The 248,896-nt window shown below is 60.3% G+C and overlaps 10 protein-coding genes across 26 annotated transcripts; 7 read left to right on the forward strand and 3 right to left on the reverse strand.

The window, feature by feature from the left end:
* The first annotated feature begins 55,125 nt into the window (after window positions 1-55,125).
* On the forward strand, window positions 55,126-101,670 carry NOTCH1 (notch receptor 1). Its single transcript, XM_033122943.1, has 34 exons — window positions 55,126-55,415; window positions 57,159-57,240; window positions 74,469-74,731; window positions 75,314-75,652; window positions 77,740-77,862; window positions 78,371-78,604; window positions 78,968-79,123; window positions 79,278-79,463; window positions 79,782-79,895; window positions 80,743-80,856; window positions 81,135-81,368; window positions 81,449-81,559; window positions 82,264-82,456; window positions 83,896-84,041; window positions 84,309-84,422; window positions 86,210-86,329; window positions 86,678-86,830; window positions 87,333-87,561; window positions 88,256-88,457; window positions 89,139-89,292; window positions 89,396-89,580; window positions 90,092-90,224; window positions 90,496-90,753; window positions 90,834-90,946; window positions 91,614-92,185; window positions 92,415-92,843; window positions 93,433-93,581; window positions 94,308-94,524; window positions 94,685-94,772; window positions 94,865-95,030; window positions 95,613-95,908; window positions 96,969-97,116; window positions 97,202-97,299; window positions 98,606-101,670. The coding sequence occupies exons 1-34, from the start codon at window positions 55,355-55,357 to the stop codon at window positions 100,022-100,024; spliced, it is 7,599 nt and encodes a 2,532-aa protein (XP_032978834.1). The 5' UTR covers window positions 55,126-55,354; the 3' UTR covers window positions 100,025-101,670.
* A 3,781-nt stretch (window positions 101,671-105,451) lies between these two features.
* On the reverse strand, window positions 105,452-108,024 carry LOC117031592 (uncharacterized protein C9orf163). The gene is given in 3 exon segments (XM_033122063.1): window positions 105,452-106,691; window positions 106,693-106,721; window positions 106,759-108,024. Coding segments are annotated over 3 exon segments (531 nt in total). The 5' UTR covers window positions 107,056-108,024; the 3' UTR covers window positions 105,452-106,486.
* A 5,051-nt stretch (window positions 108,025-113,075) lies between these two features.
* Window positions 113,076-139,064, forward strand: SEC16A (SEC16 homolog A, endoplasmic reticulum export factor). Its single transcript, XM_033122065.1, has 31 exons — window positions 113,076-116,201; window positions 116,319-116,687; window positions 118,357-118,493; window positions 120,653-120,750; window positions 122,068-122,194; window positions 122,616-122,793; window positions 122,880-123,039; window positions 123,949-124,091; window positions 124,721-124,782; window positions 124,883-125,021; window positions 125,389-125,631; window positions 125,817-125,914; window positions 126,280-126,361; window positions 126,563-126,680; window positions 126,847-126,958; window positions 127,123-127,228; window positions 127,842-127,982; window positions 128,911-129,024; window positions 129,270-129,462; window positions 130,385-130,609; window positions 131,240-131,322; window positions 132,186-132,383; window positions 133,023-133,103; window positions 133,270-133,326; window positions 133,438-133,549; window positions 133,890-134,027; window positions 134,237-134,334; window positions 134,903-134,962; window positions 135,471-135,530; window positions 136,397-136,473; window positions 137,401-139,064. Exons 1-31 carry the CDS (start codon window positions 113,127-113,129, stop codon window positions 137,462-137,464), a joined length of 6,948 nt encoding a protein of 2,315 aa, XP_032977956.1. The 5' UTR covers window positions 113,076-113,126; the 3' UTR covers window positions 137,465-139,064.
* Window positions 139,065-139,493: 429 nt separating this feature from the next.
* Window positions 139,494-150,347, forward strand: INPP5E (inositol polyphosphate-5-phosphatase E). 4 transcript variants are annotated; one of them, XR_004424611.1, is made up of 12 exons: window positions 139,494-139,588; window positions 140,324-141,331; window positions 142,448-142,571; window positions 144,044-144,141; window positions 145,016-145,164; window positions 145,369-145,488; window positions 145,848-145,955; window positions 146,556-146,717; window positions 146,806-146,921; window positions 147,447-147,583; window positions 147,983-148,275; window positions 148,388-150,347. XR_004424611.1 is itself a non-coding variant. In XM_033122437.1 (11 exons), exons 2-11 carry the CDS (start codon window positions 140,535-140,537, stop codon window positions 148,113-148,115), a joined length of 1,944 nt encoding a protein of 647 aa, XP_032978328.1. In that variant the 5' UTR covers window positions 139,494-139,588; window positions 140,324-140,534; the 3' UTR covers window positions 148,116-150,347. The 4 variants fall into 4 exon arrangements, 3 of the variants coding, with proteins under 3 accessions (XP_032978328.1, XP_032978330.1, XP_032978329.1); XM_033122437.1 differs by having other exon boundaries at window positions 147,983-150,347; XM_033122439.1 differs by having other exon boundaries at window positions 145,040-145,164; window positions 147,983-150,347.
* Window positions 150,348-150,493: 146 nt separating this feature from the next.
* Window positions 150,494-160,084, reverse strand: PMPCA (peptidase, mitochondrial processing subunit alpha). Of its 3 annotated transcripts, none has more exons than XM_033122440.1 (13): window positions 159,978-160,084; window positions 158,519-158,721; window positions 158,023-158,102; window positions 157,707-157,789; window positions 156,166-156,260; window positions 155,329-155,429; window positions 154,708-154,971; window positions 154,348-154,440; window positions 154,153-154,271; window positions 153,958-154,048; window positions 153,768-153,830; window positions 152,344-152,488; window positions 150,494-151,594 (listed from the first exon to the last, which is right to left on the reverse strand). In XM_033122440.1, the coding sequence occupies exons 1-13, from the start codon at window positions 160,046-160,048 to the stop codon at window positions 151,425-151,427; spliced, it is 1,578 nt and encodes a 525-aa protein (XP_032978331.1). In that variant the 5' UTR covers window positions 160,049-160,084; the 3' UTR covers window positions 150,494-151,424. The 3 variants fall into 3 exon arrangements, with proteins under 3 accessions (XP_032978331.1, XP_032978333.1, XP_032978332.1); XM_033122441.1 differs by lacking the exon at window positions 150,494-151,594 and adding an exon at window positions 152,694-152,748 and having other exon boundaries at window positions 152,351-152,488; window positions 159,978-160,075; XM_033122442.1 differs by lacking the exons at window positions 158,519-158,721; window positions 159,978-160,084 and having other exon boundaries at window positions 156,166-156,258; window positions 158,023-158,078.
* Window positions 160,085-160,212: 128 nt separating this feature from the next.
* ENTR1 (endosome associated trafficking regulator 1) lies at window positions 160,213-166,287 on the forward strand. 5 transcript variants are annotated; one of them, XM_033123917.1, is made up of 10 exons: window positions 160,213-160,369; window positions 160,588-160,737; window positions 161,424-161,492; window positions 162,237-162,352; window positions 162,635-163,042; window positions 163,596-163,669; window positions 164,045-164,129; window positions 164,449-164,511; window positions 164,930-165,069; window positions 165,518-166,287. In XM_033123917.1, the coding sequence occupies exons 1-10, from the start codon at window positions 160,300-160,302 to the stop codon at window positions 165,612-165,614; spliced, it is 1,272 nt and encodes a 423-aa protein (XP_032979808.1). In that variant the 5' UTR covers window positions 160,213-160,299; the 3' UTR covers window positions 165,615-166,287. The 5 variants fall into 5 exon arrangements, with proteins under 5 accessions (XP_032979808.1, XP_032979807.1, XP_032979809.1 ...); XM_033123916.1 differs by having other exon boundaries at window positions 160,214-160,369; window positions 164,045-164,156; XM_033123918.1 differs by lacking the exon at window positions 161,424-161,492 and having other exon boundaries at window positions 160,214-160,369; window positions 164,045-164,156.
* Window positions 166,288-173,218: 6,931 nt separating this feature from the next.
* On the forward strand, window positions 173,219-183,524 carry SNAPC4 (small nuclear RNA activating complex polypeptide 4). The gene is made up of 13 exons (XM_033122066.1): window positions 173,219-173,674; window positions 174,769-174,907; window positions 175,821-175,867; window positions 176,707-176,874; window positions 177,026-177,151; window positions 177,632-177,710; window positions 178,217-178,298; window positions 179,152-179,256; window positions 179,341-179,413; window positions 179,757-179,921; window positions 182,909-183,056; window positions 183,189-183,321; window positions 183,430-183,524. The coding sequence occupies exons 1-12, from the start codon at window positions 173,441-173,443 to the stop codon at window positions 183,287-183,289; spliced, it is 1,467 nt and encodes a 488-aa protein (XP_032977957.1). The 5' UTR covers window positions 173,219-173,440; the 3' UTR covers window positions 183,290-183,321; window positions 183,430-183,524.
* Window positions 183,525-194,486: 10,962 nt separating this feature from the next.
* Window positions 194,487-204,664, forward strand: CARD9 (caspase recruitment domain family member 9). 5 transcript variants are annotated; one of them, XM_033122420.1, is made up of 13 exons: window positions 194,487-195,931; window positions 197,368-197,604; window positions 197,793-197,930; window positions 198,625-198,929; window positions 199,008-199,187; window positions 199,272-199,415; window positions 199,654-199,779; window positions 201,273-201,566; window positions 201,754-201,795; window positions 202,178-202,226; window positions 203,570-203,646; window positions 204,178-204,254; window positions 204,358-204,664. In XM_033122420.1, the coding sequence occupies exons 2-13, from the start codon at window positions 197,421-197,423 to the stop codon at window positions 204,455-204,457; spliced, it is 1,716 nt and encodes a 571-aa protein (XP_032978311.1). In that variant the 5' UTR covers window positions 194,487-195,931; window positions 197,368-197,420; the 3' UTR covers window positions 204,458-204,664. The 5 variants fall into 5 exon arrangements, 4 of the variants coding, with proteins under 4 accessions (XP_032978311.1, XP_032978310.1, XP_032978313.1 ...); XR_004424609.1 differs by having other exon boundaries at window positions 194,489-195,931; window positions 197,388-197,604; window positions 201,273-201,541; window positions 204,358-204,422; XM_033122419.1 differs by having other exon boundaries at window positions 194,489-195,931; window positions 197,388-197,604.
* On the forward strand, window positions 204,584-206,672 carry DNLZ (DNL-type zinc finger). Of its 2 annotated transcripts, none has more exons than XM_033122423.1 (3): window positions 204,584-205,055; window positions 205,473-205,612; window positions 206,409-206,672. In XM_033122423.1, the coding sequence occupies exons 1-3, from the start codon at window positions 204,618-204,620 to the stop codon at window positions 206,587-206,589; spliced, it is 759 nt and encodes a 252-aa protein (XP_032978314.1). In that variant the 5' UTR covers window positions 204,584-204,617; the 3' UTR covers window positions 206,590-206,672. The 2 variants fall into 2 exon arrangements, with proteins under 2 accessions (XP_032978314.1, XP_032978315.1); XM_033122424.1 differs by having other exon boundaries at window positions 204,584-204,896.
* Window positions 206,673-210,061: 3,389 nt separating this feature from the next.
* On the reverse strand, window positions 210,062-238,229 carry GPSM1 (G protein signaling modulator 1). 3 transcript variants are annotated; one of them, XM_033123073.1, is made up of 14 exons: window positions 237,823-238,229; window positions 228,673-228,894; window positions 228,186-228,321; window positions 227,255-227,397; window positions 226,942-227,065; window positions 226,615-226,730; window positions 225,648-225,803; window positions 224,786-224,894; window positions 223,441-223,564; window positions 219,741-219,811; window positions 218,747-218,905; window positions 213,489-213,645; window positions 212,869-213,077; window positions 210,062-211,814 (listed from the first exon to the last, which is right to left on the reverse strand). In XM_033123073.1, the coding sequence occupies exons 2-14, from the start codon at window positions 228,891-228,893 to the stop codon at window positions 211,608-211,610; spliced, it is 1,932 nt and encodes a 643-aa protein (XP_032978964.1). In that variant the 5' UTR covers window position 228,894; window positions 237,823-238,229; the 3' UTR covers window positions 210,062-211,607. The 3 variants fall into 3 exon arrangements, with proteins under 3 accessions (XP_032978964.1, XP_032978963.1, XP_032978965.1); XM_033123072.1 differs by lacking the exon at window positions 237,823-238,229 and adding an exon at window positions 236,820-237,021; XM_033123074.1 differs by lacking the exons at window positions 223,441-223,564; window positions 224,786-224,894; window positions 225,648-225,803; ... (4 more) ...; window positions 228,673-228,894; window positions 237,823-238,229 and adding an exon at window positions 220,983-221,383.
* Window positions 238,230-248,896: the final 10,667 nt, after the last annotated feature.

A 248,896-nucleotide genomic window follows, 5' to 3' on the forward strand; every position in this document is an offset into this window, starting at 1 on the left:
CGCTCGGTCAGCTCTGGGTCATGCATGAATGGCCTCTCGCTCTGTGGTCCACACTGAGGCCCAGTGGTCAGCTGGCGGGGCTGGACAGGAGGCGCCACTTCCTGGGCTGGCTGGTGACTCACAGGCCCGTTTCTGGGAAAGCTTTCCCCCCAACCCCCACCAGATCCGGATGGCGCAGAGTTGGCGTGTGGGGACCAGCTGTGGGAAGTATGGTTGTGATTAGAGGCCGGGGTCTGGGGGAGGAGAAGTGGGGACAAGGGAGGTATGAGGTACCTCGCTGGGACCCCTCCCGCCTCTGGGCCACTGCGCTGGAGTCCCCGAGCTGCCATGCTGAGGCCAAGCTGACCTGGACCTCCCCAGCCCAGCGCACTGGTCCTTCCTGGGCCTGGGTCTGGGCCCCAAATGTGGTCCCCAGGTCCTGCCTGAGCCCCTCCCCAGGCCCTCTTAATGACAAAAACACTCACACTTAGGGTGGGAGTCAGGTCTTTCACATGAGCTTCGCCGGTGCGCAGGACTGACCATGAGGCTGGCGCCCCTGCGGTTCCGCTGCTCAGAGGGGCTCAGAAGAGGCCGAGCTGGGCTCTGGCCAGGTCTGGGTGTCCAGAGGAAACAGGACGCTCTTAAACAGGGGGTGGGATGTGGGGTCCGTCCCCATGAAGCTTCCAGGCCAGAGTCCAAATGCCATTTGCCCAGCAGGTCCCTGGAAAAACATCCTTCTACAGAGGCTGTGGGAGGGGCCGGAGGGGAGCAGGCCCCTGGCCAGGTCGGGAGCAGGCCCGGCCTCCTGAACAAACATAGAGAGACCCACAGTGACCTGGAGCCAGGCCCTGGGCCAGTCCCCCTCCCAAGCCCATTTGGCCCCCTGCGGCCACCCTGCCCTGGCCTGCTGCAGGGGACAGCCGGTGAGGGAAGGGACAGCCTTCTGCTCCCTGTGGGAGGAGCCTCAGCTGGCTCCCTGCTCAGCCCCTGCCTGGCTGGGGACCCTAGGCAAGTCTCTCTCTCTCTCTCTCTTTCTCTCTCTTTTTTTCTTTTTTTTGTCATAACAGCGTTATTGAGATAATTCTCATGCCATACGATTTTCCCATCTAAAGTGTACAACCCATCGCTTTTCAGTGTGTTTCCAGATATGGGCAACCACTGCCAGTCAGTCAGTTTTAGAACCTTTCCGTCCCCTCCAGGAGACATTCTCTGCCCTTTGGCTGTCTCCCCCCACCCTCAGGCCCCACCTTAAGGAGCCGCTAAGCTACTTTCTGTCTCTATAGATTTGTCTATTCTGGACATTTCCTTAGTGGAATCCCACATGATGTCTTTTGTGACTGGCTTCTGTCACTCAACACGACAACCTCGGTGTTCATCCTACTCCTTTGCCTGGCTGAATAATATTCCACTGTGTGGCTAGACCACGTTTTGCGTACCCATCGCCTGTTGACAGACTCTGGGGTCTTCCCCACCTTTTGGCGGTTACTGTGAGCATGTGCAGGTCTGTGTGTGAACGTGTGTTTGCATCTCCTGGGCACATATATACCCGGGCTGGCATTGCCAGGTGACGTGGTAGCTCTGTGTTTAATCCCTTGAGGCGCTGTCACCTGATCTCCCAGCAGCTGCCCCATTTCACATTCCCTCCAGCGGTGTCTGAGGGGCCCAATGCCTCCAGTTGCTCACCAGCAATCCAGTCCCTTCCCTCCATACAGGGGTGGTCACACGGGGCAGCAGGTATGAGTGTGAGCCCCGGGCATGTGCTCTACACCTCTGAGGGCTGGTGTTACCAGCCCTCCTATTTCACAAGAGCTTACAGGGCTTGGGGGGACGGCCCACCTGCGAGTGGAGTGCCAGCATTTGGCACAGGCTGCCGGCCCTGCCTCTTTAATGGTCAGTTTTCTCCATACTCTGGGTAAGACAGGAGTTCAGCCAGGGCTGGTCCTTTCTCTCCATAACCAAGCCCCATGGTGCGCCTGCCCAGGGTTTGAGTAGGCCACTGGGCCTGAGGCTGGAGCGCCTGGGACCAAATAATACTCAGGCGTGAAGTTCTGGAGGGTTCTGGAGGACCCCAGAGCTTCCTGGGCCACCTGGGCCAGATACGAGTGGCCACGTAGCTGTGGTCCACAGCCACCTGGGCTCACCCCACTGAGCTCCCATGGACGCTCATGGGGCACACAGCACCCCACTACCCACGCTGCTTTCTTTTGGCCTGAACCCCTCTGTCTCGCAGGGGCCTCCCTTCCCACCCATTCATGCCTGGCCTTGGTCCCTGGTAGCCGGGAATTTGGGTGCTGGACAGTGTAGGCCCGAAGTCCACATTCGGCTCCGTCTGCTCCGGGATGGTACTGGCAGGCACTGAGATGGGGGGCACAGGACTGCCTGTCCCTGTCCCTGGGCCCTGTGCTCACAGGGAGGGGCTCTGGCTGGCCTCCCTCCTGGAGCCTCCCTGGGCTGGGCTGAGCTGTGACCATTTGTGTGGCCCCACCCTGCCCATTTGGTGCCTAGAAGTCGCCATCCATACCCCTGATGGTCCCCAGGACGTGGCAAATGGTCAGACAAACATGCCAGGCACCCTGGCCTCTGGGTCCCCAGAAGCTCCTGCGGGCTGTGAAGTCCCCCAGGCCAGCTGGGCCATCTGGTAGGTTCGGGCTTGCCATGGCACTCTGCCCCTCAGCTGCCCAGCCGGGTCGGGTATCTGCAACCCCACTGGGGAGGCCTGGGGAGGAGGCTTCACAGCTGAACAACATCCCCGAGCAGGAGGGCGGGAGGGGACTGCACATGCCATCAATTCCTTCTGAGGCGGAGACCAGGGCCACCGGGGCCCCGGACATGGGGGCAGCACGAGCTGGCAGTACCGACAGCAGCTCTGTCACCCCCGCACACCGTGCATTTCGGGCCTGTTGACGTGGCTACCACCCCACACTCAGAGCTCTGTGGACACAGAATGCCCGGTCCCCTTGGCACCCCCAGCACCTCACAGAGCCTGATGGAGCAGCTGCTCAGAAGAGATTTGCTGAACGAAGATCCGAGACTCCCCAGCGCGCTGGGCCTGGCCACAGCGTCCTGCTCACCCCATTGTTCCTTGGCAGCTGCTGCCCTGCAGTGATGCTGGTTCCTACACCGTCAGCCCAAAGCCCAGGGCTGGCACATGGTTCAGGGACCCCGTGGTGGGAGGCGCATAGCCCCCAATGTGGTTGGTAGAAAGCAGCCCCACAAGGAAAGACCCTTGACAAGGAAGAAGGACCCAAGAAGGGGCAGGCAGTGGTCATTTGGGGCCATTGCCCAAAGAGTAAGGTGACCTGGGCAGCTGCTGGCTGGGCCAAGGCAAGCCCGCAGGGCGAGTCCCCCGGCATCCCGGGTATTTCCCAGGAATGCCACTGAGGGGCAGCTGCAGGGAGGGGCTGGGCCAGCCAGGCGGGCCACTGTGGGAGGGGAGAGGGTGGGGGCGGGGGGAGTCTCCGGCCTCCTGGCCCCTCCAGCCTAGCTCTGTGCAGAGGCCTCAGGGTTCCCACAATGGGGCTGGAAATGGGCTCTATCCAAGGCAAGGAGACCCCTACCTGTCCCTGGGACCCCCTACTCCAAGCATGGACACCACCAGGCTTGCCCGCTGCTGGGCCTGACTCTCAGTAACCAAGGACTGCCCACTGCAGCCCAAGAGGAACTGCGGCTATTAAATCGTTATCCCCCCCAGGAACCATGTGGGGGTTGTGGGTGGGGGAGGGGCAGGGAGGCCCCACAACACACACCATTTGCTGAGGCTGCTGCCCAGCTGTCGGCAGGCCCCGCCCCCTGAGCCAAGAGCCTTGGCCCATTTGGCATTTGTCCCTGGCCAATGAGACCCTGCAGCTTCTGTCTTCCCAGGGGAGTGTAGCCTGTGCCCAGAGAGAGAGGGACTGGGGGAGAGAGAGAGGGAAAGAAACTGGGGGAGAGAGAGGCACAGAAACACCCAGAGACAAAGACCGGGATAAGAGATCCAAAGACCCAGGCTAAGCGGCTGGTCAGCCCTCGAAAGGGCACAGCCATCCGAGGAGGACGCTGGAGGCAGCAGGGAGACGCTCTGAGCTCTGCGGGTGGGGGAGGGCCAGGCCGCCAGGCCCCACCCGCTGCTCTCCCTTCCCTGCCCAGCCCAGGCAGAGGGACAGGTGACTTAGGAGCTGGCCATGCCCACACGCCAGCGGGCACAGGCTGGGACAAAGACCCCTTTGAAATCGAGATCAAATGCTCAGCGTTTTATTTGAGCACAAGAAGAGGCAGCCGGTTGGGGCCTCACTGTATATTGGGGGCGGGGGGGGGCAGGTAAGGCAGGAGCTGCCTCAGTGGGCCCACTTCAAAGGCCCAAGTGATCCTGGGAGCCCTCCCACCCCTCCTCCCTTGCTCCCCTTCTTAAGGAGGAGACCTGGAGGGAAGGGGTTACTTGTCTTAACCCAGCGAACTCTGACCATGCACTTCCTCGGGCAGCCCTGTCCCTGGCCTCAGGGGCCACCAGTAGAGGCAGCTGATGCCACCACACACGAGGCAAGGCCAGCATGGGCTCCGAGATGGGCAGGAAGGTGCTGGTGCAGCAGCTCCGAAACGGCCAGTGGGGCAGCCTCCTGGGCCAGTGGAGCACAGGCAGGGTTTGACCTGGGAGACCCAATCAGTGTAACATGGAGAAGAATCACCTCCCTCATTCTGGACTCTAGACCTCTATTAATGCTACCTAGCAGGCCTCCCTGCCCTGACAGTCTCCCTGTGCGGCCTGCTGTACTTGGCGTCCCAGCCTTGAGTGCTCTGTCCCGACCTCTGCGTTCTAGTCTACACCCTCCCAGCCCCATGGGAACTATGAAGCTGCAGGGCCCAGAGTGAGGACGTCATGGTCCTAGCTCTGCCCACAAAGCCTCCCTGGGTGCTTGTTGGTTCCCAGTGTAATTAGCCACCAGTCCCACCTGCTTTAATCCCTGGCCTGGGAACCAGGCTCTCCTGCCTCCACCCAGTCCAGAGCAGCCGCCCACCTGGGCGTCCTCTGGGCACCCTGCCAGGCCTGACCTGTCTCCACCCCATCTCCAGTGCAGCTCTGGCCTTGGGCAGCATACCCCACTCCACCAGCTCCAGGTGGCCCTGTACTCTTGGAAGTGCCAGTTCTGTGTGTCTGTGGCCAGAGGACCCTGAAGGCCGGGCCTGGGCTGACGGGCAGCCCAGGGCAGCCCCAAGAGCAAGCTCAGGTTGGAACTATACCCAGAAAGGCCATAGCAGCTGGTGGCTGCCACGCCAGGGGCATCCTCATCAGAGCAGAGCTCCTAGGGGCTGTTCATTGGGGGACTGGTCGGTGGGATCAGAAAAACAGCAAGAGTAGGTGTGGGGAGCTAGCCAGGCTCCCACGCCCTCCTCTCTGGGCTGGAACATCCCTGCCCCCGCCCCCCCCCCCCCCCCCCGCGGCCAAAGGAGCTCAGGGAGAGGCTAGGTGAGTGTCCAGTCTGCCAGCATGGCTTGGCAGCCGGTGAGCCAGGCCCCAGGTCTCAGCCCCCACGGAAGGGGGAGGGCCCCAGACACGGGCTCTCTGGGCTGCACCCCACACCTGCAGGAGGAGGGGAGGCTCATGGACACCCAGAAACTTTTCCTCCCTGCCTAGGGCCAGCGGCCTTTGAAGTGAGCAGGTTGGGGATGGCGAGAGGTCCAGGGGTATAATTAGAGATGGAGGTTTCACTCTCTCACACGCAGAGTAAAACCTGCTTCTGGTTCCCAGGATGGAGCTGGCCTTGCTCCCCAGACAGGACCCTGGCAGAGTCTCGGGGCTCCTTGGTCACCCTGGCTTCCTGCCCTGAGAGGTAGATGGCGGAACCTGCTCCCCTAATGGCCAGAAGGGGACCAGGTAGAAGGGGAAGGGTGGCTCCCAGCAGCCCTTCCCTGCTGCTCAGGTCAGCTTGGGGGCCTTTGGAGGTCCTTGGGGACCAGGGGGTACTCCTTTCATCTCCCAGCATCCTGCCACCCACGTGTCCAGCTCCTGTTTCTAGAACAAAGGGTGGTGTGGGAACCCCTGGGGCTTTAGGCAGGAATTGGGGCCAAACCCTGGTGAGTGTCCTTCCTCAGGAAGCAGGACACTGGGAGGAAGCCAGGGCACCGGGGTTGTGCCAGTCGCCTTCATCCTGACCGGGCATAGCTGTCCCCAGTGAGCTGCACCTCTCGACTGGGTGTCTGGGCTCAGGTGAAGGTGGGAGATGGGACAGGGCCTGGACGCCACACTCCCATCTGAGGACTGGTGTAGAGTCAAAATGTTCTTCCAGCCCCAGCCCCCATCCCTGCCGTGGCCAGGGCCTGTGCCAGTGAAGGAGGACCCAGCCAGTGCCCTCGGGGGTTCCTGGGTCAACAGGAGAACTGGGTGGAAGGCCAGGCTGCAGGCCCCCAGCTCTGGCCACTCCCTCCTCACCCTCCGTGCCTAAACTCCGGGACTTTGCCCGTGCTGTGCCCCTGGCCGGAACACTCCTTCACTCTGCCTCTTACCCTCTTTCAGATCTCAGCCTGGGCTTCTGCCAGAGCCTCCTGAGCGCTGCCTGAGTGAGCATTCCTCATCTGCATCCGCACATTTATTGGGCACCAGTCCTGGCGACTGTGCCCCTCTCCCACTGGTCTGTGCATGCTCGAGGACACTACCGGGTCTGGGAGTCATTCATTCATCCATCCATCCATCATCCATCCATCCTTCCACCATCTATCTATCCATCAATCCACCCCTCCATCCATCCACCACCCCTCCACCACCCCTCCATCCATCCATCCATCCATCCATCCATCCATCCATCCATCCACTCCTCTATTCACTCAGCACACTCACTCTTGGCCAGGCTCCACTCCAGGGGATACAGAAGAGAGAACAGACAGCACTGTGGGAGAGATGTCTCAGGGGCCTCCTGCAGCCCTTCCTGGAGAGGCCATCTAAGCTGGATCTCTGCAGGGGATGCTGAAGCCAGGGTTGGGGAAAGGGCTGGGGTGAGGTTCTGCCTGTTCCAGCTGCAATACTCTGGAATGCTGGGCCTGGGCCATTGTTCCAGGGACATCGGTGCTGTTAGCAGAGCATGAGGTCACCATCAATACATCATTTCAGGTAATGACCTAGGTATGGGGAGGGAGGGGAAGTGGGTGCCCTCCCAACAGCCTGTGTGTGGACACACACACACACACACACACACACACACACACTTTCTTGTACCTCCTCCCTCCCAGACCAAAGCCCAGCACCAGAACTGGGAATCCAGATCCACAGGGAGGTGTCTAACCATGCAGTTGGTGACAGGGCCCTGCTGACCAGTGGGGGCAGGCAGGGTGAGGGCCAGGGCTGGGGCTCTTGTTCCTTTGAGACAGCCCCAACTTCCTCCCGCTTCTGTGAGGGGAAAGTCACTAGGCAGGCCCCCCTCTCTCCGAGAGCACCTTCCTGCCAGCCCCGCCCCCCAGGGCCTGTCCCAGCATCACTGGCAGGAGCAGCGGGCACTCCCCCTGGCCAGAGCAAGGACTCGTTGCAGGTGTAGAGCCAGGACTGTGCCAGGGATCTCTGGAGCCACCTCCCACAGCCCCTCCAGCTTCAGGCACCCAGGGACGGGATGGGGGCAGCATCAAGGACACGGCCAGTGTGGGACAGCAGCCAGCTTTTACCACCTGCGTGGGACGTCGTCCTGAGGGACAGACCTGCCCCCCACACCCCTCCGCACTTCTGAGGACAGCCTGGTGTTGATCAGCTCGTTCTTACCGGACTGGCACTAGGGAGCTCACAGGACAGCGGCCAGGGCCTCCAGGCTCAGGGTCCCGCGAGGTGGTCCCGGAGTACAGACGGGAGGGGCAGGACACAGGGTGTACAGCACGGGGCCCGCACTGCGTGGCCTCTCTGGGAAGGGGTGGAGGTGTGTCCAGAAGGCCTGGGGGTCACGTCTCAGCTGAGGTCTACAGAGGGACAGAGGTTTGTCAGGGGGACGAATGGGACAGCAGGGAGCACCCCCGGCAGAGGGAGAGGCCTGTTAAGGCCAGAGCACCGTGAGTTTGGGGACTGCCACAGCTCAGACAAGGACCTCACTGTGGGACAGCAGGGGCTCATCGCCCGCCATGCACAGAGGGAGACCGAAGCCACTGCGCGTGAGCTGTTGTGCCCTGGCGTGGGAGCAGGGCTCTGTCCCTATGCCTGGCCCCTGAGGGCCTCGTCAGCAGCCCAGGCAGCCGACGCGAAGGCTCCCCTAGGCGCCCACAGCTTTGTGCCTGGGCTCCGGCCCTGACTTCCAAGAGTAGTGCGCCGGGCTGGGGGAGGGCTTGGAGCATGAGCCCCTCTCTGACCTCGGCTCCCGCCGTACCCCGACGCCATGATGCCAGCCACACTGGTCTGTGGGCAGACACTCCAACCACGACATTCTCATATCCCCTCGATTGCCTCCTGCCTGGGGCGCCCACCCTCAGGGCTCCACACAGACGCGGACCCAGTCCCAGACCCGTCCAGAGAGGGCCCGCACGTGTCCTACCAGCCCTGACACCGACTGGAACAGGTCCATGTGGGGTCCGCTTGGCTCCTTTGGGGTCTGTCTCCCTACCCAGAGGGGTGCACCCGAGGGCAAGAGGCCCTGGCTCTCTGCAGCTTGAGTCCTCCTTACTCAGGAGGGCAGCACCTGCATACAGTGGAGCTAAATAAATATTTGTCAAATGCACGAATATGGAACTAACAGTGGAGACACACAAGGCGACCACCTGTGTGAGCAGTGGGGGCTCAGATGGCCTGGCGTCAATCCCAGCACGGTCACGTAGCAGGTAGTGTCCCCACAGACCCTGTCACTGCTCTGAGCCCAGTGCTTGCTGCGTGCCTGAGGTCACACCTGAAAGGGATGGGCATCCCACGTCCCCTGGGAACTGGCCGCTGAGGCCCTACTGAACCTTGGCCGACCAGCTTGCTGGAGCCTCCCCGCCCCAGCCTGGCGACCCGGGGACCCCAGAGCAGCAGGTCAGGCCGTGGCACTTGCAGCCAGGTCATCACCATAAACAGGTGGGTCTGGGCTCTTGCAGCAGCCTAGAGGTGGGAGCGCCCTGAGCTCTCTTCGCAATGGGGACCCAGAACCCCACCCAATGGGCGCCACAGCCCCTGGCCCCAGCCTTACAACCTCGGTCAGCAGGAGGAGCGAACGTGCTGGGTGACCCTGGGACTCGTGCCTGTCTGGCTCTGCCCTGCCCAGGAGCCACCCCCTTCATCTCCACTTGCCAGCCCTCCCGCCTGGGGTGTGCAGGGGCCTGAAGGGGCAGGGACCTGGGCCTGGCAAGTCCCCCACGTGGAGAGCGGGCACGGGAAGGACGTGGCGAGCTGTAAGTGTGGAAGCTCAGAGATGGATGCTAGGTGGGCCTAGCCTGGGGGGCTGGGAACGATAGGACATGCAGGGACCCACGCTTCTCGACAGTGTGGGACGTTCAGGTCCCTCCAGCTCCAGGGGACTGTCTGAGGCAGCAGATGTGCCAGGCTTAGTCCAGGAGCTCAGACGCGGGTTCGACTTGCTGGGAGACCCTGAGAGCACCCCCAGAAGGCTTCCTGCAGGAGGAGGCATTTCCCTGGCCTTTAAGGGATGAGTGTCCCAGCAGGGATGGTGGAACAGGTGGCTCTAGGTATGCAAGGGGTGTTCGCATGCAGTGGAGGGCACCTGTGGCCTGGTCAGGAAATGGGGCTTGAGTTGGGGGAGGCCAGATTTGGGGGGCTGACTGGATTTTGGAGCAAAGGGGAGCTGTTAAAGGTTCCCGGCCTGGGAAGGGGGGCCTGGAGTTTGGGGCTGATAAGGCTCTGTGGGCAGCGCTTGTTCTCCCTTCCTTCCTCCCTTCCCAGGACCCGCCCGGCAGCTGATCTGGGTGCTGGAGAGAGCCCTAAGTGGTGGGACCGGCCCTCAGGGACTCACACTTCCTGTCTAGGAGCCACCACGGCCCCTGACACACCATCCCTCAGGAAATCCTGGCCCCAGGGCGACACCCAGCTCAGGACGCCAGAGTCCTGACAGATGACTCTGTAGGGAACAGTCCAGTGGTCCTTCAGCATCCCAAGCTATGGCTCTCATGGCAGCCCCACTCATCTGCCCCCCCCAGGACCCCCGTGCTGGCCCTCAGGGCAGCCCCCACTCATCTGCTCGCGCCCCCCAGGACCCCCGTGCTGGCCCTCAGGGCAGCCCCCACTCATCTGCCCGCCCCCCCAGGGTCCCCGTGCTGGCCCTCAGGGCAGCCCCCACTCATCTGCTCGCGCCCCCCAGGACCCCCGTGCTGGCCCTCAGGGCAGCCCCCACTCATCTGCCCGCCCCCCCAGGACCCCCGTGCTGGCCCTCAGGGAAGCCCCCACTCATCTGCTCGCGCCCCCCAGGACCCCCGAGCTGGCCCTCAGGGCAGCCCCCACTCATCTGCTCGCGCCCCCCAGGACCCCCGAGCTGGCCCTCAGGGCAGCCCCCACTCATCTGCCCGCCCCCCCAGGAACCCCGAGCTGGCCCTCAGGGCAGCCCCCACTCATCTGCCCGCGCCCCCCAGGACCCCCGTGCTGGCCCTCAGGGCAGCCCCCACTCATCTGCTCGCGCCCCCCAGGACCCCCGAGCTGGCCCTCAGGGCAGCCCCCACTCATCTGCCCGCCCCCCCAGGATCCCCGAGCTGGCCCTCAGGGCAGCCCCCACTCATCTGCCCGCCCCCCCAGGAACCCCGAGCTGGCCCTCAGGGCAGGCCCCACTCAGAGCGATCCCTGCGCTGAGTCTCCCTCTTCACAGCAGCCCCTCCCCCCACGCCCCTCCCCACCGCACTCCCATCCACCCAGCCCTATCCCCATTTCAGAGTAGCCTCTGCTGCAACCCCAACCCTGACTTTCCCACAGTTTCTCCCTCTCTGCAGTGGCCGCTGGGTTTCTGGAGCACCGCAGACACCTCAGAACCTGATGCACACCATGGACCCCTCCCCGGGAAGACGCACACCATGGACCCCTCCCCGGGAAGACGCACAGTGGCACAGCCATCCACCCCACCTTGCAGAGTTCCATGGGGGTGCAGACCCAGGACATTCCTCCAGCCTGGCCATCCTGGGAAGAACCCGTGAGCCTCAGGATAAGCCTTCAGCAGGGAGCAGGGGGTCCAGTCTAACAGGTGGGGAAACTGAGGCCCAAAGGTGATGGAGACACGAAGGTGTCATAGGGTTGTTCAGAGCTGGTTGGCTGGGCCTCGGCCTATCAGCAGCTGGATTCTCAGGGAGGGGCTGGAGGCAGCAAAGCTGCCGGGCTGCTCAGAGGCTGGGACTCAGCACAGCCACACCTCTAGGCCTGGGGCCTGGCTGGGATGGCCTCACGCTGACTGGCCTTACTTTAGCTCCAATAAGCCCCGAGTGCCAGGCCCCCCAGCCCAGTGGCCCCAGCCCCCACCAGGCCCCCCAGCACGGGTAAGCCTGGCTTGGGACTCGAATCCTAGCTTCCCCAACTTGCAACAGCCCAACCCCAAGCACCTGACTCTGGTGCTTTTACCGGGGTCAGTAAAAGTCATGGCTCCAAGCACAAACACCAGAGTCACGCACACTTGGGAGCAACCCCACCTCTGCCTCTCCTCAGGTAGCTGCCTGTCAGGCAGCTGGCTGAGTCCCCCAAGCCTCAGTACCCTGGCTATAAAATGGGGATAAATTGTGGCTTTTCTGGGTTTTGTGAGGGTCGGAGGAGTCGACTTGCTGTGTACAAAGCTGGGCCTCTGCGGTCAGCGCTCAGGCCGGACAATTAAGTTCACGAACTTTCCACCATGTAAGTGCGCGGGGTGGAAAGTTCACGACTTTCATTGTCCTTCCTTTGTACACATGGAGGGGGCTGGTGGGCTCCGAAGCCCCTCTCCCCAGCTGCTCTCCTGGGCCTGTGGTTCTCAGCCTAAGGGCCACTGGGCTTGTTGGGTGAGGTCACCGATAGGGAAGAGGTCACAGGTGAGTGGTTCTGGGTACGCTGTGGGTGCCAGGCCTTTAGGCCCCTGGCAGGAGATAGAAGCAAAAGGGCATTTTCACAGATGGGTGAGGATTGCTCACTACACAGGTGCAGTAAACGTGCAGGAACCAGCTAAACCTCAAGCAACAAAACCTGGCAAAGGGGTGGTGGGAAACAGGGCCGGGCTGGCCCCTCCGCTTGGTCCTCCAGGGTCTGTGAAGGACGAGTCTATGGCTCCAGGACAGGTTCGGGGGTGGGGCCGGGGGTGGTCAGCTGGGAATGGCACAGGCCGGGGCCTGAATGCCAGCTGTGCTTTAGGGGAGGGTTCACCCCAGCTCAGGGGACAAGGAGCCCACTGGAAGGCCTGTGGGACCAGCAGCCCACAGATGCTGCATCTCTTCCCCACCAGGGCGCCCCGCCCCCACCTCCCCCTGAGGGAACAAGACTGTTTGCAGGGGCCCAGGCCAGCTTGGTTCCCATGTTCCTAGGCTCCTGGTGGCAGGTGTTTTTTCCCACCTGTACCACCCCTGCCTGCCCACCTCCCCCAGCGAGCCCAGGGCCCTGGGGACACTCTTCCTCCCCCGTCCCGCCCACACTCCAAAAATCACTGCCTGCAGATACATGAGACACTGCAGGCTTGGTGCAGTGGCCACCAGGCTTGGCCACCACTGCCACCACCACCTGCCAGCACTTACAGTAAGTAACAGAGGATAAGTTGGCCTCCAGCACGCCCAGCCACCGTGTCCCCTGAGTCCAAGGGGCCCTGGGAGCCTGCTTTGCTGGGGTTTCCTGTACACCCTTCCAGGCTGCCCGCTCTGGGAAGCCTTCGGGGGCCTCCCCCCCCCCCAGGTGATTTCTTGGCCCTGACTCCACTCGGCCCTGGCCTTAGGCCTCGCCTCTCTGGTTTGTCACCACACTAGCCTGCAAGCTCTCTGGAAGAGGCTCTGTCCCCATTTCCTCAGTGCCCGGTCCAGGGTAGTCCCTGAGGCAGACACAGTGCCCTGAAGCCCCAGCCAATGAATCCAGGAGAACTGGCAAGAGTTTGCCTTTCCCTGCCACCTGCCCTGGTCCTCAGTGAGGGCCACCTCCTGGTTCTCAGGGGTCCCTGGCAGGGGGCACTGGTGACTCCCCACACCAGGGGCCAGGCTGCAGCTGAGGTTGCATATGACTGAGAGCACCCCGCTGGGCTGCAGGCCCAGGCTAGGAGAGGAGGGAACCTGCCCGGGCAGCACACTAGCCACACTCAGCCGCCAGGACAGGCTGGGGGATGGGGTATCGGGAGAGGTATGCCCGGGCAGGTGTCTCCACACCGGAGCACAGGGCACGCTCATCCCAGTGTGCTCACATGCAAACTCCCTGTGCACACACAACACACAACTTCCCTGCCCGTGCGTGTGTGCACACACACACGTGCACACACGCACACACACGCACACACAGAGTCCCCAGCAGCCCTGCACTGTCCCAGCCCTCCCCCCTCAGCCAGAGGCCCCAGGCTCCCTGGTTCTGAAGCTCTGCCCCCAGGTTCTGGGGGCTGCCCTGAGAGGGCTTTGCTGGGCTGTCTCCCAGAGGAGAAACTGAGGCCCCCGGGGCTCTATTAGGCCCCATGTGCTGGCTGGGATGGGGGTGTGGAGGTAAAGGCCGGGATCCAAGCTGCCAGCGGGCGCTGCCCTGCCTCGATGGCTCAGAGAGGACACAGTGCAGGCCCTGGACACAGACAGCAAGGCCACAGGGCCCAGTGGCCGAGACAAAGGGCCATTTGTGCCACCCCTGCCTGCCTCTCTGCCAGGGTTAAGGTGGCTAAATGAGCCCTTCGGAGGTGGCCCCTAACACTGCATGCCAAGGTGCAGGAAGGGGACAGTGGCCATTACCATGGCTCCTCTACCACCTTCCCAATCTGCCGGGGGGCTGGCAATCAGGGGGTGGGCACTGGGCCCTGGAGCCTCTGCCCAACACCCCTCCCTCCCCACTGGGCCTTGCAGCCTGGATGCTAGGACCACCCTGGGCTCCCCGTTCCCTGGGGGGCCCCCTCCACACACACACCGGCACCAGGCCCCACGGTCAGCAGAAGCACTGCCAGAGCCTGAGGGCCCGGGGTGGGGGGTCAGGCCTTGGGGCTGGAGGCAGGAGCAGGGATGATGGGAAGGCAGCAGGCGTATGGGGCAGACGCTGTTCTGGGGCCAGCAGCCTGCTGAGGACAGGCTGGGAAAGGGAGGCAGGGTGCTGGGGCAGACCCCAGCAGAGGCCTGAAGAGGGAAAGGTGGGGTGGGGTGGGAGAGAAAACGAGGGAAGGCAGGGAGACTGTCCCCTGGGCTCGGGGCGTTTCAGGCAACTCACAGGGTGAGGCCTGGCCTCTGCAAGCCCACGCCAGCCCCACGGCAGGACCTTCTAGACTTCCGGAAGCAGCGTGTGGGGGCACACTGCTCTGGTCCTCCCCGTGGAGCTGCCACGTCCTCACTGGACACCAGTGGGGCGGACCCGTTCTCACGAGGTACTCCCTCACTGCCCACCTCGCTTTGGGACAGTACCACTCTGGGCCTCCATTTTTCCATCTGCAAATGGGACAGCCTCAGGGCTCCAGCACTTGGGGGCTCCTCCAGCTCAAATGGCCTGAGATTTTGCTCTGGAAGTTTCTGGGCCCGGAGGGGAGGCTTGTGGGGCAGGGAAGGGGAGGAGGTGACAGATGACCTAAGAAGGTCCAGGTAGGGGCCCATCCCCAGGGGCAGGTTCACACTCTCCCACCAGCCCCACCCCCATGTCTCCTACACAATCTGGTAGCATTTATTATCCCCAATCTCTTACCACTTGAGCCCCCACCACTTCCCCTCTGAAGGCTGGATAGTAATGTGTGCCCCCTGCCAGGGAAGGGCAGAGCGGGGAGCGGTGCTCTCTGAGTCCCACCTGCCCCAGCTCAGGGCCATCCTGAGTCCACAAAGACCCTTAGTTTCCCAGCCTGAACCGTGAGCTCCCCTCAACTCCCCACCCCTGGCATAGAGTGGTCAGGGGTTCCTCTTTGCACAAGTCTGTCTCTGCTACCACTGGTGCTACAGACACAGGCCTGGGGGGCCCCGACCCCTACTGGGCCCAGTGTGGGGGCGGGTGTGGGCTGAGGGTGGTCCAGGCTTGTCCAGACTCATCCCCACTCCTGGAATACAGGTTTCCCCAGAGGCCCAACAGACCCTGCCCCACACGGCAGAGCCCAGCCCCGCACCCCCTTTCCTGGGAGCTGGAGCCCGAGGGGAAGCTGATGAGAAGGGCCACCCAGCCCCCAGTCTTGGACACAGAGAAGACTGAAACTGGGAGTTTCGGGTGTGAGCCTGGGCGGGGGCCAGGCAGGTGGGTGAGAGTGCAGACGGGTTTCACCATGCATCCCCCTCGGGGTTTATCACCTGATGCCGCCAGGGTGGCCCTGGCCCCCTCCCTCTGACAACCCTTTCCCAAGGCAGAGAGGGCCCCACCTCCACCCTGGAAGGGCCTGCTGCCTGGCTGCCTCAGTTTCCTCATCTGTAACTTGGGGCAACAGTGGCTCAGTCAGCAGGGCTGCTGATGGCCTCCCCTCCTCTGCCCCCCGCTGCACTGTCAGCTCCTAGGAGCACTGCCTCTGCCTCCAAGACGCCTGCCCAGGCCTGGGGCAGGAGAGGGGTCCACCGCATCAGCCACATGAAAACGAGCCAGCCTGCTTAATCTTTCGCTGAAAAGATAATTTCTTTCTGTGCCATTGTGGGGCACTGGGGGGGAAACAAAGCGGCTTTTGTGCAGGCCCCTCCTGCGCGACCCAGCAAGGCCCAGCATTTTCCCTCCAAATGTAAAACCCTGTAACGGGCAGTTTTTCTCATACCCTCTGCTTTCTCAAGTACAGAATCACTTTGTTACAGAGGGCCAGCGCCTGGCTGACGAGAGAGAGGGCCTCACTTTCCCTTCTGTCCCTCGCAAGAGGTCCTGTGTGCCAGAGCAGAGGGGCAGGGGAGGAGGGCAGGAGGGGAGGGAGGGAGGGAGGGAGGAAGGGAGGGCCCTTCCTGGACCCTGCACTGCCTCCTCCATCCTCTCCGGGTGGGTGGGTGCGGAGGGGTTTAAATAAACACATTCCTCAGTGCCTGGGGCCTCCAGTGCCCAGCTCAGTCCTCTGTCTGTGGGGTTAGGAACATCCCTCTGATGACCCATCCTGCCTGGCAGAAGGGCCAGAGGGCACAGGGCCGGGACGCCCCCCTCCACCCCCACACCAGCAAACATCCATCTACTCTGACCTTTTCTCCAAAGGCAAGAGTCTCACACGTTCACTGCAGCACTTTGGGAATGCGAAAAATGGGGGGAATCATGCAAAAAAGAAGATAAATCCCCAGACAGATGTGGCTTATTAGTATCTGGGGCATCTCCTTCCGGTGTTTTCTCTACTGGCTTATAATATGCATCTTGCTTCACAAAATTGGAGCCACTCTCCATTCATTCACATCCACTCATTCATTTTTTCACGAGCAATTACCAAACAGCTCAGGGCCTGGAGCTGCGCCCAAAGAACAGGGGAGCTGCCGCAAGGCAGCAGAACTGGGCCCTGCCTCGCCTCCAGGAGGTGAGGAGGTGAGTGTCAGCCGGTAACACAGGCTCATCCTTTAATTGCTCGTTCTCATCTAACACTATCTCATGAGTGTGTGCCTGGACTATTAAACACACTTCTGCAACACGCTTTTTCATAGTCACGCTGGATCTCCTCGAAGCCATCGTTCCACGGCTTATTCAACAGGCTTTCATTTCAGCTCACTTTTAAAGCTGCTGTGTGTGTGCCAGGCACAGAGAGCCTGAGGCTCGGGTACTGTTATTAACCCCACTGTGCAGATGAAGAGACCGAGGGCCACACAGATGCCTGCTGTGCCCCCCTCCCCCCGCCCCGCTGAGAGCACACAGTCTGGTGTCTGACTTTGCAGCGGATATTCCCCCCCCTCTCGTGAGGGGCCCTCTCTGTTCCTTGGCAGAATCAGCCTTATCTGGGATACCTCTCGTGCCAAGTTCTTGGGTTCCTAATTAGGGGTCGCAGTGGTGACACAAGGCAGGTGCTTTCTCCAGCATCATTATTTCATGTCAGGATCTGCCCACACTTGCGGGCACTCACCACGACCCTCAGCCCCGTGGTACAGAGGGGAAACCCCAGCTCAGGCTGGGCTACCTCACCCAGTGATCCTGGCCCCCACTGGCCCCCTCCTGCTCCCCTGCAGGAGGCACATGGGCTGAGCCAGCTCCGCTTTGCTATCTTGTCCAGGACCTCCCAGAGATCCCATTGTGCCTCTGGATTGTCCTCTGAGCTTCTTTGCTTTTATTGTGGGGGAAAATACACGGGTAATTGACAATCTTACTCATTTTTAAGTGCCAGCTCAGTGGCCCTTAGCTTAGGTGCAGTCACCCTGTCGTGCGGCCACCCCCTCCCTCATCTCCAGGCTTTCTCATCTCCCCAAATTGGAACTCTGACCCTGTTGAACACTCACTCCCCTCCCCTCCCCAGCCTTGACCCCCATCTACTTCCTGTCTCTGAATCTGACTCCTCTGGGGACCTCCTGTGAGGGGGTCCTGCAGGGTTTGTCCTTCTGGGACGGGCTCGTTTCACTGAGCACAGTGTCCTCAGGGTCCGTCCACGTGGTAGCGGGTGTCAGGACCTCCTTCCTTTCAGGGCTGTGACATTCCACTGTGTGGAGGGACCCCGTTTGGTGTGTCCGGTCCTCTGTCAGGGGACACTGGGGGTGCTCCCACATTTTAGCTCTTGTGAATAGTGCAACTGTGAACGTGAAGGTATGAACACCTGTTCGAGTCCCTGCTTTCGTTTCTTCTAGATAAACACCCAGACGTGGGATTGCTGGGTGACATGTCTAATTTTTTGAGGAGCCGCCATACTGCTTTCCATCACGGCGGCTCCACTTCACGTTCCGCTTGGCACTGGACAAGCGTCCAGTTTCTCCACATCCTCGTAAACACTTGTCGTTTTCTGGTGTGATCTACAATCACACCGTGTGATAATGGGTGTGAGGTGGTATCCCACTGTGGTTTTGAGTTGCGTTTCCCAGCTCTGCCTACTGTTAGCCCCGGAGGGCAGTGTCCCGCAGGGTCTCGGCTCCCGCTCCCCGCACAAGAACGCAGGACATGGTGAAGCCAAAAAGGAACACCCACGGAGCCATAGATAGGGGAGTCACACCAGTATATTCTCGCTGGCGGCTGGGGGAGACACAGGGAACAAACATTCACCAGCACCCCAACAAGGGGTCTTTCTGCACCCCAGTCTCGCTGGTGGCCGGGCGAGACACACGAAGCAGGATCCACACGATCCGCAATCCGACGTCCACTTTTCTGCCAACCAGCCAAGCCCCTAGCGCAGCCGCGGCAGTTACATCCGTGGCTAATGGCTCACTGGTTACAGCTGATGGCCAACCAGTCACAGCTGATGGCCATCTACTACCCGAGACAGCACCTTTCCACGTGAGACCGAGAGCCTGGAAACGGCTCTCTGGGACTCTGCCCCCACAGTACCATGAATCTGAGCCATCTCCCCAGGCAGCTGCTCAGAGCTACTGCATCAGTGGGGGGAACGTGGCTTCAGTGACTTCACCTTGGTTTTCCTGCCATTCAGGCTGTCACTCCACAGGTAAAGGAGCTCACAGGAGGGTTTTGCCAGCTGCTAAGCAAGCCCTCAACCATGCACTCAGGGCTGGGCTGGGACTCCACTTGTCACTTCATCATGGGGCTGTGCCATGTGTCACTGTGGTCTCCTGGCCCTTTCTCCAGTGCCCAGGTGTGGGGACAGAGCCCCAGAGAGCAGTTTCCAGGCTCTCGGCCTCACGTGGAAAGGTGCTGGCTCGGGGAGTAGATGGCCGTCAGCTGTGGCTAGTTGGCCATCAGCTGTAACCAGTGAGCCAATTAGCCACTGATACAACTGCCGTGGCCGCGTTGGTTGAGGAGTCGGTCGGTTGGCAGAGAAGTGGGTGGCAGGTCGCACGTCGTGTGAATCCAGCCTCCAGTGAGGCTATAGTGGTGTGACTCCCCTACCTATGGCTCCGTGGGTGTTCCTTTCTGGCCTCACCATATCCTGCGTTCTTATGTGGGGAGCGGGAGCTGAGACCCCGCAGGCCACCCCACACGACACATGGCGCAGCAAGCAGGGTCTCCCGCACGACACCAGGTTCTCTGGGAAGGAGCCATCGGTCACTCTAGGACGCGCTGGGGGAATTGCCATTGTGTAACTTTGCTTGGCATTGCAGGGTCCCTCCTCAAGGGGACCTGGGTGGGCTCTGTGTCTGGAAACCAGCTCTGGTCCGGAAAACGGGCGGGGAATTATCCCAATGCAGCTGCTGGTGTGAGCTCCGGGCTCACCTGCCCTTGCTCTGTGGCCTCACAGGGGGGGTAACCCCAGATAGCTGCCGGCACATGCACCCCCATCGGCCTCGCCCCCATGCCTCACTGACTCGGGAACGCACAGCCGACAACCATGGCTGCAGGCTCCCGGGAGGCAGGACACACTAGCGACCATTCTGGCTGTGAGCAAGTGTACCCACCTGCCCTCTGCCCTCTGACACTCCCCATCGGAGGGATCTGGGCTGCTGGGAGCCGGTGCCAGGCAGTGTCCTGTCCTGTCCCCACTGTACCTCAGCCGTGTGGTACCTGCACGTCAGCACCTTGCTGGCCACGTTGGTGGGAGTGTCTTCTGGGGAAGCAGAGATGGGGGGTGTCCTCTGGCTGCTTCCAACACCCACCTTCTGGACTGTGAGCCTTGCTCTACCTCTCTGTTCCCTGGCCAGCGTTGGCTTTGTCCCAGAACCTGCTCCAGAGTTAAATTCTGGGTCACAAGACAGAACCCCATATCAACAGACTTTCCCCAGACAGCCTTATTATATCACAGCCCCTGCCCTGATTGACCAGGCATCCTCCGGACCCCAAGTGTAAGGGAGGTGTCAGGGGGTCCTGGGGCACTTCCCTGACTGGTCCTTCTCCTCCCACTGCCCAGCTGGTGACTGTGGCCTTGGAACAGGCCTGGAAGGGAGGGTACAGGTCCTGTGGGGCATCTGCCCAGATGTAGCCTCGGCATGGTGCTCAGGTAGGGGTCTGTGGACTTCTCTCAAGGGACAGCAGCCACTTCTGCGGGGTGTCCTCTCCTCAGACACCCCACCTGTGGCCCCACTCCAGGTGCAGGGTCCTCTCCTTCTGGATCAGAGCCCTGACCATGCCCTGCAATGCCATGACTCCCAGTCAGGTCCTGGGAAAGGGACAGGCCCAGAGTCGCCCAGCCTCAGCCCTGAGCACGTTGTACAGCCAAAGGCCTCCTGTGGGTGGAGGCGAGGTCAGGCTGCAAACCAGACCCCACCCGACTATGACATGATTGCCCTATGCTGGGAGACCCTGTGGCTGGCATCCCCTCCCCGATCGCCATGGCGGGGCTGGTCTGCACAGCAGTACAGCTGCAGCAGGCTGAGACTGTCGGCCTCCTCACCAGCAGTGGGGCTCTTCAGCGGTCACGTTCCAGAACCCCGTCCTGAGCACTCTGGTCCCAGCTGACCAGTGTGGTTTCCCCAGAAGGAAGCCCGAGGACCAGGACACAAGTACTGGGGTGCAGTTCAAGGGTGCAGGAAGCACAGGTGGAGGGGGAGTTAGGAAGACAGGAGGGGCAGCCATGAAGTGGGAGCACAGACGCCAGCTGCCAGGCCAGTTCAGCCTAGCGAGGAGCAGGGCGTACTCCCCAGGGGCGGGATCCCAGCCCGTGTGTTTTCATCTGCAGCCCCAAGAGGCTGTCCGCTGAGCGCTCTGGCCCATGTGAGAGGAAAGTGGGTAAGGATGCAGGCACCAGACACTGGAAGTTGGGGACATGGGCGGAGCATCCACAGATTCAGGTGGGAGAGGAAGAGAGGGTCAGGCAGCGTGCACAGCCAGTGTGGGGGACCGATACGTTAGCAGGTGAGGCCAGGCAGCCTAGGAGCGTGTCCAGGGGGTCAGTCTGGAGGCCCCTCTACTGAAGGGGCTGTGGGCCTTCTGGGCCTGCTTCCCCCTGAATAAGCCCGTTGTTACTTCCGTAGCGGAGGTACTGGCACTGACCCCACTTTCCGGGTGAGAAAACTGAGCCCCGGGCGGCCAGGGGCACCCAGAGGGGCCGCCCACAGCCTCCCCTTCCTTTCCTCGGCCTCCCAGGCAGCAATCTCCCATGTCTTCACGTGGCTTCAGACCACCCCCTCTTCCACCTACATGCCCCAGGAGGCCAGATCATTCCAGCTTTGAAGTCACCCTGCACTCCCACCTTGGCCACGTCCCTTGCCTTCCTGCTGGGAAGAAAGCCGGCCTCCAAACTGGACCCCTCCCCAACACGCCGGCACCATCTCAGCAGGCGCCCCGAAACCCAGGCTCTGCTGACTCCTCTCCTGCCCCGACCCCCACATCTAACCCATCAACCGAGGTGGGCTTCTAGAAGTCATCATAAACCACAGAATCCCTTGCTTAGAGGCCCCCCTCGCCCCAACTTCCCATTATAACGGGATCAGCGTTCAAGATGGAGGTGGCTCCTGGGCTGGGAGGTCCTGCGTGATGGGCCACCTGCCGCCTGTTGCCCTGATGACTTTCCTGCCGCTGGCCCAGCTCCCCGACAGGCTCCACTTCTTCTGTTTCTCGGAGGTACCGGCACCTTCTGCCACAGAGCCGTTGGCGTTGCCTCTGCCGAGAGACTCAGCCCCCACTCCCCGCCCTCAGGCCTCCAGAGGTCTTTCTCGACGGTCCCAGGATGGACATGCAGCTGCTCCCGAGTGCTAGTCTCCAGTCTGGGAGGAGATACTGTGCCTGCACGCAGAGGTCCTCTGTGAACAGTGAGTGAGTGAGCGAGGCCCAGGGCCCACCTTCACCCCTGCCTCCTGGTCCTCAGGGCTCCTGAGAGACCCTGCAGAGTGCAGGTTCTGAAGAGGACGAGATGGCTGAGAGCTGAATGAGGGGCTGAGCACCCTGCCCACCCCAGGGCCCCCTTCCTGCCCTGCCCCTCGGGGGTTCAAAGGGGCCTTGGGGGACAGACCAGACTAGCCAGAGGAAATCCTTGTATTTTTTTGAGGACAAATGGAAACAAACCACTTCTTGTTTATTTCCTGGTGAATTGTGCACAGGGTGGGAGTGGGGCTGGGGGCCGGTGCTCAGTTAACTCTTTCTCCCCTGGATTTAATTGTCCCCTCTTCCGTCCGGCCTGGGCTCCTCTGGGCTCCCAGCGCCTGGGGACCTACTTTCCAGAAGCCGACTGGTGGGGGGAGGGACTGAAACACACACACACACAATCAAAGCCTCAGCAATAAACAAGCCCTGGCCTGGGAGTCTAAGAACCCAGGATACCCCATGCCGGGCCCATAACAGGGACGTGGGGAGCACCTGACCGGGAGCCAGGGGCTGGGCTGGGCCCCAGGGTGGGGAACCTTGGCTCCTGCCCTCCCCGAAGCTGGGAGGAGCTGTGCTCAGCCTGAGGGCAGCTTTGGGGATCCTGGGCTGGGGTGCTTGCCGGCTGCAAGTTTTTCCCATGACCTCACCGGAAGGGCTGAGCCAGGGAGGTGCACCACTCCCCCCAAGCCCAGAGCGCTGTCAGGCCAGGCCCCCAGCCGGCGCCCCTCTTCAGCCTGGGTCACGTTGGGCCTAGGGCAAGAGATGTGCCAGGGGCCCGCCCCCACTGCCTTTGCACCCACGTCCAGGCAACAGCCAGCCGGCAGGCCCAGCTGGGGGGCGGGGGGCTGACCCTGCCCTGGGCTCGCAGCCGCCTCCTCCTGCGTTTCCCCTGTGGCCTCTTGGCTATAGAGGTATAAAGGCCGTCGGATAAACAGACAGCGGGATCCAAGGCTGAGGGGAGACAGGGGTCCCCACCATACAGAGGGTGGCTCTGGGCTGGACAGTGGTCAGCACCCACATGTCTGAGCTCCCCAGCCCTCCCCACACACCAAGAGGCGGGCCTTCCCCACTTTACAGAAGAGGAAACTGAGGCTAGGAGAGGTGGAATGACAGCTGCACGCCCCAAAGGGAGTGGGCGAGACCCTGGTAGTGGCATGGGAGGGGAAGCTGGACTCGGAGCCCTTCGTGACCTGGCCCCTCCAGGAGGGCGGCCTGGAGGTTGGGGGCTGGATTTGGCAACCTGGGCCCCCTCCCTTACAGAGAGTGGAGAGGTCTCTCCCGGCCCACCTGCCTCTGGCCCCTGCTAGGCTTTGGACTGGTCACCTCCCCCATTCCCCTCTGCTGGCTGGGCTGGACTCCGCCCCGGACGCGCTGGTTCTCACAGCCCCAGCAGAGACTCCCACACTGTTCCCGCAGACAGGCTCCTCCTGGCTCCAGGCCTCCCACCCCCCAGCTCGCTGGAAACACCAACCAGATGTTGGGACTGTGGCCCGTGGTGGGGGGTGGGAGGAAGTGGCTGTCAGGGGAGGCTTGGAGTGAAGGGGGGACCTGGCAGGGCTCAGACCTGCACTGGGGCTGGGGGACATGGGGTGGCGGGGGCCATCAGAGAGGAAACACCAGGCCAGGCCCCCTTGCCATTGCTCAGATGGGGAGACTGAGAGTTGGGAGGCCCTGGGGCTGACCTCACCCAGGCCTGGGGCTCACAGGACTCCTTCTGGGTCCCAGTCTTGCTGTGCCTCGGCAACCCGAGCCACTGGTGGGCACTCTGGCAGGCACTGGACAGTGTGAAGTCTGTGGAGGCTCCGTGCCCATGGGCCCCCGCTTGACCCATTGGTCGTCGTGGAGCACCCACTTCTGCCCGGGGCCACCAACAGCCTAGTGCCATCCCCTGCTGTCTACCTGCCTGGTACAATGCCGTGTGTCCCAGGAGGACTGCCTGGGCTGCAGAGCCAATGACAACCTCCCTGCTGTCCTGCATTCACGTATACACACGTGTGCACACATGTACACATACACATGCCCAAGCATGCATGTACAAATGCACACATGCACATTCATCGATAAACACATGCATGTGTGTGCACACACAATACACGTGCACACAGGCACACTCGGCACATGCTAGAGGACTTGCACACACGCCGGCATCCGTGTGTGGGGGTCACACCATGTAGTGTGTTATGCCTCCCCAGGCACTGTTGCAGTTCGCATGGCCTCGGGCCAGCAAGCACCTGCTCACGCTTACACACATATGCACCTGCTCACGCTTACACACACACAAGCGTGTGCTCGTGTTTACACATGTACATGCTCACACTTACACACATATTCACATGCTCATGTCTACACACATGCAAACAAGCACGTGTGCATGCTCATACACATACGCACATGTGTGTGCATACACACATGCACACGTACAGTACATGCTCATGAGGTCTTGTTCTTGTGTGCACAATTACACACAGACATAGGCGTGCCTGCGTGCAGACACGCACACACGAGGACAAGTTCTCAAGCACATGCGTGCCTGAAGGCTTTCTCCGACCCAGGAACACCACGGTCACGTGACACCCAGCACCCCCTCTTTGCACACTCACCCACCCCAGGCCTTTCCCGCGCCCTGCTCCCTGGGTGAGGACTCAGGGGGATGAGGGTTAGGGTGCGTGGGTGTGGCCCACAAAGCTGTGGGAGGCCCTGTGGGAGGTGGAGGGGTGCTTGCCCAGAAGACAGGCACCTGCTGGGAGCTCCAGGCTGCTCAGCCTCAGTGGAGGCTTGAGCCAGGACCGTTCCCCACCGTCCCGTCCCTGCACAGGGGGGCCAGGGACAGTCACCCTGGGGAAATCCAAACGCTTCAGACCTCCTGCCATCTGGCAGCCCCCTCCCAGCCGCAGGACCCTGGCCCAGGGGGGAGTCTTGAGAACAGGACCCCGGGTCCCATGGCACTCAGCCCACCACAGGCTCTTGACTCGGCCCATGTGTCACCGGATAAACATTTATTGGATATTTCCTGCCCGGCCCCAGCCCGTCTCCGCCATCAGTGTGAGAATGTGGGGGTGGATGAGTGTGCGCGAGCCTGTGTGAGAGCGTGCACCTGGTGTGTGAGCGACAGTGGATGCACCGCTCGTTTGTAGAGTGGGGTGGGGTGGAGGGCGGGCTCCCACTCCCAGTGCCTGTCGTGTGGGTGACTTCCCAGAGGCCCCTCAGGCCCGACTCACGTGTGTGATCAGCACATACACATGGAATAAATGAATGAACAAATCTGTGCTTGACTGGGGAGAGCCTGGGAAGTGGGGATGGCGGTTTGGGGCCCAGGAGAGGCACTGCCCAGCCCCTCTCCTTGCCCCTCCCAGAAATACCTTTCTCTGCAACCCCCCAGGGGCCGTCCAGCCCATCGTCAGCCTCTCTCCACCCTCTGGTACTGTCTCTCCAGACTGCAAATGTGAAGACCAAGGCTCAGAGAATTTGAGGTGTATTCCCAAAGTCACATGGGCCCAAAACTTTAACTGTTCAGGTGGGGCAATGGGGTGTTACCCCATCCAGCACCCCCATTCCCTGGTCCCAGTGGGGGGAATCTTGGTGGGAGAGACAGACTGAGTGACAGCCCGCCACTCTAGCTGTGTGACCTTAAGCAGGTTGTAGCCCTCTCTGGGCCTGTCTCAGGTTTCCTTCACTGGGTTTGGTGGGGGTGCTGTGGCTCCCAGCTGTTCCTGCTGCACTGGCGTAACCCCGTGACCCTAGGCGTGCAGCCTGGGCCTCTGCGGTGCACAGCTCGCCCTCCGTGGGAAGCAGCAGGAGAGGTGGAAGGAAGGCCGGCTCCAGCCAGCCTGGGGGGAGGGGGAATGCAGGGGGGCCCCAGGAGCTGCTCATTGTGACCAGAGCCAGAGGGGAAGGAGGGAGGAAGTGGGAGGGGCCTGTGGACCCCAATCAGGGAGGGGGTGGGAACAGGTGGGACCAAGGCCAGGCTCCCCAGCTGCCAGGCCACCCCCTGGAGACCAGCACCTCCCTGGCTGCAGCCGGTCAGTGCACAAGAGACCAGCAAGACAGTGGCCATGTCTGATCCCCTGTTGTGTGGCCGGCCCAGAGGCAGGCGCTGCAGTCAGATGGAGACGGGGACACAACCCGCAGCCTGGGATAGGGCCCAGGGAACGTGGGAGGCTGTCCCTGTGGGCACGGGGCATCGGATGACACTGTGAGTTTCCTGTGGCTGCCCTAACAAAGTACCACTAACTTGGTGGCTTAAAACAACAGAAATGTGTTCCCTCACGGTTCCCAGGCCAGAGCCTGCCATCGCCCTGTCCAGTGCCGTGTCTGCTGTGGTGTGGGCTGGGCCACGCTCCCGCCGTAGGCCCTCGGGCAGGACCGGTCCACGCCTCCTGGGCTTCTGGCGGTTGCTGGCAGCCCTTGGTGTTCCTGGGCTGTGGCTGCCTGGCTCCGATCCTTGTGGGGAATCGTAAGTTCCGTGGACCCTCAGTCCAGCACGAGACGTCTCTGCGAGTGTGGTCCCTCCCCAGGCGCTGCATTCAGTTCCCAGGGCCCACGAGTCAGAGTCACCTGGGGGAAGGTATGGGGACCTGCTCCTGGCAGAGGGAACAGTGGGCAAGGGCCAGGAGGCAGGACCAGCGTGCTGAAGGCCCAGGTCTCCTGAGCAGGGGCCCTCCAGCCCCTCTGGTGACTGTCAGCTGTGCCTGGCTATCCGGCGGTGTACCCACCCTCTACCCACAGGTGGCCAGACCTCCTTGTTGTGGAGGTGGGAGGCTCTGGGCCCTGCAGCCAGGGGCTGGGCAGTGGACATCAGTGCCTGTGGGCAGGGCCAGGCCAGAGCACAGAAAGGAGACACCTCCTGTGGGCCTGAGGGCCTGGGAAGCCTGTGGCAGGTGCGTCCCCAGCTCCCGTGGCTCAGCCAGGGCCGGGCTAAGGTTTCCCGAGCTGGTGCCGGGGGTGGGCCGGGGCCTCCCCAGTGCGGGCCGGCCCGTGGCCCAGCTCCCAGGGTGCTGCAGAAATGTCCTTTGTTGGCTGAACAAAGCAGCTTTGAGCCGGGCCCTTATCTAGGGCTGCAGTGAGATGGGACACCACAGATCCGGGCGGGAGCCAGCCGGCCAGCCTGGTCGGGCACCCCACCAAGCCGGGAGTGGCGGGGAAAGGCTGCAGGAAGGAGCTGGCGGGGGCAGGGGGAGTGAGCTGGTGCTGCCTCCCGCTATCAGGGGTCTACGCTGGCTCATGAGGGACAAAGCAGGCCCATCAGTTAAGGAAGGCCCAGGTAGGCACAGGCAGGCACAGTGGACACAGCGGGCACAGGCACACACAGGTGAGCACAGGTGGGCACAGGCAGGCACAGACACACACGAGTGCACACAGGCACAGCACGCAAAGGTGGGCATAGACACACACAGGTGAGCACAGGTAGGTGCAATCAGCACAGGCTGGGAACGGATGGCGTGGGGTGCTCTCCCTCAGTGACAGGTGCCCGGTGGGTTAGAGGCTGATCACCCTGGCCCATGTCCAGGTCCCTTTGCAGACAAAAACCCCAACCCCGGGCACCTCGAGGGCAGGACCAGGAAGAGTGGCCTTCATGGGTCTCCTAAGCCCAGCTCAGAGCTAGCCTACCAGTGTCCCAGGGGCCTCAGCAGCTGACTCAGGTGGCAGGGTGAGGTGCCAGCCAGGGTGTGATCTGGAGGGGCCAAGAGGTCAAGATACCTTGTTCTGCCCCACTTGATGCTTGGGGCCTGCGGCAGAGCTTCTGGGTGTCAGTTGCCAGTCTGTGCCGTGAACTGCAGGGCCCCCAGGAGCCTCAGACACTTGTCCTGCTGTCCCAGGACTCACCTCAGGCCACCAGGAGCGACAACCGCCCTGGAGAATGGATGTGGGGGAGAGGCGGGGTCAGTCAGCCACAGAGCAGGCCCCACACCCCACAGGAGGGGACATCTCAGGTGGCTCCTCACCCTTGAGGCCCCTCCCTGCCTGCCCCCCTCCACACTTATCTCTGTGTCTGGTGCACAGTGGGGCCCAGAAAACATCTATTGAATGAATGAGAGACAGAGAGAAGGAAGAGGAAACACAGGTGGGCACACCCGGCCAAGACCCCTGGGTGTTCCCAGCAGGAAATTCTCTCATCTCAAAGGGCCCAGATGCTGCCCAGCATTTAGGGAAGACTGGGGGAGGGGGGAGGTGCTGGGCCCCCTGGGGCCACCGGATGGGGAGGCTAGGGGCTCCCAGCAGGAGCACGTGGTCATCCGGCCTCCTGATGGTGGGTTGAGGCTGGAGCCCAGGGAAGGGGGTGGTTTCCTCGCCTGGTGAGGGCGACCCTGGGCGGACAACCTCTCTGCCCACCCCCCAACCCCCCCAGACTCTGGGGGCTTCCAGGCCACAGAGAGTTGTCCTAGTGGTTCAGTAGGGCTGGGAAAGGGCGAGACCAACTGCAGGCCCTGTCTGAACAGGCTTATTTCAGTACCCAGTGTGGGGGGCAGGGGCCCCGCGGCCAGCTCAGCGGCTATAATTAGCCCCTAGTTGGAGCCAAGCTCCAGAAGGAGCAGAGTTTGTGCCATACAGAGCACCCCCTTACCAAACCCCTCTGGCACTCGGCCAGGCCTGGGGGAAGGCCAGCCTGTCCCTCCTTTGCCCCCCCTTCCCATGTCCCTCCCCAGGCCAAGAGGAGGGGGTTGGGACCTCGTTGGAGCGAAGGGTCCCTTCTCACTTGGGATTAGGGTCTTTCTGTTTTCCTGCCTTCCCACCAGCCCGACTTTCCCACAAGCATTTTTGGGCATAAAAATAACTTCATTGGGAATGACAGTCGCTGGACGCCTCCTTCTGAGCCCCTAGCCCAAGGGGCCTCACGCAGACGGGCCTCTGAGCACCGGGCACGGGCAGCTGTATTTTGGAGGTTGTTTCTCCAACGAAAATACTCAGGCTGGGTTATTTATAAGTAGCCGCCTGGGGGTGTCTGGGGGTGTCAATGTGGAGTTGACAAGGAGTCTCTGGGGTGGGGCAGCCTGTTACTGTGGGGCCAGGAAACTCTCCTCTTACCCCTTTAGTTCTTGTGGCTGGTCAAATCAGTCAAGTGACACACAGCAGACGAACAGCAGAAAATGGCTTTTAACACTTGCAGTAAGGGCTTTCACATAAGCATGGAAATTCAAAGGCAGTGAGGCAATGGGAAGTGTCTGTGTCAGCTTGGACTGAGAAGGGGGAGGTGGGCCATTCACAGGGAGATGAGATAGGGCCAAGGTTTGGGAAACGGACTCTGCAGGACCCAGGAAATGGTGGGACACAGAGGGGACCAGAGCCCAGCAACAGCTGTTGGCTGGACGCTCCCTGTTTGCCACTCTTCACGCACTGAGGTGACTATGAGCCGCCTTCCCGAGGCAGATTTTCTATCTGAGTCTCTTTAGGCAGGAAGGGGGAGGTCACAAACATCCTGAGTGTGTTGGGCTTTAATTGTTTTTAGCAGGCACGCCCCGGGGAGACCCCCACATTACCTTATAAACTTCAGTGCTGTGATTTTTTTTACCAGGGGATGTGACTTCTGTAATTTAGAACATTTGTCAAGTCATTTAGAATCTTTATTTTACTTGTGAAAACAGTCTTTATACAAAACAAGGCCCCTGCCTCCCAGGAAGTAATGGTTCCCACGGCCCGGCCCGGCTGTGGGCCGTCCACCTTACGGCCAGCCATGGAGGGGGCTCGGTGTGTACTATGGCTTTTCAGAGAACTTTCTTGTGGGATAACGGAGAGAATCAGTGGCCCCAGAGGGTGGGGGTCGCAGAGAGCCTGGCTCGGTGCCCGCGGCCCCCCAGGCCCAGCAGGGACTGCAGTGGAGGGGAGCGGCCAGCTGTTTGGTTCCTGGGGGGCTGCTGTGCCCACAACAGCGTCAGGATTCCGAACCCCGTATGTGAGAAGGGGTTCCGCCATGCACACACACACCCTCCTTCACCTAAGCCCCTGGGCCCCCACTCTGTGTCAGAACACTCAAAGGTGGCTGGTGTCACCAGCTGTCCCAAACCCCCAGAGGTTTCCACTCGGTTTGGGGGATCATTTCTTTACGTCCATTCTGAACGGGTCCACTTGCCTTCTGGAAGACCGTGGACATTTTTATGGGTCTTGAAACCTAATGGACCAGCCAGTGATATCGCCAGCTTTCTCCGGCCTCATCGGCCTGGGTCACGGGCTCATCCAGTATCTTTGTTTTAATCTCAACCTTCGCGTGTTGGTCCAGTCTGCAAATATCAATGAAGAAAGCGCCTATCGATCACCAGGCACTTGAGTACAGCAGTAAGAGAGGAAAAAGACAGGGCACAGGTAAAGCCTGGCATCTCAGGTGGGGTCTGTGCTCAGCATAAAGCAAGGGGGTGATGGGAGCGGGCCGAGGAAATGGCACCGGGGGCATCACATGTACGGGGTGGGGAACGACCAGGCAGGCGTGTAGAGAAGGAAGTCCGAGTCAAAGGGAACAGCCAGTGCAAAGTGCTGAGGCAGGTGTGGACTGGAGTGAGGGTGGGGCCATGGGGATGAGGCCCAAGAAGGGGCAGACCTGTGGGGTCTGGTGACCACGGACACGACTCAGGCTGTTCCACGGAGTGCAATGGGGCCGCCCAGGGCCTCACACTTGGCATCAGTAGATGCTTAATAAATGCTGGTGCCAGCCATGGGTGTGCCTGACTCTTCTGTTCTCTTGTGTGCCGACACATTACTCTGCCACTCTGTGCCTCAGTTTCCCCATGTGCACCACCAGTGAGGCTGGCCCGAATGTCTCTCAGATCTCTGTGAGCAGTGAAGGTCTGTGTGTTGGTGTCCATAGCAACGGAACTTCGTATGAGATGCTCAGGTGTGACGGCCTGCCTCAACGTCGTCCAGCGGGCACGGCACCCTTGTTCGTTGGGTTTTTAGAAAAGGGGGAAGCTGCAAATGCCCCAAATCAGCAATGAGATGTGGGGACCAAGCACACGCAGGGGAATTCTTAGCACCACTTTGCTCAGTTATGTGCAAATGGTGTTGAGAAACCTGGATGAAGTGGACAATGTAAATTGCACACTAAAAGATATTGAAAATCGAAACATACCAGTGACCAGAGAAGGCAGTGATCAGTGATCAGAGCACTGGCGCAAGTGGGATTCTCCCAAACCGTCAGGGAAGGAAGAGGCCACCAAATGGCATCAAGTCATCAACCAAAGGTGCTTAAACTGCTTTGGCCCACAGGGGAGAAAAAGAAAAAAGAAAAGCTTCCCATTTTATTTTATGAAAACAGCACACAATTAATACCGAACCCAACGAAAATTACACTAAAATAGATAAAAACTCAGACAAATTTCACTTTTGAAAATCAATGCAAAAATCCTATGAAATGTTAGCTGGCAAAACCCAGCAGTCCATAAAAAGATGAGGACGCCCTTTTTTCACCTCTTACAGGTTTGGGAAGTGGGACTGTGTCCCCTCCCCCCATGGACTCTGCCACCTGCCGGGGGCAGGGCTGGGGTCTTGGCTCTGCCCTCTCCCTTCCTGGGTTCAGGTTCCCACATTCATCTCACCTGCCCTCCTGCCCAGGCTTGAGGGCATATGGCCCTGGGGTTTCACTACCCCTTGCTGTGTCCCTAATCTCTGCCCACACCTTTATAAATTGTCCCTTTCCTAAATCTCCTCAAATTACCTCATCTGAGTACACCATCTGCACTTTTTGCACCCGGATTTATAGGATTATACTTCACCTCAAGAAAAACAAACAAACACCAAAAACCAATATTGCTCTCCACTAATGCCCAAAAGCCAAAAGGCATTTGACAAAATCCAATAAAGTTATTGATTTTTAAAAATCTTAAAATATGATCGATAAAGACTTCCTGAACTTGATAAAATATCGATCTTAACCCCAAACCAACTTCATGTGGAAATCCTAGAAGCATCCCTCTTAGAGTTAGTGACAGGACAGTGTCCCCCATACCTGACATTGTTTCAATCACACAAGAGAAACAAAGTATAACCACTGCGGAAGGATACAATTAACCCGAAAAGCTGAAAGGTTTCACACAATAAAAGAATTCCTGGGGCAGATAGATGGCTCAGTTGTTTACAGCGGGGGGCCTTAGAGCGGGGCCCTTAACAACAAGGTTGCTGGTTCAAATCCCGCATGGGCTGGTGGGCTGTGCCCCCTGCAACTAAAGATTGAAAAGGTCAACTGGACTTGGAGCTGAGCTGTGCCCTCCACAACTAGATTGAAGGACAACGACTTGGAGCTGATGGGCTCTGGAAAAACACACTGTTCCCCAATTAAAAAAAAAAACGAATAAGGGCAAAAGACATGAATTAGTGGGGAAAAAAAGAAAGAAAGAAAAAAAAATTCCTTAAGATGGCTGGGAGCAAAATACAGAAATCTCAATGCCCTTCATATATACAAACATTAACCCATTAGGCAGCGTATGAAAGACAAGACCGCTGTATCATTGTTAGAACTGTAACACCTTTGGAAATCAATAAGGAACATGCCAGAGCCATATTAAGAGAGCTTTCAAATGCAGTTGAGGGACATAAAAGATTTAAACTCGTGCAAAGAACTAACTTGTTGACTGTAAAGACTTAATATAAAGACATCAATTCTCCTTATTAAATCCATAAACATAATGACATTTCACTTTTAAAAACTAACAACACTTATTATTATTATTTAAAGATTTTATTGGGGAAGGGGAACAAGACTTTATTGGGGAACAGTGTGTACTTCCAAGGCTTTTTCTAAGTCAAGTTGTTAGTTGCAGGGGACGTAGCCCACCACCCCTTGTGGGAATCGAACCGGCAACCTTGTGGTTGAGAGCCCACTGGCCTATGTGGGAATCGAACTGGCAGCCTTTGGCATTAGGAGCACGGAGCTCCAACTGCCTGAGCCACCGGGGCCACTGGGGGGTCCCAAGACTTATTTTTCAATTGAATAAACTAATTCTAAGGTGCATTTTGAAAAGTAAACAAGCAAAAAAAGCCAAGAAAATTCTGAAAAAGAGTAAGTGTGTTTCAATCAGGATTAGGTTTGATCGCCTGTAATAGACACCAACGTTCTGAGACTTTCACAGATGAGTGTTTGTTTCTCTGGCCTATAAAAGAAGGCCTGAATGAGGTGGGGCTGCATTGGCTCTAAGGTGTTCAGGGCTCAGGATCCTTCCAGCTGTCTCTCCACTGTCCTGTTGTGTGGTTGCTTTCCCAAGTTTGCCCAGTGGCCCAAGACAGCTGCTAGAGTTCCAGCCATCACCTCCACATTCCAGGCAGCCAGAAGGAGAAAGGAAGAAGAAGCATTCATGCCTCCCTAATAGGGAAAGTCCTTGGAAGTACCACACCTCACTTCTACTTCCCTCTCACTGGCCAGAATCCAGTCCCCTGGCCACACCTCTCGGCAATTAAACTGGGGAAAGCAGGTTCTTAGTACTTTACTGCCCCAAATAAAATCGGATTACAAAGGAGGAAGGGAGAAGGCTATGGACGTTGGGGTGGGTTCCTACAGTCTCTGCTGAAGTGAGAAGTGGGGACTAGCCCCACCAGATATTAAAACATGTTATAAAGCTACAAAAATAATTAAAACAGTATGATACTGGCTCAAGAAAAAGCAGGTCAATTCATGAAACAGATTAGAGACCAGAAGCAGATTCAAATATGTAGGGGAATTTAGCACGTGACGAAGATGGAATTTCACATTGGTTCGAAAAGATGGATCATTCAAGCACCCAGCCACACGCGGGAAGCCAGGTAGCCTGGAAAGAATAAAGTGGGATCTATATTGCATACCTCATCCCAGAATAAATTCCACATGGATCAGAGGTTTCAAGGTAAAAAAATAAAACCACAAAGGCTAGAAAAAAGACATAGAGGAAATTTCTTTGTAAACTTGAGGTGAGACTTTCCCGAAGCATGACACAGTATACAAAAACCAAACACACCTTGTTTTTGCAAATGTCTAATTACCATATTGTACACCTGAAACTAATATAATAGTGCATGTCAACTGTAATTAAAGAACAAAATCGTTTTTGATAAAGTCAAAAACATTTAAAAATTGTTTTGATAGTCAAAAACATTAACAAAATTTTTTTTGGATAAAGTTAAAAACATAACATGAAATTTCTGCAAAAACCACCTGAAACAAAATGATGGTCTGCTGTTTAGCAACGTGGGGAAAATATGTGCAAACGATATCACACAGACAAAGGGCTCCTTTCTCTCATATATAAAGAGCTCCAACAAATCAATAATAATAATTGTAATAATAATAATAATAATAATAATAAAATGTGAACAGTCCAGTAGGGGAACAAATGAAATAGCAAAGGATGTGAACAGCGTTCACATGAAAAGAATGGGGATGGCCCTGAACGTTTGAAAAGGTGCTCAGCCTCACTTTTGGTGAGAGAAATGCAGATGGAAGCTGCACTGACCCAGTCTGCCCATCAGATTGTCATCACCTGTGACTGCACAGTTGGCAGCACCTGAGGACACAGCGCCTCGCACATGTTGTTGTAAATGGTCACAACCTCAGCAGAGAGCAATTTGGCAAAATCTCTGACAATGACAAACACACATCCTTTGACTCAGCATCCCCCCTCTAGGAAGTCTTCCTGCCACAGGGACATCAGGTCCCAGGTCACTGCAGCATGGTTCCTGAGCTGGCCAGGAAAAAGTACCATGGGTGGACCATGTAAACCACACAGAGGATTGTTTGACGGCAGAGAAAAGAGAGAGGAAGAAGGCTTTTGGGGTTTGATGCGGGGCCATTTCTACGAGGTGTCAAGCGAAAAGAGCCAGGCGCTGAGTGCAGAGAGGCTCCTGATCCTGTGGGAGAACAGAGAGGTAGAGAAATCTCCTGGCGGGAAGGACGCAACCCACGCAGCCCCCAGACGGGTAGCAGGCTGCTTGCTTTCCTCAGCACTCTGGGTCCTGGTTGGTTGTGACAGTATTTCCACTCAGAACACAAGTACAGGTGAAGGGGAGAGTGAGTGTGTGTGGGGGGGTGGGGGCGCCAAAGCCCGGCCACCTGTTCCAGGTCTGGGGCAGGGCTCGGGATGTGGGGGTACAGTGGGGAAGGACGACGAGGTGAATACACGGCTGCACGGGCCCCAGAGCTCAGCCCTGACCAGCAAGCCCCGCCCTCTCAAGTCTGACCTTGGCAGAGTCACAGAGCCTCGGCCTGGGCAGGTTGACAATCATTTGTGACAAGGGCTATGAGGTGGAGGGTCCGACCCAGAGGAGGGACACCTATTAGGATGGGGTCCCAGACGGAGGAGAGGGGGGCCGCAGAGCTGCCCCCTCCACCCAAAGGCAATTCTCAGCCCAGAGATGGGGGGTGAGGGGCGGGTCAGCCTGTCTCTCTGGGCTGTGGGGGGGTGGCTAGACCCACTTTCTGGGGAGGCCCAGCCCAGGCTCATCAGCATCTCATTTGCATGCCATTCATGCTCCCCCAGCATTCCCAGCCCCCCCAGAAGTCCCTTCCTGCCCGGAAAAAAGGGAGCAGGCCTGGGTCCCCGCCCAGCCGCCCTCCGTACAGTCCCCCACAGAGGGAAGGACAATGGGGGTGGGGAGGGGGTGGAGGAGGGGTCTGGCTGGCCAGTCCCTGCTGTCGGGAACCATTGTGTGTGAGGCCCTGAGTGTTTGCATAGCAAGTGTCTTGGCTGCTGAATGGGAGCAAGAATCCCAAGAATGCTGCCTGCGCGGCCGAGGGGCCGAGTTCTCCAGCACTTGGCCAGCCCCCACATCCTTGCTAAGCTTCTGAGTCTTCCTGTCATTCACACCTGAGGTGGCAGAATGCGCAGCGGATGAAACTGGCCAGGCACTAGATGGGAGGGACCAAGGGCTGCCAAGCACAGCAGTACAGGTTGTGCACTGTACAATACCAGGGTGCGCCATCCACCTGGGCAGCCCAGCCACCAGCAGCCCTGCAGACTCCCTGTTGACCTCAATGGTCTCAGTGTAAAATGGGACAGGAGACCCCTGCCCTCGGGTGTTTGCTCTCAGCCCAAGACAGCAAGGGCCTGGGGGAGATGGGGCAGAAGGGGATGGAGGAAGCAGGAAGTCTGCTAAGGCTGCGAGGAGGGAGACACCTCTCATCCGACAGCCTGGGGGCCATGCAGGGGCCCGAGGGGCTGCTGTGGTGGGGGGGGTCCCCAAACACGGTGGTGGAGTCCAACCTGCAGCCCTAAGGGTGACTGCTGGCAGCTCAGAAGTTACCACATGTGCCCCTGCCCCTGCCTCCTGCTTGTGAGACGGGGTGCAGGAGGCCAGTGGGGTCAGCTGCCCAGCCTGTCAGGCTGTCACTGTTCCCAGAGGAGGTCCTGGCTGTGCTTTCAGGAGCACCGAGGGGATGGGAAGGGCGCACCTGGCAGAGGGACTGGCATGGGGGGGTGACAACAGGAGGGGAAGGCTGTGGGTGAGGTGGGCACACAGAGGGTAGGCCATGGGCGGCCTGACGACAAGGGAGACTTGAGGGCAAAGGAGGCCAGAGGGACGGCCAGGAGGCTCCGGGTGCAGAGGGTCTGCCCCCAGCGGTGAGATGTCAGTCATGCCATCCCCAACGCAGTGGAAGCCATAGTGAGGTCGGGCGGTTGCAGGGCCCCGACCGGTCCTGCCCTGGTGTCTACGGCCCCAGCAAAGGGACACTGACAGACAGCATAGCAGCTGTGTGCAGGGGATCTGTCAGGATCCCTGGGCAGGCGAGCTTGGGGGAGGCTTCTCCTTTGTCTCAGTGTGAGGTAGGGTTGAGCCCAGCTGGTTTCCCAGGGGACTGGACATAGAGGGACAGACGTTCTCGCTTCTTTCGAGATGACAGAGGTGACTTCAGCCAGCGGCTCCCTGCTCCCAGCCTCGGTTTCCCACCTGTAAAATGGGCATGCGCACTGTTCTTACTGCAGGGCTGACAGAGGCTCTGATACTCTGGCCCACTGGTTCTGGTCAGCATCGGAACAAGCCAGGAGGGCTCCTTGGTGGAGGCAGCACTGGGATGAGGTCCCTGGTGCTGGGAGGGCAAAGTTCGCATTGTGAAGATGGGGAAACTGAGGCACAGAGAGCAGCAGGGGTTGCCAAGGACACCCAGCACAGGAAGGAAGGTGGGCTCAGGACCCTCTGGGGGACAATGTTGGGCTCCAGCTGTCTGGGAGCAGGGCTCCCAGATCTTCCCAGGCGTCCAGCGAGTGGCCAGGACACCCCAGGGTGAGGAGAGAGGGGGGGTCTGTGCCACACCCTCCAATGTGCCCTGCTAAGGTGGGCTCCACCCTGGGTAGCAGTGCTGGGGGCCTATCCCCCTACCCCCGTTTCAGGGCCTGACAGGAACTGGGTCTTACCCCTGGCTGGGGGCCCTGGCTCAAGTCCCGGGCTCCAGCTGGGCTTGGGTGACAGCAGGGTAAAGGGGAGGCCTGGCCGGGGTGAGGGGCCAGAGGGACGGGAAGGGCAGAGGCAGGAGCTGTTTATATGCAGGGTCAGGCCTAGACTCAGGCCATCAGCCACCCCGGATGTGGGCGGGAGGGAGGGCTGACCATCCGGACAGAGCCTCCAGTGTGGCCTGTCCCCAGGCCTGGCCCAGCCTTTTCCTGCCTCCAAGGGTGCCCTCGGGGACACAGGCCCTTGGCCCCGAGAACTGGACCTCACCTTCCACACACCCCAGGCCTGTTTCAGAAGGGGAAACTGAGTCAGGGTGCCTCCTCTGCATATGCAGTTTGCAGTTGGAGACGGGGTTCAAGGCCCACACACCACGGGTGACCTTGGCCAGCTCACCTCCTTCCCTGAGCCAAGCTTGCTCACCTGGGAAGGGGGATAAGGCCAGCACACATCCAGGAAAGGGGCCTGCTGGAGGGGGGCGTGCTACCTGCAGGGACACCCCCACCCACTCACTCTTTTGTTTTTCCCGTTGAGGAGAAATTTACACATCAGCACTGCGGTGCATTTAGCACACTGTGCGGTTCAGCCCTGACCTCTGTAGTTCCAGGACACCCTCATCCCCCCAAAGGGACAGCACTCACTCCCCATCCCCCGCCATGCTGGCCACTTATTCACCAGCCGTCCCCGTGGACTTGTCTCTGGTGGACATTTCATGTCAATGGGATCCCGTGACACGTGCATTTCATGTCATTTCTTTCATGGAGCACGATGCGTTCGAGGCTCCCCGCATTGTAGCACGGGTCAGGACTCCATTCATTCATTCTCCATTCGTTCATTCGTGCTGAAGGAAGAGCCTCAGCCTGTCCCCACCGGGTCACATGTCCCCAGAGCAGCCCACATCTGGCCTGCTGATATTCTATCCCCTCACACAGCCTTGCGAGGGAGGGAGGGCTGCCCTGATTTTCTGAGGCCCAGGGAAGTTAGATGACTGTCTGAAGTTCCCCGGAAGGTCCCTGGTGCTTTTCCCCAGCTGGGGGGTGGAGGGTGCGCTGAAGAGGGGCCGGGCTGTGGCCCCCGCGTGCGGACCTGAGTTTATTTATCTCCAGGAGGGGATGGGGGGCCCTGCACCCCCACACGAGGCTTGCCTGGGCCCGAGGCAGCCGAGAGCTCTCCAGCAGGGAGAGAGAAGATAATGGCCCCACTTAGTCTGGTAATTACGTGCATCTTGTCCGAGTATCGAGATAATTAATGGTGAGGAAGCGGCTGTGCTGTCCTGGGGTGTGTCCGTCACTGCGGTGCACGGCCTTCCCCAGTCTCCTCCTCATCACCCTGAGATTAAGTCTTCAGCAGAAAGAAGGGAGACTCGTGACTCCCAGCACTTGCCAGGAGGCAGGGAGACACTGGGAGGCCGCTCCCAAGCCAAGTCGGGTCTGGGGGCCGATTTCCAGACAGACCAGGGGGCACTGGGCAGGACCTCCAGCTACTGGGGCTCTCCACGGGAAATGCTCTCACTTCCCCCTTTGGGAGACAAAAGGAGAAGCTCTCCTCGTGTCCCAGCTCCTCTAGGCAAGGGGAGGCCCAGCTCTGCGTGTGGGACCCCAAGTCCTGGCCCTTCACCTCTGCGTGGTCATGAGGGCTTTGGGGGACTGGGGAAGGCTGAGACCCTCTCCCCAGGAAAGCTCCTGAAAGCTCTAAGTTGTTCATAAGACTCCAGGGTGTCCACAAGCTCAGGCGGCGGCTAGGGTGGCCTGGAGCCAAACCTCTGCCCATTTCCTCACCATGTGACTCAGTTTCTCCATCTTTTAATAGACTCATCTCACAGATTGTGATAATGCATTAGAAAAAATAAAAGTCGTGCCCACTGGCATGAACGTGGGCTGCTGTCATCCATCGCCTCCTCCTGCAAGAGCCCCGACCTGCCCCAGGCCCCCACCGTAGGGCCAGGTGCCCACACCTGCGTCCAGCCCCTGCCACCTGGGGAAGGAAGGCCCTTCCTCGGTCACCCTGGAAACAAGAAGGTTAGGAGCAGAGTAGCGCTCACTTCACTGAGGCCAGAGGTGGCCATCCCACAGGTGTGGTGCGCCCTGGGCATTTGGCCCACCAGGAGCCCACGAGGCCTCTGGAGCTCAGGTCCCTGACCCCACCCTCTCCCCACGAGGAAGCCTGTGTCTCACCCCAGGGTCAGCACTTGGCTTTGGTTGGATGCCGGACTACCCACCCCACCTCCTCCATTTATGGGCACCCGCTGGACCCAATCCTACACCCAACCCTGTGCCCGGCTACGTGACTCAGGCTGGAAATCCTTGCCTGCCAGCAGCTGGAAGGTAGTGCCCAAGGGTGCTGACACCAGGGCCTGGAATTCACGCTTCTCCCCCATAGATCGGCTCAGCCCTGCCCGTGCCTCATGCTCAGCCCAGCCGTCCTCTCGAGAAACCCTCTGATTCTGCAGGTGTAGGGACACAGTTCCGCCTCACTGGCCACTTTGCCATGAGCTCCAGGCCTTCCACGGGGCAGCCATGCCAGCTAACCCCAGTCTATATCCCCATTAAGACCCCAGTAGGCTTGGGTGCAGGAAGGGGTGGCTGGTAAACCCCACAGTCGGCCCTGCTGGGAAGAACCCCTCACCCCACGCATCCCAAAGGCCTGGGGCTCAGAAATAACTCTGGGTGAGAACTAGCCCCTCCCATGCCACCCACTCAGCCCAGCCCACACAACAGCCTTCCTTCGGGACAGGGAGGTGGCCGGCACCCTCCCTCCCAGCTCCGCTCCCGAGGAGATCCCACTGCAGATGCTGACCCAAGGACAGACCCCAGTCACAGCCAGAGCAGAGGCTTTCTGGGCTTCACATTATTTCCTCAGAATAAACTCCCAGAAGTAAAATCACGGGCTCAAAAATACAAACGTCGGATGCCTGTCGCTGCACAGACGTCAGAATGAGTCTGGGATCCTGTCTGCAACGGGAGACGGGACCCTGTGCTGAGCCTGCTCCTGGAGCCGGGGTCTCCCCACGGAGCCATCACTCCTGCTCCGTATCCCAGAGGGTCTGTCCACGCAGGATCGCGGTGTGTGCAGCCTTTCGCTGCGTGGTTTACCCACCTTCAAATAGTTCTTGCACTTGGAGACTCACAGGGCCAGGCTTCCATCTGGGGGGATAACTCAGAAGGCCCAGGGACCCGCGAGGCCTAGCGTGTGCTGGGAAGGTCCTGGGGCGTCTTCATGGGGCTCCAGTGATGAAGATGCCGTTGTCTGAGACAAGCAGCCTGCGGTCAAGGTCAGGCCACCAGACGCAGAGGCAGAGACCTGCCACTGACCCCCGGGTGACCTCAGGCCCGTTCCTTCCCCACTGGGCCTCAGTTTCCCACGCACGGCTTCAGCTGAGGAGCCTGGGCAGATCAGCCAGGGTCAAAGCCGTGCCCAGGGGCCATGCCAGGGGGCAGTGGAGGGGTGGGGTGGGCAGGCCAGGTCACAGAGGGCCCATGAGCTAGCCGGGGAGCCTGGGCTTCATCTGGGGTGGTCAGTGGGTACCAATCTCAGCCCAGTCTGTGGGGTCCCCAAAATCCACACATGCCAAAGCCCAGGTGGCAGGACCCTTAGCCTGAGAGCTGGCTCAGCAATGCAGGGGGGACATGGACACTAAGAAGTCATCATTTCCTGCCCATTCTAAACATTCTGTGAGGCCCTTTGACCCAGCCCTTCCCTTTCTCTCTGGGGCTCCAGTCCTCCGTGGATTTTCCTGTTTACTGCACCCCAGAGGCTGGCCTTGACCTGGGGCTAGTTCCCAAAGGATTGTCAGATTCCATTTCGATGAGGCCCCCCAGGTCCTGGGCAGCTGGTGGAGCGGGGTTCAGACCCCACAGCGAGATCTAACTCTAGGCCCTGGTTGCTGTCCACACTGCCCTCTCCTCGGGAGCCCCTTCCTGCTTCTCCAGTTGGCCAACCCGGCTTAGCTATCCCTCCTGCGGGAAGCTGTCCCCGTACTCACTGCAGCGGACAAGGGCCCTGCTGTGGGCTCGGAGCCCCTGGCCCCCTTCTGTCAGGGCCTGTCCCTGGGCTGTGATGGGCTGTCTACAACTCCAGAATGTCACCGCCCAGTACCCAGGGCCTTTGCAGGGCTCAGCTCAGGGTGTGCTCATAAATGCTCTCCAAGTCTGAATCTAAACCAGGGGTCCTGGAGCTTGGAACCCTAGGAGGACCCACCCACATTTCCAAGTGGTTTGGGAGCAGGGTGGTAACCCCCAGCTTCCAAACTCCAGGAAGAGCCCAGACTGGGGACGGTGCTGGAGAGGGATCACTCGGCGACTCGGGGACAGGGTGCTACAGGGAGGGCTTCCGTGCAGGGAGGGCAAACTGTCAAGTGTCTGCCTGGCTTTGTGAATTACCATATGCCCAACGCACCTTCCAGCTGATGCTCTTCGAGGTGGCCTGGGGTCCTGGGCAGTGCTGATGGCCTGGTGGGAAGAGGCGGAACTCTTCGTAATTCACCCCATGTTGTATTTTTCAATCCCTGGCAAACCCGATGGGGTGAGTGGGGTTAGAAGAAGTTCCCCTATTTTCCAGAGAAGAAAAATATGGCTCAGAAAGGCAGGGTTGCTCAGCCATGGTCACAGAGCTGGTGAGGGACAGAACAAGGCCTCAAACCCAGGCCCTCTCCTGTCAGTGAGGGAGGGGACAATCTCCGAGGCTCATTTCCCACCCTGGGAGGTTCTGGCCTTCCTGGGGTGGAGCAGGAGGCAGAGGTCAGGGGCCCAAGGGACCCGCTGTGGACAGGGGACCGAAGACCTGAGTGGCAGATGAGGCTGTGGCCCAGGAGCAGGGCACCCCTCCCAGGGGAGGCCCCACCTCCTGGGGACCGTGAGGGCAGTGGCCTCTTCTGCTGTAACCTGACGATGTCCCTCCTCCACACCTCCTTATCTAAACCTCTGGCCAGGGGTCCTGCCTGCTGGGCTGGCACTGCAGGCAGGGGCTCAGCCACTCCTCTGCCAGTCTCAGTGCAGCTGTCTGTGGGGTGTCGTTGGCCCCACTTTGCAGGTAGAAAGGTCAGTGCAGGGGAGCTGCACGTGACTGAGAACAGCGAGGACGTGCGAAGCCAAAGGAGAACCCAGCTCCGCGGCTCCCAGCCGGGCACCAAAGCCCTGGTGATCTCAGAACGGAAACGAGACTGCCCAACCATGGCCAGGCTGTTCTGGCTGGTTCCTGGCTGGCTCGCGGGCTGGGCACAGGGCTGGGCAGTATTCAGTTGGTCTCGGGGGCACAGACCACAGCACAGCTCCTGCCAAAGTGGATAGAAACTTTCTTCTGAGAGTGAACAGAATCTGTGGCCTGGTGGTGGGGCCTCAGAGAGCCTCTGGTTCCTGCTGCAAGGCTCTGAGGTCCCTGAGCGCCTGGGCTCGGAAACACCTGCTCAGCCTTGGGATGAAGGTGATAGACGCAGCTCAGCTCACCGAGAACATTGGGTCAGGCCGCTTCCCGAATGGAGCCAACGCCCTCCCCTCGACCGGCTGCCTGGCCAGATGGCTGGCTCCACGGGGCTCAGGCTGAGGAAGTGGGCACGGGCGTAGGTGGAGGCCCACGGCAGGAGCGGGGGTGCCCATCGCTGTGGGAAGGGGGCTTTGGGGCCCAGGAGGCTAGCGGTGTAGCCCCCAGCCGGACCGCAGTGACCTAGGAAGGAAGTGGGTGGATCGCGTCTGCTGTGACAGGCTTTGGGCCAAGGGGTCTGCTTGGAGCTCTGAAGTCACCGGCCACAGGGGCTTTGTCAGGCTGGCTTGGCAGTGGCATAGAGAGCAGTGAGGGTGGTGGGCAGACCTCTTGGGGGGTTGCTGGCTTCTGGTTGGCCACCAGGCCTCCCCAGCTCTAGCCAATTATCAGGTCAGCTAGGGAAGCCCTAAGTGGTTATTCGCACACCAGCCAGACAGGCAGGCAGCAGCTTTCTCCAGCCAGGGGGCTGCTGGAGGGGCTGAAGAGGGAGGCAGGCCTGGGCGCTCATCCTGGCTGTGCCTCCAAATCCCTGTGCCACTCTGAATGCTGTCCTTTCTCTTTCAGGCCTTGGTGTCCCAATGGTTTTATAGGCAGGATAGTCCTGCCTGGCCTCTGGCAAGGCCGCTGTGTGTAAAAGGAGAGGATGAGTATTTAGTTGCCTTGTGAGCAGGAAAGCCCTGAGAGAATAAATGGGGTTATTGTTACAGCTTCAGGTGTGGCTAGATCCAGGAGCTCCAGCGATGCCATCAGGACTTTGTGTTGATCTGTCTCTGGGCTTTTGGGCTCCACTCCCTACAGTGTGGGAAAGATGGCCTGTGTCCCTCCCTGCCCCCCCGCCCAGCTCACAACTCTCATGGAAGAGGGACCTGCACAAAACCTGAATCCCTGTCCTGGTCAGCCTCTGCTACAGGCCCACCTCTGGACCTGGAAGTCCAAACACATGGACAGATGTAGGGGGAGCCATGGTCCCTGAATCACAGCTGTCCACCGAGAGTGCTGGCCTAGACATAGAAGCACCACGTGTCCCCTTAATCCATTTCATCCCTTCACTGTTCCCAGAAGCAAGTCCATTCTACAGGTGAGGAGCCTGAGGCTCAGAGCAGGAAAGTCACCTGCCTATGGCTACCCAGCTTGCTAGACCACAGCCAAGAGTCATGGATCAGGGAGTCCTGACCCCAAGGTCTGAGATGCAATCCCAAGCTCTCCCTCGGGCTTTAGGAGCGATTTTGGAAACTCTTTGCATGACATAAAGTCAGTCCAGTTGAAGGACCTGTCTGTCGGGGGCCCCTCCTCTCTGGGATGGACACTTGAAGTGAAGCTTCTCGACACAGGGCACGTGTGGGGTCCTGGGGAGGGCAGAAATCCATGGGACAAAACACAGCCTGTTTATGCTAGAGCTGGGCCCTACCTGGGGCAAACGGCACCGGTACTCTAAGCCAAACGCAAACTCAATTTCTAAAATGTGAACACACACACACTAGTCAGGAATCCGTGGGTGGATAGCCACGGGGGCACCCCACCCTGTCCACTGTCAAGCACCCGGGCGCCTTGGGCCAGCATCTCAGAGTCTTTGCTCTCGGCTGCTAGGATGCCAGGCTGCCTACGAGATGCCGGTCTAGAGGCTCTGGGTCCAGGGAAGGGCATGGGGAATGTGGGCCTCGGGGTTTCCTCCTGCTCACACCAGCCGGCCCTCCCCGCCTCCCTTGAGGAAGCCATTTGTCTCAGGCCAGCCCAGTACACGGCATCTCAGATGAGCTCCGAACATGTCTGAGGTAAATAACACTGGTCCCTAGCGTGTGCCCCACTCACCCCGGCCACGGAGACTCTGACTGCCATCAGGCCGCAGGGACCTCCCCTGCAGCTGGGTCACAGGATGTCCTCAAGAGACTCCAGGGCGTTGGGAGTCCAGCCCGTCCTGGTCTAGTTTCCTGTTCCATTTCATTCCATCTGGCCAATGTGAACATGGGGCTACTCCTCCCCGGAACCCAGAGCCTTCCCGACTTCAAGCCACACCGAGGGCCGGGGATTCAGGGGATGAGTTCCCCGTTACTGGCGGGGTATGACCACAGGTCGGGTGCCCGGGGGCAGAGGGAACGCTGTCATGTGCTGGCTCAGGAAGTCCTCAGTTTGTACTCTGTGGGGGCTCAAAACACATAACACGTTGCCTCCCATCTCCTAAATTCTTCTAGCTGGGCTAATAATCACACGAACAGACAGATTAGCAGGAAAAAAATCAGATTTTAACGCATGCGTATGGGGAATTCACGTAGCATGAAAATCCAAAGACAGCGAGGCAACACTGGGCTATATGACATCTTGGCTTCCTTCATGGGAAAAAGCCATTTTCATTTGTGTAACAAAATGTAACCAGTAAGCACAAACATGTTTGTTTTTCCTAAACTGGCCTTGATGTGAAATATGAATGTTGCTCCCACAGAGACATGGAAGAGGGACACACTCACAAGTGTGGCCCCTGCCCTGGGCTTGTCTGCCTCAGTTTCCCCTCTTGGGAGGCGCAGAGGTGGCCCCTGGCTTAGCTGTGACCAGGAGGAGGACCCCTGGTCAGAAGGCCGTGTTCCAGCAAGTTTCTCCTTGCCCCTCTCCCCTAAGCTGCCCCCACTCCGGCTCCCTGGCCTCCGCCTGTGTGGCTCTCAGGGTCACCGCCTTCCATCCACGGCAGTGTCTGAGAGAGGGTCCCCATGGAGTCGGGTCTGTCCCATTGGGAGGGGCCCATGTAAGGAGGCCATTTCCTGGGCTCTGGGCTCCAAGGAGATGGGGCCTCCTGCTGGGGGTTGGGGCGCCAGCCAAGATTGGGCTCCCCACATCTCACAGTCCCTTCCTTCTTCCGGAGCCTCTCAGGACACAAGCCACGTCTGTGTCACCCTAGGGCCAGCTCAGGGCTGGGCTGCACGTGCAGAAGGGGGTAAGTCGGTGTGGAGGGTTGACCAGTGCCCCTGGAAGGCCAGCCCTGGCTCCTCCCCGTCTGTCTAGTGGGAGGCTGGTCTGAACCTCCTGCCTGCCAGTGTCCCTGGAGCTGGTGCCTCTCTTGGTTGTGTGTGGCAGGCGTGAAGGGCCCAGAAGCCCAACACACAATCGCTGAGTCCTGTCGGCCCTTCTCCCAGAGCCCGCCCCTGGGGCCACCCCCACCCACAGGGTGCCCTCAGTGGCCCTGAGCGTGAGCACCATTCCGATAGAGAAGGGAACCTCAGAACGCTGTGTCTGCTCAGGCAAGGTCAGCAGCTGGGAGCCAGAGCTGGGCCCACCTGTGGGGCTGTGCCACTCTAGGGGATGTGACCTCCCTACTGTACAGAATCTCCCTTGGAAACAAAATGACACATTTTTGCATGAGAAGAGGAGCCGACTAAGGAAAAGAAAGGCCATATGTGGCTTCCCTGTGTTTGTCTCGCTCCTGCTTGCTGGCCTGGGACACAGCTCTCAGCCGCAGAGCAAGGACAAGGCCCGTACACCCGGACCCTCGAGGGCCCCGGAAGTTAAATTGAGCAGGGAAGGCACAGGTGCCAGCCCTGTGGGGACGTCAGGCACTTTCAAGGAACCGGTTCATGAAGATTCAAGAAAGCAAAAGAAGAAAGCCACCGTTCCCTCACTCAGTAGAAACAGGAAGCACAGTTCCTGTGAGGACCCTCATTGTCACAGGCCTCCAGGGCGGCCTGTCTCCCTAAGGAACAACCGCCCAGAAGCAACTGCAGTCTCAGACAAGTCAGGAAAAGTGCAGCGTCCTGTCCTCATGTTTTACCTGAATCACAGGGTACTGGAACCCACCCTTACCTAGTTTCCTCTTTCAAAGTGAACTCGGGGCCTTGTAACCCTCATGAATCTCGGGGTCATTCGGGCCTTTCCTTGGAAGCTGGACGTACTGAGTGGCCCTACGTGCTGGTGCCATCCCCTCTGTTTTCTGTTTTCTTCTTTTTCTATCATGGAGAATATAAAAGTTTATTTTCATCTTAAATTTGCCTTTTAATTTTTTTCTTAATTAAAATTTACTGGGGTGACAAGGGTTAGTAAAATTACATAGGCTTCAAGTGTACAATTCTGTAATATATCACATTGTGTGTTCGCCACCCAGAGTCAGTTCTCCTTCCATCATCATATATTTGACCCCCTTTACCCTCTGCTACTCTCTCCCCGCTCCCCGGTTCCACGTTTTCTAGAAAACCTCAATTACGGGGTCAGTGCGGTTGGAGCCTGTATTCGGGGGAAGAACACATTCATGTGTCAAGGTGGTGGCACTTTGCAGTATTCATCCTGATGGGACAGGTGTGTCGTCTGCTGGTCCTCTGTGTGGCCTGCAGCAGACTGGCCCGGTGGACACAGAACACAGAGCCTTTCAGCCACAGGAGAGCCTGGGGCCTAGAGGCACTCTCCCCACTCCCTGTGAGGGGGGACTCCCTGAGAGTCCCACTTCATGAGGTCACAGCCATAACGGCATTGCATGGTGCTGTTTCATCTGAAGAGGGGCCTGCTATGGCCACGGCCAGCAGGTGGGCACAACTTGGCTCTGTCTGCCCCCTCCAGTGGGTGGCTCAGCCTCACCCACTGCTTGCCACACCTGCCACCAGCCTTGTGCAAAGCTCATGAAAGGAAAACCTAGCTTTCTTTACATTAAAATACCTTTACCCCCCGTGCTACTCTCCTGGGGCCTGAATAACCAAGACCTTAAGCCCAAAGCTTCAGACAACAGAACTTCATTCTCCCTCAGTTCTGAGGCCAAAAGTCTGGCATCCAGGTGTCCGCCGCCCAGCTTCCTCCAGCGGCTCCTGGGGAGGGTCCCTCCTGCCTCCCCTACGTCTGCCAGCTTTTGACAATCCTTGGTGTTCCTGGGCTCGTGGCCACATCACCCCATCTCTGTGTGAGTATCTGTGTCCAAATGTCCTTCTCCGGACATCAGGCAGTGGATGAGAGCCGACCCTGCCACGGTCTGATCCGATCTTGATCAAATTTGCAAAAACCCGATTTCCACATATGGTCACATTTCACACTTTTCGGCGTAACCCCTCCAGCATATCTTTTTGGGAGACACAGTTCAAGTCATAACATGCCCAGGGCGGCAAGAGACCAGCCAGGGATTGCCTCCCGGCTGGCAGGCAGGCACAGTAAGGCACACAGGGCGCCGGCCAGCGTTGCATTTGCCCCGATTTTAACGGAAGGACCCGCCACGGCCGCAGGCTAAGACACCAGCAAGCGCTGAGCGATGGGGGCATCCGCGGTCAGTCAGGCAAGGCGGGGGCCACAGAGGAGGGTGTGCTGGAGCCTCAGGCGGGAAGCTCTGCCCCGACACCTGACACCTGCGCGGCCCAGCCCCTCACTTCCTTGGGTCTCTGCTCCTCTGTCTCTCCTCAGAGAAGCCTCCTGCACTGACCTGCACCTGAAAGGCCTGTATTACTCCTCCACCTGGCCCTATTGCCGCCCCCCCTCGACCCCCCACCACAAATACCTGTGTACTGCCTTCCTCCATCCTCGTCCTCGAGCACACAGTGTCATCGAGGAGGAGCTCGTCTTGGTCACGGTCCCACCCCAGTACCCAGCCCAGTGGGGAAGGCTCCGCAGATACAGTCCCCATCCCGGCCAGGACACCCATCCTGCTCCACACGGGACCCCCTGCTTGAATCCCTCCAGTGGCTGTGCAACGAGTGCCTTGTCTGCCCGCTGCCCGGTTCATTCCTGTCTGTGCCCAGGCTGGGGTTCAGGGGGGCGGGGCCGGGCCAATGGGAGAGGTCGGTCACAGTGGCCTCTCAGCACTGGCATGAGTCTGTAAGTGGTGACTGGGGACGCAGCCCTCGCCTGGTGAGGGCCTGGGCACAGGACAGAGGGGGAGACGACAGGACAGGCAGGCTGCTACAGCCTGTGACTGGACACACTGCGTCAGGCTCCCCGAGACAGCCGGCCCTCTGCAGCAACCAGGGTAGGGTCGGGCATGGAGGGCCAAGGCCTCTCCCTGATGCTCCCAGGCTGTGGGGGATGGAGCAAAGGGAGCCTCAGCACCCACGGCATCTGCTTTGCTTCTCGGTTCTTCCCTCGATTAACTCCAAGGCCTGCTATTCTAAGTGAGGAGCAGACGTTAAGTTAATACAACCACACCCAGGACTCCCAGCTTCGGGAAGGACAGACACCCCCCCATAAGTGAGCGCCCCAAGGAGGGGCGAAGGGGTGCCTGCCACAGAGGGACTTCCCAGCTCGCCCTAAGTCGCTGGGGGGCAGTGGCAGAGGGTAACTACCCCCACCTGCACCAGCAGAGCCCTGGGCCGCTGTTACCCCTTCCCGGCCCCACCCATGGGTGATAGGAACCAGCTTTCCTTTGATGCGGAAACCATGGTGAAACACCGGTGAGGCTCTTCACCCCGCCCCAATTTCACAGGGTGGCCTCGAGGTATCCCCGCCGTGACACCGACCGTGACACCGCCTGTGAATGCAGATCACATGGCTGAGCACCCGCCTCCGGGACAAGGAGAGGCGGTGGCTGTGGCTTCCCATGTCCACCAGCCCAGCTCAAGTCCTCTCAGCCCTGCCTGCCCTGCGAGTCCCTGGGAACGTGCAACCTAATCCCACAGACCCGCGGGCTCCAACATCAGTACAGAGATTTGCATCCTCCTTCTGCCGTCAGACTTATGTTCCCTCTGCCGTCAGACTTAGTTTGTGCAAAGCCCCTCAAGGGGCTGAAGCACCCTCAGAGACAGGCTCTGGGCAGCCCTGAGAAGCCGTCCCTTCCAGCCTGGGGCAGCAGTCAAGGCTACAGGAAAGACCTGACTTTCCTTGCTGATTTTTGAAAATTATTGCTCCAAATGTTTACCAGTGAAATGCTGATTGTGATGATAAGAAGGCTGGAGAGGCCAAGAAAAAAGAGACGAGGCAGATTCCCAAACTCCCTTTCCCGTCTGCAGAAGCTCCATGGCAGACATGTCTTGCTGGCATTTGCCACCAAACTGCCTGCTTTTATTTAAATGGCCCAGAGCAAGTCTCTGACTAAACTAACATTCCCACGCCAACCCTCAGCAGCGCCTCTGGTTTTTGGCAAATTTTTTCCTGAGCTGTCAAGGCAGAAATATAGGCAAATTCTGGTCTTACTTAAGGATTGTTAGGTTGTTGTTTTTTTTCCCTTTCCCCTGGAGACATAAAATAACTCACAGATGTGCTGTACCTGCTAATGTCCATGCTCCATCTGACTTCGGGAAGAGAATTCCCTGTGCTCCCTGAAACCCGAACCCCCATTTCCAGGCCCATTTTCTTTTTAACAGTGGGCTGTGGGGGAAGTGCGGGGGAAGACGGGAGTTCTAAACATGTTTAAATGTGTCTGGAGCAAACGGGAGAAACCCACGAAGAGCCAAGAGTTCCCACAGGCGCATGGCTGAGGCCAAAGATGGTGAGCCCCACCTGGGAGAGGGGGCACACAGGAGCTGGGGGGGACGGTCTGTAGGAGCTCCTGGCCCCCCTCTGCAGCAATTTCTGCTGGGGCAGAAGGATTCTGCTGTGGGAAGACTCAATCTTCCCCATAAAAATAGAAATGGATTTTTAAAGGGAAAATTTCAGTTATTTTTAACCCCAGAAAGAAAGAAAGGGAAGGAAGATAGGGAAGGAAGGAGGGAGGGAGGAGATAGATGGAAGAGGAGGGACTCAGCCTGGCTGGCTTTTCCATGAGTGACTCAGGCCTGTGAAGCCTCTGTCTGTACCAATGCCCAGGGGGTGGGGCACAGCAGTTTCGTCCCCCGGGGCTCTTTCTTTTTTGGAGAAAGTTCTGAGCACAGCGTGTAGGGCCAGGCAGAGTGGGAGCGCCCTAGCGTCTCGTCTTCCTTGGAGCACCCCAGCAGCCTCTATGGGGGCCCAGGGTCTGTGGGCATAGGGACTGGTATGGGCAGACCGGGTTACCAGGCTGGGCTCCAAGAGCCCACTGGGAGCGTCAGTGTCCAGTCCATCAAATGGGCATGGTGCCATCTTCCCTGTCAGAGCTGGTCCCCTTGGCCAGCCCCCGCCGGGAGGTGTCCACTCTGAGCTCTGAGAGCAGATAGCATCTCAGAGCCCAGACCCTACCATATCCCGCCCCTCACAGCCCCCCTGATTTGGGCCTGCCTGGCCCACTTCTCAGCAGGCCCCCAAACTGGCAAGGTGCCCTGGAGTCTGTGGCCAGGTGTTCCCTCCTCTGAGGCTGCCTGTCTTCCTGGGTGACCACTGAACCCCGAGTGACCTAACCACAGCCCCAACCAACTCAGCCCAAGCTCTGTGGGCAGCTGAGGGGATCTGGGGGCTGGACAGGGGCCCCTCCTTCTCAGGACTTGGGAGCCATGTCCAGGCCCACCTGCTGTTGGAGTCTGTGCACCGAGCGAGCCATCAGTCCAGGGGCTGCTGAGGAGAGGCAGGCGGTCTCTGAGGCCTAAGCCACCAAGAAAGGATGGGCAGATGGTCTCTGTCAGGACCTGCACTGCTCTGGCTACCTCGAAGCTCATTTCTCAAACGACAAGTGCCAGGTGGGCCCCATGGGCCCTCAGAACCCACACCAGCCAGGCCTCGTCAGCTCATCCACTGGGGAAGCTACCTGTCAGGGACTTGCCCGGGCAGCACACTCCCCAGGTTCCGTGCCTGCTTCTGGGGTGCTGACCCTCCTTCCCAGGCCTCGTGGGCAGCAGGGGGGCTCACAGCCAACTCTTACCCTGGCTCCGAGCCGCCCAGAGGGCTCAGGTCTCCCAAGTAGTGACCGCGGTGGGCCCAGGTGAACCGGCTCCTCAGCAGGGGCAGGCACCTGTGCAGAATCCCGCATTCGTTGAGCCCCCCATTAGACAGGTGAGCTGCATCTGTGGGTTCGGGTGGGGACCCACAGTGACAGGTCCGTGTATCCAGGACCACACAACCCCCTGGAACGCCGTAAGACCAGTGTTGGGAATGGGGAGGCTGAGGGGCTCTAGGACGGCTTCCTGGAGGAGGTGAAGGCTGAGGGACAGGTCACTTCAGCAGAGTACAAGACAGAGAAAGCAGAGCAGGGAACTGACCAACGCAGATGGCCTGGGGTACAGGGTACAGGGCGGCCTCCCCCACAGGCCCGCCGAAGCTGGCCCAGGGTGCACACTGGGCCTGGGTGACAGTGGATCTCTGCATGGGGGGGCAAGGAAGGGGCAAGTTCGAGCCCCCAGTCTCACTTCTGAGGATGAGGGCAGCCTGCGAGGTCGGTCTGAATTCACCCTCAGGAGAGGGCTGGAGCCCCTACGCCCATCCCACACGGGGGCACTCTGCTCATCTGCCTGTCCACCTGAAACAATACCACACCGCCACTCAAACCACGTCCCGGAAAGATGCTCAAACCTCTGGGAAGTGTTCCGGGTTGATTTTAAGTGGGAAAAAGGCAGACAGGACCTTAGAAATCACGTTGTAGAGGGGGAAACTGAGACCCAGGGTACACTGATGGTGCCTCAGTGGGCCAGCCGGTCAGAGTCCAGTGCTGGGCCTGGGTCTGGCTGTGGAAGACAAGGGTTGGGGTAAGAGGCTGGACACTCCTTAGGCTCCCCGGCTCTCTCTTTGCCAGCAGGTCAGATCTGTTTTACAATCAACTTCTAAAGGTGGAGGGGCCCTATCCCTTGTGTTCTGGGGTCTTCCTGCAGCTGCCCCAGCTGGCACCTCCTGCCAGGCCAGTGTGCCCTCACAGGCCACCCCCACCCTCAGCCCAGCCGCCAGCCCTTGCTCTTTCCCTGACACCCCTCCCCTCTATAACCCACATGCAGCAGACCTTGTCTGTACCCGAAGAACGGCCCGATCCTCAACATTATGAACAATTCGTGAGGGCAGCAGTTCACCCAGCCCCGTTTTGTACACACACAGCCCATCTAGCTTTCGGGGGGCCCACCTATCTGCTGAAGACCAAGGCCCAACTTGGCCTGACCCTGAGCCAGAAAGATCAGACACATCACATTATCCCCACCCGCCCCCAGGCTTTGGGGGTCGTGGGTCAGCAACTGAGGTGGCGGGGCCAGCACCCCAGGGCCAGGACTCCCACGCCTAGCTGTACCTGAGAATCCTGCGGAACTTTAAATACGCTGACCCTCTGCCCCAAGAAGACAAGTCATGCTGGACCACAACAGGAAGATGCTCGGATGGGTTTTCTTTGGGGGACAGGATTGGGTCCATGTCAGCATGGCCTCCCCAGCCCACTCTGAGGACGGCGAGAAAGGGGAACTGACCCATTGCAGTTGGACTGGGCGTACAGTGTGAGTTCCTTCTGCCCTTTAGGTGGCCCCTGGAGAAGAAAGTGGCAGCTGGACACTTGTCCCTCCCTTCTGCAAGCCAGGCCTGCAGCCTCACCCCGACTTGTTCCAGGTTTCCCCGTCAGCATGGGGGTATTCATTCAGCAGCCTGTGTAGGGGACAGCCCTTCGGACGATGTCTCAACCTCACATAAGCAGGACAGGAAGCCCGAGTCACACTGCTGCCCTCCTGTTCAGCTTCTTGCCATCCATGACCCAGGGCTGCCCACTTCATAAGAGAAGATCTCCAGGTCCTAGACCATCAGGACCCCCATGCCTCCCCTGCCTCAAAACCCCTGGCCTGGGAAGGTTCAGAAAGAGGGGCAAGAAAGGGAGGCCAGAAATCTCCGGCCTCATTTGTGGATGTAAAAACTTCACACCCATTTGCCAGGGCTGGCCCACCCCCTTCCCATGCTTGGAGAGGAGGGAGCCCGTCCCCAGTCCCAGCCACTTCTGGTTTTCCTGGGGTGTCCTCTGCCCCAGTTGCTCATAGGGTACCCCAGGTGGCAGGTGACATGGGGGTTGGAGGCCCGGTGGCCCTGGTGTTCTGTGGGCTAATGAGAGTAGAGTTGGCACAGTTGGGCAGACCCAGGTAAGACGCCCCTCCACCCCTCCTCCAGGGCTGCTCCCAAGCCAGGGCTGGATGGGTCTTCACTTTGGGTCTGGGGCCTATTGGCAGCGACACAGGGCTCCAAGGGACAGCACACAGGCAGTGGCTCCAGGAGGAGCGCCTGGCTGGACTGGCGTAAAGGCTTTAGTCCCTCTGGGGAGAGGGGGATGTGGTATGCAGAGCCCTGAGTCTGTGACCGGGGAGGGGCTTTGCAGCCCCTTTTTTCTTCTATGAAAATCTATTCCTCCAGGCTCCCACTGCTGGTGTATAAACATCTCTGGTGCCTCTAGGTGCCTCCTGGCCAGGCCCTGACCACGAGAGAGAGAAGTCACCCCTGGCTCTGGGAAGTGTCTCCAGCTTCTGCAAGGAGGCAGGGGAGGGGCGTGGCTGCCAGGGGTCTACTCACAACACCACCCCAGATACTACCAGTGCCCTGAAACAAGTGTGCCAAGAAGGCCGGGCTGGGGTCAGGGGTGCAATCTGCCACTACAGCCTCCCAGCTCTGCCCACCTTTCTGGCAAGAGCTGCTTCTCTGCCAGTCTCCAGGTTTTGTGCAGTCCTGTGGGTTCTCTTGCCCCAGTGCCCTTTCCCAGGCAAGGTGCCTCTCCACATTTCAGGCTCCCCTCTGGCATCCACCTAAGCCAGGAATTACGGGCTGGGTGGATGCGCCTCCAGCCTCCTGCCACCGCATTCACCACCCCGTGTTAGGGTGGGTAGGCTGTCTGTCCCCAGTGGGAGGCCATGAACTCTGGTTTCCTAGGACTATGGCAGGCATTTTGGATGCCCAGAGCTTAGTCCGCCTTGGCACAGGATGCCCAAATCTGGCATCATGGGGGGAGAAATAAATCATCCGGAAGGCGCACGTGGGAAGGGCCAGGGTTGCCGGCGCTAGCTGCGGATCTGCATGACCCAAGCTTTGCGGGGCACTTTAGGTGGGAGGCTCCAGGAGAAGGGGCAGGACAGTGACCAAGGAGCGTCCCGAGGCGGGTTCCTCCTGGGGGAGCGGGTGTGCAATCCATCGGGCCAGGCGTTGGCCCCAGGCTGTTCCCCTGGGGCTCTGAGAGCCCCCTTTTCAGAGGCTGCGGCCGTGGTGTCACCATCCCTCTGGGTCAAGTGACCCGGCAGTTTAAAGCCAGGGGTGTCTGGCTACGGTCTCCGGGGGGATTAAACCTGCGACCAAAGGGGCTTCTGGGGGTGGAGCCCCTGGATTAGGGGCCCACCCACCGACTTCTGCCAGGGTGCCGTCCCGAGCCTGGGGTCTTCCCGACTGGACTTCGGCAGCTCCTCCCCACCCCCTGGCTCTCAGCTCCCCGCAGGGACCTGCCGCTCGGAGGCTCCCTTTTCCCCACCCTGCCCTCGCCTCTGCTATTGAGATGCAAATACTTTCCAATTGTCGCCGAGCCGGCGGCAGCCAGAGGTAGATCCTTCCGCAGTCTCTGACCAAACTTTTAGCCTCTAAAAACTTTCGAACGAGAAGTAGTCCCTAGAGTCGGCCCCCGAACCCCCGCACCGCCGTAGGCCCCAACTCTGGAGGACCCGGACTCCGGACGCGCGCCCCAGCTTGAGGAAGCACAGGGCTGGTGGGGGCGCGCGGAGGGGCGCGGCCAGTGAGGGGGCGAGGGGTGCGGAGGGATCGGCGGGGGCGGGGCCAGAGGCGGGGCCGGGGAGTGGGGGCGGAGCGTAGGCCGCCCTGCGCCTCACTAGTGCCTCGGCCACGGGAGGGAGCGCAGGGGCGCGGGGTGCGGGCGCTGCTCAGCCCAGGTGCGAGCCGGGGCGTGGAGCCGGGCCGAGTGGCCAAAAGAGTACAGCGCCGCCCGCCATCCAGGAAGGAGAGGACAGTAGCGGGCTGCCGCTCGTGGGATTTCCCGGCGCGCGCGGGTTTGTGTGAGCCCCGCCGGCCCGGCGCAGGAGGCCGCCACCGGGCGCAGCGGGCAGCCGGCGGGCAGGCATGCCGCCTCTCCTGGCGCCCCTGCTCTGCCTGGCGCTGCTGCCCGCGCTCGGCGCACGAGGTAGGCGCCCGCCCACTGCGAGTCCGCAACTTTCCGCGCCCTTCGGAAACTTTGGCAGCGCGCTACTCGCGCGCCCGGAGGGGCTGGGAGCGGGCGGCCAGGGTGGGGAGGGAGGGGGACCGGGCGTCCCGGGGCGGGGTGGGTCGGGAGGGGAACAACCGGAGTCCAGGGCTGGGGGAGGACTGACCCTCTCCCGCACCGTCCACCCAATCGGGGTGAGCTCGTGCCGCCCGCTCCTGGAGCGGGGTTTGAAGCCGGCGTGGGACGCTGAGCACCCCCGGAGGCCCAGCCCGGGGCTCGCCCTTCATTAGCTGTGCGTGGGGCTCGCCGCCGGGGCAGGCGAACTGCCTACTACTTTTCGATTTGAATCGAATTGGTTTTGGTTTCCTGTTGCTTTGGGGGCTATTTATCTTTTTTCTTCATTTCTGGCCCACGCCAGGGGCGGATGTTGGGGCGCGGAGTGTGGGGTCCGGGGCGCCGCGTTCGCCTTCCCGGAGCGGCGCGGCCCCGCCGGCAGCGGGGCGTGGTGGGCAGCGGGGCGCGAGGCGGGCCCGGCCTACCTACCCCGCTGGAGAGTTCGGGCAGGGCCGGGGTAAGGGGCGCAGACCCAGGATCCAAGGGTCCCGGGCTCCTGGGCGTCCCGCCCGCCATGTCTCCTCCCCACACCGGTGGGCTGTCCCCTGTCCAGGCTCACAATTTGGGGGGTGGCGGGAGCGCAGAAGACTCAGCTGCGACTGTTGGGACTTTCCCTTCGCGGAGTTCAAGTTTGGAAATCTTGCCGGATGAAGAGTGGGACGTGGGGAGGGGGCTCTTAGTCCTCTTTTCACGTGGAGGGGGTCTCCGAGGAATCTAGTGGTGATTAATTCAATTCCTCCAGAAGTTGGAGGGGAGAATTAGCTCCCCACTTCCAGAAGATAGAGTTCCATGTCTTGCCCCCCTCCCTGCCTCCTTGAGGGGCTTAATTTACACAGTCCTGGTAAGATGGTGGGGGCTTGATTAATTGATCTCTGCTCGGGAATGGGGTCAAATTCCTTCTTAATGGGGCATCTTCATCCTCCTTCCCTGGTGTATGGGGGGGCCAGCCCCGAAGATGCCCGAGGGAGCAGGTATTGGGTGTCTGCGGAGGCGGGGCCACGTCCCCAGGGTGCAGTCCCTGTGCCCCATGAGGCCGCCCTGGCACCACAATGGGCTGCTCTGATTCCTCGGCCGGCCGGCGCTTTGTTGGCGGGTGGGGCGGCTGGCCTTGCAGCTGTCGCATTTTCCCACGAATGGGGAGCCAGAGTGGGGCCACCCCCCAGCGCCGCCCCCTCGCAGAACATGTTTGAACAGCAAGACAATCCTGGTGGCTGGATAGGGGCCCCAGCCCAGCTCGGCTCCCCAGAAGATGGGGTGGGGGTGCAATGTTTGGGAGAGGGCCCAGGGCCATCTCAGGTTTTCTCCACTGCTGTCCAGGTAGCATTTCAGGCCATCACTCCCCACTTTGAGCGGGACCTGTGCACCTGCCACCCAGCCAACCTGTTCTTCCCCCTCTTCCCCATTTCTGACTACAGATCTCTGGGTAGAATGTTGAAGCCCCTTGGGGTTCATTGAGGGAAGGTCTTCCTGAGAGCCCTTGCCCCCAGAAACCCCATTATTCACAGAGCCTCCGAGGGGAGGGGAGGGCCATGTCCCTGGGGGTGGGCCTCGCCCTCGGCCAGGGCTCTGGTGCCTCCGCGGCTGACCTCTCTTCTTGCCCCTCCCCAGGCCTGCGGTGTTCCCAGCCCAGCGAGACCTGCTTGAATGGCGGGAAGTGTGAAGTGTTCCCCAACGGCACCGAGGCCTGTGTGTGAGTACGCGCCCCTGCGGGACCTGTTGCTTTTGTCGGGAGCTGAGCCCCTGCCTTCTGCAGCGGGGCCAGCAGGGACAGAACACTAGACCATTGTCCTTTGGAGATGGCCCAGGAGGCTGGGCGCTGTCACGTGCTACTTTTATTGGACAAAGTCAGGCAATTACTTAATCACCAGCAATTATGCTTCGTGTGGAGCTGGTCTGGCCTCTGGAAGTTCGAGCACTCCTTTGTGGGCCGCCTTGGGCTCTTGAGGTGCTAAGTGGGAATCCCCGTACCCTGTTTCTTCCTAAAGTCCCTGAGTGACAATTGACACTTGCCAGGGAGGCTGTGGACCACTTATAGAGAGGCCCAGCTGCCACCATCCTGCCCGCTGTGGAGCACCTCCTCAAGGCGAGATACCTCAGAAAGAAATAGACCATTTCAAAGCCCAACCCGCCCTTCTCTGCCCTCTGCCTTGCCAGCTCGCTCCTCTCTGGCTTCAGGTGAAGTCGGCAAGAGAAGTTGGAACTCATCTTCTAGGCTGCACCAGTCTCCCCTGCTTGGCAGGTGGTGGGGGGAGGTGGGAGTACCTGCTGCCAGTTTGGTTTCTGTCCTGGCATCTGCGACTCTGACCCCCTAACCAGCTGGCCCTTTGGCCTCCTAAGCCTTAGGTCCCAAGCTCTGAAATGGGCAGGCATTGGGGTGGGGGGGTGCATGTCTGTGGTCTGCCTGCCTGGGAGTCCCCGTCAGCCTGTGGGAAGTTTTTCTCTGCCATGGCCGATGCCCTTCAACTTGAGTTCATCCCTGATGGGAATAATGAGGAGGTGCTTGCTGGCTGGAGAGAGGGCCCCTCCCCCTGGAGGCTGCAGAGGAAGAAGCGGCTCCCCAGCCTGGCGCGCCCTCATTCCAAGTGCCCAGGGCCTATTCCCTTGACAACCCCAGCCAGTGGGCAAGCAGCCCCCTCCTTCCCCTGCCCCCACCCGCCCCACACTGAAGCCAATTAAGCAGGTCTGTGAGCAGTTTAATGGACAAAGCGGATTGTGTCTTTGTCAGACGCTAATGAATGCACACTTTTTTTTTTTTTTTTTGCTTTTTTGGGGCCTTTTTCTCCTCCTGCAGAAGCCTCATCGACGCTTGATGCCCTAAATCTTGTTTCCTTTCATTCAGAGACCGACAGCTGGGATTCAGTAGAAGTGCAGCGGCTATTGTTGGGGGAGGCGGATTAATGCTGTGTGATTAATTATGCGTAGCTTCCCAGAATGCACAGCTCCCTCCCCACCCGCCTGCTTCTGCAAGGGGCGGTGAGAGTCTCTGTAGTACTTCTGCTGTGAGGGTTTTGGGAAGACAGGAGCGGGTGCTGTGCTGGGGAAAGTGGGAGCAGTGTCTTCTCAGTGCCACCAGGGAGTAGGGACAGCCTGGCCCAGAGGACGCTGAGATCTCTCTAGGCTGAAGCCTGAGCTGCATGCTGCCTGGGCCAGAAAGGGGTTGCCTTGGGATACAAGCTGCCACGCTGTATCCTTCCCTGATATCGGGGTGAGACACTTCAAGGGGACAGAGCGATAGTGAGACGTGCTCTCCCACCCCCAAGCCTGGACTCCTTGGGAGCCATGCCAGCCCAAGCCAGGCCGCTGATCAAGGTTTGGGATCAGAGTTTGGGCCGTGTCTCTCCTGGGGGCCTGGTGCTCCCTCCTCCTGGCGGGAAGCCTGCCTCAGTCTGGCCTGGCACTCGGCCGAGCTCAGCCCACAGAGACCCCATTGTGCACACCCCACAGATCCACTTGGAAGGCGAGCGGAAGCGGCGTCCTCAGAGGCCCCACCTCTGGGCGGCACCGTGTTGGAGGCGAGGGATCAGAGCCAGGCCCAGGTGTGGAGAGGCCCAGGTCCAGACTCACCGTGCAGTGTGACGGTGTTGTGGCCACTCTGCGCAGGGTTGTGGCCCCCTCCACTTCTGGAGCCTGTGCCTTCCGCTCTCGCCCCACCGTTCCCGGAGGCCCTGGGATCTCTGTTAGCATGGGAGGCCGGGCTGTCCTGGCTGAGGGGGAAGCCACCTTCTTTCTTGAAGGTGCAAGGGTGCAGGCGTCTGGAGCCCTAGCGACCTGGGTATGAAGCCCAGCTCTGCAGCCCCCAGTGGGCCCCTGAAAGTTCTTGGACTGGGTGCCGCTTTGCTGTCTTCCCTATGGACAGAGCGTGGGAAACGGCGGTGTCAGTGCCGGCCGGGTATGTTAATACCTGGTGAATCATGTTTCCACCCCAAAGAGAAGGAAAGGAACCTTCTCCAGAAGCTGTTAGTCAGGTGGCTGCAGGGCTCAGGGTTGGAAAAAGAGGTTTCTATCAGTGCAGACGCCTTCCCAGGAAGTCCCAGAGGCCGGGAGGAAAGGCTCCCCGCACGTCCCCATCCCCGTGTATGGAGTGCTGTCTGGACAGCTGCTATGTGGGAGGCTGGTGGCCTGTGGGCAGGCCCAGCGGGGGCGGGCGTCCGTTGAAGCCCTCTGCCTGCCTCCAGCCCCTTAGCAGACCCTCCTCTGTGTTGAGCCCCCTGCTGGCGCCTGTGCCTTCCCGCTCTCGCCCCACCGTTCCCGGAGGCCCTGGGAGGTCTGCTTGTGTGGGGGGCCGGGCTCTCCTGGCTGAGCGGAAACCACCTTCTTTCCTGAAGGCGCCAGGGTGCAGGCGTCCAGAGCCATTACTGAATGGGGCTCCCTCTCTTTCCTTTTGATTAGGGGAGGGAGAGGGTCTGTACGGACTGCTGTCCTCTGGGCGAGTGTGCATTATTGGTCTGAAAGGCTTAAGGGAGTTTCCGGTTCTGAGCTGAGAGCTGAGGTCCCCGGATGTCTGAGATACTCCCCAGGCCTGTGAGGGAGTCAGAATTTTACTGTGGCGTCATCCCGGTGATCACAGAGGTGGGGCGAGCCATCATATCCAGAGCACTGGCAGGAGAGTCCAGGTAGCTGGTAGGTGGTGGGAGGCTTGAGTGTCCTGTGTCTGAGGCCTGGCTCCGCACCCCCATTCTCTGTGACCTTGGGTCATCGGGCCACCTGACCTGGGACTCCCCGTGTGTAATACGGGTCTGATACACGATTGATGGCTCAGTGGTGCATAATGGTTGTGTAAAAACGGCGTAGGGTGGGCACCAGCAAGCCTGTTTCCTCCTGCCTTCTCCTTTTGAGCTGACAGTGCTGGTTTCAGGATCCCCATTCTAGAGTGTTTAGTTAGCTAATGAGTTAATTCAGAGAACCCAGAGGGTGCTGCCTGGTGGGCCCGGCCCCGCGCTGCCTGGGAAGGGGCCCCCCCAAGCCTGGGGAGCTTGTTACCCATGATGGCTCCAAGCAGCAGCCCTCTTGGCTTTTTCCCGCGGACACTTTTGGGTGCCCGCCGTCTGCTAGCAGGGTTCTGCTCTCGGCACTGGCACAGCAGGCTCAGGTTAGACACAGCCCCTGTCCTCGTGGAGGTGACATCCCAGTGTGAGAGCAGGAGAGGCAATGGCATGTGCATGTGACGTGTCTGGTGGAGGTGAGCTCCGTGGGCAGGGAGCTTCCAGCAACCCCGCAGAACTGTGTGTGGAGCGGGCACTAGGAAGCACACAGGAGCACGAGAATCCTGGGCTTGGCCCCAGGGTCACACGCCCAGAACTGGGCCTGGCCCCGCCTTTTTCTTTCTTGTGTTCCTAACCACTGCCCCTCCTGCCACAATGCCCAAGGCCCTCCCTGGCCACTCTTCGAGGAAGCAGTGCTGAGACTACGACTTCCCTTTAAAACAGGAGGTTCAGAGGTTCAGGCGGGAAGTGGCTTGGGCGGGAAGTGACTGGGCCAGCCGCCTGACTTTGGAGGGACGGAACGGAGGAATGGAACGTTATGCATCTTCTGTCACCTGGTCTGGCTGTTTCCATTGAGTCACCTGCAGAGTCTTGGGTGAAGCCGTCTTGGGTGAGGCCGGGGGAGGAACAGGTTAATTCTCACCCTCACCCTCAGGCTGAGAATGAAAAGCTCCCCTCTAGGACTTCCTCTGTTTACACAGCGCCTCAGCTTCAAGAACACAGGGTTAGAAAAACACATGTTGAACGCACCGCGTCAACTCGAAAGTCTCACCTCCCTACTTCCACTGTGGGGAGACATCAAGGAACATGCCTTCATTAAAGGAAGGTGCCTTCGTGGGCCCAGCCAGACCTCTGAACAGCAGCCAACATTTTTTCCATTGAAAAAAATAATGATAATATTTTTTAGAAAGAGAAAGAAAACTGCCCTTAACAGGAAGCGGGTGGGGGCAGGGCAAACAATTGACCAGGGAGCAGCTCCTAACAGGATATCTGGGCTGGGCTGGCGCTGGGGGCACAGGCTGGGTGCTGGGACCCCCCAGAGGCGGAGGTGGCAGGGGAGAGGGTCCCCAAGTGCCAGGTGGAAGCCTGAAGGCCCTGTGTGAGCCGAGACTGGCTCCCTTCCTCATTTGCTGCGCCTTTGATGGGTGGCAGTGGCTGTCATTGGCAGATAGGGCCCACTGGACAGTGCCAGGCTGGGCTGAAGTGTTGTGCCCTCCTGGGGTGGGGAGGACACCTTTCCTGTTTCATGTCTCGTCTATAAATAGTGAAAGGATGTGGCTTTCAGAGTTGATTGAGTGTCTAGATTGCTTTCCTCAATAATGGAATGGTAATAACTCCACACACAGACAGGTGCTTTTATCTGGCATAATAAAACCCCTGGCAGACCTGTTACTCTACTGGCTCCCACCCGCTCCAGGTGTTAGCCAGCTCTGCCCTTTCTTTTTAATGCCCAGTTTACAGGTGGGAAAAACTGAGGCTGAGTGGTTAAGAGGCTGGGCGCGGGGGTGGGAAAGCAGCTGACGTCAGCTTTCACCTTTGTGTGCAGACATAGCTAGAACTTTCCCAGGCCTTCCCAGAGGCTTTAATGAGAGGCTGGCTTCAGGGCATCATGACCGTGAGTGAGTTCGGATGTGTTGGATGTTCCTGAAGGTTCCCAGCAGGGCTGGGGCTTGGCTGTCTCTGGTTTGCGGTGCCCCTGTCAGACATGCGTCTCCTCCCTGGGCCTCAATTCCCCCTCTGTACAGGAGAGGGTTGGCTAGGTGGCCCCCGAGCTCCCTTCCTGCTGTGTCCCAGTAAGACCCTGGAATGGCCCTGCAAGTACCCGGGTGGTGCTGGTGGGCAGAGGAGCTGGGGAGTCGGGCCTGGCCGTGTGACAAGGCAGGTTCCGCCAGTCTGGGGCCAGCTCTGGGCTCTGCCGTTCTCCCACTGGGCCCTGACTGCTGGGGAGGGGGCCGTGATTGACAGGTGCTCTGAGGAGGGGTGGGGAAAGGAATGCCCTTTTCCCAAGCGGCCCTCTCCTGGCATCTCTTCAAGGCCTTGCCCACCCTGCCATGTTCTCTGAGAACACCAAGGAGTCAACGGCTAGATTTTAAGGGGAATGGACATATATACGGGTATCTTGGTGGCACGTGATGTATCACAAGTTGCGCCATTTTAACCGCTTAAAGTGTACAATCAGTGGCCGTTAGTACGTTCACAGGGTTGTGCAGCCATCACCATGACCTAGTTCCAGACCTTTTTCATCACCCCCGGCACAAACCGCAGACCCGTTCAGCAGGCACCCCATCTCCCATACCCCGGCCCCTGGCAAGCCCAACTCTGCTGTCTGTGTCTGGATTTGCCTAGCCTGGATGTTTCCTGTGGATAGACTCACACAGCACATGGCTGTTCGTGTTCGGCGTCTTTCACTGAGCATGTTCCCAAGCTTCTACGCCGTAGCATGTGTCAGTGCTTCACTCCCCGAAGACCGGCAGGGATTGGCCAGTGGTGGGCACCAGCATGCGAGGCCTTGAACCGTCTTGGACACAAGTCCGGCGGAGGTGGGATGGGGGTGGGGTGGATGTCTGGAAGGCTTCCTGGAAGAATTGGCACTTATTTCTGGGCCTGCGTGACTGCCCACCTGGCAGTCGTGGAGCCCTTGAGTAGGGCCTGGGTGAGTGAGTTAGGATGGCCTGGTCTGCCTGCCCCTGGCCTGCTCGGGGCTCCATGCCAGCTCGTGGGAGGGGGCTGGGGATCTGACCCCTTGCTCCTGGACACAGATAGGGTCCCCTCCAAGTTGCTCTCAGGCTCACCCTTGACAGAGCTGTCCCCTCTGGTCAGGTAGATGTGTACATGTTAGCATCTGGACACCTGCTTGTCCCCAGTGGGGGTGGGGGTTAGATGGCCCCTCCAGCATAGATTGCTCTCTGCATCTGCGAGACCTGTGGAATTCTGGGAACAGAAGTCCCCCTCCCCTGTGTTTCACCGTTGAGTGGTCCCTTCTTGCTGCGGGTCTCCTCCCCACCCTGCACTCACTGCCTTTGTGACGGAAGCATTCTGGGAAACGTGCCCTGTAAACCTCCACTCCCCCCGTGCTCAGGGCCTGGGGTCTGGACATTGTGTCATTAATACTTTGGAGTGAATTACTTAGGTTAAGCTTTGCCTTTTCCCTGTTCTCTCCCTGATGCAAAGCTGCATCTTTGAGTGGGTGGGTGACCCTCAGGTGGGTCGTGGGCACCTCCAAGGAGCCTGGCCTCCTACCAGGCAGCCCACCCTTCTCTGCAGCTCAGGCCTCCTAGAGCCCCCAGCCTGTGGGTCTTGCACTGTGGGTCTTAGGCTTTCCTGTGCTGGGGCTTCCCTTCACCTGAGCCGTGGAGGCAGCCCTGGGGGGCCAGAAGCTTCCTGGAAGGGAGCATCTGGGGTCCAGGTTTCAAGTGAGCCTGGGGGGTATACACTGGGCAGACCTGGTCTCTGATTTCCACACCCGAGGGTCACTCAGGCACGGCTGCTGTGGCCTGCCTGGCCTCCGTCTGGGAGTTCTCATGCCACAAGCTATTATAGCATCAGGCCAGGCCCAAGTGCTTCTCTGGGTCCTCCACCCCGAGAGCTTACCTCCAAGATGGGGTCCCTGACCATAGAACACTTGCTGACTCACCTGGCCCCACCTGCACAGGGCTGCTCGGGGACAGGTGGGCAGGAGGTGGGAGCTGCTCTCTCCAGTGGGAAGTCAGCCAAGTCCTAGGTTGGTCAGGATTTTCCCCAAAGGAGTGGCCGTGTTGTGACTCCCGCGCACCAGGTCTGAGGCTGTGACACATGCTGGCCTCGCCCTAGTGAGTGGCTGAGAGAGCTTGCCCCATCACTGGGCAGGGTGTCAGTTGTGTGCCTCTGAAGTGCTTGAAGTGGTTGTTCTTTTAAGCTGGGTACACGGTCCCCTTGTTGCTCTGTTGACACTGTTCATTTGCTGAGCAAACTCTTCCCCCACAGGTAGCGAGAAAGGCCAGCCTCATCCAGCCCAAGCCAAGGCCTTGGGCAGACAGGTCCCCAGTTGTCCTATTTGTCCCGGTGTGAGTGTAGCGGACCCAGGAGAAGGGCTGGGTGTTTCAAAGGTGGCCACAGAACATCTGACACACACCCACCCCACCTGTCACGCAGCTGGAGGCTGGGAAGAAGCCCAGCTATGGTCCTTGAGCCCTGAGTGCCGAGGTGACAGGCAGGCACTCGGCTGAGGACTGAGGCAGCCGTTTGGCTCCTGGCCTCCTGCCTTCTTCACCCCACACTCATGGCCCAGCATGAGTCACAGCGAAGCCACAGGCATCTGCCCTGGGGCCCACAGGGGGACCCAGCTAGACCTGCTGTAGACCCAGAGTCACTGAGCCTGCTTAGACGGCCAGGCCCTGGGGCGGTGCTGTCACCCCAGGTACACAGCAGACAGGCAGCTGTCTGCAGACGACGCTGGACATGCTGTCCCAGGCCCTCGTGGGCCCACAGCAGGATGAGGCCTGCTGCTCGTGGATGCGTGTGAGAGAAGGTGGGCGGCCTCTGGAAAGATATGTCCATGGCTGAGCAGTGGGGACTGGGGACCCAGTCGTGGGCCTTGGGGACCTGCCTCCCACCATTTCCTCTTGGTTTTGGTTGTTGATGAGCGGAAACTACAGTTACTGGAAATGAGAGGTTTGGGGGAGAAGCCAAAGTTTTGAGTGTGTGTATTTTTCCCTGACAGCTTTTTAGTAAGAGATTCTGAGCTAACGCTGGGTGGCAGGAAAGGTGCTCAGGCCTGGCCAAAACAGCAGCAGGGGACAGGTGGGGGCTCTGGCCACATTTCCACCTGTCTGTCTCTCCCTCCTTCCACAGAAGGCCTGAGTGAGGTGACTAACTACCTCTGGGCCTTCTGGGGGTGGCCCCATGGGCAGGCTCCACACCCCCTACTTCCCCTTCCAGTGGTCAGATGAGGGAGGCCCTGTCTGACTGAGAGCCAGATTGGGCGGGGGGCAGTATGTCCCAGCGTCCATATGTGGCAGGGGCTCAGACCATGGTGACGTCCTCTCACAATGGTCCAGGACCCAGGGGCCCACACAACGCAGGTACCTGTGGTGTGTACACTTGGGCCTGGGGCAGCGATGGGGGAGGCTGCAGCCAGGTGGGTGGCCCACAGGCGGACACAGTCCAAGCAGGTTGCCCCACACTGGCTGGCCGCCCCGCCTCCATTCCAGCATGCTGCTCCCGCCACCTGATGGTGCCAGAGTCCATGGCACAGGCCACTGAAGGAATCGCGTTTCTTGCACCACCTGGGCGGTGTGACCTCAGGCTGCCCACTCGCCTCTCTGAGCACCCTTTCCTCCTGGGAGGATGGGGAACCCAGGCTCCACGAGGGGTGAGGAAGCACTCCTGGGAGCTGCTGGCAGAGGCCGTCCACTGCCTGTATTGTTATTTTTAATCCAGCGTCTTTATTTTGAGCTGACTGTAGATTCCCACGGGCTATAAGAAGTAACCCACTGGTCCTGTGCGCCGCTCTCCCCATGGCCTCCGTGGAACCGGTCAGTTTAGTTTTACTCCGTGCTGGAGCGCATTCCTTCTGCTCCGCGGTCTGGCCTCGTCCAGAAAGCTCGCCCAGAGACCAGTCCAGCCCCAAGATTTGGGCAAGGTCACGCAAGGGCAGAGGGTCAAGTTCATCTCAAGAACCTCTCACTTTCCCCACGGGGAAAAGCCCCAGACAGCCCTTGACCCATGCCAGCTGGCCCAGGACCCCTGGGTGTCCCCAGGGTCTGACATGCAGGTCTCTGCCTCATCGGGCCCACCCGGCTTGGGTACAGCTGGCTGGATTCCGTCTTTGGGCACTTGCTGTGTCCCCAGTCGCCTCAGTGGCTGTGCTGGGCCTGGGGAGACAGTGAGGGCTGCGAGTGGGGGGCTAGGTGTTCGTGGTGGGCCTGTGTGTAAGCCTAGGGGCTGGGGTGCAGGGACCTGGTGGGCTGCCAGGGTGGAGTCTAGGCAGCATTCGGCTGGTGTGAACTGGGAAAGAAGGCCAGAGAGAAGGGATGGAGCCTGTTGCAGGACGGGGGTGACCTCGAGAACCACCACGGAAGCCTGTGTCCCATGCCGCAGCTTAGAGGCAACCCACAGCCGGCCAGCCAAGGTCCCTGCTGCCCAGTCAGGGGGCTGTCCTGGGAGTGGTGGAAGAATGCAACAGGGGCTGGCCCTCCTTTGTCCTGCCCAGTGGCCAGCCAGGGTAGACTCCATCCCCTCGTCCCCAGTGCCAACGGACGTCATGCCGCCTCCGGCACTGAGGGTGAGGATGGTGACAGGTGTCCAGTGCTGGTGTGACCCTCCTGCTGGACAGAAGGGGTGCGGAGGAGCTGGGGCCCAGAGAAGCCGGTTCCCCAATTCCCAGGCCTCTCACCCAAAACCCCGCTCCCACCCCGGGTTTTGTGTTCCAGCCAACCCTGTGAGGATATAAGAATGCATTGTCTGTTCTGGACTGGCCCTCCGGCCGGTCTGGGGAGATCAGGTGGTCAGGTGAGAAATCCAGGCTGCCTGGCCAGGCAGCCGGGGTGCGTACACCCCCTCCACCTGCCCTTGGAGCGCCTGCTGGCTCCTTAGCTGCCTCTAGGGGGCGGCCCTGTTCTGACAGTCTGTGAGTCGCCTCCACCCAGTCTGGCCACCATTGGTGGTGAGGCACCTTGAGAGCTGCATTCATATCCAGGTGGTACCATGCGCATAACCTGCCTGAGCCCCGATTTTCTCATCTATAAAATGGTCCTGGTGTGTACCTGCAGGGCAGGTGCCAGAATCCAACGAGATAAAGCTGGCAGCATCCACATGCAGGTGGCAGGGGGGTGGCCTCGTTTCTTCATTCTGGAGTCCACATGTGGGGTCCTTGGTGTCCTCCCACTGCAGTCTCATGACGCTGGACACGGAGCTGGGGCTGCCCCTGAATGCCTGCCCACTTGTCCAGGAAGGACAGCCCTCTCCTCTCCTATAACTTCCTCCCCCTTTCCCGCCCCTCCCCCCCCAGCATCTGCTCCTATGAGCAGAGGCAGGAAGTTGCCAGAATCATTTCTGGCTTTGGCGTGGAGCTCAGTCTGCAATTGCTGACTTAATTAATTGAGTTTTGGATTAAGTCCTCCCCGTGCGCCCAGCCTGGCGAAGCTACTGATTCCTTCACAGCCTCTGGGCTCCTCCCTGCTTGGGAGCAGAGGCCCCTGGCATTGGGGTCCCTGGCCTCCCTGGCGGTGGGGGCCGCAGACTCAACAGGCTCATCCACGTGGGTCTCGAGGGGCCATTTGGGGTTGCAGACATTCAGGGAGGACACATATTCCAACCTTGTCTCTAGCTTCGGGCTCTATTTTTTGGGGACCAGGTGGGAAATTCCCCCATGAATGGGGGTCAGCAGGCTTTACTCACACCCCACAGCCCATGCGGCTCCCTTGTGACAGCGGTTCCTGGGAGACCTTACTTGCTGGCGGTGCCTTTTGCAGTGCTGGGAGGGGCTGGCCCCCCAGCACCCCTCCCCACCCTGTGTGAACCTGGGCTGCTCTGTCCTGCAGCTGCTCTATCTCTGCATGCGCCTTTCCGTCCCTTCTGACAGGCACGGGCTCGCTCTGGGGGGCGTGTGGGACAATGAGCGTTGGGGGCATTGTCTTGCCTGCCGTGGGAAAGGTAGTTTCCCGGGAGGGTAGGTTCTATCCCTCACACAAAAGGCTTCCCCGGGGCCAGGGCCGGGGGGCGGCTGGGGCCAGGATGGGCCCTTGCTTTTCCTGTACTTCCTCCTTCCAGCATATTTTAAACCATTCAAAGATGCAGCTTGGGAAAGAGACTCCAGACAGAATTGCCTAGAATGCTATGAGCAGCTGTTTGGGCCGGAAGGACCAGCTGGAGGGCCCGTGGGCACGCTCCACACCCCCGCCCCAGACCGTGCCCCCGCTGCCATTCTGGTCTGAAGGGTGACTGATGTTTGGGGTTGGGGTCTGTCTGCATCAGACCTGGCTGGCCCCCCTCGGGAGCCAGGAGCAGCCTCCCCTGCAGCTTTGAGCAACCCCGTGGCTGCTAAGGCTGGAGGTAGCAGCTCCACACTGAAGCCCCCGCTCCCGCACCCACCTGACCCCCACCTCACCCCCGTGTCCCCTGGCTGCCTGTAATGAGGTGGCGAAGGGGACTGGAAGCAGAAAGGGGAGAAGCCTGGGAGACTCCAGGTGTCCCTTGGAGCACAGTCCAGTCACTGGCGGGGGTCCTAGCCCATCCCTCAGACAGGTCTCTGGACAAAGGTTCCTGCAAGTTTGAAAGGAAACTGGGACTCTCCCTGCTGTGGCTCTTTGTCCTGGGGGCTTTGGGAGGTGAGGGCAAGTGGCCTGAGCAGTAACCTGGCGGTCACTCTGTCTCCCTGAGGCTTTGTTCTTTGGAGATTTCCCAATGGGAAGGGAACCCGGGTGGGGTATAATGGGGGGAAGGCCAGCAGAGGTCCCCAAGCCTCTGCCCATTCTACCGGGAGCACATCACCCATTAGCAGCTGGTGCCTCCCAGAAGGCGGGGGACCCCTGCTGGGATGTGGGGGTACTGGACTGGCCTCTGACCGGGAGGGGCTGAGGTCCCAGGAACCCCCCCCAAAAAAAAAAACAAAACAAAAACCTTGGCCAGGGGCCTTTGGGCTTCCTGACCTACTACCTCTGGGGCAGGAGTCTGCGGGCCCAGGTCTGGTACCCCTCAGTCCTGTGTTGTCCTGGCCTCAGCCTTCCCCTTTATCAGGGGTCGGGGCGGTTCTGTTCTCCCTGGCCAGGGGTCGCAGAACTTCCTGGTTAACCGGCCCGGGGGCGAGTGGCCTGCCTGCCTGCCTGGTAGTGGCCCCTGGTTTTGTGCCCATATTGGTGGTTTGGGTGGAAGCCCTTGAGCCTTAGTGGGTCTTTGCTTAGTACTGCAGGACCAAGCTCTGGGGAGGAGGGGGCTGCACTGAGCTCTCCATGTTCCCCAGCCCCTCGTGAGTAGTGGACCCCGGTGACCCTGAGTTGGTTACAGTGTACAGAGCAGGAGCCCAAGGACCCCAGACTCTCCTTTCTGGGTAGAAGGCCTGTGAGGGGAGGCATTGCTGGTGTGGGGAGGGGCTTCTCAGCAGGCACTTTGCAGCCAGAGCCCTGCCAGGTGGGGCATAGGAGCGAATGGAGTGGGAGGGACCTCTTCTGTGTCTCCTGTGGCAGAGCCAGACCCCCACGCAGGCAGGCAGCCTGGGGATGGGTGTGTGGGGAAGAGATAACCCCCTTTATTGCCCAGGAGTACCCACTCTGCTGCCCGGGGAGATGGGGAGATGGGCTGGGAACGGGCACTGAGAGGGGCGCCCTGTGGAGCGCAGGTGGGACGGAATCCTGCCATCTCTGCTCCACCTGTGGCACTTCTGCTCAGGACAGGTGGAGCTGGTTAAGGACAGGAAGCTAAAGGCCAAGGCAGGATGGCTAATTACGTCCAGCGGCTCGTTCCACAACGTGCCCATGCAGGCTGCCTGGCACCATATGCGAGAGGCCACGGATGTGCAGAGATGTCCCTTACTGCCTTGGGCCACAGGTCCTGGGCCCCAGGCAGGGTGGGTGCCTTCGTACCAGGAAAGCTCTTGTGTCCCCTATACTTTCCTTGAGCAGATGTACGTCGCTTGGTGTGCTTGGTAAATCTCACGAGAATCAAATCCAGCATTGAGTCCCCTCGGCCCAGATGGTCAGGTGGCCGGGCGACAACTCAGATATGCACGAGGACCCTCTGTGAGCACAGTGCCCTGGAACCCCCGCTGTACCCCAGGCAGGCAATGCCTGTCTTGGTGGGATAGCAGGTGGCAGACTGGGATGGAGGAACCCTTCCCCACCCCCAAAGTTCCCCTAATTGAACTACATGTCACCAGTCCATTGGTGGAGCCCCCAGGAAGCACCTCCTCTGGGGTTTGTCTGGTTCCTCCTGTGGATGGAAGGGGGATGCCACCCCCCTACACACACTGGTCCAGGTGCAGGGCCCACCCCCACCCCTTGGCTCAGCCCCACTGGACCGGAAACTCCTTGAGGACAGAACCTAGTAAGTCCACCCCACACTACTTAGTTGCTCCCTCTTCTCTTTTCCCATTTGGGGTGGAGGGAGCTGTCATCTGTCCCCTGGGGGTGGCAGATGGCCGCTTAGCTTAGAAAGGAAAACAGCACAATTTAGAATTAGTCCCGGGTGAAAGGTCGAGGCAACATCTGCCTCCGGATGCTTTCTGGAGTCACATTTCTATGGAGTGCGCTGGGGGCAGGGGGAGCTGGGCACAGTGGAAATATTGAGGCTGGGAACAAAGCGCAGGCCAGGCTGTGGGACAACAGGCACAGCGGCCATTTGGCGCTCCTCCGGGCAGGCAGGCGTCTGCTGGAAGCCCAGCCCCTGGGCAGCCCTGCTCCTGCAGCCCCCAGCCCCACCCCTCGCTCACCTGCTGCCGCCTGGGGTGCAGGGTGTGTGTGGGAGGGGAGAGAGGGCGAGTGGGGGAGCAGGAGGCAGCTGAGGAAGCGCCCCTGGCGTGGGTCCCAGGGCACCCTGAGCGTGGCAGTGCAGCCGACTGGGCAGTTCTCCAGCCTGTGGGTTGTCTGCACCTCCTGGCCTGGGTTGTCCACGCTGCCCCAGCAGCCGGGGTGGGGGGCGGCAGGAGACATGGGTCAGGTCACTGAGACCCTGGCCAGTCTTGGTTGGGTGTGACTTCCCTTGCCAGGCCCGGGGAACCTGTCCCCACCGGGCACTTACACTGACCCACCAGGACAGATGTTGAGGACGGAATGGCCATGAGGGGCTTGATCACCCACACTTGTGGCCCCAGCTGTGTCCTAGCAGGGGCATTGCAGTCCCTCCCACCTTAGGGAAGTCTGGTCACTGTGGGCAGAGGAGGTGACAGGTGTGTCTCCCTGGGAAGACCCAGCGTTACGGCCAGTCTGGGAGAGAGGTGGCATGGGCTGGAGGTTGCCCAGAGCTGGAGCAGGAGCCTGGGGGTCCGGGGAGGAAGGGTCCTCAACACTGGCCTGAAGCTGCTTCACCCCCTGCCTCCCCACCCCCCCTCCGTCCTCCCAGGCCCAGACCCTGCACGCCTGGCTTGGGGAGCCCCCCCTCCGGGCAGGCCTTGGTTGCACCTTGCACCGGCACTCCCCCGCAGAGCACCTGCCTTTGCTGTGCCACCTCCCTGTGGCCCTGCCTGTCCTGTAGCTGGGGTGTTGGTGGTAGATGGCGGCCGGGCCCGGGCCCAGGCCCAGCCCACGAGCCGCCGGGATGGGCAGCATGCCTTCACGGCAGTGTCCACCAGGCCTGGGCAGGAGTTGGGAGACAATGGGCCCTCTCAGCTGCTGTTCCCCCAAGGAGGAGCTTCCCTGGCTGCTGCCCCACCCGCCAGGGTTGTCCCCTCCCCCCGCAACGCCTGGCTGGGAGCAGCTGCTGCCTGCGTCCCCTGCCACAGGCGCACCTGCTTCCCGGTCACCCTTTGTCCATGCTGCTGACGCCTGATTTATTGGGCGTATTTTCCCTCTGGCTAGCCCAGGATAACGCAGCCCGGCTGGCTGTGTGCGCCAGTCCAGGTGGAGTCTTCCACAGTCCTCCACGTTGGGGTCCCCATTCAGGACCGGGTGTCAGGAGAACAGGGGGGCTGTTCACGAGGACATTGCCCCATGGCTGGAGGGTTCGGGGTGCACATCTGGTCCATCTGGGGACACCCAGTGTCCCGGCACAGGGTGCTGAGCTGGGGTTTGCTGTGGTGGCAGGGGGCCCTGGGTATCCCCTGGGACCAGTGACGAGGCCTCACCCATGCAAAGTAGGGCGCTGGGCAGCCTTGTCGGGTGGGCCTTCCTCTCCTTGGAGCCGGTGGGTGGGGGCACAGAGGGCCAGAGGGAGGTGGGGACCGGGCAGGCTCCCACCCCACTTTGATGACCAAGCGCCCTCTGTGAGGCACCCACTGCCTGCAGCTCCGTCAGTGGCTGGGAAAGAAGAAAGCCTTTCTCCAAGTGGGAGCGGGAGCCAGCTCCTGCCGGACAATGGGGGGCATTGATAGGTTGGGGGAGGTGCTGCCTCTGCTCCCCCACCCCCGCCCAGTGCTCCAGTCCCAGTGAGCTCAGGCCAGGACCAGGCGGCCTGTAACTGGATCCACACGGGGGTGGGGGCTGCTGCCTTCCCCAGAGTGTGGCCTTGCAGGAGAGGAGCCCCGGCACTGGGGATGTGTTCCTGGGGTCTGCCCCTCGCCAGGAGCCAGCCATCCGTCCCCCGAGTGCTAGAAGCAGATGCCTTGGTTCAGGCCTGAGTTGCCTCCTTGGGCCCTCCTAGAGGGGGCTGCTTGTTTTCTTTAAGCCAGTTGGTTTTGGACTTTTGGTTTCTGGCCACAGATGGTGGGCCGCAGTGGCCATTTTGCGTCTGCCCTGCCCTGCCCAAGCTGCAGCCACAGAGAAAAGCCTTCAGGGACACAGATGTCTCCTGGGCCGCAGGGTAGGGGGAAGCCCAGTTGCTAAGAAACATGCGTACCCCGGTTCACCAAACCTCCCGTTGCCCTTCTGGGGCCACCCTGCCCACCCATGCTGTGTGCAGAAGGGGGGGCAGTGAGGAGCAGCGGGCTGGCATTAGGTGGCCGCAGCTTCACATGCTGGCACCAGGGGCAGCCCCTCCTGGGTGGGGTATGAAAGACGGATAGTACAGTGCCCAGGAGAACCTCTTCTTCATCCAGGGCACCTGAGGCTCCCCGCCACCCACCCCCCACCCAGGTGGGAGAAGGCCCTGCCCACCAGTGCCCAGGGCTGTGGGTACAGCATGGGGGCTGCCTTCCCAGGCCACTGTGGGAGGTGGAGGGTGTGGGGGCTAGGGCCAGGGCGGGGGCACGTTCTGCTTCAGAGCCTTTGCCCCTGGGAAGAGTGATGCCTGGCTGGTCCCAGAGCCTGTGCTGAGCTTTCCCGCAAGAGCAAGACCTCAGGTGACTTCGGTTGGAGGTTTATGGCCCAATCTCTAGAAGCTGGACCAACAGGTGGCCAAGGGGGGTCCTGGTGGGTGGGGAGTCAGGAGCCCCCTCCCGGCTCATAGGCTCCTGTGGGGGAAGCACAGACCTGCAAATGCAGTGGTCCTCTGCCTGCCCGGCCGTTCAGAGCTCGTGGAGGACACTCCTGGCACCTCATCCCCAGCTGTAATGCGCGTGGTTCTGATCCAGCTGATGTTGCCGGACCTCTCTTGTGAAGGGACAAGCCGTGACTTGGTGCCAAGTGCGGGTGGGATGCGTTGTTGGCCTGCGTCCCAGTCAGGGAAGGTCAGGGAAGATCCTTGAAGAAAGAATTCTATGTCCCAAAGCAAATGGTCAGCCCGTCGATCTGGTGTCTGTGGTCCTTCCACACGTGCCGTCATGTTGATACTGAAAGATGAAAAAAAGTTAACTTTTTTATTACCCAGGCGAGGCATGTTCACTGTAGATAAGCTAGAGAAGTAAAAGCCCCCCAAACAAAAGATTTTACAGTGCACCCCGTCCCTCCCCGGGAGAGTGGCTGTGACTGGTCTGCGTGGCCCCTTTCCGTGGCTTGCTTGCCGAGGTGCACGTGTGGTCACATGGGTGCGATTTGAAATCCAAGCTGGGTTCTGCCAAACATCCTGGTCTGTAGCCCGTTCCCCAAAGAACATAACTATTCTTTTTTAAAGGGAAGTGAAATGCACTTACCATAAAATTAAGCTCTTTACGGTGTACCGTGCAGTGGCACGTGGCATATTCACGATGTTCTGTAATTATCTCCCGTCTGGTCCCAGAACATGTCCACCACCCCTCGAGGAGTCCCCAGGACACGAAGCAGTCGGTCGTTGCCTGGTTTCAGGGCCTGCCCCCCTGTGCCCACTGCCTGGGTGGGGCCAGCAGCCTCTGGTGCTCCCCGAGGGGCAGCCGTGGCCCTGACAGACGCGGTGCTGAGGGGCAGGGGTAATTGGTCGGGGGAGCCCGTGGAACTGACCGCTCTGCTGTCTGCCACAGCTGCAGTGGGGCCTTCGTGGGCCAGCGATGCCAGGCGCACAGCCCCTGCCTCAGCGCACCCTGCAAGAACGGTGGGACGTGCCATGTGGTGGACCGTAGTGGTGGTGTGGACTACACCTGCAGCTGCCGCCTGGGCTTCTCCGGGCCCCTCTGCCTGACACCCCAAGACAACGCCTGCCTCGCCAATCCCTGCCGCAACGGTGGCACCTGCGACCTGCTGACACTCACGGAATACAAGTGCCGCTGTCCCCCGGGCTGGTCAGGTAAGGGACCCTCAGCCAGGCCGTCCCCCCCGCTGCCCACGGAACGTGATGTGTGGCAGATGCCCGGCCCCTGTCTGTGGCTGGGAGAGGGTCCTAGGCTATCCTTAGGCCGTAGGAGTCTGTGGTCCAGAAATAGCTCCGAGCGTCCACCCTAGAGCCCCCATGTCCCTTCCAGCTCTGGAGTTGTCTGGTTTTGGCTGCCCTACTCCAGGGCCCCCACCCCTCCCTGCCTCTGGGAAAAGGGACACCCCACCTTCCGTCTAGGAGTGCAGAGGCCCTCTTCAGGAGCTGGGGTGCTGCAGTGCAGTTTTTCGGAGTGTGGGTTCCGAGGGCAGACAGGCTGGGTCAGATCTGGGCCCACCTTCGCACTCCGGTGTGTATCCTGGGAGGGCTGGTTACTCAGCCTCTCAGAACTGCAGTCCCTTGCCTGCAGAAAGACGGCTGTGTCCTGTGGTGGGATCCTGAGGATTAAAGAGATGATGGGTCCATTCCAGGCTGTCACCTCCCTGGTGCTCGGCGGGAGGCCCCGGCTGCAGGGCCCAGGGTGGCCGGCATGACACTTTCATCCCCCTCACCCACCAGGAAAGACGTGCCAGCAGGCTGACCCATGCGCTTCTAATCCCTGTGCCAATGGTGGCCAGTGTCTGCCCTTCGAGTCCTCGTACATCTGTGGCTGTCCGTCCGGCTTCCACGGCCCCACCTGCAGGCAGGACGTGAATGAATGTAGCCAGAACCCTGGGCCCTGCCAGAACGGCGGCACCTGCCTCAACGAGGTTGGCTCCTACCGCTGTGCCTGTCGGGCCACCCACACTGGCCGCCTCTGCGAGCTGCCCTACGTGCCCTGCAGCCCCTCCCCCTGCCAGAATGGGGGGACCTGCCGCCCCACCGGGGACACCACCCACGAATGCGCCTGTCTGCCAGGTACTGCTGATGGCTGGCCCCGAGGAAGGGCCAGGCGTGTGGGGATGAGGTGTCCAGTGTGGAGGAGTGTGGGGTGCCTGGGGGGGCAGGATGGGCTGTGTGACCCTGGGTATCACATGGGGGGAGGCTGGGTCTGGACTAAGGAAGAGTTTTAGGCCTGTGTAGCACCAGGAGCCACCCCTAACCCCCACCCGCCCACTTCGAGGTGGGGTCTTTCGTGACTGGACAGCTGGGTCCATGACCCCCAGGGCTCCTCCACTGTGCCAGGGACCCAGGGCCTTGCAGCCCCCAGGAGTGGCTCCTCAGTGAGGAGTGGCCCTGGGCGAGTCTGGCTGAGGGGCCTCCTTGGGCATTCCCTCCTGAGGCAGCCTCTGGGACCGTGTCCCTGCCCTGAGCCTCCTGGGGTGGCAGGCACTAGCCTGCTTCCAGCCGCTCGGGAGTCCCCCTTGTCTTGAGTTTTCTAGAACCCACCTAAAAGTTGCAAAACTCCCTCCCACCACTGGCTGCAGGGAGTACCCGCACCTGTTCAAGCTGGGGCTTCCCCCGTTTCCTGGGTGGGGCCTGGCCGAGGCTGGCACCGTCACTTCCCGCAGCATTGGCCTTTCCCTTCCTCCTGTCCCCGCTTATCACCTGTGAGTGGGGTGGGGGTGACGGCAGGCGCAGCCCCCCTCTCCCGCCCACTGTCCCTCCAGCAGCTCCATTGTCTTGTCGTCCATACTGGTCTTCCCTCAATAGTTTTTGTTTGAGTAAATTTTGTTGCTGATGATCTAAAAATAATAATGACGAGGTTTGAAACCTCTTAAGTCTGTCAGCAGCACTCCATGGTGGGGAGGGGGCGAGAAAGGGGAATTGGTGGGGTGTGGGTACTGGTGGGGCACATGGCCTGCTGGCCTTGGGGTGACGAGGATTACCTTCGCCCCCATGCATCCCTGGCTAGCCCGGCCCGGCTCCTGCAAAGGGGAAGTGCTCTTCTTGCCTCTGGGATCCGGGGCCCTGTCACCACAGCCATGCCTCTGCGTGCAGACAGACGCCAGGCGCGTGCATTTCCTGCACGTCACTGGGTACTCCCCTCGCCACCCGTCTGCCGAGAGCTGCTGGCTGCTCAGCAGTCTCTGGAGAGCTGAGGGCTAAGCCCTCTGGCCAGGCCTGCCCCAGACTCTTAAGTTCAAATGCTTTCTTGGTGGCTATGTGACCTTGAGCCCGGGACTCCCCCATGTGTCGTGGAGCCTTGGTGAGGACTAGGGGAGGGGGGATGGGTGCGTAGGGCCCCCACCAGCGCACTCTCCATGCTTGGAGCTGGTGTGTGCTGGCCCTGCCTGGGGGTGGGGTGGGCTGAGCACCTCCTGGAGAGGCTGAGCCTCCTACAGCATAAGTAGGAACCGGAGGAGCATGGTCTCTGCGCTCTGATTTTGGGGTACTCCCCAGACCACTCTGATTTGCATTTTGGATTTTCCTGGCCTCCTGCTTTTGTTCCAGGGCAGCTGGGGTGGGGGGCTCGGTCTCCAAGGGCAGGGGGTTCAAAGGCCCCTGGGAGGGGTATTAATTAACAACTGGCTGCAGGTTTGCCCATTGTCGGACACGCCTTCCTGGGTTGATCATTGACCCACTGGTCGCTGAGTGGATTAATAGCTGGCACACAGCAGGTCTGCCCCAGGCTGGGGAGGGGGTGGCCCCCGCACATTCATCCCTGGGACTGCCCACCTGCTCCTGTCTCCACCAGTTCCCAGCTTGGCAGCCTCCCCAGCCCCCATGCAGCTCCCGTTCGATGGGGGCACCCATGGCCGAGCACCCCCAGCACAGTGCCTGGCCCACGGGCAGTGCCCAGTTATGAGAACTCTGTGCCACAGAGGGGTTTCCGCGACAGACCCTGGGGACCTGTGTGCATGAGTCCCCGTCTGTCTAGCGCCCTTTGCAAAATGATTCCTCTGAGAGGACCATGCCACCTGTGGGCTCTGGAGTGGGGTGCCTGGTCACAGGAGTGGGACTGAAAGGACCCCGAGGCAATGGGCACTGCAGGATGAGGGCCTTGGCTCGTGCCGCTTGACCCTGCAGGAGGGCTGACTGGGCCCTGGCTCCTCTTGCTGCAGGGTTTACTGGCCAGAACTGTGAAGAAAATATTGACGACTGTCCGGGAAACAGGTGCCAGAACGGGGGCACCTGTGTGGATGGGGTGAACACCTACAACTGCCGCTGCCCGCCGGAGTGGACAGGCATGTACACGGGGAAGCAGCGGGGGTGGTGGTCAGGGGCCCGGAGCCCGGTCCAGGCCAGGAGGGATAGTGTGACCCGGGCGATGGGGAGCCCCACCCCAGTGGTCAGCACACATGTGGCATCGGCTGGTCTGTGTGGGCCGTTTGCAGCCTGGCCCTAGGCAGCCCCGTGCCAGAATCGAGTCCCCAGGTTTGAGCCGAGCTTGCTGGGCATGACACAGTCTGACACAGACCCTGACCTTGGGGGGCTCGCTGTCTGACAGGGGTGATAGACAGGCATGGACCCCAACGCACCTATGTGCACACTTAGAGCAGGGAGATGAAAAAGCCCCTCTGGTACCATGGGTTCAGGGGAAGAAGCGATTCTGCCTGGCGATGGGTGGACGAGTGCTCCCAGGAAGGCTTCCTAGAGGTGGTGGACCCGGCATCTGGTGGGGTGAGGGTGTCAGCCTGCATTGGAGGGGTCTGGAGGCAGCTGCCCGGCCCAACGGTCCTGATGCCACCACAGGCCAGTATTGCACCAAGGACATGGACGAGTGCCAGCTGATGCCCAACGCCTGCCAGAATGGTGGGACGTGCCACAACTCCCACGGCGGCTACAACTGCGTGTGCGTCAACGGCTGGACGGGTGAGGATTGCAGCGAGAACATCGACGACTGTGCCAGTGCCGCCTGCTTCCACGGCGCCACCTGCCACGACCGCGTGGCCTCCTTCTACTGCGAGTGTCCCCACGGCCGCACAGGTGAGGGGGCAGGTTCTGGTGCTTTTCGCTGCCCTTGACGGAGGCCCCAGGGCCAGGCGGGAACGAGGGTGACGCCTGCCTCAGTGGGCTCTCTTGGGCCAGGCCTCGCCTGCATGACCTTGCTCGGATCACAGACTGGCTTTTCAGACCCCCAAGGATAACGCGGGAGGGGTTTTTCTGGAGTGCAGAAGGGCAGCGGTGTCCTCAGTCAGGCCTGCTGGCCCATCCACAGCTCTCTCGACAGCGTCGCAGTAGGAGGCCCCTCCCTGAGGAGTTTGGGTTGGGGTGGAGCCAGCTGTGGGCAGCTGGCCATTCGCAGGCCGGGAAGGGTCCATGCCCTACTGACCACGAAGCCCTGCCCAGGTCTGCTGTGCCACCTCAATGACGCATGCATCAGCAACCCCTGCAACGAGGGCTCCAACTGTGATACCAACCCTGTCAACGGCAAGGCCATTTGCACCTGTCCCTCCGGGTACACGGGGCCAGCCTGCATCCAGGACGTGGACGAGTGCGCGCTGGGTATGAAACAGGCGGGGGGCCAGACGGGCACAGGGATCTGGTGAAAGTAGACTCTGCCCTCAGAGGGTCCCCAGTCTGGTGGGAAGGCGGGCAGGCCCGTGTGTGCCAGACACCGGGGTGCCGGGAGCAGCCTCTCACCGTGCTGTACCCCCAGGTGCCAACCCCTGTGAGCACAAAGGCAAGTGCATCAACACACTGGGCTCCTTTGAGTGCCAGTGTCTGCAAGGCTACACCGGTCCTCGCTGTGAGATCGATGTCAACGAATGCGTCTCAAACCCATGTCAGAACGACGCCACCTGCCTAGACCAGATCGGAGAGTTCCAGTGCATCTGCATGCCCGGTGCGTGGGGCCTGCCTGACGGGAAACCGAGTCAGGCCAGACCGCCCCTGGGAGCACCCCCAGCCTCCACGCCCATCAGGCCACAGCCTCTGCCAGTATCTGGGGAAACCGAGGGGGGCCAGGCCTGGAGGGCATGGCAGAGAGTGGGGCCAGAGTGGGTGGGTGGGCCGCAGGAATAGGTGTAGAGGGTGCCGGGCAGTATGCTGTCAAGGGCTGGAGCTGGGCCTCGCTTTCTGTGCCCAGAGCCAGCCCAACAGGGCTGTGGTGAGGTCGCCAAGACCATGCGTGGTGCTGAGCTCTCTGCCTGCCCCCCCGCAGGTTATGAGGGTGTGCACTGCGAGGTGAACAGAGACGAGTGTGCCAGTAGCCCCTGCCTCCAGAATGGCCGCTGCCTGGACAAAATCAATGAGTTCCTGTGCGAGTGTCCCACAGGTGAGGCCTGGCCCCCCGGGCTGTCCCCCACACGCTCCCTCTGGCAGAGGTGGGCCAGGAGCCCTGATGCCGCGCCGTGGGTGGTCTCCGCCCAGGCCCAGGCCTCATCCTGCAGGAGCCCCTCCTGTCCTTCCTACTGGGGGCCCGGGCTGCAGGGTGAGCCCTGCACCTCCGGAGTGGAGGCGGTGTTTTCAGGCTTCTCCCAACGTGCAAGGCCAGGCTGGGCAGGGGTATTGGCCCTTCATCTCCTGGGTGTGCTCGCCCCAAGGTTGGGGGAATCCAGGGCCCAGAGATTGTCCTCCTGGCTGCTGGGGTTTCCCTGGAGGGAAGGGTACCCTGGGAGCAGCTGTGAGCTCCCCGAACTCCTGAGGGGCTTGGGCGGGGAAGACACCAGTCTGGCTCTCTGAGAGGTCATGGCTAGGGGGAGCCAGCCTGCAGTGGACACGATGGCTGGGAGGGCTTGAGGCCCCCACCCCCCACCACCACTGAGGGGGGGAGTCTGTCCCAGGGAAGCGTTGCGGGTCAGAGCCTTGGGTCTCCTGAGATGTAAATCAGCCATCCCAGACTCCGAGCAGGGAACCCCATTCTCTATGTGACTGGCCTGCAACCGCAGTCAGTCTGGGGACAGGCCCTTCTATGAAGGCACCGGGAGGGGTTTGACCTGAAGCTTGGTAGCCAAAAGGGTGAGGAGAAGAGAAATCTTGGAGGAGGGGGTCGTTGGATGAGCCCTGGCCAAAGCGCGCTCAGGAGCTCATGTCCGGCGTTCCCTGCTCCGGTTCTTCTGGGGCTTGGCTGCAGGGCCGTGGTGCCCGCCTCATCTGACAGCCGCCCCTCTCCTGGACTGCAGGCTTCACTGGGAGCCTGTGCCAGTATGATGTGGACGAGTGTGCGAGCACACCCTGCAAGAATGGCGCCAAGTGCCTGGACGGGCCCAACACCTACACCTGCATGTGCACAGAAGGTGAGCCGAACAGAGGGAGGAAAAGCAGGTGTACAGGGTCCAGCAGCGCGGGCAGTCAGCAGCCTGGGCCAGCGAGGTGACAGTGTGGGGCCCGTCGTCCAGGGGCCAAGAGCACAGCTCAGCTCTGACCCCAGCAGTGGAGGGTGTCTCAATAAAAGACAAACCCTCAGTCCTCCCAGGTGGGAGCAAGTGACCTGGGTCTGGTGGTGGAGTCCTGGGGCAGGGGATGGCCTCGTGGGCGGGAGCAGCTGCCCTGAGCCCCTGCCTTTGCCCGGCAGGCTACACGGGGCCCCACTGCGAGGTGGACATTGATGAGTGCGACCCCGACCCCTGCCACTACGGCTCCTGCAAGGATGGTGTCGCTACCTTCACCTGCCTGTGCCAGCCGGGCTACACGGGCCACCATTGTGAGACCAACATCAACGAGTGCCACAGCCAGCCCTGCCGCCATGGGGGCACCTGCCAGGACCGTGACAACGCCTACCTCTGTCTCTGCCTCAAGGGGACCACAGGTGCCTGGCCCGGCTGAACGGAGGGGGGTTCGGGGATTGGGGCGCTCAGGAGTTGACCACCACATGCCCGTACCCCCCAGGACCCAACTGTGAAATCAACCTGGACGACTGTGCCAGCAACCCCTGTGACTCGGGCACGTGTCTGGACAAGATTGACGGCTACGAGTGTGCATGTGAACCGGGCTACACAGGTGAGCAGAGGTCAGGGACTGGCAGGGCTCTGTGCCCCCCTCCCCTCCCCCACCTAACCACAGGGGCTAAGGCTGTGCTCAGAGGTCAAGGTCAGTGATGGCCCCAGGGTCCTGGATGGGCCAGGTCTGGGTGAGCCCCAGGGTGGGATGGTGCAGGCCACTGCCCAGGGCTACCTGGCAATGATATCTGCAGGGTGAGGCCCAAATTCAGCCAGCCTAGGAAAGCCACTGTGTACCCCATGGCCACCAGCTGGCCGCGGCTGACAGCAGCAGAGACCATGGGAGGACACGGGCGTCCTCGAGCCGCTGGTCCCCAGCTCCAAGCTGGCCCAGCAGGCCGAGAGCAGAGCCAGGCTCGGGGCACACGCTGAGCCCTTGAGCAAGTCCCGGCTTCTGAGCCTCCGGTGCCTGTGCTTCGGGACAGTGCAGGCTGTGCCCCCGAGGCTGCTGGGAGGGTGCCTTGCATGAGTGCCCAGGCTGGCTCGTGCTGCGCTCACACATGGGACACTGTTGTGTCAAGCGCCTTCTCACCTGGTTTACACCACAGAAGGACACGGGTTGAGGGGTTGGTTATCATCCCGGTTTAACGGGCAAACTGAGGCTCAGAGAGGCCAGAACCTGCTCCCAAGACCCCTCATCCTTTTCTGGGGGGTCACAGGTGTGGGAGCTGAGCCCTCTACCTCCCCCTCCCCACCTGCCCACAGGAAGCATGTGCAATATCAACATCGACGAGTGTGCGGGCCACCCCTGCCACAACGGGGGCACCTGCCAGGATGGCATCAACAGCTTTACCTGCCGCTGCCCCGAGGGCTACCACGGCCCCACGTGCCTGTCAGAGGTCAACGAGTGCGACAGCAACCCCTGCATCCACGGGGCCTGCCGGGACAGCCTCAATGGGTATGAGGCTCGGGCACACCCACCCCTCCCTCCATTCCCTGCTCACCTTAGCCCTGCCCCCGGCAGGCGGCCGGTGGGAGCAGGCTGGGTAGGTGCCTGCACACAGCTCCAGACAGGCCGGAAGTGGGCCCTGGGCCAGGTGAGTGGGTGGGCAGCCTCCCCCCAGGACAGGTGTGCTGTCTGCCCCGAGCCCTGGGCTGTGCCTTGGTCACGGGCAGTGCTGGCTTAGGAGGCTTGAGTGAGCCCAGAAACTGGATGGTGCAGCAGCAGCTGCCAGTGTTGCTGTGATTGCTTATTATGAGTTAATGAGAAATGAATGTGTTGTTGGCCGTTGTTCTGGATCCTAAAGCAGCTTCTCAAGTCCATAAAAGTGGGTGGATCATCTTCAGTTGTTCATAACAAGTTCCCTTCAACCACACCTAAGCTTATGCTAATGAGGTGGCTAAGGTAACCTAAGGATGGGGGCTGCTGGGTGCCAGGAACCTACCCTGTGATTAGAGGGTGGGAGGAGGGGGAGGGGCTGGAGGTTGGGTTCCCCAAAGCCAGTGGTTGAACCAGTCAGGCCTGTGCAGCCAGGCCTCTGTGACTGCTCCCTGAAAGGGTTCAGAAGGCTTCCTGATTGGGGACCACATCATGGTGCCAGAGGGTGGCCGCATGGAGAGGGTGTAAACGGTCCATCCCTTGTCCTGTGCACCTTTCATCTGGCTGTTCCTGAGTTTAAGCTTTTATGATAAACCACTAATCACGGAAGTAAACTCTTAACCTGAGTTCTGTGAGCCACTCGAGCAAATTATTGGATTTGAGGAGGGGATGGCGGGAACCTGGTATGGCTGGTGGGTTACAAGTGCAGGGGACACCCTGGGCCTGGTGATTGGCGTCTGACATGGGGCAGTCGTATGGGACCGAGCCCTTAACCTGTGGGTTCTGCGCTGGCTGCAGGTAGCGTCAGAAATGAGCTGTAGGACACCCAGCTGGTGTCCCGACAGCTGGAGAATTAGTTGCTGGGGGGAAACCCAACCCCCATTTGCTCTCAGAAGTATGGGGATACAGAGAAGAATCGAAAGCTTACCTTTCATGTTTGACACCCATTATGTGCCCGGCACTGCTGTCTAGATGGGGCATCGACGTGGGCGGGGCCCCCGTGGCCTCGCTTTGCACAGAGAGGGTAAGCACTCCCGTCAAGGCCACCTAGCCAGCGAATGGGGCACGCCTTCTGGTTACTGCCCTGCGCTGGACGCTGCCCCACATCTGGTGGAAGCAAAGCCTTGCCGCTGTCTTGGGCAGGCTGGGTGCCATTGCCCCACTTCCAAGGACTGTAAGGGTCAGGGCACCGGCGCCTCCCTGTCACCAGAGGAGGAGAGTGGCAGAGCTGGAAGTGCCCACAGCCCAGGCCCACACATCGTGGCCCCCCCTGAGTCGTGGTGTGGTTCCCCCTGCAGGTATAAGTGTGACTGTGACCCTGGGTGGAGTGGGGCCAACTGCGACGTTAACAACAACGAGTGTGAGTCGAACCCCTGCATCAACGGCGGCACCTGCAGGGACATGACCAGCGGCTACGTGTGCACCTGCCGGGAAGGCTTCAGTGGTGAGCGGTGGGCTCCTGGAGCACAGCGCCCCCTCGGGGGTGGGAGGGGGCAGTGCAGAGCACCAACCAGCCAGCACGACCTCCCGCGACACGGTCTGTCTCCCTCCCTGTGAGGAGCCTGCTGCCCGTGCTGCAGCCTGGCTGATGATGGTCCTTCCCTCACTCAGCACAGGCTCTTCCTCCCACCAGATGAGGACGGGCCTGCAGTGGGACCCAGCCTTGGCACCCAGGTGATGGATACCCTGACTGCTGTCCCTCTCTCTCTAGGCCCCAACTGCCAGACCAACATTAACGAGTGCGCATCCAACCCTTGTCTGAACCAGGGCACGTGTATCGATGATGTGGCGGGTTACAAGTGCAACTGCCTGCTGCCCTACACCGGTGAGGGTGGGCCTGTGAGGGTAGGGCGGGGCCTATCTGGTGGGTGGGGCCTACCGGGTGGGGGCGGGGCCTACACAGGAGAGGATAGGCTTATGAAGGTGGGGCGGGGCCTACAGGGTGGGGCGGGCCCCAACCCTATTCTGGACAGCCAGAGGGATGCGGTGGCTGAGTACACAGATGGCCATGGGGTACACAGTGGCCTTCCTAGGCTGGCTGAATTTGGGCCTCACCTTGCAGATATCATTGCCAGATGAACATAAAAATACAGGATGCCCAGGAGAAAATTTTAGTATAAGTGTGTCCCAAATATTTCACTTGGCAAGTCTTTTGAGGCGATGAGAAGATGGAACCCTCGACAGCAGAGCCAGGAGCTGGGCCTGGGCTGTCGGCCTCCATGGCCTAGGTCCGCGCTGCCCCTAGGGCCAGGCCCGAGAGATTCCTTTGATATCAGCCCGTCTTGGTGTAGGGGAACAAAGAGCCCTCTTCTTGCTGAGCAGAGACAGGAGACATTTCCTTGGGTGTCCCGGCCTCTGGTGTTGTCCCAGCCAAGGGGGTCACAGGAATATCCCTTCCCTAGAAGAGATACATATAGAGTTAAACATCAAAAGTCTACAACCATCAGGGCCACCGGGCTCTGCTTGGGGTGGGCTGAGGGTGCTGCCCCTGGGGACAGTAGTGGGCTCTAGAGGTCCTGAGAGGACCCTGCCTGGCTGGGCGGGCAGTGGTAGGGGCCATGCCAGTGGTTCCCATGACATCGGGTGGCCTGTGGCCAGAGCAGTGTTTTCTTTGACCAAAACTAGGGACCTGGATTTTCTCTCCTGCATCAGTGAGGAAACCCCCCTGTGGCCGGCCAGGGGCCTCCACGCCCACACGCACCCGAGTCCCTTTTGGACACGTTGCTATCGGAGGCTGGAGGGCCCGGCGGGGTGGAGCAGGCCTCTGCTGACCTGCTTCCTTTCTACTGCTTCCTGCTTCCCTTCACACAATTGTCGGAAACTCTGGCGAATTTCCTGCCACCCAGGTCACCGTGGAAACCGAAAGAAAGAAAGGCCCTGGAAAATCGCACCAGCAGGCCAGGGAGATAATGGGCGAGGAGGAAGATAACTCTTCCTTGCTTCCTCGGGAATCGGGCCCCACAGGCTGTAAACAGGAAAACTCCTCTGGGCTTTCACAGAGAAAACGTCGCCCTGGTGTGCACATGGCTCTAGCCAAGCTCCCTGCCTTGTCCCAGAGGTCCTCAGACTGCCCTGTGATCCCTGATAAGTAGGACGAGCTCGGGGCCGAGGTTGGCACCTCCCCGGGCAGAGTGGAGGGCTCGTCCCCTGCTGGCACAGCCTTTGTTCAGTGGCCTGTCGTGACGGGCACTTCCTGCCTGTGACATGGCCCCTGGGATTAGCTCCCAGGCCTGCACTTGGTGCAGGGCCCTTTGCTGCCACGAGGCGTGGAGGGTGTGAGGCTGGGAGCAGCTCCGAGGCCCCTGTGATGTGGAGAGCCCGCCAGTCTTTGCTGCGTGGAACTGCTGGTGGGGTGAAGCCAGGCTGTTGTGTGCTGCAGCCTGTGGGGGAGCCGGGCTTTTGTCTGCTTTGTCTTCAGCCCCCAGCTCATGTCCTGACACAGCCAGGAGCTGACACGGGGTCCCAGTGCCGTGCCATTTGCCCCTCCTCAGGGCCAGCCCAGTATGCTCTCATGGTGGAACGACCAACAGGCGGTGGCCACAGTGGCCTCTGTCAAAGCCGCCCTCTGGGCTGGGACTCCCTGCGTCTCACCTCCTGTCCTTCTTCCCTCAGGAGCCACTTGTGAGGTGGTGCTGGCCCCATGTGCCCCCGGCCCCTGCAGAAACGGTGGTGACTGCAAGGCATCTGAGGACTACGAGAGCTTTTCCTGCGTCTGCCCCACAGGCTGGCAGGGTGAGGCCGGCCCGCTCTCTACAGCCCTGGCTTCGGCTGAGTTCCAGGAGGGGCTGGGACAGGGAGGGCGCTCCGGGGGCTCAGGCTGCTCCAGGGCATGAGGTGGTGAGCTCCTGTCTTTGGAGGTGTGCTAGTGGGCTGCAGAGCCACCTGCAGGAGCGGTCCTAGAAGCAGGAACTGACCTTGTCCTTCCTGCCCTGAATTTCTATAACCGCCTGGGCCTGAAACTTGGGGACGGCGAGTTGGAATGCCATTCTTTTCTTTCTGGGACTGAGGAGGCCCCACTCCTGGGTGTAGGGGGGAGAAGCCTGGAGGGGCTCAGCTGACGGCTCCCTGCTCCCCACCCAGGGCAGACCTGTGAGGTCGACATCAACGAGTGCGTGAAGAGCCCGTGCCGCAACAGTGCCTCCTGCCAGAACACCAACGGCAGCTACCGCTGCCACTGCCAGGCCGGCTACACGGGGCGCAACTGCGAGACGGACATCGACGACTGCCGGCCGAGTGAGTGGCCTGGCCAGCCCTGTCCACCCGAGCTGCTCTCAGACCTGTTTCCCTGGTGGGCACAGGGCAGGGAGCTTGTTGGGGTCAGATGGGAGAATGGAGGTGGCAGTGCCTGGGTGCAGGGGTGGTGCCAACAGTGCTAGCCATCACGCCCAAAGAGGCCAAGCCTGGCTCTGTCCAGCTGGGCACGGCTAGGATGGAGCCCAGGGTAGATGCTGCAGGAAGTGCTGGGGATGTGGCACCTGCTTACAGCGCATCACTGCAGGCCTTGCGTAGACTGAGCGAGGTGCTTCCGGGTGGTTCCAGAAGGGTCTGGAGCCAGACTGCCCAGCTTCAAGCCCATCCTGGCATCTCCCAGCCCGATTCTAGTAGCTCCTCCCACAGTACGGCGCCAGCCCCGGTCCAGCATGGCTTACAGGTCCTTGTCACGACCCACGAAGAGCACTCTTTCCCCCCCATACCCCCACCTGCCCCTCAGGCCTGTCCTCCTGTCCCCTCCCAGACCCATGTCACAACGGTGGTTCCTGCACAGACGGCATCAACATGGCCTTCTGCGACTGCCTCCCTGGCTTCCAGGGTGCCTTCTGCGAAGAGGACATCAACGAGTGTGCCAGCAGCCCTTGTCGTAATGGCGCCAACTGCACCGACTGTGTGGCCAGCTACACGTGCACCTGCCCCACAGGCTTTAGCGGAATCCACTGTGAGAACAACACGCCCGACTGCACAGAGAGGTGGGTGGGGCTGCGGCCCATGGGAGTGGGGGGCGGGGTGCTGTGCATAGGGGCGCAGGCCTGGGGCTGAGGCAGGGAGAGGACCGGGTCACAGGAACCATGCACAGTGTGTGGCAACTGCACACCAACCAGGTGTCCCCCTGGTCGCACTCAGTGCTAGTTGACTTGAGTCAGATGTTGTTCGTTGGTTGCAGTGTTCCTCCTAGAAGGGCCAATGTCCATTGCCAGGATGAGAACCAGGAACCCTGGTAGTTTATTCCAAAGAATTGGCGTGCCTCCTTTCGGACAGGAGCACTTTGTAACCCATCTGGTTTCCTTTTTTGCCTTGGCTGCCAGGAAACTCAGCATTAAATGCCATTCTCATCCCTGTTTTCTGACATGGTTATCTCCCACATTGTCTAATCTCCCTCATTTGTATTTTAACCTGTGTGTGTTGTAAAGCTTCTCTCAGGATGAGTTATAAGGAAGCAAAGGAAGAGGGCTTGAGAGTCTGAGGTCCCTGGCCCTGTGCTAGGAGCCTCCTGGAGCTCCTGTTGGACTCCCTGAGGTCAGCCAGGCTGCTTCTGGCCTGTTCTGGCCATCAAGCCTCTTTGGATATGGTCGGAGCCAAGGGGAGATGCCAGTGGAGGTGCCTGCTCAGCCAGGGTCCCGTGCCCCCAGTCACCCTCCTCCCCTGCTACCTGCCCACCTCCAGCTCCTGCTTCAATGGTGGCACCTGCGTGGATGGCATCAACTCTTTCACCTGCCTGTGTCCACCTGGCTTCACGGGCAGCTATTGCCAGCACGACGTCAATGAGTGTGACTCGCGTCCCTGCCTGCACGGTGGCACCTGCCAAGATAGCTATGGCACCTACAAGTGCACCTGCCCACAGGGCTACACTGGCCTCAACTGCCAGGTGAGTGAGTAGGCTGCAGGGTGCCCGGCAGGAGGTGGCCAAGGTGCGGGCACCAGCACATGGCACATTATAGCAGCCTCCCTGCTGGGCTTGCTCAAATCAGCCGAGTAGAGAAGAGCCTGGCTCAGAGGGCGGGGCGGGGGTGGCCTCGGTCATATGCTCCTGGGGGTCTGGATTGCCAGCCTGGTCCCAGCCCTGGGCTGTGCTGCCACCCAAGGAATTGAAGGTGGGGGATGGGGCGGCCCTCCAGGGCAGGTTGCAGAGGTTTATGGAGTGAGTGCAAAGACTGGATAATTTGGGGAAAGACTTAAAAACCAGTGTTTTTACAGAAAATGTGTGAAAGCTTTAGAGATTAATGTTCATTGAAGGTTTTTACATAACACGTTAATTACAAAAAAATTTCCAACAAAGTTGTTTACTGCTGAAGAAAAATCTTCCTTCAAGGAAAGACGGCTGGCGGTCTGGATTTGCTGAGGGCCCAGAGAGAGAGAACCCCCAGCCTCAGCTGCCCCCAACCAGCGGGGAGCTCGTGGGGCCTCAGTGTCCACTTCTGGAGGATGGTGTCACAGCCCCCCTGGGGCGTGAGGGTCTGTGGCGGACCTGTGTTCCACACAGCGGGGTGGGATGCAGCCTGTGGGCCTGGGTGGGGAGTTTGAGATTGCTGGTCCCTGCTGTCCCCAGAACCTTGTACGCTGGTGTGACTCCTCACCCTGTAAGAACGGCGGCAAGTGCTGGCAGACCAACACCCTGTACCGCTGTGAGTGCCACAGTGGCTGGACTGGCCTCTACTGTGACGTGCCCAGCGTTTCCTGCGAGGTGGCCGCATGGCAGCAAGGTAACTGGCTGCGTCCCTCCCTGGCCCGTTCTTCCGAGGTCCAAGGCTGACCCCCAGGAGGAAAGCCCAGGCCTCACGCTCCCTTCTGCCACGTCCCCTGCAGGCATCGAAGTGACCAACTTATGCCGGAACGGAGGGCTCTGCATGGACGCAGGCAACACACACCACTGCCGCTGCCAGGCTGGCTACACGGGCAGCTACTGTGAGGACCAGGTTGACGAGTGCTCGCCTAGCCCCTGCCAGAATGGGGCCACCTGCACCGACTACCCTGGCGGCTACTCCTGCGAGGTGGGGACCCATCCTGGGTAAGGGTGTCTGGTTTGAGTGTCATCAAGTGCCAGGCCCTGGGCTGGGAGCCGGAGCAGTAGGGAAGACGGACCCCAACAGATGTGCATACCTTTCATTTCCAAGAAGGGAGGACCAGGGTAATCAGGGAAGACTGCCTGGAGGAGTTGTCTTATGGGGGGGCTAGAAGTGGAAGAATACTGAGAAGTGGGACAGGGTTTCCCTTCCCCCAGGGTTTTCCCTTTAGGCTCATCTGACACCCGCCCTGAGGTCCCCACCTCTATCGCACAGGATAAGGTCTCGCCCCTGCTCTGGGCAGTGACTCTTAGCCTACCAAAGCCCTTCCCAGGGTTGGCTGGACAGGAGTCTTGCTCCAGGTTAGTCAGGAGCGAGGAACCCTAGGCTTCACTAAGCAATAGGGCAGCTTACGTGGCCCCGTCAGCCTGCACAGGGCTGGGGGTCCACACCCTGCTCCCCACTGAGCCACAGCCCCCATCCCTCATCTGTCTCCCAGTGTGTGGCCGGCTACCATGGAGTGAACTGCTCTGAGGAGATCAATGAGTGCCTGTCCCACCCTTGCCAGAACGGGGGGACCTGCATCGACCTTACCAACACATACAAGTGTTCCTGTCCTCGGGGCACACAGGGTAAGGGGCGCTGCACCCAGGGCTGGGGTCCAGGGGAAAGTGTGCAGTCGGGCAGCGCCCTTTGATCGGCCAGAGATGTCCTGGCCCCAGCCGGGATGCAGGTGCAGGGCTGACGGGCGGAGCGCGGCCAGGCCACTGGCAGCTGCCCTCCTCCTGCTTCTCATGAGTGTCTGTGGCCCCGCCCTCACCACTTGTCGGGTGGCGCCCTCTGGAGGGAGCAGGGGCCAGCGTGGGGTCCGCACGGGTCCCTGATGGCACGTGGCCCCTGTAGGTGTACACTGTGAGGTCAACGTGGACGACTGCAGCCCACCCATCGACCCTGTCTCCCGGGGCCCCAAGTGCTTCAACAATGGCACCTGCGTGGACCAGGTGGGCGGCTATAGCTGCACCTGCCTGCCCGGCTTCGTGGGCGAGCGCTGCGAGGGTGACGTCAACGAGTGCCTGTCCAACCCCTGTGACGCCCGCGGCACCCAGAACTGCGTGCAGCGCGTCAACGACTTCCACTGCGAGTGCCGCGCCGGCCACACCGGTGGGTGCAGCGGGCTGGGGGGCTTGGGGCCAGGGGCTGGGCTGGGCGGGCACGCCCTTCACACCCACTTTCGTCCCCAGGGCGCCGCTGTGAGTCTGTCATCAACGGCTGCAAAGGGAAGCCGTGCAAGAATGGGGGCACGTGTGCAGTGGCGTCCAACACCGCCCGCGGGTTCATCTGCAAATGCCCAGCGGTAGGTGCAGCGCCGGGGTGGGCAGTGGGAGGGGGGCTGCCTCACCCCCAAACCCTGTGCAGCCCGCCAGGGTTCTCTGGTCTGCAGGTGGCTGTAGGAGACCACCTGCACACGTGCCTGCTAGAGGGCTCCGCCATGCTCCTTTTCCTTGACTTCATGTCTGTTGTGTCAGTAAACTAGTTGTACAGTGGTTGTAGGTGTACAGAAAACCTGCAGAAAGCAGGGCGTTCCCATCGCCCTCCCCACGCCATTCCCGGGTCCTGTTATTAGCATCTGCAATACACGGTTACTATTGACTGGTTGCTATTGACCAGCCAAACATCAATACGTTGCTGAGGCAAGTCCAGTTTTCCTCAGGGTCACTCCTGGTGCTGGGGGTCGTTCGGGTTCTGACAGCGCACAGTGTGACACATCCACTGTTGGTGTGTGGAGTTCTCAGTGCCTGAAAAATGACCTGTGCTCTGCTTAGGCGTTCTCCCTCCCTCCCATACAGCCCCTGGCAGCCCCAGAGCTTTTTATGTTGACAGACTATCTCTTGAAGTGTCCTACTGTCCCCCCCGGGTGGGTGGGGGCTGCGGTGACACCTCAGAGCCTGGGTGGGGCCCCGTGGTGTCTAGGGAGCCACCCGCCCTGACACCTCCCCACTCCGGCCACCCTCTCCTGGCAGGGCTTCGAGGGCGCCACATGTGAGAACGACGCACGCACCTGCGGCAGCCTGCGGTGCCTGAACGGTGGCACCTGCATCTCGGGCCCGCGCAGCCCCACCTGCCTGTGCCTGGGCCCCTTCACAGGCCCCGAGTGCCAGTTCCCAGCCAGCAGCCCTTGTGTGGGCGGCAACCCCTGCTACAACCAGGGCACATGCGAGCCCACTTCTGAGAGCCCTTTTTACCGCTGTCTGTGTCCTGCCAAGTTCAATGGGCTCCTGTGCCACATCCTGGACTACAGCTTCAGGGGCGGCGTGGGCCTGGACATCACCCCACCGCAGATCGAGGAGGCCTGCGAGCTCCCCGAGTGCCGTGAGGAGGCCAGCAACAAGGTCTGCAGCCTGCGGTGTAACAACCACGCGTGCGGCTGGGACGGCGGCGACTGCTCCCTCAACTTCAACGACCCCTGGCAGAACTGCACGCAGTCTCTGGAGTGCTGGAAGTACTTCAGCAACGGCCACTGCGACAGCCAGTGCAACTCGGCCGGCTGCCTCTTTGATGGCTTCGACTGCCAGCGCGCCGATAGCCAGTGCAAGTAAGGCCGGCAGGGATGGCCATGGCTTGGCACGGGCCCGGGGCTCATGGTGCGGGGAGAGCGGGCGGAGGACAGGCCCCCGAGCTTGAATGCAGGGCAGTGTGGGCCCAGACGGTGGTCGGGGACTCCCCCAGTGCACGTTGTGAGCACATTTCCCTGTGTGTGGCCCGGGGAGGACAGCGGGAGGGCCTGGCGGTGGAGGCAGCCTGAGTGTGACTTGCGCCTGCAGCCCCCTGTATGACCAGTACTGCAAGGACCACTTCAGCGACGGGCACTGCGACCAGGGCTGCAACAGAGCCGAGTGCGAGTGGGACGGGCTGGACTGTGCAGATCACATGCCCGAGCGGTTGGCGGCCGGCACGCTGGTGGTGGTGGTGTTGATGCCGCCGGACCAGCTGCGCAATGGCTCCCTGCATTTCCTGCGGGAGCTCAGCCGCCTGCTGCACACCAACGTGGTCTTCAAGCGCGACGCCAACGGCCGGCAGATGATCTTCCCCTACTATGGCCACGAGGAAGAGCTGCACAAGCACCCCATCAAGCGCTCCGTGGAGGGCTGGGCCGCCCCCAGTGCCCTGCTCGACCAGGTGAAGGATGCACTACTCCCAGCCGGCAGTGGTGGACGCTGGCGCAGGGAGCTGGACCCGATGGACATCCGCGGGTGAGTGAGCCCTGACACACGGCCAGGCCGTTGCCTGACCCCTGGGGCCCTCCCCAGAGTAGGTGCTCTCCCCCCACGTGATGGTAAAAGGGCCGAGGTTCTGACAGGACCCGGGAATTCCGGGCCTGCCACAGGTGAGGGCCACAGGCAGCGTTCCCACCCACCCAGGGCACGTGACCCCAAGGCCCGCGTGCTGGGGCCTGCAGTCAGCTTCCAGGAGAGGATCGGGCCTCTGAGGTCTCTGTCCTGCGGACATAAGCCAAAGGGGTGCTTGTGGCACCCGAGGGAACCACAGGATGGCAGGGTGGGGTGGGGGAGCACTTTGCGGGGTGTCTGATGAGCACCTACTATGTGCCCGGCTCATGCTGGTGCTTGACTTGGGCTGTCAGGGGCACCATCCGCCTCCAGGGCTGTTCCCGTCCACATGCGAGTCCCTGCTGCCCCCCCCTCGAGTTCTTGGAGTACCTATCTCCCCACCCATCGAGATGATGCCACCAGGGCCACAGCTGGTCCCCAGAGGCAGCCTGCCCGTTGAGTGAGAGTGGAGAGGAAGCCTGGCCCACGTGTCTCACCCCGGCCCGTACCCCAGGTCCATCGTCTATCTGGAGATTGACAACCGGCAATGCGTCCAGTCATCTTCTCAATGCTTCCAGAGCGCCACAGACGTGGCCGCATTCCTGGGGGCGCTCGCCTCGCTGGGCAGCCTGAATATCCCCTACAAGATCGAGGCCGTGCAGAGTAAGTGGCAGCCCCCTCGCCCGGCCCGGCCGTCACCCTCAGGAATGGCTGGCTTGCGTTTTAGGGAGAGTCTGCCTGGGAGGGGCTGAGTCCCAATTCCCTCCCCAAAACGCTTGCTCTTTGTGTCACTTACCACCCACGGGTGGGTGCCGTGCCATCCAGAGTTCGGGGAGCTCTTTTCCAGAATTTTCTGCCTGGCACACACCCTCCCTGCCATAGTGACAGCTGCCAGTGAGGCTGGCCCCGGGGACAGGTACATCCGCCAGAAAGGGGTAGCCTTTTCCGCTCCCTACCCGTTCCCCCTGGTTTTTCTTTCTTGGGTATTATTTCAAAATCATTACAGCTTTTTAAAAAGGAGAGAGAGGGGTGGGGGAGAGAGAAGGATTGATCGGTGTCATGTGAAGTGTTGAAGTTTGTATCTCGAAAATCCCCGTAAATCCTTTGTCTTAACAGCTCAGTGCGGGCGCAGCGGTTTCACGTTGGCTAATCCTCCTCCCTTAAAGGGGAGAAAAGTAAAAGCCGCCTCCAGATACTCGGCTGGTGCAGGAGAGAACTTAGCGATAGTTTGCAATTCTGATTAATCGCGTAGAAATGACCTTGTTTTGGGGGGCGGGATGGAGGAGAGCCGGTGAGGAGGCGCCCTGCCGCGGAGCCAGTCCGCTGCCCCCTGGCCGCGTAGGTGCCGCCTGATGCCCGGGCGCCCACCGGCGGCTCCTGTGCCCGCAGGTGAGACGGTGGAGCCACCACCGGCCCCGCCACTGCACTTCATGTATGTGGCTGTGGTTGCCTTCGTCCTGCTCGTCTTTGTGGGCTGCGGGGTGCTGCTGTCTCGAAAGCGTCGGCGGCAGCATGGCCAGCTCTGGTTCCCTGAGGGCTTCAAGGTGTCGGAGGCCAGCAAGAAGAAGCGGCGGGAGCCCCTCGGAGAGGACTCCGTGGGCCTCAAGTTAGTGGACGCTGCCGTGGCTTCTGGGGGGCTTGGGGGAGGCAGGGCCCTGCAGACACATGGCCCCACCTCGCCCACCAAGCGTGGTCGAAGCCCTAGCCTCGGGGAATGTTCCTGGGGAGCCCCCCCCCTTACTCTTGCCCCCCCACCTCCACCCCAGGCCCCTGAAGAACGCCTCGGATGGCGCCCTCATGGATGACAATCAGAACGAGTGGGGCGACGAGGACCTGGAGACCAAGAAGTTCCGGGTGAGTCAGGCGGCCCCAGGGCTTCCCCTGTGTCCCCTTCGCCCCCTCCCTGCCTGCTGTGATGGGGCTTTCCACTCGACCCCCTTCCTTAGTTCGAGGAGCCAGTAGTTCTGCCTGACCTGGATGACCAGACAGACCACCGGCAGTGGACCCAGCAGCACCTGGATGCCGCCGACCTGCGTGCGTCTGCCATGGCCCCCACACCTCCCCAGGGCGAGGCTGAGACCGACTGCATGGACGTCAACGTCCGAGGGCCAGGCAAGTGCCAGGCCAGCCGCCCGCACCGGCCCCGGGGTACTCGGTCAGGGCCGTTCGTCTGCAGCCTGTGCTTCCCTGGCCCCATATCCCACCCGCCTCCCTGCCCTGAGCCCCTGGGGTCAGTGCTTTGGAAGCTGAGCATGGGGACGGGCGGCAAGGTGCTCAGTCCTGAGTCACGGTCACCTGGCTTCTCCTAAGTGACAACTGAGCCCGCGTGGCCCTACTGAAAATTGATTTCTTCTCAACGTCTTTTGAGACATCGAAGGTTGATTTCCTAACTGCATTTTCCCATTGCCTTTTTTCTGGGTGGATTACCAGCAAAAATTGCAGGCAGGTCATAAGCAGAGCCACAGGGGGGCTTCATGGCCCAAGGGTCAGTTGGCAACTGAACTTGGCTTTATCGCTTGGGAAGCTAGGATCGACTTTGGTAGCCCCAGGTGGCACGACCGTGCGTGCAGGCCGCCACAGGCTGGGCCACGCGTGTAGACTGCTGCCTGGTAGCTTGGGGCAGTCGTCACTGCCCGGAGCTGCCACTGGGGCAGGCTTTCTGACAGCCCACCCCTGTCCCTGCCCTCACTGCAGATGGCTTCACGCCCCTCATGATCGCCTCCTGCAGTGGAGGGGGCCTGGAGACGGGGAACAGTGACGAGGAAGAGGACGCGCCGGCCGTCATCTCGGACTTCATTTACCAGGGTGCCAGTCTGCACAACCAGACGGACCGTACGGGTGAGACCGCCCTGCACCTGGCTGCCCGCTACTCACGCTCTGACGCGGCCAAGCGCCTGCTGGAGGCCAGTGCTGACGCCAACATCCAGGACAACATGGGACGCACGCCGCTGCACGCGGCCGTGTCTGCTGACGCACAGGGTGTCTTCCAGGTGGGCAGCTGTGCCATGCGCTCGCCCTCGGCCAGCCCCCCCACTGGCCTTCTCTTCTGGTCTGGGCCGGCAACTCAGTTCACCGGGACCCGGAGCCCTGATCCCCAGCATAGCCTAAGCATGGACAGCTGGTGTCTTTATCTTGAGCCTTTGCTGAGTGAGGTGCATGGCTGGGGAGGCCACTGAACCCCACGCATCCTCCTCAAAGGGAGGCCAGGCTGGAGGCGGTCCAGCAGGAGGCTGAAGAGATCTGCTGGGGGCAGGGCCTTCTCACCCGGACCCATCACGCCTCCCTCCTCCCTCCCAGCTGCAGCCAGAGGCGTAGCCTGTGGCGGTGTGAAGAAGGGTTTAGAGTCTGCCGCTTGCTGCCTGCAACCCTGAGCCTTGACCTTGCTGGGAAGCCCAGGACAAGGGTGGATTTAGAGATTTGGATGCTTGGGTCTCTGGGGATTGTCCCCGATAGAGGCTCATTTTGCAAGCCCCCCACTGGTCCCCTGGCTCTGAGCAGCCCAGCTCTGCACAGATGGGCAGGTGAGCAGCGGGGGAGGGGGCTGTCACTATAGAACCTTTGATTTCATAATTTTTGGCACATTGTCTTTCTATAGAAATTGAGGTTAGCTGAACGAGGACCGTGGGAACGAGTCCCCAGAGGCAAGCTTTAGCTGTTTGCCGTGGCAGCCTTTCTGGCACATAGAGACATAAATTTCCCACAGGCTCTTTGCAGGGACGAGGCTAGTCCTGCACATTGCTTGGCACCCAGGCAGGCAGCATCTGAAAGGCTGCCCACACTCTCCCCTGTGGCTGGGCAGGGATCTGACCCCTGTGTCCTGGGGTGGTGGTGGCAGCCAGGCCTGTGGCGAGGATGAAATGAGGCCACATGGGGTCACCAAGGGGCTGGTCTGTGGGCAGCGTGGCCTGCACTCTGGCCCCGGCCCCTCTGGTAGCAGCTGGTGGGGTCCTACCCTCTCACTCTGTGGTCAATCAGACCCCAGCAGGGACAAAGCCCCCGCTGGGGACCTGTTCCAGATCAGCGCCGAGCCTCCCACCCCCTGTCACCTAGATCCTGATCCGGAACCGAGCCACAGACCTGGACGCCCGCATGCATGACGGCACGACGCCCCTGATCCTGGCCGCCCGCCTGGCCGTGGAGGGCATGCTGGAAGACCTCATCAATTCGCACGCCGACGTCAATGCTGTGGACGACCTGGGTAAGCCAGGCTGTGGCGCAGCCCCCGGGGGACGGCCCGCTGCCGCCCGACCTGCCCCAACCCCCACTCCGCTTCTCCCCCGCAGGCAAGTCCGCCCTGCACTGGGCTGCCGCCGTGAATAACGTGGAGGCCGCCATCGTGCTCCTGAAGAATGGTGCCAACAAAGACATGCAGAACAACAAGGTGGGCTGGGGCACGGCTGGCAGGGCATGGCACCCAGCGCCACTCCTTTCTGACCATGGGTCCCCCAACCAGTGACTGAAACCCTGGGCCTCGGCCTCCTCACCTGTGAAATCCGGGCGAGAACTGGGCACAGACGAGACCCCGTAGCGTGGTGCCTGGGCGTCGTTAGCACCCCTTGCTTCACTGGACCTGTTCTTACTGGTCGCCTCCCAAGCACAGGAAAACACAGGGCTGTCACCACAGCAGGACATAGTGCAGTGAATAGTGGGGTGGCAGCTGTCCTGTGTGTCCCTGTCTATGACCTGGACCTCACCTTCCCCCCTCGGCTATCACCGGGCAGGGAGACCCAGATGGTGCAGGTGGAGCCAGAATGCTGGTGGGTGTTGGGGCCTGGGGCACTGTGTGGCCCCCACACGTAAATATGAGTGGCTGCCTTGCTGCATGTGACCCCACACCCCCAGCCTTTCTATCCCCCACTTTCATGGTCTCCCCGGAGGCTAAGGAAGCCCCTCATGTCCTGAGCCTGCACAGGGCTCCTCTGGGTCCTTGGCACAGAAGCGCAGGCACCCCACCCCCTGCTGTCCCCCTGATCTGCGCTGTGTTTCAAGCTGAGGCCTCCATCCTGGGTGAGGGGTCACAGCAGGCAGTGGGCACTGGGGCTCCTGAGTCCTCGGCAGGCCAAGGCTTGATCTCAACCACCTCCTGCTGGGGAGACTGAACCTCAGACACAGGGACCGGTCACAGGGCATCGGGCCACTACCAGGGCCTTGTGTGTGCCTGGCGGGCACCATCAGGCTTTACTTCCACATAGCAGCCTGGCAGGGACACGCGGCATGTCCACTGTACAGACAACAAAGCTGAGACCCAGGGAAGAACGTAAGATGTCAGGGTCACTGGGGGAACATTTGAGGGGGGACTCCCACCCTGCTGCCCACAGATACACTTCAGGCATCCTCAAGCCCCTGAAATTGCTGCAGCATTTGCGTCTGCAGTTTTAGAGGGAGGAGGACAGGCCACAGTTTGTTAGATTTCCTGTGAGGGACCCCCACAAAGGGACCCCCCCCACCCCTGGGTTTAGAATATGGGATCCCACAGACTCACCTCTGGGTGAGTCTCAGATGATGTATTTGAGGCTTTTTTTTTTTTTAGAAAGACTTAATCGGGCCAGGTAGCAGGAGCACGCGGGGGGGGGGGGTCAAAGGCTCTCCCCCCGCCCCAGTGGTGGGGTGGGGGCGTCAAACCGCAGGCCCCCCTAGCAGTGGGGCATCGGTGAGGGTGACGCGTCTGCCTGTGCCCGTGTCCCCAGGAGGAGACGCCTCTGTTCCTGGCCGCCCGGGAGGGCAGCTACGAGACCGCCAAGGTGCTGCTGGACCACCTGGCCAACCGGGACATCACCGACCACATGGACCGCCTGCCCCGCGACATTGCGCAGGAGCGGATGCACCACGACATCCTGCGGCTGCTGGATGAGCACAGCCTGGTGCGCAGCCCTGCGCTGCACGGCGCCAGCCTGGGGGGCGCGCCCACCCTGTCCCCCCCGCTCTGCTCGCCCAACGGCTACCTGGGCAACCTCAAGCCAGCCGTGCAGGGCAAAAAGGCCCGCAAGCCCAGTACCAAGGGCCTGGCTGGGGGTGGCAAGGAGGCCAGGGACCTCAAAGCACGGAGGAAGAAGTCCCAGGACGGCAAGGGCTGCCTGCTGGACAGTGCGAGCGTGCTGTCACCTGTGGACTCCCTCGAGTCACCCCACGGCTACCTGTCGGACGTGGCCTCGCCACCCCTCCTGCCCTCCCCTTTCCAGCAGTCTCCTTCTATGCCCCTCAACCACCTGCCTGGCATGCCTGATACCCACCTGGGCATCAGTCACCTGAGTGTGGCAGCCAAGCCCGAGATGGCAGCGCTGGGCGGGGGTGGCCGGCTGGCCTTTGAAGCGGGGCCGCCACGCCTCTCCCATCTGCCTGTGGCTTCCAGCACCAGCACAGTCCTGGGTACTGGCGGTGGCAGCGGGGCCATGAATTTCACCGTGGGTGGGACCACGGGCTTGAATGGCCAGTGCGAGTGGCTGTCGCGGCTGCAGAACGGCCTGGTGCCAAACCAGTACAACCCACTGCGAGGGAGTGTGGCCCCGGGCACACTGAGTACACAGGCCCCGGCCCTCCAGCACGGCATGATGGGCCCACTGCACGGCGGCCTCTCTGCCAGTGCCCTATCCCAGATGCTGAGCTACCAGGCCCTGCCCAACACGCGGCTGGCCACCCAGCCTCACCTGGTGCAGACCCAGCAGGTGCAGCAGCCGCCCAGCATCCAGCCACACCTGGTGAGCTCAGCCGCCAATGGCCACATGAGCCGGAGCTTCATGGGCGGGGAGCCAAGCCAGGCCGATGTGCAGCCGCTGGGCCCCAGCGGCCTAGCCGTGCATACCATCCTGCCACAAGACAGCCAGGTCCTGCCCACCTCGCTGCCATCCTCCCTGGTCCCACCCATGACCACTGCCCAGTTCCTGACGCCGCCCTCGCAGCACAGCTACTCCTCCTCGCCCGTGGACAACACCCCCAGCCACCAGCTGCAGGTGCCCGAGCACCCCTTCCTCACCCCGTCCCCCGAGTCTCCCGACCAGTGGTCCAGCTCATCCCCGCATTCCAACATCTCCGATTGGTCCGAGGGCATCTCCAGCCCGCCCACCAGCATGCAGTCCCAGATCTCCCACATTCCGGAGGCGTTCAAGTAAATAGCCGCCCGCCCGGCACGGCGCTTCCTTTCCCAGGCTCTGCTGGGGCGCTGGCTCGTGTGCCCCACGGAGGCCGGGCCGACCAAAGGAGCTTTTATAAAAAGACACATGTTTTTATACAAAATAAGAGGACCTGGATTCAAAAAATTTTTTTTTTAGTATTTATTTATGTACTTTTATTTTACATGGAAACACTGCCTTTTTATTTATATGTACTGTTTTCTATGGCACCAGCTAGAAATTTTTATCTGTACCAGGAAAATAAACTAGTTCTCAATCATAATTTTCCTACTTAGGATGAAGATTGTTACGTATCTGTAAAAAAAATATAAAACAAAGATTCATGATTTATAAATGCCATTTATTTATTGATTTCTTTTTTTCAAAATCCAAAAAGAACTGATGTCGGAGAAGGGAGGTTTGAGCCAGCACCATCCCAAAACCTCCTGGGTGCCTCGGGCAGTGCAAACCCCCACACCCCCTCCCAGCATCTAGAGATGAAGCGGCAAAACCTTCACATCTTTGGGACATGGGTTAATTTGCATCTAACAAACGAAAGTAAAATGTAAAGTGATGTGGTTTATGCATTTGGTTGCTTGTTAGTGATTTTTTGGAAAGCGTGCTTTCAGCAATGTGTTTTTGGTGTCCTGAGAGTACATTCGTGGTACCAATCATGAATCTTTGTTTCAGGTTCAGTGTTATGTAGTTGTTCGTTGGTCTTGCCAATTCTTGTTCCATTTGGAAGTTCTTCTGCTCCCTGCCCCCAGTCCTTGATGTTTAAGCAAGGAGCCAGGTGTGGCTGTGTGGTACCCACCTTGGCCCTGCGTGGAGGAATCCTACCCTTTTGTGGGGCAAGACTGCCTGGGCTGGCCCGCCGGAGGCACAGCACCTTCCAGGATCAGCAGAAGGTGGACTGGCACGACCAGGGCGTGGGCTCAGCCCCAGGGCCCCAACCGCTGATGGGCCCCGTTTTTGTAGAGGAGACTTGTGAGAGCAACCTGCATTGAGGTTCTGGGAAAACATGGTTGTGTCTGGCCTTGGTGTAGGGAGGCCACTCTTCTGGGGGCCTGGTGGGGCTCAATGGGGTGCAGCCGAGGCGGTCGGCTGGGGGCGACAGGAGCCTGCTCGAGGGCCACCCCTCCTGGTTTAGGGGGGCCAAGCCCCGGAGGAGGAGCAGATTCTTGCAATATCAAGTATAGCCTGTGGCAAAATAAATGTAAATACATTTTTAAAGGTGGATTTTGTTTAAAAAATCTGAATGAACAAGTCTGTCAAGGGTCACGCTGATGAGGGGTGTCAGAACGGGGCTCTGCTCACAACCCAGGCCTCGCAACCTGCCGTGCCGACACCAAGATCGTAGCTCCTAGGAGCGGCCCCGGGGAGGCCGCCTGCTCGCTCGGGCAGGTGTCCACCTCCCAGGGCGGCTTCTCCGGCCTCGCCGGGGCCAGTATTGTGCCATCCCTCATGGGTATGACCAGACATATCCTAAGATGTTGATTCTTACTGTGTTTTATAAAATAGAGTGTAGTTTACAGGAAAAGGAACTTTTTTTAAAAAGTTAACTACATGTAAAACTGTAGAGGATAAAAATGATGTATTTTTTTTTCATCTTTTTTTGTTAACTGATTTGCAATAAAAATGATGCTGATGGCCATCCAGATTTTGCAAAACTTGGCTGTGGTGGCTCCCTTTCTGGGAGGGTGGGAGGGAGGCACTAGCTCTTCTGCTCGTTCTGGTGGAGAGAGACCACCCAGCCCTGGCCGGCGGGGTACGAGGGGGCGCTGCGGCCGTGCTGCCTTTTCAGTTCTACTATCCCTGCATCTGCCAGGGCCAGCCTACCACTCCATCCCTCTGCAGAGGCGAAGATGCTGCAGAGCGCAGGGTACGGACAGCCCATTACCTGGGACTCACATCTCTGAGGTGACACCAGGTTCCAAGCTCTCCCATCTTCTGGGCCATTTACCCAGCCTGGGGGTGGTGGGCAGGAGGGCCCTCCAGACCCTGTCAGGAGGGCAGAGGCATCTGAGCACAGCCACCGAGGGACTGACACAGTGGGTAGGAAGATTCTGTGAACCCAAGAGGGTGCTGGGGCGGGGGATACTGTCACCCTCCCTGCTCGGCACGGGAATTCCAGGCTCGGTGGTGACATCTGTGCTACGAAAGCATTATTTATGCAGAACTCACGACAGGTGCCACACGCGACGGGCCTCAGAGTTGGATTTTCCATACGGCCTTCGACTCGTGGCCGTTCTGGACCTCACAGCGGGATTATCAGTAAACATTATCAACGTTTATTACGAACCTATGATTGTCTACAGAGCCGTGCTATGTCCTATGTGTCGTATGTTTCTTCGACGAGATTGCATTGCATTTTGTGCTGAGTGAGCCCAGGTCACGACAAACCTGTGCACTATACCACAGCTCACGTCACTTCATTTTAAAGACAAGCCCTGAAAAAGGGTGTGAACTTCAGTGACATTCCGTGTTCCCCACCAACCATTAACTTATCTGTAGAATGAAAGAAGAGTACACGGACCGGACTGTGGACCGACACTCTCCCTGGCCACACCTGGCTGAGGACCTCACGGTCACCAGTGCCCCTAATGGGTTCAGGCTGAGGCTGAATATCATCCGTATTAAAAAGCAACACTTCCCAGCCCCCTTAGCAGAGTATTACATCACAAGGCATGGAGCTTGAAAAATAAACGTCTTCTTGTGTCACTAAGTCAACTCTGGGAGCACTTATGGAGCATCTGCTCTCAGCGGAGACTCCCACCCCCATCCCTGGGGAAGTCCAGAAATGAATGCCCCACCCTCTCCCAGAAATTGCCGTCTGGGGTTGATGGGGAAGCCAGAAACCTTCCTCTGGCTGCATTGGGGCCAGGTCTTGAACCAGCCAGGGTGTCTGACGCCAGCACCCCAGAGCCCAGAACTCCGCCCAGTCCTGGGAGGAGCCTCCAGCAAGGAAATGGCTTTCTGGGCTCCAACCGCCCTCTCGGAGGCAACGCTCTGCCTCCCCCTGCTGGCAGTACCCCGCCAGTGCCTCCTGTGGCAAGCGGGTGGTTCTGATGGGCACTTCACCAGACTGGTGAGTCACTAGGTTTACGTCTGCACCTCACCTAACGCTCATGGCCACTTCCTACGACAGTGTTAGCATCCCATTTAACAGATGAGGAAGCTGAGGCTCAGAGAAGTAGGTGACTTCCCGAGGTTCACCCATTCAAGCCAGGGCGGGGAAACTCCCAGGTCCATGTTCTTATAACCATTTGAGGGGTCACCTTCCCTGGAAGGACTAGGGGGGCCTGGAGGGGCTATGTCACTCAGCCCATCACTATTCAGACAAAGAAACATGTTCAGGGACGGACTTGCCAAGGTCACTGCCAGGAGTTAATGCCACAGCCAGCCTGGCACTTGGCAACCTGAAGATGTTGGAGTTCTTCCCAGCTCCATCCAGGCCCTTCCACTTTCCAGTCCACAGCCTCCCCGCTTCTGGCCTCCAAGTCCACATCTGTAACTTCAGTTACACACCTAACCACTAGTGCTTAGGACTGTCACTTTCCTGTCCTTTTTATTCCCTGGGCTGGGGACTGTGGTGGCAGCTGGCAGCAAGAGCAGAGTCCTTGGAGGTCATCCGGGCTTCGGCTCTCCCCACCAGTCTGGCCCCAGCAGCCTTGCTGCTCGCCTAGGGGCCCCATGGCCACCTCCCGGGCTCCTGGTTCTCCCTAGTGCCCTCTCAGAGAACGAGAACTTGTGGGGGGCTAAACTAATGATGTCATTCCTAGCTGAAAAGCCCCGGAAAGCTTCCCTTGCTTTCAGAAACCAAGTGCAAATCCCCTCACAGGGCCTGGGCCCTCTCCCCCCTGGCCCCCCCCCCCCCGCAATGCAGACCCACCAGCTGCCATGCCATTGCCTGCTTTCAGGGCTTCTGTCCCTGGCCACTGCAGACGCTTCTGTTTGCTTCTGCCACAAATGCGCCTTCTCCTCCATCCCTGCCCCTCTCCCACCCCGAGCAGGTGGGATCCAGGTGCCTCCGCCCACACTGGGCATTCCCAGTGGTCCATGATCCCCAACGGTAGGGGCCAGGCCTGTCTGTCCCATAGCTACGGCCCAGCTCCTAGCAGTGCCCGGCACGCAGTAGGGGCTCAGTGAACCTCTGCGTACAGTTTTGGGGAGGTGGTCTCCCAGGGCCCCGCTGCAGCTAAGGGGTCACCATACAGGTTTCCTGCAGCTCCAGCTCTCTGTGACCCCGCAGCTGGTGGGTGTGGAATCAGCGTCTTCCTTCTGCTTTCCACTTCGTCCCTATCTCTTACGTATCGCCTCAGATGCTTCGTACCTGGCTCAGTGATTCAAAAAGAAAAGTTCTCCGAGACGGCTAGGAGACAGCACATATGTATCAACAACAGCGTTTCCAGACACTGGACGGGAGAGACAGTGCCGTGCTCGGGCTAACGACACGGATGATGGTGACGTCGTCAAGCCTGCCGCGTCAGCGCTTGGCAGGGTGTGGATTTGCTCCCGCAAGGTCCCCTGGGGGTCTGGGGCGGCTCCCACGGGGCTGGCCTTATAGCCGGGTCTGCACTCCCCTGGAGGTGTCCCCCTCCCCTGACACTTGGCCCGAATGCACACCGCAGGTGCCCGCACACCAACAGGGGCCTGACACACAGATGCACAGAACACACTTAACGCCTGCAGACCCGTTTTCTCCTGGGGGACCAGACTCCCACCCCTGCCTCTCCAGCCATCCAGTCCTCAGCCCTTATTGCCTCCCTCCTCCGGAAGCCCTCCTTGCCAGCTCACTCCACCTCTGAGGCCCTGTCACGCTTTTGCCTGGACCACTCAGCCAGCCCTGTCTCATGGAGGCTGCCCCTTCCTCTCTCCAGGCCGAGCTGGGCAGGCCCCCTGCCTGTGCCCCTAGCCTCAACACCCAGACTGAGGGTGCGTGTCAGGGGCTGAGCAAAGCACCTGGTATGGAGCAGCCTGCACTACAAACATCCACAAACCACAGTAATGCCCCTACTTTATGCCAGGGGTGGGGGTGGGGGTGGTGCGGGAAGTGAAGGATGAGGCATACGACCCCTGAGACTGCAGCCCCACCCCCAAGGGGGCCTGGCTGGTAGGTGGTCAGGAGAGAGCCCGCTCCCCACCTGAGGCGGCTATAAGCCCCGGGCCAGGATGCTCAGTGACGATCCTTCACCCCTCCCCCAATGTGCTCACCTCTAGACCCACACGGTACAGTGGAAATACAATGCCAGCCACTGTGGAATTTTTAACTTCCTAGTAGGTACATTTTTCAAAAGTAAACAGATAAAATAAATTTTAATAGTATATTTTATTTAATTCAACATATCGAAAACGTTATTTCAACATATAATCAAAAGTTGACAATGAGATCATGGAACTTGGGCATTAGAGTTCAGACCAGCCCTGGCAGGTGCTCAGTGGCCGTCTCCTTGGACAGCACAGACCAATGGGAGAGGCCGACTGGCGTAAACATGGGAAGGACAGCCGGGTTCTCTGGCACAGCCTCTGCCCATTGTCCGGGCAAGCGTGCAGCCCTGTGACCTGTGTGCTCCGGGTAACAATAAATCCACCATGGGTCTCTGCATGAGGAGCTACAACTTTGCCCCCAGAAAAGAGCGGTTGATTCTAGCCCACCTGGGGCGGGGGTGGAGGGGCTTCAGGGAAGTGGTGACATTTCTATCAGGAGAAAGGAGAGAGGAATGGACATTGCAGGAAAGGGAAGGAAGCCTGATGGAGAATAACGATGGCTGTCACGGCAACATACCTCCTAGGTATAGGCCCCCGAGTGCTCTGCAGCCAGTCCTCCTACATCCGTTTGCCCGAAACAGTTCCAGCATATATATACCAACAGCATCCCGTTTCAGCCCTCCGATTGTCCACGTTCTCATCCTGCTTGAACCCCAGGTTGAGGAGGACCATCAGGGAGGTTAAGGAAGATGACAGAGGGCGCACAGCATGTAGGAAGCAGGCTGGGCCTTAAAGCAAAAAAAAGGTCTGTGCTCCGCACCCTCGCCTCCACGGCCCAGAGGCCTGATGGCTCAGCCGTGGGCCCAGGAACCCTCTTCCACACCAGGCTGCAAACGGCTGAGAACCTGCGAAAACCTCCCTTAGACAGAGGCTTAGCAGGAGGGAGGAGGGGAGAGGAGGAAAGCCCAAAGTCCTTGCAGGTCAACTAGCTAATCAAAGCTTTCCTTAAAGTCACCCTGCAGGAGTCAACACAAGGCTGCCTCTTTAACAGCTCCGCCCGAGGGCCCAGAGGTCTTCCATTTGTCCAGGGTGGGTTAATTTCTGCAGCTTATGGTCTCTCCAGGTTAGAGCTCACCAGGGCCAACCACTGGGCTCCTCAGAACCCCAGAGGGGCAAGTCTGGGCTCCAACTCTTGGGCTCTTTGAACTCAAATTGAGAGCAAAGAGGAGGCAGGCAGCCCTGAGCCGAGGGGAGTCAGTGCTTTGCCCCCACTTTCCCCTCTTTCAGGAGGAGGGCTAACAATGACATCTCTCTGTGGAGCGCCTTGTTGGGAGAAAGCAACTGCAGAGCAGAGTGACCACCAGGAAGAAGGAAGAAGGGGACCAGGGCAGTGGAGTTCCACGTGTTCCCACTTGGGAACTCAATCTCTGCAAGGCAAATGTTAGCTTAGCAGAGTGGCCACGTCAGATGGGCTGAAACGTTCCCCACACCTGCCTGAGGCTCTGACAGCGTGGCTGCTCCCTCGCCAGTGTCACACCAGACAAATAGCTGCACCACACTCCTTCCTTCTTCCCGGGCCTCGCGTTCCCACCGGTGACCCAGGTTCCCTGCCACCCCGGGCTGTGCACCTCAGCCACTGCAGCAGTAGCAGCAGCCGTCACTGCAAGCTGGGCTGCCAGGTGATGCAAGACGGGTACACTTGCCACCCTTCCTGACCTCTGGAAGGAGCTGGGGCAAGGGGGGCGGGCTGCTGCTCTTCGTCGTCCTTGCCAGGAAGGTGTGCAGGTGAGTAGGCCGGACCTCCCTTTTCTCATCGGAAACATGAAGATACAAATGGCAGCACCCTTTCTTCGCTAAGATCCTCCCTGGGAGGGCTCACATGGTGCCTGCCGGGTGGGCGCGCCAGGACGAGGCAGCAGCCACCGGAGGTGCAGGATGCTGAGGCCCAGTAGCCTAGCCTGTCGCTTGGTACCCTCGGAGTTGCGCTCATTCAGCAACGGTTGGGGCCTCCTTTCACGGGGCTCCGCGGCTTACGGGACACTACTGGACATAGGGGGAGTCGCTGCTCTCTGGGAGTAAGAGTCCTGGACCTCGAGGGGTATTAGGACAGACAAAAGAGGGGCTGGACCTGCTCGCCCAGCCGAGGGAAAAGGACCCGACAGATTGCGTGCATTGGGGGCGGCGCAGAGGGGCCGGCGAAGGTGACGGCCAAGCCGGGGAGGAGGGGCCAGGGAGAGGCGGTGGCGTGCTGGGGTGCGACCCCGGAGGCGCGCACAGCCGGGCAGTGGGGCTTCGACGGCCGCCTGTGGACTGGGGCTGACGGCGTCTGCACCTTCCAGGGCTTTGTGGAGAGCAGACGGGCATTGCTTCCCGAGAGCTAGAACGAACTTCCCCACCAGAACGAACCAACTTCCCCAGCAGAAAGAACCCGGAGCGGCTAACAGCCGTAACCAGGCAACCGGCCGGCCGCCGCGAGGTGCGCACGCGCACTCCGCTGCAGCGGCCGGCGCATGCGCTGTCACCTCTCGCCTGTCTTCCCAGCCCTCGAATCCGACAGCAGAAGGGGAGGGACGCGCCTGCGCCAAGGCGCCGCTCTGGTTCTTGGCTCAGTCAAGTAGCTCTTCTCGGCGGGTGCACCTGCTGGCATCGGTCGTCCAACACTGGTTTTTCCCTTGGGTCTGGTTGAAGAATCCCTACCCTTCTCACATCCTAAAACGAGAAACGGCTAAAGAAAGAGCAGGCGTAACCGAAGCGACGTCCCGAGGCGGCCGCCAGGCGCGCCCGGCCGGGCAGGTGGGCAAGGGGCGGGTCCAAGGGATGGGCGTTGAAGGACTGGACGCGTTGCGGGGCGGGGCAAGGGGGAGGGACGAAGGGATGAGGCGTTGAAGGAATGGACGCCGGTGGGGGTGGCCAAGGGATGCGGCGGTGAAGGATTGGACGCAGGCGGGGGGCGGGGCCACGGGTGGGCCACGGTGGAAGGATGCAGGCAAGGGACGGGGTTAATGTGCGAGGCAGGGCGGGGGGAGGGCGGGGCCAAGGAGCTGAACGGAAGGATGGGCTTAAAAGACTTAACAAGGCGTGAAGCGAAGCCACGGTGGCGAAACGAAGGGATGGGCGGTGAAGGACTGGACGCCGGAGAGGGTCGGGGGAAGGGGCGGAGTGGAGCGTCGGCAGAGAAGTTGCCAGGGGCGGAGCTAATGTGGGGGGCGGGGCAAGGGCGGGCGGAGCGTCACGAGGACTGTGGGGGGCGGGGCTGGCTGGCGTGGCACGCGCTGACGTCGCGGCCGGACACGTCGGCGGCGCAGTGGCCGCGGCGACCGGAGCCGGATGTGCCAAGATGGCTGCTGTGGCGGCTGTGTCTGCGCTCGTCTTAACCGCCGGGCCGGCTTCCGCCAGCGGCTCCTGAGGGGTCGGCGCGCGGGGTCGCGGAGGGACCCGGCGGGAGCCAGTGCGGGCCTTGGCGGGCCTGAGGCGCGCCGGTGAGGGTCGGGGTCTGGGCGAAGGGAGGCCGGCGGGTGGGGCCCGACCCCGAGCGGGCGGCGCGTCTCTGGGGTGCCGGGGCGGGGGGGAGCCTGAGGGGTCGGGTGGGCCCGGGAGCGGCACACGTGTCGCCTCCCGCACCGTATTGCCCGCTGGTCAGACTGACCGGGACCTCACATGAATGGCCGGGTCCTTGGCGAGTGCCTTGCGGCTCAGCTGTGTTGACACTTGTCTCGGCCTTGCTGGCCTCGGTGTGGGGTCGTGTTGGAAGGGCTGGGGGATAGGCCAGACTTGCAACTTTTTAAAGAGTACACACACTTAGGAAGTTTCTTAACACGTCCTTTGCTTCTAAGGTTCTGAAGTTGTTTTGTCTTCAGGGGTTGAAAGATTTCTACTGAGCCATGCAGGTGATGAGATAGATTTACATTTGAACCAGGGAGCAGCATTGTTATGTTACCAAGATGTTGCAACGGAGGTCAAGTGCTGGTGTTTTGTATCAAGGGTTAGAGGATGTGTAAACCAGCCTGCTCGTTTCGTGAGGAAAGTATTACAACAGCGTCTGGACACATCTCAGCCATTTAAAATCAGTTTTTGCAGCTTCACTTTGAAATGCCTTGGAGATGGGACACGGGTTGGTTATTAAGGTTTTGTTTTATAGATGAGATGTGATAAAAATGTTTACATTTTTAAAAAGTTTATTACAGTAAAAGACACTGCCATTAATCCCCCTCAAAGTACTCCCACACACCTTCAACACACTTATCCCGTCGTTCCTGCCACTTTCTGAACCAGTTCTGGAAGTCCTCTTTCCTGAGTGACTTTAGTTGTGCTGTTGTGGCTGCCTCGATGTCCTGAATCGATTCCAAACGTTTGTCTTTCATGGTCGTTTTGACTTTAGGGAACAGCCAGAAGTCACATGGTGCCAGATCTGGTGAATAAGGTGGATGAGGACACACCGTAATGTTTTTATTTGACAAAAATTGCCATATACCAGAAGCGATGTGTGACATGGAGCATTGTCACGATGGAGGATGATTTACACCACACTTTGAAACACATCTTCTCTCAACCGTAGCTCACACCCAACTGACTGCACCGAACAAGTTGAAACTTGTCACACACTTACTAAGGTTTGACAGGCTGCTTCCCATATGAAAGATCCCTGCCTTTCTGTTGGGTGGCACTCAGCAGCAGCGTTCACTGTATTTTTTTATCACACCTTGTACATATGATGCAGGTGCTACCAGAGGTATTTCCTATCCTCATATATGACAAGAAGCAAACTGAGTCACAGACAGTTGTTCCTAGAGTGACACTTGTGCAATTTGAGCACAGCCACCCTCCCTGCAGTTTTTTTTTTTTCCATGCCCTTTCTTAGGGTTGTGGGTACTGTTATCTTAAAAAGATAAGACAAGCAGCAAAAGAGCACTTCTTTCTTGTTCCTTGTGACTCATTCACCCTTAATAGCAGTTACTACAGTAAGTCTCAAAATTGTACTGAGAGTTTGTTTTAGGGTAGTGTGTAAACTTTCATATGATTCCTTCTTTTCTCAGTGTCAGCATGGGTTTTTGTCATTTTTAGCAGTGTTTAGACTCCCGCTTCTTTTCCTTTAATATCTAAATGTGTTTGTACTTAGAAAAGTTGGAGTTTATGGTGTCTTTGGGTCAAGTGCTTAGTCTAGCAGAGCTGTCACTCCAGCTGTCACCATGGGGGAGGTCGTAGGCAGAGGGCAGATGCAGGTGTTTCTTCGTGCTCCTGTTGGTTTACACACTTGCAGCTGGGGCAGTGGCTCTGGGAGGGGAGGAGTGTGCTTTAAGTATCTCAGTTCAGTAGCTAGGAATTTATATTGGACACGGGTCATGCCAAAATATTTCACGGACACAAGCAAGTTAAATCGAAGACTAGGTTTATGAATAATGCATCTTAAAATCAGCTGGTCTTTCTGAAACTGTCTTTTTAAAGTTAGACGACTTGAGGCTACAGCATGACTTACTGGACAGAATAAAATTCCCTGTCATCAGGAGGCAAATGACACGCAGTTGCATTGTTTTTCTGCTGGTGAATAGAGAAAAAAGATCAAAAGAATAAGATTGTCCAAGATTGTTTCAAATGGAATTGGTATATTGCTAAAAAGCTCTCACTTTGTGGTCAGGAGAGTAGCGTTTGCTTCTGAAACGATTCTCAGTCTAGGAGCTGAGGAAATTTTAAGTTTCTGCAAGGAAAACATTTAAGTATAAACATGGGAAATGTAGATTCTGGTAAGATTTCCTTGTTAAACAGTGGTAGGAATTAGTGCACCCTAGAATCCTCTGGGAGTAGAATTTGATCAGATTAGACCTAGAAGGGACCCTAGAAGTCATCACATTAATTCTCTCCTTTATGGCTAAAGACACTGGGTTGCAGCGAGAGAAGAGGTGTGCCCAAGCCACTCGGCTGGACGCCCAGTCTTGCTCTCACAGTGACGCCTGATGAACAAATCCTATAGGCCTGTGCTCCGTGCTTTGTTTTTTTTAAGCTACTTAGAATGGTTGAGGGTCTTCTGAAGCCTTGCAAGGAGGAAGTTGTGTCCCGGAAGACGTCCTGGGTACCTGTTTCACAAAGGAAAACGCTCAGCCTGTTCTACCCTCAGTCCATATAAAGCTGAGCCGTAAATGTTCTTTGTTTTAAAATGACAGCTTGGAACCAAATGAAGTCTCTGATGCTGTTCCTAGTATATAACATACAGTCTATTAAATTTGAGTGAGCTGCAAAGTGTTAGTCGGGAAGGGTTTCCTGTTGACCTAGGACAGCGTGTGCGGGCAGTGATGGTAGCGAATCAGATTCGTAGGATTCGTTTTCAGTTGGGGATAGGAACTTTTATTTGTAAAGTGCTTTACCTAAAGTACATTCATAAGTGGTTTTTTAATTTGCACATTAGAAAGATTTCCAAGAACCAAAACATGTGGATTCAACTCCAGAGTCCTTGTACCACCTCTGCCTTTGGTGTTTACTTTCCTCTGTGATTGGCTAAAGTTAATCCGTTTGTGAGGGTGGTGCTAGGGAGAAAAGGAGGGATACCTGCAGAGAGAAGCGTGTTGTAAAGAGGCAGGACTAGGACTTTTTGTTTTCAAAGTACAGGTTAACTGTTCAAGGTTATACCTGATATATTTTATTTAAAAATAATCAACAACAGAAAACACTGTAAAGAGGATTTTTACTCCTTGGTTTCTATAAAAGTTTTGTTGGCGCTCTGCCTATTCTTCAAAATGTTTGAATCAAGTCATTTGGTCACTTTTTTTAGTTTGTTTCAATGTTATTGACTATTTTCCTTATGCTATACCCTACGTCCCCGTGACTACTGTGTAACAACCAATTGGTGGTACTTTTTTTTTTTTAATTTTTTTATGTGGGAATATTGGGGAACAGTGTGTTTCTCCAGGGCCCATCAGCTCCAAGTCGTCGTCCTTCAATCTAGTTGTGGAGGGCGCAGCTCAGCCCCAAGTCCAGTCGCCGTTTTCAATCTTTAGTTGCGGGGGGGCACAGCCCACCATCCTATGCGGGAATCAAACCTGCAACCTTGTTGAGAGCTCGTGTTCTAACCACCTGAGCCATCCGGCCGCCCCCTCATTTGGTCTCTTTGACAGCTGCTTTACATGGACTTGGCATTTACCAGGCATAGTGATGACGTGCCAACAGTCAGGCAGCTCATTGTGCTGTTGGTATTCAGCCAGTCCAAGTGCAGAAAATGAGACTTACGTGGTGGGATAAAAGGCATTTTAGATAAATACGGTTCATGTTCCTACTTTGCAGCTTGCATCACTCTGTACTTTATAATATTTTTTCACTAAAGAAAACGGAAGAGCACATTTTAAACTTTGGTTTTCCTTTTGAGAGTTAGAATGAACCTGTATGAGAAGTGTGATATGCAGTCTTCAGGGAGCTGGCTCTTTCTGGGTCTGGTGATAAGTTACAGGAAAAGTTACTGTGTCCCTGCTAGTCAGTCAGACCGGCAGGTTCTCCCTCATCCCTGCCAGCTTGGTGAGGGCACCATGGAGGCAGCGGGCATTCTGGGTGGGTATTTTGCTGGGCTACGTAACTGAGCCCCAGAGAAGGGCAGTGACTTGTCTGAGGTCATTCAGTTAGTCAGTGCACAGCCAGCTTCCATGTTCCGGCCCAGTGTTCTCGCTCGATGCTCTGCTGCCCAGAGCTCCCGGGACGGCGGCAGTTCTGTCCGGCAGTGGGGGGAGCAGACATGTATCCCTCAGGACTTATGTAATGTGAAATCTGTGACAGTCTTTGTCTTTTTTCTTAATTTCCTTATTGCAACCGTGACTGAATATATGGATTTTATGCTAATTTTTTTTCTTTTTCTTTTTCAGTTTAGATTAAGGAAAGCCTGTATCCTGCATCTTTCCGTGAGTGGCATCTGTCAGTCATGCAGCCACCACCCCAGGCCGTCCCACCCGGCGTGGTGGGGCCACCTCCAGCCGGGACCCCTCAGAGCACACACTGGTCTAGCAGCCCGTATAGGAGACAGGCGATAGCTAGTGCACCAGTGGCTCCAGGAGCTCGCCCATTGCAGCCGGTGACGGACCCATTCGCTTTTAGTAGACAGGCGCTCCAGAGCACATCGTTGGGCAGTTTGTCCAAAAGCAGCCCACCTGTTTTGCCGGGCCCGGCCTTGCCAGCGTTTCTTCAGCGCTCTGGTCTGCCTGTGCCTCACACAGATGCTGGGGGTGGCTCCCAGGGACCTCACGAGCCTCTGCCGGGATCTGTGTCGCAGCCCAGGGCAGATGCGGGCTCATTTTCCAGTGTGTTGACCTCTTCAGCACCGCCTGGGCCCGAGATGAACAGGAGTGCCGAGGTCTCGTCCAGCTCCGAATGGGAAGCTCAGACTCAGTACATTCCAGGAGCGGGTCCTGACAGTTCTCATGGGGGCCATCCACATGGGAACCTGCCTGGGCCCGACAGGCCCCCAAGTGGGCAGAACCCGCACGACAGTGCTGTGGCACCAGCAACGTCCCATTTCTTCCCTCAGCCTCATCAGCAAATGTCAGGGCGGTGGGGGCCAGTGCAAGGAGCCCCACAGCCCCCAGCTCAGCATTACTGGCCCTGTCCAGAAGGACCTGTTCAGAATGCGGTGTCCCAGGCCTCCAGCGTTTCCCACCTCCTCGCTCCGTCCACCCCACATCAAGGTCCTGGCCACGAGCCACACAGCCCACTGGTGTCTTTACCAGGACCCATGGTTGGTGACGGAAGAGATGAAGCAGCCTACCTGCAAAGTGGAAACCACTCAGCAAGTAACTTTGATCTTGAAAATGCATTCAGGCAGAATTTCCGAGTTGGGAACACTCGGGCTGGCCAGGACTTCCGGCCGAATCCAGGAGTGAATAAAGAGCAGTTGCCAGACTCTGCTTCTGTTAACCCCCTCGCTCAGGGAAATAGCCCCGAAAGTCATTTGCACTATGCCGTGGGGGCCGGGACCAGCCGGGCCCCGCCAGACGCCGACTCAGGTGCGCTCTCCATGTTTTTCCAAGGGGGAGAGACAGAAAATGAGGAGAACCTCTCATCTGAGAAAACGGGCTCTGCTGGTCAGTCTGCCTTGGACGGGTTCTCCCCCAGCCCTGGACTTGGCCATCCCCCTGCATACGTGGGGGCAGGCGGCATGTACCAGGCCTGTCCCAGCGCCTCCAACTGTGAGACCACGCCGCAGGGAGGAGACACGCACCCATTCTTCCCTCGGTCTTCAGGCGTCCAACATGATAAGCCAACCACTGAAAACGCTGCTGTTGATGTGTGGGCTGACACGGCAGGTGCGGGGACTCGGGACGCTGGTGGCTCACACTGTGAGAATGCCGAGAACTCAGAATTCACTCAGAATCAAGAGGTTCTGCCACGTGAACCCCCCAGTTTGGACCCTTCCTCCCCAGGCGATCAGCTCAGATACGGGCCCGTTCCCGGAGCAGCCGTCCCCAGGCGCAGTATCATGGGCCACGCTGGAGGTGGGGGCCCAAATCTCGAGGCCCTGGACCCTCAGCTTTATTCCGTGTGCCCCGACGGCTTGTCGTCCAGTTACAGTAGCAAGAGCCACAGGAGTCGTCCAGGTGCGGCCAGGCCCCAGGACCTGGGCACCTTCATTCAGCAGGAAGTTGGGAAACCTGAGGACGAGGCTTCAGGGATTTTTTTTAAGCAAATCGATTCTTCTCCTGTGGGGGGCGAGACAGACGACACTGCCGTGAGCCAGAAGTACCACAGCAGCCTGCCCCAGCCCTCAACCCCAAGTCCCCCAAAACCTACAGGGATCTTTCAGACAAGTGCAAATAGTTCTTTTGAACCCGTGAAATCCCACGTAGTTGGAGTGAAACCAGTCGAGGCCGATCGTGCTAATGTGGTGGGCGAGGTGCGGGGGACCCACGCCCAGCGGAGGAAGCGCAGACCGGCCGCTGTGCCGCCCGACGCCTGCCCTGGCAATCTGGAGCAGCCACCGGACAACATGGAGACGCTCCTCCCCGCCCAGGCCTGTCCTCTGCCTCTTGCTACACCTACGGACGCTGGTCAGGGGCTGGGGCCGCCCTCGGAATCCGTGCTTCTGACACCTGAGAAGAGACCGTCGACCAGGGCTCAGGGAGCCGTCAAGTGTGAGAGCCCGGCAACGACGCTCTGGGCCCAGAACGAGCTGCCAGACTTCGGAGGCAACGTCCTCCTAGCCCCGGCTGCTCCTGTGCTGCATGTGCCTGCGAAACCTCAGCCGTCAGAAGTGATTCAGCCCCCAGATGAGGGGGTGTCCGGTCAGTTGTCCCCGCAGCCTGGCTGCCTGCCCCCTCTGCAGAGCGGCGACGGCGTTGGTGCTTCTGAGAATCTCGAGAACCCTCCCAAAATGGGAGAGGAAGACACCCTTCTGTCGCAGGCGAGTTCTGGTTCTGGTTATGCCAGTCTGTTGTCCTCACCGCCCACTGAATCTTTGCGAAATCAGCTGGTCTTGATTGCCCAGCCTGATCAGAGCTGTCACCTGGCTCAGCCCATTCATTTTTCTGTGTCCTTGTCAAACCCCAATGAGAAGAGTCGGTCCTGGAGAGACGCTCGGGTGGGAGACAAAGCCACCACGAGCAGCCGGGCCGTGGGGGGTGATGGTGGAGAAGCCGCTCCTCTGTCTGGGGTTCCAGCCAGCTCCCTCACGTGCTTGCTTCTGCCTAACAGTCTTGCCCAGAGTAATTTTCCACAAGTTTCTGCTATCCCTGAAGTGGTTTCCGCCCAACCTGCTAATTTGCTGGTTCAGCCACCATCTCATCCAGTTCCAAAGAGCTTGCTTCCCGAAGGTCAAAAGGTTCATAATGCAGAGGACGTTCTTCCAGAGTTGGTGAATAGCCGTGCTGGGGGCACAGACGGCATGTTGGTGCCGTCCGCAAACAGCACCTCGGGACCGCCCAGTAATAAGGCAGATCACCCCAGTAATCGGGAGGAGACTCCAGGAGCCCTAGACTTGACACCACATAGGACTTTGGATGATCCCGTAAGAATGTACAGCCCGTCCCACTCTGACGGCCCACCTTCTTACCAGCAGACCACCCCCAGTCACCCCAGACAGCCTGGGCCTGGGGCGCATAACCCAGACCATTTCTATCAACAGGTGACGAAAGATGCTCAGGACCAACATGGCCTAGAGAGAGTCCCGCAGGAGCCAGCACCACCGCCTCCACAAGGCCCCAAAGCAGAACCATCTAACCCAGGAAGTCCACCGGCGCAAGGACAGCCCCCAGGCTCAACCCAGCCACCCTCAGGCCCGGCTCCAGCTGACCCAAGTCAGCAGCTGCCGCCTCGGCCGCCGCAGTCCTCCAGCAGCTCGGGCCCGGCGGCTGTGCAGGCGGACCAGCAGTGGCAGCAGCCGCCCCCTGACCTGGCGTCCTATTACTTTCACAGACCCCTGTACGACGGCTACCAGTCCCAGTACCCCTCACCGTACCCGCCGGACCCTGGCACAGCCCCCCTCTATTACCAGGTAGGGCTGAATTCCGGTGGCCAAACCCTTTGAACAGCGGTTCTCTCTCGTGTGTTCCTTGGCAGGGTTTTGTCGGTCAGTTCGGACGTGACCCATCGTCCTGCTGGTGGGCAGGACGCCCGTCCCATGCACTGCTCACAAGAACAGTGCTCCCGCCTCGCGCTCAGCCCAGCACGGCCCGTCTTGTGGTGGCCACACTGTGCGTCAGCACCGAGTTGCATAGCGTGCCTGCTGTGTTCTGTTTGACAGCATCCCCAGCTTTGTGACAGTCGCACCTGCTGGCTGTGAACAGCACCCGGGTGCTGAGTTCATGCTTTGGAAATGAGGATGGCCCCTTGAGCTCCTGTGAGGTATTGGGACAAAAACCTGTGTAAGGAGCAATAGGAAAAGTAGTCTTTTAAACTCCTTCTTCGGAATAAAAATATTGAGGGAAAAAGTTAAGTTTGGAATGTAATCCGAATGACACAGCTAAGGGGTGAAATTCTGTTGGCTTCTCTCAGGTACGTGGGGATTCCAGCTGGGGGTGGGGGGTTGTGCTACATAGGAGATTGTTTCTGCCTCTTCACGGTGCTGCAAGCGCATGAGTTGTTTAAATTAGGTTCTGTTTAATCCTACGTTCGTTGGAAAAAGTAGGGTCCGAGTGGACACGTTTGATTATTTCATGCTTTTTGTCACCTCCGGTCCAGGCCCAGCGTCACCTACAGCCCGCTGAGGCAGGGATTGTGGACTCGGGGTTTGGGCAGGCGCCAGTGACCGCGCTGCTGACTGCACTTGAGGCCCTGCGGTCAGAGGCTGTGGGCAGGGCTGTGGGGGGCTGGCCGGGGCTGGGGGCCCTGTGCTCTGTCGTGGGCTGTGAGCACCTGTGCGTGGGAACACTTAGACCTCTGAGACCTGTGAATTCGAGATTCCGAAAGGAGCCACGGGGACTCCTGGTTCCGTAGCAGGAAGTGAAGCCCTGCTGGGAACCTAGGCAGGCCAGCAGCTCGGAGCTCGCCCCCCGCCCCTTCTTTCCAGTCCTGTGTGCATTGCCCCCTCCGCATCCTGGAAGTTCCAGCCAGGAGCCCCAGTCACTTCTGTGGGAGCCGTCTGCCTTCCCCACATCCCTCTGGCTTTTCTCTGCGTTGTCGTAGCTGCCAGTAGGGTCAGTCAGTCCACGTTACGTGATTCCTTGTCCTCTGCGAGGCCGTGGCGGAGAGTCAGGCTCTCAGACACGAATGACTGATCATAACTGGTGCCTGGGTCACCTCATCCGTGCTTCAGGTCCTCACGTGGCCTCCCCTTAGAGACAGCTGTGGTGATTCAGCGGTTCGCAGTGGGGCTGAAGCTCGTGAGAATAAAATAGCCTTTCCGAGGCTGCCGTGGCTTCAGGACCCACTGCAGTGGACCCTGGTTCCTTTGCTCACCTGAGGTGGTGCCCGGGCGCCTCCGCACGCGAGGCCTCGGGGCAGGACCTTGCAGGGCCCCTGGCAGTAGCCGCCACACCTGGGGGTCACCTGCACACGCACTGGCATCTCCCGAGTGTGGCCAGGCAGTCTGTTTTAGGAAGGTGCGCTGCCTGCCTGCAGCTTCTGTTCTGCATGCTCCCTAGTGAGCCGTCACCTGTGCCTCTCAGAGCTGGACAGGCTGGCTCCACTGGTGTCTAACGCTGCCCAAACCTGTCTTCCAACAGGACATGTATGGCCTGTACGACCCCCGATACAGGCCCTACGACAATACCGCATCCGCCTATGCCGAGAACTACCGCTACCCCGAGCCTGAGCGGCCCAGCTCCCGGGCAAGTCACTGCTCAGACCGGCCAGCTGCCCGGTGAGTGACGTTTGTACTGCTGGCTGCGGTGGTGACGGGCAAAGACTGTGTAAAGGGTCATACAAAGCTAGTTCACGTGTGGACGTTTGTCAGTGGGGACACGGTGCAGGATGCATTTTTAAATTGAATTACACACACTGCCACGCAGGCACAGCCGTGCTGTCAGCCAGCGTTTGGTGAGGCAGACCCCGTGCGGCCCCCGAGCGGGCACCACTGCCCCATGCAGGTGGTTGTGCCATCGCTGAGGCACACGCACGACAAGGTTTGCTGGCTGAGTGTTCAGGCTTAACCTGTGCAGACCCCACCCCACTACTGGTCACAGGGATCCCAGGATTCTCAGGCCAGATCGCGGCTGGCCCTTGGCCTCAAAGCCCATGTTGTCACCGCAACACTGTCCTGACCTGCAGACGTCTCTGTCCTGCTGCTCTTACACTGTCCCGGCTTTGCAATTACAAATGAGAGCTGCTGGAAGAGCCCTGGCATCCTGCCTTGAGCTGAGGACAGACGTAAACAGGTCAGAGCCCGCCCACTCGGACGTTGGCAGCGTGGGAATGCGGCGGGGCTGTTAGCTTGTTCAGGTTCGCCCGCCTTCCAGCGCCCACCTGCAGCTGTGGGCAGCACGCTGGAGGCGGACCATCTGCCAGGCGGGGTGTGGCTCCTGACACTCGGGACAGAGAAGGTGCGGCCACAGATGAACTTTGTGTCCCTGCCCCGCCTCTCAACTTCATGGGCTCCTTAAGCTGGTTCTTCCGTGTCTGACAGCGTGTCTCGAGCCAAGGCTGTGGCCTGAGCCTTTGCCTGTTCAGCTGACCCCGTCCTTTGCCCCGAGGGACGCACGGACCTGTATGTAGCCCGGTGTTCTAGGTGCTTTATGGGAGAAGGTGCCCACGGTTGTAGTGCCTGTGTGTCACCTGCACAGTGAAGGTTGCACTTAAAATAAGCACCGGGACTCACTGAGAGGCTGGGGAGCACAGCGGGGAGGGGGGCAGGCACTTCTGGCCGTTGGGGTTTGCCTTCGCCGGCCCACCTGTGGGTTAACACGGAGCTCCTTTCAAGGGGCCCAGCTGGCTCAGCGTTGAGAAGACGGCCGAGCAGACGCTCGGTTGCCCCCACAGAGTGGCCATCACCCTGACTTACCTGCAGGGTTCACACCACCACTTTGTGACGGCGCTGGAGGCTGACGTCTCCTTTTTCCTGCCGGCTTTGGTTGGGGGTGTTTGCACGTGTATACGCGTGTGTGCACGTGCGTGCGTGTTTTCACACACAGGTTTAGCATTGGCTTGTCATCTTGTGCCCACTGTGATCACATCCCTGTAGGAAGTGCCTGAGGTGAAGTGGACCCTTCGTGTTTGTGGTTGTACAGATGGAGTACAGATGGAGGGTTGCTGAGGGCAGTGAGGACGTGGCGTGTTCTACGTTTCCCGCTGTGTCAGATGATTTTTCAGGAGCCCGCTGACGTGTGTAGGCACTGTCAGCCTGTGCAGACAGATGTGGCGGCATGGCACTCCCTTCAGGGTGCTGGGGCAGCGGGTGGTGTCCTGTGGGAGCAGCGGGAGGGGCTGCAGGGCCCGAGGGCCGGGCACTCACGCCCAGGAGCAGGCTCGGCTGAGTGCGATGTGAGGAAAGCCAGTTGTGAAAATCAAGTAAATGTCACCTAAAACTAGCGATGAGAAAACAGAAATGTCATTAAGCCTGCCAAGAATCTCTCTGCCGCAGGTCTGATACCTGGTCTGCTGCTAAGTCCTACCTTTTCGGTGCCATGAGGCAGGCAGGCTTGCTCTGAGTCCCGTGCCCGTCAGCTCTTGGGCACCGGGGGCCGCCCAGAGGACACAGTGCAGTCTGCGCAGAGGGTCTTAACATCGCTTTGGTGACTTTTGTACCTCAGTGCCTTTTGCTCTGCTAAATATGTCAGAAAGTTGAGAACCTGTGTTAGCACTGAGAACATGAGAGTTCTACAGGTACTTGACAAGCAGTTGTCATTGGCTGTGTGGTAGGGAATTCTGTATGTCATTACTGTTACTGTTTTGGATCTTCTGATGAGATTTTCCAGAGTGCTCTGACGAATGCCTGCTGCTGTGGGGGTGATTTGTGTGGACTGAGACCTTGTCACACTTTCCAATGTAGGTAATTCATTTTTTAACAGCACTGTGTTTTTTCAGGCAGGGGTACCCTGAGGGTTATCCCCAATCCAGAGGTGGATGGAGCAGCCAAAGTGATTACTATGCCAGCTACTACTCCGGCCAGTACGAGTATGCAGGTAGGAGCAGCGGCCATGGACGGTGCCAGCACTGCGTGCCCGCCGGGGCTGCTTCGGGACGTCTCCCTTTTACCAGTGTCTGTCTGCATCCAAGAGCCAGGGCACTGGAAACAATCTGCATGTGGAAATAATTACATTGCTGCTTTGCATTAAGAAATGATACCGTAATTACAGCATTAACGGGTCTTTATCATATTGGCAGTTTGATTTTTTTGGCAAAGAATAATTATCAGTAGTTCTAGAGCGGCCCTACCCACAGGTGGCTATTTCAGTTGATTAAAGTACAGTAGTGCCTTGGTTTTCGAACCGTTCCATTGACAAACATTTCGGTTTATGAATGCCATAAATTTTATGGATCTATGGTATCATTAGATAGTAAAATTCATACTAAATTTGCAGTTTGAGTGGTTGATTTTAAAGGTTTGGAATGAATTAATCCATTTTGCGTTACTTTCTATGGGGAAACCATGCTTTGGTTTTTGAACGTTTCAGAACTCAAACGGTCTTCTGGAACGGATTATGTTTGAAAACCGAGGCACCACTGTAACTGAAACGAGGAAGTGGCTGCTCTCACCAGCCACGTGTGACACGCTCCGTGGCCGCCCATGGCCGGTGCCTCAGCACTGCAGCGTGCAGACATAGGATGGTCCCCTCGCTGCCCAGCTGCAGCCTGCTGTCCGGCAGCGTGTGCTTCTTGGTGGCATGTCCCCAAGTGCCTGCTGCTCCCTGTGCCGGGCTGTGTCCTGTGCTCTTGGTGCATGGAGGGTGCCGGGCAGCAGCCCCTCGCTTGTCCCGACGTGGCCGCCCGTTTCCGCTTCCACAACCTATTGTCCCCTTTACATCTGCATGTCTTCAGACCTAAGGCCTGCACACACTTGGAAATTGGTGCTTCTGGTTTGTTTTAATGTTAACATTCGTTTTAAAGTAATCTTTTAATTTTGAGAGTATTAAAACTTTCTGGACCACATTAGGAGAGATGTCAGTTATGGGATTTATAGTTACGGGATTAACTGTTGAAAAGCAGTAAGTGAGCAAGAATTTAATAAAGATGTCTGCTCTCTAGCAGCTTTTTTTCTTTCTAATCACACATATTGAGAGAGAAACGGCCGATGGCCACGAGGCATTGTACACTGAGGCAGGACACGGCAGGGCCTCTGGTCTCAGCTAACATCCTGGGCTGTGCTGGTTTTTGGGAGGAAGGTTTGTTTCCCTTGGGAGCCTGGAAGCATTCTTCAGCCCGGGGCGGCGTGGCTCCTCCAGTGAAGGCCAGTGTCATCTTTCATGTGTTGTATTAACCCGTTGATCCCTTGCTTGCAGATCTGAGTCAGTGGGATCGGTACCCCTATGGTTCTAGACTCAGGGATTCCCGCCACTATGACCACAGGTACTGGTATGATGCGGACTATGACCAGTACAGGAAAGAAAACTACACCTATGCTGACAGGTGGGTAAGGGGCCCTTCGCTGAGGAGGGCGTGCCTGTAAGAGACCCACAGCTGCAGGTGTGTGTGGGTTCCCAGCGAGCAGCTAGCGTCACGGTCACTGTCTGGAAGGAGGACGAACAGACCCTCCCGGCGTGTCTCGCATTGGGCCGTCGGTGGAGGACCAGCCTCGGAATGAGGGCCTGGGAACTGCTTTGCTCCTCTGCCTCTGTGTCCGTGAGAGGTGGCGTAATGTTGGCTGTGCACTTGCAGCTTGTCCCTGACGTGGACAGATGGGCTGTGAACTTGGACGGCCCCGCTTGCGGGTGGGCTCGGACTAGTGTTCTAGGTCAGGACTCGGGTGGCGGGGGCGCAGGGCCAGGAGGACCTGGGGGCTGTGCGTGGCTTGCCACTTGGCCCCCAGCGCCCGTCTGTGCCTCCTCAGGCCTGAGAAGTACTGGAGGTACGACCCTCGCTTCACGGGGAGCTTCGAGGATGACCTGGAGCTCCACAGGGACCCTTTCAGGGACGATGGGGACAGGCGCAGCGAGCACAGCGATCACTCGGCCCGGAGCCTGGGCGCCCCCAGCCGCCGCAGCAGTTTCAGCACCCACTCGCAGCAGGTGGGTAGCGCTGTGGGCCAGCTGCCTGCCCCGTCTGGCTGGCGTTTGCGGGGAACTGACTTCCCCTGTTTGCTTTGTTTTCTAAGAGTCAGGTTTACAGAAGTCGCAGTGGCACCGCCGGCCCCTACGAGGCCCCGCCTCCGCCAGGCTCCTTCCATGGGGATTATGCCTATGACACCTACAGCGCCCAGGGCTTCCCAGAGTACAGCTACCCTGCCGACGCCGGCTGGCCCGCTGTGGAGCAAGGTGTGTGCGGGCGAGGCCCTGGGCGCCCACAGGTCAGCGCCGGGCGGCGTCACGTGCCTGTGGTGAGAAACGGGGAGGTGTAACTGATAGGGATTGGCGATGGCCTAGTGTGACCTTCTGTGCGGTGAGGACGGCTGTGTCACGGCATGCCCGTCCTGAGTGACAGGGCGAGTCACGAAGGGCTGACAGCGTCCCTCAGGCTGCAGGGTGGCTCCCAGTGGGGCCTGAGCGCCGCCTACCTGTCAAGTCCACACCGTGTACTGCGTGCAGGCTCGCTGCCCGGCTCTTGGGTGCGATCCCTAGTGCCGACCACTCGGGTCAGCAGTTTGGGAGGAATCTTCTAATTCCCCTCGCCGAACTGTGGGTAGACTTGTCACGTGCCCTACTCGCAGTTCCCCTCTGAAATGTTTGATCAAACGCTATTTCTTAAGAACTGCAAAAGTATGCATGAAGTTCTAAAACAGAACAGTGGACTTTCCTTCTTAAAGTAGTATTTCAGTTGAACGCCCTCTTTTTCTTTCCGACTTGAGCTGTTTCAGTGTGTCATGCTCACTGGGCCCTGTGACACTCAGACTGGAAGCTGGGACTGGACCAAAGCTAAGCGCGCAGAGGGCTGTGGGGCGCTGAGCACCAGGGGGCGCTGCGTCCTGTAACACGTGGTTCTTTAAGGGAGCTTCTTCCCTTCGGAAGAGAACAGTTCTTTTATCCATTTAAAGCCCTTTTAATACATAGGCTAAGTGCTGCTTTTTAATGGGATATTTAGCAGTCATTAACTTCCGGTCGAAAGTCCGTTTATCGGGAAGCCTAATCTGACATCCCAGCTCAGGGGGCCGCTGGGAAAATGTAAGCTGTTGATCGAGTTCAGAAGTGCCAAGCTGATGGTGCTGTTTTCACTTCATTTAAATGTAGCCCCATCGAGACCCACGTCTCCTGAGAAATTCTCCGTGCCTCACATCTGTGCCAGGTTTGGTCCCGGGGGCCAGCTCATCAAGGTGATCCCCAATCTGCCTTCAGAAGGACAGCCCGCCCTGGTGGAAGTCCACAGCATGGAGGTGATTCGGGGGCAGAGCCGCGGCGCGCTCGGGCCACCTGTACACGCTTTGCTGCTGGTCGTCTTCCCCTCGTGCACCGTTGTCTGTAAAACACGGCCTTGCAAAAGGCTTGTTCCTGTGAATCGTCACCTGAGAGGTTTTCTCATTCTCTTTGGTTATTCTTGTGCCTTTCCTGCCAGATGTCGGCATTTTAAACAACTGCTCTGGTGTTATGTTAGGCTTGGTTTTATTGGCTGCTCACTTCCCTCCAGCGCAATTCTGATTTTGAGGGCAGGACTGTGTTCATGTTCATTTTACTCGTGATTTTCGGTAATGGGTTGAGGTGCTTCATGAGTTTGTGGCCGTGGGGCTTGGGGTGCCCCGGAGGCCGGTGTGGGGCACCCTGTGTCGCAGCCCCACAGGCCGCCTCTGTCACACGCCTCGCTTCAGAGGTGGGGGTGAGGGTGGGGATGGATCTCACCACTTAAAATAAAGTTTGAAAATCACTGTTGCCGACCAGACATGGCTGCCCTCCCTGAGGGAGCACCTGCGTGTCCCTAGTGGAGGACAGGCGTCCTCAGGTCAGCGGAGTGGTTGGCAGTGGTGGTGCGTGCCCTGAGCTGCCCTGTCCCCCACCTGTCCCCCCACAGACGCTGCTGCAGCACATGCCGGAGCAGGAGGAGATGCGAGCGTTCCCGGGGCCTCTCGGCAAGTACGTCCCCGCCCGGCGCCCGTGCCTCTGTGTGGTGGCAGTGGCTACGCACGGCCTCCCTGCGGTTGTCACCATTCACTGAGTGTTGTTCTTTTTTCAGAGACGACACCCATAAAGTGGATGTTATTAATTTTGCACAGAGCAAAGCCACAAAGTGTTTGCAGAATGAAAACTTACTTGACAAAGAGTCTGCAAGTCTTCTTTGGAACTTTATCGTTCTGTTGTGCAGACAGAATGGGGTACGAGTCTTTTTACCTTTAGAATGGCCGCTCTCGTTGACCTTGAGTCTCAGGAATCCTTGGTCCCCTGGGAGTTGGGCAGGATTTCCGTGCCAGGCTGTGCCTGGGGAATGGTGTGCTGTCCAGTTGCTACTCGGGAGAAGAGTCTTAGCAGTGACTTGGGGACGTGGGAGAGAGACGGGTGTGCAGTTGGGGGGAAGGGAGGTTCGGGTCCCCATGTCAGCCTGTCGGGTCCGTCTGGCTCCTGGCTGTGTCCTCGTGGTGGCCTGGCGTGCTCATTTGAGGAGGGGGTCCTGACCTGAGCAGTGCCTGGAAGGTCTGGTCGTAGTGAAGCCCTGTTGTCCTTCTGTCCCCGCCGCCCCTGCAGACCGTGGTGGGGACAGACATCGCAGAACTGCTGTTACGGGACCACCGGACAGTGTGGCTTCCTGGGAAGTCACCCGATGAGGCCAACCTGATTGATTTCACTAATGAGGCCATGGAACAGGCAGAGGAGGAGTCCGGGGAGGCCCAGCTCTCGTTTCTCACAGACAGTCAGGCTGCCGCCACCAGCACCCTGGAGAAAGACACCGAGAGGTTCAGAGAGCTGCTGCTCTATGGACGTAAGAAGGTGAGTCCCCCAGCCTTTGATTTCTGAACGGCGAACAGGTGTGTTTTGGGTCCTTTGCGTCGTGTGTCTTCCCCCACAGTTGAGTCGTCTTCTTTCCTGGTGGCACGTGACAACATGCACTCTACTGTTCGCTCTCGTCACGGGAGTTATTGTGACACTTAGCTAATCCCTGAACTGCTTTGCAGGATGCTTTGGAGTCTGCGATGAAAAACGGCTTGTGGGGTCATGCTCTGCTACTTGCAAGTAAGATGGACAGCCGGACGCATGCCAGAGTCATGACCAGGTAAAGAGTCTTGCTGGGCCTACTGTTTCTGGGCAGGACTAGCTGGTCTGGTTGCAGCCTTGGCGGCTCTTGCAAGCACACAGGTGTCTTGCTGATGTCAGAGAGAGCTGGGGGATCCCACCTGCACTGGGGCACTGTCACAGGCACACGGGCTGCCCCGGCCCTGTAACCACACGGCTTTTTATTCTGCAAAATCTCAGCGAGTTCCTTAGTCTTGATGTTTTGCAGCTTTTAATACTGAGCTACGTGCACTTGACCGAGGTTAAGCGTCAGAGCCGAGCATTAAAGGGGCTGACACGAGACCAGGCTTGTGTCTCGATTTTTAAACCCAGCCAAGTTCCTTTCCTCTGGCTGTGTCTCCCTAGGTTCGCCAACAGCCTTCCAATCAACGATCCCTTGCAGACTGTCTACCAGCTGATGTCCGGGCGGATGCCCGCTGCATCCACAGTGAGTGGGCTCGCGCCCGGGCTCCCACGGCCCCGCTTTCTGGGGGGTGCTGGCTCCTGGAAAAGCTTTCATCACAGGATGAGCCCGACATTCCTGTACTGCCTTTGCTTCTCCTGTGCTCGCTGAGCTCAGTTGTTACAAATTAGGAGGAAGGTCTTCCCAGGGTGAGGGTTTGTTCACTTTGCTTTCTCCTGGTTGTAGTGTTGCGGAGATGAGAAGTGGGGGGACTGGAGGCCGCACCTTGCCATGGTCCTGTCCAACCTGAACAGCAGCGTGGACGTGGAGGCCAGGGCAATGGCCACGATGGGCGACACTCTCGGTGAGGCTGGTGCAGAGTGTGAGGGGCCCGGCAGGGTCTGCCGTCGGGGGCGCAGGGGCCACACGCAGCCTTGCGTTCCTTTGGCGTCTCTGGTATTTTCTGTTCGCATCCTTGGATTTCTGGGAGAATCCCCCTGACTGACCCTTGGCTTGCTTCATGTCTTCAGCTTCGAAAGGTCTCCTAGATGCGGCACACTTTTGCTACCTCATGGCCCAGGTTGGATTTGGGGTGTATACAAAGAAAACCACAAAGCTTGTCTTAATTGGATCGAACCACAGGTGAGGAATCAGCCAAATGTCGTGGCCCCTGTTTTCCTTAGAGGGAAACGTCTTCTCCTGTAGCCAACCCAGAAACCGCTGTCCTCACTGCTTATCATGTGGCAGGACACGCTGCGCCTCTGGGTGACTTGCTCCAAGATTCAAGTAACTCATTTCCTCAACAGTTTGCCGTTTGTAAAGTTTGCGACCAATGAAGCTATTCAAAGGACAGAAGCCTATGAGTACGCACAGTCCCTTGGGGCGCAGGCCGACCCCTTGCCCAACTTTCAGGTGAGCAGGGCCGCTCGGGGTACAGGCTGGTCCCTGGTCCGTCCCCCGGGTGGGCAGGGCCATGCGCTGTTGAGGATTCCACCCGTGGTCTGTGCTGACAAGTCTTCCTTTGTTTGGGGTTCTCAAATTCTTACATGAAAAACGATGTGTTTTTGAAAATATTTGAGCTGTAATGCTGGAGAACAGACCCTATTGAATTGAGGATTCTGTTGTATTTTGGGTCTTAGTAATTTTCTGTCAGCTATTTTTGGTATCATGGGGACCTTGGAGTGAGTGTGAGTGTAAACACTTGCATAGGCAGGTGCTAGTAGAGAACGAGCTGTAGGGCCGTTGGCGGCTGTACGAGAGGCAGTTGGTTGTCCAGGTGCATGCTGGGTGGCGGCCTCCATACTTACAGGTCCGGTGGCTCCATGAAGGGCGTAGAAGAGAAGTGAGTGTCTTAGCTCAGTTTCTTTTGACGTGAAATATCTCAGGGAGTGGGACCTGGGGCTGTTGTGGAGGGCACACAGGAAAGACGTGAAACGTCCGAATGCTTCTCACTTGTGGGGGGACTGCGGGTGATGTTAGGAAGTGGGGAAGAGCCACAGGGCGCTGACCTGTTTGTTCGTTTCAGGTGTTTAAATTCATCTACTCCTGCCGCCTGGCTGAGATGGGGCTTGCCACACAAGCCTTTCACTATTGCGAAGTGATTGCTAAAAGCATCCTGCTTCAGCCCCATGGGTACTCCCCCGTGCTGATTAGCCAGCTGGTTCAGGTAATGTCTTTCTAAGTGGCCCTGACATGTCGGGCGGGACCCCTGGATTCGGGCTTGAGCGGGGTCATGTGGGCGCCGGGGACTTAGCCTTGTGGGCGAGCAGAGATGCTGGAAGGTTCTCGCGCGGCTCTGTGGTATTCTGCATCTTAGCGTAGGGATTGTCCAGCTGTCCCCTGCTAGTGCAGAAACTTAGCAATAAGCTTCAAAGGAAGAAGGAGCCCGTCTCCAGAAATCTCTGTCTTGGGGCGTTTTAGTCTAGCAGTTTATGGCGTGCGGCTCCGGAGCCCAGCAGGCTGAATCTGGGCCCTGCTCTGCCACTGCGGGCCTGGCTTCTCGCTCTGTGAAACGGGCACAGTGTGACCGGACAGGCGCCCAGCACGTGGTGACCCTCAGCGCCCACGTGGTCACATCAGTTTCTCCCCCCAGGAGCTTCATTTTTGAAAATATGCACACGTGACGTAAACAAAGCTTTTTATCGTATCATGGAACTTTTTGGATGTATGTAAAAGTAGAATAGTTAATGAACCTTTGTCGTCGTCCCCCAGTTCCAGCAGTTACTAACACAAGGCCAAATTCATTTATCTGGATGCACCAGCTCAGATGATGTACGTTTCTCCGTCAGTCCAGCACGTGGATGGGTCAGGTCCCGTCTACGTGGTCAGGTGCCAGCAAATAGGCTCCGCCCCAGGGGCTCTCAGTACTGCTGGGCCCGTGCAAACGGCCTGAGGGTAGCTCTCAGCGATTGGCCGGTTCCAGGACTTGGTAAGTGTGTAAGGCGTGCCATGTAGCACCCTCAGAAGAGCTTAGGCTGCTGACTCAGACTGTGCCGTTTAACCCTGAGGACACGTCCCAGGGGAAACCAGGTTCTGAAAACGCTTTTTGCTTGCGGTCCCTGCCGGTGACGGGCCTTTGTTTCCCATGTTTCCAGCTTGCGTCCCAGTTACGACTCTTCGATCCTCAGCTGAAGGAGAAGCCGGAGGAGGAGTCCTTTGTGGAGCCGACCTGGCTGGCCCAGCTGCAGCGTGTGGACAAGCAGGTCCAGGTGGGCCTCTGGCTGTCAGTCGTGGGCTGACGCAGACAGTGTGACAGGTGGCTAGGGCCCCTGTGCTTTCCCCCCTGTGGTGTCAGGTATAAATAGTACCATTTCAGAGGTGCGCGTGTTTGTCAGAATGCCCCCTTTGTGGGGAGAGGCTCTCCTGAAGCCCAGGGTGAGCAGGGCAGGGCACGAGGGCCGGCCTGCCCCATGGCCTCCGGCTGTTGGGAGTGTCCAGGGTGTTTCTCCCTTAGGAGGGTGCTGTGGTGTGGAGTCACGACGCGGCCTTCCCCCAGCGCTGTCCCAGCACGCCGAGCTCCGAGGTGGGACAGTGTGATGGCCCGGGAGTCGCACAGCCCTTGGTCCTGGGCACTGACAACCCACTGCTGGCGCCACCTGTGCCCAGTGCTCAGGGCTCTGGCCTGGCCGTGCGGCTGCTGCCTTCAGGTGAGCTCTGCGACGGGGAAGCAGCAGGCCACACACCTCTCAAAGCACCTGCTTTCCCACGCGGACCGTTGTCATGCAGGGTGTCCTGCGGGGTCTCAGCTCCCGCTCCCCACATAAGAACGCAGGACGTGGTGAGGCCAAAAAGGAACACCCACGGAGCCATAGATAGGGGAGTCATACCACTATACTCTCGCTGGCGGCGGGGTTGGAGACACAGGAAGCAGGAACCAGACGCTCCTCATCCCGCCGTCCACTGCTCTGCAATCCGCAACCCGCACTCCGCCGCTTGCTAGCTCAGCTACAGCAGTTGTATCAGTGGCTAATGGCTCACTGGTTACAGCTGATGGCCAACCAGTCACAGCTGATGGCCATCTACTACCCGAGCCAGCACCCCTCCACGTGAGGCCGAGAGCTTGGAAACTGCTTTCTGGGGCTCTGCCCCCACAACCGTTCTGGGCCCGCTGCCTGGAGAATCGAGGGGACGTTCGGTACCACCCCTCAGTCTCCTGCTCTCCCCCTGTGCTTCCTCTCTGGGTGAGCCCGCCGGGTCTCACGGCTTCGCACAGCCATCGGAATGCAGGGGGCCTTTTGACCCCTGAGATGGAGGACAGTGGACAGGACTCGAGGACTTGGGGGACACAGAGCCGTGCCCAGGCGGCTGTTGGCCGGATTGTGCTGGGGTCACGTGCGGGTTAGAGCCCAGGCCTTGTGCCCTGGGGCGTGTGTTTACATTTCCCCAAGCCCGTGGTGACCACCCCCTGCCATCTTCAGCACTTCTTGCTGTGATGATGGTTGGTTGGCTTCTATCGCTTAAGAACATGGCCAACGCAGGGTAACGAGTGACAAACTGTAGCCGCCACTACCGAGCTCCAAGTGACGAGCTCGCTCAGTAACCTTTGCCTTTGTCCATGTCTCCGTGCAGTGCCGCCGACCATGCCTGCCAGGGTGCCGATGTTCGCAGTGCCGCCTCCCCTCGGCCCTGTGGAGCCAGGGCCTGGCTGTGGACCCCCAGGGTCTGCACTTGGCTTTGCAGAGCCATCTGGGCCTGATCCTGCAGCTCTGTACCCAGGGCCTGGCCTGCCACCTGGCGCGCCACCTCTCCAGGAGAGTGAACACCTGTTCCAGGATATGAGGAGCCAGGACCCAGGTGGGTGTGCGAGACGCTGTCGTGAGAGCCGGGGTGAAGACAGGGGCGGGGGTGGGGCGGGTGGTTCCTGTTCACAGACGTGGCTGGCGGGAGAGACTGACTCCTTTGAACTTGAAACAAGTGACATTGCTTAATGTATACCGAAGTCCTACAAGTTGTAGGCCAAATGGGTTAATTGAATGTCTCGGCTAGTTTTTCTGGTTACTCGGCTTAAGTGGCTTTGCAGGGCCGGCAAGCTGGCCTTGAGCTATGCCTGGTCTGTCACCTTTGTGCCGTGTGCGGGGGGCTGTGCGCCTCCACCTGGAGTCAGACTGGCTGGGTCGTGTCCCTGACCTGTGCCTGACTGCTTAGACAAAGCGGAGGGGAGACTTGAAAAAGAAAGCATCTGTGGGGTGGCCGATTATCTCAGTTGGTTAGAGAGTGGTGCTGATAACTCCAAGGTTGCCGGTTCAATCCCTGCATGGGCCACTTGTGAGCTGTGCCCTCCTTAAAAAAAAAAAAAAAAAAGCGTCTGCACGGATTTGGAGACACGTGCAGGCTTGGCTTCTGCCAGCAGCCCTGGCGAGGTGGTGGCCGTGAGGCCATGTGCTGCCTCTGCACCGTGTCCCAGGAGCTGCCTTCCCTCCACAGGGATGACGCCGCACGAGGCACACGGCAGAAACCCACTGGCCGGGCTGAGCGAAGAGGATTTGGGTGGAAAATTGGACAAACCGGTACTCTCCCACCTCCTTTACAGCTGTTTGTTCTCCACGAACTTCATCGTGTAGGAACCCAAAGTCCTCGTTCTGTAGTTGCAAGTAAAGAGAGAACACTGGAAATTGGGAATTACCTTTCAAGTTGTTCCTTCAGGAGAAGGCACTTCTAAAGTAGCTTGAACCCTCAAATCAGGAAAGCAACAGATGGGGAAGATGACATAGTTGTAAAAATAGTTACTTTAAGAAGAAATTCCACTCTGTAGTGAGTCTGTTGATTTTAACTTTTCTAAAATGAAAAACACCTATAATTTCTGCACCTTTCTATGGTAGAATCCCTAAAATTTTCCGGTTTTTTTTTTTTTGTTGTTGTTGTTGTTTTTTGAAATTGATTCATTTTATCAGACCCGTGTGGTATAAATATCACCTATGTTTCCTCTGATCCCAAGCAGGAGGGACAAACACTTTATACCAACCGCATTCTGGAACCTTCTTTACAGACACACAGCTCTGAACACCTGACAGTGGGCGATTGCTGTAGTTTAAACTTTTGTTGTGTTTCTACCATTAAGATATTCTGTCCTTGAAAAAGTAACAATGAGACTGTAGCTGTATGGAAAGCAGAGTCTCAATCCAGCGATAAATCTCTCTACTTTTAAAATGCCCACTGTCTGCTCTCACCAGTCTGTGCTCAGTGCACCTTCGGATTCCATCTTCCAGCCAAGTCTTCCCACTGAGCTCCAGAACCCACATGTTGAGTTCTGCATCACCCCTTGTTAAGTGTGGACCGGCTCTCCTGCAGTGGGCCCGCGCCCCCACCCTGGGAGCCAGCGCTGCCCCACCTGCCCCACCCCTCACCGTAGCCCGGCCTCCGGGGATGACCTGTGGGCTCTGGGCCCCAGGTGAGCCTGCTCCTGCGTTGCTTTGCACAGGGCTCCTCCCGGATGCCGCAGGACTCTGAAGCCCCTCCCGGCTGGGGGGGTGCCAGCCTGGGTGCCCTGCAGCCTCCGTCTCTGACACCCGCTTCTGAAGTGAAGAGCCCTGTACCAGCAACCAAAACAGAGGCCAAGGAGCCTAAGAAGGTAACGCACAGCCCACGTCCAACTGGGCCCAGGTAGCGCCTGCGCTGAGACCAGAGCGGGCGTTTGGCCTTTCCTACGTAGAAAGCATTCTCGTGCGCGGTAAAGCACGCGAAGGGGGCACCAGCGTGGGGTTTGTGCTCGTACCACCATCCAGCTCAGCCGCAGGGCCAGCCTCCCATGTCCTGTCAGCACCCGCCCCGGAGGTGACCGCTGTTCGGACCTGGTTACCTCCGACCAGTTTTGGCCATTACTGAACTTGACATAAGGAGGCGCATCCTTCCATCGTCGTGGGTGGTGTCTGCTGTGTGCACCCCAGTCTTGCTTTTCTTCCCGAGGGGGGACATTGGGACTTTGAGTTTGGGGTTCTCACACATCAGCGGTCTGTCTTTGGTGGCGAGGGCACTTGTTTCTCTAGCGTTTGTGCTTGGGGCACGGGCAGCTCTGTGCAGCCTTACAATATACTGCCACAGTTTCCCCTGGTGGGGTGCAGGTGACCCTTCCCACAGCTGACTGAGGGGCACCTGCAGTCGCGCCTGTCCCCAGGTGAGGCATCCGTGGCCGCCCTGCTGCTGGGAACCCACAGGCCTTGTCCTCCTTTGTCGTTGCGCTGAGCACGATGTTCTTGGTGTTTCTCTTTAGGGTGGCGAGTCCTGGTTCTCTCGCTGGCTAACTGGGAAAAGGAAGACAGAAGCTTATTTGCCAGATGACAAGAACAAATCGGTGAGTGTCCACAGCGGGGCGTAGGTGTTTCGATGAAGCGCCATCCGTGGTTCGCATGGTGTACTCCAGCTTCAACACGTCTTCGGAAGCTTGGAAGTGTCATGTGATCAGACTGTAATTTGGCTTCATCTGCTGACGTTTTCCTTTGCTCCTCACAACGTGACAGATCGTGTGGGATGAAAAGAAGAACCGCTGGGTGGATGTGAACGAACCAGAGGAGGAGGTACGCTGACCCTGGGGAGGCGCCAGGCAGGCGCTGCTGGACGCTGCGGTCTGTGGCGTGGCCGGGGGCTGGGTTCCTGAGCACGTTTCTGAGCCGATTTTCTCCCTGCAGAAGAAGGCTGCACCCCCACCTCCAATGTCCCTTCCCAAGGCTACGCAGGCTGCCGCCCCTGGGCCTGGAGGGCCCCCCAGAGCCTCTGTGAACATGTTTTCTAGAAAAGCAGGTAACAGTCAAACTGGAAATCAAGTGTTTCGTTGCATAATTTACCCTGCAGACATACCCGAGTTCAGTGACTACAGCACATATGCTAGCTGGCAGTTTGTCACATGCCGAGTGTCCTGGTGTGTGAGTGGACTCCACGGGGTTGCGCTCGAAGACCGCTGGGTATATGAGGGGTGGGAGGGCAGAGTTGGTGAGGAGGGGGCCCTCGCCCAAGGCTGGCACCCAGGAAGTGCACTCCCGCAGCCGCTCTGTGGACTTGCTCTGCAGCAGCCACACGAGGGTGGAGCCAGGTGGCAGCAGGGTCCATTGGCACGTGGCCTAAATCTGTTCCTCCCCTGCAGCAGGGACCAGAGTACATTATGTGGACATCCTGAACCCGGGTGGGCCCCGGCGTGCAGAACCTGCTCTCGCCCCTGCGGAATTCTTTGCCCCACTCGCCCCACTCCCGATCCCGGCTCACTTGTGCGGACCAAACCCAGGTAGGCAGATGGGCCGCACTTGTGTCAGCCTGGCCTCTTGACCTTTGACCCTCTCTGCGAGCCAAGGCCTTACCCTCCCTTTAAGAGGAATGGCCAGCCAGTGTGCAGAGGGCCTCAGTTCCCTTTTCCTCCGTGCCTGGATGTCGGTGCAGCCCCAGAGGTGTGTGAGACACAATGACGCCCCTCCCTCTCGCACTGTCTCCTCACAGATGCAGCAGAGGGAGCCCCGCTGGCAGAGGGGGCTGGCAGGGAAGGGCAGGCAACGGCGGGGGGCCCAGCCCATGCAGAGCCTGCCTCAGAGCCCAAGGTGAGTGGCTGCAGCGTGACAGGCGGGCCGTGCTGACAGTTTGCCTCCCTCCCTGGTCCTAACCTGTGGAGCTGTGTCTGTGGTGTCCAGAGGACCCCATTTCTGCCGGAGGTCCCTTTCCTGTTGAATGTGCTCTAGAGATTTGCAAACTAACCACACGTGTTGTATAGCTATTGTATCACTGAAATCCTGGCAGGAAAGGGTTTTTTCCACGTTAAAACTATGTGAAATGTAATGGTGCAGAGTATGGTCTCAAGTTGGATAGACCTGGATTTCCACCCTGGTTCCCCCTTTATTAGCTGAGCAAAGGCCTCAGTTTCCTGCTCTGTGAAATAAGATGACAGTAGCTCCAGGCCACAGGCCACCGTGGGCACACGGCTATTGGTGTTGGATCCTCTAGGATGCGTGACGGTGATCAGGCACACGCAGAGTTGTGCTTTTCACGGCTTCTCCAAGGGGGCACATCCCGTGGAGCGGAGCAGTTTGTCACCTGGGCCAGTGGGACATGCCGTGTCACTGCCCCGTGTGGGAGCTTGGTAGTTGCTGCATTTCCTATTTTTCTCGGCAGGTTTTAGATTCTGCAGCCTCGCTCCCGGGTTCTGAAGTGCACGGTTCCCAGGGAGGAGAGGTAAGGGGCGCCCACAGGAGGGTGTCCACTGGAGTCTGGGCCGGGCAAGCTCGTACTTGTTGTCCAGTGGCTTCTATCTTTAGAAAGGAATGTTGGTGAGCAGGAACGTCAGTCTAAACACTTTTTAGAACTTGAAAAGTGTTCCTGTAAACTAGTCTCACTCGTTTGGAACTCGAAATAGTGGGGGCTTTGAGTTGCCACTCAGGCGAGTTCTGCCCCCACCCTGGCACACCCGGGGCTTGAGTTCTCAGGGTCATGAGGTCCAGCGGGCTCTGGCCAAGGGCTGGACAGACCCCCCCCACACACACACTATCCCCCACTAATGGTTGTGTTTTACTCAGAACTGTGCTTTAAAGCAGGAATGTCACGCTCACTCTGGCTTTTCCCCCATTTGAATCCTGTTGATTCTAACGGTTTCAGAAAGGTCTTTGGAATTAAACCAACGGCTTGGAGCGTGACGTGCACGTTGATTTCTTCCTGTCTGTGTTGTGTTCTCGCTGTTTTGTAGCTTTCGCGCTGTAGCTCAATGAGTTCACTGTCACGTGAAGTGAGCCAGCACTTTAATCAGGTACCTGCGGCTGGCAGTCCCCACTGAGCACAGAGCTGACGGGGTCGCCTGTGGTTCCCATTCAGGGCGCTGTGCGGTGGGTCACTGTGCACTTTGCCGCTCCTGTTAGCCGTCACCCCAGCCACCCACCACGTGGCAGGATGCAGTGTTCCTCTCTCCAAATCGCCTGAAAGGGTGTTAAATATCCAGACAGACTGGTCATTGGCTTGACCCCCAACATCCTCGCAGATCGATGAGTTTTGTAATTGCGCTGCTTCTGAAGTGGTTTTTCCCGGGGACCGGCCCTGGGCGTGGCCTCACCGTGTGAGTGGGTTTGCAGCCCGCTGGGTCAGGGCGCTCTCTCGAAAGGAAGAATTCCTTTTTCGGATCAAGCACGAGACGGTTTATTACTGTTAGGCCAGGCAGAGTGAAGCAATGACAGCGTCCTGTGGTCCGGCTGGGTGGGAAGGGAAGGAATATTTCATCTTCTGTGTATCGTAGGACCAAGCTTTTCTCATTGGCGCAGGAGAAAGGCTTCCTGGGACTTTTTTCTTTGTGTATTAGAACACTGGATTCTGTAGCTGGTCACATTAGCTGTGAAGTGATCAAAAGTGTCTACTAACTGCTTATACGAACGCTGATGGGCCGTGGCTGTGCATGTTCTGGCTTTGGGAGCATCTGACTGCACGCTGCTCTGATTGTCACCATTTCTCTGTGACCCACTAAAACATGGCATCCAGTGTCGCAAGAAAGCGCTTCGATCTGCTTCTGTGGCTCTCTTAAAAGCATTCGCAGTCCTGCTCAGACATAGCATAGTATCTGTACTTGTCACTGGGACACAAGTACTATGTGACGTTGTCTTGCTGAGGTGTACTCTCTGGTCTCAGGCTCCCGGCGCCCACCCCCCCGCAGGAGGCCCTCCCGGGGCAGCAGTGCCCTTGTACAGCCCGGCGCAGTTCACACAGTAAGTGCCCTCGCTTCCCCGGGACAGGAGTGGGATGAGGCCTTTCCCCCCCCGACGTGACCTGACTCCCCGGTTCTGCTGCTGTGCTCGGGGCCCCACGGGCCTGGGGCTCACCTCTGGTGCCGGCCTTGGCTGTTCTGGACTGTCTCCTCTGATTTCTCTCTGTCTGCCTTCTCTTTTCTCCCCCAGGCTTTTTGCCTCTAGACTGTAAACTGGCTGCCAGGTTAGGGGGGCTGCGTGGGGGCACAGGTCTGCAGGGGCCTGTGTTCAGGATGGAAGACGTCACCTGACCCCGTTTGTCCTGATGCAGACCCTGCCTCTTTCCTCGGGGACAGGCCTTCCCGGCCTGACTCAGCCAGTCCTGCCCACACCATCCCTGTGCACCATCCCCTGCTGCCCTCTACTTCGGGCACCTGCAGATGGCGTGTGCTCCCCAACCCCCGTCAGGACTGCTATGTCCTGTGCCCACCTGGCCATCCATCTGCCTCTCCACTTCAAGATTTGGGGGTAGTTTTCTCTGTCCCGTTGCTTTTACCTTGTAGCTATGCCTCTGTGAGAATTCCTCCCCTGTCAGTTCAGTTAGGATTTGCGAGGGGTGACAGACAGCCTGTGCTCGTCCACTGTCCTGCCGGGACAGTCCCTGTGCCCCTCCAGAGGAGGCTGTGACCCTCCCGGGGTCCTTACACACTCAGCCCCTGGAGTCGGCCTCACTTCCGAGCCCCTAACAACTGCAGCACCTCTAAAGGGACTGGCAAGGCAGTGGTCACGGGCGGCTGCAGAAACAACAAGCCAAACGTGCCCGTTCGCCGTCAGTGGTGTGTCCCGGCTTGTTCCATAGGCCTCGTCTCGGCGTGCCGATCCTTCCCTGAACGTCACCCACCCCGGGGGACGGGCCTGCGGAAGTCAGTGCTGTTTGTGTCGTTTCAGGCCTCTGCCACCTCAGGAAGTTCAAGGACGGGGAGGATTGGCCAGAGGAAGTACCCAGCGTTGAGCTAGACTAGCCCGTCTGGATTAGCATTTGGAACCTGAAATGACCCTCCACCAAGGACCACACTGACTGCCTGCGACCTCCCTTCTGCTCCCAGATGGACAAGCAGAATCTCAGGACGCCTTCCGTTCCCTCCTGTGTGTAGGACACATTGCCAGAGTTACCCCATAGCCCTGGTAAGGGCTGGAGGAAGAGGCACTTGGGCTCCGAAACGGTTCCATAAAAGAACGCTGTCTAAGCATCCTCGTCATTTAAGAGTTACGCTGAGTGCAGCCGACCGGTCTGTGCTGCAGGGCAGACTTTCCTCTTCAGTATCGAGGGCGTCTCTCGAAGCCCAGGGGCGAATTCCTGCCACATTCGTCCCACGGTCCCTGGGAGATGCTGGAAGAAAAGCACGAAACTGCCTCAGGAAAGAAACACTGACACCTGCCGTGCAGCGCCGTGCACTCATGCTTCTGAACCCAGAACAGTGGTTCATGGGTGCGGCAGCGTGGCTCAGTGCCCTGACGGAGACGTGGAGTGGGTTAGCAGTCATTCTCTTCGGTCTGGAGAGACGCCCTTGTTACTTCAGTGAATTTCTCCGTGGCAGACGGTTCCGGCTGCACTGGATTCCTCTGGCCTGATGAGGACCACGAGGGGTTTCCTGCAGCCAGAGGGACTGGCTTTGTCCATCAGGAGGGACAAAAGAGCCACCACCATCGCAGAACTTGTGTTCCAAATGTGACCGGTTTAGACTCACCAGCCAGTGTTGAAACTGACTCATGAATTTGGTTTGGATTTTTAGTGCGCGAGTGGCCGGGTCGGACCCAGTGTCTGCAGCAGCGGGTTGCCACGCTCTGCGAACCAGTCCAAGCTGTCCTCCGGCGTGGCTTCAGAGCACAAGCCAGCCGACATGCTTCCTGTCACCTGGGTGACATCATTTCAGGAGTTGGTAACATCCTGAAGAAAGTGGCTTAAAATAATGTCTTGGGAGAAGCTCTGGAAGCTGGTGTTTCTGCTCCTGGCTTTTTTCCACACTGAACCTTCAGAAGCACGTGTTCGCTCCCAGCTGAACAGACCTGCAAAGGAAGCCCTCCTCTTACTGCACTCAGAGCTTTAAGGGTTCATTGACTGTTCTTAAAACTGTTCCCACTCTTAAGTCTAAAGAGACTGAAAGGACTTAAATATTTATAAAACTCATTAGGAAGTAATCGCCGTAGGTTCTGCTGGGGAAACGTAGTTTGCTTGGTGTTTTCAATCTCAAGTAGGATTGTGTGGACGTGGAGTGTACACGGGTCCTTCCCGTTTTCCTGGTTACTTGATCATCTAGGAAAGACCCACAGAATGTTTTCCAAAATGTTTCACAGACTCATATGCCCGGACCCCATTGTTTCTGTCACTTTGGGAAAGGGCAGGCCTTGTTGGGGCATCTCTTGTGTCCCCAGGTCAGTGCCCCTGTGCTTCCTGCCCCCCAAGCCCCACTGGGCGTCCTCTGCTTCCTCCAGCCCATTGTTCTCTGTGTCAGCGACTTTTGATTCAAGAAGCTTCCTCCAGGCAGGAGCTGCTATTTTTCCTAAATGCAAATTGTTAAATAAAATATTTTGCGCCCTTGAGCGCCCTCACCTGTGGTTTGTGTTTGTTTATTGAAGCCCGTGAGCTTCCTGGCCAGGCGGCCTGTGTGACCTCACTGCTGGGCTGTCGAGCTTCCAGAGGTGGCCTGGACCCTGCAGCTCCGCAGGCACCTGCTCTTCCAGGGTGCAGGGAGGCGCCCGTCTGGTGGCTGGTCGGTGAGGGGTTTGCTGTGAGAACCCATCCTGCCACCTGGGTGAACATGGGCAACAAGACGCGAAGGGGGCACGTGCTTTAGGGTTCCATTTACAGGAATGGTCCAGGCGGGCAAATCTGCAGAGACGTGGGGCGGGGAGCTGGGGAGGGCGCTGGTCCGCAGCCCCTGTGGCCCCACAGAGGGAAGAAAGCCGCAGGTGGCGCCCTCGTCCTCGCTTTGCCCATGTGAGTCCTCCGGCCGCCAGGGGCCGCTGCGGGCACCGGAACCGAGCCACCCCGCCCGCCGGTTGCCCGGAGCAGCGGCCGAGGCCCGCGGGGCTGAGGAGCGGGCGGCGCCGAGAGGTGGGGGCGCGGGGCTCCGGGGTAGGTGATCCCTGGACGCGGAGTTGGGGCGGGGGGGACCCCCTGGGTGGGTTCAGGGGTCCCGGGCGAGGTCCGAGGTGAGGGTCTGGTCGAGGCGGGGCGACTCCCGGCTCGTCGCGGGAGGTCCTGCCCCGCACGGGGTGACGTGGGGACGTGGGGTAGAGGCAGGGTGATCCCGGGCGGGGGCGCAGGGTTTCTGGGTTCGGGTCTCAAGAACCCCGGGGCGGGTTTGGGCGGGCCGGCCCTTGGACGCAAGGTGACCCGTGGGCGGGGTTCCTGGGGCAGGGTCCGGCACGGGGTGACCCCGGAGCGCGGGTCTCGCCCCGCAGCACCCGCGGCTGCACGGCGGTCGTTGTCCCCGGAGCCCCGCGGCCGACGGGCCGGATCGCAGGCCCTGAGGCCGGGCCTTTCGCAGCCGCGTCGCCGGCCCTCGGGGCGGGGTCTGCGGGCGGGCGATGGTGGGGGGCCGGCGGGTGAGCGAGGCCCCGTCCGAGGCTGCGCCTGTGAGCCGGCTTCCGCCGGGCTTCCCGTTGGGGGCGGGAATTCCCGCTTAGTCAGGCCCCTAGCAGCGCACGTAAGGGGCCCCTTTCACCCACCCGCTAAGTGGGGGCAGCAGGCCGGCACGTCTCGACGCTTGTTCTTGCCGGACTGCTGCTGGCCTGTCTCCTCTCACCGGCGCAGTAGCTGTCCTTGCAGAACGTTGGATTCGTGGAAGTCATAGCAGTTTTTCCTTAGGTCCCTGTGGGGGACTCCAGGACGTCAGGGCCTCCAGCCATGCAGCAGCTGGGCCGCCCCAGGCCTGACTGGGAGCCCATTCGGGTTCTCTCCTCTGTGTTTCGCTGGGGACGTGTGACTGCACATCCCTGACGCTGGGTGCCTGCAGCCCCTGGAGAAACCCTCTCCGGCTGGGCTCTGCTGCCGTCGTCGTCGGTGAGGCCCCTGGATTATGCCGTCCAAGGCGGGCTGCCTGGGGCGCTCGCAGGCGCCTCCCCCGCAGCCCCCCGCCCACGCACGTCTGCGGCCTGCAGGCAGAATGCTGCGGGGCCACCTGAACACAGACAAAGACCTCGCCCTCCACCCAGGGTCCCCGCCTCCCGACAACAAGAGTCCAGTAAAGGTCAGCTCTGAGGACCCACAGGCTAAGGCAAAACCCTTCACCCCAAAGCCGCCGCCACCGAGGCCCAAGCTGGAGCGGGCGCTGTCCTTGGATGAGAAGGGCTGGAGGAGGAGACGTTTTCAAACCAGCCAGGAGGACCTGGCCGCCCAGAATGGGGCCAGCCCTTCCAGGGGCTCCTTGCAGGAAGGAGTCCCCGGGCCCCCCGCCCACACTTGCTCCCCGCCCCGGCTGAGCTCCTCCTTGCAGGAGATCCCCACCTCCCGCAGGGCCCCAGGCAGAGCCCGAGGGAGCCCCTCTTCATTGGGTAACAGCGCCTCCTTGGACCTCCTGTACCGGGAAGGCGCCTCGGCAGGGAGCACCCCAAGGCTGGCCAGTGGGCTTCCCTCCTGCCCGCTGCCCGCCCTGGACTGGAACTTTGCCTCCAACTCCCTGCGGACGGCAAACAAGGTGGACGCGGATCACGCGGACTACAAGCTCCACCTGCAAACCAGGCTGTTCCGGGCCCACAGCAGCTTGGGCCCCGGCCAGCCCCCGAGCCCCCTGGCCTGCGACCACTGCTCCCTGCACTCTGCCAAATCCTCCTTCAGCCTCCTGGCACCCGTTCGCGCCAAGGACGTCCGCAGCAGGTAGGGCCTACTGGGCGGCGGGCGTTCTCCGTGGCCTTCGTTTTAGGGTTCAGAAACAAGCTTCATGAGGACTGTGCAAGAGTACTGTCATAAAGGTGGAGACCAACACTGGACTCCATCAGGCACCCCGTCCCCCAACTCCTTCCCGGCGGGACACCCCTTCCTTTGTGTTTCAATACCTCTCAGACTCATACCTGGGAAGCAGGTGGCGTGGACGCAGAGACCGCCTTGTACACTGCAGCAGGCTTTTCTTTCTTTTTCTCGTTGCGGGGATGGCCTTTGCTAGTGTGTTAAGTCTGCCCCGTTGCCCGGCCTCCTGCAGGACCCGAGATGTGTTGCTGAGGCTTGCTTTCACTTGGCCACTTTGCTAAGGACGCGTGCTGTGTGCATGCTGCTGCTTTTCCAAGACTGTCACTAGAAGTGCAGTGGCTGGACCAAGGGGTGGAGGGCTGTCGGTGACCACGGCTGAGTCACATGGAGGGAGAGTGCCCAGGTTCATTCACGGCAGGAAGGGGACAGCAGGCAGGGCCTGACCTCCAGCACTTTGCTTCTAGCAGGGCCTCTGGGGATTTTCTGGTGTTTGAGGACTCGGTTTGCTGGGTGCCCCACCATTGATTGGCCTCCCTCTCGGCCCCCACAACCCCGTGGGCCAGGGGGCTCATATCCAAAGGCTTGGTTTCCGGGCTTTATGGGGCTTTAATATTTAACCCGCGGTGACTTTCTTATAGCTTGAAAAGAACTTGGGTGCCGCCCCCACACCTCCTGCTCACGACTCCCAAATGCATGTCCTGAGGCCACAGCCATGAATTCACCAGACTGGGGGGCCCAGAGATTTCTGAGCTCGCCTGTCCAGGCCCACGACCTCTTCTCCCCGAGCCTGGGCTTATCCTGGGAGCTCGGTCCTGGGGCCCGTACTGTAACTCAGCAAGTCATCCTGTGCCCTCCCTGCCTCCCTCCCACAGCCCTGACCTGACCTGTCCGTCCGTCTCCACTCCCTGCCAGGCCTGGGGGGGTTGGTTGAAGCACATATGGGGCCCAAGAGGTGTGTTCCTGCAGCTGGCCCGTCCCGGGGTGCGTCTGTTCAGACCCTGAGATCAGTCTGTCCTCTCTCCACAGGAGCTACCTGGAGGGCAGTCTCCTGGCGAGCGGGGCCCTGATGGGGGCTGAGGAGCTGGCCCGGTACTTCCCGGACCGGAGTGTGGGCCTCTTCGTGGCCACATGGAACATGCAGGGCCAGAAGGTAAGCGGCCCTCCGGGGTGAAGTTGGGGTTCCTGCTGCACCGCACAGGTCTGGGTCTGCCTGGTACCACCAAATGCTTGTCACCCCCCTCCACACACACACACACACACACGCATACCGTGTTAGTGACCGGGCAGGAAAGCGCTCTTTTTTCTAGACACGTGATTGTTTTGAGTGATTTTCTGTTGACAGCAAATTTGAGAGGAAGGTACAGGGCTTCCCCGAGCCCCTGCCCCCTCCACAGCCTGCACCCTCCCGACACCCCATGGTTGAGGAACGGTCACCCAGAGCCCCCAGTTTGCCTTGGGGTCACTCCTCTATGTCCCCGTTCATGGCGAACGCGTGTGCGCCACAGCAGTGTCTATGTCTCCCACCGGCTGGGACTCTACTCCCTGGTCCCCACACACCCCACCTGGATCCTGCCTGTGAGCTGGGGCGCCCAGGAAACCTGTTGAGATGAGCGTGGAAACCTGGCAGGAGGGGCGCTTTGCACCCCAATGGCCGCAGATGAGTTGGCAGGTGGGGGCTTGCATACTGATTTCTGGGCCTTTGCTCCTGGGGCGCCCACGGCCACTGTCCCCGCCGGCTTCCTCTCCAGCTCACCCTGTGTGTCCCTGGGACCCCCTTCACATGGCAAGGTCTGTCCTCAGGTTGGTGGTCTCCGTCACCCTGCATGATTTCTGGGGGCCGGGCGTGGACTTGTTCTAGACAGCAGGTGGTCCTAACTCAGGTGGGGTGGAGGCAGAGGAGGTGATTGTGCCTCACGTGGCGTCTCAAGGCCATTTCCTGAGTGCCACGGTTTTTAGTGACCTGAGAACGGAGGACCATCCCTTCGTGTGGCTGTTCTGGCTGACATTCGGTGACAGGCCCTGGGGACAAACAAGGAAGCACTGCCCCTGGGACAAGGGGATGACGTAACCGGGAGCCCCCAGAGACACTGGCCTGAGTGGTGGAAATGAATCACTCCTGGGTGGTAGGAGGAGGCAGGTGCCCAGGACAGTGGCTCTGCTGTCCCAGGGAGCCACCCTGCCTGTCCTGGGCTGGGAGGGCTTGACGGGGCAGAGGCAATTGGCATTGGGGCCGCAGGGTGGAGGTGTGAAGAGGGCGTGGGGTACTCACCTCCCTCGGGACCTGCTGCACCCCAGCTGCATGGCCGCCCTGGGGTGCAGTGGGGGTAGAAATACGGGGAGAGGGCCTTTCCACCCACATGTGCATGTGGGGGGTACACACTTAGGAGCTATGCTGTGGCCAGATGCAACTGACCAGCAGCGTGCACGTGGGGTGGGGGACGTGGCGAGGGAGGGGGCACGGGGGCAGCCTTGGCGAGGACAGACTGAGGTGGAGAGGGCCGCCTGCCCAGACCTGAGGCTCCCCTGGACACGGTTCCCCTCCTTCCGGAGAGCCCGTGGGGTCCCTGGGACGAGCAGGAGCCCTGTGTGCTGGGCCCCATGCTGGGTGCTGCTTTCCTACAGGAGCTCCCCCCAAACCTGGACGAGCTCCTGCTGCCCGCTGAGGCCGACTACGCCCAAGATCTGTATGTCGTCGGGGTCCAGGAGGGCTGCTCCGACAGGTAGGCCCTTGTGCCCCTACCCCCGGTTGCCCCAAGCCTGTTGCTCCCTCCCAGGGACCAGCACTGCTGGGGTGGGCCTTTGGGGCTGCAGCTGCTGTGACCTGAAACCCCACATGGGTCAAGACACTGGCTTCCGCAGGCAAGCCTGGGCCGAACCCACAAACGGCCTTCTCCTCAAATGGTGACTCGGAGAATTTAAAATAAATGAGATTTACCTTCTGGTCAACAAACAGCTGATCTGAGAGAATCCAGGCTCAGCAAAGAGCAGCTCAGCCACTTGGTCCCCTCCAGGCTGCCAGCCCGACCCCTAAATGGCGTTGCTGCCCCGCCCTGGGGACTGGGGGCTGCTGCTCACTTGTCCTAGGTCTGGCTGCGTGCGTGCGGGTTGCTGAGGTTCACCTGGTGAGGGGCGTGGGCTCCAGGCAGCACCTGGTGTCCCTGCGGCTCATGCAGCAGCAGGAGGCCTGGCCAGCGAGGACACTTGGGGGAAGAGGCTCTGCTCCCGGGGACCCTGGCCTCTAAGTGGGATGGCCTCACCTGCCTGGCCTGGGGCTTCTCCCTGGGCCTCCACCAGGTGGGCTGGGAGGTCCCACTGGAGTCTCGGCAGGGGTTGTGACCCAGCCCACGTCACTAGAGCCTTTTCGAGGCAGTGGGATAATAGGCCTGTGACGTCACTGGAGATGGACGGGGAAGCCAGTCTCGCAGGGAGGCCCCAGTCTCTGGCCCAACAGGCCCAGCAACCCCCGTATTGCCCATCACCACTCTCCCTGCAAAATGAGGAGGCTGTGTGTGGGGCCCCTTCTCGGGGGCCAGGGTCCAGGAGCTGTGGGGCCAGGGACCAGGGGCAGGAGCTGGCAGCCCGTCCCCTCCCTAGGCCGGCCTCCGCTTCCTCCCACAGGCGGGAGTGGGAGACGCGCCTGCAGGAGACGCTGGGCCCCCATTACGTCATGCTGCACTCGGCTGCCCACGGGGCGCTCTACATGTCCGTGCTTCTCCGTAGGGACCTCATCTGGTTCTGCTCAGGTAGGCCGGCCGTCCCCGTCCCCCTCGGGCATCCAGAACGCTCACTGCCCACCTCATGGGCCCTCGCCTCTGTCCAGGGAAATGGACGCCTGCTCGCTGAGCCTGGCAGTGTGGCCGCCATGTGGGGCCTTAGGGCTGCAGTGGGGGGGTCTGACATGGGGGTGCATCCCAGCCCCGGTCAGCTCTGCCTCCTCCCCCACGCAGAGGTGGAGAGCTCCACGGTCACCACACGCATTGTGTCTCAGATCAAGACCAAGGGGGCCCTGGGTGTCGGCTTCACCTTTTTCGGCACCTCCTTCCTCTTCATCACGTCCCACTTCACCTGTAAGTCACGTGCACCTGCGTCCCAGGCATTGTGTTCAGACAGTGCTCCTCTCCCTGTCTCGGGAGGGAACGGCCTAAGAGGCCGTCCAGCAGGCAGGGTGCCAGGGCCCTTGGCTACCCTCGCAGGCCCCACGGCCCCGGGTCCTGAAGAGAGAGCCTGACACCTGGGATGGCGGCCTCCGTCCTGCTGGCTCCACTCTGAGCGCCGACAGCAGGCCCCCCTACAGAAAGGCGTGGGGTGGGTCGCTGCAGGCGCTCGCGTGTGACGAGAGCCTGCTGCTGTGGGGAGGCGGGGTCTCCACCCGGACTGATCCCCAGAGTCCAGGCCTGAGTCAGACCTGCACTCCCCGTCCTTGCAGCCGGCGACGGGAAGGTCAGCGAGAGGCTGCTGGACTACAGCAAGACCATCCAGGGCCTGGCTCTGCCCAAGAACGTGCCGGACACCTGCCCCTACCGCTCCGACTCAGGTGAGCCCGGCCTTGTTCTCCGGGGAGTGCAGTGGAGACAAACTGTTCAGAGGGTTTGAGAACCAAGGTCAGGAAAGTTCAAAAAGTCACTGAAATAAAGCCGGCTCTGAACCGAGGAGTGGCGCCTGGCTCCTCACAAGTGGTGACCGTGTCAGTCCTTAGTGGCTTCGGTCCACATGTGGCGTTGTGGCCGGCCAGGGTCTGCCTGCTCCTCACTGCCCACTGCCCGCCCTGCATCCTGTCCCCTGGCTGCCGTGATGCTGGGCGTCACGGCCGTGGGCCGTGGGCAGGGGGTCAGCTGTGAGCCTGAGGGCGACCGTTTGTGGTTGAGATGGCCATGTGATTTCTGGATTGTCTGTCGCTGTTTGAAATGAAAGAACGAACATCATGAACTCGGATGTCAACCCAGAAAGCTTTGGGGCACGCCACCCCCGTAATCCTGAGCCTCCAGACAGCCACTGGGCGGCTGCTAACCTGCTTCTCTGCAGGGAGGGTCCTTGCCCCACTGTGGCTCTGGGATCGGGGGACACAGACTGATCCCTGTCACTGAGGCATGGCGCCAGGGGAGGGTAGGCTCATGTGCTTTCGGTTTGTGCCCAGCGGACGTCACCACCCGCTTCGACGGGGTGTTCTGGTTTGGAGACTTCAACTTCCGCCTGAGTGGGGCGCGTGTGGCCGTGGAGGCCATCCTGAAGCAGGACCTGGGCGTGAGCGTGCCGGCCCTGCTGCAGCTCGACCAGCTCACCCGGGAGATGAAGAAAGGTGAGGCGGGCGGAAGTGAGGCCCCAGCTGGGGGGGGGGCCCGAGCCCCATGCCGGCTGGTCTGAGGCGGGGCCTGTGCCGGCCCCAGGGTCCATCTTCAAGGGCTTCCAGGAGCCGGACATCCACTTCCTCCCATCATACAAGTTCGACATTGGGAAGGACTCGTACGATACCACGTCCAAGCAGAGGACGCCGTCCTACACGGTGAGCGTGGCGGGCTCCGTGGGAGCGAGGTTTCGTGTGCTCAGGGCTTGGGGCAGGGCCTCCTGAGCCACAGGCTTCTGACTCGCGTCCAGGTGAGAGCAGTGCCCGGACTGGAGGCCTCGCGGGCCGTCAGCACGTCCAGCGAGCTGGGTCAGCCCGCCTGGATGCGACTCTCAGCTGGGGCCAGGGTCGTCCTGAAGGCTGGCTGCCCGGCCCTGCTCAGAGGCCTGGCTGGCAGCGTTGCCTGCTTACTGTGTCGGGGGCCCCGTGCCGGCCCACGCCAGGCTCCAGGCCCAGCCTCTGCGTGTGGCTCTGCACAAGCCCCCGCAGGCGGGTGTGGATTTGAACATGGCTGCCTCCTGCTCCCACGGGGCTGGGTGGGAGCGGCTGTGGCCTAAGCGCAGTGAGGGAAAGGCCTGAAGCACAGCTGGCCCTTCCAGCGCCTGCCAGGACGTGGGCCTGGGGGAGGCTCTGGGAACCCTGCAGCAGACTGGGCATCACGGCCTGCTCTGCGACCTCCCGCAGGACCGCGTCATGTACCGAAGCCGCCACAGGGACGACATTTGCCCCATCAAGTACTCCTCCTGTCCTGGGATCAAGACGTCTGATCACCGGCCTGTGTACGGCCTGTTCCGGGTGAAAGTGAGGCCAGGGAGAGACAAGTCAGTATCCTCCTGACGGGCCAGCGGGGGTGCTCAGGGCCCGGGAGGGGGTCATGGCCAGGGCGGATCCCTTGCCCACTCCTGAGGGGTGGGTGCCATCTTTGGACCTGGGTACATGCCGTTTCTCATGTCCTGACAGGCCAGACAGGAGCAGAGTTCCGGCAGCCCCACGTGGAGATTGCTGCCACTGGTTGATCTTTAGTGACTGTCACTTGCCCTGTGCCCGCGAGGCTGGCTGGACCCCCTGCTTTTCTCAGCAGAGCTGGCCTGGCACAGGCTTGCTCCCGGTGCCCGCTCTGGGGCTGTGGCGGGCCGGGCCGCCTGGAAGGACCAGGGCCTCGGCACCTCTCAGGGGGCGGGACCGTCCCTCCTTGTTCCTGACCGTTCTTTCCTCCACAGCATTCCGCTAGCTGCCGGCAAGTTTGACCGCGAACTGTACTTGATAGGAATTAAAAGACGGATTTCCAAAGAAATTCAGAGACAGCGAGCCCTGAAGACTCAGCACTCCAGCACTGTCTGTACCGTGTCTTGAGGACGTTTGCTGGAGGGCTGTCACCTACCATGTGGGAGGGAATTGGACCAGAAACCCTGGACAGGATGGAGGAGGTTGCCGTTGGGACCGCTCAGCCTTGGGGGACGCTGATGAGCCACAGCTGGAGGCTGTCCTGCTTCCCTGACAGGAACCCCAGGAGGTCAGTGACCACGGCGAGAGCGGGCCGTGAGGGACAGCACCCCATCCCTGACCGGAGCCAGTCTGCTCACTCACAAGTGGCCACTGCAGCTACCCCAACTTCCCTCCCTCAGGGTGTGCGTGCGGAGCTTGGGCCTGGACATCGGTCATGCCACACCTATCACTGTCCCTCAGTGGCAAAGGTAGCAGCTCACACATGGAAACCCAGCCGCAGAGCCCGCACTTCCGCCAGCCTCAGCTCTCCCCGACTCCCCCATGTGTGCATGCCCGCGGCCGCTCGAGTCCAGACCTCCATCCTCCTAGCAGGCCTTCCTCACCTGAGCACAGGTGGCCCGGCTCCTGGGAGGCTGCGCCGTGGGGTGACATGGGGCCCCAGATCCCATGGGACACATGCTAGGACCAAGCTGAGACAGAGTTGGTCACAAGGCTGAAGCCAGACAATGTCCAGGGAGCAACCGTGGTACCTGCTGCTGGGCCGGGATGAGAGCGAGACTGAGGTTTCAGGGCAGCACCTGGTCTTAGGGAGCTAGTCTGAACCTCCCGCCGACGCCACCTCCCTCTCCTCTCGGCTTTGCTGGTTTCAGACTGTTTGCTCAGGTCAGGTCAGCCATGCAGGGGCTTCATGGAAGCAGTGTCCCTGGGCCTGAAGCTGCTGGAAGCTTCAGTGTCACCACCCTGCCATGTTCTGGGTTTCGTTTTCTCAAAGGGTTTAGAGCCCGTTATTGCTCTTTCTGTCTTATCCCATCTCTTGAAAAAAAAAGTACGCTTTGAATGTGGGCAAATCTAGGGGCATTCAATCTAGTCTTTTAAATTATTTATTTTTCCATATTTATATTTTTAAATAAATACACATATTGAATCTTAAACCCTTGAGTCCTAGAAAGAACCTCTGTACGCACGCCCTGTTCTCAGCGTCCCTGTGACACAGGCAACCCGCCTTGCACCTGCTCCCCGCCGGCTGGCGGCAGCCCCACCTTCCGCCTCTGCTGGGTTTGCTCCGTGGCCCCAGGTGTCAGGAAAGCAGACGACTCAGACGTGAGCAGGTGAAGTCGGTTCTGATGAGTAGTATATCCAGCTTTCAGAGTATCGGTTTCCACAGAATGAAATTAGTACACACGCAATTTTTTGCTACAAATGGGAGGCATCCCGTTGAGGGCACAGCCAGCGCCATCTAACGTCTAGAGCTCACTGATTGCCTGTGTGTAAAATCCTGCTCGAATTGAGAATGTGCTGTTGAATTGCGAATCAAATTAACTGAATATTCCTGTTAAAAGATTTTTGTGCTGATGGGGCTTGAAGTGTGATTTTATGGATCCTTTCTGGGCAGTTTCTCTGACTCAAACCATGGAAAAGGGATTTTAATATGACTGAGGAGACCAAGCTTTGTCTGGGGCGGTCGTTATACCCATCGAATCAGATTCATCCAAGTTAAGTGCTTTACTTAATACCAGCCCTGAGGTTTTAGATGGATGGCATTTCACTTGGAAAGTTAAACATTCAAACTAATGCAAATGAAGCGGCCAGTCTCTGGAAAACAGGCTTCATAAAGAATTGTGAAACACTCGCGTGTGAGGGTGGTTTTTGAAGTCCGGCTCCCGCTCCCAGACACACTTTGCTGGTGCCCTGCTCTGGGCTTCAGGGTGACAGCCAGCCTGCCCTCGGCATGCATGTTGCTAACGGGCAGGCAGACAAGGGAGAAGACGGCGGAAGTACACTGAGTACTAGGGGCTGTAAGGTGTGGCCACAGGGAGCAGTGAGGGACAAGCGTGGTGACATCCAGGGCATGGAGAGGGCGGTCCCAGCTGAGGGGACAGGAGTGTTCCACACAGTGAGCAGGGGCGGTGGCCAGCAGGGAGAGAAAACTTCCCAAACAGACACCTGTGTCAGGTGGTTAGCAGTTAGTTCTAGAATGTTCGTAAAGCTGCCGGGTCGTTAAAAGCCTCTCTCACTGTGCAGCTTTGAGAGGCTACGTGAGGTGCACCGGACTTCACTTCTTTACGAGCTGTTCCCATCTTAATGCATGCGTTGTGACAGCTGAACTGGTCTCTCTGCACGAGTCCCCAGGTGGTGACCATGGGCAAGTGTCACAATGGGAAGTGCACTGTGGGACTATCTGCCCCGACGGGCCCATCCCGCCCCCGTGGATGGGGCGGTGCAGGGCGCACAGGCCCCGCCGCCAGCGTGCGTCGTGAAGGCCGCTGAAGACCACAGGACAGCAGTAACGTGTGCACATTTATTCAACTTCCTTAAAAAAGGCCTCCCTCCCGTCCAAACTGCAGAGACCGGGCTTCTTAGGGTTTCAGAAAAGATGACGTCGGGACCAGTCTTCTCGAACAATCTGCACGACCCTCAGCCATGGCAACGTCCAGGCGGTTCCCAGGCCCCCACACACGGAACCTGGGGGTTCTGCGGGTGCCTGAGTTTGAGAACCACAAATCTATCCTGTTTGACCAAGGTCACTTGACCTTTCGCTTGTGGAACACCCACAGGCCCGTGGGACCTACAGCTCCTGAGTGTTCCCCATCTTCGAAAATGTGGCCACCGACCACCAATTCCAGGAACCCCCTTGCACCCCACGTGTCCCGACACCTCTGAAACCAGAATGCATCCTGCAATTAAGGGGAAGAGGCTTCGCAACGTGGGGTCAAACTGAAGGCGCAAGGACAAAGGTCTCCGGCCACTTCCGCACCTGGTGTCAGGGAAGCTGCCCTTGACAGCACCGTCCTGGGTGGGAGCCGCCACTTCCTCTGCGGTGTCAGCAGACCATGGGCCTTGGCCTTGCCCTGGCACCGTCACGGTCCTTAGTGACCATCACAGGAGGTGGCGGATCGGTGTGGGTGGCACAGGCCTGTCAGGAAGCCAGGCAGGGCTCTGACGGGCCCAGCGGCCTCGGTGATGATAGTTTGGCGCTTACCCACCCTGACCACTGGACTCGCGAGAGGTAGGACGCTGCCCTGGCTACCTTGGCTCAGCTGGGTGAAGGCGGGCATTTATTCTACGACTGGTGTGCTCAACTCTGAAGGAGGGGCTGAGCACACTCCAGCGACACGAAATGCATTGTTCAAGTTGAGGAGAAGCGTCCCGAAGTTTGCTCCGTTTGAGTTTGTGCACTGAATTCACCTCCAAAAATGCTCTGCAGCTCTTGTCCCTCTATCGGAAGAGCCGGTAGGTCCTGGGCAGGCGGCCATCCCTGCTGGAGAGCGCCGCCTGGATGTCCTCGTACGACGGCAGGTCGGCCAGGTCGCCCAGTGCAGCCACCGCGGGTTTCCCACGCAGCATCTTAGAAGAGACCCTCCTGACGTCTGCCGGCTTCACGTCGCCTGGCAGAGAGCAAAGGACAGGAAGCCTGACGCCCACATGGTTCTGTGTCTCCATGTCGTGCTGTGGTCACTAAGCTGACCGAGGGGACAACCCAAGGGGGGCTGGTCTGCCGATGCTCCCCCCACCTGGCAGGAGGTGCTGAGCGTCCAGAGGCCCCAGGTGCAGCCAAGTGTGCACCGGCTAGTCATGGAGCGAAGGACAGCTAGTCCTTAGTGCATGGGCAGGTGTCAGTGGTTTAGAATGATTTCAAACGCAGCAGAACAGCCCGCCCAACAGGAGCTAACGTGAGACAAAGCTCGTCTCATGAGTGTCCCATGTGACGGGTCAGGGCTGCGTGGACAGCTGGGTAAGTGGCAGCACCCCGAGCAGGAGGCTTGAGGGAGACCGGGCATGTGGCAGCCCCGGGTCTGGAGCTTCCCCAAGGGAGAACGAGGGTCCCCGCAGCGCTCCAAGCCCAGGAGACACTACGCGGCTGTGTCAGCCTCACATCAGGTGACGCATGTCACGACAGAGCCTTAGTGCTGACCCTCTGGGCTCGCAGCCCCTGAGAACCTGACGACACTAACAAAAACCTCTCCCCCAGGGCCACCGGCAAATAAAATGTGACGTACAATTGGAGGAAGCCCAAGGGCCTCCTGAACGTCACTCGTGGGAGGCCGAGACACCTGCCAGAGCCACGGAGGGCAGCGCTGCCCCTGCCCCGGCCTCTGCCCGCCCTCCAGCCACGGGCCCGCGAGCACACACTCACGGATGAGCGCGCACAGCTCATGGGGCAGCTTTCGGGAGCGGGTCGCCAGCACCTGCCGTCCTACGTCCTCGAAGATGACAGGCCTGGACTCCAGGTTCATCATCAGCATGGACATCAGCTGTGTCTTGGCTCGCTCCAGCTCCACCTGAGGCGACAGCCAGGCCCCGTGGCGGTTCCCAGCAGGCCCACGTCATCGGGCACCGCCACACGCCTCAGCCAGCACAATGGCTTGTGAAAAGGTGCCCTGCCCCCAGGCCGAACCAAGGAAGACGGGCTGCCCCTGTGCCCAAGTCACGAGCACGTCCCGCCACGCTTCCTATTGCGTTTCCTGGGGTGGGGCTGGCTCTTACTTTCCAGGGCCTTCACCACACTTCACATATGGAGGAAAGGCGCTTCCCTGGAGCTCTTGTTCACAGTTAAAGTCACCCCGCAGCACATGAAAGGTAAAGTTTCAAACACCCAAGCTCTGGGACCCCGAAGCTGGGCACACATCGAAATCACGAGGAAATGAACCCCAGGTTCCGGGGCTCCACCCAAACCCCAAGGTTTACTGCTCCTGGGGAGTCCTGAGGAAACCAGCTCCGTCTACCAACTCTGCATCCTGAGCCCGTGACCAAGCCTGGAATTGAAAACCAAGCCCAGCAAACTTGGTCCATGGAGTCCAGCCTGGAGTTGGAGGGCACAGGACGGGGCTGGTGAGAAGTGCCACCCGACGGACTTTGAAGAACAAATATGACACGCTCGCTGGCTGTTGAAATTCTGTCATTTCTTTAAGGACAGTAATTCCTAATTTAGAACAGGCCTCTTTGATGTTTGCAAGTTCAGACAAATAACAACATCGCCCTTAAATTGACTCCATGTTAGAGGAAAGTCCTGTTTCTCCAGCAGGGCACTACCAGAATCGTGAACGTTTCTATTTTTAAAATAACGCTGCCTTTTCTGATTAAAAAGGGAACATAAGATTACTGCAAGAAATGAGACGCGCAGAAAGTAAATTCAAAAGGAGAAATGGAAGTGCCAACGCTGGAGGCACACGGCCTCGCCTGTGGGCTTATCTGGTACCGCACGTGCACATGCATCTGTGCACGTATACATGTGCGTAAGCACGTACGTGTGCCTGTGTGCACAAAACCTAGCATGTGTACCAGCTCCAGGCCAGGAAGTAATAGACTTCTGAACATGGATGGTTATCAAAACCTGAGCTAACAAAGCGAGAGAAGAAAACCCTCGCTTAGAACACAGCGGAGCCTGCAGGAAGCTAGAAAATGCTATGAAGACCAGGGAGAGCTCCCCACAGGGAGCAGCTCAGCCGTGGACCTGGGTCCCCCACAGGCTGCGCTATTCTGGCGGGGACACTGGCGCTGGGGGCACAAAGCACAGCCCCCCGCTGTGGAGAGCGGGGCGCAGCGCCCTGCTGTCCTTACCACGTCCACGGTCCCAGCCATGGAAAGGAACTCCTTTGTGATGATCTCCACCATTTCCCGGACCTGGGGGGGGCAGGGGGGAGTGACGGTCACCCAGCGCCGCAGGGTCACGCCCTGCTCCCAAACAGCAGCTGAGGCTCCTGAGCCGCGAGCCACGGGGGAGGCGGCGGCCACGTGGCCGGGTCCTCACCTGCCTGGGGTCGGCGCTGGCGTGGATACACAGGAGGCCTGTGTCCTCGTAGCTATGGTGGTAGGCGGTCGCGTTGTACATCCAGTGGTGCCTGCAGGGACAGGAGAAAGGGAGGCCGGCAAGGTGGCACCGCGGCCCGACGGCCCTCGGCTGGGCCTGGGGGCCCAGGGACAGCGAGGGGAAGGCGCCGCCCACCTGTTGAGCACGTTGAGGTACAGCCTGGTGAACATGCCCTTGCCGGGCCCTCCGGCCGAGAACGAGCCGCCGCCGCCCATCATCATGTTCAGCACGGCGAAGGGGATGAAGTCTCCCTCCTGCGGGGACGGGAGGGCAGTCTCGGCAAGGGACACGGCCCGGGGCGCACGCGCACGCGGGCCCAGCGGGACTTACCAGGAAGGAGCAGCTCTCCAGCCCGATCATGATGTGTGTGAGCTCGGGGAACGGGGCAGGGCCCGGGCTGACATTGGACATGTCTCTTTCCAGCTGTAACAGGAAGAACGGACAAGGGATCCAGGCCTCGCAAACGTACCCGGTCAGCCCATCTTAGGGAAGGCTGTCCTCGCTGGGCCCCCCGCGAAGCTAACCCCGCCCCACATGGGACAGTGTCGTGCTGAGAGCAGGGGGTGTGCTCAGGTAACACCATGAGCACAAGGCCTGTCTAACAGCCTCAGAACAAATACACAGACGGACGGAATCGTGTAAAGCAAGTGCCCACAGCCTGAGGCCACAGGTCTTCCCAGGTCGCTTTACCTTGATGACCCCTCCGGTGTACTGTGCTACGGACCGATCCACATCCACTGCCGTCTGGCTGCCCCAGGCTGACCGGATGCCCACCAGGTGCTTTCTGGCGCATTCTACCAGGGCGTCGTGCTCGACCCCCACCCCCGCCAGCACCATGCGCTCAGGGGTGTAGTAGTTTCGCAGGTAGGAATGAAGCATCTCTCGGTCAATCTTCACTATGTTTTCCGTGGGGCAGAAACGGTGGAGACCAACTGTGTTCCCCCTGTAAGCAGCCTGACAAAGGAAGCGAGAGCAGCATGAGTGACAGAGACGCGACCAGCTTTCATCAGGCGAGACGGGCCTGCTGTGTGCCCACCGTGCTCGGGGACGCCCATCAGCTACGGAGGGGCAGCGACAGCTCTGTGCGTTCAGTAAACAGTGAAATCTGTCTCTCTAGGACAGGAACTCATAAAATTGTAAAACACCAGGATCGTTCTAGAGATGACGTGGGAAGGATGTCGTTACTGGAAGAACAGAGTCAGAAATTAAGAGTGTCCTTCCAAGAGCCGTAACCTGCGAGGACAGCAGGCAGGCAAATGACCCCGCCGACAGCCCTGGTGTCGGGGCCACCGACAGGGTTATCTGTCTCACCTCATGAATCATTTCTGTGAGAAGCGGTTCCGGGTCAGGCCGCATATTGAGGTCCTCCAGCTCAAACTGGATAGCCATTCGTGCCATCTCAATTTCTTCATCTGCAAAAGACCCAAAGACACGGCTCAGACCGCGCAGGCCAGCACAGAGCTGGGCCTGGCGTCCCCGCTGAGTGGATGCTGGCAGTCTCCCCTGCCTCCGTCTGGGGCAGACCTGGGGCATCCATTGTGTGAGGGAGGGCAGAGTGCCAGGTGGGCAGTGCCTGGCGGAATGGAGCCTCTCACCTGCTGGCTCTGCCACAAAGCAACCCCCTCAGCCTCCTGCCTCAGGGGCACTCACGCCTGGACCCACCTGTCTGTGAGGATAAGACAACAATGGCGAAGGTGCCAATGTCAGCTCATAGAGCGAGGACGAGAGAGATCTAACGCAGACCTAACGCCCTGGGACACAGGCCGGCTGCAGGAAAGGAGGCTGTCAGACTGGCTGGGGCAGCCAGCATGGCCCCCTCCTGGCAGGGAGTTCAGAGTCCTGCCATTTGCAAGGCCGAGGAAGGGAACAGAGACAGAGACATGGCAGTTGGGGTGTTTAAAAACAGTCAAGATGCCCTTCCGAAATGAGAGCGCCAATTTTAGCAGCATGTCAAAGGGTGCAGAGAGCTCTCCCAGAGCAGAGGCACCCAGGACTGTCCCACTCATTGGTGTTATTCCTGCTGAAATTGTGCCAACTCACAGGTCGGCGAGCCTGAGGGCTCCAACAGCAGTGCTCCTCCAGGGGCACTGCTCCCCTCTCCCACGTGGTGCCATCCCCACCGGCCCCTCACACGGCCTGGATGCCCACCTGTTAGCTTAGGGTGCAGGACCACGTCAGCCAGCAAGCCAACCACCGTGTCTAGGCCCTTAGAATCAGCAGACACAGCATACATGGTAGTGTCTCTGGAAAAAACCAACAACGCCGGGCACTGAGGTCACGACAGGTGCACACAGTAGGGACTTTTCAGCAATGCACATCCACAGTCGGCTCAGTGCTTTCCTCTTTCCCGTCTCACAATGTCGACTCCTAGCAGGTGGGAACCACAGCAGATACAGGCTGTGCATGGAGGAAAAGACATGCGCAGCGAGAAGGACGAGAGCCAGCTGAGGTTTCCTCAAGCACAGGCTCCCTCCAAGGTGAACCATTTCATCCCGCAGTCTGAGCGTCCCCTGCATGAACACACTGCCAGTGTGGGAACGTGCCTGGCCTTAGATGGCGGGGGGACTAAGCCTGGTAGTAGCATTAGCTCACAGCACGCAGCACTGGTCAGTCAGGAAAGGCACATGACAACCACAGAACCACGAGATGGAGCAGAGTCAGGGGGAGACTGTGCAGAACAGACACCACTGCCAAGCGGACAGAGTGAGCCGTGGGGGGAGGGGAACACAGCCACCAGGGCCTTTGCAGGAGCCGCAGAACCACGTGGGACAGCGGCAGGGGCAAAAGCCTGAGCGGCATCGGGGGCAGGACACGGGGCTGCCTGACCAGGAGTTCCCTGGAGAGTTGGAGGAGGTTTGAGGCAAGAACACAGAGGCTGTAACACCAGGCAATGCGCCTGAACTTCACTTGATGGGCAGCTGGGAGCCGGAGGTTTCTGAATAGACATTTTTGAAAATGTGAGTATGTTGCTCCACACTAATTCTTATTCTTCGCACTTAACCTGCCTTTTATACATAATGTTCATCCCTCAGATTCAGACAATGAACCACTTCACACAGTGTGCTCTTGTCGGCCCATCTCCCCTTGCCCTGAACAGAGCTTTCTGAATGCACCCCCCACGTGGGAGACAAAGCCCACCTGCCCCCGTCCCCAGCACCCCCACCCATCTGTGCTCCAGCTACTGGGCCCCCCTTCCCCAAACACATCACTGCCTCTTCCAGGCTCAGCCTTTGCCCCTGCTGTTCCCAGTCTCAGCCTCCTCCCTTTGTTCCATTTGGCAAAGTCCTTCAAGACCCAGCCCCAACGGCAAGTTCTCTATCATTCCTTTCCTGACTCCAGACCAAGTGAGCTGCTCCCACCAGCCTTGGTTCCTGGATCTTGTGTCCATTACCTGGGCGCAACCTGCTGCCCCATCTGTGAGCATCTTGGGGACAGGGCCTACCGTGTCCCCAGAGCCCAGCCACTGCCTGGCTCCACTCACAGGTAAGCAGCCCTCTGAGGACTGCGTGGCTCTGTGTAAGTGTTGCCACCTGTTGTGTTTTGCCCCGCCAACTCTCCCTGGCCAGGGCTCACCTCTCACCGTTGACCCCACAGCCTCTCTGACGGGAGGGGCTCAGTGGGACTCTGACCACAAATGAGAACAGTCCCACGTGGAAGCAAAAGAAGCTTGCACGTAAAAGCTGGTGTACCTTGACGTCTGGCAGTCGCAAATACCCCCGTGCTTTTCCAAGGTAAGCAGGATTTCATCTTTGCTACCAAATTGACTGGTGGACTAGTAAAAACAAATCAGAAAACCTAGTTAGGTTTCAGCAATCCAAAACAACCCCTGAACTACAATTTTTAAGAAGAAATTTTACTTTTGCTTTCAAAACACAGAAAGTCAAATTATCACGTATTGTCATTAACTTGGCAACCTAATCATTTATTAAAGTAACAATTCAAAAAAAGCAAAACTTAATAGATTCTTCCCAAGGACAGTCACATAATTCACAAATGGATACTGACCGAAAATGCCAACTTTTCCAAAAAGTGAGCAATTCCACTAAGATATTTCGCTTCATACCTTGATCCTGAATTAATAAGAACTGACAATAAAAAAAAGTGACAGGTTAAATCAATGTTCAAAACGAAAGATTTAATCAGAAAAGACCTTGTAAATTAGAACTGTGAATGTGACTAAATGGCCAGATTTACTTATACGGGGGAGAGGGACATATTCGTCATCTTGTGATGAAGGTTTTACAGCTCTCCACATAAGCCAACATTTACGGAACTGTACACTGTACATCTGTGGTTGGAAACTTATAATTACAGAAAGGTAGAAAAAGGGGAAAAACCCACCACCAAAACGGCCACCATTCATACTTTGGTTACTAAGCTTCCAGGTTTCACAGCACGCTTTTTCACTCAGGATGCAACTCCTAAATGATGTACTAATTACAAGTGACAGGCGACTGTTAAAACCAACGGGACCTCCCACAACACTACCGCCGGTACTTACTTCCTACTGTACAGAACTGTCCGAACTTATTTTGGGACGCCACGCGAAGCCCATTTTCCAGTGTGGTAACTTTGGTTTCAAACTTCTCCTGTCCATCAACTGTAGCAAAAACGGGCTTGGGTACTCCAGGTAAGGGACAGGAGAGGGGGATGCTGGGATAGGCTCCACCACTGCTAAACTGTCTGTACGCGGGGGCTCCAAACCTGAAACACAGAAATGACCCAGTTACAAAAGGCTTGAGGTGACGGAACCTGTGGTGACCACTTACTGCAGTAACTCGTGTTCTGTCTGCTCTATGGTCAATGCCTTTCTAAAGGAGAGATGCAGTGTTGTCAACAGCCCTGGGTGCAAATCCTGCCTGGGCCCAGGGACCTGTGGCACGTTGGCTCAGTTACTTGGGTCTGAACTGCCATCTCCGTACAAGCACCGCAGGGAGGGGGCCGTGCAGGTTACACCAGTTCCTATGCACGCAGCACGCAGCTGAGCACTGCCCCGCAACAGCCCCCTGCAGACTAAACAGAAGCCGCACCCCTGAAGCTGGCCTGGAAGCACCCACCGGGCCTGGCCCCCAAGTCCCCATCCCAGCCGTCCCTCAAACGCCCCTGTCCCGCTGGCGGCCGCGGCCCCATACCTGGAACACACCTGGCTCACCATCATCCCCAAAGCCCGTCTCACTGTTCCAGCCCCCGCGCTCACCCGCACGTGTCCCAGGGCCGACCCTTTTCTCCTCCTCCGTCTCTGATGTAACGTCACGTGGGCAGAGAGGCTACCCCTCGTGCTTCCCCGGGGAGTTGGCCGCTCCTGTTCTGTCCTATCACTGAACGCTGCTTAACTTACTCCCTTCAAAGCATTCGCGTGACTGCGGAGACGGCGCGGGCTCCTGTCTGTGTCCACTGCCCGCGGACAGCGACTCACACCGCGCCCCTTGGGCCCCCCAGAGCTCGGACGTAGTGACGGGTCGGCACCTGTCTGCTGCCTGAATGAACGTGGCCGTGGGAGAAGGGCAGGCCTGGCCACCGGGGGGAGGGCGGTGGGGACGCAAACCGCCGGCTGTCAAGTGGCGGGGCGGAGCACGGCCGTCGGGGCGCACCGGCTCCGCGAGGACGGAAGCCGCCTCTGCGCGTCCACAGGAGCCGGCTCGGCCCGCAGGCTCGGCCTCCCGGGGCCACGCGGCAGCACGGCCGGCGGGCATCCACGTGACCTCCGACGACCCCGTCGGCCCGGGAGGCGAGGGCGGGCGCGGACCCAGCCGCCGGGGAGAGGAGAGGCGGATGCGGCTCGGGGCGCGCGGCGCCAGGCAGGGAAGCGTCCCCGTCGCCTGCGGGACGGGGTCGGGGTCCCGCAGTCCGAGCCCGACCACGCGGCGCCGCGTCTGGGCGCGGGGAAGGCAGAGGCGGAGCGTCCCGAGACACGCGAGCCGCCCCCGCGCGCGGCCGAGGCCCGGCCGGCCCCCGCTCACCTCAGCGGCGCGCGGCCCCACGAGCGCGAGCCCCGCAGCAGTTGTGTCGCCGCCAGCACCACCGCCGCCATCTTGTGTCTCCACCCACCCTTCTGCCGTCACTTCCGGCCCCGCCCCGGACGCCCCGCCTCCCCGACGCCGGTCCGCGGCGGTCGGGCGCTCGCTTCCGGTGCTCGGAGCGGAAGCCGGAGAGAGGGGCTCGGAGCGGCGGCCGAGCGGCGGACGACGGGGTGGGCGAGTCGGGCCGCGGCCGGGGCGGAGCCGGGGCCATGGAGCCGCCGCTGCCGGGCTAGGGAGGGCCGGCGCCGCCGGGCCCACGGCGATGGCGGGCTACGCGCGCCGCCCGGGCGTCACCCCGCTGTCCCGGGCCCGCAGCCTCGTCATTCCGGACGGTGAGCGGCGGGCGGCGGGCCGAGCCGGGCCGGGTGGGGGCCGGGAGGGCGAGCCCGGGGTCCCGCGGCCCGAACCGGCCGCCGCCGACGGAGGCGGCGCCCCAAGCCCCGTGCAGGTGGGCACCGGCCCGGCCCTCGCCGGTCGTGCCCTGGTCCAGGTGAGCGGCCCCGCAGAGCGCCGCCGGCGCGCGGTGAAGTCGCTGTCATTGTTATTCCAGCTCCCGCGTGCTATGAGCGCCGGTCCTGTCTCCCCCAGCTAGACTGTGGGCGCTCCCGTGGCAGGGACCTGGACTCCCACTTCTTCGGCATTCGGCCGACCTTTATGTGCTATGTACCCAGCCCGGTGCTAGCTTCCGTGGGAGACACAGGTGAGAGACGAGCTTAGGGCCCCGTCCCCGCACTGCTGGCGTGCAGGTAGCTCTGCTGAGCGTTCACTCACCCCGTGGCCCAGCCGTGAGCACGGAGCGCCACTGTGTGCCCAGCGCTGGGAACACAAAGGTGGAGAGCGGTCCCGCCCACTGGGAGCTCACAGTCTGGTCTTGGGGAGACACCCGCTCCAGACAGACAGTTCCAATGTAGGACGGTAAGTGCCAGAATGGCCACCTTGTTTTTCCAGATGGTGGAGGGGAGGGCAAGGGAGCCCTCACCTGAAGGGCCATGACCGGAAAGCAGCTGGAGCAGCCGGGCCGCTTGTTCATCCTCAGTCTCCCCCAGCCGCTGCTCCGCCTGCCCCCAGGGCTGCAGCCAGTGTGTAGGTGGTTACATCAGGGCCTGAGAAAGTAATGGCAACCCAGGAGAGCATTCAGGAGGTGTCACAGACAGAGGAAGACGTGTGCAGCCCCACTGGGCATCCAAACCTAGTGGGAGCTGTTTCAGAATCACAGTTGCCAGGGCCCATGGAAGGCAGACCATCTCCAGGGCGGAAGCCCGGAGGCGTGTGTTTTTAAAGGTTCCCCAGGCTATGAGAACCACTGCAGTTGAGACCCCATGTTGGAAGAAGGTCGTGGTCATAAGGGGTTCCCACGATCACAGTGGGGTGACGATGTCTCTGCAGATGTTGTCTGTGGAAAGGGGAAGTGTACAAAGCAAGGCCCATCAGAAGTCCAGGAGACACATTTTGGAGGTAGAGTAGTTCAGTAATCCCTTCTTCTCTCTGTCCGGCATGATGCCAGTCAGTTGCCTGGTGGTGGGATCGTTGATCTGACAGCCTGTAACTAGTGTACCTGGAGCCCGGCAGCATATGGGGGTAGAGCCCACGGGTTTGATCTTGACCCTCAGGTAGAAGGGAAAAGGGTCCAACCCAAGATGTGAGGGACGGCAGAGAGGTGGGAAGTCACTCCTGGAGGTCTGAGGAGACAGCAAGGGCTGGAGTTACAGGAGCCAGCTTTACACAAGGTTGGCTCTGGGGCTCAGATAATTGGTGGACCAAAAAGGCTGCGGTATGGCTGGGTAGATACTGGGAGAGCGGGAAGGGGAAGGAAAAGGTGGATGAGTGAGTAGGGAAAGGATGGAGGTGAAGCAGTGATACCCAGCTCGGTGGGGGTGGGGCCTTGGGAGCGCTGACGGCCCCCAGCCCAGGGCACGCCCCAGGCCAAGCTGACAGCCTGTGTGGGAGTGCAGACACCTGCCCCAGGTGGTCCCCGTGGGCAGCCCTGTGGGAACTGAGGGCTGGCTTGGGGATGAGAAGGCGGGGGTGGAAGTAGGCCAGCTTTCTCATTTCTTAGTGTCACTGAGTTCTGCTGGACCGGCGAGGGTGGCCTTTCCGATTTTAGATGTGTTCTTGTTTTGGGAAGAGAAAGAAATAGGAAAGTTTCCTTTCAGTGACCTTCAGGAGACTTCACATTTGCAATGTCTGTTGCTGTCTTAGATGATAAACTTGAAGAACTTGAAGAGGCAAATCCATTCTCCTTTAAAGAGTTTCTGAAAACCAAGAACGTCAGCCTGTCGAAAGAGGACACAGCCAACAGCAGGCTTTATGCAAAGGTAAACGTGAGGAGTTTGCTGGGACTTCAAACAGACCCCCCGCACCTCTCTCCTGACTCGCGCCCTCACTTTGGAGGAGGTTCTGCAGGCAGGAGGGCTGGGGAAGGCGAGGCAGCTGCTGACGCTGGTGGGGAAGTTGTGTGTGCCAAGCTGCGGCCCCTCCCGTCTCTCATCTGCCCCAGTAGACGAGATAGCGTCTTCACGTTCCAACATTGAACAACCAGGAAGAAGGGCCTGCGGTGGCTTCTGGGTCTCAGCCTTGCCTCCTGCTGTTTCCTTTAGGAAGCCACGAGGCACTCACTGGGGCTCGACCGCAACTCCCCAACCTGCCAAACTGTGGGGTTTGGCCTGGAATACCAGCAGCCGTTTTTTGAAGACCCGACGGGGGCTGGCAACCTCCTGGACGAGGCCGAGGACGAGGACGATGGTTGGAACGGGGCCTACCTGCCGTCTGCTGTGGAGCAGAGCCACTCGGCGAGGGTGGCTGCCAGCCCGTCGCCCTGCAGCACGTACGTCTCCTTCTTCTCCAGCCCATCGGAGCTGGTGGGGCCCGAGTCTCTGCCCCCGTGGACGCTGAGTGACTCTGACTCTCGCGCCTCTCCGGCGGGGAGCCCTGGTGCAGACTTTGCAGCCCACGGAGAGTCTCTGGGAGACAGGCACCTTCGGACGCTGCAGATAAGTTACGAAGCAGTAAGTGAGGGGGGCTGTGCGTTGGCACACGGCGAGCGACCCGTGTCAGCAGCACTTTGGGAGACAGTCTGGAGCTTCCGGGGGGATTTGGCTCCCGGGACAAGACAGTCTGTGATGTGGCAGCAGCTGTAGCGTCTCCTTGTGGAGCACTGTCCCCGGTGCTGACCCAGCACGCAGGAATATGGCTGACTGAGAAGTGCTGTGAAGGGCTGTAGGGTATACCCATCTATGAATGAACTGGAACGGAGTGGGGACCCTCCAAGGGCCACCCCGCAGGAAGGGGTCCCTCCTGCTATCGCTTGGGCATCGTGCCAAGTGTTCTGGGTAAAGGAGGTTTTTTAAATTGCAATTACCTAAAAAGAGTCACGTGAGTAAGAGGGGAGACATGACCGTGGGCCTTAAGTAGGAGCTTTTGCTCGTGGTTTTTCAGACTGTGGTGACTCTAGACTATTTGTGTTTATCAAGACAGACGTGCCAGAGTCAAATTGCAGAAATGCAGATCTCTTTTGACTGAGACACACTGAGTTCTAATAAGGCTTTTCTTTCTCCACAGCTGAAAGATGAGAATTCTAAGCTAAGAAGAAAGCTGACAGAGGTTCAGAGCTTCTCTGAGGCACAGACAGAAATGTAAGCCTCAGATCAGGGCTGCAGTTCTGAGCTCCTGCTGCCACTCAAGTGCAGTGTGAAGTGGGAGCGCGGTGACAGGCTGAGCTGAGTCGGCTTCACTGAATGTGAATCCTTAGCATCTGATGCATGTCCCGTTGTTCCGTGTCCAATGTATTGTCTCGAATCCGTCACACTCAGGGCACAGCAGCGGGGCTGGCAGGTGCCCCTCAGGCCGGCCAAGGTTATGGCCCCACGTCTGTGCCTCACGGACACGGTTCTTTCCAAAACAGTGGGCGCTTGTGGTTTTTATCGAATAGATCCAGTGACAGCCCCTGTTAGAGTAGTCTTACAGTTAGTCCCGTGAGTTCTCAGTAACACGGTTTGTTCTTCAACAAGGGTGAGGACGCTGGAGCGGAAGTTAGAAGCAAAAATGATAAAGGAGGAGAGTGACTATCATGACCTGGAGTCCGTGGTCCAGCAGGTGGAGCAGAACCTGGAGCTGATGACCGTACGAAGGGGGAGGGGCAGGGCGCTGTCGGGGTGACCCCGCTGGCGGGACGTGAAATGGGGGCCGTGTCACTGAGGTGCACCCACGCTCTGCCATGGGCCGTCCCAGAGGCACTCCGTGAGCAGAGGCACAGCTGCTGAGAAGGGGTCCCTCCCTCCTGGTGGCTGTCTGCTGGTGGGAGCTGGCTGGGGGGACACTGGGTGAGAGCAGAGGCGTTGGGAAGGAGGGCCACGTCCTGTGTCCATGTTGCCATGTCACTGATGCCTTTCCCTGTTTTTTTTTCTGGTAACAGAAACGGGCTGTAAAGGCAGAAAATCACGTCATGAAACTAAAACAAGAAATAAACTTGCTCCAGGTAATTAGAAGGTCTCAAGTTTCCATGTTTATGAATTAAGTAACTTCCAGAAAAGACACGAAACCACTTCTGCTGGGGCTCTTCCCTCCCCAACGGACGACACACCTGCTAGGGCCGCATGCGCTCTTCTCGGGGCCCAGATGAAGGCCGCGGGCCCTCAGCCTGCTGCTGCATCTGCTTCATGAGGGTCGCAGCAGTCACTGGGTTCCTGCGTGGCACGTACACTTGAGCGAATCTCTGATTCCTGTGGGTTAGTGCTGAGGATGGACGAGGGGCGGCATTAGGAGCCCCCAGTTAGGAAAGAGCACCTACTGTGGGGGGGGCCAAGCCCCCGTGCCCTCAGTTGCCTCTACTCAGGTGTGATGTTTGATTCTAGTCGGACTGCCTTTTAGAAGCTCCCCTGTTCACTCCTCCCCAGGCGCAGGTCTGTAACTTCAAGCGGGAGAACGAAGCCCTGCGCTCGGGCCAGGGCGCCAGCCTGATGGTGGTGAAGCAGAACACCGACGTGGCCTTGCAGAACCTCCGCGCTGTCATGGACAACTCACGTGCCTCAATAAAGTGAGTGCCGGGGCTGAGGTGGGGGGGGCACAAGCACATGGCCCACCACCCATGGTGGGCGGGGCTGGGGGTGCGTGCGCTCCCTGGCGCTCTGAACCCCGAGGCCCCACGACGGGCCAGAGGGTCTAACCGTCAGCGTGCCAACAGCCCTTCTTACCTGCGCGGCTCTGGCATTAACAATAGACACGTCTGAGGTGCAGCTCCCCAACCTGCACGCACCCTGGAGACCCCTAGCACGTTGCCGGCCGTGTCACGAGTCCCCCTCACCGTCTGTGTCCCTCTGGCTGAGCGCTGCAGGGGCAGCCGTATCCGCAGCACGGTCACGTGTGTGAGAAAGGCTGTGCTTTCTGTGCTGCTCACTCGGCATGGCGTGTCCTGGGCCCTGATAGCCTGCCCGTCTGTTGCCCGGTGCTGACAGCAGCCCATAATACCCATGTTTTCATTTTAGGCAGCTGGTTTCTGGGGCTGAAACACTGAATCTCGTTGCCGAAATCCTTAAATCTATAGACAGAATTTCTGAAATTAAAGAGGAGAAGGAGTCTTGAGAACCACGGAGAAGCTTCCAGCTCGCAGCTCTGTTTACATCCTGAAATCACTACCTGCTGGGTTTAAAAATGCCATTGTGTCTTTAAATATGCAGTCTTCGCCCATAGTAAAAATATTTATCACGAGATACTAATTTCATGACCTAGAACAGTATTATTAGCCAACGGCGAGGAGGAGCAGCTCCCACAGGTGACCCACACAGCGCTTCTGGTAAACCCTGCTGTGTTGTAGACTAATGAGCTATTGGAAGATGTTTTTATAAAACACATTGAGTTTTTTTAAGTTACTGAACATGGAAACAGCAATTCTGTGATGCGCGGTTTCCATTCTCATTCCAGAACATTCATTGTAAGATAAATTCAGTTGATCATCCTTCATTTCACAAGTCGAGAAAAACACTAAATGAGCCGGAATTCAGAGGGTTGCCTTGGACAGGGCTGGGGCCTCTCGGCCGCCTCTCCGTGCCCCTCTGGCGCCCAGTCCCTCTTGTGGCTTCACAGGACTGGCTCCTGCGGTTGGTGGCCTGGCCTTAGTGCAGACACCCCATGTGGCGGACACCATCCTCCCACGGGGACCGAGGTCGCACAGGTGTCCACACTGTGAAACCATCTAACACACCTTCAGGGGCCTTCGATTTTGAAAAGCTGCTTTTGGCTGGAGGGTTTTGGTACCGTTTCAAGTGGCCTTTTGTACAATGACGTTCAGAATTCAGGAATTTAGAGGACGTGCCAAGCCTCCTGGGGTTAGCACGCGGGCTCCCAGGGTGCCTTTCCAACCGCTTTCCAATCCGACGCAGGGAGGCGTAACATGCACGCTGCTTTCTGGGCTGTTTTCCTGTAGATGTTATTTTTAAATTTTTCCCTCCTGTTCAAATTGACAGCTTATTTAATAAATTCTAAAATTCATGTGCACTCTGCCTTTTTTCTGACTTAGCCAGTTCTTTATGAGAATCGTGACTGTCCTCTAACGCCAGGGCACACATCTTGTCCTCGTCATAACAGGGACTTGTGCTGGTATACGAAGCGTCAGTCGCCTGCCACCGGGCCTCACCCCAGTGCGTGTTTCGAGTCAGGCAGATCGGGTTCTTCAACTGTTAAGAGCGTTTTTTGGAGATCACGTGGTTGAATTTTCAAAAGACGTTTCAACTGCTAGACCCTCTGATCTACAGGGAACTACACCTCGTGCTCCTGCCCCTTGGTGAAAAGTGGGTTCTGGTATCAGAGCCGACTTCAGACAGATGGTCTAGTAAGAAAACTGCTGGAATGAGGTTCTCTTCCAGGTGTACCCTCAACAGGGACACCTGTAAAGGCAGGGCTGGGCTGCCCGGGACGAGGCCTCAGGCTGCAGCCCTGCGAGGAGCACAGCATCTTACCGGGAGGGGTTGGGGGGCATGCAGCACATCACCAGCCTGGCATCCCCTCACCGGGCTGCGCCGAAGCTGGGCGGCCACCCGGAGCACCTCGCAGATGTTCCCCTGACTCTGACCCTGTATTTCAGCCCCCTCCAACTGCTGCAGCTGCAAATGCCCCAGGGAGGGTGTGGATGAAGCAGGGAGGGGCGTGCACGTGCTTTCTTAGCCTGTTCTCTCTTTTTGTGTAGTTTGAAGTACTCCTTAGTTAAAAAAAACAAAACAACTTGAAGATACAAGCGATGCTGATGAATGGGTTGAACTCCCGTCTCTGCCTCTGGCCTCGCCCTGGGGCAGGTCCCGGTGACTACGGGAGCCGCTCAGTAAGCGTGGGAAGAGCCAGCCGCCTGCCTCAGTCCCATCATTCCAGTCCTAACTTTCAGCACTGATCCAAGCTCTCCACCGCCCAGTTTCAGACTCAAACCCACCTCTGCGATTCACAAGGGAGGCCCATTGTCTAAGAGTGGTGACCCCGGTGTAAGGCGTCTGTGACTCTGGAAACTGGATGAAAATGCGTGGAGCGGAAGGCAGAGTAGACATGTTTTATTCACCAGCTTTCTAGGCACAGCACAGCCTTGTACAGTGGCCGGGCTTTTACGCTGTCATGGGACAATAGTGGCTCACAGCCAAGGTGCTTACAGAAGAGTACACAGGGACATCAGGATGGACGGCGCCTGCGCAACAGTCCATCTTACGTAACCAGCGGGCCACGGAGTCAGTTCCCCGGATGGCCGGCGAGGGAGACTGACTGACCATTTTCCCTACACTGCACCGCTTCAGGGTTCCTCACTGGCCTGTTTGCCCACTCAGACTGGCTTCTTCGTCTCAGGCCTCTTCTCGAGGGTTCCATTCTCGCAACCAAGTCCAGTTTTCTGCGGTAGCTGGATGGATATGCCACAACAGCGCTGCCGCGGTGCTGACCGGAAACTGTACAGACCCAGCAGCTGTAGACATTGGCTACTCTGGCGTAGGTGTGGTCCCAGCCCACTACCGTATTAGCCCACAGGCACCTGCGGGTGGAAAGAAACAGCAGTCATAGGCACCAGCAGTGGCAAGTCCCTCCCATCTGGGAGGATACCTGCCAGCTGTTTGTCCTGGGAGAGGAGGGTCACTGCTCCCAGCACCTTTCCCGGTTTGTGGTACCAGACATTTATGGCAGTGCTTGGGGTCCCTTGTGTGGTTTCAACATGTAGTAGAACAGGGGACCTCACAATAGGCCACAGTGGGAGTACAAAAGTTCCCCCCCAAAATCGTCCCAGCATCAGGACCTCCGTCCGTATACTTCTGTCACCTGCCATGGCCACTTGGCCACCACCCCTGGTGTCACTTGCAAGCTGTGGGTCAAACCAGCCCCACCAGGCCCAACCAATGACAGTGGGAGCTTCTGACCTGCCAGGGCCAAGTCCACTGCAGTTGTTCTCCTGCTTTCAAGCACGTGGGTGCTGGTAACAAGATGTTCCCTTTTCTGCCGTATCCCGGCTTTAACAGGGTCTCGCCTGTGGTGACCTGTAACTGGATGGAAGCGGCTATTTGATGTAGCAGAGCCTCTACTGGTGGGGGCCCTCCCTTCTGTGGCCTCTCATTCAAGACTCTCAACACGTCCCACAGACGCGAGGCTCAGTCACGCATCGTGGGAGGGTGTTTACACACCCGGAGGCTTTGCTTCAAAAGGCCGTTGTAGCGTTCAATCATGCCAGCTGCCTGTGGATTGTACAGGGTATGGAACAATCATTGTACGTCCATCCTGGCAGCCCAGTGCCGCATTTCTTGCCCTGTAAAGTGGGTACCCCTGTCACTTTCAATAACTTGGGGCGCCCATAGAGGTGTGCGCCGCTGATCCGCAGCCGGACACGGCCAACAAACAATAACCCCGTCACCATGTCCTCAGCTGTGAACACACAAGTCGCATTTCGGGCTTTGGGCAGGGGTCTTATATAATCCACCTGCCAGCAAGTTAGGGGCACCCTCTCTTGCGTGAGCTGCTGTCTCTTCCAGGGGAGCCTCTGCCATTGGGGGCTTTCCTGGGCACAGATGGCACAGTCGTGGCAGGTATCTGCTATCTCCTGCCATTTCAAGGGCAGCCACCAGCGTCTGCTCACCTGCCACATGGTTCTGCTTCCGGCGTGTTGTAACTTTCTATGCAGCCAATGGGCCACATCAGTGGCGGGGGCCCGTTCTAACCATCGGATCCATTTCAAGTCGTCTGCTTCATCATTGCCTGGGGACACTAAGGGGGAGTGACTTGTGACATGCATTAGGGTCACCTCCTTTCCCTTTCCTAGGTCCCAGAGGTCTTGCTACATGGCCTGGCCCCACAGCGGACGGTGTCCTACTAGCCAGTTCTGGTGTTTCCACGTGGGAGCCACAACGTTAGGCCCCGGAACACCGCCTAGCTGTCGGTACAAATAACCAAGGGCCCAGGCTCGAGGCTGATTACCATCCACACAGCCCATAGCTCAGCCCACTGTCTACTCTGGCCCGTCCCTGTATCAAACCAAGTGGTGTCTGTTTTGGGCTGAACTCCAATAGCCGTCCAAACGGCTGCAGCTCCCCAGCTAGAGCCATCAGTAAACCAGGCATCCTCAGGTACTGAGGGCTGTCCTTCCCTGTAGGGCGATGGCTCCACGTTCTACCCAGTGGGTAGAGTGCTTGGCACGGCCTGGGCTATGAGCTCAATAGGCCCCAGGACCTGTTTTAGCTCTGTGTTCAAAGGGCTTGAACTAAGGGTGCTCTAAGTAGGCACCCTACTTGGCGAGGGTGGTGGTCTGTGCCACCCCCATTTTGGGCCCATGAGTCCACGTACGGACCCACCCCTGGACAGAATAGGTTGTTCGAACCAACAGCCGTGCCGTTCCTGTGATGGCTTCTGTGGCCACTAGGGCTGCGTACACAGCAGCCAGCTGTTTCTTTATTAGAGAATAGCGGACTTCGTCTCCTTTCCACAATTGGGACCAAAATCCACTGGCAACTGGAGACGATCCTGCCGTTGCCAGAGGCCCCAACCGTATCCCTTGGGTTACGTGAAAATTAAGTGCCAACAGGCGACCAGGGTCTACTACTCGCAGAGCCTGTGCCTGCTGCATTGCCCGTTTCGTAGCGACAAAGCCTTGCTCTATAGCCTCTGTCCAATCCCATGGGCGTCCTTCTTCACCATGGACTACAAGGGCCTGGCCATCTGTGCTAAATGGGGTGCAAACACCCACCAATACCTCAGTAAACCCAAATACGTCTGCAGTTGGGAGACCATGGTCGGCCGGGGAAATGCCTGTATTTTATCAATAATAGCTTCTGGTATAACCTTTGTCTTACCCAACCAAATAACACCCAAAAACTTGACAGATAAGCCAGGGCCCTGGACCATTTCCTCGTTCACCACCCAGCCACATGACTTCAGGTGGCAGAGGAGAGAGGGAGCTGCTTGCTCTACATCTGAAAGAGAATCAGATGTTAGTAAGACTTCATCAACATAGCAAAACAGGGTCACAGAAGATGGGTGATCCCATTGTGCCAAGTCCTGGGCCACAAGCCCATGGCAAATAGTGGGGCTGTGCAAATATCCTTGTGGGAGGACTCCAAAGGTCCATTGACGCCTGTCCCAAGTAAAAGCAAACTGCTCTTTGACTCTCAGGTGCGATGTCAATAGAGAAAAAGGCGTTCACCAGACCCACTGCATAGTGGTAGGTTCCCAGGTGAACAGTCAAGTGGTCCATCAAATCGTGAACTGAAGGTACTGCGGCGTGCAAAGGTGGCGTCACCTTGTTCAATTCCCTATAATCCACCGTCATTCGTCAGGTCCCATCAGGCTTCTTCACTGGCCATCCCGGGGACTTCAATGGGCTGTGCGTTGGCTTCATGATATGGGCCTTCCCCAGTTCTAATATCGTATGGCCAATCTTCTCATGTCCCCCCTGGCAGGCAGTCCTGTCGCACGGTAACCACGCACCGTGGCCGCGGCAATACTTGAAGGGGGTGGTGAGCATGCCTGTGAATCACTGGCTTCACCACCCAGACCCAGGTGGAACTCTCTGACTGAAGTCTGTAAGCTGAGGCCATGTAACACGTCCACCCCTACAATATATTCCGGTATGGGGGAGGCATACACTGTGTAGTACGGGGGAAGCCATCCTACACCCAGCGGTAAGAAGACAGCGTTCACCTTAAGAGTCCTCCCCCGTAGCCGTCAATGCAGATTGCTGGTCTGGGGAACTATCTGGGTTCCCGTAAATAAGGCTGCAGTCCGCGCCAGTGTCAACTGGGGCCAAAACCTTCTGCACGTTCAAAGGGAACCAATGTATGGACAGTTCCACATGGGGCCTCCAGTCCCCGCTCGTCCCTTCCGACTGGGTACCTTGGTCCCTCCCCTAGTCAAACTGGAAGGAGCTGGCCTCAGGTGGTCACATGAATTCTTGGAGGGTCACGGGTCGCGCTTTCCCAGACTTCCCTTTGGGGTTTTCCTGGAATTGCTGTTCTGGACGTAACTGTTTCCAGAGTTCCAACAAGATTGCATTGGGTTGTTGGTCTATTTTTTCCTGATCAACCCCCAGTGCTACGAGGTCACTCCACATTTGCATGTGTGTTACTTTTTGGGGTCCTCGAGTTCACCCCCGTGCTTCTGCTTTGGGCTTCCTTGTGATTTCGCAGACCTCGAGTCCTAACTTCCTCCACTGCCGGCCTTCAACATCTCTCAGAGTGGCCAGAGTGGTAACTTCGTGGGTTGGCCGCCCCACATAGGGCACAAGGCTGGTGATTCAAAGGCCCGTGTGGGGGCCGTATGCCAAACCAAATTCTTCATGCTGGGCATAAACTGCCATCATCCGGCCCCTGCATGTCAAGGTCAAACGTAGCATGTCTCATACCCATTTCACGGATGATTTGGACACGTTCGGTGCATGACTGCCATTTACTAACGTTCTCTGGCAGCTCACCCACATCGTCCCACACTGCACACTGCAGCAGTGAGCCCCTCCATTAAGGAATGGTGACCCTGGCCTGGGGCCATCCAGCGTCAGTTCTGCAACCGCTGCCGCAGGGACAGGTGTACCATTATGGAGGCTAATTTTTCCATTTCACCTGCCGAGCAGATGATGCTGTCTGCCCCCTTGTCCCACAAACACAGCAGCCAAGCCGGGATCGGCTCCCTGGGACATTGTCGGCACTGCTTCCCCAATTCCCATAACTCCATGGGAGTATAGAGGGGGTAGGCTGTGAACTCAGTCACCACTGGGTTGCCGGCAGCAATGCTCCTGGGGCCCAAAGGTGGTTCATGGTTTACCTTCTGATGCATGATCGGCTGAACCTGGGGCTGATGGACGACTTCGATCTCACCCATGTCTTCTGCCAGGGATGCTGGAGGGGCCTCTGCCTCAGACCCCCTGCCGTGGAGCTTCTCTTCTACCTGGCGAACCCGAGACTCCAGAGCTTTCTGCTGAGACCGCAAGTCCTGCACTTGGGCTGTTTCAGCAAGCGCTTCCTCCATGCTGCGGTGCAGAGCGGTGAGAAACACCCAGCTTGGAAGGCTGGCAGCGACTTTCACCTTCTCCGGCAGCTGTTCATTTAACGCCTGCAAGGCCTTTCCTATGCTGGCCGGAGAACCATCCACATCTTCCCACCCCTCCACCGGGACCCAGCTCATGAGAACAGTGGCCACACACTGTGGTACCACACACTGGTGGCCACATGTCCTCCTGCCCAGGGGCAGAGGGCTCCCTTACCTGGCCAGGACCCTGCTCGCTGCACCAGGTGTCCGAGAGTGGTGACCCCGGTGTTAAGGTGTCCACGACTCTGGAAACTGGAAGAAAATGCGTGGAGCGGAAGGCAGAGTAGACATGCTTTATTCACTGGCTTTCTAGGCACAACACAGCCTTGTACACTGGCCGGGCTTTTACGCTGCGGTGGGACACTAGTGGCCGACAGCCAAGGTGCTTACAGAAGAGTACACAGGGACATCAGGACGGGCGGCGCCTGCGCGACAGTCCCTCTCCGGGGCCGCGGAGTCAGTTCCGCCAGGAGGCCGGCGAGGGAGCCTGACTTCTCCTTACACGCCTTCAACTCTCCAGCCGAGTCCTCCTCTTCCTGGACTCCAGCCCTCCGCCTGGGCGGTGGGGCTCGGGGCCCTCCCCTCTGCTGTGCGCCCCGACCCCGCCACACACACACACACACACACACACACACACACACACACACACACAGAGGCAGTTCCCTGCTCCGTCCCGGGGCGGACACCCCGAGGGCCCCGGGAGTTGCGCCCGAAACCCGGCCTGGCCCGGACAACACCGAGCACTTGACAGATTTTCTCACGTGCTGCTCAACCCAAACCCTAGATACAATTAACAGAGGAAGAAAGATGCCTAAGAGATGGCGCTGCGGTCCCGCCGCGGGTAGAGCCCGCCCTAACCGCGCGGCGGGGCTCGGGCCAGCATGGGCCGAGGGGCCGTACCCCACTGGGCTCCGGGCCAGGCAGCCCAGCCAGGCGGCGTGCGGACGCGGGCAGTCCCGAGGGCGGCCGCGCGGGGGCAGCACCCGCCCGCCTGCCACCCGGAGATGGTCCCGGCGTGCCCCGCGTCTGGTGCGCGGAGGCGGGACTTCCGGTTCGTGGCGCCGGAGTCAAGTGGTTGCCGGAAGCGTGGTGTGGCGGCGGCACCGGTGTTGCCGGTGGGTGAGGGTGGCGGCCGTGGCGGCTCCCCAGACCGGGGCGGGGAGGGACGGAGGAAGGACAGCGTGCAGTGACGACGGGCCGGCGCGGCGGCCGCCTCCACCTGGGCGGCGCGGGGTGGGCGGGGCCGCACGCGTGATGTGCCGCCCCGCCCCGCCCCCGGGGCCCCGGGGGACCCTGCGGCACAGCCCGGGGGGCTGCCGGCGGGCGGCTCGGGCCGGCGCGCGGCTGAGCTCCGCGCAGAAGCACTTCAGCCAGGCGTTTTGTGCAGGAGCCGGGGCCTGTGCCGCTGACCGAGCCGGCGGCTTTCCCAAGCGGTGGCCACCTTTGTCCCCGTCAGTCTCCAGCCAGAGAGACGATGCCCAGGGCAGGGCACGCTGTTCCTCTCGCCTGCTTTTGGCCTCGGGGTCTGTGCTGTGTGCTTTTGGGATTTTCCCTGCCAGTACCTGCCTCATGCTGCCACCTCTCTTTCCAGCTTCCTGCCCCTTTTAGACTCCCCAGTCCGGCGTTCCTTTCCGTGAAGCGTGGTTCCGTGTCAGGCACGACCAGGGGTTCTGGATGCTGGGGCCGTGGCAGCGGCTTCCTTGCCTGTTCTGTCAGGACTGGCCAGCTGGGCAGTTTGTCTCCCTGAACACCTTCCCAGAGGGTGTTTGCCAGCCACCCTCTGGGTGTCGCGCTCTGTCTCGGGACAGCAGGCTGCGCCTACAGCTGGTGTCCTGGGTTCAGCTTTCACCCGGTCCCTGGGTCTCGTCCTTGTCCTCTGGTGACTGCCACCACACCCTGCTCTTTCTGCACCGGGCGATCAGCTTGGTTGTGGGAAGACAGAGACCAGGCAGTTGGGCCATATTGGTGTCCACCAGTCTCCCCGTTGTGCTGGTCGCAGCCTCTGAGCAGGCGGGACCCACGCAGGTGGCTTCAGCTGGAGAGCAGAGCAGGAGTTCATGGAGCTTGGGAGGGCGTCAGGGCATAGCCCCAGGGCTCCCCAGCCTGGCCTCTTAGAACCCGGTGCCTGCTTCTGCCATCCCCTGCACGCCACGCGCGCTCGTCCAAAGGGGAGTGCTTTCTAACATCTCGTAATGTGTTTTGCAGGCAGGCAGAAGTCATGGATATAGATGCTGAAAGAGAAAAAATAACAAAGGAAATCAAGGAGTTAGAAAGGATTTTGGATCCCGGCTCCACAAGTATCAATGTGGAGGTCTCAGAATCAAGTCTCGAATCAGATTCCGACGCAGGTAAGCTCCTCAGTGTGGCTAGAAGAGCTGTGTCTACCTTCGGCTCCTGTCAGCTGTCTTACACTGGGACCAGGCGCTTCTCGCCAGGGCTGGCCTCTGCCTTCACCCCACTGGACAGTTTGTTACTGTCCCTTCATTATTCGCCCCCGACCTGCTGGGTGCATGCAAGTGCCCGCCTCATGGTGGGCATGTGCACCGCGATGTCCTCAGACAAGGGGCCAGGCCGCCCTCCTCAGGAATTGGAAAGTTTAGCCACCCCCAGGCTTAAACAGTCGCCATGGCTGAGATTATCCCCCCCACACCCCGCTTTCTTCCCTGGTTTCGTCCCACTGCCTTCTCTCTGGGTCCCCTGCTACCAAGGCTCATATTCTGCCCATCTACCCGCTGCCCTGTGCTCCTCTGGAGCCTGAGTGCCCCTCCCCGAGGCTCTTACTGGAGCCTGCCTGCATGGCCAAGCTGACCAGGGCCCCCAGCCTGCCCACCTCGCCCCAGCTCTGGGCTCAGCTCTGAGGCCCACCTTCTCTCCTTGCCCAGCACCCCAGGCCTTTCTTTCCCTTCTTCCTCTGACTAGCTCCACTCCCCGAGTTCCACTTCATCACTGGGAAGCCTCTCCTAATTGCCTAGGTCACTGTACCCTGTGTGCCTGGGGGCACTTCTTGTTGGGCCTCTGCCCTCGGACTAGTACCTGCCCGCCCGGTCAGTGAGCAGTGCTCAGCCGCCAGACGCTGTCGGGGACGGAGGGTCCAGAAATGCAAGTCTCACCCTGAGGTCTTTCAGCCCCTCCCTCGTCTGCGGCTGCCCAGGAAATGGCCTGTGCTCACCCTGCTGGTCATCTCTTTGGTGCTTGGGAGTCCCCTCACCAGCCACCCGTTTCCATCCCGGTCGCCAACACGATGTGCTTCTGCTCCCACAGATTCGCTGCCTGATGAGGACGTGGACACTGCTGGTCCCCACATCTCGGTAACGACTGGCCTCAGCTGGCTGTGCCCGCCAAGGCAGACACACCACCCTTCCAGCGGGTCTGGGAGGGGGAGAGCTTCTTGGGGTTCCTGCATTTTAAAAAGAATGCGTGTTTGTTATTCAAGAGTAAACGTCACAAAGTAGTCATCATAAAAACTGATATTGTCCCCAGAAGTAACCAGGGTGATAGCTTGGCGTTTGTGCCTCCTGACTTTTCCAAGCTTCTCCTGATGTACATTTGTCTCAGTGTGACGTCACACGCCTAGATCCTGTCCCTCGCAGCTCACCCCTCTGTGCCTCGGTTTTCTAATCTGTACAGTGGGGACAGTTACAACCCAAGTCAGTTTGCATATATAGTGCCTGGCAAGAAATGACTCAATTATGTCAGGAGGTATAGAGCTGCCTCCCGTCTGTAATGGCTGGCCATCCCCCGGTGTGGCTTGACTAGCTTTTTAGACGCGTCGCCTTCCGACAGACATTTGGATTGCTTCTGCTTTTCGGTTTTGCTAGTACTGCAGAGTCCTGTTTCCAGAGACCTGCCAGTGATGAAAGTCATACGGCCGATTATAGAGTTCAGGTTTCACAGAAATCCTTGTTGTAGAAAGTGAAACAGCTCGTTTCCTCACACATCCCACTCCCCATATTCCTAGAAATTGAAATTCCTCGTGTTGCAAATGACGGGATGTGCACACGCTCTACGTGTCCCGTGTCAGTGTGGTCTTTCACTAGCCCCGCAGCCAGATCGTGGGCTCAGAGGCATCTCGTACCATCCAGGGCCTCGAGGGTCGGGAAGCATGTGTGCTCCATTCCTTCACCTGCAGTTTCCCACTTGTAACCAGGAAGAAGAAAGGTGGGGTGACGGCAGCAACGATGAGGATGACCCCAAGGACAAAACGCTCCCTGAGGACCCAGAGACCTGCCTGCAGCTCAACATGGTTTACCAGGAGGTGATCCAAGAGAAGCTGGCCGAGGTCAGCTTGCTGCTGGCCCAGAACCGGGAGCAGCAGGTACGACAGGCTCTGGCCCCGAGAAGCCTCCACGGCCAGGCCTCCCAGGAGCAGGGCTTTGGGTCGAGTCAGCTCCCTGCTGCCCGAGTCCCCTGCTCCACAAGCAGTCGCTGCTGTCTGGCGCACAGAGGGGCTCCTTGTGTCTCCACAGGAGGAGGTCATGTGGGATCTGGCGGGGTCCAAAGGTCCCAAGGTGAAGGATGGCAAGAGCCTGCCCCCGAATCTGTACATTGGGCACTTCATGAAGCCCTACTTCAAGGACAAGGTCACCGGAGTGGTGAGTCAGCAAGAGGGGGCAGCTCCTGGGGGAGGGGCTTGCGTCCCCACAGTCTGTGGTGGCTGTCGTGAATTCCCTTGGCTCTTTAGGACGATATCCTCCACCATCCTAAAATTCTCTCCCGGTCCAGTGGTGAAAGTCAAGGCCGCCTCCCTGGAATGGGGCAAGCCAACCTGTGCTCCATAGATAAGCCCCAGGGACATTTCCTGAGAGGTGGCCGTGGGTGGGCAGCTGGCAGGATTATCGAGTCCTAGCAGCACAGGGCCCAATGTTGCTACAGGCAGCCCTCCCCTCCTCGTTGACCCTGGTGGAGTCGCAGAGCCCACCCTCTGCCAATTGAGGCAGCAGTTCTGGGTCCAGGTGTCCAAGGTCAGGCCTCGCACGTGACCAGGCTGAGGAGAAGGGGTCCTGGGTCCATGCTGGGCCCTCAGGTGAGCTTACCTGGGTCTGTCCACATCATGATGCTGTTTTCTCTGACAGGGGCCACCTGCCAATGAAGATACGCGGGAGAAGGCTGCCCAGGGCATCAAGGCTTTCGAGGATCTTCTGGTGACCAAATGTAAGAGCTCAGGGCCCCACACCCCCGCCCCTCCCCAGGCGTGTGCCGTGGTTCTGACAACTCTCTCCTGGGGCTTCATGGGCTCCTTTGGGATTCGACTGTGGGACTGGCCACTCAGAGCCCCTCCTTTCCCACGCTGAGCGAGGTCCCTGTGAGGTGCCAGCATGAGGGGCAGGCCCGGGCACCACCCCCAGGCCTCACTGTCCAGTCTCTGAACGCTTCGCTGTGCCAGGCCCAGGTGGAGTCGTGCTCGCTGGACCGAGGCCCAGTGCCTGTGGCCTGGCCCGCTGCCGGGCCCCCGCTCAGCCAGCCCCCGGGGACGTCAGCACAGACCCACTTCCTCACTGTGGGTCTCCTGAACAGATTGCTTGCTTCCCTTCTGTTTCCTCTGACTTTCCATGGAAGTCAGAGCTACCAATGCGCAAGGGTGGTTAGTGGACCCCACAAAAGAGCGTGCATCCAGGAGGGCGTGGGTGTGAGCCACCCGGGGCGTTGTTTCTCCTCAGGGAAGAACTGGGAGAAGGCTTTGCTCCGGAAGTCAGTGGTCAGCGACCGCCTGCAGCGTCTGCTTCAGCCCAAGTTACTGAAGTGAGTGAAAACAGCCAAGGCCTGTCAGCGTCCGGTCAGCGCGTTTGGGGCTGGTAGGGGCTCCCTTTAGCTGTGCCCCCTTTTGTGCTGAGGCACTGATCTCTGAACCTCCTCCCAGAGGAGACAGCAAGCGGCGAGACCGAGAAGAGCTGGTGGGGCTGAGCGGCCACATTTAGTTGTCTGGCTCAGGTGGTTTCTCTTGTTTGGGCCGTGGTCTCCACCTGTGAAAATGGGGACCATTCATGAGACCTCCTGCATGTGTGTGCTGATGGGGTGACGTCACATGATTAAATCACAGCACCTGTGGCCAGGCCAGGGGGTCCCAGAGGCCGCCCGCTGCCTCGTGCCTTGATGTGCGGGTTAGGATTTGCTGCAGTGACGGGTGGGTCCCTCCTCAGGCTGCGGGAGAGCTGGATTTTGTCCCTGGCCGGTTCTGGAAGTGGTTGCTGAATGTAGTGGGCAACTGCAGGCTTCAGAAGTAGCCTCTGGCCTGGCCTGAGGCTCAGGGCGCCTGCGGGCACCGGCCTAGAGCTGGGGCACCGAGCTGCGATACATGGGGGCAGCGACAGTTACCACCGCCCACATCGGCAGACCCACAGCTGTACAGCGGCTGACCTGACTGTAGTGACAGCCGAGGGGCGCCACTCCTCGCTCTGGCAAGAAAACCGAGGCCTCTCGGAGAGGCTGAGGAACTTGTCTGCGGGGTCAGAATTCAAATCGGGCCCCAAGTGCATGCCCCCCGCCATGTGCTGTGGAGTAACCAGCCGGGCCTGCGGGAAGGCCGAGCCAGCCCGAGACCCGCACAGTGTGCTGTCACCGTCGGTAACCCTGGCGCCTCGGCTGTGCCTTGCAGGCTCGAGTACTTAGAGCAGAAACGCAGCAGGGTGACAAGTGAGGCCGACAGGGCGGTCCTGGAGAAGCAGAGCCAGGCGGCGGACAGGGAGATCCAGGAGATCAAGTGAGCCGGGGCTGGCCAGGGCGGGGCTGGCCAGGAGAGCCGAGAGGCCCGGCGTGAGCCCGCTGCCCGCATGTCTTCCTCCAGCCAGCTCCCAGAGGAGGCCTTGCTGGGGAACAGGCTGGACAGCCACGACTGGGAGAAGATTTCCAACGTCAATGTGAGTACCGTCCCGGGAGCCAGGGCTGTGGGTGGGAGTCGGCAAGGTGAGCTCCCGGCACGAAGGCCTTATCCTCCGTGCCCGCCAGACCTGCCGTCACCCCACCCCTGGCCGCACTCAGCGTGTGCCCGGCTGTTAGAGACGCTTCACAGGGCCCTCCCCGCTGGTGCCAGGCGCCTCTTCTGAGACGCATGGTTGCGAAGGATCCAGGCTTTGCTTTAGGAGCCAGATCTATGTTTTGGCTGCACACGTGTTAGTGTTCTATACAGATTCCCCTTCTGCCCATGTGCCCAGCTACCGCTGGCACAGCGGCGGCCCCTGCAGGCTGGGTCTCTGTGTGCAGTTTGAAGGTAGCCGCAGTGCACAGGAGATCCAGAAGTTCTGGCAGAACTGGGAACACCCAAGCATCAACAAGCAGGAGTGGAGCGGGCAGGAAGTGAGCCAGCTGAAGGCCATCGCAGCCAAGCACGGCCACCTGGAGTGGCAGAAGGTCGCCGAGGAGCTGGGGGTAAGGACTGGGGCCTCTGGCACCGGAGGCCAGCGGGTTTGGGGTTCTTCACGGGCTGCGTCACCCCACAGCTCAGGCTGCCCCTCGGAGCTTTTGCATGTCTTCATCCTGCTGCTTTCAAGGGTGTGGCCCTCAGGGAGCGTGACCCTTCCCCACCTCCCTGGGCTGAGTCTGCAGAAGCTTCGGGCTCCTGAGACCCCATTGCCTCTCCAGGAGATGCTTTGCCGTCCATGTACATCCTGATGGCCTCGCGCCCAGTTCCCAGTCTTAGCTCCGTTGACTGCTCCTGGCCTTCTCCCCGTCCCTCTCTCTGCCCCAGCCAGCTCAGAGGAGTTTATTTTGCTGGTGTTGGAGAATACTTTTCCGAGTTTCTTTTGGGTTTTGAGTAGTTTTTCTCGTTTCCTAAGGTGAGGAATAAGTTCTTCACTTGATCTCCGTCTTTAATCACAAAAGTATTTAACGCTGCTTTTGTGACAACAGCTTAGTGTAACCTGTTCTTCTTAGAAACTTCTAGTGTGTGTGCTGCCAAAGTGAGCACTGGATTTCTACAGTGGCTGTAATTTCAGTTTTCATTGCTTCTTTGGGGCTTAGTTTATATAGGAATATGTTTTCTCATTTTTAAGCAGTCAGGTTTCTTGGAATTCTTTTGGTCATTCTTTAGTTGGAATTTTATTGGCTCATGACCTGAGAACGTGATCTGTAAAATCCCCATTTCTTAATTTATTACTTTAATGGCCACGCATGTGATTGCAGCAAACCAAACTAAACTTACTAAAGCCGTTTAGAAACAACAGTGTGTTCTCTGCTCTGAGGGTCTAGGGGTCCAGTAAAGCCCATGAAACTGTTGTTTTACTGAATTTTGCTTCCAAGAGCTGTTCAATTCTCAGATATGTATTGCTGTAACTTGGGTTAAAACCTGACACAACAACGTGGCAAAGGCATTTTCTCCTTGTATTTATAATAGTTTTGCTTTCTATTTTTAGCTGCTGTGTAGTTTGGTGCATCCTTTTGCTTTTATTCACTTGGTGGATTATGCTTGTAAAGAAAGTTATTTTATGTGTTTATTTCATTAGTTTTGTTTTTAAAAATTTTATTTTTTTAGAGCAGTTTTAGTTTCACAACAAAATTAAGAGGAAGGTACGGGGATTTCTATACACCCCTTGCCCTCCACACATGTACAGCTGTCCCCATTATTGACATCCCTTACCAGATGGTGTTTTTTTGTTTGTTTGTTTTACCAAGGATGGACCTACATTGACACGTCGTGATCACCCCGAGTCCACAGCTCACTCTTGGTGGTGTACTTTCTGTGGGTTTGGACAGATGTACAGTGGTACCTCGGTTTTCGAACGTCTCCATTGACGAACATTTCGGTTTACAAATGCTGTAAATCTTATGGATCTATGGTATCATTAGATAGTAAAATTCATGCTAAATTTGCAGTTTGAGGGGTTGATTTTAAAGGTCTGGAATGGATTAATCCATTTTGCATTACTTTCTATTGGGAAACCGTGCCTCGGTTTTCAAATGTTTCAGAACTTGAACGGTCTTCCGGAACGGATTATGTTAGAAAACCGAGGTACCACTGTATAATGACTTGTATCTGTCATTGTGGTATCACTGAGTATTTCCACTGCCCTAAAAACCCGCTGTACTCTGCCTGTTCCTTTCCCCACCACCACCACCCCTGATCTCTTTACTCTCTCATAGTTGTGCCTTTTCCAGAAATGTCACGTAATTGGGATCACACAGCATGTGGCCGTCTCAGACGGCCTTTGTTCTCTTAGTGATTTGCATTTAAGCCTCCTCCAGGTCTTTTCATGGTGTGGCAGCTCATGTCTCTTTAGCTGAATAATGTTCCACGTCCAGATAGACCACAGTTTATCTCTCACCCACTGGAGGACGTCTTGGTGGCTTCCAAGGTCGTCAGTTATGAATGGAGCTGCTGTGAGCACCCATGTGCAGGTTTCTGTGTGGACACGTTTTCCACTCTGTTGGGTAAATACCAAGGAGCGTGATTGTCAGATCACACAGTAAAAGTGTGTTTAGTTTCGTGACAAATCGTCTAAACGTCTCCCCCAGTGGCTGCACCGCCTGCATCCCCACCAGCCATGAATGGGGTTCCTGGGTCCCTGTGCTCCCAGCACTGGTGTGGTGGCATTCTGGATGATGGCCATTCTGAGAGGCCTGGATGGAGTCTCGATTTAATTTGCATTTCCCTGGTGACCTGAGGTGGAGCTTCTCGTGTGCTGATTGGCCGTCTGTGTGTTTCCTTGACAACGTGTCTGTGAAGGTCCGTGGTCCATTTTTCATACCAGACTTTTTCTTATTGTGGAGCTTTAGGAGTTCTTTGTATCTTCTGGACATCGGTCCTTTATCAGATGTGTCTTTGGCAAGTATTTTCTCCGTCTGCTGCTTGTCTTCTCATTCTCTTAAGACTCTCTCACAGAACAGAAGTTGGCAATGTTAGTGAAGTCCAGTTTATCAGTTATTTCTCTCATGGATTGTGTTTTTGGTGTCTAAGAGGTACCAGCATCAGCAGGGTGCCCTGCACATGCCCCCCACACGTGTACCCCTCGGCCTCCCCCCACACTGGCCTCAGACACCCCCTCAGTGTCCGCATGCACCGCGGCAGGACTTGCCTCCAAGTCGGGAGAGGCAGGTGCTGTGCCGGCGGCCCTGCCCCAGGCTTTGTGGACGAGCTTCCGTGGAGTGTGTGGGCTTGTAGTTCAGTTTCGGAGTCTTCTAAATGAAGCCGATGGAGGCTGTCGCTGCCCATTCTTCCGACCCTGTTGCCTTTCCGTAAACGTCTGTTTCCGTCATGGGGATGCCTCGCTATCCCCACAGGGTTGTGGTGGGAGGAAGGAGGTCCTGGGTTCCCAGAAGCGCCTCAGCACACGGCGCCTCTGACCCTGCGGTGCCCTGGATGCCCGTCTGCCCGGGCGCGCGCCCAGTGACCCCTTTGCTTCGTCCGGGGCCTCGGGCAGACCGGCCGCAGCGCCTTCCAGTGCCTGCAGCAGTACCAGCAGCACAACGCGGCCCTGAAGCGCAAGGAGTGGACGGAGGAGGAGGACCGTATGCTCAGCCAGCTGGTCCAGGAGATGCGTGTCGGCAGCCACATCCCCTACCGCAGAAGTGAGTCCGGCTGGCCCGCCCCGGGGCCCCCGGCCAGGGTCGTGCAGGCAGAGGCGGTTCCTGAGGACACTTGTGAGGGGGGTTCTGTCGCCCCGGGCGTCCGCTTCCTGTCCGGTGGCCCCGGGAGAGCAGCGTTCACAGGGCCCCTCTGCCTGCAGTCGTCTACTACATGGAAGGGCGGGACTCCATGCAGCTCATCTACCGCTGGACCAAGAGCTTGGACCCCGGCCTGAGAAGGGGCTGCTGGGCCCCGGAGGAGGACGCGGTAGGTGTGCGGGCCCTGGCGTGTGGCTGCCGGGCCCGACGTCCCCACTGTAAGCGGGCGGAGTGCGGGTGGGAGGCAGCGTCACTGTCTGTGTGTCACTTCCTGCAGAAGTTGCTTCAAGCCGTTGCCAAATACGGGGAGCGGGACTGGTTTAAGATCCGGGCAGAGGTGCCAGGGAGGAGCGATGCCCAGTGCCGAGACCGGTGAGTGAGAGGCAGCAGGCGAGGGCCGCGGTGATCCGCGGGCACAGGAGGCAGCTCAGGGCGCCAGCATGACCCAGTCAGGACAGGAGAGCCATTTATACTTGTATTTTTAACGGTTTTATTAAGATGTCATTCACATCCAACTCACCCTTTTAAAGTATATAGTTCTGTGGTATTGAGTGTATTCATCGAGCTGTTGTTCTTAGAACATTTTGATCACCCCACAAAGAAACCTGTTCTCCAAACAAAAAAACAAGCGATTCGGAAATGGGCCGAGGGCCTGACTAGAGATGTCTGCAAAGAAGACACACTAATAGCCATTAAACCCTTGGAAAGAGGCTGACACCGTTAGTCGTTACAGAAATACAAGTCAAATCCACAATGACACACCACTTCACACACGTTAGGGCGGTTGTTGTTTTAAATAATGGAAAGTAACCAGTATGGTGAGGATGTAGCGAAGTTGGAGCCCTGAGCACTGCTGGTGGGAGTGTAAGACGGTGCGGCCGCTGTGGAAAGCGGTGTGCAGGGTCCCCAGGGTTAAACAGAGCTGCCGTGTGACGCAGCGGTCCACTCCATGCCCGAAAGGCTGGAGAGGGCCTCAGACACTTTTCTGCACGCCTGTGTTCCTAGCAGCACAGTTCCACAGCAGCCAAGAGGGGAGACACGTAGTGCCCACTGACAGGAGGGATCAGGACGACCGTGGCTGTGAAGCGTGTGGACCACACGGTATTACGCAGCCTTAGAAACGAGTGCAATCCTGATGCACATTGCGACATGGACGAGCCTTAGAAACATCTGGACACGCCGTGTGCACGGAGGCACTGCGTTCTCCCAAATACGCACCTTGGAGTGGAGTCCCCAGGTCACAGGGCAGCTCTGATAAACCTGGAGGAACCGCCACACTGCTGTCCAGAGTGGCTGCCCACAGGCCATCCACCCTCAGTGGGCGAGGCCCCCTACCACGTCCTCACCGTCACCATTGGTGCTGGGTTGCAGCCGTCCTAGTGGGGTGAGGGGGCATCTCATGGCCCCTGCGTTGATTGGACATTTGCATCTCTTCTCTGGAGAAATGTTTTCGGCGCATTTTTAAAATCGAGTTGTTTGTTTTGTGTTACTGACTCGAAGAATTTTCTGTGAGCTCCTCATAGAAGTCCCTTCTCTGGTGTACGGTTTGCAGATATTCTCTCCTAACCTGTGGATCGTTTTTCATTTTCTAGATGGTGACCTTTAAGGCACAAAAGTTTTTAATTTTGAGAAAATACAGTTATTCTATATTTTTCTTTGGTCGTCTGTGCCTTTGATGTCAAATCTCAGGAAGCGTTTGCAGAAGACAGGACAGTGGCAGGGGGCCACCGTAGCATCTAAAATGTCCCTTTGTTTTTGTGTCATTTCCAGATACCTCAGAAGATTACATTTCAGCTTGAAAAAGGGACGATGGAATTCAAAAGAAGAGGAGAAGTTAATTGAATTAATAGAGAAATACGGTGTTGGTAAGTTCTCGTCGGCACGGATTGTGGTGGCCCTGGGCTGGCGGTGAAGGTCTGCGGCCCCGGGGAGGCCGGCGGTCTGCCCGCCCCCAGGCTGCCTCCCTGCGGTCGTCACTGCCACCCTGTGCCGTCATCTTGGCAGATGGCGGTGGTTTTCCCGTTGTACAGACAAATTCACATTCACTATAGAAAATTTGGAAGTGGAGATGTGTAAAAAGAGGGCAAGTGCTGTAACTCAGGTCGTCACCCAAAGATGTCTGCGGACAGCCCCTGTGCCCCTGTGCAGGCGTCCTGGCTGCTTTTCCAGAATAGGCTGCGTTTTCAGTTGAATCTTTCAATTTAATATAGTTGGGCCAGCGATTTCTAACTTTACGACGGTTTTCAGACGTGGGGGCAGTGGAGGGTGAGCAGGAGCCCCGTCCTGACGGAACACAGTGCCCTTCTGACAGGGGCCCAAACACAGCTGCAAGAAGAGCCCTTTTGTCCGAGCTGGTAAGCTTGTGTCGTCAAAGACCGTGCGTGGGAAGTAACTGCCATGTCGTTTGCTTCTGTAGGTCACTGGGCAAAAATAGCTTCTGAACTACCACATCGGACGGGCTCCCAGTGTCTGAGCAAGTGGAAAATCATGGTCAGGGTGAGGTGTCACCTGTGGGTCAGCCTCACCGCGTTAGCCTCACCGCGGGTGGGATGAGAGGCTGGCCTGCCCGCCTGTTGTCCCTTGTCTGAGTCTGGTATGAGGCCCCCAAACAGCCCGTCTCCCACAGAAACAGCAGCGTCGGGGGAGGAGGCGGCGGCCGCCCCCTCGCAGCATTCAGTGGAGCTCCAGCAGCGGGGACAGCAGCTCCAGCAGCGGGGACAGCAGCTCCAGCAGCGGGGACTCAGAGGCAGAGCCGGAGCCAGAGGCGGAGCCAGAGCTGGAGACCCAGGCGGGTGGCCAGGCGCTGCCATCAGCACAGCACGTGGTGCCGGCCATGGACCTGTGGGTTCCTGCCAGGCGGAGCGCCGGCGAGCTGTGGCGGAGCGCTGCCTCCCCCGGCCTTCCCAAGGGCTGCGCGGCGGCCCCAGGTGGCGGCAGGGCAGTGGGCAGCCCCTCCGTGACCCACAGCGCTGGCCTGAGAGGCGTGGCGTACCCACGCTCCACGGACACACAGCCCTCGAGCTCAGAGGGGCCGGCAGACGAGGTGGGCACGGGCCCCGGTGCACCCCCAGCTTGGGCATGGAGGGGACAGATGGTGCTGCTCTGCCGTCACTGAGGCTGGTGCTTGGGGACGGTGGGCCGGCCGTGCTCCCGCTGGAGGGGGCAGACGCGCCTGTCCTTGCTCGTGGAATGTTTGCTTCTGGCCCGTTTCGGGAGAACCGGGCCCAGGGCAGCAGCCTTCCTTGCGGAGGCCGGTGGCCTTGTTTTCCCCACTTGTTTGCCCTAAAAGCTACATGAAAGAGCTGCTGAGGGCACCTGGACCTGGAGCCCTTTCTGAAGCGTTTCACCCCAAGGGGGTGGGGTGGGGTGGGGTGGGGTGGGGTGGAGCCATTTCCCCAGGGCTGCGTCCGTCCGCCCACCCGCTTGGTCTGACCTTGCTAGTCGTGTGTGCCTGGCTCAGTGGGTCCTGGTGGGGTCGGGGCCCTGGGCACAGGCACAGCTCTGGTTGCCTCAGGAGTGGCAGTCGGGATCGAACAGGCTGGTCTGTCCTGGTAGAGGTTGAAGTCTCGCACATCTGAGGGGACAGTGGCCTATCCAGGCGGCAGGCAGAGTGCACACCCACAGCTCCTGTGCTGCTACACAGGCTCGTGTCTTCCTGCACCTGTCACTGCAGGGCCCAAGCCCCCAGTCCAGTCTTATCGCAGGCATTTGGTTCCGTCAGCTCAGGGAGCTGGCGGGGGCAGTGGGCACCCCTCATAGTCCTGGGGGAGGTGCTGCCTGAGGCCACCACACTTGACAGCATTTGTCACCAGCCGGGGTGTGGGTGCCCAGCTGGCAGGCCGTGCCGGCGCCCCCACGTCAGCTTCACTTGCTCTTTCTGTTAGAGTGGGAGGCGTCTCCTGAAGCTGCCCCTGGAGACAGTGCTACGGGTGCTCAGGACCAACATGGCTGCCGGGGGCCGGACACGGGTAAGGGCCCGCCCCGGCCGTGGTGCATGCAGGCACACACCACCACACCCCAGCCCTGGTCCCCTCCTGTTCTGGGCGTCACCCCCCGACCCGCTTTGGGACACGGAAGGAGTGGAGGACGGTGAGGGTGGGGGCCCAGATGACTTTGTCCTTCCACAGAAGGAAAAGCTGAAGCAGCCATGCCCGTCTGGCTCTTCCCCGGGGCCCAGCCCCACTGGCGGCGGCGCGGCCAGGCCCCACGTGCAGAAGCCGTGGCAGCAGCCCCGGGGACACGCCCTGCAGAGGAGGCTCCTGGAGCGCAGGCTTCTGATGGCCGTGAGCCTGTGGATGGGTGACGTCGTCCTGCCCTGCACTCCCAGACGGCCCGCCACTCACACCCGAGGTACTGCCCTGCAGCCCCTCGGGGAGCCTGCTGTGGGGCCGGGGCGGGGAGAGGCAGGGGCGCTTGAGGTGTCTTTCTAGGAGTGTGCTTGGAAGGTGTGGTTCTGCCTCTGTCGTCCTGCTTAGCACATGCTGGTCAGTGCAGGAGGTGGCCCAACACTCGGGCCTCAGCAGGGCCATCTCAGGACCGGGGACGTGTGTATGGGCGTACGTTTCTGAGAGCTGGTTGCGTTGTCTGAGCATCTTGACTATTGATCTCTGGCGCTCAGGAGTGCCTGTCCCCTGAGTCTGAGCGGAGGACCGGCCAGGGCCAGCCTGCCCCCTGGGCCCCACCCTTCTTGGTTGAGCGCAGTGGCAGCTGAATTTGGGGTTCTTTGGGACTTCCTGCCTGGCGCCCAGTCTCTGGGGCTCTTAGGGCCTCTAGGAGGGGCACGTGGCAGCTGGGGCCACTTGACACATGTGCCCTTGTCCCCTCAGCGGATGTCATCTGGATGCAGCTGCAGGACACCCATCTGGCCAGCACCCCGGTGTTCACCATCTTTATTCAGGTGAGCTGCCCACCCTGCAGCTTCCTCCTCTCTCTGTCTCTATGGTGGACTTGAGCGTGTGCAGCGGGGCAGCTTCCGGAAGGCCAGCTTTCTGAAGTGGGGCCTTGGAAACGGCGGCTTAGCAGCCGGCAGCTTTTAAGACAGCCGCAGTGCCCGTCCCCACTGAGAACCAAGTGCCCGCCACTGTCAGTGGAATGACGCTGAGGGGCGCGCAGTGGGACCTGCTCTGTGAGAGGCCGTGGTCACGGCGGGCCTTGGCCATTGCCTTCTGGGCCCTTGGGAGGTGGGGGGCAGCCTGAGGGCAGGGAAGAGCCTCCTGTCACATGGCGTGTCACACGTGTCACATGTCCCTCAGCTGTTCCAGATCGACACTGCCGGCTGCATGGAGGTGGTTCGGGAGAGGAAGGCCCGGCTGCCCGCCCTGCCCCAAGCTGGCACTCAGGACCCACCAGGGCGGCTCCTGCAGGTGAGACGTGGGCTCCCCTGGCTCCTGCCACCCTTCCCTCCCGTCCACCAGGCCAGTGCTGGGTGTAGGTGGCGTTGGTCTAGCCAGGTGGTGAGGGGTGCCCACTTTTTGTAGGGAGAGTAAGCACCCCAGGGTTGAGAGCAGCCCCCTCTCCCACAGCAGCCCTCAGCAGGGATCTGCCCGCCTGTCAGTCTGTCTGTCAGTGCGGGCGTGGAGCCTGAGGACTGGAAAGAGGCACGTCCAGGGGTGCAAGGCCAGAGCCGACACTCAGGCCCACCTGGCTCAGCGCCTCGCCACACTCACCGCCCTCCTGGGGCGCAGGCCTGTGCAGGTGACCAGGCCCCTGGGGTCCGTCAGTGAGAGGCCATGTTCCAGAGCCCAGTCACTGCTGGAGGACACCCGAGTGGTGTGGCTGGTCTGGGAACCAAGTGCCCTCCTGCCCACACAGCCAGGCCCCTGCCAGTCCCTGCAGCCTCGCCCAGACACAGCGAGATGAGCTCTCCCATGGGTGCCTTTAGGTGGGGCTGCGTGAGAACGGAGGCCAGGTGCCCGGGGCGTGGGCTGCCAGGGCCGTGAGGGCTGTCCAGGCCCTGGCCCACGGCCTCCAAGTTGCATGCGGGAGGTGGTGTGGGAGGCAGGCCCTGGTGCCTGGGCCTTGTCCCCGCTGCAGCCCAGAGGTGAGCCATGGTCTTGGTGGTGGTGGTGAAGTAGGTCCGGACCCCTGGCGACCTCCCTGAGATGCTGACTCTCCCCCTTCTTTTTCAGGAGCCCTCAAGTGCCCAGAACACCCCAGGTACTGCCTCTCTCTAGCTCTTGGCCATTTTGTCTAGTGGGGAGAGGCCAGACCTCCCCCAGACTTTGAGTTCCAGGCTGGGAACACATGGCCAGGGCTCCTGAAGGGGTTCTTTGTGCGGGTCCCACAAGAGGGATGAGAGCCTGGCTGGCCTGAGTTGGGGAGATGGAGGAGACCCTTCTTGGGCACCCACCTGCGAGCACAGCAAGTGAGCCAAGGCCTCCCCAGCACAGACGCAGGAGGTGGGGCCTCTCCTGCTGCCGGCCGCCAGGCCCACCGTACCGGCAGAATCGGGCGAGGGTCTGGGCTGCTAAGAGACGATGCAAGGAGGGGCGGGCAGGGCTGCCCACAGCTTTGTTCTGAAGAGGTTTGAGGTTTCGGGGTGAAGTGTAGGGCAGGCAAGGGCTGGGCTTCCACACAGTGCTGGCCCCATCGGGCACGGGCTGGGGGTGCCGTGTGTGGGACGGTCTGGGAACGTGTGGCCAGGCTGGAGAGCCCCTTGGCCTGGATGCCAGGCTCTTGCTTCCACAGTCCCAGCAGTTGCCCACCGAGAGGGCCTCCTGGCTGTGCGCAGGGGCTAGGTCTGTGTCTGGGCCAGTCACCTGGACCTCATCAGTGTGTTCTGCCCTCCCTCAGGCAGCCTCTTGCAGAACGTGTCCTCCCAAGAAGCTGCAAAGAGCTCTAGCTGCAGAAGGAGTGGGGGGCTGCAGACCAGCCGGGCCGAGTCCACTCCACAGGCGCCCCCACCGGCTCCGTGCGGCCCCCGTCCCAAGCCCAAGACTGTGTCCGAACTGCTTCGGGAGAAGCGGCTGCGGGAGGCCCGAGCCCGCAAGGCTGCCCAGGACCCCGTGGTTCTCCCACCTCAGCTGCTGGTCTCCTCACCAGTGATCCTCCAGCCCCCGCTGCCGCTGGCCTCCCAAGGCGTTCCAGCCACAGGACCGACCATCCAAAACTCGGCATTCGCTGGGCCTGGGGCCCCTGCAGTGGCCAGTCCAAGTACTTCAGGCCCCAGGGCTTCAGCTGAAGACAAGGGACCCCTTGCCCTGCAAACCTTGGCCATTGCTCCTGCCTCCACTGTGGCTGTGAAGGTCCCGGCCTCCCCTGCTGCTTCCAGGGCCCCGGTTCTGGGCCCCAGCCAGGTCCCTCTCAGCTGCCATCTGAGCGGTCTTGGACAGTCTCAGGCCCCTGCCACGTCCCGTAAGCAGGGACTGCCTGAGGCGCCACCCTTTCTCCCTGCAGCCCCCAGCCCGGCTCAGCTGCCCATGCAGCCTCTCAGCCTGACGCCAGCTCTGGGCACCCACAGGGGTGGACCACACGTGGCAGCCAGCACCCCTCTGCCTGTCACCTTGGTGCTTACAGCCCAAGGGCTGCTGTCCGTGCCCATGCCAGCCATGGTGGGCCTTTCCAAGCCGGCAGCGACCCCTGACCCCAAAGGGCTGTTGGTGACTCTGTCACCCTCCCTGACTGAGACTCAGGCAGGCCAGGGCCTGGTCAACATGGGCACAGACTCAGAGCCTCGCTCCAGGACAGACCTCGTGACCCCTTCGACACCCCTGCCATCCCAGAGCCCTGTAAAAGTGGACAGTGACGGGGTCCGTGCCCCTGGGGGACACTCTTCCCCTGGAGAGGCCCAAGTGGCTGGGGAGACAGCCTCCCAGGCTGCACTCCTGGCTGACCACCCTGCAGCACGGCCCAACCAGCAGCCTCTACATGGTGGTGATGGCCCGGGAGGGACACCGGGGTCCCCTTCAGTGCCAGGGGAGACCAGGGGGCCTCCAGACTTGCAGAGGCAACCGCCACCCCGGCTTGGGCCTGAGAAGGGTGCCCTGGACCTAGGTCTCCTTTCCCAGGAGAGTGAGGTGGCTGTGCGGGAGTGGCTGAGGGGACAGCGGGGGGTGTGTGTGCCCCCCCTGAGGAGCAGGCTCCCCTACCAGCCCCCCTCCCTGTGCAGCCTGCGCGCACTGTCCGGCCTCCTCCTCCACAAGAAAGCACTGGAGCGAAGAGCCGCCGCCCTGGTGGTGCCCGGTGGGGCAGGTGGGGCAGCGGGAGCCGCGCAGGCCTCCCTGGGACCGCTGCAGCACAGCCCAGCCTACCTGCTGCTGAAGACGCGCTTCCTGGCGACCTTCACCCTCCCCGCACTCCTGGCCACCTTGTCCCCTCACGGTGTCCCCACCACCCTGTCAGCAGCCATGAGGGCAGACCCCGAGAGTGAGGACAGCGAGAGTGAAGACGACGGTGTGGGGCAGCTGGAGCTCTCTGGTGGCCACAGGCAGCCAGGCTGCTGGGCGAGCGGCAGTCCCCAGGAAGGGTCGGCGGCCACAAGCCCTGCTCAGGTAGGTGGCCGTAGGTACACAGCCTTCACCCCACTTCCCTGCTCCCCACAGGACACCCTTGCCTACCTGCAGTGTGTGGCCTGCCCAGAGTGCGCGGCGTGGGGGCTGGGGACAGAGCAAGTGGAAGTCGTGGCCAGGAGAGACAGCTGGTGGGTTTCTGGGGAGGAGGAAGCTGGCTCCCAGCCTGCCCGGTGGCGTGTAGGTGGTGCAGCCGTCGCCACCCCTTTTGGCCAGTGTGGGAATTGGGGGAAAGGAACCTCACTTCTAACATGGGGAGATCCCCAGCTGCTCTTGGGGCTGCCAGCCATGAGGCTTGTCAGGGAGAAAGTGGCCTAGGCGCCAGGCTTCCCCCACACACACGCCCCTCACATGCAGGGGCTGGAAGCCATGTAGAAGGCAGCCCTGCACACGCTCTTCTGTGGATGCCACATCCCTCCAGGTGTCAGCTCTGGCACCGTCCCCGTCAGGAGGCTTTCTAAGCTGCGGAGGCGGCATCCTCATCCCGATTTCCCAACCAGAAACCTGATAAAAACACACGCAGGAAGGTGTCCCACATCTTCTGTGGCTGTGTGTGCCCAGGAGTCCCCAGGAAGGCGCCTCTGTCCTAACCAGGCTGAGTAGGAGAGCTGGACCGCCTTGGGCACTTTGTGCCATGTCAGCGAGGCTGTCCAGAGCCCTTGCAGCTGTGTGGGGAGCATGCGATGCCCCCCCCCCAGAGATCACCTCCACAAGCAGTCCCCCCACTTCCCCACCTGGGGCGGCCATGGCCACACAGGAGGCAGGGCGGTGCTGGGGCCTGTGCCACCTTTCCTGCAGGCTCAGTCCACCCTGGCCTGCTGGGAACGTCACCTCCATCCCCTGGGGCCTTGCCTAGGGCTCCCAGGGCTGTCTTCTGGGCTGACGTGCAGTGGAAGACATTGTTGGACTCCATACGTCACAGGGAAGAGCCTCCCTGTCCCCCATTGTATGTGCAGCCTCCATCGCCACCAGGTCACTGCCCTGCTGGCCCAGCCAGGGGGACCATGACACATGATGCTGGCTCTCGGCTATGGAGAGGGGTTTGGAGACCCCAGGGGGGAGTGAGGTCAGCAGAAAGCCAGAGCCCACAGGTGGCCCCAGCATCCCTCCCGGTCCTTGCCTGCCATAGCCCGTGCGTGTGTTGGGGTCACCTGCTGCTGCTGGCACTGCCGTTTGCCTGGGAACTGCTCTTTGCAAGCATAAGCCTGAGGAGCTGCCTGTCCCAGGTGTTGGGGACACGGCATCCACAGGCCCCTTGGCTCCTTGCTGCTGCCCATCCCAGCTGGAGGGTCACTCTTGTCCCCCCACCTGGGTTTTGTTTCAGGGAGCCCCAGACCCTGGCGAGGGCTCTGCCCCCTCTTGCCCAAACGATTATGACGACTTTGATGTGCTCAGGACCCGGCGTGCTCGACACACCCGGAAGCGGAGGAAGCTAGTGTGAGCAGCAGGGTGAGTGTGGGAAGCTGGTGCCTGGCACCAGGAAGGGACGGGGCCCTGACGTCAGCTCTGCCCGGGGCACGGGGGCTAGGCCACCTGTGTGCCTGGCTCTGTGGGGTTAGGGTGGGTCCAGGGTCAGGAGGCTAATCTTCAACTGCCACATGTCTCCTGGCACTTCCTTCCTGCTGTCCCCTCCCTCCATCCTGGCCTCTGCTCAGTGGTCAGCTCCTCAGACACACCTTCCCTGACCACCGTCCTCAGGCGGCGTGGCCATCCCAATGTCTGTCCTGATGCACTTGCTACTCCGTGACTGCCTGGCCACGGCCTGTCCACTGTCTGCCTGGAACATGAGCCCAGACAGCAGGCACTGAGTAGGTGCTCAGCACACACAGGCGGAGTTCATGAAACAGACGAGGGAGGGAGGAGGCCATGGCCGGCAGGTCCCCCGAGGCGGGAGCCGGCTCCTCGGACTGTGGACTAGGAGGGGGCGGGGCTCCAAAGGGGACATTACACTTGCAGCCCCCCCCCCGCCCCGTGCTCCATGACCTGTCCTCTCCCACAGGGCGCAGTGCCACTCTGGTTCCTGCTCCTCCACAGGGCCATTCGGGGGTCTGGCGGGGTCAGGACAGCCCTCCACCCAGGTGTCCTTGTGTTCCAGGGCTGCCCGGCCTGGATGCCCACAGCTGCTGCGATGGGGCGGGGCCACCCGGCCCGGGATCCCACCGCTCACCGTGAAGGAGAAAGCGGCCAGGGGCCGGGTAGGCTCTGCCCACAGTGACGGCGTTGTCACAGGCTCACCTGGTCCCAAGTGCAAATTGGAATATTTGAAGGAATTAAGTAAATGTCCTATTTTTTAATTAAAAAGCAAGCCACAGAGTCTTGTGGTCTGTCCTGAGCTATGAGACGACATGCAGAGGGATTGGGCCTCCGCAGGGCATGGGGGAGGAGGCAGCGGCCGCCTTACGACAACCGCTCGTGGCTGCCAGCCATCTGGGTGCCACCGCAGGGACGAGGGGGACCCACTTCTGCCGTCCGGACCACACAGGCTGCCCAGGCGCTCTTCCTCTTGTGCAGGCGTTTCTTCAGCGTGAGACTGAGCCCCAGCACAGTCTCCATCCCTCGGCCAAGAACACTGGCGGGGGTTCGGTTTACAGCCTCTGAGGTGCTCAGCGTGTGTCCTGGCCCCCAGCCTCCCACGAGGCACCTGTCTCCCTTCCCTCCCACCAGACACCACGTGTCACACCTCCCATGGGCCACTCGTCACTCGGTTGCCTGTGTGTGCACACGCGTGCTTTGTGCGCAGTGCTCCCCACCCATTTTGTTCTCCTTGTGACTTTCTCTGATTTGTGGGTCCCTGACCAGCGTGTATTTAATTTCCGAGTATGCAGGGCCTGTCCCGGGAGCTTTATTCCTGATCTGTAGCATAACCCTGATGCACTGAGAACACAGCATATTGTTACTTCGTGCCCCTTTGTTAGTCTTGTTTGACCAAGTGGGGAAAGTGGGTAGTGGAGGGCCTAGCACAGGCCGGCATGTCAGGTCACAGTGGACCTGCAACGTACCCACTCCTGTGGCGGGCCCAGCCTGGGGGCTGCTCCGTTGAGGGCCTGGGAGGACCCCTGGTCACCCACTCCTCCAGGGTGATGTCGGGCCGCTGCTGTCCTCTGAGAGGGCCAGTCCGTCACGTTGCCACCGCCACGCAGCAGCACCTGGTCGTGTCAGGATTCCCAAGGTTTCGGCCAAACAGCAAGTGCCTGTCGGGCCAGGAGGCAGAGGAACAGAGGCTGAGGTGTGGTGCCATGGGAAGGTGGGCCAGGAACACCAGTCAGACGCTCATCCTGCCAGTCCTGCCCTTCCAGCCACAGCCCCTTCCAGTAGCTGTCATCTTAGCCCGGCAGGTGACAACTCGGTTCAACCCGTCTGGCTGCCCCAGTGAGGCGGTAGCTTGGGGATTCCGACGGCCCACGGAGGACTGGTGCCGTGGCCAGGGCCTGAGCTTCACTCTGTGCTCAACACCCTTCGGAAACGCGTGATGGGCCATGGGGAGTGCATCGGGGTCCTGGGAGGCTGCCGCCACTGTCCCATCAGCGCTGGTGGACAGGGGCTGCAGAGTGGAGATGCTCCCAGGAAGGGGTGAGGCTGAGCGAGCTGCAGTGTGGGGCAGGCAGGCAGGCCCGGGGCCGCGTGCAGCCTGCAGCGGCCTCCCCAGCCCCAGCCCCTTTGGGCACCACACTGCAGTCCCTAGGTGACCAAAGCCTGCCTGGCCTGGCTGTGTGGGGGCGCTCAGCTGGGGGCCAGAGTCAGGGCTGATGCCCTCAAGTCCCCAGCTGAGGTCTCCCCACCTACACCCCGTATGTATGCCTGTCCCGTGCCGGCCTTGCTCGTCCCCACGAGGCTGCTGGAGGTCAAGGTGTTAGGCACAGAGCACCCCCTGCTGGAGAAGCCTCCAGAAGCCTGCGTCTGGACCAAGGCAGACCTGATGGTGGGTCAGCCTCGTCCAGCCCCAGGGAGACCCTTTGCTCAAACTTGCACTTTGTGGGGTGCCAGGGCCGGGCTGCTCCCAGCAGCTTTCCTCTGAATGTCATCAACTTCCACTTCTGTCTGCCCCGCCTTCCGGGGCCCTGGCTGGCCAATCAGAACGCAGCCACCTGGGACCTTCCTCTGCTGGAGAAGTGGCCGGGCCCCTGGAGTGAAGAGTCAGGAGGAAGCACAGGCTTCCCGCCCGGGCTTCACCCTCCCTCGGCCGGCTGCAGGCACACCTCCCATTGCCTCCCGAATCGGGTGGCCCAGGCTGGCCGGCGTCCAGCGGCGACGGTGCCCCCTCAGGACCCCGAGGTAGGCTGGGAAGACACTGCGGCTCTGCTCAGCGCTTCTGGGGCAGGGAGCTGGTCCTGGAGCAAATATCTCAAGGACACCAAGTGGCCTCCTCTCTCCTGCTCTGTCCCCTTCACAGCCACTGGAACCTGCCGGTGCATTTCAGTGCCACCAGCAGCAGGGTGGCAGGTGTGGGACCTGCGTGTTTTAGGCTAGAAAGGCAGGGAACGGCCGAAGGTCCCAAGGACCATCCACCGAGTTGTTGTTTTCCTTCAATACGTTGGCTGTTGCTGGGCCGGGTGGGGTGGCCAGGTGCAGCGTAAGAGAGAAATGCCTCAAGGACCAGGCCTGCTGCCACCTGTACCTCTGGGAGCGCAGTCTAGTTCCTGGGGACTGAAGGCTCTGTCTGAGGTGGCCGGGCCAGGATTTCCGTCCCCACCCCCCAGAGGGGTGCAACCACCACATGGCTGCTCCCGGCTTTGGCCCGGCCCTGGAGAGAGCGGTTTGCCGCCTGCTGGTAGAAGGGAACAGCAGTGGGTGGTCCTAGCATAGGTAGTCCCCGAGCGTGTGGTCTAGAGCGTGTGGTCTAGAGTGTGTGGACTCGGAGTCTGGGAGGCAGGAGAGGAGCCCAGGACCCGAGCACCTGGAGCAGGCACTGAGGCAGCACATCGGCCGGCCCTGGGAGACACCACCGCCCCTCCCAGTGTGGCTGGGCCTGTGCTCCGTAGGCGTCCACGGTCACCCTCCCCGGCAGTGTCACTGAGCCAGACTCGGAGCAGCCAGCCCTGGAAAAGCTGCTGGGTGACTGTTGCATCACCGGCTGGCCACCGGAAGGAAAGGAGGGGACAGGACTGGGACATGAGTGGGTGCTGAGTCGGGGAATGAGGAAGTCTGGCAGAGCACAGGGCGGTGTGCAGGTGGGAGGGTCACTTGTCAACGTGCTTTCTGACCACAGACTGGGCACTGGCTGGCCAGGGGCTGGAGCGTCCCTCCCCACACCTGCCAGGGAGGTTGTGCCAGCAGGCAGCACCTGGCACAAACAGCTCCTCCTGCCCACAACCTCGTGGCTGGGAGGCAGCCCTCCCTGCCAGCTCCAGCTCTGTGGCATTTGGGGTGTCCAGGAGTAGGCAGAGGCACAAGGACGGCCATGCACGGAGGACAGTGTTTTCTTAGCACCCGTCCGTGGAGCATCTCCACACTGTGCCCCCACACTCACCCAGTGACTCGGGGAGAAAGCCCAAGAGGGCCAGGGGGTGAGGGGGTGTGGGAGCAGAGCCCAGGAAAGGCTGGGGGGAACAAGGTCACTGTACCATTGCCGCCTCCCTCTGTTGGTCGCCAAGATGGGAGGGTGTGGGCTGAGGCTGCACACGGGGACAGGTGCCTTGTCAGGCTCTGCCCAGAGCCCTGGCTGGCATCGTGATGGCAGGCCTGGGTCCTGGCTGGGACTGACCGCTCAGCGAGCGGGTGTGCCTCCCAGCTGCTGCCCCAGACTGCAGCCGCTCCTGCCGCCATGTCGGACTACGAGAATGAGGACGAGTGCTGGAGCACCCTGGAAGGCTTCAGGGTGAAGCTCATCTCGACCATAGACCCCTCACGCATCACGCCCTACCTGCGGCAGTGCAAGGTCCTGAACCCGGACGACGAGGAGCAGGTGCTCAGCGACCCCAGCCTGGTCACCCGCAAGAGGAAAGTGGGTCAGTGCACCCAGCCCCCACTGTCCCGTCTGCTTGGGGCTGGGCGCTCCATGCACAGCTGAGCTGCTGGGAGAGCCAAGAGGTGGGCGGGCAGCACGTGGACCCCGCCCAGGACCGCGCCTGCAGGGCTGGCTGCCTCCTGCACCCACTGCGCCCTGAGGGCCCAGCCAGGCCTCTCTGGCTTGCAGGCGTGCTCCTGGACATCCTGCAGCGGACTGGCCATAAGGGCTACGTGGCCTTCCTCGAGAGTCTGGAGCTCTACTACCCACAGCTCTACAAGAAGGTCACGGGCAAGGAACCCGCCCGGGTCTTCTCCATGATCATCGGTGAGGACGAGACACCAGGCGTGGGGCAAGGCTGGGTGGGGTGGGGGTGGAGCCACACATTGGGGTGGGCGAGCACGGGGGGCGGGCAGCATGGGGGGCACAGGGCCTGGATCAGGCGGACCTTATGGGGTGGGCATGGGGGCAGGGCTGGCAGGCCCCACCTGTCTGGTCTCTGATGAGTGAGCAATGCAGGGGAAGGGTACCGCAAGGAAGGTGTGTCTGGTCTTTGCTTCCATCCCCTTCTCTTCTAATACTGGTAGAAGGAGCAGAGGCTGGAGAAAAGGGGGACCTGTTCCCTGGAGGGGGGCACCGGTGGGAGGTGGGGGTGCACAGGCCCAATCAGCGTCCGGAGCCTGTCCTGCCCAGTAGACCCGTTGGCCCTTTAAAGCCACAGTGGCTGCCCTGAGAGGGCAGGGGCCTGCTGGTCCCAGCAAGTGAGGCAACACTCTCCTGGCCTCACAGTCGAAATGAAAATTAGACAATGGGGGATGGGCGCTCGGCCCCCAAGCTGTCCCGTGTCCTGGGGGGGCAGGCACAGAGGTCAGGAGCTGAGTCAGAATCTCAGTCCATTTCCTGGGCTGGAGCAGCAACCACCTGGAATTACCCCCTGGAGCCACAAGCAGCTGGTCCAGTGCAGGAGCTCGGGAGGTGATGGCGCAGGTGGCCGGCCACCTGACGCCAGCCCGGTCCGCAGACGCGTCCGGGGAGTCGGGCCTGACGCAGCTGCTGATGAGCGAGGTCATGAAGCTGCAGAAGAAGGTGCAGGACCTGACGGCACTGCTGAGCTCCAAGGACGACTTCATCAAGGAGCTGCGAGTCAAGGACAGCCTGCTGCGCAAGCACCAGGAGCGCGTGCAGCGGCTCAAGGAGGAGTGCGAGGTCTGCAGCCGCGAGCTCAAGCGCTGCAAGGACGAGAACTATGACCTGGCTATGCGCCTGGCCCGCCAGAGCGAGGAGAAGGGCGCTGCCCTCATGCGCAACCGCGACCTGCAGCTGGAGGTGCCCCCCCTCCCCGGCCCTGGGGGTGGGTCCTGCTGCCACGGGAAGGGCTGCCTGGCTGACGGGCTCGTCCTGCAGGTGGACCGACTCAGGCACAGCCTCATGAAGGCAGAGGACGACTGCAAAGTGGAACGCAAGCACACGCTGAAGCTGCGGCACGCCATGGAGCAGCGGCCCAGCCAGGAGCTGCTGTGGGAGCTGCAGCAGGAGAAGGCCCAGCTGCAGGCCCGGGTGCAGGAGCTGGAGGCCTCGGCCCAGGTAGGGCCGGGCGCGGTGGGGCGGGCCTCCCCAGTCAGGCCTCGCCCAGCCCTGCCCTGCTGCCCTGTCCCTGTCCACCCGCAGGAGGGGAAGCCGGACAAGAGCAGCCCCTACATCCAGGTGCTGGAGGAGGACTGGCGGCAGGCACTGCGAGACCAGCAGGAGCAGACTAACACCATCTTCTCCTTGCGCAAAGATCTGCGGCGGGGCGAGGCTCTGCACGCCCGGGTACACGGCCGGGACAGGGCACACAGGGCCTGGAATGGGGGTGCTCGACGCTCAGCCCCACACCCCTACTTCCTGGAGGCACAGGGGCGCGAACTTGTCACCCCAGTCCCTGTACACTCTCCCCCAGGGTGGTCAGGGCGACCTTTGGTCTGGAAGGCCAGGGCTGGCGGGGTCCTAGCGGCTCGCGGCCTCCAAAACAGGGGCCAAGGGTGGCGGGGCTAGCTGCCATCTCCCACAGTGCATGGAGGAGAGGGAGATGTTCGAACTGCAGTGCCTGTCTCTGCGGAAGGACTCCAAGATGTACAAGGAACGTATGGAGGCCATCCTGCAGCAGATGGAGGAGGTCGCTATCGAGCGGGACCAGGTAGGCGCCTCGCCACCCACGTCACGTGTGGCGGGCCAGGGCCAAGGAGGGGGCCATTCCCACACCCGGACGGCCGCCGACACAATGCCCAGCCCTTGGGGAGGGGCAGTCGTCAAAGTGGTTTTTAAGTAATGGAGTTAATTCGGCCTCCTACCTCGGCCCCAGCTCGCTGCCAGGAAATCCACCTTCCGCCTTCTGCTGGACTTTCCAGACGTTTTCAGTGTTCAGAGTTTCGTTTTTGTTTTACAAAAATGCTAGCTATTTGTCTTGTCTTGCAGATAACTTTTTTAACTTAAAACACCGCGGGCGCCTTGGCTGGCTGCCTGCTTGTGGACAGGAGGCAGCGTGCAAGCATCGGGCTGCACCCTGCGTCACTATCCGTCACATCGCAGGGTCGTGTCAGGCACAGTTGGTGCTTCAGTGACATTGTGGGGGTAACTGGCAATGTATCAGGAGCCTTAAACCATAGATTCCTGTCTACCCAGCAATTCCACTTCTAGAAACATCTCTCCCGGGAATAACAGAAAAGCGGAGAGGGCCTGGCACGGAGGTGCTTCTCTCAAGGCCGTGCATGATAGTGAGAAGTGGGAAGCACCCGTGACGCAAGCTGGCCAGAGCAGGGCGCCCCCCTCGCTGGCACCTGGCCGAGCCTCGCAGGCAGGCAGATGTGTCTCCGGAGAGCTTTTACTGTCAGCTAGGCAGGTGCCAGGTGTGCCAGGGAGGTTGGGGCTGGACCGGCAGGTGAGCGGTTGTCTCTGGTTGGTCGTCAGTAGAAGCAGGCACCAAACGTAGGGAACTTCTGTTAGTAGTTGAGTCCTGGCTGTTGGGGGCTGACCGTTACAGGGGACATGGCTGGGCTTCCCAGGTTGTTGCTAGAGATGGCAGGCTGTCTGCCTACAAGTCTAAGTGGCAGCCACACCTCCTGGGCTGGTCACTGTAGATAACGGCTGGTAGCTCAGGTCGTGGGTCCGAGTCTGTGCTCATGTGGTCTGGCCGTGGGGCATCTGTACATCCAGCCTCACATCTCGGGCCTGTGGGGGGTGGGCATGATAACATGCAGTGCGCTCCTTTTAAAGAATCTCACATGGCCGTCAACAGTCATCATATCAGGCCACAGCCAAAATTTATAAACCCGTGTGTGGGGCACAAAGTGTGTGGCCTGTGCCCACGGCACACGGAGCTTAGGGAGACACAGAGCCAGCAGGGCTGATTCTGAAGGTTGAGTGTGTGGTGACTTGCTCGTCTTTGTCTTTTCTGAAATGCCCCCACTTTCCATCATGAGTCTCTGTTATGATTACAATCCCCAAATCCTAAGTTATGTCCATGGAGACAAGACGAAAGAGGAAGAGGCTTGGCTGGCCTACCTGGTGCTGGAAGCTGGCTGCGGACGTTGCTAGAATTCTCGAATTCAGTGGCTGCGCTGAGAATGAAAAGCGCCGGGGGGAGGGGGCCGGACGCATTGCGCAGGGACCCCCATGAGGATCTGCCCACAGGCCATCGTGTCACGGGAGGAGCTGCACACCCAGTACGCCCGGAGCCTGCAGGACAAGGATGGGCTGCGCAAAAGGCTCCGGGAGCTGGGCGAGAAGTCGGACGAGCTGCAGCTACAGCTGTTCCAGCGCGAGGCCCAGCTGCTAGCCATGGAGGGCAGGCTCAAGCAGCAGCAGCTGGAGACGCTTGCCCTGGTGCGCCACCCTGGGGAGCCCCCAAATAGCCTGGGTCCTGGCCTGGCTCCGCCACTGCTCTCCGATGGCCCCGGCAGGTCCTCAGGCCTTCCTGGTGGTGGGGTAAGGGCTGCGATGTAGCTCAGGGCCTGGCAGCTGCTCTGGCTGTGCTGAGGGGTAAGGAGGGTGCTGGGCAGAGGCCTGGAGAGGGGGGCTGGCCTGGGACCCCTCCCCACGCCCCACCCACTCCATGCTGGGTTGGCTCAGTTCCCCGATCACCTGCTGACCAGGCCCTCTTCTGTGACCACAGAGCTCCGACCTGGAGGACAGCTCACCCAGGAACTCCCAGGAGGTGAGTGTGAGCCCTTGGTGGGCTCCTGGCCACAGCCTCTGTCAGAGCACAGCCCCACACTTGTCCCTTGGAAGTTCCAGAAGCTCAGCTGCCCGCTGGCTCTGGTGAGCTGAGCCATCACCTCTCCTCCCAGCGCCGGGCCAGGTGGAGGGAAGAACAGCTGGCACCGGCCAAGGCCTCCGTGTGCTCAGGGCAGGACGGGCCTGGGCAGTGCCGACCCCCTGGTCCTCGTGGCGGGGCCTTCTTGCCAGTTCCTGGCCTGGCTGGGCGGCAGAGGTCCCTGAGAGGCTTGTGCAGAGGGTGACAGCGATGGGAGGGCAGGGGGTTAGGCCCAGTCCCAGGACCGGCAGTGATCTAACCAGCTGCCCCGTCTCTCCGGAAGCTCTCACTGCCCCGGGACCTGGAGGAGGACACCCAGCTCTCAGACAAAGGTGAGGAGGGAGTCTGTGTGCCATGTGGTCTCCTTGTCACCCTGAGTTGGCGCCAGTCCTGACCCTCGGCACATGCAGCCCCGTGAGGCTGGTGCTGCCTGCGGATGTATGCTCCCGCCCTGTCCCACGGATACTCACAACTCCACTTTAGTGAGGGGACACAGGGGCTTGGAGGGATAAATAACCCCACAATCCTTCAGTGAGCAGACAAGAGTCCCAAATGCGGGGCCAGGTCTGCAGGGTCTGTGCCCCAGCTCTGGCCCTGAGATCACGTGCCTCCATTGGAGCCCGCTCTGGGCCCCGAGATTGCAAGGTTGGGGCATCCTGCCCTCCGCTAGCTTCCTCTGGAGCAGAGGAGGCAGCAGTAAGCCACGCCCAGGTGTGCCACACTTGGAAAGAGGGAACGGGAAAGAGGGAAAGGGGCTGTCGCATGGTGACGGGGTGCTGGGGGCTTCAGGCGGTAGGGGCAGGTTCCCTCTGCCTGTCAGGAGACAGGACTGCGCAGGGGAGGCTGGGAGATGGCCCAGAAGAGGATACAGGGGCTCGCTCTGAAGGTGGGTGTCAGTCTGGGAGGAGCCCTCTGCTGGGCTCGGAAGGGGAGGGGGGAGAGGTGGGGCCACCACAGAGGTTGCGTGGGAAGCCAGACAGATTTCCTCCACGTCAGGCCTGACCCCAGCTTCTAAAGGGGGGTAAAAGAGGAAGAAGGGACACCAAATAGAGAAGTGAGGGGTCGGGCTGTCTGCCACTGCCCGAGGACTTGAGTTTGAGGCCACTGAGCTCTCCCAAGAGGACAGGTAGGCTGGACCTCGCGGGCTGCAAGCCCAACCAGCCCAGGAGCCCCACCCCAGGGGTGGGGTGGCCCCTCCCAGGAGCCAAGGTGGCTTGCGGGTTGGAGGATGAAGAGGGGAAGGTGTCCGCTCCAGGCAGAAACCTGGGCCTGGGACTCTCCCACCATCATGTTGCCCAGACTTGATAGAGTCCACAGTCTCCATCATGGCCAGTTTAGGGGAGCCAGCCCCTCAAAGCACTTGCTATCCAAAAGGCCCAGCCTGGAATGTTCTCCCAACCACTGCATTGCCCCAGCCCCCACCAAGGAGGGGTCGGGCCATCCTGCTCCGGAGGAGCAGAGGTCCATGGTGGGAGCAGAGGGCCTTCTGGGAGCGAGGACTGAGCCCCAGGCCCTGGTCTCCGCAATGGGAGGCCTTGTGGTGTCCCAGTGGGGACCCAGGAGATGGTGCAGGACTGGCCCGGCAACGTCAGGGGTGAGGAGGCGCAGGCGTCGGCCATGCCGAGCTTGGTCCCCACAGCTGGGCAGGACCCACAGGCACGACTGTCCTTTGCAGGCGGCCCGGCCGAGGAGGAGAGCCCAGAGCCGTCCTTTGAAGCGCTGCCGAAGGATCAGCTTTCACTGACTCCCAGCGTAAGGCCGCCCTGGGGTGGCACCCGAGGCCCCTGGCCTCAGTGTGAGAGGAGAGTGTTTCCTCGACCTGGACGCTGGGGGTGGGGGGGGTTGACTACAAGGGTCTTTGCCCCTGAGTTCTTGGGGTGCAGGGTTTGCAACATGAAGCTGAGCCCCTGCCTTAGACAAAGCAGCGGGCAGAGGGGCGGCTAGGACAGGGCTGTGCTCAGGCGTGGCAGCCGTGGGAAGCCTGTCAAATGTGCGGGCCATGCAGCCTTAAGGGGTAACCTCGACTGCCTCGGGGTCCTGACAGCAAAGGGACCTCATTACCCTGGAGTAGAGGAACACGGGCGTGGAGCCCAGCCGACGCGCTGCGCCTGTCTTGTCACCTGAAAGGCAGGACCCATACCCTGCTCCCTTCACGGGGTGCTCGCAGGACGCAGAGGACGAGCCTGTTCCCGGCTCCCTGAACTCCGCGCGCAGCCCTGGGGCAGGGCTGGGGCCACGCGGACTCTGGCTGGAGCCTGAGCCCTCCCCCTGCTCCTCCTCCAGGACGCTGGCCTGAGCGGCGGGGAGCCCCCCTTAAAGGAGCGGCGGCGCCTCAAGGAGAGCTTTGAGAACTACCGCAGGTGGGCCCGCGTGGGCGCCGCGCGGGGAGGGGGTGCGGGTGGGCGGCCCCGCGTAGTCACTCTGCACACCTGCGCCACCTCTGCGCCCTCGGCTCTCCCGCAGGAAACGGGCTCTCCGGAAGATGCAGCACGGCTCGAGACAGGGGGAGGTGGACTGGGAGAACACCACCGGCAGCGACAACACCGACACCGAGGGCTCCTAACGGCCCGTCGTGTAGGAGGGAGCTGACCCGGGAACCCCGCGCGGGCGCCGCTCCGTTAGGCCGCCTCTTTCTCGGCGCGCCCGTTTCCGCGCCGGCACACGCACTGGGACATCAATCGGCGTGTTCTAGCTTTTTTTATGTAATCCAGACGCATACAGCAATGTTAGAAATGCACTTAAATAAACGACCGCCGAGTCGGAAAGCCTCGCTCGAGCGCACCTTCCAACCCCGCGTCGGCCAGCGCGCACCGCCCGCCGCAGGGGGGCAGCAGAGCGCGTGCCGCCTGCCCGCCGCGGAGGCCGACGAGGGCCTTTTCCGCCGCTGCCCGCTTCCAAGATGGCGGCGGCGCGGCCTCAGCGGCGCCGGGCAACACGGGGCGGGGCGGTCGGGGCAGGCGGGAGGGATGCTGCGAGCGGCGCTGGGCCGCGTGTCGACGCTGGTGAGCTGCGCGCGGCCCCGGGGGTCCGGCCTGAGGCAGTTGTGGGGGCGCAGAGCCCGCCCGGAGGCCGCAGGGAAAAGACAGGACTGGGGCTGGCGGCGCGCGTGCTCCGAGCCGAGGCCCGGGGCGGCGCACTACCAGCTCGTCTACACCTGCAAGGTGGGCACGCGGCGGGGCCCGGACGCACCTGTACCTGGCGCTGGACGGCGCTGCAGCCAGAGTTGGCCCGGGCGGAGGCAGGACCGCGTGGAGCGGGACCAAGGGGAAGGGTGGAGCTATCCCCAGGCGCGGGGCTTTCAGGCAGAGGAACAGAGCTACCCCTTGGGGGGCGGGGCCGCGCGGAGGGGTGGAGCTATCTTCGGGGGCGGGGTTTTCTCGGAGAGGGGTGGACCCATCAGTGGGGTGGGGCTTCCCGGGCCAGGTCCATGGGTTAGGTTGGATTTATACCTGGGGAGGAGCAGGTCCTGAGGGCGGGACTGGCCCTACTCTGAGGTGGAGCTAATCTTCAGAATGGGCGGGGCCTTCCTGAGAGGGGCGGGGCTAGGCACGTAGCTTCACCTGCGCTGTTTCCACCAGGTCTGTGGGACCCGGTCCTGCAAGCAAATCTCCAAGCTGGCCTATCACCAGGGTGTGGTCATTGTGACCTGCCCTGGCTGCCAGAACCACCATATCATCGCAGACAACCTGGGCTGGTTCTCCGACCTGGATGGAAAGAGGTGAGGCCACCTGGGCAGGGTCAGAGGATGGAAACCTGTATCCCTAGGGCTGACCTGGTGGGTCCTGGGTCAAGGGTCCCACCCAGCCTCCTTGGGGCACCCTCCCCCTAACGAGGTTTACAGAGTCTCCTTCTACAGCTTTATCAATATAGGAGGTGCCGTTAAATTTGAATTTTAGATAAACTAATAACTTTTTAAGTATGCCTCAAGTATGGGCCGTGTTTTTATTTGCCACGTCTTCTGCCCCAGACCCGACCCCTTTGGCCCTGCTTCACTGCCTGTGCTCTGCCCTCACTGACGGCAGAGAGGACCCACTTACTTGTCAGGCCCCAGGTGAGGTCAGACTAGGTTGACTCTTAGCGCAATGACTTCCTTTCACTTTTTGGTCTCTTTCGTCACCCTACAAAGATTTCTTGAGTGCCTGCTATGGGTCAGGGATCATAGCGAGTCTGGTACTGGTGCTGGCTGGTTGACCACACCAGGCTTGGAGGTGCATGTGAGGTGGTGTGGACGGGGCCCTGGGCCTCACTCCTGTGTGGAGAGCAGGGGGCGGCGGTGGTCAGGAGCCTTGTGGCCAGGTGGCCCTGCACAGTTGAATTTGGCTCCTGAGTTAGCCTTGCCCCCCGGGAATGGGATAGTAATAGCCGCTGCCTCAGGAAAGTCTCCACGAGGGCCCCGATGCCACTCCAGTGGGGGGACCCATGCTGCTGGCTCGAGCCTAGCCTTGCATGGCCTCGAGGACTGAGGTGCAGCACTCGCCCAGCCCCGAGTGTCATGGCACCTCCCTCTCTCTCAGGAATGTTGAAGAAATCCTGGCAGCCAGAGGGGAGAAGGTGCACCGAGTGGCCAGCGACGGGGCCCTGGAGCTGGTTTTAGAGGCTCTGGGGCCCCCCAAATCCACCACTGCTCCGGAAGCGGGTGAGGACCAGGATCCCACCCAGGATCCCACCCATCCTGGCAAGACAGAGCCCAGCTGAGCCGCCTTCTGCCCTCCAGGAGGCTTCGGCCCTAGGCCTCTCGGCACTTGCCTGTTTTTGTCAATAAACAGTTATCACTTGCAGGTGATGGGCCTGGGCTCTCCTGTTATCCCTGGTTCTGGAGTCAGAAGGACGCACAGGCACCCCTCCTGACGCAGCTGCAGGGCCCCTGGCCCACCACTGTTGCCCTGCTCAGAGGAATCACGCTTGTACTTGCCTGCAGCAGGCCACGTCCGAGTGGGAAGGGGCTGGCCCTGGAGTCTGAGCCCCTCCCAACTGGCTGTGTGGCCTTGGGCAGGTCACTTTGCCCCTCTGAACTTCTGCCTTCCCGTCTGCAGCTGAAGGTGCTCATGGTGCCGCCCTGATAGGTGCACAGACAGGAAGAACAGAGTCGTAACAGGCGCAAGGTGGCTTAGTCGAGCCCCCGAACGGCAGTCCCCTGATCTTGCTGGCCCTGGGGAGAGGCCTGGAAGGGACAGCCAGTTAGCCACTGCTCTTCCCTGTGGCTCCCAGCCCTCTGGCCACACACAGGGAGGCCCCACAGGTCCCTCCCATGCCACCTGCCGTGCCCTGGAGCAAACCAGGGCTGCTCACCGTGGCCAGAGATGGCCCGGGCAGCTGTGGTGGGGAGGCGAGTGGAAGGCAGCCCGCCGTGTGACGGGCGGTGGGTTCAGCGTGCCCTTCAGGGGCCCCTCACCCCTGGGGCGTGCGATTTGTCTCCCAGCCTTGTTTGACTGTCTTCTCAGGATGTTCCTGTGTTTATGAAAGGGTGTTTATTTCCAGAAGTGTTCTGGGCTGTGTGACCTTCAGCGCGAATCACCAGCCAGTCTTTCGGGTCCCTGCAGGATCTGAGCTCCTGGTCACCGCCCCGATTCAGCGCTCGGAGCCTCGGTTGTTCACTAGGCATTGGCAGCTTGTGCTTGCCTCGATTACCCCCTGTCCTGCCCTTGGCAAACAACCCTCTATTATTCCCACCCAGAGCTGCTGTGCCTTTTGCAGAGACTGTCACTCTGGAGCCTCCGTGGAGGCTCTGAGCCCATGCGGGGACCAGCTGGCATTGACACACAGGAGTGGGGGGCTGGGCTGTGGCCTGGCTGCCTCACTGCTCCCAGAGTTGGGACCAGCATTTGGGGAGGCCCAGGGAGCTGGCTGGACCCGTGAGTGCAGAGCTGGACCTAGGAGGGTCACCCGGGAACCCTCCCTTCATGGATGGGGAAACTGAGGCCCCTGGTTTGGATGTGTGTGTTGACCATGTCTTTCATTTTTTGCATTCTGATGCTTCGACCCTGCTGACCCTGGGAGACTGGCCCTCCTGGCTAGTCAGTCCCTAGACAGTGACAGACATCGGTGAGCAGGCAGGCAGCAGACACACAGGGCAGCTCCTGTGCCCGCTTAGAGCCACTGACGGAGGTTGTTTGCACCAGCTAAGTCTTGGGCCTGCTGGCCCTGCTGGGCCTTCTGGTGCCAAGCACAGGACAGGCTCTTGTGCACGTCCCCCAGCCCCCCATTTCCTGAGCCACCCGTGCCTTCCCCTGTGGCCCCTGTGGCTTGGCATCTTCCCTCCACCAGCCAGTGGCGTCTGCGGGCTGTGACATCACAGGCCGATTGCACCTCCCTTGCTTAGGTGGCCCGTGGGTCCTGAGTGGGGCCTTGGACTGGAAAGCGTGTCCTGGAGCGTGAGTCTAGTTAGGACAAGACAGCGCCTCCCAGGGTATAGGAGGCCCACAGAATCAACTCGCTGCCAACTAACCAACAGGTGCCATGGCAGCCCCGCCACACTCATGCTGCCCATGGGTGCTGGCAGCTGCATAGCTAAGTCACCTTGGTGAGTGGGAGACCTGCCCAGGCCCACCTTACATGCCTGCCTGCTGTGTGGGTATTGGGGTGGCAGTGCCAGGCAGATGTCACCTGGCTGCCTGGTCGTTTGGGGGCTTTCTGCTGGGTACTGACTAGTGCCAGAGATCGTTCCACCTGTCCTACACCCTTCCACGCTCCTCCAGGCCTTTGACTGCCAGCCAGGCCGCCAGCCCATGCCATGGTCCGTGTACGCTCCGACTCGGCCAGCTCTCCATGCACAGAGCGAGTGACCAGGCGTGCTCTGTGGCCATGGCCTTGCCGGTGGGGGCCTCCCACCCTGCAATCCTGAGAGGCTAGAGAGCAGTGACTGTCCTGTCCCTGCTTCCTCTGAGTCCAGGGGCCACACTCGGCCCTTCCTTGGCCCGTTGGGCCCAGCGCCCACAGCCATAGGTGCACCTGGGGACAGATGCTGTACCAGGTACAAGACTTGGGGCCTGCTTCTGCTCCTGCGGCCCCCAACCTGTGCCCACTGGTCCAGTCACCCACCTCTTGTGAGGTCAGGGTCTCGGCAGGGCGATCCCTTCTGGATACTGCAGTGTCCCACACCTGTAGGATTTCCTGGCCACCACTTCTGGAGCAGATGTCTGTTATTCACCTCTCAGCCCACCAGAAAGTCTCCCCCCAGCTCCCACTGGACAGGCCCTCGGCCTCTGCCCAGTGGATCTCTGTCCCCACGCTTGGGGTCACCTGTCCCCCTCTGAACGCCAGGGGATCCCGATTGTCTGTCCCGGGGATGGGCCCCTGAGCAGACCAAGGTGGGGATCTCAGCCTGTGAGTTGACTCCAGTCGGCCTGGCCTGAGGCCCACGGTGCGGAGGGCCTAGACTTCAGGACCGGAGATGCAGGCAGGCAGCCAGCTGCCCCCCCGTTTCTATCAGTGCCTGGTCAGAGCCCCATCCTATGAGTGGGGAGGCAGTGGGTTTCCAGCAGGGCGTTGGGTGCTTGTGGGGGTGGCCTTGCCAGGACATGCCCCTACTGCCTGCATCGCCGGGTCCGCTAGACATGAATCCCCTGTGGGGCACAAGCCCCATGGCTCCCAGCTCCTCTGTGTGGCCATCAGACCCAGATCCCTGTGGAACTGGTCTCCTGGGACAAAGCCTTCTGGGGCAGAGGCAGGCTCAGCTCACAGGAGGCTATGTGGACATTTGTGGGGCATGACAGGATGGGGAGGCCAAAGGCTTCACCTGCGCCCCACCTGGGTGGGCTGGCGGGTTCCAACCCCCGTGTCCCAGCATCAGAGCGTTTGCCGCCGTGGTTCCTGTGTGGGGAACCACTGAACCCCAACCCGAATGTGGGGCTTAGGGTGAAGGCACAGGCTTGGGAGGCACACGGTCTCCAACGGCAGCTCCTCGCTGGCTGGGTATCCCTGGGGGTGCCGTTTAAACCCTGAACCCGTGTTCTCACTGATAACACAGCAGGGACCCCCAGCTCCTGCCGTCTCCACGGACCAAGTCAATGTGTGGCAGTGGGCTTAGAGCAGGGGGCAACCCGGGTGAGTGGCACTGCTTCTGAGCGCCAGGCTCTGCACGGGGCAGGCTTGCTTACCCAGGTGAGGTCTGTCACCGGGCCTCCCCAAGGATCACTCCCCCCCAGCACTAATCCCAACGCAGACAGCATTCACTTGGCAGACTTTATTGTTTTCCGGAAAAACAAAAACAAATGTACCTTATGGGTTGGAAAGGACCCATGGACCACATGGCAAACACGTGAGAGTAATAAATACGCATGTACATTCAAGTTCTTGGGCGGCCCCAGCAGAAGCCGGTGCTCCAGCATCGACCCCACACCTGCGAACCCCAGCCTTGGGGGTCTCCCCAGGCCCCTACATAGCGGTCATCACATGGAGCCCAGCCCAGCCCTCCACCCACAGCTCCCAGGCTGTACCGTGGGGTGTCAGGGCCGTGGGGCCAGGCTGATGTACCACCGGAGAAAGAGGTGCCACCTTGTGCCCTGGGGGCCATAGGGCAAAGGCTCCACCCCAGGAGTGCTCCAGAAGGGGGCTGGTGGCGGGCCCTGCACGTGGGCTGAGGCAGGGGTGTGGGTGAGAGCTGATGGCCACGGTCCCCAGGGAGTCTGTCTCTTGCCCAGTCCTGTGGGCCAACCCAGGTGTTCAGGGCCCGGACCCCCCCACCCTCCAAGAAGAAGGCAGTGATGTCACCTCCCCAGCTGGTGGGGGAGAGGGCTGGGTACTCACTGGGGTCCCAGGGCTGAGCTGAGCCCCTCCCAGCTTTGCTGACCCACTGCCTCCCCAGGGCCACCGGGCTGGAGCCCTCATGCAATGGCCCGTGCTGGCATGGTCAGGGTGCAGACCTGGCTGCTGGCCCGTCCTCCAGGAACAAGGCCCCATCTGTTGCTGGGCTTCAGGGAGTGGAGTTGAGGAATGTCACTGCCCATCCCCCATGCTTCCCCTCGGGGACCCTGCCTATTCAGGATGCCATGGGGCCGGGGGCTAAAGTGCCAGGGCCTGGGGACTCTGTGTGGGGCATGGGAGCCTGCCTCCAGGCTTTCTGTGATACCTTCCTGCTCCTCCTCCTCCAGCCTGGGTAGGAGGGAGGGGACCTCCCGGGGGTGAGAGGCCGGGAGTGGGGCGAGCGAGCGTGTCTGCTGGGCCATCCTGGGACCAGCTCTGGGAGGGCAGCGACGCCCGTGTAGCTGGCAGTCCCCAGGGAAGAGACTTCAGAGAAACTTTCAGGGTGTGGGGGAGGCAGCAGGGTTTTCACATTTGGCCGGGCAGGACAGAGCGGGCAGGGGGTCAAGGAGAGGGCATGGAGGGTTTGGACAGCACCGGGGTCAGGGGTTGACATGCTGCAGGCCCAGCCTGGGGCAGGGGCAGGGGTGAGGGCGAGGCTGGGCTGGGCAGGCCTGCGGGAAGCTGTGTACCATGTGGGGGCTGGCCCAGGACAGAGTATACCCTCCCCCACACAGGCAGCCCTGGCTCAAACCTGCCACCCTGGGGAGGGCGATGCCGTGGGGGCAGTGTGCCCAGCGTTTGGCTCAGTGGGAAGGACCGGGGGGCTCAGAGGCTGCCCTCAGCCATGGCCTTGGGAGGAGTTGGCTTCTGGGGGGCCGTGGGCATCCTGGACGATTGTGAGCTGCTTCCCCCACCCCTGGGCGTCCAGAAGTGGGAGTGGGGCAGGCCTGGCTGGCTGTGGGTACGAGGCCTTAGCTGGTGCCGGGCTGGCACTGTTGCCGGGGCTCAGGTGGCCCGCCCACCTCCTGTTCCGGGCTCCCGGCGAGGTCCACCCGCTGCTCGTCCATCCGCTTGGCCTGCACCCTCTGGATGAGGCTGAAGAAGTCCTCATCAGGCATAGTGGGGCCACGTGGCAGCCCATCAGGAGGCGGGCAGCGCTGGTCATCGATCCTGCAGGACTGGGCAGACATGGACACACGGGTCGGCAGCCTCCCCCTCCCAGGCCTGGGGGGTTCACCCCAGTGCCTGGGCCCAGTGGTCGGCGGCCCCGCTCACGGCCCTGAGGCAGGGGCTGCTGTCAGCAGCAGTCCAGCTCGGGAGTGCAGGTCAGGCCGCCTTAGGTGTCCCTAGATCCCATGGGTCAGCTCAGGGGCAGCACTGGGTGTGGGCTGCTAGGGTACCTTCTCCAAGACCACCAGGCAGTGGGTGGTCACACACCCCTGGGACAGGGCGGGGGCTGCAGCTCCCAGAGCCTGAGATGTGGAGCCCCCCAGGGTCCCCCGTCGGGTCGGGGTGCTGAGGCGGGCAGGCTGAGGGGAACGAGGAGACATCTGGGGTCCTCTGCAGGGTCTGGAGCAGAAGGGCTGGGAGCAAGCGCAGCTGCCGGAGTCTGCGTGCATGTGGATGGAGGGTTCGGGGGGGCCTGGGGGAGCTCTGGGGGGCCGGTTTTGAGGTTCCAGGGCTGCGCTTTCCTCTCCTCTGTGGGAACGAATGTCAGGTCTGCAGACTTTGCAGCTTCTCCTCCACTCCAGACATTTCACTGAAGCTTTCCTGACCCTGAACTATGTCTGCAATTCTGCCAGCCGGACCCCACGTGACAGCGAAACCCCCACCCCCCATCCCTCCCCGCTCTGTAGGGTGCTGCCTGGCCCTTGGTTTTCTCTGTCCAGAGGTGCAAGGCTGGAAGACCTGGTGACCCGCCAGCTCTGAACTCTTGTACTGCCTGGGAGAGTTAACCCTGAGGATATCCTCGGGTGGCCTTCTCGGGAGAGGGTGGTCCCAGGAAGAAGGCCCCAGATCTGACCACCCCTGGAAACTTGGTGACATTGGCTGAGCCAGCTTGTCGGTCCTCTGCCCTAGAGGCGTCCCCAAGACCCAGCCTGACATGGAGGGACCAGAGCTGCCCACGGGCTGCCGGAAGGCTCCACAGCAGATGGCAAAGGGGCCCTGAGCTACCGGGGGCTGGGGGAGGGCGTGGGGGATGCACACCCGCCTTCCCAGCCGCAGGCCTACCTGGCACTTGATGAGCATGTTGAAGAACTCGTCGCCTGGCTCCTGGGGGTCCCCGTCACCACGCAGGTGCCCCAGGTTGTTGTGGGTGATACGCAGCCCGGGCAGGCTGCCCACGCTGGCCCGCTGGTCGTCCAGCCGGCGGCTCTGGGAGCTGGCGATGAGGTCAAAGAACTCCTCGGTCTGGGGGGAGGCTGTCAGCGAGGGCTGGGCTGTAGGGAGCAGGGCGTGAGCCCAGGGAGGGGTTCTGAGGGCAGGGACCCTCCGAGGGGCAGGCCTGAGGTTGGGCCAGGCTGTCGGGAGCTGACCTCCGTGAGCCCAGCCCAGCCCACCAGCCCTGGGGGTGCAGGGGCCCACACCCGCCTCCAGGGGGCTTCCGGGTGGTAACGGCAGGAGAGCCTCCCCTCCCACGCTCTGCTCCGAGAAGCTGATGTGCCTGACATGTTCCGGAGGGTGGGCAGGATGATGACACGTTCCCCAGTTTTGGGCAAGGCGGGGGCGCGAGCTTATAGTGACAAGGGGCGCTTTGCAGCTGGTCTGTACCACCTCTCAGGAGCAAGGGCTTGAGGGGGCCCCCAGCCCCGCACCCTCAAGGCCTAGGGGAGCCCCACCAGGATGCTCACCGATCCGCTCCTCCAGGCTGGGGGCCGCGGTGGCCTCGGCAGCGCCAGGCTGGCCGTCCTCCAGGGGACAGCGCTGGTCGTCCATGCGGCTACTCTGGAACTTGCTCAGCAGGTCGAAGAAGCACTCCTCGTCGGAAGACGGGGCCCGGGGGATGCTCTGCGGATGGGGTTCGGTCAGTGCTGGCCACAGAGGCGGCCCTGCTGCGGGCGCCAGCCCCCAGATCCCTGGGCACCACGGAGGGGGCTGGCTCTGCCGGGGCCAACGTCAGGACCCTCCTCTGCCACCTGCTGGCCACCCTGCCCCAAATCTACTCCTCCACCTGCTCCTGCCCCTCCTCCCAGCAGCACCACCACCCAGCCCTCAGCCATTCTCCCCTTCATTCACGACATGCCCTTCCCCTGGGCCACCTACACCCTGCCATTCCAACCCCACCTGCACAGCCTGAAATGCCCTTGCTGGCCATCATACACACCCACAGTGGTCTGTGCCAGGGCCCGAGGGGCCAGCAATGTCAGAACATATTACCAAAGGCAAGGAGCCCAACTTGGGGGAGGTGAAGGCTCCTGTATTCCAGCCCTTGTGGGGTTTCGGCGACATGTTTCTAGGGTCCTTGACTAGTGGGCAGGCCCAAAGGACAGTGGATGTGTGGGGGCCAAGACCCTGAGTGTGAGGTATTCAGACTGAAGAGAAAGTGCTAACATCCATCAGCCCCTCCCTCCGTGGGCTGGCTGAGGTCGCAGCCTGGAGGCCTAGGGTCTGCTCTGGGTGGTTGGGGTTACAGAGCCCGGATGTTAGGCTCAGAGCAGGGGGTTTGCCATTGGATCACAGGCACTCTGGGAGACAGTCAATGTACAGCCTGGCGTTGGGGAGGGCTGACCCTAGGATGAACCAGCTGGTGGGGTCAGCAGGAGAGGGTAGGGGAGCCCTCAGAAGGGCCACAGTTCTGGAGGGACAGGGAGAGGCGGGGTGAGAAGCAAAACACCGGGTCACGGAGCTTGGCTGAGTTCCAACTGGCAGGGTGACCTTGGGTGAGCCCACCCCCACCCTGGACCACCCACATGAGTGGCGGCTGGAAGGTGGGGTCTATCGGGGCCTCCCCAAAGGGCAGGGCTAGAGCAGGTCCACCCCCAGCCTCCCCAGGCCTGGTCCAGGGGCCCTGAGGGCTGACAGGTGATTCTGATGACCCTGGCTGCAAACAGGCACCCCATTCATCTCGTCTCGGAAGCGAGGGCCCCCTACCAAGCCCCTGCCTGTCCATCTCTCAGCTGGCTGGTGGCCTCCTGGGGCAGCTCAGAGCTGGGCTCGTAGAGGCCATAAGAGCAAAGAGGTCACCTACTGGGTGTTGGCGCTGCCAAAGGGTATGACTCCTGAGCTCCAGACAGTCCACCACCAGCCCGTTTCACAGGAAGAAAAGGAGGCTGAGGCACAGAGACTGCACAGTTTCCCAAGGTCACACAGCACAGGGGCAGCCTGGGATCCCACGCCCAGCAGGCCCAGCCTGGGCTCTGGCTATGGGGCTGGCAGGTGGCAGCCTGGAGGACAGAGCCCCTTCTGGGGCTCTGGGCTGTGGTCCCCCTCTCTGCCCCTCCTTCCGGGGCAGGCCCAGAGCCAAGGCTTAGGGGGAGTTCAGGAAGCCCTCCTCAGGCCTCTGCTCTCCTGCAGCCCAGCCCCCCAGCCCCCACAGAGCCTGGAGGAGAGGGAAGGGACAGCTGGTGTGAGGGGCCCAAGGGCCCTGGCCAGGCCCTTACAAGCAAACCAAGGGCATGGGTGGTGCCTCCGCTAGGGGATCGTGGGCTGTTCCCAGGCTGTTTGGGGCCGAGTAGTTGTGGGGGGCCCTGGGCTCAGCCAGGAGTGGGGTGAGCACAGCACCACCCCACTGTGGTCCAGCTGAATGGAGCCAGGCCCCTCCTGGGACAGGTGTGACCCCATAGTCCTCCAGCCTCCCCTGGGCTGAAACTCAGGGCTCAAGGGACACACACAAAGGGAGGTGGGCCTCAGAGCGCCATCACCACTGTGACAGGGGCTGGGCTGACAGCTTCCCCCATGGCTGCCCCGAGGTTCCCGAGGCCCCGAGGCAGAGCCCAGAGCCCTGGGCCGCTTGCAAAGGGCTGACACTTCCCTCATGCATCGCGGGGGAGGGGGCTAAGACCACAGGCACACACAGTGAGGCCCCTCACCAGACAGTTGGGTGGCCCCACACCCTCATGCAGCACACCACCCTGGGTCCTGGCAGGACACCCCCATGCTCCAGTCTCTCCTTTGCCCCAAACTCAGGCTCTGTCCATCTGGAGGTCTCAGAGCTTCTCCTCAGAGCTCACTCTGGTCCCTCAGCTAGAATGCCAGCCGTTTCTCCAGGGGAGGAAGGGGACTGCCCGTCCGCAGCTTGTTTGCACAGCTCCTCAGAGCTGCAGCTGCCATGGGCCTGGAGCTGCCCAGGACCAAGGGCAGGGGTTGCGGGCAGGTGGGCAGGCCGCTGGGGCAGCACGGAATGCTGGAACTCACACCCACGGCACGGGCCCCGGGCAGACCACTGAGTCCCCACCCCTGGGGTAACTGCACCCCCCCAAGAGGAGGGCTCACACAGGCCTGGGAGCTCCCCAAGCCTCCATCTGTGTTGGGGACCCCACACTCACGCCGATCCACAGCTACTGCAGCAGCGGCACTGGTCGGGGCGCTCAGCCACGTGGAACCCAGTCGGGACGCCAAGGCCTGTGCCACCTTCCTGCCCGTGTGCCAATGCCGCCTCACTGCCCATGCTTAAATAGGACCGGAGGGAGGGAGCCATGCTTAAATAGGACCGGAGGGAGGGCCCTCCCCATCCCGCCCACCGTGCTCTGCTCCATCACACACACACACACACACACACACACACACAGGCGCACGCTCTGTAAACACCCGGAGATGGATTTCCCTGAGCGCAGCACTGAGTGCTCTGACTCAGGGCCCGTGGCCGTCACACCAGGAGGCCAAGGGCTTTGGGAACCTGTGTGGATAGCACTTTCCCACTCTGACCAGGCTCCAAGCTGGGCCAACCCGGGAGAAGCCACATCCTTCTTCAGCCCGACTCCCGAGTTGGAGCTGAGGCTTTCTATGCTGGGCCCCGGCCACCCTGCATAGCCACGTCCCACACAACAGCCCCCTGACCTTTGCCCAGGCCCAGGCCCAGGCCCGGGGCCCTCCCTGGCCTCACACTGCCTGCCATGGTGTCCGTGTCCTGCTCGGGGACACCCGGAGCCTGGGCCTCTAGCTCACTCAGCAAGAGCGCCGTCTTTACTCACACTATGACCAGCCCTGGAAGAGGCTGTGAGCCCTGACAGGAGACGTGAGGACAGGCTGGGGGACCCTGGAGCTCCCCTCATTGGGCCCTCCCTGTCCTGCTCCTTCCTGTGAAGGAAAGTGAGCTCAGGGACCCAGGGGTTCCTGCCAGCCGCCTGGGCTGGCCCTCCCAGGCTGCCTCCTGCGGGGGAGCTGGTGGGCGGCACGTTGGCCCTCCACTATGGCCATGCAGCCCTCTGCCGTAGGCATTTGCTCCAGAGGCACCGGCACGGCCTGAAGCCCCCGTGTTCTCCACGGGGACCACGCTGCAGGGGCCAGGAGCTGACCCCGGCATTGGAACCCCGGCTCCACCACTTCCAGCTGGACGCCTCGACCAGCTTCTTTGCTGCTCTGTGCCTCAGTCTCCCCTCTTGGGGCTGCTGTAATTGCACCGTACATGACAAGCCTGAGTGTTGGCTGTTGTCTCTGTTTGGAAGAAGGGGCCCCAGGACAGCAGCCACAAGGACTTGTCTGGACCTGGAATTCACCCGTGGAACAGGTGAGCAGGGCTTACGGTGCCGGCCTGCCCCACGTGGTGGCCTGGCTGGGGCTAGGAGAGCCATGTGCCGCCTGGGCCAGCCCTGGCCCCACATGCCCAGGTCCCACCTCTGGGGCCCAAGGCTCTGGGAACCCCAGGATAGGAGGTGGGGGGACACAGCTTTGCCTTTCTAGGGAGACTCTATACGGCCATTGTGTGGGGACTGGTGTGGTTTCGGGGCTCAGGGAACCAGAAAGACAAGTCTCTCTTTCCCCTGCTATAAAGGGGCCTAGGCAGCTGGGGGCACAGGCTCTTTCCCCTGCCTCACTCAGCCCCCAATTCACAGTATGAAAAAAAGTGGGTGCAGACGGCACCGTCCCCTGTGAAGGATGGTCCCTGGGTGGAGAACCTCAGGCAGTGGGGGCCATAGCACAGCCAGTCTTCACCCATCCCTGCCCGGCCCTGGTCAGGTCCTTCCTGCTCCAGAGCCCGTTGTGGCTACCCAGGGCCTTGGGACTGGGGGTCGTCCTCTGCCCAGGCCCTTTCTCACACCAAGAAAGGGTTCACTCCGAAGCCCCACAGCCCCGACCTTTGGGGTCAGGCCAGCCCTGCTCCCCGTGCCCCACCCTGAGATGAGTTCTCAGGACCCCTCAGACCCCACAACTCCCCCTCTGCTGGTGGCGGGGCCCATGCACCTGGGGCCTGACCGGTGCCCCCCCCAGGGACCCCCTCGGTGCCCTCCTCCCCTCCTCATCTCACTCCATGGACACAGACCCTGACCAGCTGGGCAGTGCGGGGCTCAAATGGGATTGGCAGAAACTTCCCCGGGCTCATGGGAAACAGGGCAGGAAGCAGCGCTCTGGGGGGGAATTCCTGCACCCATGCTCCCCGCAGGCTGGGGAGGTACTGCCTAAGCCCTCGGAGGGAATTGTTTTCAGACATTCCGGAGGCTTGGACCACGTGTTTTTCATGGAGGGCTCCAGGCTGACCATTGAACCCAGCCCAGGCTCCTGGGCACAGTGGGACACCTGCCAGGTAGCAAGAGGCCAGGTCCCCATCCCTCCATCCCCCATCTGTCCGTCTACGTGAGCACCAGTCCATTGGTCCCCCATCCATCTGTCCACCCAGCCCCTAGCTGTCCATCCACCCCTGCATGCTGACCCTGGCCAGGCCCAGGACCTGAGCTGCCCCGGCCCCAGCTGTCCGGCAAAACCTTGCTAGGCTGTCTGCTGCCCCATCCTGAAGCCTCAGTCCAGCTCCTCGGGTGGCCTGGGCCTCACTGAGGCCAGATGCAGCTGGCAGCTAAACACTGTCCCTGTACTGAGTGCCCGGGACCGTCAGCAGGCCCAGTGCCCACCAGGTCCTGGGGCACAGCCAGGGCCATGACCTCTGCCCCCTGGAGTGGCCTCCCAGGTCTGCTGCCCCCGTGGGGCCTCCCTCAGAGCCCCAGGGGAAGGCACCTACCACGCGAGGCACCTGCACGCGCACGTCTGCGCTGTCCAGTGGGGAGTGGCTGCCTTCCCGGGGCCTCCTGTCAGCAGCGTCCAGCCCTTCCTGGTACTTCCTGCTCCTCACGGGGAGGGGGAGCCGGTCCCCACAGTGATGGCTGTCTCCATTCTGCCCCTGGGGGAGGGGCATGGAGAGGGCGTAGGTAACTGAAGCCATCCTTAGGGAGGCATCCCTGTCCCCATCCCTAGGGAGGCAGGGCCATTTCACACACACGAGGGCACCGTGGCCTGAGGGAAGAGGAAGGGAGGGCCAGCAAGGCCCTGGAGGCCCAGGGAGAAGCAGCGCGGGGCACTGGAAGGGCTCGAGCTGGGTGTCTGACCCCCCAAATATCGACTTTCTCACACTAAGCAACGAGTGGCCGTGGGTGACCCTGAGCCTTGTCTCCCTGCAGGCCCCCCAGGGGCAGCTGCACCTGAACCCGTCTACACTGGAGTCACCAGAGGCTCAGAGAGCCAGGCCCATACAGCACCCACCCCCGGCAGGTACAGCGCGGGCCCGGGCCCAGGGCCCCCCGCGCCAGCCCTAAATCTGTGTGGGGTTTACAGAGCCCTAGCAGCCCCACCAGTGACACTTTGCTTCTCCTTGGGGCAGAGTCCGAGAGTGAGGGAGCAGACGGCAGCGGGCACTGCCCAGGACACTGGGACCATGGCTGGATAGAGGCACAGGGTCTGCAGTATGGAAGGACCGTGGCTTGTCCCCAGGGAATGTGGCTCACAGGAGGGAGGGAGCAGGCACTGGTACTACAGGGCCTTGGGGGGGCCTTTTGGGGGCCTGCCGGGGCAGATGGCCATTTGTCTCCCATGGCAGGGACAGCACGGGGACAGGAGTGGGGCAGTTCAGCAAACACTGCAGTGGCCTCATTAGCCCGCCACCCACACTCTGCTTCTAAGTGCTGGCACTGCTCCAGTGACGTCCCGAGGCCCCGGCCGCCCACCCCGCCCTCACTCACCCGCTCCAGCGGGAGCCTCAGCAAGTCCCAGGCTTCCGCGCTCAGCCTCTGTGGCCTTTTGGGCCTGGCCCCTGAAAGAGAACGGCTTGGTCAGCCAGCGCTGTCCCTGGCCTCCAGGTTGGCTGGCACAGGCCGGGGCCATCTAGGGAGCAGGGGTACGGAGACAAGCTCCCCTCCTCCCGCCCCACGTAGAGGCAAACGCACCTTCCATATGGCCTCTGCCCCCTGACTGGACAGGCCATCAAGTGTCAACATGGAGTGGAGTCTGCAGGGGCCTGGTGGGGTCTGGCTTTGGTGCCCCCCTTAAGGTCCAGTTCCCAAGTTCAGGACCCAACTCTTCCCACCCACTCTGTGGTCACCCCAGGGCCATGCACGGGCTCCACTCGTGAAGCTCAGCTGCTCTGTGGACGGCATGGCAGCTGGACCCAGAGACTCCCCGTCCCACGTGGCCCAGCACACGCCACAGCTAGCAGAGGGAGGAATAGGCAGGGGCCTCAGCATGGCGGCGTGACACAGCCCTGCAGCCACACTTACTGACTCGGACACAGTCCCCAGAAGGGAGCCGGCTCAGGTGGCCAGTCATTCAGACCAGCCCAAACCAAGTGTCCAGGGCTTCCTAAGAACCGGACAGGTGGTCTAGAGCCGGCTGGAGGGAATAGCGTGGGCAGCTGTGCCCTCTCCGTCCTGGCCTCCAGGTTCTGAGGAAGCCACACCCTGCTCCCTGTGCTCCAAAGGCCGAGAAATGAGAAGGCCTGGGTGGGAATGCAGTGGCCCCCGGAGGAGGGTCTGTGGCTACTGTCCCAGGAGCCAGGGACAGTGTCACTGCAGTGGCCTGACCAGGAGACAGCTGGCCAGCTCCTGGAAGCGCTTAGGGGGCCCTGCAGGTCTAGGACTTCGGGCCGTCTGCGGGGCTCCCCATCCCGGGCACAACCGCCCACAACAGGGCTCTCTGCCCCTACTGCATGGTGCTCAGTGCGGGGCAGCCTGTGCTCAGAGCCGGGCAGCCTGACCCCGTGCTGTGAGGCTGATGGAGATGGGGCGGAGAGTGTGATCAGGGTCCCCTGCTGCTCCCCACCCCCATTAGGAATAAACGATGGTTCATCCACACACCACACGGCTTGGGGACAGCACCTCCCCTCCCCCATGTGCCATGATGGGGAGAATAGAGGTGGGGCATCTCCATCCTGAGGCTGACATGTACCTCACGAGTCATGCAGCCTCTGTGCAGGGGTGTCTACTCACCACAGCCAGCGGGAACCCTGCTCCATCGCCCGCCAGGGCCTCTCTCTCGGCTGCCCTGACATCCTGGGGGCCCGACCAGTTTCCCCACCTTGTATGCGGGCCCCAGGCCCCACACAGCCGCTTCTGCCCCACCTGGCCCTCCACGTCCCTGGCCAAGGCAAAGGCTGAAATGCCCTTCTGACACGCAGTGTCCGGCTCTGGGGCGGGTCCCCTCCTGGCCACCGAGGGCAGCAGGCCTCTGGACCCAGCTGAATGCACCCTCTGTCTGCAGAGTGCCAAGGTCTTCCACGCCCATCGGCTGCAGAGGTCCACGCCCTTGGCTGAGCCGTGCTGACTGCGGGCATTCAGGTCCTGCCTGGCACCACTGGCTCGATTCCCACCTCTCCCACCCAAGAGGGGGAGGTCTGGAAACTTCCCTGAGCACTGCCCCACCCCACCCAATTCTGACCTGCACTCTTTCGTTTCTGTCCCCACAACATGATGCCCTGTCCCAACTCATGGGGACCCGAATGCCACCTCCCTCGCCTGCCTCGTGCCCCAGTCTTGCCCCTGAAGTCCCTTCTCTGTCCAGCCCCTAGAGATCTCCTTAGGAGCTGGGCTAGCTCTTATTCCTCCTGTCCACCCTGCAGGGGCCGCACCGGCGTGGGGTGGGGCTCACACAGGAGCCCACAAGGCCCAGCCGCCCTCAATCCTGCCTCCTACCCTCTCACCTGGCTTCATCCACTCCAGACACAGCTGCAGGCCATGTGCTCAGTGCATGGACAGAGATGTGGCCGCATGTTCAGCTCTCATCCCTGCCAGGCGCTGTTCCCAGGGTGACCAGTGGGCCTGCTTCCCAGATGGGGACACTGAGGCACAGCTGGATCAAGTCACTTAGTCAGCTGGCCGGGACATGGTGGAGTCAGGGCCACAGCCCATAGCCTAAGTGCTGTTTGGGTGTTACACGTACACCCCAACTCCCCAGGGTGGCTGACACATTATCCAGGGCCCCTCTGCCCTGAGCAGGGACCAGAAGGTGAAGCAACCGCTGAGCGGCGCAAGTGGGGAGTAGGGCAGCTTATGTCCCGTGGGGCAGAGGACAGCCCAGGCCCATCAGGGGCAGGCAGCGGGACAGCCAACAGAGAGGGCAGGCGGGCAGCCCCAAGCGCTCAGGGCTGGCCGGGTCTCCAGACCGCGTCCTCTGGCCTGCCCTCCCAGGAGGTGGCCCGGCGCTGGCAGCCTGGCTGGGGAGGGTCCAGGCTCCGTCAGAGCCAGTGAGAGAAGGACAGAGCTGCCTTGTTCCTGCACAGCCCGGCCGTTCACCCACCAGGTGCCCCCCTTTCTTCAGCTCCAAGGACGAAAATGTCAGAATGCGGGGCTGGGCCACGCCTCTGTGGGAGCCTTGCCACATGCGGCGCCCAGCCTGCCCCCACCGACTGCTGGAGTTCCCAGAGGGTGGTCCAAGGGCCAGGGGTGGCCAGGGACTCTGGGCAGAGCTGCCTGCCCTTGTAAAACCATGGCCTGAAGAGTAGACACTGACTTCCCGGGAGACTGCACTCCATCCCACCCCCCTTGGCCACAGTGCCCCCAAAACAAGGGTGGCTAAAGGTCCTGGAAGCCTTTGCTTCCTCCCTTTGCTCCCTCCCTCCACGTCAGCTTCTGCGTGGGGGGTGACATGCATTCCTCTATCTCCCAGGAGGACATCATCTGTAACCCTAGGGACCTACCACCGCAGCCCACACCCGCTTCCCCGGCCTGGTGCTGGGCAGGCCGGGGGCTTTGAGGCTGGGGCAGGGTGGGCGCCCCTCGGCACGCAGCATCCGCAGGCTGGGGCCGGACTCTTGGAAAAGTCAAGAACCATGGGTTGGGACCGTGTGGGTGGGGAGGGGGCCGCTAGCTCCCTGCCCCGAGCCTGCCCCGAGCCTGCCCCACACCCACCTACAGCTGTCTGGAGAAGCCAACTCAGGGTGTACCCCGTCCCCCGCCCCCCCAATTTATTAATCTATTTGCGTTGCAGAGAACGTTCTGTTCTTGTATGCAATCTCTGACCTGTATGGGATGACCAGCAGGCAGTGAGTGATGAGATCGTTACAGCCGGACCCATTAGCACCCCAGCAGGCTCCCTGGCCTCTCTGGCTGACTCAGCCCCCACTCCTCTTGGCAGCGCCCTCCCCCTCTGATCCTAAAGGGGAGCTCTCCCCTAGGCCCAGCCCCCAGCCTGGACGGGGTCCTGAGCCCCAGAAGGGGCAGATCAGCAAGGAAAGGGCAGTGAGAGCCCTCTCCCCCTCTTCCTGTCCACTGCGGCACCACTAGCTGATAAACTGGGGGGGCTCAGGGTGACCACAGGCCCCAGTGCTGCCCAGGCCCTTGCCTGAGCCAGCCCCCCACCCCCGCGTGGCCCTCCTGTCACACCCCTGCATCCCAGTCCAGGGCTGAGCCGTGGGGAGCAGGACTCCCCACGCCCAGTCCAGGAACTCACCTTGGGCCTCATAGCCTGCCAGGTCTGGCTTCTCGGCAGCCGCCGGGCTGGTCAGCCGGCCCAGAGCCAGCTGCAGCTGTGCCACATTCATGCGGGCTGTGAGCTCCCCGTTTCGGTCCCCAATCTGCAGCCAAACAGGACCAGGTCAGTGGGAGGCAGCTGGGAGGCCCCTCTGTGAGCCTCCAAGGGAACCAGGCCTCACTGTCCCCAGAGGTGGGTCTGCGGGGGGTCTGTCCCTGGGTGGGGGTGGCCTCACGTACTGCACACCACCCTCCTCACACTGTAGGAACGCTTGGGCCTCGGGCAGCCAGGCCGTTGTGGGTGGGGCCCTCCTCGGGCACCCTCCTATGGCCTGTCGGTCTGCCTGGGCTGCACCTCTCCGCCCCTGGAGCTTCCTGTCCACCCCTCCTGCGCCTGCCAGGCTCGCGGCTCCTCCCTGGCTCCCAGCTCGGAGCACAGACTCACCAGGGGGACCCTCGGTGCGCTACCCAGGGGCAAGCCAAAGGGCGGGCGGGCTGGGGGGCTTCCGCGCAGAGCCACTGCTGCACCCCGCCGGTGCTTGAGGGACACAGGGCTGGCCCTACTGGCAGCCCTGGTGGAGGGCTCTCCAGGCCAGGCCCTCCCATTCTGAGCTTTCCTGCTCCTCCCACCTCCACCTGGGCACCTGTAGGCTTTGCCCTCCCATGGGCATGAGGCTATGGTGGGTCCACGTGGGCCCCGGGGGTGTGCTAGAGGGATGCGATGTGGCCCTGCTCTGGGGGCTGCTTCTTGGAGGCAGGGTGGGGGCCGAGGAGCAGGGTGGGGGTGAGGCAAGGTGAGGACAGGCCAGGAACTGGGGGTTCAGAGTTCACCTGTGACAACCCTGTGGTTCTAAGCCACGGGCTGCCCTGACCACAACAGGAGGGTCCTGGGTGGACAGGCCCTCGGAGACCCTTCCCCAGGAAGGTGTGTGGCTTGGAGGGTCCCAGGGGGATATCCTGAGGGGTGGCCGTGCCTTTGTGCCCCTAGGCTGCCTCTGGGTGTTAGGCCCAGCCTGGCCAGTTCCGCTGGGGACAGAAGGACCCGGGTGTGGACCTGCTCACGGGGCACACTGACATCCTAGGGGTGGAAAACAGCTCCCCTGCGCCCCCAACCCCACCTCCTGCTATAGCAGACAGGCAGCCAGCAGGTGTCTGAACATGGGTGGCCAGCCCTGTGCAGCACTCAGCAACAGCCCGGAAAGGACAGGGGAACAGTCGGGAACAGACCAGAGCGCACAGAGGCACCCAGCCAGTCTGGGGAGGGCTGGGCAGCACCGGGGGCACAGCAGTGGTTGGGGGCCGAGAGGAGGGCAGGCCTGGCTCACCTCCTGGGAGATCTCCAAGTGCTTCTTGGCGAAGGTCAGGGCTTGTGCCGGGCTCCCCATGGACACGTAGGCGTTCCCCAGACTCCAGCATGCACGGCCCTCGCCCACTCTGCCAGGTAGGGAAACCGAGTCCACGTCTGCAACCCCTAGGCCTGCCAGCCTGCCCACCAGTCCAGTCCTCCCAAGCCCTCAGCCTCCAGGTGATCAGGCCCAATGTGGTAAGAAGAGGAAAGGACAGAGAAGGAGGGGGTGGGCAGCTCCGTGACCGAGTGGAGTTGGGGGACCGGGGCCCTGGGGGCGCCAGCGTTCCCGGAGTGGCCTTGCTCGCCCCCTAGTGGCCGGTGAGGCTCTCATTCCCATGGCTCCCTCCACCCCTGGGGGCGGTGGTGACCCCACTCTCTTGGGCCATTAATTTTTTAACTGATGTGAAACCTCACATAAGCTTAACCACTCCAAAGTGCACGATGTGGTGGACGTTTACTATGTGTGACCATCGCCACCATCCAGTTCTACGCCTTCACCACCCCGAGGAGAAGCCACAGGCCGTGAGAGCCTGGCAGGGCAGCCTGTAGAACACCCTCCTCTCCACCACCCAGGAGTGAAACTCCCCAACGAGCTTGTGCCAAGGGTCCCTGCAGGCGGCCAGCACAGCGGCCACCCGGTCTCGCCTCCTCCCACTTAGTGGGTGGCTGAGAGCCGGGTGGGGCAGCCCTGCTTAGCATCCCTCGTGGTCGGTGGTCAGCGGCAGAGCGGGGACTCAGACCGAGGCCTCGGCGTCTGTAACTCTGTGATTCAGTCTCAGGGACTGCTGGGAGCCCTCCGGGCTGGGCTGCTGCCCCCACCTTCCACCTGCGCCACACACCTGTCGGCCAGCTCCTGCGCGATGAGCAGGTGGCGCAGGTGGTACTCGGCAGCACGCTCGTAGTCCTGCAGCAGCGTGTACGTGTTGCCCAGGCTGTAGCAGGCCTGTGCCTCCACCGCCTGGTCCTTGAGCTGCCGGGACAGCTGCAGCGTCTTCCTGTGGAGAGCAGGGTCAGCCCCCAGGAGAGCGGGCTTCAGCATTGCCCTCCCCGGGGGACAGGGCTCTGCTCACAGCCCCCCTCTGCCCGAAGGGTAGATGGCGGGCAATGGGGGAAGCAGGCCACCCACCCCGAGGCCTCCAGCCCCAGGATCCCACTGGGCTTTCTCTGGGGCTGGCCACGTCCCCATCCTCACAAGGCCAAAGCACCCGACTGCTGGAACCAAACAGATGGGGCCCCGCCAGCTCTGCCCACACTGGCCAGCCACCTCACTATCCAGCCTCCGCCTCTCCACGGGGGGCCCAGAGGCAGCAACACTTGGCTCAAGGTCCTGACATGGGGCATCGGGCTCGGCACAGGGCCCAGTGCAAACAACCCGGTCTCTGCCCAGTGGCCACCTCTCTGCTACTCAGGCCAGGGGGCAGATGGCCCAGAGAGCATCCTGGCACAAGACAGGGACCCCCAGGAGCCAGTGAGGTCCCTACACTCCTGAGTCTATATGGGAATGGTTATACCTGCAACCCAGAGCTGTCACGAGGAGCAAAGACAGCTCCGGGGTTCCCCCATAACCGACACCAGGGGGCCCTGAGCCAAGGCCGGCGTGCGCCTGGCACACAGTGCCCCCCCCCAGTGCTCACCGAGGGCAGGCACTGCAGTTGTTCCCGTCCCCGGCAGCCCTGAGCTTCGCTTTTGTCAGGCTGCCCCTGGGGAGGCTGAGAGGTCAGACCCACCCCACCCTGGGGACGTGTCTCCGGGCCCGCGCCCTCCTCAGGGCCCACCCTCTCCCTGGCTGGGTGCGGGGTGGCCTACTTGTAGTACTCAGCAGCCACGTCAAAGCGCCCCAGGAAGATGTGGGCATTCCCCAGGTTGCTGTACGCCCTTCGCTCGGCCGCTTTGTCTCCAAATTCCTTAGCAATGGCCAGGCGCTGAGGACACAGACCCATGGACCGGGTGGTCACGGAGCAGCCCCGTGACCTGACAGGGACGGCAGGTGCTGCCTCCCCACCCAGGGTGGCCACCCCGTGTCTATGTGTCTAGAGGAGCAGCCCTGGGACCCCAGGCACCAAGCCCAGACAGAGCATGGGGCCGACGCTGGGCCGTGCCTGCTGCTGCCCGCCCCGCCGTCCATCCACTCACCTCCTTGTGGAAGGTGATGGCCTCCACGAAGCTGCCCAGCAGGTAGTGGGTGTTGCCCAGGTTGCCGTAGGCCCTGCCCTGGGCCGCCCGGTCACCCAGCTCCTTCACCAGGGACAGGTTCCTCCTGGGGGCCGAGTCCGTCTGAGCCGTGTCCCTCCCTCCCAGTGTGAGGGAAGCAGGGCCCCAGCGACCCATCCCCCCAGGCTAGGGGCCGCGGTGAGGCTGAGCGTGGGCCCTATGCCCGGGACTGCTGCCCAGTCCCTGTGCCGGGCAGGGGCTGCTGGAAGGCGTGGGCGACCCACAGCCCACTCACTCGTAGAACTCGGAGGCCCTGCGCAGCGTCTCCCGCACGTCGGGTGGCACGTGCCCGGGGTCCTGTGCGGCGCTCCAGGACAGCTGTTTGCCCTTGGCGTGGTACACGTTCCCGATGTTGTAGAGCGCCCGGGCCTCCCCAATCTGCAGGCGACATGCAGGTTGGGGTGCTCTGCAGCCGCACCCCCAAGGAGCCCGCTGGCCTCGGGCTGCTGGGAGCAGACATCTCCCCGAGGCGTGCATGCAAAGCCGGGCGCCTGCTCCTTGGCCCACCATCCAAGCTGCTTCTGGGGCCCCCAAGGCAAGGACCTGGGTGGGGCATCACTAGATGCTGAGGTGGGGGTGGGCCCTGCGGGGGGCGGGGGGGTGAACCCAGCTCTGCCCCTCTTGGGCCCCTTCTCGCCTCCTCCCATGGGGGTCGCCAGGCCCCTCGTGGAAGCCCAGGGGAGGGGCTCCGGCTCAGGGCCAGGCTGTGGCTTGGGGCAAGTCCCATCACCCCTCCAGCCTCAGGTTCCTTGTCTGTGTAGGGAGCAAGGACACCTATCCCACAGGGGAACAGGGTGGGCAGGTCAAAGAGCAGGGCTGCCCGGTGTCCGGTTCAGGCCAGACCAGAGGCTGCTCTGTGCATGGCAGCTACTGCACTGACATCCGTGGAGACAGCGACTGGGGGTTTTGGCAGATTCGGGGGGTGGGGGAGAGGGGGAACTGACATGGACCATGCGGGTTGGGGACTCCAGCTTGGGGAGCTGGGCCTCAGCCCCATGGTGTCGGCAGGAGCTGGAAGTGCCCTCGTTTCTGAGGGGGCCATCATCCCATCTTCCTCCCACAGGGGGACAGCGTGGGGCCGTGAGTGGTGTGTCACAATCCCAGATCTGAACGGGGTCACAGGTCCAGGGTGGTACAGGCAGGCATCCTGGGGGCTGACGACCTACCTTGTCCCCCTGCTCCTGAGCAATGTCAAGGTGACGCTGGCAGCACACGATGGCCTCGTCGAAGCGGCCCAGGACCTTGAGTGTGTTGCCCAGGTTCCCACTGGCCTTAGCCTCCCCCATGCGGTCACCGATGGTCCTGGACGGCAGGAAGGAGTGAGGGGCCAGGACAAATCTGCCAGGACCAAGCTCAGCAAGGGGCCCGAGTGTGGGTAGAAGGCCCCGCCCTTGGGTACAGTGTGCAGCCCAGGGTCCCGCTTCTGCAGGGCCAGGTCTGGGGGAGACCCCTGCACAGCCTGCAGCTGTTGGGGCTTGGGGAGGACCCCACATGAGGCAGGCAGAGCTCCAAGCAAGAAATAACGCTACGGTAACATATTCATGAATCCTGCATTGTGATTGCCCCTCCGAGGGCAGGGACCCGTCAGACCCTGCCCAGGACGACCCAGCAGCGAGGCAGGCCCCTCGTGCCACCCCCGTGCCCGCGGCTCACCGGGCCAGCAGCAGGTCGTGCTTGTGGTACTCCAGTGCCCGGGCGTACTCCTTCAGGTAGAAGTAGGCATTGCCCAGCTGGCTATAGATGGCGCTCAGCGTCTTCAGGTCCTCGGTGCCCACCTGCACAGCGGCCTCGAAGAAGGCCACACCCGCCTTGAAGTCCCCAGCCTTGCAGAGACGCTCGCCCTCCAGGGCCAGCTCCAAGCACGAGGCCTCCATCCTGGGCAGAGAAGGGAGGTCAGAGCCTGGGCACCCAGGCCCCTCATGCCATCACTGTGACCACAGGGTCCCTCAGATGGCAGTGGCCCGTGCCACACCTGTGCAGGCAGATGTAAATCTCTTCTTGGATAAACACCCAGAAGTATGTGCTGGGTCTGACGGCATGCCATCCCCAGGTGGGCACACCCGTGTGGCTCACTTATGCCCAAACGTCCTCACCACCAGGGCTCAGGAGTGCCCCGGGTGAAGTCGTGTCTGCGACTACAGCAAGACCCTCAGTCTTTGGTGGCCGAGCTCCAAACACTGCAGCCCCACCAGTGCCAGCTGCCTACGTGAGGGGCCACCAGGAGCCAGATGCCACATGCCACCTTCCTGAGTGGCCATGGCAGCCTGGGGCAGGCCCTGATCCCCACGGAGGATGACCAAGGCCCAGAGAAGGTCGGTGAGCCGGTCAAGGCCACACAGGCAGGGGCTGAGCCTAGCCTCTCCCCCACCCTGCATCCTGGGGGGCCCACCCTCCAAGCTCTCAGTGGGGTCTAGGGGTTCAGCCATCATCTGTCTTCACCTCCCGTCCTCTGGGGGGACATGGCTGCATTTAATCCAAGAGTCAACCAGCCCCCAGCCCCTTCCTGCCACCCCCCCAAACTGAGAAGTGCTGCTGGCTGCTGGCCAGAGCTGGCCTGAGAAACAGTTGTTCCCCCCCAGTGGCCCGCCAGCCTTGGTGCTGCTGTGGGCGGAACCTTGTCCCAGGATGAACCCAACCCCTGGAAAGCTGCCTCTGGACCCTGCCCTGTGAATGTGACCCAACCCCAAGGGCCCAGGGCCACTGACACCCTCGCTGGAGGCTGTGCTGGTCCTTATGCCCCCACCTTTGGGCAGCGGCTTCAAAGAGGTGGTGCCTCACCATTGGGCCCTGCAGAGCACCCTGAGGTGGGGCCCTGGGCCTCGGGCAAGCTGCTCTCCGGACACAGCCAGCAGGGGAGTCATGGGCACTGGGGGTCAATCTGGCTGGCCCTGGCTCTGGCCCTCCTTGCTGTGGGGCCCTGGAGGACACTTTGCCCCCCTAGGGCCTCAGTCTTCTCCTCTGTCCTGCTCCAGCTGGTCATGTGGCTCCCAGGCTCAAGGCCTGACCCGTCGCCCTGCCTTTGGGTGGGAGGGCACTTAGCAGAGGGACACAGAGGCCACGGGGGCGGGCAGCGAAAGCAGGAGCCCCAAGCTGGAAGATGCCCCCGGGCTGGGATGGGAGGGGCAAAGGGGCTACTGGGCCTCAGGGAGGGGGTGCCATGCAGGTGGCAGAAGGGGCCAGAGAGAAGGTCCTCCCACAAACATCGGGTGGCCCCCAGCCCGGTGGCTGAACACAGAGGAGACCTGGCAAAGTGGGGGACGTGCTCTGCACGGTCACAGGCCGGCTGGCCCCGATTATCCTGTCTCATTTCCATTGCTTTCTGAGGTCATCAAACTTTGTGGAAAACCTACAGAGTACTTAAAAACGTCCATACTAAACAGCCCCGTGTACCCGAGGTGCTCGCCCCTTCTCTGCGTTGTTAGAATTGTGCAACGATCAGGACTTATTGGGGGAAAGCAACATATTTCCTTAAAAAAATGAACAAAGCTGTTTAGGTCAGTGCTTCTCAACCATTGTAACCAAATGCCCCTTTGATGCAAACCACACGACCATTCATTCCCTCTGTCCCCACGTTATCGAGAACACGAGCTCCTTAAACGCCTCCAACGCGAACGCTAACGACTCGGGCGACCAGGCTGGGGTGGGCCGGCGAACCCTCGAGAAGCTGTGCCCAGAGCCCTGTTTCCCACAGGCTCACAGCTTTCGGCAGGGGAGCCTCCCCTTCACTGGGCCCCTCCCCTCTGTGGAGGGGACCCCACCACCTCCCTGGTGCAGGCAGAGCCCTGTGACCTCTCAGAGAGCCAGGGGGCAGGAGCGAGGCTTTGAGACCAGGACACAGGCCAGGCCTTCCACCCACGACATGCACTTGCCTCTGCAGCCACCTGGCCGAGACCTCAGGGAAGGACCATCAGGGTGTAAGTCACCCACCGAGGTGCCACCCACACAGCTTCTTAACCAAGGCCTGCTTGTCCCTGCCCAATTGGCAAGCCGTGCGACAGGCGATCTGCCCCGTCCTCCAGGTGACTGTGGAGGAGGGGACTTGGGTACCTTCGGAGAGCAACACGCCCTGCTGGCTCTGCCTGGGTTGCCCCCGGCCCAATCTCGGAGCAAAGGGTCCTAGTTTGGGAAGGGCCTGGGGCCCAGAAGTCAAGGGGGTGGGCAGGGCATGCTGAGGGGGTGTCATTGCGAGCAGACTGCGGGGGAGGTCTAACAGGCGCTCAGCAACGTGTGGGGGTAACCTGGAGAAGCACGAGGCAGGGTGTCTGGGGCTAGAAGCCCCCACCCCCTCCACTTATCCCAAGAACCTCCAACCTCCAGCTACACCTGCACCTCCAAGCTGGCACCCGTGACGCCCCACCCCACCCAGTCACTGCCTGTCCTCTCCAGTGCCCTCCCAGGCGCCCGCCACACCTCTTCCTCTGCAGGTTCCGTATCTTCTGCACGTACAGCCACAGCTCCAGGCCCACGGGCAGCAGCAGCGGGCGGGGGCGGGGGCCACCGTACACCACTTTGCACATGGCCTTCTCCGCCAAGCTCAGGGCCACAGGCTGGCCCTCCATGACGGCAGCCGGCATCGTGGGCTCCGGACCTCCCTCCTGGCCGCCAGCCCTCGCCCCACCTCGGCTATTGGTCCTGAGGTTGCACCGGTCTTGGGGTTCCCCTGCCTCTCCCCACCCCAGGCCCTCGGGCAGACCGTTTGGGGCTCACAGCGACTAAGGTGGATCAAGGGATAAGGGCAGCTCAGAGCCTCGGATCAGCGCTGTCAGCAGGGCAGGCAGGTGAGCGGGCGGGAGAGCCCAGAGGACATCCTTTCCGGGGCTGTATCCTCCCTCCCACTCACCCCAACTCCTCCTCAGCAAACTGTTACTCCACTCTGACCTCAAGGCCAGCTCTGGGCCAGAGCCCCAACAACACTCAGCACGGAGGAGCCCCAGGTCATCGTGAATGAAGGAAGGAGATGGCACACTGGGTTATGCCAGCTGCCACCCCAGTCCCTTCTCTCCATGGGGCAGAGCTCTCTGAGCTGGGGAAGCCCACCCTGCCTCCAGGGCCCACCTGCAGCGAAGCCGGGATTCCTTCCTGGCAGGGTCAGCGCTTGGTCCAGCCCAGCCCTGCTCCTAGTCTGCTCCTTGCTCCCCGCCCCCCCCGCCAAGCCGGACTGTGTCCTCGGGGGACCCGGTACCCGGCAGGGCCCACGGATACGGAGCATGCAGTCCAGGCCATGATGTTAGCACCTCCCACCCTGACCGTCTGAAGGGGGCTCCAGATCCCAGGTCTAACCCAGTAGGGGCCTGGGGAGGCTGCCAGGGCCAGTGGGGGCGGCTTCGGAGCCACGGACATCAGTCCCCCCAGCTCCTTTCCTCAAACTTCCCAGCCCCTCAGCCACCTACTCTGCCCGGCTCCCAGCTCCTCCAGCCACCCATGGCCAAGAGGAGGCCAGACACTATGACCTTCCCTGGGCAAAGGGAGGAGCCCCCTGGAGTAGTGGGGATCGGTGCCAACGTCCAGCTACAGAGAGGGGGCCACGGAGGCTCAGAGGCGGCTGGGTCCCCAGTCCAGGCCCCTCAGTGCAGAGTGGTGGTGGTGAGACGTCCCAGGCATCTGTCAGGGTCCTTCCTTCCCAGCCCCTGGGACTCCACGGGCCCTCGCAGAGGCTCCCTCGGCCCTAACAGTGGGCACGGGCAGCCCCTCCTGCCAGGCCACTCGGCTTCTCACCTGTGGGGGCCAGGGCAGGAGGGGTCCCCAAAGCTGCACCGCTAGGGACCCCAGGATGGAAAGGAAGGCTCAGCTCCAGGGTGAGGGAACTGGAGGGCAGGATGGGCACTACCCCGAGACCAAGCACCTTGGGGTCTGAGCAAGGATGGGTGGAAGGGAGTGCAGGACGCAGGAGCGCAAGGCTGGCATCAGCCATGAAGTCCTGCAGGCCCTGACCATTTTGGGGGGCTTTGGGAAGGTACAGTCCTGGAAGGGGCGGGGAGGTGGCTGCAGAGATGGGAGTCGGCCCCCAGGCTGCGTGCGTGCCAGGATCCCCATGGTGTCCAGCCTGAGTGTCCTCCCTGCCCTGAGGCCTCTGCCTAATGCCGCTTGTCCATCCCCCAGGACAGCTCAGCTGAGGGGGCCAGGGCAGGGCCTGGACTACCTCCTCTGTGCCCAGCTCCTGTCAAAAAGCTGAACCCCCAAACTCTGCACCCTCATATCAATCCCAGGCCCCTCCTCCACCTGCTGGGGCTGCACTGCAGGCCACCCTGTCCTGGCGCCTCTGTCCCCCACACCACCTCTGCAGGCCTGTGGGGATTTGCCCCGTCACCTGGCAAGGTGCCCATGCACACGGGCAGCACTGGGGCTGCAACTGCCCTGAGCACACCACCTCCCGAGAGACATGGCCCAGCACCTCCGGCGATTCGGGACCAGCACACCCACTGCAGCCGGGTCCGCATCCACTTGCTAACACCAGGCCTGCCCACGCACCTCGCCTTGCAAGGGGCTGACCAGGGCCGGCTCTCCCAGCGGCCACACTGCAATGGCCAGGAGGCAGGGTGCTGGCTGCCAAGCTCTGCCGCCCGCCTGTGGGCCCACCGGCTAATGAAGTCTTCATCGACTCCCCAGTGAGCAGCCTTCCTTCACTACGTCATGCCACACCCCTCCAGCCCGGCCCTGGCACCCGAGACAGCATCCTGGCCCCACCTGGACTATACTCTCCTGCCCCCTGCCCCCTGCCCCCACCTGTCTGCCCCACCAGACTCCACGGGGTCCTCTGGTGCTGACGATGGAGACAGGCCTCCACATCTCACCACCTGCAGCTAAGCAGGGGCCGTGTCCCCTCAGCCCCATGCTCTGCTAAAGGCCATCACCACCGTCCTCCCTCTCCAGCGCTGTCACCCCCACTCGGCCCTGCTCACCCCCGTGAGGGAGGCCCCAAAGTGAAGCCACACTGCATCGCCTTCAGTGAGGGGTGGAGGGGCAGCAGGGAGCAGGCAGCCGGGCTGGAGTGGCATCGCTGTGGAGGAGGCTGTGTCACCCAGCTTGGGAACCCAGGGCCAGGCCAAGGAAGGGCCACCAGGCCATTATTCCCCAGAGGGCCCCCAGGGCCAACACCTGGGGAGCCCGGGAGGGAGCCGAGTGGGGATGGACCAGTGGCCCCCTGTCTAGGTGCCTGCTGTTGGGGACACATCTCTAAGGGCCACCCCCACAGTGGGGGTGTTCTGCCACTGCTACTGTCACCTTGCCAGCCCTAGGCAGGGGCATTTAGCGGCTGCTGAGGGAGGTCAGGAGAGGACCACCTATGGCTTCCCCACTTTCCAGAGCTTCTCAGCCACCTGCTCCTCCCTCCTCCCCCCTGCCTGGCGGCCCCTCCCTCCCAAACCCCTGCTCTGGGCAGGAGGGGCAGCAGGGCCCAGGTGCAGGGGGCCACTTCTGCCCCCCTGACCCAGCCCCTCCCTATGGCCTCGTGTGGGGACTTGCTGGCTCCCGGCCTTCCCAGCAGCTATTCTAAGCCCAGTGCCCCCAGGCCCCGTTTTAGACTGAACTCTCTCACCAGCAAAAATGTCGGAGTGGGAAAGGGAGCCCCTGGGGGTGGGCCAGGCGGAAGAGACCTGGCCCATGCCCAGCGAGCCCCCCCACACACAGAGGTCCCCCCAAAACAGCTATCCAGGCAGTGCCCAGACCAAGTGGATCTTTCCACCAGGTGTCTGCACCCCTCAACTCCAACGCCACTGGTGGGCTCCCCCCAACGCATGTGTGGACTTCAAGGGGGCAGACGGCCTTTTGCAGCTTCGTGGCTGCAGCGGCCTGAGGCTGCTGGAGCTGGGGATGCAGGCCCCTCCTCTTCTGCCCCACAGCCCCACCTGTCCAGGACACCCCCACCCCTTCCTGCCCACCTCCAAAAGCCAGCTCTGACCAGGAACTGCCCTGCCCACCCTGGCCATGGCTACCTGGTCGGTTGGGTCCAAATCCCCCACAGGCCCTCCCCCCAGGCACTGCAGAAGGTTCATGCCCCAAGTCCCAAATCTGCACTAGGCTCGCCGAGTCCAGCTCAGCTCAGGTTTCAGTTTGCAGTGATGCCAGGCTGGACTTGGGGCCTCTCCCAGCATCCCCTCTGAGCTTTGTCCCTGCCCAGGGACAACTCCCCCAGGCCAGGGTACTGTCTGGTCTGTCCCTGCTGGGCTTCAGCACCAGCCGACACCCCAGGCGCCCCAGTCAAGCCTGTGGAGTGACTAGGTCGGTTGGACCCCATGGTCAGCTGTGCAGGGTCTGCCAGCTCTCTCTCTCTCTCTCTCTCTCTCTCTCTCTCTCTCTCTCTCTCTCACACACACACACACACACACACACTCACACAGCCAGTTGCCACCAGATCAACTCCTGTCATTCTTTAGGACAAAGCACCCCCTCTCTATCGAACAGATGACCCTGGGGCAAATGCTGCCTGCACAGCTCTCCATCCAGGGGGTGCGGTGGAGGGGACTGTTTAGGGCAGGCCTCCAGTGTCAGCTGCCAGCAGCGCCCCCCCACACACGGGCCCCTCCCCCTATGGGGCCCAGGAGCCAGGCCAGGGGCTCAGGCTCCATCCTGAGACCACACAATGGGGGCTGTGTCTCTGGCCAACAGCACAGCCCAGACCAAAGTGGGAGGGGCAGCAGGGCCTCGCTGCACCCGTCACACACCCTTATTCTGTACGTCGGGGTGCAGGCGGAGGTTTGCTACTGACAGACTCCCAGCTAGGCCCCCTGAAGGTTCAGCAGCCAGGAGGCCACAGGGTTTTACAGAGGGCTGGGGGTGCTGGGATGCTTTCATCCCTCCAAGTCAGGAGGTGGGGGCATCGGGCCCATTGCAGGGGGCCAGGCCTGCCTCTGGGAGCTGCGCCATAATTGGTCCTCCTTAGCACTGACACCTGCACGGCTCGGCAGAGTCCAGCACCCCTCAGAGGTCTTGTGCCCGCATGAGCAGGGCCCAGGGCATCACCCTGTGGAACATTCTAACCGGGCCTAGAGTGACCAAGCAGGCATGCAGCCCTGGGCAGGGCACCCCGTCATCCCTGATGAGTGTGGGGTGCAGAGATCAGACCGCTGCCATCACCCATGAATCTGCCTGGAGGCAGGTGTCTTTTTAGGCAGGCACACACCCACCTGGCTGGCTGGCTCTGCAGCCCCAACCCCAATGCAATCCACTGGACCCCAATGCATGGGGTGGGCCGGTGGGGGACAGAATCCTACCCATGACACAGCCTGGTCTCCAGCCATGCTGCCCCCTGAGCACCCAGGCCATGGCAATGGGGTGGTGAAGCCAGCATTGGGAGGGAAGCTCCTGGCAGCCCCCTCCACACACCTGCTGTGCCAGGAGGCCCAACTGCCAGGAGAGCGCAGCTGGAGAAGCTGCTGGTCTCTCACACCCTGTCTGGTACTGGGGTTGGGGGACCATCCGGCAGGTCGCTGCCCGTCCTGCACACTCACTGGTCTCCACGCTTTTGCTAGTCCCGGGCTCTCGGGCACGCTGGCAGTGGGAGGCCCCAGGGGTCCCCTGGGCCCTTTATCCTCCCGCCCCCACTCCCAAGCTCCCCTACCCCCTACATCCCCACGTATTTCCAACAGATATCCCTGGAACTCCCACCCTTGCACCCACACCCCCCAGAACCCCCAATCCCAGACCCTCACTCTCTCACTCCCACCCCCGCCACCTCGCAAGGAGGGCGCGTCCCCGCCACGTTGCGCGCCTGCAGCCGCCTTTGTTCCAGGCCGCCCGCCGCCTGCTGCCCGGCCGCCCACCGGGTCCCCGCTGCCCGCTGCCCCACGGTCCGCCCAGCCCACCTGGAGTAGAGGCGTCGGGCCGGGCCCGGCAGCTCGTCAGCGGCGGGCGGGGCTGGACCGGCCATGGGCCGGGGTCACCTAGGGCCGAGGCTGCGCACCCCTCGCTCGCGCCGCCCAGCGTCTGTCTCCTGTCCGCTGTCCTCTGTCCACTGTCCACTGTCCGTCCGCCTGTCTCCGCCAGCGGGAGGCGCCGAGGAAGTGATGTGCTTGGGGCGCCGCCCCTCCCGCCATGGCCGTGATGTCACCAGTCCCTCCTCCCTCCGCGCGGTGGGGGAGGGGAGGGGAGACGGAGGAGAGGAAGCTCGTGGGGGGCGGGTCACGGCGGGGGGAGGGGCGGGAGCCTGGTGCGGCTGGTATAGGGGCTGGTAGTGGTACGCCCGCGGACTCCCCAGGGTCGAGGGCAGGGACCTGGAGTTGGCATTGTTTCTGGGTCCTGGGTGGCAGTGCATCCCTGCTGGCCTCCCCACCCCCTTTTTTTCACCCCCCACGTGATGTTGTTTGAGGGCCCCCTGCCTTTGTTTGACAGGCACCCTTCTTGGTGGTCCTATGACCTTCTCCTCCAGTCCAACCCTTACTGGGTCACCCCTTCTCCAAACTGGTAGTGGGGTGTGGGCATTGGGGAGCTCCTCTGCCTAGTTTGGGGGGGCTGATCACAAACACGGTTCTGTCCCCCATGTGAATTTACAGGTCCGAGAGGAGTGAGTGGCCCTGGGGGCTGTCCACAGTGACGAGCCTCCTGACTGCTGTTCCTCACCACAGAGACCTGGGCTTGCCACGTCGCCCTCCCAACCTGGGTTTTATCTGTGAAGCAGCGTGGGTGACAGGGAAAAGGAAGACTGCAGGCAGAGTTGTTGGGCTGAGCCCACCCCAGGGGTGTCCCAGCCACCTCCTCCTCTGAATTCCGGGAGCGCTGATGGCCAGAGCTCCACCCGCCCGATATATACACTGCCCCAGGGCCACCTCCTGGCACAGGGGCCTCGCAGCAGGCCCATTCGGGTCTCACCTGGTTCTGTCCTGCTCCGCTTCTCAACCCCGGCCTTCCGGTGCAGCCAGGAGACTCCAAACCATGGAAAGTCGCTGTGACCTAGCGGACGAGACAAGTCCAGGAGCCAGCCAGAGAGGGGCTACTCTCCTCCGCAGCTTTCCAGCCCCTCCCAGGAGCCTTCGGGAAAATACCAAGGCCTTTAGCCAGACCCTCGGCAGAATGCAGCCCGCAGGACACTGGCTTCAGGCAAAGGAAGACAGATCGAAAATAAACACGAGATAAAAAAGGGCCCACTGGCCAGGCTCGTTTGTTTTTCCTACAGAAGAGAGGCAGCACGCAACGAGAACCATCTGTGCCCAGAGCCTGCGCCCGGCAGCTCGTCCCACGCACCCTCCCCCGATGACCACAGGAGCTGGGCAAGGCCTCACTCCTGGCCTTGGCTGTGGCTGCCAACTGGCCCTTGCAGGGTGGGTGGTACAGTACACTGAGGCTCCACCCTCATCTGTGGCAGCCCCAGGCCTGCCTCTTTGGGGCGCCCCCTGAGCTGACATCATTGTAAGGGCTGGGGCTTCGAGGGCCCCACCTATGCCAGGTCTGAGCTCAGTGACCCCAGGAAGCCACTGCTTCGAGCCTCCTACCTAAGATACCCTGTGTCTGCGGCCAGATGCCTGGTGCCAAGAAGGTCCCCATAAGTGATATGATGTGAATGGCAGAGTGAGGGAGAACTTCATGGCCCTGTGGCAGTCAACACAGGGAGACAGGAGCTGGGGTCCCTGGGCTGGAAGAGTCTCAACTTTATATCAGAGCTTCCTAGGAGAGGTGGAACCCTCTGGGAGTGCCGTGCAGTGAGCTGGCCAAGGGCTCAGGCTCTGAGTTAGGCCGAGCAGGACTGGAGGCTGCCCCTGCTCCCGCCACTGTGTGACCCAGCACAAGTTGCTTTCCCTCTCTGAGCCTTAGTTCTGCTACCTGAACACAGGGTTCAGCAGCACTGTCCTCCAGGGGCTGTGAAGGATCATGAGTTCTGGACGGTGCTGGTCACTGTACCTGGCACACAGCAAGAGTTCGGGGAATGCCAACTGTTGGGACCATGCTGCCCCTGCAATAGCCCCTGGCCCTGCTGGGCCCCGGCAGGCAGCCCTGGCTGGATGGGGGAATATCCCTGCCACATTGCAAGAAGGTGTGTCTTCTCCCATCCAGAGACCCGACCGTCTCCCAGCAAAATAACTCACAAAGGAAGGTAGACCACGACAAAGGCAAGCATCAGGTGACAGGCCCAACATGTGTTGCCTAGTCCTGAGAATGATCACACCTCTGGTCCACGTGGAGCAGGCGGCTCCTGGGTGACAGGTCTATGAAAGGGGGAGCTCCCGGGGACACCAACCCTCCAGCTTTACTGCCTCCCACTGGCCTCCCATCCGGCCCCCCATTTGCTCCGCTTACCCTCCCCAGCTGCTCCTCCCTGCCCTGGCCTCTGGGGGGACTGCTGCCCTTGCACACCTGAGCACCTGGTTCGTTATAGTCCGTCTTGTCAATTCTCCCCATGACACCTCGTGCACCAGCCAGAGAGAGTGCTCCCACGGGGGCCAGGAGCAGCCCCTTCCATCCATCTCGATGAGACTCTTCCCCAAAGGAGCAACAGGAAAGAAAAACAACTTCCCCTCCAGACGCATCCTTCTGGCCCCAGTCAGCAGGGAGGGGAGGGGCTGAGGGGCGGATGCTATGGGCAGTGCAGGCAGCGATGCTGGGCCTGGTCCTGGGGGCATCACCCCTCCGTCCCACCCACTGCAGTCGGAGCGCCAAGGGTTTCTGCCAGCACACCCTTGGCAGTCAGCAGTGCCACCCCTACCTGCGGGCACCTGCCACGTGCCATCACTCAGCACTCCCCGGCATGCCGCCTCATCGGCACACCCTTCCCTTCCTACAGACCAGAGGACAGAGCACTGATGCCCCAGGTCACCGGGCTGAGTCACAGGGCAGCTGAGGGCAAGCCCTGGTTTCCTGACTCGCCCCTTCCTGGAGCTGTGTCCTGGACAGGCCTGGCGGGAGATGTGAAAAAGAATATGCAGTCCAACCACCGTTTCCAATAAACTCGTTATTCTGAGAAAGAACTCCTTCTGCACAGTTTGGGGGAGCATGTGCCCCCCCCATTGCCCTGAGGCCCCATGGCATCACCCACAGCCATTCCTCTCCTTGGGGGCCTCCAAGTCCTTGGAAAGCTGAGGCCATAGGTGCCGATGGGTGCACAGGCACGTGCTGCAGGGAGCCCAGAAAGAAATGGTCTGTCCACCCTATAGGGCCCCGAGCACGTCACTGGGTGGTGACACATGCCCAGGAAATAGCTGCACTCCGCGTGAGGTTAGACAGCACACATGTCATCGAATGACCTGGCCACGCAGCATTCCTGGGACACTTGCTGGATGCTGCCAGCATTCCTGGGGCACTTGCTGGCCGCTGCTGGCTCTGTCACCCAGTTTATGTTCCCAGGGCCTGTGGGAAGAAGGCAGGGCACAGCAGGGCGGTCTGTAGGGGCTCGCCTTTGGCTTATGTGACCCAAACTCCTGCCTCCAGGCCTGGCGGGCGAGTGTCACTGTGAGTGCTAGAGAGAGACAGAAAGACAGACAGACAGAGAGGGAGAGAGACAGAGAGAGAGGGGAGAGCAAGACAGAGGGGCTGGCTCAGGCCCAGCTCAGCTGCTCACAAGCTGGGACCCGGCCTTCTCTGGGCCTCTTACAAATGGAAGTCTGGTAAAGAGGCCTTGCTGTGAAGCCCTTGGCGTGGGCCGGACCCGAGCAGACACTTCGCGGGGGAGAGAACTTCTCCTTCTGCACAGACTGGGGAGCATGTGCCCCCATTGCCCTGAGGCCCCCACGGCATCACCCACAGCCCTGAGACCTGAGCCCGCACTGACCCCTCCAACCAGCTCTGGGTAGATGGGGGCGGCCTCCACTGGGTCCTGTGCGTGGGGCCAATGGGTGGGCGTTTCCCGCCCCTCTGGCACAGGTGTTCCCTTTGGAAGCAAGATCAGAAGGAACCCAGGTGCCTCTGGAGCCACCAGGCTGAGGGACTGGCCCACTGGCTGGGAACCTGGGAAAGTAACCAGAAGGGGAGGAAGCCCCCCTGAGCCCTGGCCCCTGGAGCAGGAGCCTCTGCCCTTCGGTAACCCCTCCTCTGCCCGTCGTCTTTCCCACTGGCCTTGGCCACTGAGCTCACCTTCACCCCCTGGGTGCTCACTACCTGCGTGCCACCTGTCATGCCTGGCGTGTGGTCAGAGCCTAGAAGACACCTATCCCTGTGGGACACACACCCCCCCCCACTGGCGCCCCCTAACCAACCTGTGCCTGCCCCTCTGATGGAGGCCTGGCTCCTAAATGCCCAAGCACTGCCAGGTGTGGAGGAGGCAGGCCCCAGCCCCCCTTCCCCTGCCCTCAGACTGTCACTTCCTAGCCACACCCTGGGCAGCCAGACAGGCTGGAGGGGGTAGGTGCCAGCCCCGAGTCTGGGGCTGGGGCTGCAGGGGTAAAGAACCAGGATGGAGGAGTGCTCGGGCACGTGTGGCCATTTCACTGCGAGGATGTGCCCAGAGAAGATGGCAGGCAGGGTGCCATGCTCAGGCTTGCCTGGCCCTGGGAAGCAGTGTGGGGAACCTTAGAGGGCGCAGGACGGGGGCAGCGTTGGGAGGTGGCCAGCTGTCCGGGACACAGTGGGACCTGCAGAAACCTCCCACACCCCACATTAGCACACCCCTTCCCAGAGACAGCAAGACCCATGCCTGGACTAGCGGGCGGCAGTGGGCATTTGGCTGCTGGGGTGGGCGTGAGGCATGAGGCAGGCATGTGGCAGCCCAGAGGAGCTGGGGTCCCCTCAGTGGGGCCCCTGTCTGTCTGTCCATGCAGCAGTGACCAAGAGGAAGGAAAGCAGGAGAGTGGAGGTGGGGGCGGCACTCCCCACTGGCCCCCAGCCCACCCCCACACACAGGTCTCTCCCCTGAGCCTGTGCCCAGTGGTTCCCAGCCCCGCAGCTGATGGTTGCCATGGGAACCCCCCTCCTCCTCCAGGCCGGCTTTGCATTAGAATCAGCCGGTAGCCTCTGGCCGGGCCTCCGAGCCTCAGCAGGGGCTGAACGCAGCACGTGGGTGGGGGGACGCACCACTGGAGTTTTCACAGTGGCCCTGGGATGCAGAGAGTCGGCCCTTTCCCTAATTCTGGAATCACCTGGTCAGTCCAACGGGAAGCGGGAGGGACCCTGGGGTCCTGTACATAGTTTGCAAGCTCCCCTTGGTGTGGGGCCTATGTCTGACCCCAGTAATCTGGGGCGATGACTGAGGTGTGCCGGAGAGAGCAGCCTTGGTGTAGCAAAGCAGGTGTCCTCGGCAGGCCAAACCGAGCCCTTAATCTGAAACCGACAGCGTCTGATCCCAGTGATACAGGTTAGTTAGCATGTCCTCAGGTACACAGGGAGGTCCCTGGTGGAATAAACAAAGACAGCCATATCCTAAAACTCCAGGTTTTGAAATCACTCCTTTGCTCCAGGACATAATGTACCAAGGCCTTGAGGTTAATCATAAAATTCCTTTTGGCCTGACAAACGGAGCTGATCTGATAGATAAGACTGGGTCATTTTGCTAATTCCTTTAGGAGGGACAAGCAGAACAAACCTGGTAGACGAATTTTATTAGAAGGCGCCAGTTTCCTTCCTCAAACAACTCCCCTTCCCCAAACAGGCAAGGGAAGGTATAAAAGGAAGAGCTTTTGCCTCAGTCATGGGCCACCCCCATTGGGGACCCCCTCCGCTCGGGAGCTCTGACTCTTTGCTTTCAATAAACTATCCTCTTTTAAAAACTCTTTGCCTCTCCGGGGTCCGTGTTTCCATTCTTCAGTCTCACGAGACCCGATCCCGGCCCACACCCAGAAACTGCCGGCAGATCCAACATCACCTACATCATTTGGCGGCTCAGAGGGAAAGTGTCCCTCCATCCCCAGCATTCCTCTCCGTGGGCTAAGCCCTCCCCCTTCAAACTGTAAAGTCCCCAGGTGGGCATTTCCCAAAGGAGCCTGTGTCCGCAGCCAGCCGCCAGCCGCGGGGAAGTTGCAGGAAGGAAGGAGAAAAGGAGCCAGGGCCTCCCTCCCCAGACACAGGACCTCAGGGACCTGCACTTTCAGGGTTCCTCCCTCTCCCTGCAGGACGAGTCAAAGCTCAGAGCCAGGCAGATTCAGAAATTAGGGAAAGACCCCACTGTGAGCTGGGGAAAACGCCCTCCTTTTGACCTAGAGGGGCTGGGGATGGCTGCAGGAGCCTGGTTTTAATGTAGAGCCTGCGGCTGGAGGGGGGTCCTGAGCGGTTGGGAGCACTGGAATCAGGAGGTCCAGAGGCTGGTCTGGCCCACGGAGAGTAGGGTGCCCCGAGGGGCGTTTGCACCCCCAATGCCCAGCGCCCGTCCTTCCCACTCCACCCCTACGCAGGAGAGTAGAAGACGCCCTGGGTCAGACCGGCTCTGAAGGTTTGGAGTCCACAAGCCCGCCCCTCCCTCGGAGTGACCAGCTTGATCTTGGCCCCTTGGTCACGGGTCAGGTCCTCCCTGTGTGGACACCAAGGCAGTTATTTTTCCGAAGGCGTGTGTCTTGGCTCGGGCTACGCAACCAAACCCCACTGACCTGGCGGCTTAAACAACAGACATTTATTTCTCACAACTCTGGAGGCTGGATGTCCAAGGTCAAGGTACAGGCTGATTAGCTTTCAGAGGGGGACTTTCTGGCTTGTAGATGGCCACCTTCTTGCTGTGTCCCCCCCATGGCCTTTCTTCCCCCCCCCCCACCGTGAGCTCTCTCCAGGCTCCTCTTATAAGGACACTAATCCTTTCGGACCAGGACCCCACCCTTGTGACCTCATTTAATCTTAATTACTTCTTACTCCAAATGCAGCCTCACTGACAAAGCGGCCAGGAGTGTTGTTTCAAAACACAGAGACGTGTTTGCATTGGCGCATTTCCGTTTAACAAAGAAAAAACACTCATTTGTTTTGATTTGTGATGCGTTTTGGATCTGAAATCTCCATCTCAGAACTCCAGGTTGAGGCAGGCAGGCAGGCTCCCGGCCCTTCCCTCTGCACAGGCTGGTGTCCCCACTCAGGGTGGCCACTGGACAGAGGAACGGGCACCCACAGGCATGAGGGTGGGCACAGCTGAGTCTGGACGGCAAATGTCGCCCCCTTCCGCCGAGCATGGGGGTCTTCTGTGCCGTCTGAGGTGGGCAGTGTTCCAGAAACTCTCAGGGAGGGATTCTGGCTCCTTTGCAGGCTCCAGTCTCCATGCCTCCACGTGGGCCAAGTGCACTTCTACCTGTTTCTCTGACATCCAGGGACAAAGTAACCTGTACCCCAGGACCAGCACACACCCGACCTATCCAACTTCAGGTGCCAGGTATCTCCCGGCTGCGGTGGCTGAGGCAGGTGGGCAGTACACAGCTGCACTACACCTGCCAACTGGTATAGTGCTGGAGTCACCTCTCTGGGGTCACCTCTCCAGAGCCTCTGGCCCAGGGACACAGCTGCTTCCACTGTGGCCTTGCTTGGAGGGCTCAGCTGTGCTCTGGTGGGGCCTTGCCAGGTGCCCTGTGCCCCTGGGACAGTGTCTGACTGCTGCCCCTCACCACCTCCAGGGGGCAGGCGAACTCGAGTATTCAGGCGACCAGGCTGCTCTGAGTCAGTCCCCAAACCCGTATTCCCTGAACATCACTAAGAGTTTCTTGGCAAAAGACTGTTTTTCTAGAGTTTTTTGTGTTTTGTTTTGTTTTTTTTGGTGGGGGAAGGGAACAATTCTGGGGGTGGTGTGGCAGAAGGAGAGGCCGGAGGAACCCCCTGCAGCACCCCTGGTAATGGGGCTGGCTCCCCGGCGGCCGTTATGGGGAGAGGGCGCCCCCTGCTGGCATCCCCGCATCTCGATTTAAGCTGTGCTGGGAGAACCGTGGATTTCAGCAGGTTGCCTGCACCCCCCACTGGACTCCTAGGGGCAGCACACCTGCCTCCCCTGCACGTTGATGGGCTCCTCTAGTTGAAACACTAGTAGAATGGCCGCGGAACAGCGTGCAGATCCCAAGCCCAGCGCCGGCGACCCTCCTGTGCCCCCTGCCCCGTGCCCCATCAACTCCAAGGACACCAAGGGCTTCGCCAGTTTGAGGGTTTGAGTTTGGTGTAACTAGACCTCGTAGGGGCTCTGCTGCCTGTCTCCTCCAACCTCTGGCCACCTGGCTGGCACCTCAGTGCTGTCTTGAGGTCTAGAGGGTGAAGTGCCCCAGGTGACACCCCCCGAAACCATCTCAGGAGGGCTCCCTCCAGCCTCCCTGGCTCCTGACCGCCAGAGACCGAGGTGGGTGGTGGGAGTGCCCTGGGGACAAGGGAGAAAGCGGGGCAGTGGCTGGGAGGGGGCCGGCAGCCCAGCAAGGACTCCTGGGGACTGGGCTCTGGACCGCATCCGAGACACCCCCTGCCTTGACCTCCACTGCCATGGGGCTCAGTGGGGAGGAATGCCGCAGGTGTGTGCCCCGTGCCCAGGTGAGGCCCCAGCCTCCACAGAGCCGGCCTGGAGGAGGAGCTCGTGCGGATTTACACCTGGGTTTCTCTGGCAACGTCAGGGCGGGCTTCTGTCCCAGCCTCCTGGCCTGTCTCCCGAGTGCCTGGAACACGCGCGGCGCCTGGGGCCCTGTGCTCTGCTCCTGGCGGAGCTGTGAGCCATGGCTGCTGCCTGGCACCCTCCCACAGACTGGGAGGCCTGGAGCCTTCCAGCTGGTGAGTAAGGGCTGGGGAAGGGCCTGCCTCTGAGCCTGCCCCAGGCACCTGGGTGGAGGGCAGGAAACACCAGCAGGGTGGTGGATAGGGGTGGGGGCAACAGGTGCTTCGGGAGGGTGGCTTAGCTTTTACTCCTTCAAAGGACTTGGCTGGGTGTAACCTAGCTACCTCTCCTGCGTGCTGCTACCCTGGGAAGGGGTCTTCTCATCTGGGGGTTCCCTCTGAGGGCTTGGGGCCTCCTCAGGGGCAATGTCTGGCTTCCCCTGAGAGAGAGAGATGGCAACCGGCCCTACCCACTGGGCAGCCCTGCCTCTGGGCTCAGGTCCAGCTGCGGGCAGCACTAGATTATCATCTAATGAACCCTGCCTCAGTTTCCCCACCTGTAAAATGGGGATAAACACTGCCGCAGGCCCTGAATGGGACTGATGGCTCTGTATTTGGTCCCACCTGGCAGGGCCATTACTGACAATAGCACCAGTCAGCATGGACCCCCTGTAGCTAACTCCTTAGGCAAAGGGCCTGGGTCGTCCTTCTGAAAGACTCCCGACAAGGAGGGAGTTAGAGGTTGGAGCAACAGGACACCCTCAGCCCTACTCCCCAGAAGCCATGCCCCTAGTGACTGTTCTGAGCCCTTGAGGACGGTTTTGATCCCCAGGACGGGGTATCTGTATCCATAGTCTCCTTTCCCGGGCTTGCCAGGGTCCATGGCTGTGTCACTGCTCTGGGTGCCCCTAGTTTGGGGGAGGTGCTGCCGAGGGCAGGTCTCTGCAGTGTGTGTAACCGTGGGCAAGGTGACAGAGCCTTCCTCATGGGCTGTGGTGAGGAAGGAGCTCCAGGTCGCTCCAGGTTGCCCAGGGAACGTGCTGGGCATGAGCCTGGCCTTGGCGGGGTGCCCTTGGTGGGGGCCGGCTCAGAAAGTGTGGCTGGAAGGCTGGGACCAGACCTGGGCAGGGGTGCAGGGAGGTGACAGGGCCGGGGGCCTTGAGGGAGCAGGCCTGGCGGGGCGGGCACTCCCTGCTGCCCTCTCTGTTGGCATGGCTGTAAGTCTCCCCTTGGCACGAGTGGCTCTGGGCTCCATGGGCGGGATGGCGGTGCTGGGTTTCTCTGGGCTGCTGCATCACAGTTCTTCCTTGTTTGACGAGGTGGGTTGCAAGAGCTGGCGCCGAGAATCTAAGCTGCGGGCAGCTGTGCCTTCGTTTCCTGCGTGTTGCCACCTCTGACTGTGGAGCCCGCTGCTCTATGGCCCGGCCATTGTCCTGGGTGTTTGCTCTGTTGTCAGCACTGCCATCTGGCTTCCCCAGCGGCACTCTCCTCCCAACCTCCAACCGTCTTCCCAGATCACTGGTTGTGGTGTCACCTCGTTCCTGCCCTTGCATCTGCCACCTCTCTGTGGCTCAAGTCCCCTTGGGGCCAACCAGTCCCAAGGAGCCAGTCAGCCTCCTTGGGGAGCGGCTGGTGGAGATGGTGTGGCTGTCGGAGCACAGCAGGCAGCGGAGGCTGTGGGGGACGCTACCCCAACCTGACCCCCACTTGAAGCCTGCTGGCAGCTTGGGCGGGCCTGTGCTTCTTGCCCCCATCTGCAGAACCTGGTGTGTGTACGTGTGCACGCGTGTGTGCTCGTGTGTGCTGTATGTTGTGACTGTTGTGTGGTGTGTATCAGAGGGACAGCACGTGCTTTTGTGCTGTAGGGTCCAATGTGCCCAGGTGCTGTCATTTGCATGTCACTTCCCCAGATGTGACCTGAGCCTGTGTCAGCCTCCGGAGAGCGTCTGTTTAGATCCTTGAGCCCCTGTGTCCTCTCCGGCCGCCGCTGCGTGGCCTGTTGCAGCTAGAGATTCTAACCGGGATGCAGGGAGACTTTGGGGATGGCTTCCTCAGGGCTGGACCTGAGCAGGTGGCCGTTGGGCACCATGCCAGAGTATAGACCTGTGCCAGCTGTTGTTTTCACCCCGTTCCATGTGGTCTGAGGGCCCTGGGCCCCGGAGGCAGTGGGCGTGGCAGGCCCTTCTCACTCCTTTCCGCTGACTCTGTCCCCAGCCTGCTCAGGCCTCCTCAGGGCTTGCTTCTCTAGGGACCAGGCGGTGAGAAGTAAACAGTGTGGCTAATTAGAGTAGAGCGCTGCCAGCTTCCAGAAGGAAGCCATCCCCACCCTGCCAGCCAGCCCAGCCAGCCCAGGCCGCTGGCCAGGAAGGCACTGTGTTCCTCACAGGCCCCCTGGGCGAGGGGCGGACCCTGATGAGTCACCACTTCTGTGCAGGGCCTGGTGGTCTGAGGGCAGAGGTGCCAGGTTTCTTAGTCTGTGCCAGGCCCCAGGGTGAGCACTTTGTGTTCTGTGCGTCTCTGACCCTCGGAAAAGCCCTACCGAGTGAGGAGCAGGGCTGAATGACATGCCCAAGGGCACTAGCGGGCACCCCCCCTTGTCTGGGAACGGAGACCTCCACCACTGTGCCCGCCATGCGGGGCAGGGGATGGGGCTTCGCTCTCCCACCAGCCCCTCCCGGCCAAATGCTCACCCTGTGTGAGGCTCCCAGTCTATGTGTCCCAGCACGGCTCCGGGATGAACCGGGCTGCCGTCTCTCCATGCCTGACAGGCTGCTGGACCGGACACTGGCTGAGCCTGTGGACTGGAGCTGGACTTCTCCCTTAGGATTGTCGTCCTGCGCTCCGAAGTGCCCGGCCGCACTGGGGGCTCTTATGGCCACAAGCATTCTCTTGTCAGGCCACCCCTACCCCCAGCTGTCCCCAGCCCTGTAGGGGAGGCAGATGGCTGGAGACCAGCACTAAGGGCGGGAGGGACCTTCGTCAATGAGAGTGGCATAGGGGAGGGAGACAGGGCGGGGTCAGGAGGCGAGCTGTGAGCCCAAGGGAGTCGCAGGGTCGAATAGGGCGAGTCTGCAGCCCAGCCAGCATCAGCTCAGGTGCTGCTGGGCCGAGCGCAGGCCTGGCCTGTGTGAGGGCTGCTCCTCCACCCCAGGCAGGGGCAGGTGACAGCTGCAGCCCAGCTTGGAGGCTGCGGTCACCCCAGGAGGTGCAGGTGTTCAGGGGCGGGCCTGGATGTTGACAGAGGGTCCTGGTGGGACATCCTGAGGCCTGCGGGAGTCGGTGCCCGGCTCTGGATCTAGAACTGGGTCTGGAAGCCCCGTCGTGACTCTGGTGGGGTGTGGCAGGGAAGGAAGCTGGTGGGCTTGTCACAACTCACAGGGTGCCGATGGCGCTCGTGGGGTTTATTTCCATGTTCATCAAGCATTGGCTTTCCTAGTTCTGCTTTTATCGACGGCAGAGGTCTAAACTGACTGCCCCGCTGTGTTCATGA

The sequence above is a fragment of the Rhinolophus ferrumequinum genome, chromosome 12 (genome assembly GCF_004115265.2).
Source record: "Rhinolophus ferrumequinum isolate MPI-CBG mRhiFer1 chromosome 12, mRhiFer1_v1.p, whole genome shotgun sequence".
Lineage (NCBI taxonomy): Eukaryota > Metazoa > Chordata > Mammalia > Chiroptera > Rhinolophidae > Rhinolophus > Rhinolophus ferrumequinum.

Excerpts from the sequence above, each read along its gene's own strand:
- DNLZ (XM_033122423.1), top strand. The coding sequence starts at position 204,618 with ATGTTAGAAATGCACTTAAATAAACGACCGCCGAGTCGGAAAGCCTCG. Across the intron at positions 205,056-205,472 it reads AGCTCGTCTACACCTGCAAG|GTCTGTGGGACCCGGTCCTG; the intron begins GTGGGCACGCGG and ends TGTTTCCACCAG. Across the intron at positions 205,613-206,408 it reads TCCGACCTGGATGGAAAGAG|GAATGTTGAAGAAATCCTGG; the intron begins GTGAGGCCACCT and ends CCTCTCTCTCAG.
- ENTR1 (XM_033123916.1), top strand. The coding sequence starts at position 160,300 with ATGGCGGGCTACGCGCGCCGCCCGGGCGTCACCCCGCTGTCCCGGGCC. Across the intron at positions 163,670-164,044 it reads TCTGAGGCACAGACAGAAAT|GGTGAGGACGCTGGAGCGGA; the intron begins GTAAGCCTCAGA and ends TTCTTCAACAAG. Across the intron at positions 164,157-164,448 it reads AGAACCTGGAGCTGATGACC|AAACGGGCTGTAAAGGCAGA; the intron begins GTACGAAGGGGG and ends TTCTGGTAACAG.
- GPSM1 (XM_033123072.1), bottom strand. The coding sequence starts at position 236,884 with ATGGCCGGTCCAGCCCCGCCCGCCGCTGACGAGCTGCCGGGCCCGGCC. Across the intron at positions 228,322-228,672 it reads CACGACCTGCTGCTGGCCCG|GACCATCGGTGACCGCATGG; the intron begins GTGAGCCGCGGG and ends CCTGCCGTCCAG. Across the intron at positions 226,731-226,941 it reads CCATCACCTTCCACAAGGAG|CGCCTGGCCATTGCTAAGGA; the intron begins GTGAGTGGATGG and ends CTGTGTCCTCAG.
- PMPCA (XM_033122440.1), bottom strand. The coding sequence starts at position 160,048 with ATGGCGGCGGTGGTGCTGGCGGCGACACAACTGCTGCGGGGCTCGCGC. Across the intron at positions 158,722-159,977 it reads TGGGGCCGCGCGCCGCTGAG|GTTTGGAGCCCCCGCGTACA; the intron begins GTGAGCGGGGGC and ends TCTGTGTTTCAG. Across the intron at positions 154,441-154,707 it reads ACACCGGAGGGGTCATCAAG|CTGGAAAGAGACATGTCCAA; the intron begins GTAAAGCGACCT and ends TTCCTGTTACAG.
- SNAPC4 (XM_033122066.1), top strand. The coding sequence starts at position 173,441 with ATGGGCCGAGGGGCCGTACCCCACTGGGCTCCGGGCCAGGCAGCCCAG. Across the intron at positions 175,868-176,706 it reads CTGCTGGTCCCCACATCTCG|GAAGAAGAAAGGTGGGGTGA; the intron begins GTAACGACTGGC and ends ACTTGTAACCAG. Across the intron at positions 176,875-177,025 it reads CCCAGAACCGGGAGCAGCAG|GAGGAGGTCATGTGGGATCT; the intron begins GTACGACAGGCT and ends GTGTCTCCACAG.
- CARD9 (XM_033122420.1), top strand. The coding sequence starts at position 197,421 with ATGTCGGACTACGAGAATGAGGACGAGTGCTGGAGCACCCTGGAAGGC. Across the intron at positions 197,931-198,624 it reads GGTCTTCTCCATGATCATCG|ACGCGTCCGGGGAGTCGGGC; the intron begins GTGAGGACGAGA and ends CCCGGTCCGCAG. Across the intron at positions 198,930-199,007 it reads ACCGCGACCTGCAGCTGGAG|GTGGACCGACTCAGGCACAG; the intron begins GTGCCCCCCCTC and ends CTCGTCCTGCAG.
- INPP5E (XM_033122437.1), top strand. The coding sequence starts at position 140,535 with ATGCCGTCCAAGGCGGGCTGCCTGGGGCGCTCGCAGGCGCCTCCCCCG. Across the intron at positions 146,922-147,446 it reads AGAGGACGCCGTCCTACACG|GACCGCGTCATGTACCGAAG; the intron begins GTGAGCGTGGCG and ends GACCTCCCGCAG. Across the intron at positions 147,584-147,982 it reads GTGAGGCCAGGGAGAGACAA|CATTCCGCTAGCTGCCGGCA; the intron begins GTCAGTATCCTC and ends TTTCCTCCACAG.
- SEC16A (XM_033122065.1), top strand. The coding sequence starts at position 113,127 with ATGCAGCCACCACCCCAGGCCGTCCCACCCGGCGTGGTGGGGCCACCT. Across the intron at positions 126,362-126,562 it reads GGATGCCCGCTGCATCCACA|TGTTGCGGAGATGAGAAGTG; the intron begins GTGAGTGGGCTC and ends TCCTGGTTGTAG. Across the intron at positions 129,463-130,384 it reads CGTGCGGCTGCTGCCTTCAG|TGCCGCCGACCATGCCTGCC; the intron begins GTGAGCTCTGCG and ends GTCTCCGTGCAG.
- NOTCH1 (XM_033122943.1), top strand. The coding sequence starts at position 55,355 with ATGCCGCCTCTCCTGGCGCCCCTGCTCTGCCTGGCGCTGCTGCCCGCG. Across the intron at positions 78,605-78,967 it reads GTGTCCCCACGGCCGCACAG|GTCTGCTGTGCCACCTCAAT; the intron begins GTGAGGGGGCAG and ends AGCCCTGCCCAG. Across the intron at positions 84,042-84,308 it reads CTGCCGGGAAGGCTTCAGTG|GCCCCAACTGCCAGACCAAC; the intron begins GTGAGCGGTGGG and ends CTCTCTCTCTAG.